The sequence below is a fragment of the Parasteatoda tepidariorum genome, chromosome 12 (genome assembly GCF_982258835.1).
Source record: "Parasteatoda tepidariorum strain Cologne lab strain chromosome 12, Ptep-v5.0, whole genome shotgun sequence".
Lineage (NCBI taxonomy): Eukaryota > Metazoa > Arthropoda > Arachnida > Araneae > Theridiidae > Parasteatoda > Parasteatoda tepidariorum.
This window is the reverse complement of record NC_141766.1, coordinates 48,902,207-49,162,578: the sequence shown is the minus strand read 5'-3', so window position 1 is coordinate 49,162,578 and position 260,372 is coordinate 48,902,207. Positions and strand designations below refer to the sequence as shown.

Below are 260,372 nucleotides of genomic sequence, written 5' to 3'. Positions count from 1 at the left end.
TTAATCAACTAAAGTCTGTTTTATTGTGTGAAGGTGCAGCAAATTCTATAATATGATGCTCAAGATTTACCCGTAAACAAATATTCTGTTACTAAACACACAAAGTCAAATACGTATGTAATAGATGCAGATTTAAAATCTATTACTGATGCTATATGGTCAATCCTGATAAAAAAAAATTATTTTAGCTAAAGGTAAATTTGTAATGCAATAATAAAATTGATAGAGTCATAAATAGCTCTCTAGCTTTGTATTACATAATTGTATTTACATAATTTTGTCTGATTTTATGACAAAATATTTCTTAGTAAATAAAAACTAAATTCATGCTTACTCTGCACACAAAATTTGACTAAAAATCTCAACTATTTAAAAAAAAAAATAATAACATTGTTAACTGATGAAAACCTACTTAATATGAAAAATCTTTCTTTCAATATGAATAACTTTTATGATTAGCACTTTGCATTCTACACTTCCCAATCTCTCTAGAATATTTTTTTTATTTATAATAAATTATAAATTATTTGCAAAACATTGAATTTCTAGATAAAAATTGATATCGAAAAAATTTAAATTTGTCTTGCAAAATTAAATGATCTAATATTGTTAGATTATTTTTACGTTACGTTCTGAAATGTTCGAATTAATTTATTCATAAAATTATGGGTTGGGAAGCATAAATTTACTCTTTATATTAGATAATTTATTTTAGAAAAATCAAGGTTTTGAAGAACTAAGATATCTCTCAAATATCCAGATATTTTATATGCAAATCATATCTATTAGAAGCCCCTTAGATATCAATGTTATAGGCTGAATATCTAATGGATATCTGTGACAAGTCAGATATATCTGTCAGATGTCTCTTGAATATACAGCAGATATCAATATCCAGTAATCTACTAGACATCACATAGATGGAACCCCTGTATTTCTGGATTTCATGGATATTCAGATATATTCAGGTCTGCTAGATCTGGAAACATCCAGTTTTTTTTTTTTTTTTTATTTTTTTTTTTTAATCTTAGAGATATCTCAATGATGTATAGTTGATATTTGTGGCTGTGTGGGCCGGAGTAAGGGAAAAAGTTGAATTGATGCGTGAAGGTTTTTGAACAAGCACGGGAGTGTGGGAAATAGTGTTGTGAAATGCTTGCTAAAAGTGCGGGAATGTGCGGGAGTGAATAGGGTATTGAAAGTTTTTGCAAAATCTCAAAAAATGTTATCGTAAAGTTTTTTTTTCCAAGGCGATTGAGGTTTCCGAAAATGTTATAAATACTCTATTAAACGAATTAAAAAAATTAATGATTATAAATACCAGAATATCTTTTCATCATTGTGCTTTTGTTTTTAATTATAATTTTAAATTTTTTGTGGTAATTCTAAAATAGAGTGCACTTTTAAATCTTGATGAGAGATCGTACTTAAAACTACGTACACCACTGATTTAAAGCATGTTTAATTCATTTTTAGAAAAAGGTGCGTTATTTTTTCCTAATTTTACTTTTCTGATATTTTTAAGGGTTCTGAAGACATCTATAAATTATTAGTAATTCAAATGGAGTTATAACGTTTTTTTAAGAAATGTTCTAATTACGGTTTTTTTTAAAAATTTGAAGCGGTTTATTAACAAATTCAATTTCTTAACACTGTATAATAATTCCATTTAAGACTAATCAAATATTTTTATGATGGATTAAAATTGCAAGTTCTGTAAATAGAGTAATAAAAGAAATAAATCAATATATAATAATAAATAATAAAACTAGTGCTCAACTGAATGATTTGGCCAATGATGCATATAGGCACCATTTTATTTCTTAAATAAAATATTATTTTTCATTCAATAAACTTTATTTGTGTTTTAATTAATGCAATTTAAGCTTTAAGACTATTTCAATTAAAATAACACATTTTATAACATTTCTATGCTTGGCTTTGCAATTTTGCAGAGAATCAAAATTGCGATGGCATGTCTTTGGATCATCCTCCGGAGTGTTTCCCAGACCGTCGCCGATAGCGCATGGTGCAGTTCTGGTGCGACGTCTATAAAAGTACCTGCCTTCTATGCTTGGCCTAAAATGAGTTAATGAAGTTTTGAGTTCTTTATATCAAGACAGAACCTAGCGTACCTCCTAATTCTATTGATGTTGTTGTTGTTAATTTACGTCGCACTAGAGCTGCACAATGGGCTATTGGCGACGGTCTGGGAAACATTCCGGAGGATGATCCGAAGACATGCCATCACAATTTTGATCCTCTGCGGAGGGGATGGCACCCCCGCTTCGGTAGCCCGACGACCTGCACGAAGTCGAGCACTTTACGGTAGCACAGTTTAACGAGGACCAATACCGCACACCCTCGGTCCCTACGCAGGCTGATCCAAGTGGTCACCCACCCGCACACTGACCTTAGCCAGTGATGCTTGACTTCGCTAATTCTATTGATTATCCGAGCTATAATGGGGTCACTTCTCATGACATCAAAGTCACGTGATGCTTACACTTCGGAGGTAGATATAGCATTTTTATCAGTGCTTCACTTCATTTTTCGATGCTATTTTATTAACTATTATTGTATTTAGGAAACAGATTGTTGAACAGTCAGTGGTAATTACGATATAAGAAAAACGTCATTACAGAATCAATAAAGGTTTTAAATAATATCGTTTGCTAACGTTAGTTATTACTAAGGCCCGGATTTTGATGACATTTGCATTTTTTTTGCATATTTTGCATTTTTGGACATTTTTTGTTTTTTAGAGCATTTTTTTAGATTTATAGGGCATTTTTCCTAAAATTTTGGGGCGTATTTTGCATTTTAATGCATTTTTTAAAGTTTTTTGTCAATTTTTTCCAATTTTTACTATTTTTTATCAATTTTCATTATTACACTGACTTCCAAACAATGAAGAAAATCTATAGAATATTAACAGGTGAAGCAAAATCTTTTCAAATTGAAGAAGAATTGTAAGTAAGTGAGACCGTCTTTTTCAAGTACGCACCTATAACATCAGTAGACGTTGAAAGAAGCTTCTGCAGGAATGAAAATTTACTTTCAGACAAGAGACGCTCGTTTACATTTCAAATTATCAAAAAAAAATTCATAATCCAATGTAATTCTGATATTTAGTAATATTATGAGATGGAAGTTGTTATATCCATTAAAGTTTCTATACAAAATAAAAATACTTTGGTGTCAATATATTTTCCTTTTTTTGTTATTTTAGGATATAAAACATATTTTTTAAACTTTAATGAACAAGTATGGCATTGCTTCATATTTTTTAAATGACTCATAATAATTTTAAAGACCAAAATATTTTTTTGATACAACATTTTTACTTTATTTAAGGCATTTTTTGCGCAATTTTTGCTTTTTTAAGGGCATTTTTGGCCTTTTTAAGGGCATTTTTTGCACTTTTTAAGGGCATTAGTTGAGATTTTTTAGGTCATCAAAATCCGGGCTCTAGTTATTACTGTTTCTCTAATTAACTTAATGATGCAAAACAAAAGAACAAAAATTGTTATCTATTACTTAAGTGTGATACTTACACTTCGGAGGTATAGATATAGCATTTTTAACAGTGCTTCTTTTCATTTTTCAATGCTATTTTAATAACTATCATTGTATTTAGGAAACAGATTGTTGAACAGTCAGTTTTAATTACGATATAAGAAAAACGGCATTACAGGATAGATTTTTAATAATTTCGTTTGCTAACGTTAGTTATTGATGTTTCCCTAATTAACTTAATGACGCAAAACAAAAGAACAAAAATTGTTATCCATTACTTGATTGCTGTATAATTCTTCATATATTTTTCCAGCATTGTTTTTGTTTGTTATTATTTTTATGCGAATCATAACCACTTGTTAATTTTGAAACATTGAATAGTTTTTTTCTATGAATGATTTTATTGACTGAATGACTGCAATGTTCAGTACATGTTTCGCGCAGATTTTTTCTTTTTAGATTTCTTAAGCGAATGAAATACCAAATAAATTTATTTCTTAAAGTGCAATTTAAATTAAATTATCGTTTTATTTAATCCCATGATCTTCATTGTCAATGTCAATGCTATGTAATTATCTTATATGATAAAAAATATATTTTTATTTTTTGAAAACAATTAAGATAATTTGAAAAATGCTCAAAAATTTAAAACCATCAAACAGTTTGACTGTAAAAAAATAATTTAAAAAGTTGTTGTAAAGGGAAATGTATATAATTTATAAAAGTAACAGTCAGTAACAATTTCTAAGCTACCGCAGTTCATCAAAATCTGGTCTGTGTTAAAGAGAATCATATTAAATATGAAATTTAACACTAAAGCCTTGAGACGAATTTGAATAAAATTAAATTTAATTGATTAGTCTTAAGCAAATTGTTTGAAAATTTTTAATTATTTGTAAATATGTTTGGTAATCAAGATAAATATCATTTTATGATCTGTCAAAATTCATAAAAGGAAATTTATAAAGCAAAAAAAATTTAAATGATTACTTCAATTGTGATCTGTAATGATAAAATCTTCATGAGAAATTTTTTTTAAAATTGCTGATATTTAATTTTTTTTTAAATTAAAATTGTAATGTTTAAGTTAACTAAATTTGCGATCAAAATGCATATTATAAGCTCGCTTAGAAGAGCAACCTATTGTAAGTTGCGCTGTACATTTAACATCAGAGTAATTCTGAGAAACGCTCTAAATGCTCTACCATCTTTTAAAAATTACTATTGTTCTAAATATTTATCACTGCATAATTTAGAACTACAAAATTTTAAATACTTAGATTTGTGCCTTAGTTATTTGAGGCAAAATATTTAATATACTGACTGTTATTCAACTGATTTATTAATTTAATACTTATTTCTGCATAACTCGAAAAACATTATTAATATAGTGAAAATATTTTTGAATTTCACATCATAATATTTCTAAAATTTTGGTACGGAAAAGCTTCAAACTTCACTCTTTCTCTTCATATTCGTCCGTTCATCTATGAAAACTATTTTATTATTTATTGTGAAAGATATATTACTTAAAAATATTTATCTTCTACATTTATAAACTTAAAATATTCACTTAATGAATGAAATTCCTTCATCTTTATATTTCACATTCATGTAAAGTATTAATCGTATTTTTAATGTCCTTTAAAAATAAGATTTCGTAAATTATTTGTAATCTAATTTTTGAAAATTATAATTTGAGGAAAAGAAACTATTCATATTGTGTCCAAAATTCTTTATTATTCATTTTTTTTTCTGAGAGAAAATGTAATTAAATGCAGCTACAACTGCTGATAACGATTAAAAAATTTGTTAAAGAAAAAAATAATTCGCAAAAAATTACATTTGACTGTGTGAATAAGCCTTTATTTTATATGGATGGTGTTTTCTACACTAGGGAACGCTGCAAGCTCGGTATCGCCTAAATTTCCGGGTTACTGTTTCCGTTGTATTTTAAAGCCATTTGGCATCATTGTGTTTTGAGATTCCTGCAAACAATGTATTTGATTACTTATTACTTGTGTTTACAAAGCTAACAATACTGGTGTTTACAATGCTAAAAGTGTTAACACTAACGTAAGATGGTGCACAGCTTGCAACAAGAACAAACAGTAATAAACTTATGCGAAGAGGCCATATCAAGACTGCCAAAAAAGCGAGTTATTCAAAATCTAGCAACCATGTCACCTTTTTTAACAATATGTCTCTAAAAAACTATAACAAATTTTCACTTCAAACTCACCAGAATTTCATATTAACATTAATATCTTATGAAATATGGCCAATTTGAGTTCAGAAATTATCTAATTTATTTCTTTTATTGAAAACAAAATTATCCGTTTGAAAACATCGCCTATCAGAATAACATGTAGTAAGCAGCTGCAAACTTTTTAACCGGAACTACAGTAGGTGCCGAGCTCGAGATTGTTTACATTTCTATTGAAAACTTCATCCATATACTAATGAGTTCAATCGTATAAGAATACGAAACCAAAATGTTTGTATAGTTATCACGTGATACTCTGCAGAGGCGACACCTAGTGATAAATCGTCCCCATATTGAAGGCATGTCAAGCGTTGCCATACGTCAGGAATTCCTCTAATGGCCATTTGGATTATTATTCATTTTTTTCTGCGAGAAGACGTATTAAAATGCAGCTACATCTGCTAATAATGATTTAAGAAATATTGAAGAAAATGCTAATTCATAAAAAATTACATTTGGCTGTGTGAAAATAGGTATTTATTTTACATAAACTATTGAGTTCAATCGTATTGGAATATGATACCGAAATATTTATATAGTTATCACGTGATATTCTATAGAGACGACACCTAGTGATAAATTGACCCATATTGAAAACATGTCTAGTGTGCCATAAGTCTGGAATTTCACTAATGGCCATCAGTGTGCCATTTGGATCACGAATATAAGAAAGGATCGTTTCGGATTGTGATGTTCCAGAATGAGTTTCTCATAAGGCACGGTTCCCAGTAGATTACCAAAGACAAGCATCACTGGTTGCGAGTGGGTGACCTCTGTGATCAGACTGCAGAGGGATCAAGGGAGAGCGGAATCAGTACACTTTAAACAGTTCTACATTAAAGAACTTCACTTTGTGCTCAAACCGTCGACATATCAAACCAGAGGAAAGTCTCTCAAGAAGATCTGATGGAATGTCTTCGGATCCTCCTCAGGGATGTTTCCCAGACTGCCAGCCCACTGCGTCCCTCTAGGGGCGACATAAATAAAGTACAACTACTACTACTCGAATTACAATATTTCAAATATAAGTAACCGTATCAAACTGCAAATCTGCAAATGGATATTCTAGTTATAACATTATCAAAACAAGTTTTTGGTGTAAAAAATGAATTATTGACTATCGGGGAATAACGCGTAGAGTAGCAGAAAAAGTATTAATACTTCTTACTGTGATGCTATAATACTTCCTAGATGCTTAAAGTATTCATACTTCCTAGATGCTTGACTTCTGTTAAGTATAGCTGGTATCGCTATTCCAGCCTGCAATAAGTGTCAATACTTTTTTTGATATTTTTCATTATAATTTTAATATTTTTATGTCTCCCAGTTGGTATGGAAAGTAGAATCTTCCCCTTTTATCAATTATATAATTATGTCTCACTGTTTCTAATTGATTTTAAATCAATTATAAATCAATTAAAATTTTTAATCAATTGGATTTTTAATTAATTATATTTTTTTATGGTTTTTCTTTGGATAAATGTACTTTATGACTGAATATAAATGTTTTTTGTTTCTCTTAGAAAGCTCCCGAGATATGGCGAAATAAACAAAAAATAAAATTAACATTAAGGAGTCCAATCTTTTGATAAATTTTCTGTCCGAACCTTTTTGATCATATTTTCCAAAATTGCGGCTACCCTCACAGTTTGATGATCAAGAAACAATATCCATCTAAAAAAAATGTTTATTCAGAGAATGTAGGTTTTTGAGTCTGATTTCGTAGCTTAAAATATTGTTCGAAGGAATAAATTAGTATATTTGAGGTTAGGATGTTGAACCATTATGATTGAGTCCTGGTCAGTAAAAATCCGATTATTACATCAAAAGTTATTCAAAGTGTTCCGTTTTTTCTTTATTTTACATTTAAAGGGACTTTTCCATGAATTTATTTATATCTTACATAAAAAATGTGAAGAAATTATTAAAAAAAATCTTAAATTGTGAATATTTATTTATTTCTAATTACGTGAATAAACGATGCTTTAGAAAGTGTATTGTTTTAGATTGAAATTTAGCATACGTTGTTTGCAGAGTAATTAAAGTTTGAAATAAAAATATTTTAATATAGGATATACAATGTATTCGACCATATATTTTTAAAATCTTTCTCAAATTGAAGACTAAAAATTATTCACTTAAGGGTCCAGGATATTTAAGTGAGGGAAAAAAGAACTACTGATATCTCACAAAGCACTACTAAAATAGGTGAGTGTACAAAGCCTGTTATAAGGCCAGTTCCAACTTAAGAGAGATAAATACGGCTGGAATGTTGATATCCTGAAAGTTCTTAAAACATATTCGTGAAAAATGCAACAAAAAAAGGAAAAAAAGCCTCTAAAAACCACAGAAAATGGCCTTAAAATAAAAAATAATGCCTTTTAAATTTTCGACGCCGTTAGCTACTATAATACACACACACACACACACACACACACACACACACACACACACACACACACACACACACACACACACACACACACACACACACACACACACACACACACACACACACATATATATATATATATATATATATATATATATATATATATATATATATATATATATATATATATATATATATATCCACACTTGTTATTAGAGCATATTTAAATTATTAGATTGCAAAATTTACAGTAATATATAGAGAAAAAATAATTTTACAAGCAAAACGATCTGAAAATAAAAGATATCTATTAAAATTGATAAAAAGGGGACCAAAAATATGAAAAATTAAAAAAACAATAAAAAGGACCAAAAATGAAAGGAAAACAATAAAAAATAACCAAAAAATAATACAAAAAATGCACTGTTATTGAGAATTAATAATGCAAAATATGTAGAAATGCAAAAATTAATAAATAAATAAATAAAATGTTATAAACATCAACTTCTTAAGCCTGATCCAACTTTTCTACTACTCTCCTTTTCCTCCGACAATCAAAAAGGTTTTGATGTTTTGTACATCACTCTCTCCAAAAAGTGATTAGTCAGATTTTAAAAACTTTTTCATTTTTCCCTCTTTTAAATATTTATCATGCGACCTCCAATGCGCATACTTTTAGTTTTCTTCATTTATAAAAATTCTAAAATACATACATTATATATGGTCTACAGATCACACTCTAAACAGTTACGGGGTTATTTAATGTTCAGTAACCCCCCTCCCCGAACAAATAAGCATGTATTAATTACAAAAATCTTAATAATATTTAAAACAATTTTGGCTATATTACTCAAAACAATTAAAGTTTTTTTCTTTCAATAAAAATAATTTTTTATGATGGCAATTCTTTGGGAAGTGTGATTTTCTAGAACTGCTTTCTCACTCCTTTTGGTCTTGTAACTTTAAATAAATGCGGGAAAAGAACGAGAAAATAATATTTTGTGACCCATTGTCTAAAATTGTGTAGGAATTAAAAAACACGAAACATTATTTTTCCGTTTCTAAATCTGAGTCCCGTATGGAGAAAATTCGAACAAGCAATATGGGACCAATAATAAAATTATAACTTGTACTGTAACTTCTTTTACCCGTTCAGGACCGTGAAAAGGAGCCAAGAAGCACTTCCCTAGGGCCGTATGCTTCCAGAATATACATATTTATGGGCACGTATAAGTACTAATACGAGATGTAATACAAGAATAGCGAATAGAGATCACGTCCGTGTTATCTTGGGTCGCTGGAGACAGGAAGGTTTGTTTCGTATGTGATGCCGTGAATGGAGAATCGCGTAATCACGGTTCTAAACTGGTAAGAACATGTTTTTGTTTTGAATCTAAGAAAATGTTTTTTTATTTCTATATTTATATATAGGGGAGTGAGGCTAGTGAGAGCCTTTTTCAGGCCTATATATATATATATATATATATATATATATATATATATATATATATATATATATATATATATATATATATATATATATATATATATATATATATATAAAGATTCTTGATAACTTGTTGTAAATAGTCATTTATTCCGACTCAGAAAAAAATATCTAAGGACAAAATGAAATTAGTTTCCTTATTGGAGAATAAATATTGACATAGATTAATTAAAATATTAATTTATAATTGAGCATTTCACTTTACCAAGGAAGACATTTTAAGCCCAAATAAATACCTTTGAAAACCATTACTTAATTTGATTTATTTGATAATTATTTAGAAATTTCCTTTTTATCTCTAATCACAAAAAAAAAATTTGAATTGTCAACTTTAAATGTGTAGGTGAAGTTTGGTTCCTATTTTTTTTCGCTTGACATTTGAGAAATGTTTTTTTTTTCCTGTAGAAAAGGATTCATTATTTCATTATTAAAGAGGAGCCAAATATGTTTCTTTTTGTCATTTTTTTTTAAGAATTGAACTGATGATTTCCAATTCTATAAACTACTTCCACTTTACCAAGATAATGCACAACGTTTATTTTTCCTTTCAGAAAATTGCCAGCTCAAGGTCATGAACTGCTATTGAGTCCGTGTTACTGAAAAGCTTGAATTTGTTGACATTGATCTGATATCATTGCTATTTAAAATAGGAAAAAAAACTGTTGCAAGTTATACTAAAAAAAATCCACTTAAAGCTCATCCACATTATGCGTCTTCTACCGTAAAGTGCTCGACTTCGCGTGCAGGTCGTCGGGCTACCGAAGCAGGGGTGCAATCCCCTCTGCAGAGGATCAAAATTGTGATGGCATGTCTTCGGATCATCCTCAGGGATATTTCCCAGACCGTCGCCAATAGCCCATTGTGCAGCTCCAGTGCGACGTAAATTAACTACAACAACAACATTATGTGTCATACCACTATGTGTCTACTCTAGTCCCACGAAGATATGTATTTTTTTATGCTAATGCTGATTAATTGAAACTATACAGAGCAAAAGTTAATATTAAAATCGGTAATAAAAAAAACAGTATGATTTCTAACATACTATTAAAGTTAGTTAAAATTCTGAAAATAAAAACTTTTAATAAAAGAGAAAAGAAAAATTTGAGAGTTACTTTTTCATCTTAGAAACCTTCCTTCATAAATTTCTACTGAAGTATTCAATGTGATTATGCAACAGCACAGCACAGTGTTACTAATTTATGATATCTCAAAGAGGAAATTCAATCAATAAATAAAAAATTTATTCAAGATGTCCACTTTAGCCTCATGTCCACACTCCATGTTACTTTCAATTTCCCGACCCTCTGAATTATCTCCACGACCCCCCGGCAATGAGCCGCAACGCAAGGTTGAGAAACGCTGTTGTAGACTATAAAACATGTTTCAGGAAGTATTTTTCTGAAATTGCTAGTATTAACAAAACTAATCTCCATAGTATTAACTATCATGAAAAGTATTTTGGTAACAAACTTAACTTTATATTTCATGAATAATTAATTTTTACATATTTTAAAGAGAATAGTAGTGCCAAAAATCTTGGTATTTTATTTAAACAAAATAATCTCATTGTGTATTTGTGTTTTTATAATTAGCCTTTAGAGAAACATTATTGATTGTAAAATATAAAATAATCTAATGAAATAAACTAATATATGCTCCTGAGGTAGACTGTCAGTACACTTTTATGACCAAAAAAAAAAATTATTAAGCTAAGTTTTTTTCCCTCTGCTTCTATGCTTTATAAATGTTGTTGTTGTTAATTTACATCGCACTAGAGCTGCACAATGGGCTATTGGCGACGGTCTGGGAAACATCCCGGAGGATGATCCGAAGACATGCCATCACAATTTTGATCCTCTGCGGAGGGGACTATGCTTTATAAAGCGATTGCGCATGTAAAAATAAAATTTAATTTTCCTCGTTGGTCTGAGTTTTTATTTACAATTAAAAATTATAAGAAAGGAAATAAATTTGATTTATGTAGCCTTTTAGACAGTTACATGGTATATTATGTACTTAATCCTTGAGTCTAATGGATATTTTTTTGCTACCAAAATGGGAAGAAATACACTATATAAATGTTCAACGATATGCAAAAAATGCTGAAAATTGAATTGCATCTCTTTTGACGTAATAAATGTATAGTGCCCCCCCAAAAAAATTCCTGGACAGCCTGAATATTTTCTGATATAATCATCGTATTTTCAGGTAGTAAGACTAAATCTTAATTGTTCGAGAGCTTCTCCTTAAATATGCTAGTTAGTTAAAGCAAATGATATTTTAAGTTCCGAAATCTGACACAAAAATTCACTGTCTCTGAATAAACAAACCTTTGTTTTTTCCATTGGATTCGGATTTCTGAGCCTCAAATTATGGAGAATAGCGGCAATCTGTAAAATATTGTCTCAATAGTTTGGTCAGAAGTGCGGTCGAAAATTTAGACATCTTTAATGCTGATTTTATATTTTGCGTATTTTTCTATAACTCAAGAGCTTTCTAAGCAAAAATCGAAACATTTTGCAAACAATTATGAAATTCGTTTATTCAATGATAATTCTATGCAAAAAAAAAAAAAAATTATGTTTTTTTTTTATTATTTAATTTAACAATAGAAAAAAAATTTCATGTGCTCAAATTTTTACATCATTTTAGAAAATATTACTTTTAATGGCAAAATAACAAAAAAATTTACAAAAATATATACAAAATTTGAGATTAATTGGATGAATAATTACTCAGTCCCAAAAGTCGCATATTTAAAATTCTATGCCTTGAGAGCTATTCGACCAATTTCGCTCAAAATTTATATTTTACCATTTAGAATAACATTCAAAAGTTATCGAGGATGTTCCACTTTTTTTGCACACTCTACAATGCATATTTTACATGTGCAATCGCATAAAATTATTAATCGCATAAAAAATTCAATTTAGCAGAGATAGAAGTAGCAAAAGTAATTTGCGGCAAAAAAATGTGGCTTTATTTAGTTGGGGCACACTCTACGCTATTTTTTTTTATTACTGCATAATTTATTATACAAAAATGCCGAACTTATAAAAACCTTAATTTATTCGTTTATGTTGATATTTCTCTTGCACGGCAGAATACCGCATGTGTCTAAATAGAAGTATGTAAATTCCGCCGTGAGGTACAAACTAATTAGTATAATCATTTGGTATAAACAAATACGTACAACCACTTTTTTCACGTCCACTTTTTTTAAAAGTGATCATTAATGCGATAAGTAATAAATAATCCTGGCTATTTTATTATTTTATTAACAGAACTCTGTGAATAAATTAGTCAAAGTGAGCAAATCCTTAGGGCATATTTTGTGCTTCGTGGCAATATAATGTCTAAAATTTCAAAAATTCTACAACCTACATCTATAATATAGGAATATAAAGGGTATACCATTTATGAATTAAATATTCCTCACGTTTCACAACTTGTTTCGTTAAAAGTGAACAACAAAAGTATATTATTATAACAAATTATCATTATTTACGTTGATGTTTACTAGGGCTTGAAAATAATAGACATGTAACAATACCGATAAGCCATGTTAATTTCACCCTTCCATGTTTAGCCGGGCATGTGAATATTCGTATGAAAATATTGTATTATAATGATTAAGCGCCCCTCAAGTTTTGTCCAAGATATCGCCAAGATGACGGACAGGAAGATAAAAAGGCATCAATGGGTGAAAAAAAATTATCAAGGTGTTTAATCGTGCATAGGAGAATATGCAATACAAATTATGATTTATAGAATATAAATGATATACAGAATATGATATATTAGAATATGAAATGCAAATTATGATATTATTTTAAAATAAAGTAGAATCCATTCTGATATTGTCGTTAAAAGCAAATACAAATATTTAATATTTAAATAGTACTAAAAAGATTAAAAATGAAGTCGACATATTTAACTTTTATTTTTATTTTGTTCAACTATTTTTATTTTAAATATTGCTTACGCTTATCGATTGAAAGCTGAATTACTTATCTCTGTGCTCTATGAAAGGTAAAAATAACTACGATAGGAATGTTTGAACAATTTTCCAATTCTTAGCAAGTATCTGGCAGAAGAAAAGGAAATGAAATGCAATATCCTTTGACATCACTGAAAAGAGTGGATTTTAATTTTAATAGTTAGTTGTCAAAAAGGGAAATAAGGGAACATGATGACTGATAATATATAGTCAACATAAGGAGCATTCTTTTCAAGTGCGTGTCAGAATTTCTGAAAAAGACTTTTCTTTTGGTCTCCCAATCATTTTCTTTTTAAAATAAGGGGGCAAAATTAAAAAACGAAACAAATAAAATTGTCCTTCATTTAAATTTTTTCCCTATAATTTTACTCACTTATATAGCAGAAATATGTATTGCCCTAAAACAATTTTTTTTTCATATTAACTAAAGGCAAGTAATTTTTAAATCGTTAAAAGCATACAATTTTTATATACAGTAGGGAACCGATTATCCGGATCAATCGGGACCCTCGCTATTCCGGATAACTGATTTTTCCGGTTTTCTGAATCGCTACAAGAAGCCGTTTTTTTTATTGTTAAACCCAACTAAAAAAAAAAAAATTAAAATAATCTTAAAAAGAAGAAAAAACGATGAAGTAATACACCAATGATTATTTCCAAAATTATAGTAAGGTAAAAATCTTTCAAAAAAGAAAGAAAAATCCTAAAACCTTATGAGGAAAAAAAAAATTTTTTTTTTTAAATGGCGGGAAAATTCATCGAATTTCGTTCCGGTTTTTCGGTTTTCCGGTTCTCTGATTACCGGATAACGGGTTCTGTACTGTATTTAATATTTGCATTTTGACGTTGACTTGGAAATTTGTCGTGATATCGAACTTTTCATAATGTGCCTACTCGTTATAGCGAGGTTCTGCATCGACATGTGGAAAAATATATCAATGTGAAATATCTAAAATCGGTTAATTCTCTGTATTTACTCCATCAATGCATAACATCTTTTTGTTAATAATACTTCGTTAATAATAATTCTAAATAGACCTGATTTAAACCAGGTTTCGTTGACAAATCAGTGTAAAAGGATATAAATAATGCTTATATTCAGTGGTGAGAGATAGCGAGCTACAATTAATTAAACTTCAATAGTCGCTACTTTTTTTCGTAGTTTGTTGTGAAATATGCTACTTTTTTTTAAAAAAAGTAGTGTAATGAGTAGTGCGATTAAAAAAAATAGTAGTTTGTAGCGATTTCTGACAATTACTTTTTACGTTAGCTTAGTGCATGAACTGGATTCTAACACAACTAATTTTTTGAATTTGATGGGTCGTGAGTCTGTCAAAGGACGCAATTTTAAATGCCCTGTGAGTTAACAAGAATTCCGTATTTAGAGCCTCGGATAACTAAGACCAAATATGAATAATTTTCTTATTTATAATAGTTTCAAAAAAGGTGCCAGACAAACTCATAAATAGCTGCTTTTATCGTAATTTAAAGTTTTGGAAATCGAATGTTATGTTGGTTATTCACGAAATCAAAATACTACGATAAAGCAGCTAAATCTGAGTGATTTTCTACCACAATTATTAACAAAACATAAAACTAACATACCATCAAGATGCTTTATAAATAAAAGTAGCGATTAAAATGCGCACGAGCATCCAGTTCACAATAAAGAAACATACCTAGCTGTGCACGATAAAAATTTTTGGCTTTGGATTGCTACGCAATTTTTAATTCTTATAGTGTGTCCTACCTTCCCCCTAAGTTAGTGAGTGAACCTCGAACTGAACTACCCTGCGCGTTTTCAGGGTGCTCTTTAAAAACGAAGTCAAAAAGATAGGCAGACTAGACGCTCCTTTTTAATATTTGAAATTAGAAAACTTCATCGAAGTCTGATAAATCACTACTGAAGGTAGTGGATGTACAAAACATCAAAACCAGTTTGATTGCTGGAGAAAATAAAAAGGAAGTGAAAAGCAGTTGTTAGAAACACTCTCAAGTTTCAACTGGCAATCAAATATGCTTCCACGTTATGTACAGTGCTTCCAAAAAATGGACACTCTTGAATAATTTTTGATCTAGTGATCGGATCTTCACGTTTCAGAACTCAATTTTAATGATTCGAGGGTGAGACCTCAAATATGCTAATTAATTAGTGCAGACGATATTTTATGTTACGAAATAAGACACAAAAACGCACTTGTCTGAATAAGCATACCTTTTTTTCGACTGATTCGAATTTCTTACCACCAAAATATAGCGGTTAGAAGCAATTTGGGAAATATGGTCCCCATAGTCTGGTCAGAAGAGCTATCTAACGACCCTTTAAAGTTAATTTTAATTATTGCGTACTTCGCCGTATCTCGAGAACTTTTTTAATGAATCGAAAATTTTTTTTGCATAAATTATAAAAATTGTTTGTCCAAAGGTAATTCCACGCACAAAAAAAATTTTAGTTCTATTATTATTATTTAATTAAATAATAGGAAAGAGATTTGAACTGTAAGGTATGCAATTTTTGACATCATTTTGACCAGGCCAAAAAAAAAAATTAGCAAAATCGGTCGAAGAGTGACTGAGAAATCAAATTTAAAGAAGTCGTATACTTAAAATTTCTCAGGATGTTTTCAATCGATTTTTCTCAAATTTTGTATTTTGCCATGTAAAATAACGTACTTCAAAATGACGTAAAAAATTGGATAGCTTACAACTCAAATTTGTTTTGGTTGTTATTAAATAAAAGAATAAGTATTTATTAAAATTTATTGTTTGCATGGAATTATCATTGAATAAACGAATTTCATAATTGTGAGCAAAAGTCTTTAAGTTCGCTTAAAAAGTTCTCGAGATATGGCGAAATATGCGAAAAGTAAAATTAACATTAAGGAATCCAAACAACAATCCAAATTAACATTAAGGAATCCAAACTTGGGATCTCTCTCCTGATCAAACTATGGGGACCATAATTCCCAGATTGTGGCTAACCTCTATATTTTGGGGGTCAGGAATCCGAATTCATTGAAAATAGCCATGTTTATCCAGAAAAATTCCATTTTTGTATCTGATTTCGTAACTTAAAGTATCGTCTGCATTAATTAGCATATTTGAAGTCTCCCCCTCAAACCATTAAGAAGAAGTCCTAGAATCAGAAGATCCGAACATTAGATTAAAACTTATTGAATACATTCTCAAGACTTTGACAGATTTCGATAGTGTTTTTTCTACGATTAAATATTTATTAGATTCCTAATGTGTGCAACGGTTTTGATTCTATATTTTTATTTTAAATGTGAACATTACTGAACGTATTATAGGCAAATCTAACATTAAAACAGTTATTTAAATGATATTTATTCCTTGTAAATTAACAAAAGCACTTTATTTTCTAGCTACAAATTTATTCTTCTTTAACTTTTTTTCCCTCTCAATTACTTTTTTTTTTAAGCAAACTATTTTTTCCCTACATTTTCTCTTTTTTTCCCTCTCAGCAAAATTCTGTTTCGTTTTTTATTCCACAGCCGATTCTTTTTCTTTCTTTGCTAAAATTTCCATTTTTTTCTCTTTTTTTTTTGCAGAAACTTCACGCTTCTATATTTTAATGGTCTCAGCTTCGATTTCTTTGCCTCTAGCCTCCGAATAATTCAAGGCTTAAAACACGGGCCTTCAGTTTGACTTCAATATTTATAAAATAGTCTAATAACACAAATATATAAAATGCGTTTTTTAAAAAAAATATTTGATTGTAAATCTGAATCAAATATTGGTCTGCCGGTTAATCAAAAACATACACACACCTCAGCGAGATTATTAAGAGGAATTCGAATTAGGCTTGAAGAAACAGAAGCTAATAAAATTAAATGTAATAAAATGACTTAATACAATTGACAGATATATGTTAATCTTATTATGAGAACATTATCAACTTTATTATAGAACTAAAACATTCATGTCTTTTGTAACTGTGTTTCCATCCGTTTCAGGGAAAAGTTCAGCAATGTGTGAGGAGAAAACAAGTTTACACCTTCTCGTGCTCAATTGTAAACAATTTAAGGTTGACAGCTGATGATTTTCATATGTACATTGCCCCCCCCCCAAAAAAAACGGAACACTCTGAATAACTTTTGATCTAATGATTGGAATTTCAAGTTCTAGAACTCAATCTTAATGGCTCGCGTGGGTGACCTGGAATATGCAAATTATTAAGTGCAGACTATATTTTAAATAATAAAATCAGACACAAAAACATACTTTCTCTGAATAAACATACCTTTTTTTGACGGATTCGGATTTCTGACAACCAATATATAGGGAGTAGCCACTATCTGGGAAATATGGTCCCGATGGTTTAGTCCGGAGACTGCTCCAAAGTTAGGACCCCTTAATGTTAATTTAACTTTTTGCGTATTTCGCTATATCTCGAGAGCATTTTAAGCGAATTGAAAATATTTGACACACAATTATAAAATTAGTTTATCCAAGGACAATTCCGTGCAAGAAATAACTTTTAATAAATATTTTTTTTATTATTTAATTTAAAAACGGTCGAAAAAATTGGGAATTGTAAGGTATACCATTTTTTGCATAGTTTTAAAGAATCGAACTTAATGTAGCAAAATACAAAATTTGAGAATACAAATAGTAAATTTATGTAGCAAAATACAAATAGTTCCTGAGAAATCTATTTTTAAGTTTCTAATTTTTTTGAAATGAAATTTCTCAGGACCTATTCAACCGATTTTGCTCAAATTTTGTATTTTGCCATGTAAAATTACATTCTTTAAAAAGATGCGAGAAATTGTATACCTTACAATTAACAATTGTTTCGACCACTCTTAAATAAAATAGAAAATATTTTCTAAAAGTTATTTTTTGCATGGAGTTATCCTGTTAAAAATGAATGTTATAATTTTGTGTAAAAATATTTCAATTCGCTTGAAAATTTCTCGAGATATAGCGAAATACATAAAAAGTAAAATTAACATTAAGGGGTGCAAACTTTAGATCGCTCTCCTGACCAAACTATTGAGACCATATTTCCCAGATAGCGGCTACTTCCCATGTTTATTTAATTAGCATATTCGGGGTCACCCCCTCGAGCTATTAATCAGATCATTAGATCAAAAGTTATTCAGGATGCTCCGATTTTTTTCCTGCGCACTGCGCACTAATATGGGTGAAAATTATTCATTGCTAGAGTAAATGCATCTGAGCTTGGTGTAAACTTTCTCAATTGTTGAGTTTATATTTAATTACATTGTTTAAAGAAAATATTAAGTTCTTGTTCCGATATCTCGAATACAAAATTCTAATAGGTATTATACCACAGTTTTTAGAGTGCGGTTAGCTAACAGATTTTCATGTATTTGGTTATGCGACTTCTTTTGTACCATTAAAAAATTATTTACGACCTCTAGTAAAGGTAATTTTCGATGTCTGTTGTCAGAATGACCCTAAAAACACTTTTTAGAGGAGCAAACAATTCTGTATCTGATAAAAAGCCTTTTTCTACAAATTTGATTGATCTCGAATGTTTCATAACATTTGAAAATTTTCATAACAACCAGCAGTTTTTGAAAGGTATTTAAATAGTGTACATTTTTGTATGAGATTAAAAACCTTTTTCAACAAATTTGAATTATCTTGAATGTTTTATAAGATTCGGAAATTTTCTAACCAGCAGTTTTCGAAAAGTATTTAAATAGTATACATTTTTGTATGAGATTAAAAGCCTTTTTCTACAAATTTGAATTATCTTGAATGTTTCATAACATTTGAAAATTTTCATAACAACCAGCAGCATTCGAAAGGTATTTAAATAGTATGCATTTTTGTATCAGATAAAAATCCTTTTTCAACAAATTTGAATTATCTTGAATGTTTTATAAGATTCGAAAATTTTCCAACCAGCAGTTTTCGAAAGGTATTTAAATAGTATACATTTTTGTATGAGATTAAAAGCCTTTTTCTACAAATTTGAATTATCCTGAATGTTTCATAACATTTGAAAATTTTCATAACAACCAGCAGTTTTCGAAAGGTATTTAAATAGTATACATTTTTGTATGAGATTAAAAGCCTTTTTCAACAAATTTGAATTATCTTGAATGTTTCATAACATTTGAAAATTTTCATAACAACCAGCAGCATTCGAAAGGTATTTAAATAGTATACATTTTTGTATCAGATAAAAATCCTTTTTCAACAAATTTGAATTATCTTGAATGTTTTATAAGATTCGAAAATTTTCCAACCAGCAGTTTTCGAAAGGTATTTAAATAGTATACATTTTTGTATGAGATTAAAAGCCTTTTTCTACAAATTTGAATTATCTTGAATGTTTCATAACATTTGAAAATTTTCATTACAACCAGCAGTTTTCAAACTGTTTTTAAATAGTATACCTTTTTGTGTTCTTAAATTTTTGATAATTATCTTTGTTTTTATGCAATTCACGTTATAGGAACTTTTTTGCATCATCCAAATCGCTCTTCATCAATTAAAGCTTTAATAAAGCTATTTTTCAAAAAAATTTTAAAAAAATAAAAGCTTGCAAATAAGTCGTTTTAAGATACTGACTCAAAACCGAAAATCGCATATTTTTGTTGCTCAATAATTTTCAGGAGAATTACATTGGAGTTCTAGAAATTATTAAGCTTTTTTCTTCTATTCTATATAAGCGACCTCTTTATTTTTCGCATTTGTTTAAAGGTACTCTTCTATCGAAAAATGTTTTATAGCATCAAAAGTTTATCAAGTACAAAAAATATCAAGTAAACGGTAACCACCGATCCATATTATAAGTATCTCCCCACGGACGAGGGGAGAGACTCATAATTAGGGAGGAATTATAATAATCGAAGGAATTCTAATAATATGAGGGGGAGAAATTATAATAATCGATATTTTAGGAAGAACAGTTGATGATGTCTAACTTAAACCAGCACTATTAAATCTATGAATCCAATCAGGCTTTAAAAAAATTTTCTAGGATGACATTAGACTAGACATATTAGAATAGGTACTGCTTGTCTGTATTATCAGTTACTCGTGTTGCTTCTAATCCTTTAACGCATAATTATTATCGTCTAAATTATATCGTAACTTTAAACTCAGTTTAATAGCTCTTATTATCGGCCTAAGATGAAATATCGATTGCTGACTTTATTTCAATAGTGTTCTAACCACTACTCATCCATTTTGTCACAATTATACTAAATCCTTTAAGAACCTGTTAAGTTAACCTGTTAAGTTTATACATCCTGTTAAGTTTATCACATATGTGCCAGTCAAATTTCTCGCATTTTCACTCTTGTAAGGTTTTTAACCAGTTAAGTAAACCTGTTAAGTTTGTACATCCTGTTAAGTTTATCACATATGTGCCAGTCAGATTTCTCGCCTTCTCACTCTCGTAAGGTATATATATATATATACATATATATATATATATATATATATATATATATATATATATATATATATATATATATATATATATATATATATATATATATATATATATAAACTCATTTTTGGGTTTACGAATACTAATGTTCAACTCCGCAGCCTTGTAATTTTGAACTCAATCTAGAAGACAAGAGAACTCCTAGATCAAGAATTGGGAAAATTTTGCCCTCGTGAAGGACTTTTTGATGGAACTAACCTGCATTTGCGTTACATGGAGAGAAAAACCACGAATACCTTCCAGTGTGATCAGTGCGAGCCCGGTGTGGAACTCATATCCATCAGCCACCGCTGGGATTCGAACATGGTTCACCTCATTGGTAGCCGAACGCTTTATCCCCTGAACCACCATTCCTCTTTGTAAGGTGATTATAAATTATTCGCTTTATTGTAAATACTGAGCAAATTTTAATTATTCATTATCATTAGTTTACTTTCTTTTCCTCTTCTTAGATTGCCATGTTGAATAAAATTTACCCTGTAATTATATAATGTGTTTATTCTTAAACTTGACGTATTACTTTTTTGTTTTAATATTTTGTATCTTTAAACTTATTAATATTTTGTTTCACAGGTAAATATTAACCGTGACTTTGTAAACTCCTTAGCTTATCCTCATTTTAGGAAATTGTATAAAAATTCCCATGCCTTTTAATAAGTTTTCTGTTAAAAAAATTTCAAGTTTTTTCGCGTTACTTATTTTTTGTCTGCTATATTTGTGAACATATTTAGGTTTGTAAGTAGAATTTGTTCAATTTCATATTATTTTGTATTACAGGTAGCATACTTTCGATTTTTGAAACTTTGTTGTATTCTTTCCAACTATTCAAAAAAATTGACTAATTGATAGCTTTGCTTTAATAAGTATCTTACTATGCATTAATTATCCCCTTAATATTATTACCTTATGCCTATTATTACCTTACTATGCCTTTATTATTATCTTTCTGTAAAATTCAAGTTTTTTATGTTTCTTACCTATATTATTCATGAATATATTGTAATTTTTGTGTAGAATATGTACGATTTGATAATTGTTTGTTTTACAAGTAAGTAAATGATGATTTTTTTTTACCTCTTAGAATTTTCTTCTCATTCTAAAGATTAAATTATTAATTACTGACGAAGTAGTCAAGTTATGTGTTATACTTCATTCGGATATAAATGTTCAAGATTATTTTATTGGTTATTATATTAATTGGAGACATTTTATTAATAAAAAAGACACTTTATAAATACAAAAGAGAGACAATATGAATTTTTGTTTAGCTCAGATTTCAGATCTTCTTCAGTCAAATATATATATTCAAGAACAAACAGATATATTTTATATTTTTTAATTGGCTAGTACAATAAAATAATTTAATTAGTTAGTAAATTTCGAGTATAAATAATCGAATATAAATATATAAGAGCAAACAAATACGTAATTTTAGATTTTTTTTAATTGGTTAGTACATAAATTGGAGAAACTTTATAAATAAAAGAGGAAAACATTTTCTTAATATAATATAATACTCATTTTTGATAAGTTCAGATTCATTGTGTCTTCTTCAGCATAATATATAAAACTAAGGATTTTCGACTGAATATTTAGAGAATTCAAGATTTAACAGGTATGTTTTAATTTTTTTTATTGATTATTACATTAATAGGAAAATCTTTATAAATAAAAATGGAAGACGTTTTATTAATATAAACGGAATATATTACAAAATTTTGATAAGTTCAAATTTATTGGCTCTTCTTTACCTGAATATAAATATTTAAGAAACGACAAATATGTTTAGGTTATTTTATTGGTTGGTATTGAAGAAATTTTATTAATAAAAAAGAACGACATTTTATTAATATAACGAGAGACATTGTTTATTCAGATTTATTGATTATTTTTCAGCCGAACATACAAAACTATATATATTCTTCTGAACATATAGAATATTTAAGAACTAATAGATACGTTTTAGATTTGCTTTTATTGGTTAGTATATTAATTGGAAAATCTTTATTGATAAAAGAGGTAGATGCTTTATTAATATAATATATATTTGTGATAAGTTCAGATTTTTTGGTTCTTATTAAGCCGAATATTTAAGAAGTAACAAATATACTTTAGACTATTTTATTGGTCAGTGCACTAATAGGTGAAATTTAATTTTATTTATAAAAATGAAGAGCGTTTTGTTAATTTAAAAGAAACACATTATTTATTCAGATTTATTGATTCGTCTGATTTATTGATTGATCTACTGATTCATCTGATCTGAATATAAGTATTCAAGAACTAACGGATACGACGTTTTAGATTTTTTATTAGTTAGTACATTTGGAAAAACTTTATAAATAAAAGATGAAGATATTTCATTAAAATAAAAGCAAAATATTACACATTTTGATAAGTTAAAATTAATTGGGTCTTCTTCAGCCGATACACAAAACTATAGATATTCAGCTGAATATATTGAATTTACAGATTTAAGAGATATGTTTTAGATAATTTTATTGGTTATTACAGTAATTAGAGAAACTTTGTAAATAAAACAGGAGGACGTTTTAGGTATATAAAACGAATATACTACATATTTTGATAAGTTTATATTTATTGATTCTTCTTACACTGAATATAAATATTCAATAAGCAACAAATATATTTTAAGTCATTTTATTGGTTAGTATATCAATTGAAGAAATTTTATTACTAAAAGAGAAAGGCGTTTTATTTATATAAATGAGAGATATTATTTATTCAGATTTATTTATTCTTCTTCAGTTGAACATATAGAACTGTATATATTCTGCTGATTATATAGAATATTCAAGAACAAATAGATTTGTTTTTTTCATTGGTTAGTACAATAATTGGAGAAGCTTTATAAATAAAAGAAGCAGACGTTTTATTAGTATAAACGGAAGATAGCTCAGATTAATATTATTATGTATTCTTCAGCCGAATATAAATATTCAAGAAATAACAAATATGGTCTAAATTATTTTATTGGTTAATAAATTAATTGGAGAAACTTTATTAATAAAAAAGAAAGACGTTTAAATGCTTGTTTGTTTCCCGGGTGGTCCTCCGTTCTTGTTGAGTAAAATGAAAGAGAGGATAGCGCATGCGTGGTTCTCTCAATGGGGGAGCATATTGGTCTAATCGATAGATAGACCTAAACATCACTAGACGACCTGAAAGCAGATCGGCATAAAAGACGGCTAGAGATTTTCTATGTGCCGATCTGGAGTCGGTATAAAATGAAGACATTTGACAAATTATTTAATGTATTATTTACTTCTTTTATTTTTGCATAACACCTCTTATACAATATGGTGAAGACGTCATTAGTCCATCTTAGAAATGCCATGAATTAGAAGATAAAAAATGAAATATCAACCGGCATCTGAAAGCTCAATTTGAATTTGAAATCGTGCCTCAAATTGTTAGTGAATATAATTTAGTAGGAGTGGAAGATGAAAATCAAATTAAATCCAAACCAGAAAATTTGAGGTGATTTAACTTCAAGTAAGCTTTATTACTCAGTGTTTTTTTTTTTTTTTTTTTTTTTTTTTTTGTCTATAATTAAGGAGTTTGATGTAAGTGGGTTTCTTTTGAAAATAAATATGGATTCAACCAACTGAAAAGTTTGACGGATCATGGAAAAAAGATTTTTCAAGTGTTTGCAAAACAAGGAATGGGAAACGTAAGATCTGACATTTCGGTAAAGTTCATTATGTGTGTTGTACATTGAAATAATCTTCAACAAAGTCGATGCCGGTTGGAGTGTAATACTTACACTTTTGTAGTAGTACGAAATTTGTGATATAGATGCCTTCCTATCTGTTTGTTTTGTTGGTAAAAATAATTCGCTTCACTACGATCGTCATACAGGGGGTGAGTATCCCTGTACTTTGGAGGAATGAAGAAACAAAACGTGCGAACTTTGTCCTTGATCGTATGCACGTTTACATATCTTCTTGTTGGAGCTGCTATATTTGATGCTTTTGAATCAGATAATGAGCATAAACAAAGGGAAGCGTTGCAATATGTGGAAAACCTCCTAATTACAAAATATAATGTATCCCAAGAAGATTATAGAATTTGGACTACTATAGTTATTAAGAGTGTTCCTCATAAATCCGGCATTCAGTGGAAGTTTGCCGGATCTTTTTATTTTGCTACAACAGTTCTCACGACCATAGGTTTGTTATTTTTTATTTATTTATTTTCTTAATTTAATTTATTACCTGAAAGATTCAAAGTGAACTTGTTATTTAAAATATTTTTGCATGTTGGAACATAAATCATTCCAAGTTGTTCTTAGATAAGTAAATTTTTAAGACAATTTATTATTATTTTGGAAGAAATAGAAAATGGTTGAAATTGTTATGATTGATTTAGCATCTTTTTTAATTTACAAAAACGTGAGCGATATTGTAGTTAAAGTGCTTACAATATTCAGAAACGCCAACTTGCTCCGGACATCAAATAAATATTTTAGAGTGGTTGTTTATTGATGTGTGATTTTTGGTTTAAAAAATTCAAGATATTAGGTTTTTATCTACCACTTTTTGTAAATAATTCAAAATCTTATATAATTCGCCACTTAGTTTTAGTTAATTCGTGCTATACCGTTTAAAAGGTAAGAAAAATTTGTCAAATATTTGCCATTTTTATTCGTAGTTGTTTGCCGTTTTTGAAATAATTATAGCTCATCCGGAGCAGTTGGCATCTCTGAATGTTTTCATTTTAAGCACTTTGAAAAGAATTAAATATTAAAAATTCTTTCTATTTATCAGATTTATATAGTATTCCTGAATATATTCTGAAAGGCTTAGAACTTTAGTTATTATATTAAAACAAGATAACGACACAAACAAAAGATATTTGAGCAAATATTTTAGACAACATTAAGATCTTGGTATTTTTTTATTTGTGCTTTATGTATATATGTTTCAATATTATCTCAACAAAAATATGAGCGTCACTTATCCCATTTTTTATTTAATTTTTTGCCTTTTATTTTACTTTCTATTTGATACTTTTCAACAAAAAGATGACTATTGTCCCCCCCCCTTTATTTTTTATGTTACTTGCTATTTGATACTTTTCAGCAGAAAAATAACTACTGCTTTCCTCATTTATTTTGGGCTTTTTATGTTACCATCTGTTTGATACTTTTCAGCAGAAAGATAACTGTTGCTTCACACGTTTTCCATTTTTTTATTCTACATTACTTTTTGTTTGATACTTTTCAGCAGAAAAATGATTATTGCTTCCCATCTTTTTTGTACTTTTTTATGTTATCTTCTGTTTGATATTTCTCAGCAGAAAGGTAACTATTGCTTATCGCGTTTTTTCATTTTATTTTTGTTTCCTATGTTATTGTCTGTTTGATACTTTCAAGCAGAAAGATAATTATTGCGTTACACTTTTTCTATTTGTTCTTTCTATAATTTATTTTTGTTTGATACATTTCATTAGAAAAATTATTATTGCTTACCGCATTTTTGTGTGCTTTTTATGTTATCTTCTGCTTGATATTTCTCAACAGAAAGATAACTATTGCTTATCTAGTTTTTCTATTTTATTTTTGTTTCCCATGTTATTGTCTGTTTGAAATTTCAAGCAGAGAAAAAACTATTGCTTCGCCTATTCTTTATTTTACTTGTGCTTCTTAAATTGTGCTTTGTTTGTTATTACGAAGCAGAAGGATAACAATTACTTCACATTTTTTAAAAAAAACTATATTTGTGCTTTCAATAATTCTTTTATTCAGATTTTCAGCAGAAGGATAATCATTTCTTCTCTTATTATCTCTTTTATCTATTTCAATTTGTGCTTCTTATATTAGTTTTTGTTTGGATATGCTCCAGTACAAGGATAACTATTATTCTAACTATACTTATTCTATATTTTCTTTACGTGGTATTTGTTCTGAATATTTACCTCCGCTCTTTATACTCTATTATATTTAACGACTTGTTTGTCATTTTCTTTGTTAAAGTCAGAATTGATAATATATTTTACTGTTTACATTATACTTTTTCAACAGTTGTTTATTATTATTATATACGTCTGCCTACATGAGTTTTTTTAAAATTAATTTATGTTAAATTTTTTCTTTACTAGTTTTTCTTTATTTCTAAAGGCGGGGTATACATGAAAACACAAACTGAGAAAGAAGAAACAGCAAAACACAAATAATTCTTTCATTATCAACAGCAGAATATGTTGGCATTTCTTCTTTATAAGTTCTTGCTTATGTATAAGCATTTGAAGAAATAATCGAGGCGTTTTAACTAAAAAGAAATTTTTTTATACGTATTAAAAACTAAAATATGTGTAAAATACAAGTTATAAATATTGATGAAATGTTATTTCTAACTTATTGTCCATTTATTTCGAGTTTTCTTACCTTTTAGAATTTTCCATTATACTAACTATCTTAATTAATTATCATACCTTTTGTCATACTCATTGTGTATGACATGAACAAATTATTTTTCCAACTTAATAGAGATGTAATAGAATAATACTTATTATTTAAATTTATTAAATAAAATAATTCTCGATAATATAAATAATAAAGAATAAAAATTATTCTTGATAATATAAATAAGAACGAATTAAAATACATAACTAATTAAAATAAATAACTAATTAAAATAAATAACTAATTAAAATAAATAACTAATTAAAATAAATAACTAATTAAAATAAATAACTAATTAAAATAAATAACTAAAAAGAAAATATTATGTAACAAGTAGGAAAAAAGTTGGCTAGTGTGGACAGCATTTATAATTTCGCCAAAAAAATAAAAAAAATTTAAAAACATAAAAATAAAACGTATTAATAATTTTTTTAACGCCATCTAGTACTTTTTTCAACAAATTTCGATGATACATAAGCTAATTTGGATGTTTACTTTTATTTATTCACATTATCCGCATGCTATGAGGCTTGTGAGGACAGGTCTTAAAACTACTTGTAATTATTAAATCTTTTTTTTAAACTAAAAGGAATTAAAATTAAAATGGAGCTAATTTTCGCTTAAAAACTAAAAACGCAGTTTTTAGTATATAATCTTAGCAATCTTAACTATCATCAATGTTAAAACCTAATAAAAACATAGATGTTAACTACTCCTGTTTTAACAAGTATGTTTCGCTTTACTATTCATTTTTGAAATAATTTGATTTATTACGATTTTGCCACCTTGATGAATAAAGAATTTAAAAAACATACACTGTCAGGAATTTTCATTGTAAAATTACGGTAAAATAACCGGCAGCAGTTTGTCCATCCAATTGACCGTAAAGTTTACGGCGAAGAACATTTTTTGCCTTTACGGTTTACGAACACAAAACTATACGGTTTTTAACCATTTACTACCAGCATGGTTTCAAAGCCATAAAAAAAGAAATTTAAGTGGAAATTGAAGCTAAGAGTTTTATGGTGCTGCCATCAAAGTGTGAGTCTCGTATTCTAATGGTCAGGTTCGCAAATTGGGGAGTGCACAAGACACTAGAAACTGTTTATGTGTTGAAGAAAATGGAGGAAATATTGTGTTGTCAACTCTTTGACTCGAACCCCCGTTCTGTCGGTCATGATATAGACAGATTAGCTCTCTAAGCTGTAACCTGAACCCAACTGCAAGGAACAAAGTTACTTCATTAGGTGAACCTAGTTGGTGCGATACAATTCTAGTTGTTAATAAACAGTTTTTCTCACAGTTAACAGTTTGAATACCATCTTATTTATAGTTATTTGACTGTTTTGTTTGATTATGGTAAAATAATAATTAAATAAATTGTTATTTATCCATTTTTTCCAAAAAAATTCAAACCATCCATAAGACCTGACAACAGTGCCGTGATGTTCTATAGTGAAGACAAAATTAAACAAATTTTGCTATCTTTAATTGTTATTACGCAACCATATTGAATCATCGCTAGAATCTACAACTTTCGCAACGGTAACTATGAAAATTTTGTATAGGATACCTAGAGTTCTTAGAAATAGTCAGTTCTGAGAAAAGTTAGAGCATACTTCGATCATTTGATGCTTTTTATGTCCACCACTATATGTTACTTTTTAAAAAATAAATATGTATCTATATGAAATGTGCTTAACCAGACCTGTAAACGTTAAAGTGTTATTTCAAGAAAAAGGAAAATCTTGCTAGAATTAAGTAAATGTAGTCATTTGTTTGATTAAACTCATTATTAGTTCATTACAAAAAGGTAAATCAAAAGCATTAAGATATGAACTTAGGATATTCAAGTATAACATAATAATTTCTATTGTAAGAAAATGAGGACTAAAATTGAAAATTAAGATGTTTTTCACTATGAGAACTTTATTTTTTTGATTTGCTGATTAATTATCAAAAGTTTTATCATGCAACTATATCTGTAAGCTCAACACAAGCTTATCATTTTGACAAAACTTTCATAGCAATTTAGCATTTTCTATTTTTTTATTTTATGTTTAAATTCAGACACAAAATTATGCATAATACTATAGAGAATCAGAACGATAATTATATTCACGAAATAAGTGTAAAATTAAGAATTAAAAGTAAAATACAAATTTTTTTTTAAAAAATCAAACATTTATTTATATTTCTTATTTTTTTGGAATTTACAGCTAAATGAGATGAATAATAATTTTCTTTTAAAATCTTTCGAAATATAATAACTGCATTATCCGAGCATTAAGGTCTGAATTGATGTAATTTACTTCAATTATGACAAAATCCTTTCACCATAAAGTTACTTTTATCATTTATTATACCTTTTAAAAGTGAATATTTAGTCTTTATTTTGAAAAAAATTATGAAACAAAACATAAATTTAAACTTAAAGGGCGCAACATATAATAAAAAGTATATAATTTTAAATTTTAATGTGTGTGTGGGGGGTTGGTAGTTTTTTTCTTTTTTCATTTCTTTCATTCGCGAAAATTATCTCCACAATTAATAAATGATCTACAGCTATCAATGAAAAAAATATATCACCCTAAGTAACTTACGTTCTAATGATCGGATTTTACGCATTTTCAACTGATCTTAATGGTTGAATGGTGATCTTAATGGCTTAATGGTGATCTGAAATATATGACAATTAATTAGTGTATAGTTATTAAGCTTCGGGATCAGACACAAAAACGTACGAAAAAAACAACCCTTTTTTTGCGGTTTTGTTTTTGTGCTTTTGTTTATTAAAATATAGGGTGTAACCGTAATCTGGAAAATATGCATAAATAAAACAGGAGAGTGATAGAAGCCTTGGGTGTTTTCATGTAACTTCATTCTTTACAGGGTTGAAAAAAAGAACCGGCTTTTATTAAAGTAAAAAAAAAAATTCTATTGGCTTTTTAATATCTTATCATTAAAAATTAACATACACGAATTTAAATTAATTTTTATCAATGACTATTTCGTAAAATACTGTAAGTAAAATATGTTGCATTAATTTTACTTTGCGTTAATGGCACTTATTTCATGAATAGATATAATTTTGTTAATTTTAATGATGTAATTGCAGCTCCATATTTGCCTCAAAACCAGGCATTTTTTTCCGAAATTGTTCTAAGCCTATGTCGTAATTCATCCTAAATTTGCTTTAAATTGATTCAGAATAATTATTTTTTAAAATCGTACTAAATCTTTAAATAAATTATGCATTTCCGATAAAACTGTACAATTTGTTCTAAATAATTATTATATTTTGTTTAAAAAAATGTGTAATTAGTAATTTTATTTTATTTTAAAACGGCGTTGAACAGCCAAACCGATTTTGAGTTTACGAATTCCAATATTCAACTCAGTAGCCTCGTAACTTTGAACCCAATCCAAAAGACAAGGGAACTCCTGGATCAAATATTGGAAGAAATCTGGACTTTTTGATGGAACTAACCCGCATTTGCGTTACATGGAGAAGAAAACCACGAAAGCCTCCCGCATTTAGTCTGGCGGCAAGGGGACTGTAATTCATGATCCATCTACCACTTGGGATATTTTACATATGTGCAAGCTGGGTGCGGAATTCGTATTGCCCAGCCATTGCTGGGATTCGAACCCGGATCCCCACATTGGGACGCAAGCACACTATACTTTCACACGGCTTGATAACTAGTAATTATAGTTAGTTTTGTATTATTCATAAACTTATGCTGCATTCAGGGCTAGCGAAAGAGACGGGCAAGGCGGGTGATTGCTCGCCGGTGCCCCCCTAAACCGGAGCACCAGGTAAGGGGGGCGCCGAACGAGGCTCGGATTTAATGTTCTCAATTTTTTAATTTTCTCCTTTCTTTTTTGCTAATATTCTTTGTTTGAAAAGTATATTAGTAGGTTTTTATTTTTTTAATTATATATTCGTGGAATTACTTTCTATAAGGGTGAAGTTCAATAAGTAAAAGTTTTACATTGAATATAAAGAGTTCTGCACTTTCCAAAGGGTGAGACAGCGATGCCTACTCGCTCCGGACTTCTGATATATATATATTTTTAGTGGTAGTCATTGAATGTATGTTTCTTGGTTTAGTAAATTCGATTTATAGAGTTTTTACCAACCACTACTTTTAAATAATTCAAAGGCTTTTCTAAAACGTTACTTTGTTAGAATTGTGTCACGTTGAACCTTTCGAAACTTTGTCAAAAATATACGAAAATTTACAAATTTTAATTTATATTTCTCTACCGTTTAGCATTAGTAAATTTGATTTATAGGATTTTTACCAACCACTACTTTTAAATAATTCAAAGGCTTTTCTAAAACGTTACTTTGTTAGAATTGTGTCACGTTGAACCTTTCGAAACTTTGTCAAAAATATACGAAAATTTACAAATTTTAATTTATATTTCTCTACCGTTTAGCATTAGTAAATTTGATTTATAGGATTTTTACCAACCACTACTTTTAAATAATTCAAAGGCTTTTCTGAAGCGTCACTTCGCCAAAGTTGTGCCGTATTAAATCTTTCGAAACTTTGCCCAAAATAACCGAAAATTTGCAAATTTGAATTTATATTTCTCGACCGTTTTTTAAAATATTTTGATGAATCTGAAGCAGTTGGCATTTGTGGGTGCGGAGCTGTGAGTTTCACGCAATATTCTCAAGGAATAAATGCTAGACGAAAACCGGGAGGTAGGGTATTTAGAGAATCACCTTGAATCACCAATTCATTCATTCTTTTAATTTAGTGTGTTATATTTTGCTAATTTTATGAAAACATGGGAAATTTTTCTATAAATAAAACAATACTTTGGACTGTAGGTTCACAATCAAAACATTTTTTTTTGTATTACTTTTATTTTTTAATCAAAGATAAAAAATAAAATAAATAAATAAATAAATAAAAGAATGACTTTTTTTAACGCTATGTCTCGATGTGTCATTCATTATTTTATGATATCGGATCTTTTCTGCTGGATTTTTTGTTAAAAAATAATTTCCCTTTTTGTAACACATTTTAAAAAATGAATGTTTGTAATTCTATCAATTGTTTGATGGCATTCGAAGACGACAATTTTTCCTTTTTTAACTGCAAAATAATTGATTTTGAAGTGTCAATAAAATTGTTTGTTTACTACTACTATAACACAAAAAAGTTGATTTTAATGTTCATGCTTATATATTTGCATGTTATATGAGACTATTATCAGTAAAAATATTACCTGCAGTAAATGTTTAATAACTAACGCTTTTCTTTTTTATTCTTGAATGCGTTAATTGTTGTTTATCTGGTTTTTATGTTTCCTAAATGAACATTTAATGTTGATATCGAAAAAAAGTAGATATAGAATAAAAAAGGCGATTTTCTACAGCGTTATGATTTCACCGAAGAAACAATGCAAGTTAATTATTTTTTTTTTTTTTTAATAAAAGGAAAAAACTTTCTTTTTTACGAAGTTGAGTTTGAAGGGCGCCGTTTTCAGAATCGCCCGGAGCTCGGAAACGTCTTCCTCCGACACTAGCTTCATTAAAAAACTTGATATCTTAAGTGTAGTTATAAGCAGTTCAATATTACTGATCTTAACGCTTCCAGGGTAAAACTGCTGTCACTAACGGTTTCGAAAGTGCGCAGTCACAGCTCCAAATTGTTCCTAACATACAATTACCAATTGAATCTATGTAGAAATTAACTAACAATTTTATAAATTTTTTATGTTATTATAGTTTTTCAAAAGTATTCAAATAAAATTTATTTCTAATAAAAGCTGGCTTTTTTATTTCAGCTGGTCTTTTTTAGGTAGTTAACAAAAAAAAGAAAGAAAAAAAAACGATCGGATTTTTTTAGCCTGGCTAAAAAACAGTAACCCTATTTTTTTTATTTACCTGTTTTTTTTATCTATTTACCATATCTCCTGCAATTATAAAGCGAATCAAAATATTTTTGGAAGCAATCGTAAAGCTCATTCACTGTAATATTAAATGACAAAACGGCTAAATTCGATCAAAACCGGGTTTATATTTTCTGAGTTATAAAGTTTTAATGAAGAAGAATTTTCAAATTTTCCTTTATCCTGAATTATTCAGCTCATTTTGAACACTTAAAAACACGCAGTTTATCATTGATATTTGAGCAAAAACGCAAAAAGGGAAATTAACATTAATATAATCCAACCTCTCTCCAGCTACCTTATTTTCTAGATTGCAGCTATTTCCCTTAATATAAAAATCAAATTTCAAATCAGGTAGAAAAAAAAAGAGTGCCTATTCAAGTAAAACAAATTTTAGTATCTTATTCCTAGCTTAATCAATAGTTAGTCGTACGTAATTAGTATATTTTAAGTCAACCCTTTTACCTAAATTAATTTTTAGTGCATGAAAATCCGATCATTAGAGCAAAAGTTATTCATGGCGATATTTTTATTTCTTTTCTCACTGTGGCATTCAAAATAATAAACTCGGCTTAAGGATTTTAAGGTGCAAAATGAATTTGGAAAAAAATGTGAAGTTTAATAAGCACATACATTTTCTTCCTCTTAAAGGTTTAAAATCGATAGTTTTTTTTTTTGCAAGTAATTTTGAGCATTAAGCAATGCTTTTCAATTTTACATATTAAAACCTTTACAGTGTTTTGAATAAAGGGCAAATTTGCGAGAAGTAACACTTAAAGTAAATACTTTGAAGTAAAAATGCAGCTCTTACAACCTTAATAAAAGAAATTAAAGAAATTATTTTTAAAAAGGAAATATTAAATGCTAAAACAGTTTATAATTGCAATCTTGTTTAAATAATAATATTAATTCTTACTCTATTGAAAAATTTGTTTTTAAATGAATACACTGAGAAAAAAATATGGTCAAAACTACCTGAATATCAACAAAAAACACAACACTGTTTTCATTTAATAAAAAAAAATCGTCATTAGCACAAAGTCGTTAACTCTTGCTGAGTCAGTGTTCTCAATAAGTTTATTATACCGATATCTGATTTCGAAACGAAATCAGATATCGATATAAAATGAAAAAAAATAAATAATAAAGTTGCTAACTTATAAATGATTAAATCCACATCAAGCGTGTTCACACTAGTCCCACGAAGACATTTCATAATGTCTAATACTAAATAATTTAAACTATACAGAGCAAAAAATAATATAAAAATAGGTAAAAAACAGTATAAATTATTACATACTAACCTTCAGATGAAACTCCGAAAATAAAATATGCTAATAAAAGTGTTGAGAGAAAATTACTTTTGCACCTAAATTCCAATCTTTTAATTATTTCTACTAAAGTATTCATGGTGTGATTATGCAACTGCACATAGAAGTGTACTCCAGTATAACCAATTTTCGATATCTCAAAAAGGAGATTTGACCAATAAAAAAAATTATTCAAGATGTCCATATTAACCCCCTCTCTTTTATAATTTATAGTAAAACCTAATTTTATAATTATAAGTACAAGTGTTAAAGTGAAATGCTCAAATTTTATTAGACGGCTAAATTAACGAATCACTCGCTTAAGATATACACTACTAAATTACATAATTACGAATATAATACTAATTTTTATAAACTAATTCCGTTAAGAATGGATATTCTAACCAACCCTTAAATATCACTATATATAGATTTCAAGGTTCTGTATAAAACTATAAAGAATAAGATGAATTTAATTGATTTTTAAAAAAAGTAAAAGGTAATAAACTTTTAACTTTCTGGTACTATACAAAGGTACGTATAAGAGTACAAAGGTATTACTATAATTATATACCGCTATATCTGGTACTATAATTTAAAAGAATATAATTTTACATCGCAAAATGCATAATTTAAGTGAAATCGGTCAAATAGTTCCCGAGAGAAAAAAATTTGAAAAAAATTGTATTTTCAAGATTCAATTTCTCATTAACTATTAGACCAATTTCGCTCACATTTTGTATTTTGCCATGTAAAATTACATTCTTTAAAATAATGTAAAATTTTTTTTACTAACATTTAAACATTTTTTTACTATTATTAAATAGATAATAAAAAATAATAATTACTTATTAAAAGTTATTTTTTACACGCAAAAACAAATTTTAAAATTGTGTGGGAAAAGATTTCAATTGTCTTGAAGCATTCTCGAGATGTGCCGAAATACGCATAAAGTAAAATTAACATTAAGGGGTACAAACTTTGAAACGCCCTCCAGACCAAAGCGCTCTCGAAATATGCCGAAATACACATAAAGTAAAATTAACATTAAGGGGTCCAAACTTTGAAACGCCCTCCTGACCAAAGCGTTCTCGAGATATGCCGAAATACGCATAAAGTAAAATTAACATTAAGGGGTCCAAACTTTGAAACGCCTTCCTGACTAAAGCGTTCTCGAGACATGCCGAAATACGCATAAAGTAAAATTAACATTGAGGGGTCCAAACTTTGAAACGTCCTCCTGACCAAACTATTAAAAATATATTTCTCAGATTGCAGTTAGTCGAATTTGGGGGTGAAAAATCCAAATCCGTCTAAAAACAGGTATATTTATTCAAAAAAAAGAACGCTTTTATGTCTGATTTCGTAACTTAAAATATCGTCTGCACTAATTAATTAACGCATTTGAGGTCACCCCATGGAATCATTAAAATTGAGTTCTGGAACGTGAAGATCGGATCCTTCGATCAAAAGTTATTCAGGATCTTCACCGTTATTCACCATACACTTTTCTTTATGACTTGAAATGCATGCATAAATTATGTTAATTAAAAGTAGATTGTTAAATAATCAAAGTTATTAATTGGACGGAAAACTATATTTTCTCTTAATGAATGCATCATTAGTTTCAAAGATTTAATTTTATCTGCTTCGAAAGCATCGAGGAATTTTATAAAGATGTCACCCATTGTTTTAGCTACTTGAAAGATGTTAAAAGACAATGTTGCTATTTTTTTAAAAATCTGAGTTTTAAGGGTCTTCTTTAGAGAAAAAAGGGAGTTCCTCTTCCATCATCTTGAATTATGGAAAATTATATGAACTCAATTTATTGACTTATTAAATAACCAATTAATATTTTCAAATACTTTTTTTTTCATTTTATTTATTAAAATGTGGTAAGCTGAATCTAGTTATCAAATTTTAAATTTTAGTTTAGTCAAAAATGTAAAACTTTAAACAATATATTTAAAAATATTAATTAGTTATTTAATTAATCAAAATAACTATTTAAATAACTAATTAATATTTTTAAGTACTTTTGACCCATTTTATTCTTTGAAATACTTTCGATTGAATTTAGTTGTTAAACATTAAATTTTGGTTTTTAAGTACTTTTCGAACTTGAACTTTAAGAAACTTAAAACTTTTCTTAAATACTAATAACTTTAAAATTCGAAATTTAATAACTAGGTTCAGTAAATGAATTGTTTCTATAAATGAAATAAACAAGCATTATGCTAAAAAATATTAATTATTTATTTTAGAAATAAAAATAACTAATCGAATAAAAAGTTAATATTTTATAACATATTTTGTATCACATTTTATTCCTTGAAATGTATTCAGTTAAACCCAGTTATCAAATTTTAAATATTAGGTTTGTGAGCATTTTTTTAAAATTTATCTTTAAAAAACTTTGAATTTTTGTAAAAATGCTAACACCCTTAAAATTTTAAATTCTGTAACTAGATTCAGTAACTGATTTATTTCAATAATAGAAATTAAATAAGAAAATAAACTAATACTGATTTCGGTTTTAATAATCATTGAGCCAAAGATTATTTTCCTTGATAATTTAGTTTTAATGAAAAATATATATCTCTTTTTGATAATTATATTACTGAATACAATAATAGTAGTAATTATTATAAAATTCATTATTTTGTGATTACTATTAGTGTTGAGTAAATTTCAATAAAATGGTAAGTAAGTTTTTTGAAGTTACTATTATTGAAAAATAAGTTTTACTATTAATAAGTTTAATTTGTTCTTACTGTTACACAATATGATTTTTAAATTGTCTGACCGAAATAAGATAATGCCAACGTACTCACATTAATTGGCTCACATTTTATTTTACTGAAATTAAAAAGCAATTTAAGAAGTGTTCTCTAATCATCACTCTTATTGTATATTTTTTAGAATATTTTTAAAGAGTAAGTAGTTTGAAATCGCAATGAAGTCTAAGAGGAAATTAAATTTTGGTACTATCAATGTTTATTTTTCTAATAGGTTTAAAAGTCTCAATTTCTAGAAAATTGTTTAATTTGTATTAACTCAATTACTAAGCATTTATATTCTAAGTTTGCTTAACAAAGTTTTCATTAAATTGTCCTAATTTGGCAAAATTGGACTTTATATTGGTAAAGTTTTGACAAAATTCTTTGTTAAATGGTAGTAATTTTAATAAAATTGTACTTAAAATTAAACAATCTTGAGAAAGAATTTGTACCATTTTTCACAGAATTGTACCAAAATAAAGGTGAAAGGAAAGAAAACACTTAAAACTGAATATTTCTGAAGTTTTTTTTTCTTTTTTATTGATAAATGGAGTGTATGCTTGAAACATCGATCGTATTTATTTTTAGACATCACTTTGAAAATAAGAAAACGCTTTTTAAGCAGCACGACAGCTTGAAATTTAAAAATGAAAATAAAATAAAAATTCAGGACAAATTTCTAAACATTCAAAGTCATTAAGAAAAACTGAAGAAACATTTACAAACTGCAGAAATTTTTAACGTGTTTACTTCAAAATCTCATTTTAATTCTGTTTATTAAATGACAAAAGGAAGTGATAAAATCTTGCAAAACAATAAACAGCATGAAACAGCATTAGAGTCAAATCTATGTCTTAACAACAGTATCGAGTACTCCAGTATTTTTTCACCTAGGTGTCTCCTCACAAAAGTCTTCATGCACAAATAAATAAATAAATAAAATAAAATAAATGCAATAAAGAAATAAAATAAAGTAATTACAATTAGTAAGTAAATAAATAAAATAAAATAAATACAATAAATAAATAAATAATGAATACAAAAAATAAATAAATAAATAAATAAAATAAATACAATTAAATAAGTACAATAAAATAAATGCAATAAAGAAATAAATAAGTAAAATAAAATAAATGCAATAAATAAAGTAAAATAAATACAATAAATAAATAAATAAAATAAGTACAATAAAGTAAATACAATAAAGAAATAAATAAGTAAAATAAAATAAATGCAATAAAGTAATAAATAAATAAAATAAAATAAATACAATAAAGAAGTAAATAAATAAAATAAAATAAATACAATAAAGAAGTAAATAAGTAAAATAAAATAAATACAATAAAGAAAGAAATAAAATTAAGAAATAGATTAAATAAATAAATAAATAGAATTTTAAAAAATCAGCCTAAAGGACTTTTGCTCGATGCAATGCTCGAAAACATCACAAAAAAACTGTATTTTTTAACCTTTCATTTCTCAAAAACTAGTCAAACAATTTCGTTCAAATTATGTAATTAGTCATTTAAAATTCTATATTTTGAAATAGTGTAAAAATCTGTGTACCTTATAATTAAAAACATTTTCGAGCAATACTGAATTAAAAAAACATAATTTTTAAGCGCCTGTTGTTTTAGGAGTCAAGTAGGGATGGATACTTGATATTTTTGATTTTGTTGAAATTTATAGGATATGTTCTTCAGGTAAAATTATAAGACGCGTGCTTTCTTATTTTTGCGAGAAAAAAATTTTTTCACGAAGTTATGGGGATCAAACTTCCTGATGCTCTCGCTTTGTGAAAGTACTGCCACTTGAAAAACACATCTATTTTCAAGTAGCAGTACTTTTTGCAAAACAAGTTGATCACGGCACTGACAGTTATTTTATGTTCTCCTACGTTCCCACTAACTGTTAAGACGTAAACACTTTCGTGGACTAAGTTCAAAGTCTTAAATCTTAAGGATTTTGCAGGATTAATCAAATGAAGTTAAAATCAATTTATTATTAACAGTTTCAGAAATATTTGATACCTTGTTTTTTGAATTTATTAACTGTTTCGAAGTAACTTCCTTTACTAGCCTCAGAGTAGGGCTAATAGTAAAGACAGGAAAAAAATATAGAAAGAATATAGAATATAGATATAGAATAAAGAATATAGACATTGGACGGAAAATAAAAATCAATTACTCATCACAGCTAAATTTATCTTATGTACCTTTTACTTTTGTGTGTGTGTGCATTAGAACAAATAGCTTTACAACTTCTATAGGTTCTTTTTTCATATTACTCTGTACATAATTGTATAAGAACTCGCATACATAATTGCATAAAAACTCGTATACTTATTTTAAATATTTATGAAGATACGAAATTTTTATTAAAAGAATAATTTTCTTTATCTTGCGTTTCTTTTATTTATAAATTTGAAAATATTTAATAAATTTAAACAACATTTTTGAAATAATTTATAACAAAATTCCCATTTTAAAATTTGAAAAACAATTCGATTTAAATTGCGCAAGATATATAAGTAGTATTGAAGTAGTGTTTTCATACTGCACTTGCTTTTAAATACCTTGTTGTGAATCATATTTAGTAACTAATGAAAATAATTCGATAGTGAAAATTTAAAAAGTTTCAAACAACTTTCAAAGTATATTTTGTACTTTTTAAAAGAAAGCTCTAAATGATAAGGGAGGTTTACACAAATTTTATTTTGTAACCAATAAACAAGTTATTGTGGGGGTAAATTTTGACGGTCAAAGTCTAAGAAAATAGCTTTTTTTTCGAAGATATGACCTTTAACCTTTAATATAAAAGTCCACCGAGAGAATAAATGTCTTATTAGTTTGTGTGAACGTAGTAGAATATAAAATAATGGTCAGAGTCATGATTCACTGATTTCACAAAAAATATTTTCAGTTGTAAATCGATATATTTTTCTCAAAATTTCAGAGGATATTGAAGTTTTGACTCCCCCCCCCCACCCATAAAAAATTTTTCCTCAAGAAAATAGTTTTTTTCACAAAAATAAAAAAAAATTTATAAAGATCATATCTATACGTAAGATTTAATCTTTATATAGAAATACATGAAAACGCAGTAACATTGTATATTTATTCACAATAGTGCGCATTAATTACATTTTTTATAAAAATTGTTGAAATTGTTAAAAGTTGTTAATGCTCGTGAACTAATTATCTGATTTATTTGAATGAAAGATTCTTATACTTGGTAATTAAAAAAAGACAGTAATTAAAAAATTATTAAAATATTTACTAAGCATTAATTTGTTTTCAGAGTACTGCGTTCGGGTAAACAAAGTTTATATGAAAAATTATTAATTTGCACAATTATACCCGAAGATGGTAAGAAAATTAAAGTAAAGAAGGTAAAAATATTTTCAAGGAAGTCGCACTACTTCATTCTATACCACATTAATATTGCAAAATTGAAAGTCGTTTTTCAGTCAATTTTCCAAAGATGCATTATTTCTAGAAATCATTAATATTGGTGTTTTTTGAAATTCAAAAATGTTTTATTTAACCTTTTCACTGAAATTTACAGTTTATTATCATTGATAGTACCTAATATACAGTAATAAAATGTTCTCAATTTAAAAGAAAGGGGGAAAAAAAGCCTGCAAATCTGACCCCAAAGTACACAAAACACTATCTAGCAAACCCCAAAATGCTAACGGCAAATCGATACCCAATGAGTTTTTCATCCTTTTTCCACTCCTTCAAAATATAAACAAAAACCGAGAGCGCAGTAATTCACGAACCTAATTCCCTAATCTTCACGATAAAGAAGATTGTTTACTTGTTGTTGTTTACTTGCTTAAATACTCCGGATCAAAAAAATTGCCGGGTACCGAAAGCGCATGTTGAATGTTAATGCTGGTGAGATATTATTCAAAAATATAATGAACTTCAATCCCCATTTAATACCGTTGAAAAATTGAAAAAGAACGTTCCAAATTGAAGTAACGGCCGTATAATGCGCTGGATACTCGCATAATATATGATACCGTGAACCATGAAGCAAGAATCACGTCATCCCGATTTTGAAGAGGTTAAAAAATCTTTTTAACAAAAAAAAAAGACTTACTCTTATATAAAAAAAATGAAAAAACCAGTTAAACATTTCAAGCATATCTCAGATATCTAACTTTGTGCCATGACAAAAAAAAGAAGGAAAAAAAAAAGGTCCTGGTTGCAATGAAAATTGCCCTGTGACTGTAGCTAACCGTTACCCAAAATTAAGTATTTAAAACCGTTTAGAACATAGGTATGAATTAAGTTCTGCAGCAAAGTTTGTCTCCTTAAAGTAGTAAAGTTGTTACAAATTTTGAAAATAATTTTTAGTCATTAATTAGTTATTAATTAATTTAAAAAAAGTAGTTGTAAAAAAAAGACTTAATCTTAGATTAAAAAAATGAAAAAACAACTAAACATTTCAAGCGTATCTCAGTTGTTGTTGTTCATTTACGTCGCACTAGAGCTGCACAATGGGCTATTGGCAACGGTCTGGGAAACATCCCTGAGGATGATCCGAAGACATGCCATCACAATTTTGATCCTCTGCAGTGGGGATGGCACCCCCGCTTCGGTAACCCGACGACCTGCACGCGAAGTCGAGCACTTTACGGTAGAACAGTTTAACGAGGACCAATACCCCACACCCTCGGTCCCTACGCAGGCTGATCCAAGTGGTCACCCACCCGCACACTGACCGTAGCCAGTGATGCTTGACTTCGGTGATCTGCTGGGAACCGTGTCTTAACGATCAGTTCACTGATTACACAAAATTACAAGGCTACGGAGTTGAACATTAATAGTTAAACATTAGAGTGAAACATGAAAAAAAACTTCAATTGGATTTCATGCAAAACCTAAAATAAACTTTTTTCAGATATCTTTAGTACTTAGATGTGCACTGCCATGCAATTGAAAATTAAATGTTAACAACAACAACAAAATTCAAAATTGAGATTTTTATATATTTGGCATCTTTATTCTTATTTCATTGAGGTTTTTATATTATTGGCATCTTAATATCTATATATTGCAAAATAATAATAAATAAATTTTGTTTTATTAGTTTTTGAATATTAATTTTACCGTTCATAGCGTTAGCTATAGGAGGAAAAAGTTTATCAAGCCACTTTTTTCGGAATCTATCGTGAAGCACTTAGTTGGTTTTTCAATGGAACCGCTGTATAGATGTAGGAGAAATTTTAAAGACAATATTTGACGTGTTTGTGCCTAAGAACTTTAATGATGTGAAACATTTTGAACTTCAATGATACAAACCTCATTAAAGTAAATATATTCCCTCCCTTTATTCCCTGTACTCCCTTCCCTATGAACCACGTGATCAATTAAATCTATTTAAGGAAAAATGAAATAATAGACCTCTTTGCTCCAAAGTGTAAAGTGTTTTCTGTTCATCTGTCATCCTATATGCTTGCTTCTTCTTTAAGGGAGAGTCGGGTAGCCCCGCCCACTTAAGGAGTATTGCTTATATTTCTGTATAATATCGAGTAATAATCAATATTTTTTATGTTTCTATTGTTTTATCATCTAATTAAATAATGCAAAAAGAATAAACCAAAAAAAGATTAGTTTAACTTAAAAAAGTAGACATTTAAAAAAACAAGTTTTTCAGCTCTTTTCAAAACGCGTCGGGTAGCCCCGCCCAGTTACAAAAATTTTGTTTTCTGACTGTTTTTTCAGGTGTAAATGAAAATGACCAATGTATTGACAACAGATAAACCTCATTTATCATTTTTATCACAAAATTATTTTATTTATTACATATTTATATACTTTTAGTGAATTCTATCATTTAATGACAACAAATATCATACTTTTTATTATTATTATTAATGTATATTAATATACACTCATGTCCATAAATTAAGGATAATGAAGTTCAGGCACAGAAAGAGACAGAAGCCAAACAAATTTGACTTATTTGTAAAGTCTATGTATTAAACAAAAGGTAAAGAGCAAAAAAGATGCTATATGTTTGACATAATTAATAAAAATTGCGATTTTTACTCCCTGGAGCAAATTTCAAAAAAAAAACCTATTTACAAAAAACAGTATAACATGGTTAGTATGATGGTTAGTATGGAGTATGTCTCCCGGACGATGGAGAAACAAGGGAAAAGGCCGTACAACGTCTAGGCATGTTGAGTATCAAATTATCAATCTGATCTTGGAGAATATTACACCACTCACCAAGCAATGACCTCCGAAAGTCCGGTAGACAGGTGGAGGGGGTTGACGGGCTGCAATTCGTCGGCCAAGCATATCCCACACATGCTCTATTGGATTCAAGTCCGGTGAGTATGCTGGCCAATCCATACGGGTGATATCCTCCGATTGAAGGCATTCGTCTACAATGTTTGCACGGTGAGGACGGGCGTTGTCGTCCATAAACAGAAATTCAGCACCCATGGAGCCCCAAAACAAACGTACATGTTGTTCCAGAATGACATCCCTATACATGCGGCCTGTCATCGTTACACTCTGAACATGCAAGTCTGTTCTGGAACCAAGAATAATTCCTCCCCAAACGAGCCATCCTGCACCGCCGTAACGGTGTAGTTCAATGGTGTTGTCTTGGTGTTAACGGGTACCTGGCGCTCTCCATATGAAAGTCCGTCGAGAATCAGACTGCAAACTGAACCTGGACTCGTCGGAAAACATCACACAAGACCACTGTTGCGGTGTCCACAATGCATGCCCTCTACTCCAGGCTAGTCGCAGGCGACAGTGAGTTACGGTAAGTGGAACACATCTGACAGGTCTACGAGCATATAGAACAATGTGCCCTAAGCGTCAGTACACGGTCTGCCTTGAAACTGTCGTACTGGTAGCTGAAGAGAGCTAACGAGACAGATCTGATGCTGTGCTCCGTCTGTTTCTTTTGGCAGTAACTGCCAAATACCGGTCTTCATTCGGCGTTGTAACTCGGGGGCGAACTGTGCTGTAACGTCTACTCACATGACCATCATCTTGGAATCGTAGCCAAAGCCTGGAGATGACACTCTGGGTGATTCCAAGTTCCTCGGATACTTCCAGCTGGGTACGTCCACATTCCAGTCGTCCGATGATTCTGCCACGTAAAAAATCATCCAAATGCTTCCTTTGTGCCACAACTATACGGTTATTGCACTGAAAGGCTTTTAAAGCGCTTGTGAACAATTTTACTTCCTTGCCACCATTCCTTATATACCCCTTTCTTACACTCTCGTCATTGTGACGTACTACCAGCGTCATTTAGTGGCTTCCTGTAATTTGCATATTCTTCTTCAGGATGTGTGTGATAATTCCTACAGGTGAAATTTTAATTTTAGAGTTTGATTTCCATGTGATTCTAAATTATCCTTAATTTATGAACATGAGTGTATTATAATATTAATATATATTATAATATTAATATATATTATAATATTAATATATATTATAATATTAATATATATTATAATATTAATATATATTTATATTAAATATTTAAAGAAAATAATTTAATTTAAGTAACAATAATTAATAACACTAGCTGTTTTTCAATATAAACTTATTTGGTTGATCTCTTCTTATAAACTCGTTTTAATTTGCATTTTTAAATATATAAATTCATGTTTCATATAATATTAAAACATATATTTGTTGTTAAAAATGCATATAACATTCAAATTTGAGGCAATAAAATAATAATCTTTGCAACCGTACATTTATCGACGAAATAAAATTGGGCGGTGATAACCGACATTCATGTGAGCGGGGCTACCCGAAATCCAATGTTTTTGTAAATTTGTAATTACTCGAACAATTTTTCACATATAAACTTCTTTCTTTGTGCAAATTAAACTTAAGACTACATACTTTAATGCTGTACGTATAGAAAAAATTATTTTTTTAGTATTAAAATGAAGTTTAATCGAAGCATTCAACCAATTTTTCTTAATTTCATGACTACTCTATTCAACATATTTTCAAAACTATTGTTTACCACGTTACCAGCTGCATAAATACTTGAAACTTTGAAAATAATCTTTTTTTAATACAACAATTAATGTTTGATGGCCCATTGACTTGAGAAAATTTTCTATACATAAGAAATTGACAGTGGACGGGGGTACCCGACACTCCCCTATATTTGTCTTCCTCACAATGTACGACATATCTCTAAATATACTTCTTTTACATTTAGATGTTTACTTGAACATCGTTACATCTGTTACTCTATTTTGTTTTGATAATCTCTATTTTGCGAGACTTATTGTACTTTCATAGTGCATGCCCGGTCATGCTTTTCATCTGTATCGATATCATAAACGCTTTGTAGATTAAGATATTTATAACTATTTAATTTCTACAGATCCATTTGTTTTAACTGTTAAATTTTTCTTACCATTTGTAAATACGGTCAAACCCCGCTATAGCGAACATGGTTTATAGTGAACTTCCGGATATAGTGAGCGAAATGTTCGCTCCCGAGCCTTACTATACACATATAATATTATTTTTTGTGGATATAGTGAAATTATGAACTTTTTTCTGTCTTCGACTGATTTTTTTTCATCATTTTTTGGTAATTTTGAAATTTTTACATAAAATACATATACCGATTTTAAAACCATCTATTTGCACGCAAGACGAAGAGTAATAAAAAAAAAATTAACACATTTTTTGTTACTACATATTGATTTTTAGTCATTTTTGCATTTCTTTTTATTGGTCATTCATTTAAATAATGTGTAATAAAAGGGAGCAGTTCAGAAAAATTAGTTAAAATTGTTTACAGTACGGATATAGCGAACTCTCGGTTATAGTGAACCGAAATTTTGGTCCCTTGAAAGTTCTCTATAACGGGGTTTGACTGTATTCGCCTCCAACGTGTTTGGAATTCTGTAATCTTTCGGTTTTAATGCATCTAATCTAAACCTTTGAACGGTTTAGAGTAAGTAAGTAAAGAAAGTGTAAGGATTATTTATTTTTTTTGATTAATTTATTTAATAAAGGTCAAAAGTTAGTTGAATTTTAGGGCATATAAATTTTTAAAACATTTTATAACAAATTTTTATATTGATTTTCGTGACAAAATACGAATTTTGCAAAAAATCGGTTGAATTGTTGCTGTTGTCGTCGTAGGCCATTAAGACAAAAGGGTGCTATTGTTCTTATTTTCCAGTGGCACCATCTATGATCAGGAACACAACTTCAGCCGCACACACGTCACAGCCCGTTGATAGGGTGGACCCATTCATACATCCATTTACAGATCATAATTTTGACCTGAACGAGAGAACGATCAATCTCCCACTAAGTACCCCCTGAGATATAATTTGTTATAGGAACATGGAGGGCTTTGCGTAACCCGACAGATTTAACGTGCACCAGTCACCATTTACTACAAGGGGAGTCTTAGTCCGACTGAATTTGAACTCTCGTTCTCACGAACGCGAGTCCAGCGCCCTGCCAACCAGGCTATCCTGGGCCATCATTTGAATTGTTTTTGACAAATGAGAATTTAAAAATAAGATTTTTTTTTATATCTTATAACTCAAGAATCATTCTTTTTTCGTTGAAAGTTACATAGTTTAAAATGGTATAAAAATTTGTATACCTCTAACAATTCAAACTTTTTTCTACTACAATTTAAAAATATATATATATAAATAATACTAAGAATTCACGCGATCGCCTAATTTAGTCAAAACAGTTATCTTAAGAACAACGAAGCAGACAGTTATCGATTGATGTTTCCAATCCCAGCTCTCATCACGTGAGTCAAAATAATGTCACGTTTTCTCATTATTTCTTTTTTTAGATACTTTCTCCCTTCAGTTTTTATTCAACGATGAAATTTCAGGTGAGGATCATTAAACCTTGTTTTTCATCTGACTTAGAATGATTTTCTAAGTTTCTTTTGTCATATCAAATTATGTCCTTTAAATCAACCTTTCAACCTTTTACACTTAGGGGAACTCTTTGAACTTACCGTTTTCTTACAGGAGAAAAAACAGAAGAACACAGAAGTAATAGGATATCAAAGAGCAAAAGTAATAAGATATCAAAGCTTTATCCTACACAAATGTATAAAATTAGCGTTGCATCTTTATTTTATCACAATGCAAACATCTTAATAGGATAATAAATAGAAAGGTAGCTAAAGTTTGTTTTGTTTTCTGAAATATATTCTATGAATAATAAGCAAAGAGCAACAATATTTTAAATTGTAACAAAGTAATAAACTGAAATTTTTTTATTGAAATGCAGTAATTGCTTTGGATTTCAAGATATTTTTATATACGAAATAATTGCTGAAATCAGCAACCTAACGCAAGGTTGCCTAAAATAATTGTAAAATATTTTATTGAGTGGCAGAGAATTAAAAACTGAAGCTTACAGAATTTTTGGTAATTTTGCCAACATTTTAAAATCAGGGTTTCTAACTTTCTACATTTTTTTGAAAAAATTTATTCCAGTGGTAGCTAACTTTATGTTTCAATGTATTATTTTAGCCATTTAAATTGTTCCTCCACACATCTACAAATAAATGGTTTAAAAGTTCATATGCAACGACACTTTGTTCTAGTTCCTTCGTGATAAGGCTTTAAAAATGTAGGTAAAATTACAAAAAATTCTGAAGGCTTTTGTATTTAAATGACAACCGCTCTGTAAATTATTTTGTAAAAAGCGCAGTAGTTGTCATGACAGGCCTGTGAAAGCCCTGCCACGAGAAAGTGACTTTTTATATAAGCTCTCGAATAATTTACAAGTAGTGGTGTGAAAAATAAGTTTAACTCTAATTTAGAAAAGAAAGAATAATACATTAAAGCACAAACTTATCTACCACAAGAATAAAATTTTCAAAACGTGTAGAAAGTTGGCAGGTTTGCAAATGTCATCCTATCTTTTCGTATTTGTTTTTCCCTCCGCTTACAAAGAGGAGGATTTTCGCATACATAAGTTATAACTCATGACATTAAATATCTAACAGTTTAATACTTTCTTTTATTCATAAAATATTTAATTATTTTAAAAGCAAACTGCTAGGCCGGGATAGCTTGGTTGGCTGGCCGGCCGAAGAAAATCCAGTCAGCCGGTAGAAAAAGTGACTGATGCACACTAAATCTGTCGAGTCACAAAGTCCTCCATGTTCCCTTAACAGATTATACCTCTGGGGTACTGAATTGGAGATTAATTCTCTTGTTCAGGTCAAAATTACGATCTGTGGGTAAATGAATGAATGGATGTATAAATAGGTCCGTGCTAAAAACGGGTGTGAGTTTCAGAAGTCGAATTTTTGACCATATATGGCACTGAAAACAAGAACAATCTCACCTCTCTCCTTAATGGCCTACAACAGAAACAAGAGCAACAGCAAACTGCTCTTCAGAATTCAATCTTAAATTAAAAGTTCAACTCCTTGATAAAGCAAATAGTGATCACTTGTTAAAGTCCCAGGGACCGCCAAAGTTCCACAAAATACAAGTTTAAGATCTCTGCTTTTTTGGACCGAAAGTTATATCAATACATTTTGAAAATTTCGGAAATTTCTTGGGCTACACATGAGCTAAATAATATAAAGGAGGGAGGAACAAAAGGAGGCTAGTCACAAAAAAAAATCGAAAGCTGAGAGTAGGGTATTTTTGAACTGGAATTTGTGATCCTTACCTTATGCTGTTACTTAAAATCAAGCGTCCGAAAAAATCAAAACTTTTACATACCCCATCGGACTTGTTAGTCTATTCATTTGTGACTATTCATTTGAAAAAAAACTTAGAATCTGTCTTACCAGAAAGACAAAACAATTTCATTTTGAATTATAAACTTTACTTAAATCATCCATACTGACACTCTTCCTTTTGCTTTAACATTCAATGTAAGCGTTTTGTCATTTTTTTATGCACAGAGATTTGGGGAAAGTTTTTACTGATAGAAATAAGGGTAGGGTATGAGGGTATTTTTGGTCAAATATTCCATATAAATATATCATGTTAATTTTGGTAATAAGTTCGGCCGGCATGTAAGGTTAAAAAATACATCCGAATTTTTACATATCCTAGGCATATCGGGTAAATTTTTCTTTTCAAATCCTGTTCAAAACTTCAAAAAAAAATTTCGTTTTTTCTATTTTGGTACTTTAACGAAACGATAGCGTATGTAAAAATCTAATTTTATTTGTCCTCGTTGGTAAAAGTTTTTAGACATAATAAAACATTATAAGGCATGCAAGAAATTCAGTAGCCTTTTTCAGTTTTATATCTTGCTCACTTTGTTTCACAACCAAAATGAGTTAAAATAGGCTGTAAAAATATCCTGCTTTATACAAAATGTGTTGATAATTAAAAGAGGAATATCAGAGTTTGGTATCATTAGATAAAATTTCAAATTATCAAACAAGCTTATTTTTACTTTATCTGCATGTATTTGTAAAGATAACTCTATTTTAAATGATTTTTACGCCATCTTCAATTTCTTAATAACAGTACCATCTACGAATCGAACTGCAGCAACTTACAATCAAATCGATCTGTTCTTTTTTTAAAAAAATCAAAATCTGCAATGTATAAAATAGATATTACTGTTTAATATTTTTAAACCATCCTGATCCATCCCGGCGTGAGTTTGGTATCATAGGCTGCAAGATTTGTCACTTTGGCATATTTAAATATTTGACTCGACGCATAGTTCTTGAAATATTTGACCATTTTCATACATTTTGAACAAACTGTAAGGATATGCCTAAGCTAATGTCACTTTACTTACCTGTCTACGCTCTATCCCCTGAACCAATACGGCTCTGTCCTAGAAATTGTCATTTATTTGACCCCTTGAATACGAACCACTACAAACAATTTATGTTTATGCAGACTGTTTTTCTTCCAATCCAAAACTCATTTACATTTGATACATTTATATTTTGATACATTATTGAACAAATTTTACGCATAGTTTCCTGCATGTGTGCTTGCATAGTAAACTTTGTAATTTATTAATATAATCTTATTCTTTTCAGGTTATGGTCATTCTACTCCTGCAACCTGGGGAGGCAAAACCTTTTGCATGTTTTACGCTCTTGCCGGCATCCCTTTAGGATTGGTCATGTTCCAAAGTATTGGTGAAAGATTAAACACATTTGTGGCTTACCTTCTTAAACACGGTAAACGTTGTTTAAAAATGAAAAATACTGAGGTATCAGAGACCAATTTAATTTGTTTCGTTTCTATTCTTTCAACTGTCGTTATGACTACTGGTGCCGCAGCATTCTCTAAATATGAGCGCTGGGATTATTTTGATGCCTTTTATTATTGTTTTATAACATTAACCACCATAGGGTTCGGGGATTATGTTGCATTACAAAAAGAGAGCGCCTTGCAAAGCAAACCTGAATATGTGGCCTTTAGTCTAGTGTTTATTCTTTTTGGACTATCGGTTGTTTCAGCTGCCATGAACTTACTTGTTTTACGTTTTATGACGATGAACACTGAAGACGAACGGAGAGACGAAGCAGAAGCTCAGTCTGCTGCGCAAGAAGCTGTTCGACTCGAAGGTGACGTCATAACAGCCAATGGATCTATTATATCGGGACATGATCCAAATATGTCATCCGATGTGGATGAAATAGCTTCAGTGTGTTCTTGTACTTGTTACGGGCACAAACGGACGCAAAGGAACTTTCGTAGTACCAATAAAATCCATTTGTTACCAATCAGTACTATTAGTGATGAAACGCGTGCAATTACTGAACAACCACAAGAAGAAAGCCTATTTCATCCTGCATTATATTTTCCTTACGATGACATAAGAAATAAGCGTGCCTCAATATGATTTTATGCTTCAGCTCAGAATGTTCACCCTCCAATCCTCTTTAATGGAAGAGCTAACTATAAGAAGACCAAACTTTTAGATATTTTAATGTTTACAATGTAGGGTCCACTGTTTGGAACTATTTTTCTATTTCATTATCAGTTACTATGCACTTTTGAAAAGGTACAAATTCTCTTTTCAAAGAGAATATCGTCCAGAGAATCTTTTCTTTCGATATCCAAAGCTGTTGGATAACATGTGCTTCCCACCGTATATTGCGGAAAATATATCGCCTCCACTCACACACAATGCACTTTTGTACAAATTTGCTTTCTCGGCAGAATGTTTTCAAAAAAGCTTTAAAGGGCACTCACAGTGTAAAATCATATTTTGGAAACGTTATTTATTTATTTATAAAATACAGTAAACCATCAGCGACGTGCAAAGGGATGTCGGAGCAAAATCCTCGATTAGATTCCTCCAAAAAGAGAAGTAAATAATGTAATCTCTACACGAAGCAAAAAGTTTAATTAAATAAAATGGTAAGGACAGTAGGACGACTTCTATGATAAAAATTTAACACTAAACATACCATAATCGGTCAAATGGCTGTTTAAGAACTTTTGCATTGAAAATGTGCTTATCATCTTATCGTTTTTGACTTCATGACTTTTTCTAACAATTATATACGGTTAATATTCTATTATTATTATTTTCTTTGTATTTTGCTTGCTTCGAATAATACTAGTCGTATACATATTTCTACCACAACCGGTCATTTGACCGCGAGAAATTTATTGCTTTAAAAATTATCGAATCAGAAATTACGATGTAATGCATCTTCAACGCTTTGCACTCGATGAGTTGCACATTTCTGCAAAGACTGTTGCGTAGTTAATTCAATCAGAATAACTGTGAGTTCAAATTTCAAGAAAGTACCTAAAATTTCAGATTGGCATTTTTGTGTAAGAAAAAGTGACAAAAACTAAAAGTTTTGGTAAGTAACTTATATTTTATTTTGATAGCTTTACTTCATTTCGAACTGACTGTTAGTTTTTACCCAGAAAAATGTCGAAACAATCAAGACAGCAGAAAATCTTAGAAGAAATAATATTAATTTTAAAATAATTATTAGAATTATAATTCTCATATATTATTATAATTATAACAATAATTATAAGAATTATAGAAATAATAATAATTAGAGGAAATATGTTTACGGAAAATGTACAATGAAAACACCCCGTATACAGAAAAAATGCGTTGAGTAATAAATTAAAAATTCTTATTTTTGTATTTGTAATACATGAAAATTGGTAATACACAATTTTGTTTAATTATAATAAAGTTTCTTTAGTTTATTTCCTTCCTAACATCCATATTTCATACATTCAAACAGGAAACATAAAGTCCGGACTGGCTATGGTAGAAATTAAGTGTTGGTATGTTTAGTGTTAAACTATGCAGAGGTTTTTTTTTTAAAGTTATGAAATTAGCAGAAGTCACCATGTAACAAAAGAACTTCTAATCCAAAATAACTGAGAATTCATCATTATGTTTCCAGAGCAATATGAATTTTTTTAGGTGTGAATAAAGAAAAGTTAAAATCATATCGCTAGATGGCATTAAAGTCATTAAGTCTGTGCGAAGGTGTTCGCAGTTAATTTTCTCAATTACTGCATTCCGTATGTTTTTGATATGTGAAGTGAAGGTTTTTTTTCTTCCTCAAAGTAACACCCATCATTTTCCTTCCATTGATGACGATTACGATTAGTTAATTTTACATAACTATTGGTTAACTTAAAGTGCCTTCTATCGGCGCAATTTTAAGTTTCTTTTTTTTTAACCACGCCTAAAACGTTTCCCATTGCTTTGGGAGCATACTGTTGAAATTTTGGTTCTTTTGAATTTGTGGTTATTTTGTTATAGGGTTTTAATTTCAGAGCTTTAAAAAAAAATCACTCTCTATTTAATTTTATTTCATTTAGGTACTTATTTTGCAAATGTATGCAAAAGTTATTCTTTTGTAAAGTTGTTATTCCTTTTTCATTTTAAGCAAAATATTTTTAGATTTTCTAAAATTTAAGAAGTATTTAAATCGTAAAGACCTATAAATCCATCATTAATTTGCTCGTAAACTATGCTTGGTTCCTTATAAAATGCTTCATTTCCGCCAAATATTTACTTAACGAAAATTTTAGTTTCCTACTAAAACTAATGCTTGCAAATAAGTAGCTGAGTTTAAAATTTAATATGCTTCAGACCACGATTGGATGATTTCTTCGACTGGAGGCCTGTGGACATTGTCCCTTTCACTCCCTCTTCGCACGACACTGCAGTCAACTGTGACACTTTTGCAATGTTTTTGAATTACGATTTTTGGCCGTTGATATATGTTAGAACCGAAATATTTAATATTTTCAAGTAAAATTTAAACGTAATAAGAGAAATAACACAAAATATGTTATTGAAATTATTATCGAAGTCAATCACGCTGAATTAAAGATAAAAAGTATCAAATAAACTTATTTGTCAGATAAGGCTAAAAGCCACCACTTTTTACTTCCTTTGATTGTTTTTCGTTTCCTTTGACAGAATAACAGGTTCCCTGACTTTAATTATACGGTTAACGTGATTGATCTCGCTGAAAATTCGTCAGATTTTTGTTACGATTTTGGATATCGTAACTCAAAATATCATGTGCAGAAATTAACTTACGTAAGATCAACCTCTCGAATTTTTAACCTTGCATTTGAATGCATAAAAATCTAACCATCAAAACAAAGAATTTTCTGAAATTTCCATTTTGAGTATTATGCTTTGCTTTACGCTTTTCTTTAATCATACAAAAATAAAATGATTTCTGAAAGTTTTACACTGTAATTGGGCCTTTAACTTCAGTATCATCAATTATGCTTTTTCACCAATTATGGTATTAGAATTAGTAAATTACTTCTCATTTAATTTTTAAAAACGGTAGATGTTAGATAAAAATAAAATCTTTCAATTTCACTTACTGCCAAAATATCTAATTCAAGTTAAAGCTTACAAATATTATTGATTGTCAAATACTTAGACATTGTAGATATTTTTAGCTTTTTGAACATTCTTCGCTATTCATTAAAAAATTGTCTTATGCAATGCAATATACAATTGACATTGTTTATATTATTCATAAATTGCATTGCTTAAGTTGCACACAAATTACATTAATTTGTGATATAGTAGATAATCATCCCTTTCATTTAGTATTACAAAATGGTTTCAATTTAAGTTATCTAAATTATATTGTATTTGTTTGAATTTAACATTTCAATGTCTTGAATAAATTATTTATTATATGATTTAGATCTATCTCCCAGAATGCACTTTTAAACTAATGTTTGTGATATGACTCTATTTTATAAATCTTTTATCAAAATTGTTGTTTATGGTTTAAGTATGTCTCATAAATATCTTATGTGATCAATTCCTCATAATTAAGTAGTTTATAAATTTTTCCTTTAAATTATCATCTATGTTAAGTCGTTTTATTATTACATATGGTTTGAAACTACGTTTGTTATTTTACAAATTTCTATCTAACAAATTACTCATTAAATATCATTCATGATTTGAATTTATTTAACTTACGTCAAATGGCAAGGCCATGAAAAAGCTATTTTAATATATATTTCTTTTTTAATACTTTATATTCGTAAGGCTTGAATTAAATCATTGCCTTGTGGGTCATCTGTGGTGTATTTAAGTTCAAATGTCAAAATTTTCAAATCCTTTTTAAAAATTATCAACTTAGTGCAAATGATAAGAAATTAATTCTAATTTATTAAAAAAAAATCCTTTGCCCCCCCCATAGGTATATTTAATGCTATGGGGAGGCAGGGGATATTTTGTCGATTAATTTTCAAATCCTTTTAAAATATTTCCGATTTAGTACAAATGATATGAAATTTATCCGAATTTATTTTTAAAAAAATCCCCTGCCTCCCCATAGATATATTTAAATTTGAAGGAGAAAATTCAATTAAGACTAGAGCATTTTAGTTATTATAAAACACCGTTATTAGAAAATAAAACACCAGAGGGGTAGTAGATCAATATTTCAAATTATTAATTACCTTTTATTTACTCTTGATTTCACACCTATTAAAATATTTTAAAATTTTTTAGTTTTAATTCTTAACTTACCATAGACTATCAGACCAACAGCAATTATTTTACCTTGCAAATTGCGTATTCAAATATGTAATAAAATAACTGACATTTTGCGACATTGCTTCAAGAGCTATATTCAAAATCTTTTATTTAAATTATTGATTATGATATTATTTCCGAATCTTCTTGTCTAAATTTAAATTTCTCTAATAAATGAACGGATAAGAATAATCTGTAACTTTAGAAAAGAAATTTGAGTCATTAAACTATTTGGACGAAGAAAAGGTGATATTAAATGATAATAAACATATTAATTCATCGAATGATTTTAAAATTGAACAGATATAATTTAATGAATGTTTAAGTTTTCCTAAATAAACACAATGTAATTATAGTAACAGACAGTTTGAAATTTAATTTTTTGTTTTTAAACAAGAAGAAATCACGAATGAAAATTATGTACAGGCGAAAAGGTTTGCATTATTTAAATTGTTGAAAAAGGGATTTATATACATGTTTATAACTTTATTTGAATTATTCCAACTAATTTATATTTCTTGTAGGTAAGTTTTTGTCCTGTACATAGAAGGAATTCATATTCTCTACTCTGTTATAAGTCGTATTACATACACATAGGTAAATTCTCCGATAAATGTAACATCCAGATTTTTATAGTATAATGCCAGTTATTAAGGGTAACAGCAGCGATTATTGATTACCGCTAATCATGCGATTTGCAAAGTGGAAGGAATTAAAATTCAAGATTGCAAAAACATAGAAATATTTAAATAAACTATTAACCATCAACTATTACCAAAACTACTCTTAAAATCTTAATGCATATTGAAATAAATTTTTTTTAAATCATTTACGTAGCTGATAACAGCAAATCTGAAAATCTGGCATTGAATACAAAGCTGAAAACCGACCGGAAAATTACGATATGGCATATATTTCACAGATTGCCTAAAAAATGACATATATGCCCCAGATTGACGTATATTTCACAGATTGCCTAAAAAATGACATATATGCCACAGATTGACATATATTTCACAGATTACCAGAAAACCCATGTATATTTCACAGATTGCCTGGATATTTTAACAAATGTCAAATGAAAACCGCGCTAAGTATGAAATATAATTGTATCATACTTTCAATTAATGTGATTATAATTTTTTAGTATTGGTTGAAACTTTTTCTTGATCCAACAAGTAGTTACGGAAGCCTTTTTAATTTATTAAATAAGGATAACAGAGAGTTTTAGTAATCGACATTAATTTTTAAAAGTAACGGGAACAACATTCGGATGAGGAAGGCATCTGCCCTGTATTCGGTGGAGGTAATTCGGTGGTATAATTTAACGACCATTGCCTGTTTTTTCCTATACTGATGTTTTTCCTAATTGGATATTATTAATAATAACCAAATAAGCCGGTTAAAGTGTAATGATGTCGTATAAGAATTTACTGCAAAATTTTTATTATCCTATAATTAAATAATTTAAATAATTTTCATTATCCCTTAATTTAGCACTCTAAATAATTATTTATTAAGCATAATATACTGTTCAAATTCAAGTTTAAAGAACCAATTAATTGGTTTATACTCTGAGAAATTTATTTTGATATCTGATTAGGAGCTCAGGAGCGTCATCTGTTGTTGAACTTTTTAACTAATTTCGAAAACTGTTTAAAATAAATTCTTAGATTTCCTTAATGGAACGCAGCGATATATACATTTAAACTCCTTCCATTTATCTAAAAAAAAAATTTCAAACTGTCGGCCATTTTGGAGACATTTTAGCCAAAACGATTTGCATTCAGGTTTTTGGATAAAAATTATTTCAACCTCATAAATAAAAAGAGTATTAAAAGTTTTGTTCTGTAATGTAATTGTGCGTATTAAAGAACTGTGCCAAACATGTATATATATATTGCAAAGCTAACTTTTTTAGAATTGGTCCAATAATATAATTATATATTTCAAATATTTATTCCACCAAACAATGGCCTTCAGATCAAAACCGTTTTCTTTTTTGCAATTGATATCCAAAGTGTAATTACTTTGTAAATATTTTTCAAATAATTTCTCTTTTGCCTATTTCACTCATATATGAGGTAGGGGAAACATGGGAGATTCGGCATAGGGGAGTTTTGACCCAAACTTTGCCTTTTTCATGATTAAACATTTATTTAGCTGATGAACATCAGATTTCAAAATGGTATCAAGCAGGCTGCAAGTAATATCTTGCAAAATCACAGGCAACAAAATTTTTAGCAAGGAAAGGTGTTTTTTTTATTTTTAATTATTGCAATTTCTTCACTCCTTTGTCATTTCCCATTTGCATACTAGGGGACCCATGTCATTTTTCAACACTAAATTTTAAAAAAAAATGCCTTTTAACAAGATCTTATATTTATAAATGATGTAATCATCTGCGCTGCAATAGCAAAAAGTGTGCAATTTTTTAATATCGGTCAATAAAATGCAATTGACTTTACAGCTAAGTATTAGGAAAATGCACTGTGGACTTTATTTAAATTTTTATCACTTAAAAACGTTGCGTCAAATGAATGGAAATCTGATCGTGCAGTATCGTATGGCGTGCGGTAACACCACCCCTAAAAAATAAATTTTTTCTAGTGTTGGCCTTCTTCAGACAGTTAACTATTGTTTTATTGGTTTTAATAATTGTTTCAACTCTTAAAAGACAAAACTCTGTCTTAATCATCCTGTAGCAAGAAGATTTAATTTAGTTTGTATGCTCTTGAAATATCATTAAAAAAGAGTAAATTATAGTTTAAACAAAAAGAATTTTAGCAACAGAAGACCAGCATAAATCATCAAATAATGACAATTTTGAAATTTGAGTGGAAAAATGAGTCAATGTATCAGACTCCTCATATTTCCCTTATTTTTTTTAAATGTATTGATAGATAATTGCTTTAAGCTGTATTCATAGTCTAATTTATGTTTTTGAATAGTTTAAAAAAATTCAACTCAGACTAATCTGGAATTTTTCTAAAATATATTACGCAGCATAAAATATAGATTGAATATTTTTTTCTGAATGTGATTCTAAAATTTCAGTTTTTAAACTGTTTTTAGGTTTAATATTTAAAATATTTCGCGAAAAAAAATTTCAATCAGTGTTTAAAATTTCAACACATTTATACATAAAATCAAAAAAAATTTTACTGGCTAAAGCATTTTTAAAGATCTGTTTTTATGTTCTATAAAAAAATTTTATTGAAATATTTAATTCAAACTCGAGGTCATTATTGTTTTATTATGATACACAAGTTTGAAAATTTTTTATATGAAACAGTTTTTAATGAACTACACAGCAGTATTATTAAATTTGAACCTAGCACAAAAAGTTTTGGATTTCTCCAAAACTTGCACACAACGTCTTGACTTTTCAAGCAACTCAGAGGTTCCTAAATTAGGTAGTGTATCCCAATTTTGAGTCTAGAGGCATTCCGAGTTGGGTTACTACCAAAAAATCATAATTTGTTTTTATCCTTCACTATTTTGACGTGATCACAGATGTAATTTTTGTGATCACTAGACGTGATCGCAAAAAATTTTCTTCTTCATGGATACCTTTCTGCTGAACCATTTCTTTAACCATTGACTTCAAACTTATGTAGCATTTTACGTAAATACGAAAATTAACAAAACGAATCAAGGAAACCAATCTAGTTTTGCCTCGAGGCTGTGCCAAAATTATTAGGATACCCTGACGTCACTCAATGAAAAAATTTACACAAAAATTTGTGAAAATATATAACATTGTAAAACATAATATTGATATTTTTGAAGAAAAAAAATCATTTTGTGTATGAAAAAAAATAACAGAAGAGCATTGTTTTTCTAAATATTTAATAATAATTTTTTTCATATTTCAAAAATTATCAAAAACTATTGTCATTTAAACACAATCAACACTGTCAACTTTGTTTTCTCCTTCTTGCTTGGTCAAAGACGCTTTCTCGTTTACAATTATTAGTTTGGAGAAACTATGAAAACAATGATAGTACTATAATTTATTTTTATTCTACTCGTTATGACAAAGATGTTTTCTCGTTTACAAATATTATTTTGGAGAGAAATTTTATCATAGAAATTCTTTTGAAATCAAAACTATACAATCAAAACTAATAATACTCGTATTATGGTGTTTTTTTTTTATTCTACTCGTTATGACAAAAATGTTTTCTCGTTTACAAATAACATTTTCGGGAGAGTTTTAAGGATGAAATTTGTTTTCAACACTGTTAACTTTTTTTTCTTCTTCTTGCTTGGTCAAAGACGTTTTCTCGTTTACAATTATTAGTTTGGAGAGAGTCTTTAACTATGAAAACAATGATAATACTATAACTTATTTTTATTTTACTCGTTATGACAAAGATGTTTTCTCGTTTACAAATATAATATAAGGGGAAAGATTTTAACAATGAAATTTGTTTACATGATGAAATCGATGATGATATTATGTTTTTCTGTTTTTATTCTCGTTATTCCAAAGATGTTTTCTCGTTTACAAATATTATTTTGGCGAAAGATTTGTTTGAGGTCAAAACTATAATAATATTATGCTTTTTTTATTATTATTCTACTCGTTATGACAAAGATGTTTTTCAGTTCACAAGTATTATTTTGGGGGAGAGTATTTAGCAATGAAATTTGTTTAAAACGATATGGATAATTATATTATGTTTTCCTTTTCTTTTTCTTTTAGTTATGACAAAGATGTTTTCTCGTTTATAAATATTATTTTAGCCAGAAATTTTACCAAAGAAATTTGTTTGAAATCAAAACGATAATAATAGTATGTTTTTTTTTCTCGTCGTTATAACAATGTTTTCTCGTTTATACGTTTGGACACAGATTTTCACTATGAAAATTATTATAATATTATGTTCAGTTTTTCTTGTTAATACAAAAATAATTCTCGTTAACAAATATTATTACACATAATTTTCATGATGCAATTTGTTCAAGATGAAGGCAAAGATTATAATAATACGATTTTTTCTTGTGAATACAAAAATTATTACAAATTTAAAAAATATCATTTTGTAGATAGTTTTAACTGAAATTAAACTGATATTAATATAAAAAAATTTTGGCGTTGAGTAATATTGAAAATGAAAGCAAAATTTTGCATATTATAATAAAATGAATTAATTTCTGTTTGAATAGTAAAATATATTTATTTTTTGTATTTAAACGAAAATGTAAAATAATTCTAATTGATAAAATAATTCCTATTGCAAATTATAGAAACTATGTTTGTTTATACGTTTCTTATTTTCGCTACTATTTGAAATATTTTGAATTTTAAATAATAACAAGTTCACCAAAAGTGTTGTTCCATACGAAATTTCATCATTCATTCTTTATGATTAAGTTTAAATATCTGTATTAAATAAAAATAACTGGATTTTGTTTGGAATTCAAGTTTCCACTTTTTATGATAAACCCTTTTTATCTTTACTATAAAATATAGCACGTAATTTACAATAGGTTGAGGCTGTTCTTCTTCAATATCTTTTGCAAATGAGATCTTGCTGTTAGAAATTAGAGCCAGTAGAACAATTTAGAAGTTTCGAAATTGTTTAATAAATTTATATTATCACTAAAACATATTTTGAGCTTGAAAATTTCTTCACATTTTTGGTGTATCTATTGTATGTTATTTATAATAAGCTATCAGCCCATATAAACAATTTATGTGCAACACATAAAATAATTCAAATAGCAAAGAGTTTTTCCCAAATAATTTTTACAGGAATTTACTGGTCTTAAGGTTTTAATTTTTTCAGATATAATTTATATTACATATTATTATAATTTATGTAACAGAGTCCATGAGGAAGCATACAGTAAGAGCTATTAACAGTTTTGTAATGTGCCTCAGATTTAAAGATCTTAAAAATGTTATTATTATTTCACATGCATATTTACTGTTATAACCACTTAAAGAATATTTCTTAACTCATTGTTATATAAAAGCAAATGATTGTCTGTGTTTAATGACTTTTTTATTAATAAAAATTTCGTTATTTGTAACATATCAAATATATACTTCAAAAAATCTGTGTCTTTTTTCTCCATTTAAATTTTGTGGTAACTTACATAAAATGTATTAGCGTAAGTTTGCCATTTATTATTTTATTTTATAACCGTCGTTGAACAGCCGAGCCAATTTTGGGTTTACGATTACCAACGTTCAACTCCGTAGCCATGTAATTAAACCCAATCAAGAAGACATGGAAATTTCTGGATTAAGTATTAAGGGAAATTTTGCCATCATGGAGGACGTTTTGATGAATCAGTTACATGGAGAAGAAAACCACGAAAATCTTCCACTGTTAACCTGATGGTAAGTGGACTCTAACCCATGTTCCGTCTACCACTGAGAATATTTCCTGTCAGCACTCTGATCAGGGCGAGGAGGGTGCGGAGTTCGAATCGACCAGCCATGGCTGGGATTCGAACCCGGTTTTCTTCATTTGAAGGAGAGCGCTATATCCCTTTAGCCACCACGACTCTTGTCATTTATTATCAGGTATGTTGTTCCATATTGGTCATAATTCGTCAACTGGTGTTTAAAATTAAGAGAATTCGCAGATTTCGTAGATTATCTCCACAGCCGCTTAACTAATTAAAACAAAATTTGGTATGCTGTAAGTTAACATTATGCAAACAAAATGCTATTCGAGAGTTTTAACTCATCATAAGTTACCTTAAATTGTAAAAAAAAAAAATTTAAAATTTTTTTTTACATGATTATTAACTTTACAAGATTATTAACTTACCAATTTAAACAAAATTTGGTATGAAGAAAGGTAAAGATAATACAAACAAAATACTACTAAAAAATTATAACTCATCATGAGTTTTAAGCATGACCAATCATATGATATTTTTTAGTAATTTTAATTAATTTATTTGATAATAGTCAAACAATTTTGAAGTGTGAAGCTTACACGTTTTAAAATCATTTTTTCAAGATTATAATTTTAAATGGCAAAATACAAAATTTGAACGAAATCACTTGTTTTTCTTTTTTAGGAAAAAAAATGCGAACATCTCAAGTTATTTTTCCCACTTCTTAAACCTATATTCTTAAGATTTTATTGAGAATATAGTCAGAAGAAAATAATCTGATAAAAATCTTCAAAATGTAATCTAAAGATTATTTTCAAATCCTGGTTTGTGGGTGTCAAATAATTTAAGATATTCAATGGATAATTTTCGTCATGCGTTGAAAGAACGGAGGAAATATTGTGGTGTCAACGCTGGGATTCGAACCCCCGTTCAACCATGAGATTGATAGGCTAAACTTCTCATCTAAATTGTGCACACGAACATTTAAGCAAAAATGTATCTTGAAAATACCACCAATAATTTGATATAATTAGTTTTTAATAAATGACTAAAAGTTCTAGATAAAAGACTTAAATATGTTCATCAACATCATCATCAATGGCTCGACAGCCCAGGGTGGGCCTTAGCCTTCTCAAAAAGCTTTTTCCATGTTAATCTTTTTTTTTTTGCTAGTGTTTTCCAATTTTCAGTTTTTAAGACCAAGGGGTCTTTCTCTAGGCCATCTATCTATCTCAAATTCGGCCTGCCTCTTTTTCATGTGCCAACTGGTCTGGCATTGAAAACTCTTTTTGTGGTACGGTCTTCGTCCATTCTGATAACGTGACCTGCGCATTTTATTCTTTGTCGTTTAATAAAGTTAATAATGTCAGGTACATTATATGAGTGATAAAGCCCTAGATTTGATGCTCGTTAAATATGTTCAGGGGTACAAAAATTTGTCAGCTGATTTTATAGCTCTTTAGTGACTTAATTAATTTTATAACTTAAATAAATAATTATTCGAGAGAAACAATATGCTTCATTAACGAACATTTGAAAACCATGATCACTAGGGTGGAATTGTATCTTGACTTTTATAAGGAAAATTTCTCTTATAATGTAAGAAACAATTGAGATTCATTTCTATCTAATTAAAACAACCATTATATTTTTCATCTTTTTCAAAATAAATTATACTTAAAAATACATTGAAATATTTAAAACGAGCATCAAAATAAAATCTGGCAAAAATTTTAAATAAAAAGGATTGTAAGAAATTTTTTAGTCCGTTTCATAATTAATTTTTAATTATCTTTTCCGATTTAAAAAAGAAAATAATAGTGAAATAGTACTTACAAGAATTATGAGAAATGTTCATTTCGAAGATCAAATATATTATTAAATAAAATCTTGCAAACATTTTGAATAAGAAGAATTGTAAGAAATTGCTTAGTCAGTTTCATAATTAATTAATTTTTAATTATATTTTCCGATTTAAAAAATAAAATAATATTGAAATAGTACTTACAAGCATGATGAGAAACGTTCATTTCGAAGATCTAATATATTATTAAATAAAATCTTGCAAGAATTTTGAATAAAAAGAATTGTAAGAAATTGTTTAGTCCGTCTCATAATTAATTAATTTTTAATTACCTTTTATGATTTAAAAAAGAGAATAATATTGAAATAGTACTTACAAGCATGGTGAGAAATGTTCATTTCGAAGATCAAATATATTATTAAATAAAATCTTGCATGAATTTTGAATAAGAAGAATTGTAAGAAATTGTTTAGTCCGTCTCATAATTAATTAATTTTTAATTATCTTTTATGATTTAAAAAAGAGAATAATATTTAAATAGTACTTACAAGCATGGTGAGAAATGTTCATTTCGAAGATCAAATATATTATAAAATAAAATCTTGCAAAAATTTTGAATAAAAAGAATTGTAAGAAATTGTTTAGTCCGTTTTATAATTAATTAATTTTTAATTATCTTTTCCGATTTAAAAAAGAGATTAATATTGAAATAGTAATTGCAAGCATTATGAGAAATGTTCATTTCGAAGATCAAATATATTATTCTGTTTGCTTAAAGTTTAGAAGAAAATATTCTAAAAAAAGATGTCAAGATTAGAGAAGCTTGGTTCCTAAATAATTTATGATTTCATGAAACTTTCGCTTTTTTAAAAAAAAAATTATATTTGAGAGAGAAATAAAATGAAATGCTTTTAATGTAAGAAAGTAATATTCAAAACCGTGGGAAAGCGCTTCTTTTACTTATTTTTATTCATACATTCCAGTTAAAAAAATAATATTTGAGATCCGGAAATCATTTTTTCGAAGTATAATTGCATAATCGCGTAAGTATATAAATATGCTGCGGACATTTGTTTGACTCATTATCAATCAAACCTTTGAAGGTGAAGTTCATATTTAAATTTTGTTCTTTAGTGGACTTCTTGGGATAGTAAATATCGATATGGAATATTTTCGCTGCGAATTTATTCGAAAGTTTTGCTCTGCGGTAAGTACTTATTATTAAAAATTTCTTTCTTACTTTATTTTCTCTTCTTTTATTTATATCCTCATAATGCACTTTTATATATGCATAATTATTTGTATAAGAAAAAATTAACGATCCTGACTAAATATTAGTTATGTCAATTATAGACTTTTTTGCCCAATTGACAACCGATTGTCGCACTCTTTGTCAAAAATGCAATTTATGTATATTTTGTTATTATTAAATATGGAATTATTTTTAATATTTTCTAATATTCTGAAAAATTAGGTTATTTCACCTTGTGTTACTCTCACAAATTTAACCTTGCACATCACTTTTGAAATTATGCATTTTGCACAAAAAAGAGAGTACTGCATACTGTATAGAGTATACTGTTTCAAGTTCACAGCCATTTGATAAAATTTGAACTTGGAAAATTACCTTTGGTATTGGCGTATGTCTAATACATTAGAATAAACATCTCAAATGTTTTTGGTAGTAAAATAGTGTTGAATAAACAATTTTGAAAATTAGAAAAAAATTTGAATTTTGAGATACAAAATTTTTTACATTATTTTAAAGATTGTAATTTTATATTATAAAGGCAAATTATAAAAATTTTCCACACAAGTGTAAAACTCCTTTATCCAAACATAATTCCATGCACAAAATAATTTTTTATTAGAATTTATTATTGTTCTATTTAAAAAATAAAAAATTTAAAATTTTGTATGAAAAATTTTGAAAATTTGAAAAAAGTTTGAATTTGGAGCTATACAATTTTTTACATTATTTTAAAGATTGTAATTTTATGTGTACTTCTAAGGCAAATTATAAAAATTTTCCACATAAGTGTAAAACTCCTTTATCCAAAGATAATTCCATGCACAAAAGAATTTTTCATTAGAATTTATTATTATTCTATTTAAAAAATAGAAAATTTTAAATTTTGAATAAAAAATTTTGAAAATTTGAAAAAAATTTTAATTTTGAGCTATACAATTTTATACACTATTTTAAAGATTGTAATTTTATATGTACTTCTAGTTCAAATTATAAAAATTTTCCACACAAGTGTAAAACTCCTTTATCCAAAGATAATTCCCTGCACAAAAGAATTTTTCATTAGAATTTATTATCATTCTATTTAAAAAATAAAAAATTTGAAAAATTTGAATTTTGAGCTATACAATTTTTTACTTTATTTTAAAGATTGTAATTTTATATGTACTTCTAAGGCAAATTATAAAACTTTTCCAGATAATTCCATGCACAAAAGAATTTTTTATTAGAATTTATTAATATGCCATTTAAAAAAAATTTTAAAGTTTGAACAGAAAATTTTGAAAATTTGAAAAAAAATTGAATTTTGAGCTACACAATTTTTTACATTATTTTAAAGATTGTAATTTTATTAGGCAAATTATAAAAATTTTCCACACAAGTGCAAAACTCCTTTATCCAAAGATAATTCCATGCACAAAAGAATTTTTTATAAGAATTTATTATTATTCTATTTAAAAAATTAAAAAATTTAAATTTTGAGTAGAAAATTTGGAAAATTTGAAAAAAATTTTAATTTTGAGCTATACAATTTTTTACATTATTTTAATGTAATTTCACAAGGCAAAACATAAAATTGGAGCAAAAGCGGTTAGATTGTTCATTTTTAACCAAATTTTAAACATACAACTTTTAATATACTTTTAATATACAACGTTTAATTTTATTGTCAACTCAACTTTATTGTCTCAACTTTTATTGTCAGCTCACTCAGATACTATTTAACAGATTACGAAGAAATTTTATATTTTGCTATTTACTATAACGTTAACGTTAATTTTAAAACAACAACAAATTGAAAATTTTTCCTAACAATTTATAAAATTTTCACCTATTATAAAATAAAATAATAAAAAATTACTATTAAAAATTATTTTTTGCTCTCGAATTATCACTTAACAAAGATATTTTGTAATTGTGTGCATAACTTTTCGATTCGATTAAATTTTCTTGAGATAGGGTGAAATACGTAAAAGTGAAATTCACATAAAGGGGTGTTCTTTTTTGACCAAACAGCGACAATCCCCATACTTTGATAAATAGCAATCTAAATCCAACAAAAAAAATTTATGCATATTCAGAGATGTCTAATTTCGTAGCTTGAAAAAAAATCTGCAATAGCTAATTTTTATTTTATAAACGTCGCTGAACAGCTGGCCCAGTTTTAAGTCTACGACCTAAATGTTCAACTCAGTAGCCTTGTAATTTTGAACCCAACCCAGAAAACAAGGGAACTCATGGATCAAGTGTTGGTCGAAATTTGCCTCCATCGAGGACTTTTTGATGAAACTAACCTGCATTTACGTTACATGGCGATGAAAACCACGAAAATCTCCGATGGTTAGCCTGACGGCAAGGGGACTCTAACCCATGATCTGTCTACCACTGATGATATTTTACGTCAGCGCTGTGGTCGGTGCAAGCCGAATGCGGAATTCGCAACGACCAGCCACCGCTGGGATTCAAATCCGATTCACCTCATTGGAGGGCGAATGCTTTATCCCCTGATCCATCACGGCTCGAACTAGCTAATTAACATATTTAAAGTTAGGCATTTGAACCACTAACCATTAAGATTGAGTCTTAGTACTGTATTTACGTCGCACTAGAGCTGCACAATGGGCTATTGAGGATGACCCGGAGACAACATACATAAGTCACACCCCGTTTCCAAGGGTGGACACATTCACACACTAATCATCCATCCACAGATCGTACTTCTGACCTAACCCAAAGCACGATCAATCTCCGATCTAGTATCACCAGAGGTATTGATTTGTTAAGGGAACTTGAAGGATCCCCCGACAGGATTAGCATGCACAAGTCACCATTTTGTATACAGGGAGTCTTGCCTTCAGCCGATGGGAATCAAGCCCAAGACCTCTCAGACATCAGACATCCTGACTGATAGACCCAACGCCCTATCAGTCCGGCTATCCCGGCCACCGAGTCTTAGAACGTAAGAATCTGATAGTTAAATCAAAAACTATTCAGGATTTTCATGATTTTTAGAACCGTACATACCAAATACTACTAAACTTAGGCCAATAATTATATTGCTGATCGACTAGATCTGAAAATACTCCAACTTTTGAACATATTTATTTAGGACTGTTCAATAAATCAAAAAATATACCATTAGGGTTGAGTACAGAGATTACAGACTTAGAGTGGACGCATCATAAGGTTTGAGAAATGTATACCATTCCATGTCTGAAAATATCATCGCATGCCGTTAAGGGCGCTTCCCTATTATGAACTTCACAAGCTCGCCAAGTTGATCACCAAATCAGTCAATTGCGCTATAACAGCCATTTCTGTGCAAGTTTGAATGCAACTTTTGACTCTAATAAATATAAAACTTACATCAAATAAAGATGATTTGATTTAGATAAGTACCAGTTTAAAAACTTACGAGTCTATAAAAGAAAAGTGCCCCGAAGGGAGTATTTTAACATTTTTGAAACATTGATTGCCTGGCAATTCTCACTCCTCCTGATGTGTTCTCTTCCATGTTTATAACCACCTGTAATGAGCTACCCTGTAAAAACTATGTCTTTTATTTTCAGATTCATAATAATGGAAGAGTTAAGAATGAAATTTTTTGTCCGTTGGTCTTATTTCTGGGAATGCTTGGTGTTTCTGCGTTCCTCATTTATTTGGCTTCTTCGAAAGTTTTGGATATCTATTTTGGAAAGTCAAACCTCATTCTTTACATTCCAGCTTTTCTCATCCTTTATTATTCAGTAGTGGGTTTACATATGGTAAGAAGTGTTTCTATCAACAAAAAGCTTTTTTTTTAATGCGGTAAAGAAATATATTATTCTCGGTGTTTCACAGTCATCACACTTGATGTCTTTTTATAATCCTTGTCAAAAATAAAGTCATACACATTAGGAGCCACAAGTTATTATTTGAGTGCTGAAAAGAAAACATTGTAATATATCAAATCACTTTATAGAAAGACACGCTTTCAAACATTAAAACCTTTTTTATTAATTTGGAGATAACAGATAGCGGGAGAAAGGTGATTAGTATTAGAATCAAGCAAATTTTGATGTTACAAACTAAGGTAGACAACTTTAAAGAGCGCAAAAATATTATTAAAAGCAGACAGCTGTTTCGAATGCTCAAAGGGCAACCTTCATCAGTGCAACTGTTGCACTGATGAAGGTTGCCCTTTGAGCATTCGAAACAGCTGTCTGCTTTTAATAATATTTTTGTGCTCTTTAACGTTGTCTACCTTAGTTTGTATTTTAGCACAAAGGTCGCCCACTTGTGTATTTAAATTTTGATGTTGTCAATGCATAATTTTAAGTGATTCATTAGCGTTAGATAACGGTTTTATTTCATTTTTCTCGCATAAATATTAAACTGTTACCTCCAAAGCATATTCTTAGCGATCTTTAATTCCACAAGGATTTTCAAAGTATGTATTATGAGTTGAAATTGAGAAACCCTTTATATATTATCACCAGACCCCACTGAAACAGCACCACAAAATCGAATTATGAACACTATAATTTATGGTATTTTATCACCAGCTAGCAAAAACGACTCCTACACTGACATGGAATATTTCTTTATTTTTATTCGAAATCGTTAAGTAAATTTTTGTTTCGCCAACATTATAAAAAAACGGTGAATATAATAAAGCATCCAATTTTAAATTGCATAAAAGTACCAGTTTGAGTATTAAATTAAAATTAAAGTACAACCAAAAGCAGATGAAAATTTTATATAAAGCAGACAAACTTTGGGTGTAACGACAAATGAAGAAAGGGTATCGAAGGAAACATATATCGATAGATTGACATTATCGATATACATTACAACATATATCGATTGTGACAGCACAAAAAATATCGTAAGTAATTTTGGAAAAATTACTACACAAATTTGGTCAAAACAATTTGATCAGAAAATTATACGCAACATTTTTTAATAATAGTATACATTAAACCATCTTCGTATAGAGCCTAATTGTCCTTTTTTTTCTTTATCGTATCATTAAAATAATGCATCAAAGGTAAAAAATGCATTTAAAATTATAATCTGATTCCAGTGGGCATTTTCGATAAATAACTTAGTTCTGATCAGTGCAAAAACAACACGTCGTAAAGCGGAAATAAACTAACCAACGAGACTAACATTTCACAAAATGCGTGAATGAAATTTATCATAACCGTGCATTCCTCCTTTTATACCGTTCTTCATTTTATTGTGTTCTTTATATTTTGTGTGTTGCTGTTTTAACTGATTTTTGGACACATATTATAACTTGATTTCCATTTTTCTTCAAATATTTAATTTCAGTTATAACATCAGAAAATTAGTAGATAATTAAGAATGAAAGAAAAGAGAAAATTCAGGGAAAATTTAAGAATTTAAGATTTATTACATTTTATTAACTGCTCATAAGCTGCAAGTACATAGAACCCATAAAATAATCAAAATACAAAGAAAACAAGGAAAGGAAAGGAAATTAAAATTAAAAAAGGAAAATTTAAATTTCAAAGCGAAGAAAAAAAATTGATAATATAATTATAATGATAGTATTTCTTATTGATTTACTGATTACGGTAATTAGACAGAAAAAGTTGCATAAACACAAAGTTTGTATTATTTTTATTGTATTTTGTATTAATTTAATATAAAAATATGTAAAAAAAAATTGCGAATTTGCACCTATTTGCAGGAATTTCAATCTAAGAGAAGCAGTTATTCATCATTGAAATTTCTTTAGTTCAAAAAATCAATCACATGATTTTTTAAATATGAATGGAAAAAAATAAAGGATTTTTTTAGGATGATATATTTTAGAAGAAATATAATTAATATAATCTTAAAAAAATGAGTATCGATTAAACTGTTTCTTATAATTAAAATTCATCAAAATATATTTTTACTCGTAATTAAAGAGTCAGAAAAAAAATATATAAAAGGGACACCTGTGTCCCATCTGCGTCAAAAGGTTAAATATTTAGGAAAAAGAGTCCTAGAATTTTGAACGCAACCACTTTCAATATTTAAGAAAAAGTCGTAAATTCCTCGTACATTTTCCTACCACTTTAAATAATTAGGAGAAAGCAGTAAATTTTTCCTGAAACTTTAAATATTTAGTAAGAAGCCGTTGATTTCAGTTCTCTCTAATGTAAAAAAATTTCAATTTTCAGCTGTGTGTAGTATTGCTACCTATTGCACGTAAAGTGAAAAGTGAAATGATATTATCACGTGCAACACGCTTTTATTATCAAAATTTACTTCTCGGAAGTCAACTTCATCAGCAACAGTTTTCTGGAAAGGTATCAACCGTAAATGATAGTGTAACATCAGAAGAAACCGCAGTAATTAACATTTTTCCACCTTACCACTCCATTGACGACAGCCCCCCATCTTATGAAATGTCTACTAGAAATGTTCTGCCCAACGGATCAAATTATTATCCTTTACCAACGTATGAATCTGCAACAACTGATGAATCTGTTCGTGAGTCATCAGTTGAAGTTGAACCTTTAGGAGCAGTTGTACCAGGTATGAATACTATAGAAGGTAATGCAGTGGATTACAATAATAATAACTCATACCAATGAAAAGAAATTGTACACAATTTTTCAAATTGCAGCAGAAACTCGAGACTGCAAAGTATTAATGTTGGGTTTAAAGGCCAGGGTTAATATAAAGTAAAAAATTTAGTTTGTGATAATGCAATGATTATATTTATATTAGTTACATTGCAAAACTTTTATTTAATTTTTTTAAAATCCAAAGGTTATTTGACTTAATATATTGTGAAAACGAAATATGTTTAATAACGAAGGCTATATTTAGAGTTTTAAACAAAACAGAGCATTATTTTTGTGAATTACCTTTTGTGGATTTTATATTTTGTATCCACTTTATATATCTTATATCTATATACCTGTTAATAAAACTTATTCATAAAATAAATTGCCTTTATTTTTATGCATTCACAAACATTATACATTCACAAACATTTCAAAGGGAATTCTATGATAACCGTCTAAATAGACATAATTGCACAGCAATAAATGGTCAACTACTCATTTGTACTTTAAGTTTAACTTGGAACTGATTTTGCTGTTCAGCAAAATGTGTACTTTTACAGAATCTTTTTATATGATCTATTTGAAATTTAAATTTAAATAGATTTTGCTCTTCAGGAAAATTTTTATTTTTACAGAATCTTTTTATATTATCTATTAGTTATACTTGGAATAGATTTTGCTTTTCAGCAAAATCTGCATTTTCACAAAATCTTTTTATATTATCTTTTTGCAGCTCTTTTTCCACTGATAGTAAAAAAGCAGAGTAAAAATTTCTCCAATATTTTTAATTTCACCAATATTTTAAAGTATTTCGTGTTTATAAAGTCTTTTATTTTTACATTTTAACTATTTATAAGTCGTGATGCTCAAAATCAAAATATAACGGATTCATAAGTATTCAATTTGGTGGAAATGCTGCCTTTCATTTCATGCTACAATGGACATTTAAAAAATTTATGAATTTACCTAGGTGAAAAAGCTGGCTTTCATTTAAATAATGCAATGAACACTTTAAAAAATTGAACAATGGAAAAAATTTTCAACTGTGTTAAAAATCACCTGTTCATGTCAAAGATTAAAGTGTTACCACAATCTACAGTTCTCAGTCTGAAATTTTTCTAAAAATGGTAGTCAAACATAAATGCTTACTTAGCTGGGCATATTGAAATTCCTATAAGGTTACAACGAACATTTCAAAATTTACACGTATAAAAATTTTATTTTTTGTGCCAAATATGTTCGTTTTGAATCATATTTTGAAATTGTATCTTACTCTTTGCTCCTGAGTTTTTAATTTCTCAAAAAATGATAGTCAAGTTTAAATGTTTAATTTGGTGAAAATGTTGTTTTCAAAGTAATGCTACATTAGATACTTAAACTTTTATTTAAAAAATGCAAGCATAAGGTTATTTTCAGAGTAATGCTACATTAAATACTAAAACTTTTATTCAAAAAATGCAAGCATAAGGTTGTTTTTAAAGTAATAAAACATTAGATACTAAAATTTTATTTAAAAAATGCAAGCATAAGGTTGTTTTCAAACTAATACTACATAAAATACTAAAACTTTTATTTAAAAAATGCAAGAATAAGGTTACAATGGACAATTAAAAGATTTACACAACGAACAATTTAATTTTTTGTGTTATATGTATACTATTTTTGCCATGTTTTGAAACTGAATCTTACTCTTTGCTTCTGAGTCTTTAATATCTCAAAAAATGATAGTCAAATCTAAATCTTTAATTCGGTGAAAATGTTATTTTTAAAGTAATGCTACATTAGAAACTAAAAAATTTATTTAAAAAAATGCATCATGGAATACTTATTCATATGTGTGATATATAATGAAGTCGTTTCAAAGTTTAGAATTACATTTGCTCTAGACCTTACATTTCATTCCAGTGAATTGTATTTTTCTACAGAAGGCAAGCAATCATCAGTGTTTTCTTAACCGAAAATGCTGAGTATCCCATAAGTTTACAATCAAAATACATTCAAATGACATTCAATATATATATATATATTTAAAAACATTACCCCCTCCCCCCCCCAAAAAAAAAGAAGAAAAAACAAAAAACATGTGATTTTTTTTACGTTTATTATCATCTACTTCTATTAAACATTAAAATGGTACAATACACTAGACTTCTGAGTGTTGAAATTTTCAAAGAATCTCAGTCAAACTTCAGTGATTAATTTAGTGAAAATGTTGATCGTACAATGCTACATTGGACTATTTAAATTTATTATTGGAAAAAATTTATTATAAAAGTCAGCACTGCTCAGGGTATAATTTTTGTGTTAATAATAACGAACTCCCATCAAACTTTAAAATGCTTCATTATACTAGGTTTCTGAATGCTAAAAGTTTCAAAGAATCTCAGTCAAATTTTAGCGATTAATTTAGCGAAAATGTTGGATTTCGCACAATGCTACATTAGACGCTTAAAACATTTATTAAGAAATCTAGCATTGTGCCACTGTGGAGCATGTTATTTTTGTGTTAAATATAACTTACTCCGGACAGACTTTAAAATGGTACACAACTCTAGACTTCTGAACATTAAAGTTTCAAAGAATCTCAGCTATTCTTTAACGATTAATTTAGTGAAAATGTTACCTATTATACAATGCAACATTGGACACTATTATAAAAGTACGTAATATAAGCTCACTGGAGAAAAAATTAGTCACCCTAGTGCGCAAGCACCGATTAGTCGTTAGGTTTCCTTAGATGACGCAGTAGTCAAATGACGTACTCAACTGCGTGCCCACTGCCTCAACGTGATCAAAGGCAAATAGCCATCAGTCGGATATTTTTGTTACAAGCGGAAATTTTGAGTAAATATATGGGTAAGTGTAAGGATGTGACAGAGTGGAAAAAAAGGTGCAATTGTGCTTGGCCGTGCCCATGGTCATACGATGAATGAAGTTGCTAGATTTGTTGGTGTTTCGATGCGAACTGTTCAACGTGTCAACAATCAATGGTGTAATACACGTTGTCAGGAAAGATGACATCAGAATTGTAGCTGGAAAAAGATCCTGCATGATAGGGACCGAAGACGTGTTTCACGACTTGTCAATCAAAATCGTTTCCAAACCCGACAGAAATTGCTTCAGTTAGTGAATAAAGATCCCTCCAAACCTGTTAGGGGTCCCATCCCTCACTGAGGTGGCCATCAAAATGAACCAACATGTTTATTTGAACTCTCTGAATGATCTGGCGTTGCCTTTCAGTGAACATCTTCATGAAGAGTATGATGACGATACCCCTATATTTCAAGATGACAACAGCAAATATCATCGGGAGGGAAGAATATGTGACTGGTTTTATGAAGACTCAGACACTCAATTACATCTCGACTGGCCAGCAAAATCACTTGATTTGAACCCCATTGCAAATTTGTGGGACACGTTGGAACAATGGGTACGACGTCGAAATCAACATCCTTGCAATTTGGTGGATTAATGCGATCAAATTCTCAGCGAGTGGCTTTAACTAGATTCGACATGCCTGCAAAACCTTTTGGATTCATTTCCTAATCAAATTCTGTCAATTATCAAATCCAGAGGTGATGTTACACGCTATTAAATTATGTTTTTTATGATTTCTCTAAGGGGGACTTATTTTTCGACCGGTGTGTTTATAATTTTTGTGTTAAATATGACGCACTCTTGCCAAACTTTAAAATGGTATCTTACCATTCTTCTGAGTTTTGAATTTTTCTAAAAATGGCAGACAAATGTAAATGTTTACTTAGGTTAAAATATTACTGTTAAGTTAATGCATATTTAAACAATCGTCTAAACGTCCTTTAATTCAATGTCATTAGCATTTCTTTACTGCAAGATGGTAGATGTAGTTTAAAATTATAGCTTTGTTTCGAATTTAAGACCCTTCAACAGTGGATTTTTTATTTTCCATCGCAAAATAGCTTTTAAAAACACTCTTAACTATGAAATTCTCTCTCAGCTTAGAAATTTTCGAGTATGACTTATCCTATTTAGGCTTCCACTAATCTCTTCAGCTGTCATTTGATATTTAAGATTAAAGGAAGTTAGGTGATTCCTATTTCTGTAATAATGTTAATACCCTTTTATAACTCTCTGACAGCTGACAAAGATTGATCCTGATTATTAGTTAATCTTATTTTCCGTCTGCAGGATATTGAATTATTTTTAGAAGATTTGTAACGTGTGTCTAGGCAAAGTGGTTAAAGGCACTGAACTCTCATTGTGAAGGACAAAAATTCGATCCTCAATGGCGGCTTGAAACCAACCCTGATTCAGATCGATGGGTACCAATTTGTTAGAAAAGTGAAGGCGGCTTTAACACGTTGAATGTCATGGGGGTCACCGGTGACCGGCGCTGAGTTTGCTCGTAGTTCCATGGGGGTCACCGATGACCGGTCAAGCCAAGATTATTAGAAACACATAATTCGAATAAATTTTTAATTTTTATATCATTATCGTTACTAAAATGGTTTGAAGAAATTAATGCAATATGGAACACACACAAATAGTTTTATTTGTATACAAAGAGATGCCAACTTGCTCCAGACAGCAAATAAATATTTTCAAGTGGTAGTTTATTAATTGTGATTCTTGGTTTAATAAATTCAATTCAGAAGATTTTTATCCCCCATAATTTCTAAACAATTCGTAGGCTTATATTATTCACCATTTATTTGAGATATGCTGCGCTAAACCTTTTTAAAAACTAGCAAAATCTGTCTAATAGTTGCAAACTTAGTTTGTAGTTATTAACTGTTGTGACATGGCGAGCAAGTCATGTAAAATTAGCTGGGCATTCAACGTGTTAAAGAAAGCGTCGCCACAATCATACCGTGGGTTATGAAATCGTGAAACCTTAATCTTCATGAACCCTTTAACCCAGAACAAACTGATGCAGGAATGGTTTATACAGTTTTAAATTAAGAAACTTATTCCAGGAATAAAAAATCACGAAGTTCACACATAAGTTTCTCAAGAAATACATTTTGAAGATTAAGATTGGCACTCATCATCATCATAGTTGACCAAACAGCCCTATGTGGGCCAATACCATCTTCTGTTGATTTCTCCATAATGACTTACTATTCATCTTTGATCATTCTTTCATTCCGATTATTCTTTTCATTAATTGCAAGAAAATCTCCCCTGAGTCAGCCCATCTCAACTACGGCCTTCCCCGCTTTCTTGTTCAAGTGGGTTTAAAAAGCAGCATCTTTTTCATTATATTGTCATCACTCATTCGAATCACGTAGGCCATCCAATTCATTCTATTTATTTTTATGTATTTAATAATATCGGGTTGCTTATAAATCTGGTACAGTTCAAAGTTAAATCTCTTTCTCTAGTTATTGTTTTCATTTACACCACCAAGTATACTCCTCAAAATCTTTCTCTCAAACATTGTGATACAATTTGTGATGCAAACTGGAGGAAAATTGTATCACAAGATTGGCACTAAGTATGTGAAAAATTCGATAATCAGAACAAAAGTTTTTTTTATTGTGTTGTTTCATTTATTTATTTTCATAGTTTACGCGTCTAATTTATCTGGTTTTAAGTTTATTGTTCTTCCCAGGTTAGACTTTAAATTTTTAATTTGCTACTAAAAACTTTAAAGGGGGAATTCTTATTAGTTAAATTTTCATACAGCGATTTTCCAGTTTACAGAATTAAATCTGCGAATCAGGAATTAAGTCAAAAGTAGAACAATGCATGCTGGTGACAAGGGGGTTGAACCAATCCCTCCTAGAAAAGAGAAGGCCTTAGCACGGGTTACCATAAACAAGAAATTTGATCCTTTAGTAGTCCAAACGTAATGACATCTTTCGTATTTTCCACCACTGCGCAACTTAGTAGCCCAAACGTAGTGACATCTTTCTTCTTTTTCATCGACTGCGCAGTTTATGTTCGTCACGTCGGACTACTAAATTGATCCGTGCTGAGGCCTTCGTTCTTCAAGGAGGTGTTGGTTGAACCGAATCCCAAACCAAATGTATAAGAATCCAAGGTATTAATATGTACCTAAAACATAAAAAACTAGTAGAAATAAAGGGGGTAGAGCATATACCAATAATGCTAAAGCTAACCTTTTCCAATGTACCTTTTCTCAGCATCTAAACAAGATCAGTTTTTTTCACATAATATTTATATATTACGCTTACACTGTGATAACTATTAACACACATCTTTTGCAGAATTTTTTTTTTAAAATTATGACTTGAGAGCTTTTGATTTTATAATTCAAAAAGTTAAGGCTAAGATATTATCACAGCATTTAACTGGTATAATCTCAAACATCCCCAAGAAATTTCAAAGCAATATCACAAGTAGTTTCTTAGAAAAGGAGCATCGAGAAAGATCAATTTTAGCAATATTGATATATGCCTTAACGATTCCTCTTAACTTAATTTGCATCTAGTTTCTCAGTTTAACAATTTAATCATGTCTATTAAAATCATATATTATGAATTATGATTCCCAAGGATTTATCTTTAAATCCAAAATCTTTAATAATAAACTGACAACCATTGTTCCATTTTAGGTGTTTCCGTTTCTATTTTTTTTTAATGCTCAAACTTTTTCACCACTAATTCTGACCACCACTAAATATCATTTTTCAAAAATATATATGCACCGTTCCTGGCCCAAATTATTCGACGCACTATGAGATTCTATGTAAAATCTTAATTATCAGGCGATAATAAACAGCTTTACTGTTTTTAGACGGCTGAAACCGGTTTGCACTTGCTTACGTTCATGTATCAATTGGCTAACATAGTACTGCAATACGTTAAAAATGAATACAAATAGGAATTATATAAAAAATCTCCTAAATAAAAACCCATTACATATGTGTTTAAACACAAAAGTATTGCATATAAACTCGTGCAAAACATATAATTATTAAAAAACTCTAATAATTATCTAACTATTACAATATAATAATATAATATCTGATATAATAAATATTCCACATTTATATTATATATCGCCTAATTTCACTAATTGATACACGAACGTAAGCATGTGCAAACCGGTTTCAGTCGCGTAAGAACAATAAAGCTGTATAAAGTTATAATTTGGCTAAGGACTGCATAGGAAGATTTTATCTTATCAAATGAAGAGCTGAATTAATGAACCCGGTAAACGACATTTTCAGAACGGCTATAATTGAGGTAAAAAGAAAAAAAAAGTGATATGTGAACTATTTCATGGTTCGAATGTAACCCGCTTCGAATTCTAGCGATGGCTGCTCAATGCGAATCTCGCAACCAGCTCGAACCAGCAACATTGGTGACGAAAAACATCCTCTGTGGCAGACGGATCATGGATTAGAGTCCCCTTGCCGTCAGGCTAACTGAGAGAGGTTTTCGTGGTTTTCCTCTCTATGTAATGCAAATGTTGGTTAATTTCATCAGAAAGTTCTCAACGAAGGCAAATTTCTCCCAACACTTGATCCAGGAGCTTTCTTGTCTTCTGTATTGAGTTAAAAATTACAAGGCTACTGTAGTAGTCATAAACTCAAAATTGGGCCAGCTATTCAATGACGGTTATACTATAAAATTTATTAGAAAGCAGAGCAAATAATTTTATACCTTATTTTATTTATCACGACTTAATTTGAAATCAAATCATTAAAGAATACACAAAACAAACATGGATTAGTTATATCAAAATTGAAGCAAAAACAATGCTGTTACATATTGATGCTGGCATTTTACGTCATTTTTCCTTGATTAGTGAATACCATTAAAAATGCCTGCTTCATCCATCAAGTTCTACAAAAACTTTATCTTTAAAGGATTAGCTTAAAAAAAGAGACCTTTTTTCCAACTCCCGATATTAGTTTGTGAGAGTTCAATAGGAAATCGACAGAAAATTAAGAAAATTCATTACCCCTTTTTCCTAATTTTGATCACAGATCGCATCTCTGTTTCACGTAATTTTTTTATCTGTTTTAAATAAAATATAAAAATCAAGGAATTTCTCCAAAAGTTTTAAAATTTCACGGCATTTAATATTAATCTACAAAATAATATTGAAAATTTGTTTAGTTACAACTGGGTCAAGAGTTAACGCATTTCTTTTATAAAATACGAATCTTTTAATATTAGTGGAACAGATGTTTAGCGAAAGTTACAATTCACGAAAGGTATTTTTTTTTTTAACCGCCACAATCGAAGAGGGGTAAAAAAGAAAAGAAAAAAGCGAAAGCAAACGGAGAGGAAAAACGTGCGTTGATCTACCACTCACTTGTAGCATGAGAAGAAATCTGTGGTTGTCATAGCAACGTGACGTCAAAGGGTCTAGGGTGATACCTGAGAATTTTTAAAGCATGACGATCTTCCGATCTTCAACACATATTCCTTCCCTTAAATATACAAATAAAATTAAAATAAATTAAAAATTACATCTTAAGTTTTTACATACACTTTACTTAAAATTTATATTTAAATATTTGTATGCATTCATTTTTATTTAAAAAAGACTGTTCTTGTGTTGTTGCATATTGAAAACATATATATACGTATATGTGTATATGTGTGTGTGTATATATAGCACAATAAAGACAAAAAGGATCAAGAGAAAAGAGAGAAAAATGAATAAAATTAAAAAAATTAATAAGTTTTCCTTACTGTGCATAATCTGCATACGTATATAGAATTCATAAAATAGGTTAAGAATATAGAGAAAACATGGAAAGTACTAAAAAAGATTAAAGAAAAGAGAAAAAAATTTATTAAAGTAAAATATTTTAAAAATATTTCAAAAATATTAAAATACCGAAAAATAAAATGATGAAAAGATATATATATATATATATATATATATATATATATATATATATATATATATATATATATATATATATATATATATTTTTTGTATATATATATATATATATATATATATATATATATATATATATATATATATGTATATATGTATATATATATATATATATATATATATATATATATATATATATATATATATATATATATATATATATATATATATATATATATATATATATATATATATATATATATATATTTTCGCTTTATTGTAATTTGCTCAGTATTTACAATAAAGCGAATAATTTATAATCACCTTACAAAGAGGAATGGTGGTTCAGGGGATAAGGCGTTCGGCTACCAATGAGGTGAACCATGTTCGAATCCCAACGGTGGCTGATGGATATGAATTCCACACCGGGCTCGCACTGATCACACTGGAAGGTATTCGTGGTTTTTCTCTCCATGTAACGCAAATGCAAGTTAGTTCCATCAAAAAGTCCTCCACGAGGGCAAAATTTTCCCAATTCTTGATCTAGGAGTTCTCTTGTCTTCTAGATTGAGTTCAAAATTACAAGGCTGCGGAGTTGAACATTAGTAGTCGTAAACCCAAAAATGAGTTTATATATATATATATATATATATATATATATATATATATATATATATATATATATATATATATATATATATATATATATATATATATATATATATATATATATGAAAGGGTAGCAGTCAAGTGTGAGAAAGAATTTGGAATAGAATAATTAATTAGTAATAAAGTAGGAGTTGTTTTATAGCAAAGAAACTAACGTAAAAAGATTAATAGAAGCTTTTTATGTTACATATATATATATATCTTTATTTATGAGAGCAGAACAAAAAGGCACAGGATTTTAAAAAGAGCAAATCAATGTGCCTAAGTCAATAAAAGTTAGGGAAAATCTTGCTAATTAAATTCGCAAAATGTTTCGTTTTAGAGGAAAGGGAAAGCCGAGTAATTATAATTGGCCTCTTAAATAGGCAGAAGGAAAATATATTTCTTACCATTACATGAATTTAAAAGAATCGAAAATGTTAATTAATGCAGAACTTGACGCCAAAAATAAATTAAAAGACGGGATGTGAAGTTTAGAGTGGGAAAAGGAGCGTTTAGTTTAGAATAATATATTAAGAAAAAGATTTACAGAAAAGGAGAAAAGGAATAACATGAAAAGATTAGTTGAAGCTTGTTATGTTATTTATATATATATATAAGCAAAACTATTGAGAAAATATGGAAAATAAAAAATATTGACAAGAGAAGAAAGTAATTAAAAATATTTTTCAAAAGTATTTTTAAAAAAATATAATTTTTGATATCTGAAGGAAGAAAAATCCGGAGAACGAAACAAAGAAAAGCTATAATCTCTTTATCAGCCCACACGATTATATCCGCAAAAAGGAGTGCTTTCTAATATTGTATTAATATAGCCAAAGCAAAATATATCAATATAATAGTGTGAGGAGGACTCAAATAAATTTTAACGAAATTCGAACACATTAAGTAAAAAATATATACGAAAAAACAAAAAAATATATATAGCAAAAAACAGAAAATAAAATGTTAAGAGATTAGAGAACAGTACACGAAGGGAAATCTACATAGTGAGGAGCGAATTAAAATGAACTTACGCGTACCGGAATCTTTCAAGAATGATTTAAAATATTTTCGTAATAAGATTGCCAGATTACAAGATATGAAAACAGAAACATAAATAAAGTGATATCTTATGGCACATTCTTAGTGCAATACTGAAGAGCGTCAAATTTGTTAGTTACCTTGGATGGGCCCGAAAATGGATGTGCGCAAGGTAATAATATTAACTGGATAACTTAGAGTTTGTAATTAATAAGTTTGTTAATTAAAATAATTTTAGAAAATTAATAATTATTCCAAAAAAAAAGGAAACAGGATTTGCTCGTTTTGAATTGATTTTTATCAGGCGCCAAATTATTATTATTGCTGAAATCTGAAAATTAGGCTCAAACAGCAATGCCCTAAACACACGCAATAAGAAAATCGAACTAAAAACGGAAACAAAAAGAAAACGAAAGTAAGTTAATAGTAGATAATATCAAGCACTAAAGCTGCTTTAAATATGATCACTATAACATAGCACAATAAGAACAAAACCGAACTAAAAACGGAAACAAAAAGAAAACGAAAGTAAGTTAATAGCAGATAATATCAAGCGGTAAAGCTGCTTTAAATATGATCACTATAATATAGCACAATAAAAACAAAGAGAAAAATGAAGAAAATTAATAAGTTTTATTTTATTTTAATAAAATTGATATTATCTACTATTAACTTACTTACGTTTTCTTTTTGTTTCCGTTTTTAGTTCGGTTTTGTTTCTATTGTGCTATATATATATATATATATATATATATATATATATATATATATATATATATATATATATATATATATATATATATATATATATATATATATATATATATATATATATATATATATATATATATATATAGTTCCCAGTTCACCCTCCCTATGACGTTCTATTAGAAATATATAAATGTAAGCAAAGTTTTAAGTCATATGTTGATCTTTGACCTCCATCCAACACAATTTGCAGTTTTAATCTAGGGTAGCGGCTCCCAAATGGTGTTGTTAATCATATTTAAATCAAAACAATAAGCCATTATTTATTTAATATTTCGGTTACCTTTATGTAATTATTTAAATTGAAATGCCAATAAAAAGAAATGACTTTTTTTCAAAAAAAGAAATGTGGAATTTTTTTTAATAACAATGCATTGAATAAATTATGAAAATGACATACATCTAAAAAAGTGCATTCGTATTTCCCACCAAATGAAGCTGAATTATCTTAATTAGCTACTAAAGAAATGTGTTTCCCTAATAGCAATTTTCAACGTTTATATCAGTTTGTTTTTTTTTAGCTTTCATTTAAAAAAATATTATTAGTTTTCAGTTTCTATACGTACACCACAAACCAATTCAGTACTAGACTAGACCTCAGTACTAGACTCCAGTACTGTGAATTTGGCTTTGTAGGTCATAAAATTCAATTTAATATTAATGATGGTAAAACGATGAAAAAATGTCTTATTTATTTAATCCTTAAACAAAATACTATATTATTGTTGAATACTCTTACAATTATCTTCATATACGTACTTTTTTTATATAGATAGGGTTCTGCCGAAAAAAGTTTTATTATTTAGAGTTCCAATACCGAAAAAAAAAATGGGAACCGCTGGTCTAGGGTGCAAAAAAAAGTTTGGAAACGGTGAAATATACACTTAATTGAAAATTGAAAAAAATGAAATTAGATGCCTTCAGTATTTTTTTAAATTCAGCTATCTGCTGATATCACCCTTACCCCTGGGAGGAGCAGCTTTGAAATATTATATTTAAAACCCAATCTTTAATGCAGATTCGGATTCTCGAAAAAAAAATCTGTTTGATCAAAGGTTGATGCATTTTGCATCACATAGGATACAACCTGCTTAAAATGGTAGCATCATGAGGCACACGAGATAGAAAAGATATTGGAAAAAGTTGATGCAAAATATTTTGAAACATGACACATTTATATGTTCTTAAGCTGATGGATCTCGAGTTTCACCGTTTTGAATAGTTTGTACCCTATTTTAATTTTCTCTGCTGCAGCTCCATCTGTGAAGCAAAATGCATAAATCAAGAGGTCAAATCGAATTACTTTTTTCTGTAGAATACGAATCTGTAATAGAAAATATGGCTTCATAGTTTAGATTTCTAAATTGCCCCCACCATCGGTAGAGGGATTGAATATCGAAATAGATATCATTGGATTGCTTTTAAAAAAATACTGAATGTGTCTTTTTTTACTTTTGCGATTGTGGATGTACATTTATTTTTTATATTTGACTGTTTCATAACACGATTACGGGAGTAATCGTTTTTAATCACATTTATTTGACAAAATATTAATAATAATGTTTACATTTTACTATTACTAAAAGAATTCTCCGACAACAACGAAACAGTTGGCAATTTCCTTAGAACATGTAAAAGGAAACAGCATACTATTTGGTACAATATTGTTTATTTCCATTTACAATAGAAACCTATTTTAAGGTGGATACTTGAAATACTACGTAAAGATCAACCCACTGACGGTTCTGCAAGTAAACCGGTTTTCTCATGTTATTAGATAGGGAAACAATGCATTGGGGAGAAACATTCTCCCAATTTTGCCCGTTGACAAACACTCGATTTCGACTAGTTCTATTTCTTTAAATGTTGGTACAGGTAGTACTTTAAATATAATCCCAACTAAAATTTTTGAAAAATTCAGCATCCAAAAAGAAAAGAAAAATTTTATAACTGCTAAACAAGTACAAACTTTCACTTTGAATCTAAAAATAGGCAATATAGCTAAAAAAAAGTTTTTCTGTTTCTTAAATACTTATTTACCTTATGCCATCTTGGGTTTAATAGCTTGTATTGGATTTCAATTAATGATTGAATTGATTGTGTGAAACAGGTGGTATCAGAGAAATTGATCACTTTTTCTAAATCTAAAAGCGACCTGTGATTGTACATTTCTCCTGAGATCCAGGTTAAAGATTGCAATAATAATACTTATACACAAAAAAAAAATCGTAAATGAAGATAAAGAATGTAAAAATAAAGTGAAGAAAATAAAGAACTTTAGATCAAAATCAAATAACGCTTGTGTTAAAGAAAATAAAGAGTTTAGGACATAAAGATAACCAAGGAAAATAAACTTGTAAATTTTATTTTTATTGTAAATCAAACAACGAAAAGTGGAAAGGAAGAAATTACCTAAATTTAAGTTATAATTATTGATATTAAAACTGAATATTCTAATAGCGTAAAACAATAATAAAAAATTCCTTTAATATTGGAGATAAATTAAAGTAAGGTACAAAATAGTGATATCTAACACATGGCAAAGCAATTTACCTTTTCTTTCCTAGTGTTAAATTAGGAAGGTTTTCATGATTTATCCCTGCATTTAAAGCAATTAATAGACTGAAATAAAATAACTGTTGTTGTTTTTCTGATCTGGCCGTGATACTTTCGGGATTAAAGCAAAATTAAAATCTTTTTAAATATGTAACAACCCAAGAGCAAATAAAAGAAAAATTATATTTAAATCAATATATATTTAATACTTTTTTTATTTCAAAATTCCCCAACCGTGCAACTAAACCCGCAGGATAAATTCGATTAATTTCTCAATTTTGATTTAACTGACAATCAGACTAATTTAAATTAACAAATTATTGAAATTTAAATTATTTGTCCCAGGGATATTAGAAGAATGAAAAGATGTAACTATTTATATTAAAAAAAATTTATCGATTAATTATCTAAACAATATCAAAGATAGGAATATTGTAAAAATGTAACATTTTGTATACATTAAAAGGATATAATTAGTCATAGAATAATTCCCTCTTTTTATAAACATTTTTTTTTCAAATGTCCTGGTTAAAAAATTTACCAATTGTTATAATTTGGTAAACTAACACAGAACCAATTCGTCAGTAAGCTTTTTATTCAGGACACAACTCAAAATGCGTGTTTGAGAAAATGGACATAGCTCAAAATGCATGTTTAAAAAAATAGACGTAGTTGTTTAAGAAAATGGACATAGTATTCAAATCCGTTTTTCGAACTTTTTTCGTGAAAATTGCTCTTATTTTAAAGAACAAACTATTCGATCAAATACTTTTCTTTTTAAATTAGTCTTTTTTGATAACATTTTAGAAGTCAACAGTTCTTTTTATAAGATTGTCGCGAAATCTATAAATTTATAATCGCGGTATTAAATTGACGTTGTTCGAATTCAGATATTCTAAAACAACTTTATCGTTTAGTGTTCTGTATACGAAAAGATCGCCTGAAAAGTAACATAATAAGAACAGAGAATAAATACGCCTGATAAGCCTAAGTACACCATAAATAGGCCTGAAAAGTAACATAATAATATACAGAGCTATACTCGAAGTCCGGGACTAGGCACAATAATGATTATGCTCAGTGCAGTGGTCGGAAAAACTACATTATTTTTGTAGTTTTAAAAACTACATTGCAACTAGGACTACTTTGTTACAAATATAGTTCACTAAAAATGGGGGAATGGTTCACTATGGAATTTTAGCAACTACTTCACTATTTTAAGGAGGACTAACTTTACTGAAGAACATAATTTACATTTAAGTTCGAAATGGTTTTGAATAAGAAATTGGTCTACATTAAATATAAGGGAATAATTAAGAATTATTTGTTAGCTTTTACATGAGACAGTTTGTTTTCCATAACATTTTTTTCGAATTCGTTCATTTAATTTTAAACTTTTTATGTCTTTTTCGACAATAAATATTTAATTTAAGAAAGGCGAAATTTTCAAATAATTGCAATGTTTTAATTGTTTAATGCTTTTTATTCCCTCTAAGAAAATAACTACAACAAAAATACGTTCTGTTTCTTTGAAATAACATCAATGTTTCAAGAGTGTGCATTCGCATTCGTGAAAGTGTTACCAAAGTGATTAATTATCTATTTTTCGTAATGTCTAGTTTAAATTTCAGCTGTACGTGATTTTAAATACGTAATTTCCGTTGATGCTCAGCTGCAGGCAGAGGGTCATTTTCATTGCATTGACAGACTCGCGAAGATTTGTAACCATCCAATTCGAAATATTAGTTAAGTTAGAACTTTTTTTTAATTAATTAACGTTTAAAGTAGTGTTGCTAGGAATAGTTGCTAACTACTGTTTTTTTTTTTTTTTTTTTTTTTTTTTTTTATCGCACTACTCTACTTTTTTAAAAATGTAGCACATTGCACTACAAACTACGAAAAGAAGTAGTAATTACAGTAGTTTCATTACTTGTAGGGACCGACTACTGGCTCAGTATTTAAAAATGTAAAGAAAAGTAAGTATGAAATTTTTCCTTTAGTTATTAAATTTGGGCTGAACATTGTATACGCGCATTTTTTTCCACCTTTTAAAATACGAATTTAGAGCTATATTAGAATAAAAAGTTCATCGGCGAAATATTTAAAAACAAACATTAGATTATATAGTCAAATAAAATTCAACCAATTGTTTTGTATAACATGACCTGAAAAATAACAAAAGTAAACGAAAAATAGTTGTTTGTAAAGTGAAAAAGAATTAACGATTAGATAAAGATAATAAAGATAGAATTATTTCTGCTATTTTTAGCAGCTTGACACTGAATGGCATTTCAAAGATTGCTTTTCTTTTTTTTCTTTTTTATCCTCTTTGTTTCCATAGCAACCGTATTCTAAACATCTAAGACAATAAGGAGAAAGTTTTTCTTGTATTCAATCTTAACCAGAAACTTATACATTAAAAAAAAAGTAATATTTCAATCATAAAAATTAATTTACCTTTTTCTTGAATTGCATTTTTCAAAGTATTATGAATGATACCTTAACCAAAGTCTGTGGGGGGGGGGGCACTTGTCCCTTTTGACTTCTTCCTCTTTGGGCATTTTTAAGCTAGTTGTTTATAGTAATTGTTTTTTGTTGTATACAGGGTGATTCTACAATCATGGAACAAAATTGTAGTTAAACGTATTAAAACATGTTCTTTTTTAAGTTAAGATTGTTATGTTTAAAGTCTTAAAGTCATGAACATCAAAAATGACCAGAGAGGAAAAATATCTTTATATAGAAATTCAACGAAAAGGGCTTCTTTGCAGCAATAGATTATTCACAATGATCAAAATAATGTATAGAGTGAGTAATTATCAAATCTGGCACAATTTTCATTTAATTTCTTCACTTATTTATTCCAAGTAACGTTTAAAATAGACTTTTTAATTGTTTATAAGAAGCGGTGGACAAAAGAACTATAAATCGAATTTACTAAACAAAGAATCATACATTAAAAAATAAATTTTTCTTACTTACTTATACAGCATTACAGCCCGCTGTGAGCCTTGCCCAACCGAATGATATCGTTACAGATTTTTCTATTTTTAGCTTTCGACTTCAAGTTTTTCAGCTTCAAGGTGGTCAAATCTTTAATGGTATTGTCCAACCATCTCTTTTTCGGTCTTCCTCTTGATCTTGAGAATAAATTTTGCTACCAATAGAAGAAAAAAAATTCCCACAAAGAGCAAGAAATTGGTGCCTCTAACACTTTTAATAAAAAAATAATCTTTTCAATAAAAATAATAATCTTTTTAATAAAAAAATTCGTATATCAAGATGTCATTTTATCATTTAAGAATTTTTTCAGAGTAAGATTTTAAAATATTATATATATATATATATATATATATATATATATATATATATATATATAATGTTTTAAAATCTTACTCTGCCAAATCCTTAATGATAAAATGACATCTTGATATAAAAAATTTTTTATTAAAAAAATTATATACATTTTTTTTTCTTTTGAAAAATAATATTTAGTGGTGATTACAGATGTGCTAAAGGTTTCTCATTTACGTTATCACTACGTATTTAATTTTTCTAAGCCCTGTCATCCACTCTTCTACCACGGAATTCAGAAAATATTTTTCCTAGTGGTAGCAAAGGTAGCACATTACAGGGCTTGTGTTTACCATTGTTCTTCGAAAAGGAGGAAAGCCTGGTAGTAAAAGCGATTCATTTCTAACTTCTTTTCGAAAGGGATTAAATATCCATGATAGCTTAAGCTTATTCACGATTATTTTCTGATTTTAGAATTAGTCATAAATACATAAATATACAAATGTCTTGGTAGTCATAGTCCTAATAATTCTCCTTATAATAAGAAAGATGTGAAAGAGTTTTACTTCCTGTTCTGTGTCAATTCTTCGTGCACAATTCCTCATGACGACGATTGTTCGCCCACAATTTGTTGTGAGACAATTTGTAGTGAGCACATCGTAGGCATAATTCGTCGTTGGCATAATTCGTTGCGAGAACAATTCGGCGCAAGCAAGATTCATCGCGTGCAAAATTTCTTAAGGTTTCGATGAGTAATTATAGCAAATTCATTCGTTCAGTAATTATAGCAAATTATTTCGATCAGTAATTATAGCAAATTATTTCGTTCAGTAATTATAGCAAATTATTTCGATCAGTAATTATAGCAAATTATTTCGTTCAGTAATTATAGCAAATTATTTCGTTCAGTAATTATAGCAAATTATTTCGTTCAGTAATTATAGCAAAAGAAGGATATTTTACGGAAGCAGTTTCACCCAAAATATTTCTTTACAAAAAGCTTTGTGTTGTCAACTCGAACTCACACTTTCCCCAACATGCTTCCCATTATTTATTTATTTAATTTTTTTTTGGAGAGAAATGAGGGAGAGAATTGAATATCTAGACATTGTTTCCGATGTATTTTCTCACACTGAATAAAATGAGACCAATCCAGAGACTATCGGACTAATAGTTTAGACGTTATAAAGATTTTATATACAAGAAGTACGAATTTGTACTTGTACTCTATTACGCATCTGTTATTGTTTCGATGTATTTTTGCCCACTAAATCGAGACACAGTGTACACAAGTGAATCGAACAAATAGTTAGACATTTGCATGAATTTTTATGGATTACATTTACTACTTTTCAAACGTGCTTATGTGTCCACTTTACATTATCAGGACCCACGCTAAGGATTTCAAATTATTAACCAAATATCAAAAGTATTCGCCAATTTTCGGAAGTCTTCACCAAATGCAAATGTTAACAATTTTTTATAATTTTTTTTTCTTCATAGAAAACTATTTCATGGTTTTTAGTTTCAGGCTTATATTATTTGGGCCCAATTCTAATTGGTTATGTGGCGCATCTACCGAAAAGTACTGTAATCAAATAAGAAATACTGATTTGTTTAGAAAAATTCATTTTGACGTAATTTTGAGGATCGAGTTAAATATATTTCAGTGGGAAAAAGTTACGCGATAATTCTTTCGCCCAAACACAATTTCATTCACCAAATTTGCTATTTTATCGCATTTGGCGAGGTGGCGAATGCTTAGCGCGGTCTCTGGATTATCCAGGTACTATTTAAACATCTAAGTTTTCCTAAGTAATTTTTTATGCTATGTTGAATGCGGCCAATCACGAGACCATCAAACTTACAGTTTCAACGTTATAAGTATTGTCTTCGTAATAGGTGTAATTCAAAAATGCTACCTTTTATTCAAACCAAGAGGCTCCGTCCTCAGCTCGCTACGTTCATCAACCCCCATAATTGCTTTTCGTTCTTCATTGTTTTTTTTCTTTTTTTTCTTTAAAGTTAATATTTTGTACAAAAATATAGAACATTTTGTTTTTAAAATATACTTTGTTTTAGTTTTATGTAAGAACATTTTGCTAATCTGTGAATCGTAACGAAGTAGACGATTACCTTGATTTGAAAAATCATAATTTTACCTAAGGAATGAGAGGAATATATGAGAATAATAAGAAGAAGAAATGAATAAGAAGTAACTTTATTCGTTAACGAGACTTATAACAATTTCAAATTGGGAATGGTTTTTATCGCTCTTTAATAATATTTTTTAATTTTAAAAATTTCCCTATAAATAATAAGATTTAAATCTGACAACATGTACATGTATTTGTGTCTCATTCTGTAAATTTAGTTCAAATTATTTGGAATAGTTGAGAGCAACATTTTAAACCATTGCAAGATTGTTTTTTTAATAAGAGAAAATCCGATCATTGCAAAGAAAGTTATTCAGAGTAATGTAATTTTTTAATTTTTTTTTTAAAATCCTAATAACGAAACTTATGCTCTATCATTTTTTTTTCTTTTTTGAAAAAGGCATTGTCTTCATAAAAGTATGCTAGTGGATTCACGTAACCACTAGCATACAGTTGTAAAACTCACATGAGAGCATTTTTCACAGAGTCATGCACTCTCAGAAAAACTCCCTAGACCTTCACAATGATACCTCAATGTTTTGAAATCACAGTTTGCACAATAGTAGAGAGATTTTGCAGCGCCTTACGGTTTCCTGTAGCACTATCACTCTTTCAGCTTAACAGCGCCTTGCGCAAAAATTTCACGATGAATTGCGGAATCGCTAAGGTATAGAAAAAAAAGATTAGCGTTATAGCTTGCGTGACACAAATGCTATGCAAAATCTCTCTACTGTGGTTAAAAACTTCTCCGTATTAAGGTCCCAATAAATTTCAATTATATTATTAAGGGGCGGGATAGCCTGGTTGATAGGGCGCTGGGCCCATGTCTAAGAATTCGTGTGTTTTCGATCCCCGCCGGCCGAAGACTCCCCGTGTAGTAAATGGTGACTGATGCACGTTAAATCTGCCGAGTCACAAAGTCCTCCATGTTTTCATAGTAACTCTATACCTCTGCGGATACTGATCCAGGAGTTTTTCTTTCTTCTGCATTGGTTCAAATTACAAGGCTACGGAGTTAAACATTAGTAGTCGTAAACTCAAAATTGGGTCGGCTGTTCAACGACTGATATTAAACGATATTATTAAAGAATAGAGCACTCTGTAGCTGGTCGATTCGAATCTCGAACCCGGCTCGCACCGACCACAGTGCTGACGTAAAATATTTTCAGTGGTAAACAGATCATGGGTTAGAGTCCCCTTGCCGTGGGCTAACCTTGGAAAGTTTTCGTGGTTTTCCTTTGTATCAAAAAGTTCTAATGCTTGATCCAGGAGTTACCTTGTCCTCTGGATTGGGTTCAAAATTACAACGCTACGGATTTGAACATTAGTTGCCGTAAAACCTAAATTAGGTCGGTTCTTCAATGACGGATATGAAATAAAATAAATTAATATTATTATAGTCGTGATGGCTCAGGGGATAGCGCTCGCCTTCCAATGAGGTGAACCGGGCTCGAATCCCAGCGATAGCTGGTCGAATCGAATTCCGCAACCGGCCTGCACCGATCACAGTGCTGACGTAAAATATCCTCGGCGGTAGACGGATCAATGGTTGTAGTTCCCTTACCGTCAGGTTAACCGTGAGAAGTTTTCGTGGTTTTTCACTTCGTGTAGCGCAAATGCGGGTTAGTTCCATCAAAAAGGAAGGCAAAATTTCTCCCAATACTTGATCCAGGCTACTGAGTTCAACGTAATCGTAAGTTGAATTGGAATTGGATCGCCTGACAAGCGACGGTTATGAAATAAAGTAAAATATTATTAGGTTAAATTATTCTCAAAACTTCTAAAGCGTAAAAAAATGTGCTAACTTTGTAGAACTATTAATTAATTAGAAAACTTGCATTCAACAAATGTTTTTGTTATAATTATTTATAAATGATATATAATCATTAAATATACTTATATAGATACATATGTAACGTCTTTAACAGAATTAAAGGGATCTTAAAACTAAACCTAAAAAGAATTATATTTTTTAATTGTAGACTAGCCCTTCTAAAAGATGAGAAATTTAAATAATATCTTTCATATAATAAACTAAACACTTCGCATATATATATAATCGTTAAATAGTTAGAAATGTAATCTTTATTTATAAATTAAATCCATTCTGCATAGTAAAATGTCTTTATAAAGCCAAAATCCCATTCAATTCAAAAATTTTTTTTTTAGATTTTAATATATATCGTCATCAGTGGCGTAGCGAGGGGTGGGCAAGGGGGGGCATCATGCCCCGGGCGCTACTCACAAAGGGGCGCCAAATGGTCCGCAAAACAAAAAATTGCTGGATAATTTTTATTTTTATTGTAATTGATTTCTAGAAAATATATTTTAAATTTAGTGCCAGTGCAATATAATAAATATTAATTCGTAAATAAAAAGGTAAAAAAAGGAACACTAATAGTCTAAATCAAACTGTAATAATATATTCATAATAGAAATGGCATGTCTTTTCTACTGCCCGGGTTGACTCGACCTGTGTCTGTCAGCACTTCCTTATGGCATCTACTCTGTGTGGTTACATAAATTATCTCCTTTCTTGATTTGTCTGATTAAATAATATGTTGCAATAAATATTTGCAGTGTACAAAGTACAAACATTCTTCCTTTCAGAACACTATATTTTTTTTATTTCTATAAACGCAATGTGGCTTACGCTAGTAATTTTAAAACAGTAACAATAACCCTCTAATGTACTTACATGTACAGTCACGGTCAACTAATCGTCTAATGCCAAAATCTTGGTTTTCTCGACGGGACGGTAATGAAGAAGAAGGAACTGAAGTTAACCGATCCTGGTAATTATATTCATCAAAAAATACTGCAGCGTACTGCTTTTGTTGCTTACTGTTTATTACATCAAATTCCGCTATACAATCATCTTTCGTGACATCTGCTGGTTTTAATAAATGGAAGAAAAAAGATGAATTGATTAGCCATGAAAGAAGTCCAATTCACTGAAAATCACTTACGGCTGGAAAGAAACAGAACCAAGATTAATAAGTAGAATGGGAAATGATGTATCATTAGAAGCGAACATTCAGTCCGAAAAAGAACGGTAGCGAAATATATTTAAAGGAATATTAGCTTGCTTGAGGTATTTAATTATACAAAATCTTCCTCTACGTGGCCATGTTGAAAAACTAGCACTTCAAGATGGTACAAATGTAGGAAACCTATTATCTTTATTTAGATTTGCAGCTCAGTTTGATCTGCTACTAGCAAATCATCTTAATCATGCCACAGGAACCCCAAAAACTGTCTCATATTTGTCACCACAGATTCAAAACGAATTCATTCATCTTCTGGCATCTACAATTTGAAATCAACTAATAAACGATATCAAAAGAAATAAATATTATGGACTTTCGTTTGATTTAACTCCTGATATCTCTCATCAAGAACAAATGTCCCAAGTCGCTAGGTATGTAGATGTTGATTTTATCCATAAAAAAGTTTCCATCAAAGAATCTTCTTTGGGTATTATTGAAATACACGATAAAGATACAGCCTTGATCGAAAATACAATTTTAGAAATTTTTAATTCCGATGAAATCTCATTAACAAACTGCAGATCACAATGTTACGATAATGCTGCCGAGATGGCAGGTCACACATCTGACGTTCAACAAAGAATAATGGGGAAAAAATCATAAAGCATTATTTGTAAATTGTGATAACCATTCATTGAATTCAGTAGGAGTTACTGCAGCTGAACAAGATCCAATCGTTGTGACATGTTTTGGAATAATTGAAAACATATATCTATTTTTCTCACGTTCAACGTTACGATGGAGCTCCAGAATAGCGTTATCATCGATGGGCTAGAGAATATAGTAGAACTATTAGAAAAATTAGCAGAGGACACTACCACTATAACTGACACCAGAAGTGAAGTTACAATTCTGTTGCAAAATATACTAACTTTTAGTTTCATAACTTAAGTTCATTTCTGGTGTGAAATCTTAAAAAGGATTGATCGTGCGCAGCTCAGATTACAAAATCCTAGAATGAATTTTAGAGAAGCGTTCCATGATCTTGAATCATTAACTACTGAACTAGCCGAAATTCGGAACAAGCTCTGTGAAGAGGCATTAGTAAAAGCGAAGTCTCTTTGTGAAAAATGGAATATTGATACAACAATACGTGTAAGAAAACGCCGCAAAATGCCCGGAGAATTGGCTAGAGATGTTGGTATTTCCGCAGAAAGTGAAATTTCTCGCGTTATGAAAAGCGTTCTTGATCGTCTCCAACAAGAAATATGTACACGATTAAGTGACCTTAATTTCAAATTTGCATTTCTACTAGACGTTGAAAATTTATTAAACAAGGATAATGTTGATAACGACCTTGGAAATTTTTTTTAAAAATTTGGGTGAATTTTATGATACAGATTTCAATGGAATAGAACTCGTTATCGAAATATGTGACTGCAAAATGTTACTCCGCAGTAGAAAAAAAATCGAACCTAAAACTCCATTAGAATTTCTTACTTTTATAATCTCGTATGTAGAAGATGATTTTCCAAACCTGAGAGTGGCACTTCAAATACTCCTGTCTATCTCAGTATCAATTGCTAGCTGCGAACGTCCATTCAGCAAATTAAAATTAACTAGGAGGCTTCGCCCCCTGCTCGCTGGCGCTCACCAACCCCCAGAACTGCTTTCACAGTTCAATACAATTCAATTTTTCACAAAAACGATTGTTTCCGTTGTTAAGTTCAATGTCAACAATTTAAATTTTTCTGAGGCAACTCTTAACCTCCAAATATTATTTTTTTATGTACCACAAAACAACTTTAAGTCCTCAAATTTAGCATGAAGTTGTAAAATGTAATGAAAGAGGGTCATAGCGATAATGAAAGTAGAAGTAAAGTTAGTACTGTAAAATTAAAACAATATTTTTAATCAATGAGCCAAGTTCTTCAAGAAGCAGTTGTAGAAGTAGGTTGTTTATTTAAAACTTTTTATAGAATTTCTTTAAGAACACAATTGTTAATTTGGGCATTTGGCGATACAACACTTTTAGAATTGAAGGATTTGTTACGTCACGTGCTCAGGTGTCATAATTTGGATCTAGTTGCGCTTCTATGTCATTTTGATTTATGTTGCTAAGTTAACTTTCAAAAAATTCTATGGCTGGCAACAGCATTTTTATTTTTTAAGTTGTTTATTTTTATTTCTTTTAGAATTCGTTATTTTTTTAGCGAAATGTTTTTTAACCTAACAGAATTCTTTGCCGACTGTTTTCTCTATGAATGAAGAAAATAAAGTAAATATTTAACTGTTGTGAAAAGAATCTTATTTAGTTGTACAAAGTACTTCAGCCAAAATTTGGGAGCCACGTAAGAAAATTATATATATTAGATCAGAAACACATCATTAAAAGGCAGAATGCTTTGGTGTTTTCAAAACAAAGCAAACGTTGCCACCGGCGGAAAAGAAATACAGCCAAAATTTGGGAGCCACGTAAGAGAATTATATATAATAGATTTTGACATATCTACGATCAACGATGGGACAAGATCACCTAAGTGACCTAGCATTTTTAAGTGTGGAAAGAGAAAAATTTGAAATTATCAGCTTAGATGATATTATTGATAAATTTGCTTCATCAAAAGCAAGGAAAATTTATACATAGTAATTAGTTTCATTAATGTATTATAATCATTTAAATATATGTATCTCCTTAGAGATAATAAATATTTACTTTTTTATTGTTTTAAAACTGCGTGTTCTTAAAACATTTCTTTATAAATATGAAAAATAAATAATAGGTATGTTTTGAACTAATTCTAGATGAACATATACATTTCAAAATCTAGTCTTGTTTTTTCAACTACATTTTTTGTCTCAAATTTAAAGCCTAGCTTGAGCCTATGACTTTATTTATTTTACTAAATCTATTTATTTATTAATTTGCGAGTATATTTTACATATTATATTGTATGGTTTTCGAATGGGGGAGGGGCGCTAAAAAGGTATTATGCCCCGGGCGCGAGTTAAGCTCGCTACACCACTGATCGTCATCCGGTCTTATGGTCTCACATCTTAACGGCGTCAATCCTAACAAAGAAGTCTGGATATTATGGATCACATGACATGAAAGAAAGAATAACTATATACTGTATTTTAAAAAAGTGCGCTCTTCACTTTTGAAAATGAATCTGTAAAAGTCTAAAGGAGCTTCAGCTCCATGTATATTTGTAAATAGCAGTTTAATGTCTTGCTCTTTTTTTCTTAGTAAATGTTTAAAGGGAATCATCATTATACAAAAAGAGAATTAAAATCGACTGCAAATAAAAATCTGATGGATTAAAAGTGAAATTGAACTAATTTCTGATATTATGGTCCTAAAGGATTACTTGGCAAGAAAGTGTAATATATATTTAATAAATGTTATAAAATATATTTATGAAACATTTATTAAATGTTAGTGCTACGTATAAAAATAAGAATATTTTTTTTTACTTCATATTTCAAATGATTTTAGATTTTTGATAAATTTTCGCATTTGCAATGCATCCCAGAAGATAAGAATTTTGCGATTTTATTTTTAAAGAAAACAAATATTTGAGGCGAAAATAAAGTAATATCCCAGTCAATTTCTCAACACGTTTAACATTAATAAACAGTGCGCCAAAAAAAATATAAATGGAGCACCTTAAATAACTTTTGATCTAAGGATCGGATCTTTACGTTCTAGAGCAGGGGTTTCCAACTGGCGGCCCGAGGGCCGCATCCGGCCCGCAAAGCCTTTTTTTGTGGCCCGCGAACTAAAATATATTAGTTGTCATTTTTTTACGGACAATTTTTGTAAAAAATCTATATGGGTTTAAAATACTTTTCTCGTTAATAAAAACCTAATTTCTTCGTTTCTGTGAAATTTAACATACCAACGGTGCAAAGAAATTTATTTTTCAAGGTTTGCATCCAAGAAAATATTTATTCAAATACAAAAATAATCGTGTATGTTGCTCTTTCTTATTTCATTTTTTTTTTTTTTTTTGTATTTTGTTAATATAACTTAGCATGTGCGTATCAGAAATTTTCTCGAAGAAATTCTCATATTTAACTCTTTGAAACCACTCATTTTGGACTAAAATATTTTCACACACATTTGTAAATTTTAAATTTAAATATCTATTCTTCGGTGGTTGCAGCAGACAAACCTCAATTTTCTCATTAAATATTTTGTGTGCTACTATGTCAGTTTTAATACCTTATCTGTTGCACATTAAGTTATTGTAGCCCGAATTTTTATTATTTATTTAATATTTTTAAAAATATTATTAATAACAAATAAATATTTTTAAAAATCCACTTCTTATTTTAATTTGTAATTCAATATTTTTGTTTCGTACAACTTGGAAAAACTCTGACAGTAATATTTAATGTTCCTTCAAACATAAAAGAGTCCTACAAAAAATTTTGATAAAGTTGCGGCCCGCCATATGATTTGTGCTTTTAATTGTGGCCCCCGGCCTCATGCAAGTTGGAAACCCCTGTTCTAGAGGACTCAATCTTACTATTTCGAAGGAGTGATTTTAAACACACTAATTAATTAGTGTTGGCGATATTTTAAGTTACGAAATCAGACACAAAAAAAAACGTACTTACTCTGAATAAACATACCATTTTTTCGACGGATGCGAATTTCTGACCCTTAAAATATAGGAGGTAGCCACAATCTGGAAATGATCCCAATAGTTTAATCAGGAAAGCAGTTCAATATTTAAACCCCGTTATTTTAATTTTACTATTCGCGTATTTTTATTACTTTTCGCGTATGCTAATTGCTATTTTGCGTATGTTAATTACTTTTCGCGTATTTCACCATATCTCCAGAATTGAAAATTTTTTGCACAAAATTTAAAATTCATTTATCTAGATATAATTTCAATCAAAAAATAACTTTCAGTAAATATTTCTTTCTTTTTTTTCTATTCAATACTAGTCAAAAAAACATTGAATTGTAAGATAGACAATTTTTACAATATTTTGGAGAATGTAATTTCTTATGACAAAATTAGAGCAAAGTTAGTTGAATAGTCCTGAGAAATCAAATTTTTGTCATAGATTTTTCAGAATCGAAAATTCGGAGAATCTTAAGAAAATGACAAATGTTTTAGATTTTCATTGTAAGACAATGACCATCAACTTAATATTAAAATTATTGTTATATCATTATAAATTATAATCCCACCTTCACAAAAAAAAAAAAAAGAAGAAGAAGTTTTTGAGGTAGACAGGTGTAAAGAAATACACCAGAGGTATGAAATTAGGTTATGTTTCGCACCAAAAATAACCCAATCAATAAACCTCAATTTCAACCTCAGTTACACCTCATAAAATCAGCCTCACGTATATCTCAGCTATACTTTTAGTTGAAATCGGGTGAAATGATTCACATTTCAAATATATTTATTTGCTTGCAGTGTAGAAAATATAACATAAACCCAGGGCCGGATTACCCATTAGGCCAGACTAGGCCATGGCCTGGGGCCCCCAATGATCAGGGGCCCCCTTAAAAAAATTTTGAAAATAAATTTTAAAAAATTAAGAAAAACAATGATGTTTTTTAAAAAAATCATTGTCCAATATATATATCAATAAAATACGTTAATTTTTTTAGTTCTAATTTTACAAAATAAAGTACAACTTAATTTATTATTATTTATTTTTATTTCAAATATGCTTTCTTAAATGAAAAAATATATAAATACTTCTATAACTGAATAAATAAAAAACATACGAGAAAAAAAAAACTTTAATCTAAGGACCCCAAAAATTTGAATGGCCTAGGGCTCCGCTTGCGCTTAATCCGGCCCTGTATAAACCTCTCAAAAACAACCTCTCTGAGCTAGTAGCTCTAAGGTAGATTTCTGTCAACCTCAAAGCAACCTCAAGTGTGAATAAAACAACTTCATACACCTTTATTCTAAATCTCGGGAAGTTGATTTCAATCAAACATCAAATCAAACTTAGCATCTCAAAACAACCTCAGATGAACCTCAAAAACACTTTAAATTTTTGTAAGAGCAAATAATGGTAGTAATAAGAGTACAGTAAATCCAAATATTTTTGGTAATAATAAGAGTACTGTAAAATACCGATTAATTTGGTTTTGTCATTTATTTAATAAAATTAAATTGAAAAAAATATTTTACTTATATCAATTTGTACGTGTATTTTTCAAAATAATCATTTGCTCAAATGAAATAAAAGTACAAAAAAAATTTTTTTCTTCTTAAGTATCATAAGTATATAAGTTTATCAAAATCAGGTTAACAACAAAAATGATAATCAATGATCTGTTCATTAGAAATTAAGAAAATTTAACATCCAAGGTTTTTGTTTTTATTAAGTCATAAGATCAGACCACTGACAATATATTAATTCATAAATGGTTTATTTTGACCTAAAGTCTTGTAAATCATGACCAAAAGTCTTGTCTTATTTATCAGTATATAATAATCATTATAAAAAAATATTAACTATGCGAAAAGCGGGCCTCATAGTGGTCCAAAAAGAAAATCAAAAGGAAATAATATGAAAAAGTCAGGATCAAAATCGGATTAAATTTGGCACAGAATACTAACATAAAACAACAACAACAAAAAAGTCAGAAAGAAGAATTAATTAAAAAGTTATAATTTACAACACTGAACAACTAACTACCTGTGAAGTTATAATTTATAGTCTGCTTAAAGACACATATTTGGGCTGCCCCAAAATATATAAACAAATATTTTATTCTGAAAATTAAATAAACTTTTTTTTAATTTCAAAATGACCATATAAAGAAATTTTTATAATTTTTTTAATTAGAATACTGAACAACTTACATTATTTCGTAAGGATTACAAACTTAAAATAATTTAATTTACTAAACTTGATGCGAATTAAGCATTTAAATAGTCAAACTTCAAATAGTTACAGCATCTACATATTTAAGAATAAATCTGCAGAAAAATAAAAAACATAATGTACCTAAAACGTAGAGAAAAAAATATATATAATATATCTAATCTTCTATTATTTTATATCTTTCGTCAAGGAGCATAAGGGACAATAAAATTAAAAAAAATGGCGATAAAAAAACAACTATCGGAAAACACCTGAGGATATGGTTTAAATAGTATAAAAATAATTTCCATTACTACTAATTGCATTTTTGTTCCATAATAAACTAAAATAAAAAATCTTATTTATAATTTACAATAACAAATGAAATTGGCGTTTTAGAGAGTAAATACACTTACTATTATTTAAGCAAATATGCATATTTAATGCTAAAAGGTAAATGTCTTTCTTTATGTCTTTAATATTTTATCTTCTATACTTAACTAGCATTAAAATTCAAGTTAGTAACTCAACACGTTAGTAACTAGAAACAAGTTGCCAGATCATAAGTTTTTGCAAAATGCAAGGAAAAATTGCAATAAAATCCACTGGGGCGCTGGGACGGGAGGACGTTATAACCTCCTTAAGAATTTCCCAGTCCGGCAAATTTTGCTTGGCCATTCGTCATACGTAAGAAAATTCACTTTCTCTAATTTTATTTAGAAAACACAAGTAAAATTAAAAACAGCGCTTCTTGCTCTGTTTAAATTTCTATTTAATTTAGGGAAATGAAATTGTAAAGCTCCGAGGATTAATTAAAAAGCTGAAGGAGTAACCTCTTATATAATTAAAATAAAGTGTAAAAAATTTCAAGACATTAAAATTGAGATATTAAATTAAACTTAAGACAAAAGAGTAAGAAGCTCGCTCGAAAAGAACTGCATCAGAGTTTTCTAGGGTTACGACCAGAAACAGAGCCCTCTTGTGATTATAAAAGAAAACATTACGAGCTTTGTGTCGATAGAAATAACGTGTTCATTCAATTAGTGGGAGGCTCTTACAAAATCTCGTCAATACAATGAGAGAGAAAAAAGGTTAAGATTAATTGCGAATTATTTATTGTAATTTTAAGATTGCGAAACTGCGAATTATTTATTGTAATTTTAATCATTATTTATTTCATTAATTTCGATCATATTTATTGTAATTTTATTTATTGTAATCAAACCGCGAATTATTTATTGTAATTTTAAGATAATCATTTCTTTTTCATCTGTGTATATACTGCTTTTATTTTATTTATTGAGTGGAAAAATTCGGCATAAAGCACGGGGAAAAAGAATTCTGGAAAAATTACAGTACCTAAAAAAAAAATTTAAAAAGCATAATTTTGATTAATAAAACCAAAATATACGGTATTTAAACCATTCATATGGTAATTTTTCCATTCATATGGTTCACAAGAAATCTTGATTTTCAAAATTATAGTTTTTTTCACCACACATTTAGTACAAAATATAGAACTGAAATATTTATTTAATCGAATAAACAGCTTTTATGCCACGCACTAAGGTATCATGATAAAATTACCAAATTTTACCACATTTATGAAATTTTTCCATATTTTATTGTAAATTTTATCAAAATCATTACCAAAATGCTGCGGTAAAAATTAATGCGATTTTTGGTATTCCAATAAGGCAAGAAATACGGTTAACACATTTGGTAAAATTTTTTTAGCTTCTACCATACTTTTTTTCTCAGTGAGTCTCGTTTACCATATCAGTATCTACTTTATTAAAGTTCACTTTTTAAATTCAATAAATAAGTTAATTTTAAATAAGTTCAGAAATTTTTCTTTTAATTAGTTTTTTTATTCTTTTTAAAAATTTTAACCACTGAAACTATATTTTTATTTTAAAATACGATTTTTAGAATGCATATTTTATTTCTATTCGGTATTCGACGACATTTGCAGATTAGTAAATAGTCTATATTTATATATAAAATAGTTCATAATTATTTTTTTTTATTCACTAGAATAAAAGTAAAGCATTTCCACAACAGCCCAGGGTGCTAGGTTATTCATGTAGGTAAAGACTCAACGATGTGGCAATTGCTGATTGTTACAATGTGGTAATCATTGTTCACAGGCAGCCTTTAGCTCCCAGACAAACTGGTACCCATCGATCTAAAGCTGGATGTGATTCAAGCCACCACTGGGGATCAAACTTCAGTTCTTCACAACTGTTCAGTGGCCTACCCGTTGACCAATCGTGGCTCACTGACTAGAATAAGTGGTTGAATGAATGGATGTATGAATGAGTAGCCCCTATAAACGGGCGTGACGTATGGATGTGGCAGAAATTGAATTCTTGGCCATAGAGAGCACCCCTTCCTTAATGGCCAACGACAACAACTGAAGGAACAATTAAAAGCTACAGGGCCGGGATAGCCTGGTCGGTAGGGCGCTGGGCCCATATCCAAGAGGTCGTGGGTTCGATCCTCGCCGGCCGAAGACTCCCCGTGTAGTAAATGGTGACTGATGCACGTTAAATCTGTCGAGTCTCAAAGTCCTCCATGTTCCCACAACAAATCAATACCTCTGGGGGTACTGATCCAGGAGTTTCCTTGTCTTCTGGATTGGTTCAAAATTACAAGGCTACGGAGTTGAACGTAAGTAGTCGTAAACCCATGAAATTGGGTCGGCTGTTCAACGACGGTTATAAAATAAAATAAAATTAAAAGCTACAAAATTTATTATATTGAATGTATGTAATTCAAACTGAACTACACTCAGTTGCTCGACAGCCCATAGAGGTCCAAGGCCTACTGTGCCCATCTCAGTTTTCTTGACCTTGGACTCTGGGGTGCAGTAGCAGATGTTCCGGTCAGGCGGTAAGCCGACGCAGAATCCCCAGTGTTTAGTTCCCAAGCATGCTTGATACTAATTTATCACCCACTGAAGGGATGAAAGGTTGAGTCAACCTTGCCTGGCTCGAACCCAGGACCTGTGGCACGGGAGCGCCTAAAATAGTTCCTAATAATTGTTATCGGGTAGGGTATTTAGCATTAGACACTTCATAGTTTTCGCTGATAAATTAACTAATTATACCTTCCTTGCAATTGACTTCAATAATGATTCATAAGATATAATATACTAATTTTCCTTTTGTTTCTCATTTAAATATTAACTAGCATTCCTTTATGAGTAGGTTTTAATTACTTCTTTCTCGGGAAGAAGTAACCAAGTATGTATAAAAGGAAGTAATTACGGAGCAGGGAGCACCCTAAATAATATAAGTTGCTCTGTAATAGTAGGCATTGTGAACCAGCTTTATAAAAAGGTGCACCTATGGTCTTTTTTTAAACTAGGTAGTTTTTATAACTGGGTAATTGCCCACCATAGAAAATTTATTCTAAAAAAAATATTAAATAATAATATCTTATTGATGTCAATAAAATTTATCTTGAATCTTACATTTAGAATTTTAATTTTCTCATATTTTAATTTCATTTAAATTTCACAGCAACAACTTGACTTATAATTTTTTAGATCTATGTGTTTAAAAATTCTTATAATTTTTATAACTCGTATATTTTATCATTAATAAAAATTTAATAATAATACTTTGTTACTATGGATGCAAAAAAAAAAAAAAATTACGATAGATATTTATGATTAAAAAATGGAGAAAAATGCCCATTCTGGGCTCACTGTTTATTAATTTAAGAGACAGATTTAAAAAAGAAAAATCGCAAACCAGGTGAGGGGAAATGGTGAGTTATATTGTGTTCACTAACAGTGAATACAATATAACTCACCATTAATGCCCACTGATGATTTTGTGATTGAACATATTAATGATTTTCTAAGATTTGATAAAACACTAACTTATCACTGTTTTAACACAAATTCACTTAAATATTCAAGCTGCTAAGTCTGGTCATTTTGTTTAAATGTGTTTCATATTTAATAGTTAGAAACAATCTATTCTGATACAGGCATTAAGTATTAATAGTTATAACATAATTAGTTACTTTTCTTAATTGCATTTATATACAAATCTATGATAAGATTTTTGTTATTATTTTACGGATGCGTTAAAATGCAGCTTGAAAAGTCTTTTAATATTTCTCACAGACATTCATGATTGACAGAATGAAGAACTATTTTAAAGGATATTTTTAATAATTTGTATTCATATAAAATATAAGTATCATATGTTTGCAGAGGTCGAAAAAAACTACATTATTTTTGTAGTTTACTACAGTTACTTTGTTACAAATGCAGTTAACAACTTTTTTTTAAAATTAGTGACAAGTTCACTAGAACTCTGCTGAAAAAATTTACATATGTTTTTTTATTCAAAATGGTTTTGAATAAAAAAAAATTGCCTATATTAAAGACAAGAAATTATTAATAAGCATTTATTCATGTTTACATGAGACTTCCGACCACTGAATGTTTCAATAAAGCATTAAAACTCAGTAGTTTATTTTTTTAATGAGAAAAAAAAATCAGAAAATAATTCCTTAAAATGGAATTCCCCAGTGTTTTTTTTTTTTTTTTTTAGGAGCACAATATCAAAATACATATTGATAGTTTGTTTGTGTTGATTTTTATAACACTTGGACAAGCCTAGCACTCTAGTCATTTGCAAATTAAGTCGAGAAGGTACGCTTTTAGTTTAACAAGAGAGCACCGCAAAGGCGAAGCTTCCCGGATAGATGACAGCACCATTCCTTCAAGGCCACTTCTACAATTTTTACATAGATCTGATGGGGAAGGAATTTTTCATTTCATCACTGTGCCCAGGGTGTTGTTCGATGACCGACCACATGATTTTCCGATTCCACAGATTTTATGAGCATGTACATTACATACACTGGGTGGGCCTTAGCAGAATCGATGATCGAATCCCTGTTCCTCCAAAATCCAATTCTCTAATAACAGGGACACCATAGCCTTGATGGCTTTCTAAGACTTATTAAAGACTCCTTTGTTAAACGCATTGTTTCAACCCATAAAACAATGAATTCTTAACACGAAAAATTGTAAAAATTTTTTTGATTACTGAAATTTATCAGCTGAAAAACCAGTAAAAGTTAAGATATTGCAAACTTTTAAGTTTTTTAATGGTAGTCAAATATAGGATTTATAACATATTTCTTGCTTTAAAAAACTATAATAAAATTAGTTTGACTTCCACTAAATATTAATAATTCAGGCCTAAAATAAAAGAGCTTAGAATCCTGCAACTAAATTTTAAAGTATTGGCAAAGCATTTTTTTAAAAAATGGCACAGTTTTAAAGTTCATTTTGCTTTTTTTTGCTGCCAGTGGGAAAACTGTTGTCAACAATAAATAAATTACTAAGTAGGAAACTAAACGGAATATCTACACTATTTTCTTATATTGGCAAAATATAATTTTTATATTACACATTGCTGTCACTTCAATGTCATGTCGTATTCAAAGAATTTTTTTTTAAAAAGGTCTCTCATAAAAAGTACTTTGTCAACTACAAATATTGATCATAAAACACAAATAAATATAAAACCATTTGATCTCAAATGGGATAGCAAATGCTGAATTTTTGGTCCAAAGGAGAGATACAAGGTTATCTTGCCAAATTTAATAACATTTTTTAAGAGGTTTGACACTAAATCAAAATAATTACTAGTTAAATTTATAATATACATCCCTTGCAGCATTTAAATTTATTATCTAAATAATTAACTAAATTATAACAGTTACCTTGTTATTAATCTTCATAGTTAACTTCAACACACTATTTATTAGAATGATAAAATTTTCAATTGAATGTATTAGTCCTATAGTGAATTTTTTTTTCTTCAGTGTTTTTCCAATATTTTAAAAATAAAAATGAGACAATATATTTTTCAATGATTTAATGCCAACATATATACAGTGTAAGTCATCAAAATAAAACTTTAAATTTTAATTTTGGGAGCAAAATTCAACTTTCCTTTTCTGACTTAAGGAGATATTTTGAAGTATTCTCATACACAACAAAAGTTATAGCTGTAGCAGGAGTTACTTTCAACATATTTGGCACAATTCCTTTGTAGTAACCTTTTAAACCTTCAAACCTAAAGGAATATTTCATTACAATATTTCACATTTAACAAATATTATAAGCATAATTAAATAAGATAATTAAATACAAAGTGTGTATTACAAAATTATTTCTTACTACTTTGGTGGAAAAAATTTAAACAAAGTAGTTTTTTAATTTCTAAATGCTTTTTATTAAGTTAATATTTTCATAAAACTAAACAAAGTACAAAAAATTATTCAGGATGAAATTTTTTTTATTTTTACAATTTACATATACACATTTACATCAATCTTATATTTACTAAAATGTTTCCAACATCTGTATTAGACAGCGTGAAGACCAATTATCAAATTCTTATTTACTAACACATCTCTGTATAATGACAATAAGTACTGTATATGATAATAATTACTGTGCAAGAAACATAATATTGCAGTTGGCAGACAACATTAAAATGATATAGTACATGAAATTTATTTTAAATTAGAAGAGCACTCATAAGCTTTTAGAAGGTGATTTCAATAATAAAGAATTTATTTATCATACATTTTTAGTGTGTAAATATCAATTATATAATTGATTTTTAGTATGCAAATATCAATTATATAATTGATTTTTTGATATTAATCATTATTTGAAAGAACATTATAAATAAATGGTTTAATAGCATCTCTCTTATCTTAAAGGCATTTTAACTCTAACATCACCACCTTTATTTATAATTTATTAACTTGATTTCATTCATATATTAATTAGTATATTAATATAATTAATTTATTAATTAGTATATTAATATAATTAATATATTTATTAACATAGTGATATACTAATTAATATTTTAAAATACAACACAAATTGTTATTCATATTCAAAATTACTATATAAACAATATACTTTTTTTTTAATATTAAGTAGGGTGGTATACAGCCTAATCATTAAAAGGCTGAGGACTAAGACAGTATTATGAAGGGTGAAAGCCTTGTGACTAGTATGATTCAATATAATAAAATTTTGTTCACTAATACAGCAGAACAAAGTATAAAAATTTTATAGTAATCACAAAAGTTAAACAAAAAGTAAACTTCTTAAAAAAATTAGGATGAGACTGATTTTTAAGATTTTGATTTAACAGTTTTTAGCTCCAAACCTTCTACATTTTTTGGATTGCATAGAATATTATTTAATTATGGCAAAGCTACATAATATTTGATAAAATAAAAAAAATGGAAAGAAACAAAAAGTAATGAAAAGATTATTACATAGGACTATAAATATGCAATGCAAAGGAAAATATCTTCAAATATCCACTGAAAAAAGATTTAAAAAATATTATTTTCCTGAAAGGACATATAAATTTAGATCAATAATTTAAAATTTATTTATTTATACTTTTAGAGTTGCTTTACTTTTCATATTGACACATTTAGACAGCCAAAAATCAGTGTACTATATTATTAATTACAATGTTAAATATTTCATTAAAATCATGCAATACTTCATTAAAAGTACCTTTAAAGTTTTTTTTTTTTTTCATTTTATAAGCTTTCTTAAGATATATATATTTATAAATATTATATCTTTCAATTTTTTTTAAAAAACAGAAGCTAAAAATAGATTTTAATTTTAAAATTTGGAGTCCAGCATAAAACTCTTTAAAATGTAACATTTTAAAGAATTGTAAACTTTCTGTAGGCAATAATGGCAGAAAGTCGAAATAGGAAAGATATTGCAAATAAGAGATCAATATTGAATATTAGAGCTCCCTTAGAACCGCAGCACATGGACAGCAATTCAATTTACATGCTATAGAGCGCCAAATATACTGAATATCAAAGGTGGTACGCAAAAAATTACGATACATTGCCAGGATGTGTAAATTTTCCACACAAAAAAAAATAAATAAATAGCTATTAGCAGATTTATGTAGACAAAGTAAAACAAAACTTTTTTTTTTATTAAGGGGAAAATAATTATTAATTAAAATATTGATATAGAAATTTTGGTTTTAATTCTTTGTTAAATTATAATGAATTAACCAACGAATAATGGTAATATTTTCTAATTATAAATTAATTATTTTTAAGCATATTCGTTAAATAGATTCATTTAATTTTAAACAGATAAGTAAAGAGGTACCCAGAATTCAGAACTCCTGTGTCTTAAGAGCCCGTAGTTTCCAAAGTCTAGTGAAATCATTATTTTGGGTAACAATATCTTACACAATTCTTTACAAATAGCTTCACTATCATAAAAATAAAATAAAAAACCTGGCACAAAGCATATTTATTTTTAAAATAAAACAATATAAGTAAAAGCTTTTTGCTTTTGTTTCACATTATAATACGTACAAAATGAGTAAATAAATTTATTCACCATATTCTATTATGCTCCTCCATTTTTTGGCAGTTAGCAAAGCTTCTTTTGAAAATTCTGCGACTACCAATGAAATGAATATATTAACTTGAATGCTTAATTAATTTGTTGGGAATAAACCGTGAATTTTCTAAATTTCCTGACCAAAAAAACTTGGTTTATTCCATGCACTGCAAGTCTAGCCATCCCTGAATTTAATAAGCGTATTGCTAAAATCAATTTTATTTAAGAATATGACAAAGGATTGTCTTAAAAGAAAAACTCTTAACAGCTTCTTTTTTTTCTCAATTTAGAATCAGATGGTGTGAGAGGAATAGTCTACTTAGAGGCCCTTTCTCTTAACTCGATATACATTTGAACTTGAAGGAGAAAATTTCAATTAGAGGTGAATAATTTATTAAAGATATATTAGGGGCATACGAATAATATTTTAATTCCTTACCAAAAAAAGTTTTTTTTTTATTTTAAAAGATCTTAGATAAGTATTCTTAAAAACAGTCAATAACAAAAAGCAATTAGCAAGCAACTTACACAAAGCATTTTTTAAAAAGAAAATATGCAAGAAAACTGACACAAGATCAATATAAACTTTAAAGATACAAAGTTGGTAACATTAATTTGTTATCTTCAAAAATTTATATAAAGACAAACAATAAAAACTATAAGCAAATCCAGCTTATAACAAAAGAAGGGAAAAAAAACAGAAAAAGAAAATACTTTAAATACAATAAATGCATAACACACTAACTATTTGAAAAGCACAATGATTAAATTTTGAGTAAACATAAAATATTTTGAATTGGAATAACTAAGAATGTAGCTAAAACTTTCTCAAAATATCACACTTTTTGATTATCAAATAAATTTCTGAGAATAAGCTATAATTTCTCTTTCTCCCTCCCTCTCTCTTGCACTTTAAGGTTTAAAACAGATAGACCAAATTATTTTCACTGTGTCTAAGATTTACAAATAAAGCTTCATATCAAGCTAAAAAAATTATATTTTCACTTTAGAGAAAATAAAGCAAATAATATTCATTGGTTACTTAAAGTTGCTTATAACAATAGGATTGCAATGATAGACAAATTATAATATATACTGTATAGCAGTAAAAAAACTATACATATTTGTTTAAAAACAAAACATGCTTAAAGAAAAAAGTAACATTTTGTATAAAAAACAAGCAACAACAAAAAATTTAATTCAATTCTTATTCTTTAATTAAAAGTATAAAATAATAAGATTAAATGTAAATTGTATATTTATATTTTTAATTATTCTGAAAAAATGAACTAAATAATAAATTGGAAATTTTATTGAAGGAGAGAATATTTTATTTATAATAAAATTGAAAATTAGGAAGTCCTTTTACAAATTGTGAGGAATAGGTAGGTATGAAGATGTACTCTCTTTAGCCTGTATAACTGATTTATGAACAAGAACTTACAAAATATTATATATAAATAATTAATAAAAAAAGCATTAAAAATTCTTTTAGTATGTAGCTTAAATAATATATTATAATAAGTTTTGTATCAGTAAATTCTTTTATTAACACAATTATTATAGAGAACGACTTATTTTGTTACATTATTGGATCACAGAAATATATAAGATAGAATTTGTATAGGTAAAATCTATTTTCTATCATTATAATAACTTAAAATTTATTAAATGGCTTAACTGATGCATAAGAAGTTTATGAAAATAACCTCTTAAATTTTACTTGCGAATAGTTGCTTTAATGTTATCTAGAACATTGAAGAATTTTTCAATAATAAAATAATGTAAATATTATTATTAAGTAATAATCACTAATGAAATAAATTAATTTAAGAACACAGGCATATTTTATTATGCCGGATACACAGTAGCTTTCAATGATACAATCTGATGTATAAAATTCTTTTAGTAAATTATGATTATTTTACAATTATATAAAGATTAGAAATTATATATATATATATATATAAATATATATTTACACAATATCAAAATTAATGATAATTAAACAATTCTAAACATAGAGTAAAAAATTAATATAATAAAATTAAAAAAAGTTAAAGGAAAGAAAATATTTCCAGTCCTTTTTAATATGAGTATAAAACATATATAAACAGATTTAATTATATTTTACATAATAGATACAGTTCATTTGAGTATATTGTCTGACTATAAACTAATCAATAATATTGAGTATTGTTAAAGGAAAAATAATGCCTACTACAAACAAGGCAACAAAGAGAATAAATTAGCAATGTATCATTATAGACTAAGAATATTTTTATATTATTACTATAGAAAATAATTATTACTATAGGATAATTATGGTAATAATAAATATTATTACTATAGGAAGCTAAATATAGAAAATAATTTCTATGAAATTTTCATATCTTTGAACACTATTTTTACAATTAAGTTTATATTACTTTAATAGAATAAACAACAGACTCCTCAATAGCTTGTCTAAAGGGAAAGTATAGTTTAATATTTTATGTTCCTAACATCTAAAAAAAGTTTAATATAATAAATAACCTTTATCACAGACAAATTGATTTGTATGAAAGGATAAAATAACTAAAAGCTTTCTCCTATCACCAACTTTTCTTTAAAGAAGGTAAGAGAGCATTTATTCTTATTTGAAGAAATAATGATATATACACCAACAATTTTACAAAGTTCTATGAGCATAATTTGGTCATAGAACATCTTCATCAGGTAACAGAGTTTCGGGTTCAGATGTATTGGTCAGTTTCTCATAAATGAGGAAGACGATACATATGTTTGGTGTTACATGGAGGAAGTATGCTGGCAAACCCTTGTAAAACCCACGCACACCTTCATACCTAAGGATAAAGACATAGCACCTGCCTCATGATCAGATTAAATAAAACACTTATATATGATATATGTTCATTATAAAAATAAAAGAAGTTATGCAGTGTTTCAGAATCATAGAACACTGGGAAGAATAAAGAATAAAAAAATAATGTTCCCCTGGAAAAAACATCCCCACTGAAATGAATCTTTTAAAAAAAAAAAATCTTTATGCATAAAAATTAGGAAATAAACAAATGGAAATAAAAATAAAACAAATAACTAATTATGCTAGTTTTAAATTAAAACTATCTAATTTTATACATTTATTTCTCTTACTTATAAGTTGACGGTTATAATTATTTACTTGTAAGTTTTACTATGAGCTAATAAAACGGTAAAATTGAAATTGAGCTACGCACATAATTCAGCAGGTCTATATTTTTGAAAACAGATAATGCTATTTGAAATATCAAAATGACCTGATTTATATGATGTTTTTGCTTATGGAAAAGGAAAGGCATTGTTTAATATTGGCTAAATTGTTTGTTGTTTTAATGTGCGACAGCAAATGAACTGTCAAATAAGATGCAATGGAAATTTTCTAATTCTATGGCAATTTTAATTCTTAGAAAATATTTTTGTCATTTCAAAGCTGATTCCTATATTCACAGAATCTTTCAGCTCAAACAAATTTTGTTTAATACAGGTGCTCTCAAAATAAATTAGAAGCTCTCTTGCTCTCTTTCTTAACAAATCATGGAAAACAAATTAATTGTTCATAATATTCAACAGATGGTTAGATTTTGGTGGTGTTGAAATGAATTCCTTGTACATAAAACCCTAAGTTAGATCTAAAATGCCCCCCCCCCTGTGGCAGAATTTTTTTGAGCTTTCTGCAACAAACCTCTCTAGCACTAATATCTTTCTGCAAGATGCTTTTAATATTAACAAATATAGATGTTACTAACTAAATTTTAAGTAACAAAAACATTGTGTTCATAAAAAAAACTTATTTGAATAAAATAAAATTGTATTTAACTTTTAAATTAATATGCAATATTTTCGTTTATTTTAATATCATGGGTGAGATTCTCACATGTGTGAAAAAAAAGAAAGATTCTCACACACGTACAAAAATGGCTAAAGAAGAAAACACACTAATTGTTCCCTTTTTCGAATTTCGTAAATCATAACATCATAAAAATAAAGAAAATAATAGTGCAATCCGCAGTAGTGACTACCGAAATAAAGATCGACATCGAAATTCAGCAAATTAAATATCCCACGTGGATTAACGGGAATATCCAGGCAAAATGACCATGTCAAATAATGATTTTTTTAATCCGCGATTCAAGCTGTAATATCGGTATATTTCAAAAATTCGCGAGAACATAAATAATAACTGAGCAATGAAAGACATCGGGATTTTAAAAAAAACAAAGCAAAAATGTGTAGCAATAACTGTCTTAAAGAACAATTGAAATACCTCATAGATTAAGGAGAATGTCGGCCTAAAATAAAGGCATCAAAAAATGATTTCTGGAGGAATAAAAATCTTCCAACATTTCTGCAGGAAAGAAATTTTTTACTTCATTATTCTATATTTTTCATTCTTTACAAATAAGAATAGAAAAATCATGAACATTTCTTTCTCTCCGATGTGCGAAAAAAGGCATCTTTTAATTATAATTTTAGAGACACAAAATTTCTGTTGAAAACCAAAAATTTTTACTACTTCTGAAAAGCCAAATTTTTTACTTCCTAAGAGAAAATTCTTTCTGCAAGAACTCTGTAATATTCCGCAACAATGTTACCATGTTGCCGCGATTCTGCCACGAGGCTAACTCCTAAGTAAAAATTTACTAGTCACTGGATTTTTTTCCAATTTAAAATTTATTGGCAGCTATTTTGAAAAGAAGAAAAAATAATAATACTTCCGGTCGCCACATTTTGGGTCGGCCTTTTTTTCCTTTTGCCAAACACACACACACACTAAAACTGAAAACCATGCACAAATCTTTTGTTCAGACGGATTTTAGTTCATATTGTAAACTCACCACTCTACGTCTGATGCTAAAACAAAGCTAAGTAAGAATCAGAAAACAAATATGGCTAAGGTCAGAAAACAAAAACAGCGACTAGGATACCTTTAGGGTTACAAAACCTATATTTATTTGATTAAGAAAAATCGCTTGAGAGGTATCATAGAGTAAGAAATCACTTCAGAAATAGATGCCAAAATTTTCTTAGTGGGTACCAATTCAAGATTTCTATCAGGGATTCTGCTTTTTAAATTTTATGAAAAACAATATTAAATTTCACAAAAATTGATTTTATCATGAACAAATGTCTTTTTCTATGAAATATAAAAGTATACAAAAAATATGTTAGTGTAAAAATATGTGAACTTTTAAATATAAAAATGAGTTTTTGATATTAAACACATGCCTTACATAAGTATAAAATTTACCTAGTAAAATACAAAATAGAATAAAAGCCACATTTAGAGAAAAAAATTAAGCAGTTTTAGTTGGAATTTTGCTAAAAGTCTCTTTAAAGATGTTAATAGTTTTGTGAAGGGTCTCCTTTAAGCAGTCAGAATTTTGGGAAGGAATTAATTATATTATTTTTTCTTTCTACAGTCCAGTTGTGTTTCACAATTTGAAGAAGCAAAATTAATTTTCTTTTTATTTAATATTAAACACACACGTAAATGTCTTTATGTTGAACTACAACTTGCAATATTTATTTTAACTACCATATCAATGATTGTTTTATTTCAGATACTGCATTTATTCTTTAAATACCTTTAATAAAAATGTTTGCGCATATTAAAACAAATTATGCTTTATTTTTCAATATTCTGTTAGTTGATATTTTAAAAAATTATTTTAAAACATGATTTCGTGAAAATTAACATACAGTTTTCAGAAATAAATTAATATGTAAAACTTTTTTGTAAATTTATAATGCTGTAATTTCACATTATGTTAGTTTTATTTTGGCCCACAGAGAATATTAAGAACATCAAATGTAGTTATATAAAACATATAAGAATATTAGATTACCTCCATGTCCTTTTAATTACTTCCAAGACACCAGAGTATTCTTTATACTGATCTTGAAGCCTTGCTCTAATAACCTGGTATGGATAAGTTACACTGGCAGCAAAAAGTTTAGACAAGGCAGCAAATGACAAGTATTGAGCTGTACCCTATAAAAAGAAAATATAATTAAACCTCAAGTAACCTAACATAAATTATGTTACTGAATAATTTCATTGAAGTAGAACCTTGATTACTACACATACTGTAATAATACTATAAAAAAGGCAGATAAAGGAACTAATAATGATGAGTTAGGTTTTATATTGGCAATGGAAGTCTTGTGCCTAAGAAAAACTTCTAATAAATTTCTAGATTAGTAAATAATAATAAGCATGCTAGGTGCAAAAAATTTACAACAGAGTTGTGAGGAAAAACCAGGGTTACTTGGTTTAAATCAGGTTTTGGTTTAAACAGGGTTTTATTCGGTTTTTATTAAACAATAGGTTAAATAATACTTTACATTCTAAATTAAAACTAATTAAACAAGTATTAAGCATAATCATGAAAACTTTTTCAACTATTAGTAAATATAAAAAATAAACAATTAAAACCTCTTTCCTTCCATAAACATGGAAACAAAATAAAAAAAGAATATCTGAAGATTTTGAAAAATCTTATATACTACTTCACATTTCAAATTAACATGTAAATAAAAATGCAATATCAAAATGTTACATAATAGTAATGTATGTAAAATAATGAGTTTCCCTTTGTTTGCCAATATAAATGAAAATGTCAAATTTTAGAATTATTTAATGTCATTAATCAGGTATATAATCAGGTACCTTATATATATCAAATATATAAGGAAGAAATTGCATTAAGAATTATTTTACTACAATGAAGCTTTACGTTTAACAATATTCAATATATAAATAATGTAATAAATAAATAATGTACAGTGTGCAAAAAAAATAGACTATCATGATGAATTTTGATCTAATGAACGGATCTTAACATTCTAGGACACAATCTTAATTATTCGAAGGGCTGATCTCTATTATGGTAATCAATTAGTTTAGAGGATATTTTAAGTTAAGAAATCACATACAAAAACATATTTTTAAAATGAAGAAACATTCTATACTCCAAAATGAAAGAAGTGACTACAATTTGGAAAATATGGTCAAATTAGTTTGGTCAGGAAAGCAATCCAAAGTTCGGACCCCTTAATCTTAGTTTTACTTTTTGCATAATTTGCTATATCTCAAGAATTTTCTAAGCAATTTGAAAAATTTTAGCACACAATAATAAAATTAGTTAATACAAAAATAATTTTAAGCAAAAAAATAACTTTACTGAAGACTTATTATTTTATTTAGTAATAGTCCAAAAATTTTGAAATATAAGGTATGCGAGTTCATGAGAAGTCATTTTTTAAAACTCTATTTCGATTGGATTAAAATTTGTATTTTATCAAATATTAAAAATTATATTCCACTGATTTTTCTCAAATTTTGTATTTTATTGTGCAAAATTACATTCTTTAAAATTTAAAAAATTGTATACCTAAGATTTCAAAAATTTTTCGACTGTTAGTAAATTTAATAAAAAAACAATACATTTGCATATTTTCAATCAGCTTTATAAGTTCTCATGATTTGGCGATATATGCTAAAAGTAAAATTAACATTAAGGGATATGAACTTTGGACCGCTGCCCTGACCGAACTATTGAATCCATATTTCCGAGATTCAAGCTACCCACTAATTTTTTGAGGTCAAAAAGCGGAATCCCTTAAAAAAATTTATGTTTACTCAAAGAAAGTATGTTTTGTGTCTGATTTCATAGTTCAAACTATCATGTGCACTAATTAATTAGCATTTTTGTGGTCAGCCCTTCCAACCATTAAAATTGAGTCCTAGAAAGGGAAGATACCATCATTAGATCAAAAGTAATGTCAAGTGGTCCTTTTTTGTGCACTGTATATTATTTTGTTTCATACTGCATTATTTATAAGCACTGTTATGCTTATAAAAGAAAATATTCAAGATATCTTTTTTTATATTCGTGTATTATACTCTTTTATATGAGCACTGTATTTTAAAAATATTAGAATCATTAATAAAAATATGCAGATTACATAGAATAAAAATTTATTTGCACTGATAATATTTATTTACACAGATGACTAGAAAATATTTCTAAAAATAAGCTGAAAAAAAATAACTTTTAGAAAAACACCTCATTTCCATTTATGGTTTTATTATATTAACCATAATGTATTGCTTAGTAGAGAAATTTTTATCTAAACTTGTTCTGCAATGGGATTTTTTTAAATAACTTTAAAAACTATCAAAACATAGATTTGGCAATAAAATTTATTTTTTTTTAAATTACTATATATTTAATATATTTTAACAAAAGAGCAATAATATGCCAAACATTTAAAAACTACATATCACATATAACATTAACCAAGCTTGGTTTTCTGGAGAGAAAAAAAAACGGTTGTTTTAAATCAGACTGGTTTAACCAATCAACCCCAATTTAGGTATATTGAAATTGTTCATAAACATATTTTTAAAAAAAAAACTTCATATGATAGTTCTGATAGTGATAAAGCAGATTATGATAATGGTAGTACTATACTTCATGCAGCTGCAAAAGACATACCAACTTAGTAATTCGATACAACTAAGCTCTCTTAATGCTGTAAGTGGTTTTATAAATCATGAAAAATGAATGTTATTCAATTACATTATTACAAAGAATCAAAAATATCTACTAGAAAATGACAATTATACTGAAAGCAAAAATGTATCCCAGACTTTTATTTCAATTTTATTTTTGCATTGTTATTTATGATTGAAAAGTTTAGAAAAATTTTTTGTTTAATTTATTGTAATAATAAATGTATAAACTGTATAAATTTGAAAAAAATTGACTTGTAAAGGTCTCACTATCTCCCAATTTTAAATTTCTGACCAAACCTATCCTGGTCCTGAGGGTTATAGATAATCAGGTTTCAACAGTATATTTATTGAAAATAAGATAGACATCTTACAGAATTCAAAGTATTTCTTCGTATTTTAATTTTAATGCATATAATATTACTCCTGTAAATTGTAATCACAAAAAACTGCGAAAACTATATGATAAGGACTAAGCTTTTAACATATATGCAAAAAAAATTATGTAGTTACACCAAAAAGTACATTAAAAATATACTTGTCTTTACCAGTTTATCATCAAGTGGGAGATGATAATAGCTAATATACTTTTTCTTCAATTCTTCATAAGCCATAAATTGCAGGGCACCATGTGAGACCCCAAACATGCCAGGTACAAGACCCTAAATATAAATACATTATTTCCTTCAGTGAGAATGAATTTTGAAAAGCTTTTATCAGAGTATGACAAAAATCATCAATAAAAGTAAATTAGTGCTTAAGGGAGCCTAATAATTATTAATTTACTAACATATGGTAAGAAGACCAAAAATTCAAAGTCACATTTTTATAAAGAAAAAATTAAAAAATTTCAAGCCTTATTTTTTTAATAGATCAAATGTAATATCAAAATTTCCTTCCTTGAAAATAAAACAAGTAATTGAAAATGCTGTGAAAAAGAAAGTATAAGTTTTACAAGTTGATTCCAAAACTAATGAACAATAAGAAATGATAAAATATCATAAAAAAATGAAAGATATCATTTTTTTTTTCCTCATCTGAGACAAATTAGCTGAATTTGCTCTGGAAAAAATATCTCCTAAAACATTTACAGGGAAAAGAAAATGCACATTTTAAATAGTAATGAACATTGGGAGCAGCATATGAAGCTGTTTTTTTAAATGAAAATACTGATTTTAAGATTCAGGGGTCTGTCCAGACATTTTGTAAAAGGTCCGTTTTCCGTGAAATTTTGAAAAAATTACTCACATTCTTTCAACCAGGGTCCGCTTTTATGAATTAGTGCAAATAGGGTCCGTTATTGCAAAAAAAAACTTTTTCAAGAAGTTTTTAAATTGTAAAGACATACAAGATTATGCTCACTGTAAAATTATAATTAAAAAAATTAAATTTTAAAAAATAAACAACAATTTCTGCTTCTAAATTAGAGAAGCAACATACAAATATTTGGTATTTAGCCTATACTGCTGAACGCAGAATATTAATTTCGGACGAATAATGGAAGAATCGTCTGCCGAAGACAAAACTTAATTCGTTTATATCCATCTTTTTTGTTTTCCGCCCTGGAAAGGGTTTATTTGATTAACAAAATAATAATGAAGATAAACAAATTTGTGAAGGGTCCGATTAAAAGAAAAATCATTTTGTAAAGGGTCCATTTTTAAGTTAAAATACTTTGCTAAGGGTTCGTTTTTATAAAAAGATATTTTGTGAAGGGTCCGTTAACAGACCCAAATTTCTTCTAAACAGACCCCTGAGATTGGTTTCATGATTCAAATATTAGTCTCTGAGTAAGTTTCATGATTTTCATACAAATCATGTTCTCTCATCTGAAAAAAAGAACAGGATGTGCATTAGAGATGGCTAATATTTTCTGGAACAGGTATTTTTCACCTGTTATTTAATTGTACCTGTTATAAAAATAACAGGTTACTTAGAAAGGCCTGTTCCAAAATACTAGGCAAACAATTATGCTTGTCAAACATTTACTGCTTGGCCACCGTAAGCGGATATACATTGTAAAAATGAAGAATGGCAACAGCGGTAATGTCTTAGTTTCAGTTTCGATTTTGTGATGTAAACATTATTATTTTGTAGAATAATACGATATGTACGTGAATGTAGTAAGTTACGAGTGTACTTATATTATCAATAAATATTGTCTGTGTTTTCTATGAAGGCTTTATTAATGTTAATTCAGCAACATTCGAAGCCAACACACACTTTATCGAAACAGTCTGTTATTTTATCACAGGCTAGTATTTCGGAACAGGCAGTATTTTGTCACAGGCTAGTATTTTGGAACAGGCGATATTTTTTCACAGCCTAGTATTTTGGAACAGCCGATATTTTGTCACAGGCTAGTATTTTGGAACAGGCGATATTTTGTCACAGGCTAGTATTTTGGAACAGGCAGTATTTTATCACAGCCTAGTATTTTGGAACAGATGGTATTTTGTCACAGGCTAGTATTTTGGAACAGGTGAAGCAGGTTAGTATTTTTGAACAAATTTGTATTCAGGAATAGGCAAGAATTTTGTGATAGCTTTGCCTACTATTTTGCAGGTTAAGTTTATTTGTAAGAATGTCGCCCCTGCCCATTTGATGCTCCGGCATATGGGGGGGGAGGGGGCGGTTGCTTATAATTGCATTTTCCTTGTTTTAATTTTTTTTTTCTGCGATGTAAAAAGTTGAAGCATTTGAATATTTTTCCTAATTTTTTGATATTGATACATATTTTCTACATGTAAAAATTTTCTACAAAATACGAGTCTTATTGTCTCATTTCTTCTCTCCTAAGTCTTACTCTCTCTCTCTCTCTCTCTTTCACCTTTTTTTTCTTTCTTTTTTTAAGGCAATAAATATTTTAACTATTTATTTCCTTATAAGAAGGATGTGTTAAAATTGTTAAAACTATATTTAGTATGCGAATTCAAACTATATTTAAACACTTTATTTTCTTTGTATCAAACACTATATTTTTTCTCCCAATCTTTATCCTTTTTTACATCTACTTAAATATGCTGAACTTATGACGAAGCATGAAAGGTAGTACAATAGTACTGAGAAGATGAAGGGTAGTAGAATAATATGTAAATATTTTTTAAGCAAAATATTTTTATGAATATGATTTAATAATGAAGCTTAGTTATAAAGTTTTAAGGGGCATTAAATTTATATATTTTATACATTTAATAAAAAAGTCAGAATATTTTGTTTGAAATAGTGAATTGCTCACTATAGAGTAACTACGGCCTACATATGCATAAAAATGCTCCAATTTTTTTTAATGTCTCTTTTTTTCGCCTACTGTATTTACTGCATTAATTACAATCGTCTTTTGGGGGACATCTAATCATAAGTAGTTTACTTTGAGAATCCGGACAACTCTTTACGCCAGTGTTTCCCAAACTCATGACTTTTGTGTACCCTTTCTAAATTTTTCGCAACGCTGTGTACCACTAATAAAAAAATGAATGTATTTTTTACTATATAAAAAATTTGCACAAAGTTAAAAATCGCAACTGGCTGTTGACATCACTAATTATTAACTGTTAACTCTGCCCATAGCCAATAGAAAAATACGTAATCGTATATTTTCATGGCTAGCTTTGTTTTTAAATAAAAATTTTTGAAATTTTCGTTTCTTGCAAGATATTTCGCATAAGAACGAGTACCCCCGCTAAACTGTTCTCGTACCCCTGGGGGTACGCGTACCAAACTTTGGGAAACACTGCTTTACACCATTGCCTAACTTTCGGACCACCTTCCTGGCTTTCGCGCTATCGACGGCTTCCTTTTCGTGGTCGGAATCGACCGTGACCTTCGAGGTTACGAATTGACTCTATCAATATTTTTACATGAAGGCGTGTCCTTTATTTCCCTCGTAGTTATTTGTTGTAATAATTCAATCAATGTTCTATGTGAAGAGTGATTTTTGCGTTGAATTTTGTCCACTCGCATAGAAATAGATGTCCCTCTGGCATTGCCTATTATTTTGTTGCTTAAAAAATTTATTTACTTTGAATTTTTGAAGAAAATAAATAATATATTTTTAAATGATAATATTCTGCAGTAAAAAGAAAAATCTATTACAGTTAATTTGGCGAATTTCTTTTTTTTTTCTTCTTGTTTTGAATTTTTCTTTGACATTAAAATTACCATTAAGGCTACATAGTATGTGATATTTTGATATTAATGTGCTAATTGTTTTGAAAGAAAAATATTATTTAAATAATCCAAAAAAAGTTAAGAATTGTTAAAAAGACTTGTTTCTTTAAAAATTATGCTAAATTCGTATATTGATGTTTATTTTGAATATTTACTTTAAAAAAATGTTTAAAAGTCTGGGATTATGCTCTATTTATATTTAATTTCCTAAATGTTTCATCTGGTGCAAATTGGTAAAGCTCAATCAATCAAATTTTAGTATAAATACTTTTTCAGCCTAAAACTGTCAAATGATGTTATTCGAACTATTTAAAAAATTGCGACGAGGTTGCAATGCATGCAGTTAGATTATTTTTAGGTATTGGGTTATATTTAATTTCATTTTTGTCAACTTGAAATTCTAGAAGACAACTAAGCCCTATTTCTTTTCTTTATATAACATGAAAAATGCTGGTTATTTTGTCAAATATACAGAATATAATGTGATAATTCCTAAATTGTTTTTATTTAAAAATAATAATACACTATGTTGTATTTTTAATTCAGAGATTAATTTTTTTTTTAAATTTCTAATTTATCTCAATATTGATGAAGTTCCATTTCTTTTCCTCTCGTAGAAATGAAAAGATTCTGGTTATATCGTCAAACAGAATGTAATAGGGAACTCCTATATCTTTTTTATTTAGAAACAAGTAATAAATCTGTTTCTAAATTATTTTATGCTTGTTACAAAGAGGCAAATTTTGTAAAAGAATTTTTTTCTGCTTCACTCATTTCTCCTAAAAATGGATTAAAAAGAACTATATTTTGTAACAAAAATTATTGTATCTATTATTATTCATTATATTTGATTACACTAACGAAAATGCTTTTCAAGTGTTTTCAACCAATTTAAACTACCTGATCTAAAGTATAATCACAAAAAGAAAAAAAAAAATATATATATATAAAAGGACGAAATATAATTTTTTCACTAACAATAGAGAATAAAAAAAAAATTAATGTGTAACTGCTTTCGTTTTGTTTAAAAAATAACTGAAAAAAACTTCGCGATATTTTCTTACTTACTCTGAGAAAGAAAAATATTTATTTCCTAATTTTGTCAAATTAACAGAAAAATATGTATCTGCTACAAAAATACTTGCCATTCTAAACTATATTTCTGGCTGCGGTCAGTGTGCGGGTGGGTGACCAGTTGGATCAGTGTGCGTAGGGACTGAGGGTGTGCGGTATTAGTCCTTATTAAACTGTTCTACTGTAAAGCGCTCGACTTCGCGTGCAGGTCGTTGGGCTACCGAAGCAGGGGTGCCACCCCCTCTGCAGAGGATCAAAATTGTAATGGCTTGTCTTCGGATCATTTTCAGGGATGTTTCTCAGACCGTCGCCAATAGCCCATTGTGCAGCTCTAGTGCAACGCAAATTAACTACAGCAGCAACAATTAAATTATCCTTCAAATGTAAAAAAAGTTGAATTTTTTTTCCTTAGACCTGTTATTTTGGAACAGGTATTTGGAACAGGTATTATTTTGTATGGTAACAGCTGGAACCTGTTATTTGAAAATACCTGTTATTGCCCATCACTAATGTGCATAGATGCATATGCCATGAAAATACAGATTTGATATTTTCAGGCATAGTAACCTTTTGTCTTGACCTTCCAAAAGGCCCAGAAATAAACGCAAAAGAAAGGGCTTGGTTTTGGTGGAAAACATATAAACTGTGCAGATAGAATCTGTCAAGAGAGTTGAGTTGAAAAGTATTTAGATACTAAAATAGAAGGCAAAATTTAGACAAAGCAGTTAAAGCTCATCGATCACAACCAAAAGAACAAGGGTTCACTGTCAACAACCAAAAAAGTTACTGATTTGGGTTGTGCTTAAAAGGAAATTGCAGCTCAGTAGCAACTACCTGCAAGACATTTATAATATTTTTTTGAAAAAAAATGGTGTCATTTGAAAAAGAGTCTTCCATATGTAGAAATTATGTGCATTAATTTTGCAGAGAACTATACTATAAAACACGAACATGATGGGAAGATGAAAGATGCGCACAGAGCATTAGAAATTTCCTTGTAATGTACATTTCAAATATGAAATAATTTTTCAAATTATTAATCAAAATGGCATTATCTGACAACTTCTCCCTTAAAGCAGACTCTATTAAAAATTATAATGAATAAATTTTGATGCAAGTTTCACATGAAAAAGTTGATTTTGAAGGCATAGATGGCCTGAAAAGTTGATTTTGAAAGCATGCTAAAAATGAAGTTTTAAAAGTGATAATGCAAGGAGAATAAGTCATTCTTAATGCTCAGCCTTTTTCTAAATAACTTGCAAATTTTTTGATAAACATATTAAAATAATGTTTATAAGTAATGAAATGGCTGAAGAATACAGAATTTTAAGTTAAAAGAATGATACAGTTTATACAAAGCATTTGATAAACAAGATCATTACAAACCTGAAACATAGTATTCAGAAGAATTTTTTTTTTTTGAATTGTCCTTTTATAAGCCTCTACTATGAAACAAGCTACATTACTTTCTAAAATGCCAATCAAAATACATAACAATTTAACTTTTATTAACTCGTAACAATAGTTTAGATGGTCAATAAATATTTGTAGTTCTTAATGACCACTGTTGGTCTGGCGTAGTAATTTCAACGAAGTATTACTCTCAAATATCATTTCTGACTGGAACACTTGGTTTAACATATGCTTGTTTCTTGAAGATAAAAATGGTGTGGCACCATGAATGCTTCACTGGGTACTCTACTTTGGCCGGTGTGGCATCAATGAATGTCTCAGCTCATAAATTCAATAAGACGGAGTGATTCTATCATATGCTATGCTATAATGTTAAACACACTCACATTTAAAATTCACTGTCTGTGAAAACTATTTATATTAGCTACATTATAAAATGGCGCAATAACCATGCTGAATATGCTAACGCAAATTAACATTGCAGAATTTTGAAGCATAGCCTTTCTTTCCTAACCTCAAATGTAAAAGAAAAAAAAGCAAATTTATCAAATCAAAAAAAAAAGGTAGAGTAGCATCCAATGTTATAAAAAAATTTCAATGTTTTCGATAATAGCAAAATATTAAAATGAGAATATCCCAAAAAATTATAAATGAAAAAATTGAAATTATGAAAGCACATAAATAAATATCATACCTTATACATTCCTGGTATTCCTTCATGGCGATAAACTTTAGATAGAGCATCCAACATACCATTATAATGTTTTGATGGGGGTAAGCTGGATGCAGTAGAACATGGTTGATATTGCAAACACATTCTTGTTTTTACAACCCAGATTGGATTTGTGATAAACAAGGTGATAACACCTAAAAATAAGTTTATCTTAATGTTCATGCTATCACAAAATTGTACCAATAAAATAATAGATTGTAAAGGGTAATAAAAAAAATTCAAATAAATTATGGTTTTTGAATCTCATTGTACTAAACTAAGAGCTCTTACTAATCCTAACCAAAGCAACAGGGATATCTTTTTTTAGGGTGAGGGGCAAGCTAAAGAAAGGACAAAATGTCTACCGTTACTCAGACTTTTTTTTCTACTTTTTGCGATTATACACACAATTTTAATCATAAATTCCATTTTAATTCCTTATTTAATTTTCAAAAGAGACCAAAAAAATTTTTCAAAAAACTAATTGTAACTCTTTCAAACAGTTACAAGAAATATTTGCTCATACTTTATACTTTAATTTACTTTGAAAAAGCTGTTTAAAAATTTTTACTTCGAGAATGTTTCTTAAAATTTGTAATTTTAATAGTTACAACACTATAAAAATCATTAATTTACAAACTTGACAACCAGTTTTTGCAGGTTAGGGCATTTGAAGTTCAGGGTAAATTTTGAGAAAGAAAGATGGTCGAGAGTTAATAAGATATTTCATTTGAAAATGTTTAACACTTATTTCTAAATTTATAATTTGCAATAATATAAGATTTGTTTTGAAATTCAATTTTTAAACCCCTTCAAGTTAACTTATCATCTACAATAATGATACCTCAGTTATTTAAAGATGTCACTCACTCATCTGATTTAAAGCTAAGGGTTGTGGGTTGGATCTGGCATTTATATTCCCCATGTAGAAATCTTCCAAGAAACAAAAAAGAAAAATGTGCTTGTCTCAAGAAAAAGGAAACTTCAGTTTTGCAGGACACTTGGTTAGCATTATTACACAAATAAAAGGTTTCTGAGAAACTCAAATTTAATTATGAATATCAATAATTAGTATGTTTTTAATAATAAAATTAAACATTCAGAATTTATAAATCAAAAAAAAAAAATCTTAAATCATTTGAAAATTAATAAACAAACATTGATTGATAACTTTGCATAAAATTAAAATACTATTACATCTTTAAAAGCTGCGATTTTGAAAAGTAAATATATTTTCAATGAACACATTGTGGCTGTCATGTCAATGAAGATGCTAGTAAAGAATGATAAATTGCAGCCTTTATTTTGATTCTAACACGAGTTCCAATTTTTTTTCATTACTACATTAAATGGTTTTATTTTACATTTCTTACAACAGAAGGAAGAAAGAGAGCTCATTATTTTTACAATAAGGGCAATCAGGATGTAAATTATATGGCACACTTACTACAGTCCTTAAGAGATTGATCCTTAAAACAAAGTTTATTTCAGACATATAGGGTGTCGTTTTTCCTACAATAGTTCTGAACCCATCATCTATGCCATTGTTATAAAATTGCATATTTGTTGAAACATTGTTTTCTTATGATTATAAAAGAAACAGCAAAGATGTATTTGGCGAATTTTACAGGCAGTAAAAAAGAATCTTATCATAGTTTATTTTGTATTAGATGAGACCAGAAATACTCTGTTTGCAACAGAGCTAACATTTTTTCCCCCTTTTTTGTAGAAAGTAACATTTTTCCCATCCTCAGAAAAATTTCTTAGCGTTTCTACTATTTCTGTGAATATCTTAAAAGCGTACATCAAAAAAGTATTAAAACAAGAATTCAGAACACTGTTAAAATAGTTTTGTATTGAACATTGCAGTATTTTAAAACTAATATTCATTTAAGAACTAATATTCTAAAAACTTTTGCAGGGGTCAAAATTTTCTTGATATAACATATATTGTCTATATAAGAAGCCAATATGAGAAGTTCATGATTTAACAAGATAATTATTTAACATTTGAGGATCCTTGCCTAGGCCAGCACATGAAGAAGAAGCATGATGTTCTTTTTGTGATATTGAATAGCAAGAAGAAAATTGAATCAGAAGTTGCTGTTTATACGTTTCATAAGTGGGTCAGCTTAAAAACATAGAAAGCTTTGGACTTTCTTTCTTCTCAGGATTTTATGTTTCTTGATAACTATTTTCAGTGGGACTTCTGATTTATTGTGGTTGCTGTACATTATTTTGCCAGAATTTAGCATTTCTTGTAAATTATTTTTAGCCTGGCATTTTTTTTACGATAGCTGACTAATATTTTGTCATCTTTTTTTCTTTTGTCCAGACTTAACAAAGTTTCTGGTAGATTATTTTGAGAAAGACTTTTGTTACTTTGCAGTCTCTGTTTTAAAAGAAAACCACTTTCTTTCAAAATTGCTTAATACTTAACTTAAATGTATTTTGTTTAAATTCTAAATTGTTTCTAATTTTGAAAAAAATTTGAAACAAAAAGTACACTTGGTTTTATTTTTAAAATTAGGTAAGTCAAATTTATATTATTTTAAATAAAAAAATTAAGCTATGTTATTGATGTTATAAAGTATTTTTTATAATTAACATTTTTCATTGTTATAGATTAATTTATTTTATTTTGTGAAAATTGATTTCAAATTTCTGATTAAGTGTAGTTTTGATTCAAAAGAAACAATATTTGAACATAAGGCAGTAGACTGCTTTATCGTGTTACCTACCAGATGATATAAAATTAAATAACATTTATTGCACGTCTTATTCCTAGTTGTAAGGGAGGTCAAGATCTTTTATGGGCTGCAGTGGCAAGATGTAATTAAGTAATAATTAATTAGTTAAATTATTTTATATTTTCAATGAGAAAAATGATCTATTTCCAAATTTTCACAGCTTAGAAAATATATAAAATAATATGCACCCCGTATTGTATTTTTGTAATTAAAAATAAACTTTGATTTCTTTAACCCCTTGCACTATTTTCATGAGTCTGACATGCAATGAAAATTTTAGGCCAAACTTAAATATCACGAGTCGGGCTCGTTGTTTAATATCATGTCAAACGTGAATATCACGAGTCTCGTAATCGACATTTCGGGCCAAGCATGAATATTACAAGCCGTACTGGTGGCCTTTAATACCGGGCTAAACAAGAACATCCAAATGGGCTCTTATCTCTTCTTTATATGAATAAATATTTTATATCTTGTCTCCCAATCTCTTATCATCTGCCTGTCTCTCTTATCCTAGGCTCTTTTTGAGAATATTCGGGTGCATAAGTTAGACACGGCATTTTCCAAATTTCAGGGGAGTGCAAGAAATTAAACAAATTATAGTTAAAAAGTTTAAAACATAATTTTTTTCATCAAAATATGTTTTAAGAGAAATTAAAATTTCCTACAAAAAAATAGAAAAGACTAAAATTATTCACAAAAATAGTAGACAAATAAAAAATTTCCTCACATAAATAGATTGCTGATTCATTTTTCTAGAAAATAAGCATAAGGATAGAAATCTTGATTTATATTAAAAGTTTTTGACTCAAAATGTAATAGTTAATGTAATGTAATAGTTAAGCACTAAAAATATTTTCCACTAAGTCGAACTTAGTCAATAAAATAGAATTTCAAAAAATAGAAAAATACATTCAGATCAACAAATATGTTTGACAGTGCACAAAAGGATTTGCAATCGAATTAATAGATTTACAATTGAAAGAGCAAAAGCAAACTGTAGAAGTTTTTCTGTGCATTATATGAAGATGTAAAAAATAATAAATTTATAAGGCATAACCACCAAGCACTAAAGATTTCTCTATTTTGTGGAAACTAAAGAAAAAATATAGTGATTAAAATTATATCTAACCTGCTTCAGCAGCAGCAAGCATATGACTACCTGGTCCCAAGGTGATTTTTGACTTGTCATCCGTGTCTGTCATGTAAGCTTTGATTGCATTGTAACTAAAAAAGAAAAAACATTAAGTACACAGTAGTAGAAGTGGCAGCCCATATTACCTAGGCTAGGAAGTAAATGACATAAAAATTCGTTAAAAAAATGCAAAGGCCTCAAAAAATCATCAAAAATGACCAAAATGAAAAATAATGGCCTTAGAAATATTTAAAACTTCTTTAAATGAATTTTAGCGTATTTATAAATTTAATAAAACAGTGAAGTAATAATTGGTGCAGTTCAAAGAACAAATTCAAAGAACAAATGACTAAAATTCTTCATAAGTCTGTACACATCCCTCTGGTAAGATTTTTAAAAGGGCAAAACACTTATGAAATAAAAATAGGTTTAATATATACTAGATTTAAATCATTAGAAACTAACTAAAACATGCAAATGAAGCTTTATAGAAATCAAGATTTTATCATTTCTTACACGCGTAAAATTTTGTATTATGGTCATCATTCAATCTCTGTTTTAAAAGCAAACAAAAATATTTTACAAGTGAAATTAAATGAAAAATTACATAGAATTAGCAAGATTTAAAATTATGATGAATATTTTATTTTTCAAAAAAGTAAATAAATAAACCAAATCAAACGGCATACCATCCCTTTACATATGATTGGTAGCAATTGCTTGTTGATCTTAGAGATGACTGATTATTCCATAGTGGAAGTAGAAGCTGGATTTTAGTGATTCTGTACCAACATTAATTTTAATCCCAGACAGTATCATTAAACTAAGCAAAAACAGTTTCAAATGAAGTAAAATAGAATTAGCTCTTGACTTTTTTATAATTCACTCTTGATGACTTTTTACCTTATAATCATTAGTATAAGTATTTCATTTATCCAGTGATAAACATTTTGTTTATATTTATATGCACTCTGACCTTTATTATGTGAAAAAAAATAATGAATGCCTTATTAATTGTTCAGAACTGAATTTCAACACAAGTGAAATTTTCCTGACTGTGTGAAAGATGTATTTTCATGAAAACAAGCTAGGAACTACTGGTTTAAGTAATTAACTCTTAACATATTAAACAATACAAATTCAATATCAATGCCTTAAGAGATTACCTATACTCAATTTGGTATAAAGTAAATTTTATTATTAAAAATAAGGAAAGGTATATCAATTTTTGTTACAGTTAAAATAGATAATATAACTGTTTCTTAATACTAAAAAAATGATAAAAGTCTTTTCCTAACTGGGGAATAAAAAATTCATTAAAAAAGTAGCAGTGTAACTTCGTGTTATGTTAACTCTAACTGAACTTAAATCAGAGTAACTAATTATTCATCTAATAGATTTTGATTTAAGAAATGTGTTTATTTACATAATTACTTTATGTTAAACAAATTAGAATTTCTTAAAGGAAATAATCTTATATTTTTATCTTTGAAAATGCTATAATCTAATGGCAAAAATTCAACTTCCTAAAACAGGCAATAGCCAGTAGTCTAGTAGATGAATATTAAGTTGTCTGAAGATAAATGTTGAAACAGAACTGAATTTCAGGTGCAAAATAATTGCTGTATTGTAAACAAAACCAGTTTACATCTTAATTAACAGAAAAATTGTTCTTGACAAGTAAATTTTTCAAATCAGTTGAAATGTAAGATATAGAAAGGCAAACACTTTTGAGAGAATATCTAATGTTTTCAAAGCATACAATGCAATTGCATGTTCATATTTATGGAAAAAATCATTAAAAAGGTAAAAATTATTGCTGCTAAAAAATTTATATAATAAACAGTAAATATTTTTACATTATTTGAACATAAGTCTGTTATTTATATTAAACCAGAACATACAAAAGGAAATAAAAACCCCATGATGCTCCAGCACCCCAACAATTAGGTGTTACTCCTCTATACAATCCCCGAATGCCTTCTTCTCTAATTATAGTAGAAACAGCATTTCCTAAGCCTTGGTAGTTAGGTCTTGTTAGCAATTGGCCATCGTTAACTGAAACAAAAAATACAATATCATATAGCTATCATTTTAAAACTACAAAACTGTCTAAATTATTTTTTTAATAATTAGAAACCATGTAACTCTCTAGAGTAGGGTGCACAACCTGTGGCCCGCAGAAGCTTCTGGACTTGATTTTGTTTTTTCTTTTTAAAATAAAAAGAAACTTTAAAAATTTTGAATCGCACATTTTAGTCTTCCTCTTTTGATGTACTCTACTTGAGCGAATTCTATTCTAAATCTACGTTGTTTCTCGATCGCTTTTTCATCGGTTATTGCCACCAATTTCTGCATGGTTTTATAAAACCCAATATTTTTAAGACGATATCATGTTGTGCAAATTTTTATTTTGTGTAATCACTTTTCAACTTAATTTATTTTTACGGTTTTTGTTGTAAATCTAAGAGACCTTCCGATCGTTTTTTTTTTTTTTTTTTCATTTATAACTACTAATTTCTAAGTGGTTTTTAAAATCCTGATGCATTTATTATGATATTACAACTCTCGAAATATAAATACCGCATTTAATTTATCATTTTTTGAGGTGCTCTGCATTCGTTGTAAATCTGAATGACTTTTATCCCCTTTTTTAAAGGCAATATCGCTACACTTTTCCATGTGATTGAGAAATTCTCATATTTCTACTATCAATATTTTTATGACATGCGAGTTTCAAATTGCACATTTAATTAATCACATTTTTCACATGCTTTCCTTTTGCTGATTAAATCATAAATCCAGGTTACTTTTCAATCATTTTCTGGCAGTTTTAATGATGCAGTCCCTCTTGTTTTGAAAATTTCTAATATTTTATTATGATATATGAATTTTAATCATGCATTTAAATAATTACTTACTAACACGCTTTATTTGTGCTGCTTTTACCATAAATGTAAGCATTTGTTTTTTCAATTATTGTGAAACTTTCCTACAATTTCATTACTTTTAACTATAATTGCCATTTTCTATTTGTCTATTTAAACAATCAATCTTTGAAAATATTTATTTGTGTACATTTCATCTTAAATGTAAGTTATTTTTCTGTTGTTTTTAACGCCATGCATTTGTTTGTGGTATTTAGAATCCTGATATTTTAATACAATGTTTTGGCAACCTGAAAAATTCGAAAACTGAAGGAAAACATGAATTTTTAAACTGCTCACTGTTCATATTTTTTTTTTTTTTTTAACTTTAGGGGATTCTTTTTTATAAAAAACGAAAAAGAAATAATTCCCCATTTAAAATTTATAAAACCTCTTATTCAAGTAGAAATACCTGAAGTTTTGTACTAAAATGGTTTTGTTTTAAATTTTGGTTTGTATTTAAATCCTAAAAATGTCCTGTAATTAAAATATGTATGTATTATTTCACACTTTCATTCTGTAAACAATAAATTTTTACTAAAATTTATATTTTTACCCAATATTTATTTATCTGTATATAGATAAATATTGGGATGATGTTTTAAGCATGACCACTATACTATACCTAGATCATACACTGCAGTCATTCAAAAGTTTAAATGGCTACATATATATAGATTGATAAATTAATTATTGATAAAAAGGGAAAAGAAATTTTTAAAAAGTATCAGTTTTTCCATTTTTGAATGAATTCATATAATTGGAAATATTTGAGTTTCTGCAAATATATTACTACTTTTTTGATAAAAAAATTAATGTTTAAACCACAATATATTTATATAAAAATAATCATATTTGCCATCAACATGACTAAATATGTGTGTAGCCCTTCATTAGTTAACCTGCTGTGCAATTGACCCTTCACTCAAAAAAGGTTGTGCACTCCTACTCTAGAGTATGAAAATAAAGCAAGGTTTATACCTCACTTATACAGTCATAATTTTAAATATTACTATGTAACTTGAAACTATTGTTACAAATAAATAAAACTTTTCATGCATTTTTTTCTTCAAATACCGATGAAAGTCCCTTATTAAGAATTATTTGGATTTCAGCATGTCTAGAAGGTTTTTAAGGTAAAAAGAGATCAAAATATTCATTTTCAACAAAAATTAAATAATAAAGACAATATTCACATCTCTTCTTCTTGATTAAATCACATTTATTCAATAAAAAAGTTTAATATAATGAAAAAATCACTGATAAAATGCAAACAGATTTTAAGAGAAACTTTTCTTTTATGAAAATACTATTTTATTGCCTCTTTTCTTTTCGTGAATACAATGCACACAAAAGTTCAGATATAACTAAAATTAAAAAACTAATTTAAAATAAAATAAATAAAACAATTTTAAATAATAAATAAATAAAAAATACAAAAAATACTGCAGGAAAAACAAAATTGAGAATATTTAGGGAAAATATTTTCAATTTGAAGTATTTCTTTCAATTCCTAATAACAATCAACTTCATATTCATAGTTTATTTCTTACAACAAGTTTTTTTTTTTTAATTGCTCTTGTCTTTTCTTGTTTTTAAACTCTTAAATTGTGTAAAACATCATAAATGTTTAATTATCCATCCTAATCACAGCAAGAGGAAATAAATTTAAAAAATTCTTATACATAAGATTTTAAAACAGATCACCAATGTGCTTTGGGGACGAAAAAGGCTTTATTTTATTGTTAAAAAGTAGCCTTAAAATAGACAGTTCTCATCCATGTCATCCAAACAAAAGAAACATTTTTAATTCTTAGATAGCATTTGAAAAAAACTAAAAAAGCTATAAAAAAATAAACTACTTGTCTTGCAAAATTCAAAATAAATACATTGAAATTCGCACAGGAAATATCAGATCTATAATCAAAAAAACTGAAAAGTAAAATATTACTCTATTATTATGAATTCTAAAAAAGATTGTTGATTTCACTAATTCTTTATTATTTAAATTTGATATTTTTTTAATTTAATTAGGATTTACTTCATTTAAATCATGACATCAAATCCTGAATTTTTGATCTTATTCTGGAAATGCTTATTTAAATACAGTATAAAGTCCCATATATAAACATCCATTTTCTATAAATCTTTATTTTCCAGACACTTTTTAACAGTCAAAATAAAAAAATCTCTTTACTTTTTAAAAGAAAAATCTATTTTTTTAATTCTTCCTGATCTATTACATAATTTTAAGTACAAGAAAAAAATATGTTCTCTTGCTTGCTACATTTAGGATAGCTAAAAATTTACACTGTGTTAATGGACATTCTTAAAAAGTTGTTAAATAAGACAGTTAAAGAAAAAAAAATTTTGTTTAGAAAAATTAAATAAGAATATTAATAGTTTTTCAAAGAAACACTATCAGATGTTTTGTTTAAATTATAAATAATTACATTAAAAAAATCAACTCAATTTTGTTCCTTTTTTAATATTATTTTTTTATTAAATAGGATTGATCTTATACCTGTGAAACGTAACAGAAAATTACTTTAAAGAAAGGAAAGTTACAACCAACATTTTTGAATAATTATTTAAAAATTTCTTAGAATTATTAGAAATTTCTTGGATAATTCATTTATCTTTTGAATTAATTGCTTCATTTGAAAGTACCACTTTTAAGGCATTTTTCTTTTTTCAGTTTATTTTACAACTTAGAATGAACCACACTTAATGTTGAGAAAATTTCACTCCATGTTAAAATTTTGGCAGAAGTAAGCATCATTAAGAACTGAGTATTTATTTCCAGAGTTTTCCCAGAGAGAGAGAATAAAAAAGGGCAGGGTGCTTCCTCTCAGAAAAGGGCACTTTGAGTTTTGAAAGGGAACTTGTTTAATACTGTAAACATTTATAAAAATATGTATAATGTAATAACTGAAATTTGTCCTCAACAATTTTTAAATTACTCTCTTTTACTATTTTATGTGCATCTTTCAAAAAGTAATTTTCTTTCATTATCAAATTAAGAGAAAAATTTATAGTTTACAAAAAATAATTAAAGACATCCTAAAAGACAATGACAGTGCAAAAAAATTTTTTTCAAAAAAAGGAAACTAAAAAAAAGAATGATAAATTGATAAACAACCTGAAAGCTTTTTTCTATAATTTAAACTGAAAATTATAAGAAAATAAGCATTTAAAAGTTAATTTTTTTTTTTAATTTTTATTTAAAAAACAATTTTAAAATTTATAATATTCCCCCACCCAAAAATAAGTAATACTTATGAAAAAATCTAGTTAAGGATAATCCTAACAAAGTAAATATTTGTAATAGTAATCAGAATTAAACCTATAAATACAGATGATTTTACCAGTGTGTAATTATTACTTAAACAGTGAATTAATTTTTTTCAAAATGGAATATGAATAATAGGCATTGTTTTTAAGGGATGGCAGATTATATTTGCATAAAGGGCAAAGAGAGCACAGTTATTGGGATCAAAGGTCAAGTAGGGTGGGGCGCCCTGTTATTTCTATAGTTATGAATTGTCTTTACCTGACCTTTGCAAAAATTGTTCAAAACAGGTTAAAATCAGACATGTTGTCAATAGCTTTAGGCGGGGCCGGGATAGCCTGGTCGGTAGGGCTTTGAGCCCATATCCAAGAGGTCGTGGGTTCGATCCTCGCCTGCCGAAGACTCCCCGTGTAGTAAATGGTGACTGATGCACGTTAAATCTGTCGAGTCTCAAAGTCCTCCATGTTCCCACAACAAATCAATACCTCTGGGGTTACTGATCCAGGAGTGTCCTGGTCTTCTGGATTGGTTCAAAATTACAAGGCTACGGAGTTGAACGTAAGTAGTCGTAAACCTATGAAATTGGGTCGGCTGTTCAACAACGGTTATAAAATAAAATAAAAAAAATAGCTTTAGGCTCTATCATATAAAGTTGATTAATGTTTTACTTTCTCTCTATGTTTGTTCTCTATATTATTCTTTATTTTCATTATTGCAGTTGTCTTTTAATTTTGCCATTAGAAATAAAATAAAAAAATTATTATAGGAAGAACTGTTAAAATATCATAATTAAATTTTATTTATACTATTATATAAACAAACCACATGCTAAACATAAGCAATTCAACAAATCACATGCTGAATTCACAATTACAAACTTTTATAATATAATACTTTTAAGCAGTGATTCCACTAGACTTTGGAAAATACAGACATTTGGACCCAGGACTTCTAAATTTCTAGGTCTTTTTTACCTAAAGCCAGTGCTTAATTTATAATATTAATTCTTTTTTAAAAGATTCCCATGAAAAATAAATATCTTATGACTAGAAAAAAATAAAAATGCAATTAGCAATTGATTTAGCAATTATTTGGCAAAGAATTTAAATCGAACTTTTGATTTCATTGCCTTATTAAATTCAAATTTGGCAATGTTTCCGAAAGCTAATAACAGATAGATTCTTTTCATGTACACATAGTAATGTATATGTATATATGCCTTTATATCTTTGGTAATCGGGGTAATGTACACATATATTTTAAGATATCACCTCACTAAAGGAAGAAATAGAACCATTATCAAGGAGAATTGAATAGTATGATACTTAAAAAGTACCTGTACATAGTATGAAATTTGAGCATAAAGGTAACATAGAACCAAAAGGAAAAGAAAAATAGAATCATAATCAATGAGAATTGAATGGTATGATACTTGAACACAAAAGAATTAAGAAATGAGCAAATTACAACAAATTCTATTAAAAAACTATATTCACATAAAAAAATATAAAAAAACTTTTAAAGTTTTAATTGCTTACAAGCACAAATCACTAGTAAATGAAAATTTTTACACAATAAAAGTTTTAGCTACAATTTATTCCTTATTAAAAATATAAGTAAATTACCACAGATTTTGTGATAAAAGTTTAAATCTTGATTGTGGCAACAAAAGCTACTTCATCTGTCATATACAAAGTGAAATTATTTTTTTAGTTATTTTAATAGAAAATAACTTTCATCAAGTACTGTTTTTCTCGAGTACTGTATGGGAAATTGAATGAAACCAATTCATTAAAAAATTATCTAACTTTATTTAGATTTTTAAAATGAATGAACATTAAAATTGATAGTAAACTAAATACTAGATAATACTATAAAATTTTCAAAAACTACGAAATTCTACGAGAAATAAAAATAACTCACATTTCAAATTATGCTTAAAAAGTTAAAACAAAATATAGAGATATGAAGGACTATAAACTGGATGGAAAAATATGCGTCCCTGGAGATGAAACATAAATTTTCCGCATCTTGTCTGATATTGGTTCCATTTGGTGTGCAATAGAGCATAAACAAAATCACTTATAAGTATGAATACTCAAACTGACTTTTAAATTATATGATATATAGACTTTAAAATTTTACACAAAGTTAAATTTTAATTTGGTTTAAAACTTTAAACAGTTAATATTTGCAATTTAATATAAGTAATTGTAACATTATTCAGACTAGATTAGAATTATAAACTAATTTAAATTTTAAAATTAATATTTCTATTTGAAAAAGAGGCTCTTCCATTTGAAAGAGCTTGCCATCCCTGGTTTAAGAATATTGGTACCATAACTAAAATAAGATAATTGAGGTAATTATCGAGATGTGATTTTAACACATTGAATTATCCAAAAAAATGATGTCGAGAGTCGAAACGTGATTTTAACACATTGAAAATCAAAACCACTTTAATCTTGAATTCTACATACTAAACTTATAATTGAAAATTTACAATTCTTTCAAAATAAGGGTTTTAAAAAAAAGTTAAGTCAGTTTATATATTATATATATATATATTATATATATATATTATATATACGTATATATATATATATTATATATATATATATATATATATTTTATATATATATATATATGTATATATATATATATGTATATATATATATTTATATATATATATATTTATATATATATATATATTTATATATATATATATATATTTATATATATATATATATATTTATATATATATATATATATATAAATATATATATAAATATATATATATAAATATATATATATAAATATATATATATATATATATATCAGGGGTCTGTCTAGGTTTTTCTGAGAGGTACCTATTTTGTGAAAATTTAGACATAATTTGTGAAAAATTAAAAATTATATTAAAAAATCAACACAAAAATATGGTAAAAATATGAATTTATCGTGTCTTAAGGGATACAGAAATAAAATTTTAAGAAAAGTATTTTGTGAAACTACCGTTTTTCCTAAAGTTGAATTTGTGAAACTACCGTTTTTCCTAAAATTGAATTTGTGAAGGTACCGCTAAACGGTAGTAAATTCGGCCTGGACAGATCCCTGTATATATATATATATATATATATAAATATATATATATAAATATATATATATATATATATATATATATATATATATATATATATATATATATATATATATATATATATATATATATATATATATACATACACGACATCGTATATAAAATGAATGTTTATAAAAACAACTTTAAGAAAAAAAATTGCATTTTAAAATAAAATTACCAACCTGCGAATCTAATTTTAAGCAAATCCAGAGGATGCAGAACTAGTGTTGAAGTAACACCGCCGCTGATTCCAGCAATTAGATGTTCAAATTTAATATGAACAAATAAACTGCTCGGGGACAGAGTTTTACTTTCCGAAACCATGTACCTCATGAATAATTATTAATTTAGGCCAAAGATGCTGGAGAATCAAACAGATTTTACCATTAAGGTTAAATAAAGGAGGTAAGCATTGCATCACTTGCTCAGTTATCGTACTTCTTGAAGTGTTTTCTAAGATCTTCAGTTTATTTAGTACAAAGGTGTTAGTTGTTAACCATCAAATACTTTAAACTTAATGAGTTTGAGAATCAAACCGTATACACATTTTACGAATCAAAACTGATACTACTTTTATATAAGAGCATCTTTCATTCATACCGGAAACAACACATGATTACATTAAACTAAAAAAGTTTCCGGACACCTACTTTTGCCTGCTTTTGCTAATATATCTTTGTAGAAATAAATGCAGACGACGTAGCCGAGGCTAATGTTAGTTATTCAGCTCTTTAACTTAACAAAAACAAGCAGTTAGAAAAGCGCAAGTTCTAAGTTTCGTTTTCATTTCAATAGTTTTATTATTTTTTATTAATATATTATTTTTAATTTTAGTTTTTTTTATTAATCCATCTAACTTCCAAAAACTGTTTTTCAAAAACTGAAGAACAAGTTTATTATTCAACTGACTTTATTTAATTCATACTAATGAATTAAAAACATTTTCAAGTAATAAGATTTTATCAAGTATTAAGATTTCATCAAGTATTATTTTAGCTTAAAGAAATAAATATTTCAAAAATTATTTAAAGGAAATTTTTTAGTAAGTAAAGAAAATCCTTTAAAGTATAAATACAAATTTTTTTTAAAAAAATGCTACTCAACCTCAAAGTTAGCTGATTTTGTTCTAAAATTTAAAATTTTTGATCTATCATGTAAGTGGGTATAATGGTTCAAGGAATGAGTTACCGAGAATGGTTCAAGGAAACTCCAGACAAAGATCTCATATTCAACTGTTTGAATATGAGATCTTTATCCCCTCCCCTTAACTAAACCCCTAGTTATCATACATGTATGAAAATCAGGGGTTTTGTTGAGGGGGTAAGCTGGAGAACGGCATAGCACCCAAAGCGTTTTAATGTAATCCTAATTTTTCGTCAATTTTACAAATTTTTTATTGACTATAAAGTTTCTTAATATTTAAAAAAAAATGAATACGTATATAAGGCGTTTGTTCTTTTTGTAATAAATGTTTTTATTTGTGTACCTTTAAATTATGAATCAAATTAAATAGAGAAAATCTTACTTTAAATTGACTATAGTTAAGAGAGTTTTCAATGAAGTATAGTTTTAAACGAATAAAATTCCATAAAACTTCGATATATTATTTTCAAAAAAAAATTACATACTGTGGGAGAAAAGCTAAAAATATTTGAATTTTTAGCGTTTCTCCCACATGGGAAAACTTACCACTACAACACATAAAATAATTTGATTTCAGTAAATTAATGTAAATTTAACCAAGTTATAACTTCCATTATTATTATCGTCAAATATGTGAGTAATGACATTATTTAAATAGTTTGTTTACAGATTTAAATAAATGGGAGGGGATCTAAGGAGTACAAGACCACCACCAAACAATTTCTAAAAATTGATTGAAATGTTCTTAGAAATAATTTGAAACACATTTATCTCCATTTTCTCTTATTCATTTATTCAGATTTTACGTGATAATTATAATGTCATTAATTCCATGTGTTCATCAAACTTTAACAAATCTCTTTTCTTTTAAAATAAATAATTTCTTGTCCAATTATGTTTATAGTGTTTAGAAAACGAACAAAATTCGTGTTATTATCTTCTCAGAGTTACAGTAGAGCATTCTAGCTAGTTAGAAAGTTGCCCCAAATAGGCTAAAACGAGCTAACTTTTGAGACTGAGCTAAGTAAAACGTGGTAAAAAAAGAGAAAAAAAAATATTTTAAAATTAAGTCTTCGTGACCAATGACTTCGATGTACAGCAGGGGTGTCAAACTCGCGGCCTGCGGGCCGCATGCGTCCCGAGGTGAACATTTTTGTGGCCCAGTCAATATATCCAAAGCAAAGTACAAATAATTTGGAAATGTGAATTAGAAACGAAACCAACATAAAAAATTCTAATATACTTTATTTATAAACTATACGGATTATTTTAAATTGTACGCGGGAAAATGTAAAATTCTAATTGGCTGAAATGGAGACCGTTTCTCATTAAGCTATCAATTAGATAGTGCATATTCAGGTTCATCCTACTACAGCGAGGTAAGTTGGTTATCTTGCCTTAAGATTCTCAAACAATTCTGGGATTCGAAAGAAGAAATATGTAAGTTTTTACGTGCTAAAAATCAAGATACGAGCTTGTTCTCCGATTGAATATGGTTGCAAGATTTATCTTTTATGGTTGATATAACCCAACACTTATCCGATTTAAATTTATTGTTACAAGGCAAGGATCAGATCATTACAAACATGTTTGACATAATTAAAGTATTCCAATATAAACTATTTCTTTGGGAAAGGCAACTGAAAAATGAAGATATAACGCACTTCCCAAAATGCAACAAGAACAAATCTAGTTTAGATGATTCTGCATTGTAACAAAAGTAAGCAGAAAATCTTGGAACAGATTTTGAAACAAGGTTTATAGATTTTAATTCTTTGGAAGACAAACTTTGTTTGTTTTCGTCGATTTTCTCAATAAATATAGACTCCAGTAGTATGCAAATGGAAGTGATTGAGATTCAGTACGACTCAAATTTGAAGGCAAAATTCATTGAAGTGGATGTACTTGAATTTTACGAATATTTACCGCAAGGTTTAAAAATACTCGAAAATTCGCATATGAAATTATTTAGTATTATAGAATTATTTTAATTAAGTACTTATCAGTGAGAGCAATTATTTTCTGTTAAGAATGGAAATAAATCTCCTGTCCGAAACCGTATTAATAACGCTCACGTTGGGTCAATTTTGAAAGTAGTCTCGGCCAATAAAATTTCTCCCCAAAATAGTAAAGATAGTTGCAGAGAAGAAATGTCAAGTATCAGGACGTAAAGAATAATTTAACTTTATTTATGTTTATTACAATGTACTTTTCAAAATAAAAATATTTGTTTCTGTTAACATTGATTTTTTTTGCGGCCCACCTAAAGTTAAGCATTGTTTATTTGGCCCAAGTTAGCTTTTGAGTTTGACACCCCTGATGTACAGTGTTCGAAATTAAAAAGTGAACAACCTGAGTCACTCTTGATGTGATCTAATGATCAGATTTTCACATATCAGGACTCATTCTTAATGTGGTTTGAGGAATTAACGAAATCAGACACAAAAACGATCTTTTTCCGAATAGATATACCCTTTTTATGTTCAATTTGTATTTTTGACACTCAAAATAAGGGAGAGGGATACCCACAATCTAAAAAACATGGCCCTATTAGTTTAGGCTTGAAAGTAATCTAAAGTTTGGCCCTCTTGAGATTAGTTTCACTTTTATCATATTTCGCTTTTTCTCAAAAGCTTTTTAAACGAAGCGGAAAAAAATTTAATACAATTATAACTTTCATTTTTCCAAAAAATATTCCACGCAAAAATTTATTTTTTATATTTTTTAATTTTTTTTAAAATTTTATTTTATTTATTATTATTATTTTTTTTTTTTTTTTTGTAATTTATCAGCAGTCAAGAAGGTTTTGAATTATAAGATATACAAATTTTTACATCACTTTAAAATTTGTAATTTTAAGTGATAAAATTCAAAATTTTTGCATAGTTGGTAGAATAGTTTCTGAGTTATGACATTCGTAAATATGCGACTTCTTAAAATTTTATGACTCAGAAACTCAGTAGTAGTACCCTATGGAGTGGACCGTTGATGCGAAGTAACTTAATGCTGCCATCTATGGAGGAGTGAGAGAGTTGAGTATTCATTATTCAGTTCAATAGAATGTAGGAGTACGAAAGAGATGTTGCTGGCCTCCATCAGGGATCGAACCAAGGACTACTACATTCGTAGCCGGCTACTCTTACCTAGAAAGCATAACCGCAATGAAACCATCTCAAAATTGTATGCCAAGTGATTTTTTTAAAAAAGGAAGAAAAAAAAGAAAGCTACACAATATCGTTTTCCTAAATGAATTTATTTATTATTTGTTACGAAGATATGCATTTTTATTTCTTATAAAACATTATACTAACAACACAAAATCGAGTTTGATTATCCTGGAGCATAAAGATGACCTATATAGAACAATTAGATAAATTAGTTATACAATATTCTCAAATGCATTTTTTTCTTTAAACTATAAACTTGCTTTATCAATAATTTTGTCCACAATTTTTAAGGCATCAAAAATTTTCTCTTCTATATCAGGATGAGATGTATCAAGATATCTTTTCTTACGACCAGGTGCTAGTCCTGCTGTTGTTGTCGTTCCTCCATTATTATTTTGCATTATAAGAAACAAAGTCGAAAGCAAGTTTGCATTGAGTGGAATTATAATTGCAAATAAAAGTAAAGGAAGTAAAAGGAGCAATAGAAGAGGTATTAAATGATCTTCTTTTTCATGATGATGCGAAGGTACATGGATCGGGAAAAAAATACCTTCGTGCTCATGAATATATTTTCTGTCACTCATTTCATGTAGTTTTGAATCTAATCCTAAATAATCTTCAAATGGATCAGTTGATTTACGATTCTTTTTATTTCGGTTGTTGTATATCTCTTTCTTTGCAGACCAGGTAGGCCAAGATAATGATGAATAATCATTTTTTCGAACGCTTTCATTGCGTATTCCAAGGCTTTCCATTGGATTTGTGTACCACAGATTATCCAGTTTACTTGAATATTTCGTTGGAGCAATTTCATAATATTTTACATCGTTGAATTTGCGGCTGACAGTTGCGTAATCCAAATTACTTTCTCTTCTCGTGGATTCATTAAGAGTTTTTTCTGACAAATAAGATGGCACTTTATTTAAAGTCTCATTTTCCACTTTTATTGGTGAAAATATTTTACTAGTTTCTAATCTTGCTGTTACTTTTTCTGTACGAGCAATGATTATTTGATAAAATATGATTGCCAAATAAGATAATCTGTTGAGTTTCATTGCTTTCCTAAAAAATAAAACACAAATATAAATCTTAAATTATAATGAAAATTCAAATATACAATAACAGAAACTAAGCTTCAAAAGTATGGTGAATAGAAAAGTAGTAATAAAACAGATGCATTTTAATATAAACAATTTTTTCAGTTAAAATGTTTCGTAAAGTTATCGGGGAAAAATTAGAAATTTAGTAATAAAAGAAATTTAAATCTATATACTGATTAGCCTCTAAACTATAGTATGTACCCAGCTGCAAGAAACTAAGTACCATCATATGGTGGGCCTAGTTGGCGTGGTAAAATTCTGGTTTTTAATTGTATTAGATTAACACAGACGATAACGGTTTTTCTCACAGTTAACAGTTTCAATATTCGGTCAGTTAACAGTTTCAATAACAATTAAATTAATTGCTATTTAACACTTTTTCCGAGAAACTTCTTACAATGAAGATTTAACAAACAATAGTCGATTCACCTCTTTTGCGTTGTTCGCCTTTGTATCTGGATTCTTTTCTAAATTCTCAGAACGAATTTTCAAAACAAGCAATTCTTTAAATTTTATGCTCATTCATATTATTTTGAAAATTCTGTAAACCATATTTCTTTTAAAAAATATATTTGTTTAATTCAAAAGGTTTTATTTTTAAGCAATAAAAAATATATTTAGTTTTGAATTATCGAAATTTATTTAAGGTAGATTTCAAAAACAGTCTGAAATTTATAAATTTATGAAGGTGAGGTTTATCATTGAAGCTAATAAATCTGGGATTAAATATTAATTTTTAAATTAAATTATGTAAGTTCTGTTGATATGAAATTGTTTTGAATCCAAACAGATAAGTTTAATTTATTTCGATTAGACGAAATGGATAAGTCTAATTTCCGTTCTGAAATAGTTCAAGTTTAGTATGAATTCGAATTTTTAAAAAAAAGGAAATAAAAAAAACCTTATTAATTTTTCAATTTGCATTTTATTGTGATATTTCTTTCACGATATCTTTATATAAAAGTAATTTTTTTATTCCAAAAATAAATAAATAAATAATAATTTATCAAAATAAATTTAGCTATGAAATTACTAAAATAGAAACGCATTTAAATACCTAACTTTAAGCCGATTTTAAAATGATTAAATTGTTTAAAAATCTAATTTAAAAACATTTCATGCTTCAAAATAAAAAAAATATTACATTTATTTCATATATGTATTTTATGTTTTTTTTCTTTTCTTTTCCTTTTTTTTATAAACATTCATAGTTTACGTTATTTCTGTCCTTAATACATAAGTTTAGAATTCTTATCAAACTCTAAGACATTAATAATCAGAAATGAATAAATAATCAAGAAAAAAATCAAAACGTTAAGAAAAATTGAAGACATATTGATAAGGACAGCGAGTTTGAAGATATCAAAATCTGTTTGATTGCTATAACACTCTTTCGCTCTCATTTTTACAGCAATACAAATTAGATATAGTTTTTCTCCAGATATATCAAAAAAAATTTCTCTGAATCAATGACTAAATAATTATTTCAAATTTACTGCAGTATAACCACGGACATTAAGTTGCATTTTTTTTTTTTTTAATTTATGATTTTAAAGTCTCTTCACATAAATTACAGAATTTTGTTGACAAAAGCTAAGAATTTTTTACGATAAATTACTGAGAAATTATACATTACCTGTAAAATAACTGAAGTATTTTTCTAGAAAATACTGCGCAACAAGAAATTTTCAGTTGACTATAGATTTAACTTCAAAAACATTTTAATTCTGTAGAAAAACTGTAGTTTATTTGCAGCTGGATTATATAGGATTTAATTTAATATCGCATGATTCTCCGGTCTGTCAGGCCAGTCACATATACATCAGGTCTTATATAGGATTTAATTCAATTTCGCATAATTATCAGGTCTTATATAGAATTTAATTTAATTTTGCATGATTATCACGCAGGTCTTGTATACAATTTAATTTAATTTCGCAAATTAATATTCACGCTGGGAAAAACAAAATACGATCTTTCCGTTTCTGCCGGAATATTTTATTAATGGTAGCAAAATGTATACTTTAACATCTTTTGTCAATTAAGTAATCATTATTTAAACCGATTGTGATCTATACGACTTATAAAATTACTTAATAAATTACTTAAATAAGAAAACGTTATAGTCATACTTTAATGTGCTAAATCCTACCTAAATTGAAAACAGAAATGCTAACATTTTTTGCTCTAATTACTATTTTAATGGATAAATAGTTCGATAAAATTTAAACACTTTCTAGGCATAGAAATCCACCAAATGACAGTTCAGAAAGGTAGGAGTAGAAAATACCAAAACCTGTTTGATTGCAAGAAGGGAAAGAAAAATTAAAAGACGATTATTATAATATATTCAGGTTTTAACCTGTAATCAAACCACATTTTGATGTGCTGTGACCGTCCTGCATTATGATATGTCAGCCGTCGACAGTGGTTTTATTAGCTTGCGAGCCACCAATGTGCATGCTTTTTGCCTTCATTTTTTATAAGGATTCAGCAAATCTGTATTTTGACAGTACATAGAGTCATCACTGTATATATATATATATATATATATATATATATATATATATATATATATATATATATATATATATATATATATATATATATATATATATATATATATATATATATATATATATATATATATATATATAATTGATATCGAAAAAAATGTTTTTAGTGGTCACAGATTTATTAAAGTGTCACAAAAGAACTCCTAAACAAGTATCTGCATACATTTTTTTTAAAAAACATCATTCAACTAAAATAGAGAAATTGCCGGAAATTCGCTATCACTTTCTAGTGTATTTGGCACAGTTCCCTCTTTTGTCAAGGGTCAAGAGTTCTAAAATCATAAAGTACGACAGTTTTGAAATAAAAAGTGGTAACCAGAACTTCTAGAAACATAGTTCAACTTCTCAAGCTGCTAATTTTCTCTTAAAATAGATACACTGCTTTTTTTTTTTCAATGCTCTAAACTTTTACTCTTTAGGGTAGTCATGGATATACCTATTCCCTGGTTGACAAATTTCGAAGGAACTTTACTACCACTTTTACTTAAAAAAAGAAGAAAAAAAAGAAAAAGAAAAACATTGTCCTAACATTACGGCAGGTAAAGGGTAAAATTGTACATAACTATCATAATTAATTAAAAGTTTCGTATAGATATGGGTTACTGATATCTTTGAGGTAATCTTTGTTAAACTTAAGTGAACTAAATTGTAGAAATGTTTGTTAACTAAACTTTGTTAAACTAACTTTGTTAAACTAAATTGTAGAAATGTTTACTTGAAAACGTTTAGAAAATCACTTAAGAACTAATCTCACACAGCAAAAACTGTGGTATAATACCCATACAAATTCGGTGTCCAAAAAATTGTGTGAAAAATTGTATTGAAACATTTCGTGAATAAATACTTTAATTGAAGTTAATACCGAATCGAGCGTTCATTCACACTTTAAAGGATGCAGTTAAATCTAAACAGCAATAAATAAGAAAGCATACATTTATTTCATTCATTAATTATTTTTCCCTAATTTCAGCGTATGTTTGGAAAACGTCAGACAACTATGACAGATTGTTTACAATCGAGCACGAGAAGACAAAAGTTTGTTTTCACTTCGCATGATGCTGACTATTCTATAGAAGCAGAAAGTAAATTGTTATAAAAGACACGCTTGTTTTTAGTAAGACATTTTAGGGTACCTCAACAGTAACACTTCGTATTTCACTACACCAAAAACCAAGATAGCTCCTAGTGTGGTGAAATACAAAGAATGTTCTTTTAAACTTTTTGGTGTAAGGCAGCTGTCACTAAGAATATTTATATTCATTAAAAGCATATGCATGCCACCATTTTTGATATTCAATAACACTGAAATTCATAATTACAGTAAGATATTATACACATAAGAGTCAGTACTTTTCAGAAATGATATTAGGTAAGGTGTAAACTTATTCTTACAATAAAATTAGTTAGCTAATCAAACATAGACGCAGCTCAGATAGAAAATTAAAATGAATACGAGCTAGGCTTAACAAAGTTTTTTCATATATAACAGAACTTTAGTGAGCTAAGCTAATTTTACTTTTTGCATATTTTGGTATATCTTAATAAATTTTAATTCGAGTTGAAAAATTTTTGCACATAATTATAAAATTCGTTTATCCAAAGATAATTTCTTGCAAAAACTGATTTTTAGTAAATATTCATTATTTTTTTTTTATCATTTTATTTAATAATGCCGAAATTGTAAGGTATACAACTTTTTATATTATTTTGAAGAATATAATTTTTCATGAAAAGAAAATAAATAAATATTTCAACAAATTCGGTCGAATAGTTCTTAAGAAATCGAATTTCAAATATCTGATTTCTTTGAAATTTAATTTCTCAGAAAATATTCTACAGATTCTGCTAAAATTTGTATTTTACCAAGTAACATGATATTCTTTAAAATAACGCAAAAAAAATGTATACCCTACAATTTAAATTGTGTTCGAACATTATTAACTTAAATAATAAAAATTTATAAATATTTACTAAAAGTTACTTTTTGCACGGAATTATCTTTAGGTAAACGAATTTTATAATTGTTGGCAAAAAATTTTCATTTTGCTTTAAAAGTTCTCGAGATATAGCGAAATACACGAAAATAGAATAAACAGTTTAACTTTGGAGCGCCCTCTTGACCAAACTATTGGTACCATATACTGCCTCCCCCGGTGCCATACTGCCTACCGTCTCCCCCCTATATTTGGGGATCAGAAATCCGATTCCGTGGAAAAAAAGGTATGTTTATTTCGATAAAGTACGTTTTTGTGTCTGATTCCGTAAAATATCGTCTGCACTTATTAATTAACAGATTTGAGATCACCCATTTCAGAACTTAAAATTGAGTCCTAGACCGTGAATCTGGTCATTAGATCAAAAGTTATTCAAAGTGTTTTTTTTTTTTTTTTTTTTTTTTTAGCGCACTGTTTGCTGAAAGGCGAAAAAGAATAGAATTAATAAAACTGAGCTTGGAGTAAATTTGCTTTATAATCGGTGTTTAAACTTAACTACACCCTTTAAAGTGCGTATGAACGCTTGATTTGGTATTAACATAAAATAAAGTATTCATCCAAATAATTTTTGGATTTTTTAACACCGAATTCGGATAAGTATTATATAAAAGTGTTTACGACGTAAGAGCAGTGTTTCTTAAAAGTTTTAGACCCACGAACCGGTTAAATTAGTGTAAAAATTTCGCGAATCGTTAATTTTAAAATTATGATATTAACGTGCGAAAAAATAAACAAAAAAATAAGCAATCGTATAAAATAATTTAATTGTAAGTTTTTGAATAAGATTTTGAAGAAAAATTTAAGATTTTTTATTTCTTCGTGGAACGGATTACCGATAAAGCGGCAAAAAACTAAGCGCAAAAGATATTGGAAAAGATATTTGCAAAAGATATTGATTAGAAAAAAATATTGGAGATTACACAAGATATTGAAACGGTTAAAAAATATTTGAATAGATTGACGTTTGTTAACGCACCATTTCAAACTTAACGGAAATTCTTAAAAATTAAGCAGTTTATATTCGATTACGTGATTTATAAACTGGATAGGAAGACAATTTAGACGCTTGTCTAGAGGAAACATAACACTCAGCTACATCACGGCAAGTTACGGTAGGCGGTATTCGTTGTTTATTACCTTTTATTTTCAACTATTTAATAAAAAAATGTTAAAAATTAAATTTCAAAAAGACTTTTAAAGCTGTTAGACAGGATCCTCAGAAATCAGCATAAATATTCACTAAGAGTTTCAAGATTGGTGGATTGGAATTAGTGATTACGGCTTAAGTGATTCTTTTTTTTTCCCTCTTAGTCATTTATCTGTTAATGGCCTTATATTTTAAATTATTTTGCAGTTTATTTTCGCCTACGCTGCTTGAATTTCTAATAGCGAATAAATGGCTAAAAATTTAAAAGCCTCGGTTCCCGCGGGTCATGAAACATTTTATATTTGTAATAGATTTACATTTCTGATAGTCGAAATTTATTTTCATACAATACTGCCTAATCTCTTATAGATTTAGAATATACATATGTTTTCTTTCGAAATTATCATATAAAATACCAGCAAAGATCCTGGCAATTTATTATAGCCTAATTTGCAAGGTTTTGAAGCTAATTTTAATTTTTTTTCCTTAATAATATATTTCAACGATATGCAAGACACTTCAAATGATCCCTGGGAATAAGCAACAGCTCATTTATTTATTTATCATTTTTATTTATTTTATTGTTTATTTATTTATTTTGCAGCTTTTACGAAATGTAGGATTTTCATAGCTGATAACTTTTACGCATTTTGAGGAGAAATTTATTTTTACATTCAAATTGGTAGAAAAATTTATTTTGTCTATTTATTTTCTGAATTTCTAAATGTAATTTAAAATGATTTTGGTCACCATTACATATAAATTGACTAATATTTATAAAAGGGCATGATTATTATTTGATATTATTATTTTTGAACTCTGAACAAAAGTAAATACATATTTCTGTTTATATTTATAATTCAATTTTTATTTCCCTACCACTCGATAAAATCAACCTCGGAAAGACTAATAGTTGGCAGGTATGGATTTTATCTCGAAGAGCAGAAACAAGCAAAAAAAAAAAAAAAAAAAAAGAGAGAGAGAGAAAAGAAAACATTTATGCAATATAATTTATAAAATCGTATTGATATTGTAACAAAGATTCATGTTCAATTTTCATAATTTGAATTAAAATAAGCTTTCTTATGAAAGAGACCGCTTAAGAAGACCGCTTAAGAAGAGCTCATATTTTCAAACAAGCAAAGCTCATATTTTCTGAAGTTAGATTTCATTTAAATCAAGTTATTTTCATGCATTAAATTAAAAAATAAAGTTCAGTAAAATATCATTCAATCAGTAAAATTTCATCAATATATAATATCAGTGTAAAAATATCCTTTAAAAATTCATTTTAAATCTACTTCAAATTTTTTGATTTTTTTTATTGAAATTATTTAAGTCACACTCAGACAATCTGTGGTACCAGTCTCAGGTACAAGTGGCTGAGACCCCTTTTCTGTAATAATCAGTATCCATATCCAACAATTTCGGTGAAGTAAATTCGATTGTAAATCGATTAAAAAAATATCGCATTTCCTCGTTTTTTTCTTAAAAGTACAACTCGATTTACCTGATTATTTAGACATTTCGAGACCGCTAAAAATGCGTTACCTAGAAAATACTTCTGAAAATAACAAATTTCTTCTGTTCACAAAATGTTTAAAAATCTTTCGAAAACAACGTAATTCAACTTATCAATCTTGATGTATTAATTCGATCTGATTATGTTAATTGAACACAAGTAATAATATCATTTACGTCGTTTTCTCCAAAAAGTACATATATATTATCACGATTATTTAGATATTTTGAGACTGCTAAAAATGTCCTAGAAAACAGATCTGAAAATAACAGATTTTTTCTATTCACGAAATATTTCAAAATCTTTCGAAAACAACGTAATTCAACTTATCAAACTTGATATATTAATTCTGTCTGATTATGTTAATTGATCACAAATAACAATATCATTTACCTCGTTTTCTCCAAAAAGTACAGACATATTATCATGGTTATTTATGCATTTTAAGACAGCTTAAAATATCTTACCTAGAAAATAATTCGGAAAATAACAAAATTTTTCTGTTCACATAAGGTGTTTTAAAATCCTTCGAAAACAACGTAATTCAACTTATCCGAACTTGGTACATTAATGAGAATGAATGTCTAAAAATTCTATCTTATTATGTTGACCGAACGCAAATAATTATTGTCTTATGAGATGTATCTTGTTTTGTTGAAACTACCCCGCCCTTAAATAACTATTTAGGAAGATTCGGTTGAAAAAGAGAAGAATAGGGGATATTTTTTTTTAATCGCTCCCTTGTCACCCTCTTATTATAGGATCTTAAGGAGGAACAATTAGTTAAAAAATCACAGAAGTAGTTGCTCGTAAAAATCAGCTAGCGTATCGATTCGGATGCTTGATTTTTATCAATGCATTTGTTGAAGCGATCCTCTAAAAGTATGAATACATGTCAGGAAGTATTTTGTCTTGAAATTGCTTTTTAAATAAAAAATTCTCGTGACATACTATCTATTTTGACGTTTTATTCACAAAGAAACATTTTTACCATTCATTTCATGCGAGGAAGCTTTGTTTTTATTTTGCTTATTTATTTTTAAAGATTTTCATAAAAAGTAGTTTTCTTTAATTGAATGATAAAGTTAATTTTTGAACAACAACGTTATCTTTTCATTATGTTCATAACAATTATAAAAAACTCATAATAGGAACTTTTTCAAAGTTTGGATTTATGAAATTAAATTAATCATAAAAAATCTTTTTAAAAGAAAAAAAAACTATATAGGGGAGAGGTGGTGCGGACTATTATTAAACATCAGTCAAAAAATTGTGGGAGAGAAGGGATTTAGAATGGACTAGGGGCTAGAGTAGTCTGTTATTTATTATTATTATTGGAAATTTTCGATTATTTACATCTCAATATGCTCTGTTAATTTTCGCTGAACAGTAAAACTGTATTACATTTTCATATGTATTTACAAAACATATATCTAGATTGTTAAGTAGCATATTAAAAAACAAGGTTTTTATGGTGAAAAAGTAACTTCTTAATTTTTACTTTAATTTCAACTTTAGACTATTTTTATTTATTGTTTTTAATTATAGGAAATATTATAATTTGAGTAGATATACTTTAAACATGTTTTAACAGTCTCCTTTTTTTAATTAACCATAAATGAGTTTAAACGAATTAATGATTTCAGGGGGATTACACATAATTGTGGGACACGTTAATGAATAATATCGAAGAATATATATACTTATATATTCTTTGTTAATATTAAGGACTCTTTTAATGGTAGTAAATTTGCGTTATGCTAGCAAGAATTTCCGTTTTTAAGACACCATTTCAATGTTTCGAAGTCTGGTAGGACTCAGATCTCGTAGATATATATATTTTTCTTACAAGTTATAAAGTATATTATTTTATTTCCCAAGTTTTCTTATAGTGGTGGTCACAAATTTATTAAATGTTTGAATGCTGTTTTATTTTAGCTACAAATTAAAGTTTTCTACGTTGCAAGAAGTTTTTGTTTTTGAGGTAAACTACATTTTTTACAAGGCATGTAGTCACATTTTTAATTACATTTTCACTGTTATTTCTTATTTATTATTTATTCATTTTTTGTTTGTTTGCTTACTGACAACACACATTTTCACGCGGATTAGAATCAAGTTATGGTTTCATTGCAAAAATACTTCCTTTAAAAAACAAGTGCATTTTTAGTAATACATTCGCACTAATTGTTTCAAACAATCGCTATTTTGTTAATTTTATATAGTTTTTTGTTTGATAACTGCAGTTCTGTACTTAAAAACGCATTTAGTTTATTTAACACCAAAAATGGTGTCAACAATACCCCGAATTTTTTTTACAGTGTAAGAGCCCTGATAAATTATTCGGGGAGGGTGGGGCAAAACCTCGATTATGTAGAAATTAGCTTTGTTTTCAACACTGAATTACACTTTACTATTCCAGAAGAAAGACTTACCATATTTGCTTTTTGTAAATGATTAATTCACGGCCTCTGTGTAGATAAGTTTGTTTTATTACGTCAACTCTCTAATGTTCTCTTGTTTTTAAGTTATTCTTATTTATTGGTCACTATAGAAATAAAAATTATTTTTTATTCAGCTCATTGTACGTACACTAAAGATTAATATTTTAACAAATGATTTTATATTATATTTTATAACCGTTATTGAAAAGCCGACACAATGTTTTGGGTTTACAAATGCTAATGTTCAACTCCGTAGCCATGTAATTTTAAAACAGATCCATAAGACGAGAGGACTGCTGAACCAAGTATTTGGAGAAATTTGCCTACGTGGAGGACTTTTTGAGGGAAATAACCCGCATTTGCGTTACATGAAGAGGAAAACCACGAAAACCTCCCACGGTAAGCCTGACGGCAGGAGGACTTTAACCGGTGATCCGTCTACCAGTGAGGATATTTTACTTCAGCACTGTAGTCGATGCGAGCAGGGTGCGGAATTCGTATCAACCAGCCATCGCTGGGATTCGAACCCGGTTCACCTGATTGGATAGTGAATGCTCTATAACCTGAGCATACCACGGCTCCTTAAAAAATAATTAAGATTTTGTCCAATAGCAGCACTATTCTGTTTCGTTTCGATAATATCTTCTCTCGGGTTAAGAATGGATACCCACTTGATGCGTGCCTATGCTGGGCCCACGAAAGCTACAGAGCAGTAGAGGAAGAAAACACACCCAAGTCTGGACAAAGGTTTTGAGGGCTCCCCGCAAATTTATTGTGACCTCAACACACAAAAGACATTATTTTCATATTTCGTTGAATTTTTTAAAACTCTGCATATATAGCAGTAGTTTTTATTCAGGTATAAAGAAATTATCTGCAATTTTCTTTAAAAAAAACTAAATAATAAGCACTATATTTTTTGTAAGACATATTGATCAAGCTTTGAGCAGTCTCAAACCTCAGGACAATTGCCCCCTTTTTCCCCTCCTTGAGTACAACTTAGACTACATCACATGTAAATTACATGCATAATTTTGTTAAATTATCATATAAAATACCTGCCAACTTTTCTCTGAAATTCTATTATATCTAGATTTCCCGAATAGTTAACATGTGTACCCAGTCTTACATCTCTAGTAGGGTAAAACCGGATTTGACTTCTTCTAGGAAGAAAAGAAAAAATTATAAAAAATAAGTAATACGTCAATGACTTTCAGGAATCGTACCCAACTGAACGATGAATAACATGACTATTCCCAGGAAAAAAAGGCAACTGAAATTGCTGCAATAACGAATAAACCAATTCCTTTTTATACCGCCTAACGGTTAATTAAAAAATATATTCGAGAGAACTTTTAGTTTAACATAAGCACAGAGAAGACAACATAACATAACATTTAACATAAGCACACATAAGAGAAGCAAATAAACACAAGAAATGGAATCACAAATATTTCATTACGGCCAAGGGACAAACGATAAAAAAAAATGTGTGAGCTGCCCTAGTACGCAAAAATGAAACGAAATTTTACTTGTAGCTATTTCAAGGCTATATATAAAATCTGCTTCTTTTTTTTAAAAGTTTTATTCCATGCCAAACTAGGAGATCCTTGAGTACATTATCATGAATACGAATGATTAATAGCCGTTTCAAATAAATGTAAACATTCACTATACTTTTTATTCCTATTTAAAATTTATGTAGTTCATTCAGATTAAGAAGAAAGAATTCAGTTTTCCACTTGATTACGAAACAAAACATTGTTATTTTAGATTATACGTTAGTTATCAGTAACTTTATTAATAAGCCTAAACTAACACTGTTGATTTAGAATAAAAAGAGAAAAAGAGTTAACTCTATGTATTTAATCTGATTTGTGATGAGCAGGTTCAGAAAAGTAATAGCCTTAAGTCTCCAAAGAATTTGTTTTGCTTCATGTGAATCATCCTTCTAATCAAAGCGTAAATAAATAACTCTTTAACAGAAAAAAAAAAGCCTTACAGCAACGCTTTTTTTTTCTTTTCTTTTTCTCTCTTGCTTGATCTTACAGCATTAGCATTAACTGAACTTTATTTAAAATAAATAAATAAATACTACCGCCGAAAAAATATTTACTTTCAACATTTAGACCAATTTAAAATAAATATTCATTCATTATACAACACGAAACAATCTTTCAAGGAAAAAAAAAACATGTTTGAGATAAAAATTGAAGTAAATTATTTTTTCTTCTTCTCAATAATATCATCAATAAACACATTTTCATACCTGCCAACTTTTAATCTCTTCCATTATAATTTTTCCCAGTGGTAGTAAAATGGAATTAGAATTTCAATTGTGAGCAAAAAAATACACTGTATTTGAAAAAGCTTTAGCTGACAACCATGATAGTAATACATATTAATACATATGCTTAATTTTTTTAAGAATAGTGGTGATCAAAATCATTTTTAAATAAATTTTATAAAAGAAAAAATAGTATATATTTACTACCACTTTAAATGTAAAAATAACATTTTACGCGAATGCGTAAAAGTTGGCAGGTATGCATTTTTGATACCATAGAATCTTCGAGCTTATACAACACCTCCTAAAAGAGAGAAGACCTCAGCATGGATAAATTTAGTAGTCCGACGTAACGAACATAAACTGCGCGGTAGAGGATAATAAGGAAGATGTCACTACGATCGAGCTACTAAACTGCGCAGTTGGGGATGTACGAAAGATGTTAATACTAAATCAAATTCGAAAGGGTCAAATTTCTTGTTTATGAACCCGTGCTGAGGGCTTCTTTCTTCTATGAGGTATTTGTTTACATAGTTTGGATAAAAACAAAAATAGATTTTGTTACAATTACTAAGTACAATCCACCCCTGTGTTAACAGGCTCTAAGTCTTACTTCTTACATTTATAAATTTTTATCATGGTACAATAAAATTTTTATTTTCTTTTGCCTTCTGTTTGTTATTATGAATATAATTCAAATTTTAAGGAATCTTTTTGACTGATAAATTCTGTAAAAAAATAGAGAATACTACTTTCATAAGTTTTAAAGAAAAATATGCATTTTTATAAATTTATCATTTGAGTGTTATAATATTTTCTAATAAAGTAGTGGCATCTTAAAAATATGTAACAAATTTTCAACTTGGCTCTTGACGCACATTTGACATGACTGTTCTACGATGGTTATAAAGTAACTATTTTACTTTATAACCATCATAGAACAGTCAACATGTTCAACTCCATAGCTTTGTAATTTTGAACTCAATCCAGATGACAAGAGAACTCTTAGATAAAGTATTGGGAGAGATGTTGTGGAGGACTTTTTCGATAAAACTTTTTTGCATTACATGAAGAGGAAAACCACGAAAACCTTCCACGGTTAGCCTGAACGCAAGGGGACTATAACCCATGCTCCGTTTACCACTGAGGATATTTTACGTGCGCAGTGTGGTCGGTGCTAGCCGGGTGCGGATTTTGTATTGATGCCAGCCATCGATGAGATTCGAACCTTATTCACATCATTGGAAGACGAACTCTCTATCCCCTGAGCCACCACGGTTCTGACATAACTATTATTTTATATTATAATCGTCGTTGAACAGCCGACCCAACTTTATGGGTTTACGGCTACTAATGTTCAACTCCGTAGCCTTGTAATTTTGAACCCAATCCAGAAGACAAGGGAACTCCTGGATCGAGTATTGGGAGAAATTTACCTTCGTAGAGAACTTTTTGAAGGAGCTAACCCGCATTTGCGTTACATGGAGAGGAAGACCACGAGAACCTCCCACGGTTAGTCTGACGGCTGGGGAACTTTAGCCCATGATTCGTCTACCACAGCACTGTGGTCGGTGCAAGCCGGATGCGGAATTCGTATAGACTAGGATTCGAACCAGGTTCGCCGCATCGGAAGGCGAACGCTCTATACCATGAGCCATCGCGGCTCTGACATAACTATTAAAAAAAAATACACGACTGTAGATAATTTAAATAAAGAATATAATCTTTGTGATAACTTTCATATTGTGATCTGCAGCAGAATAAACGCTATGTCTGGGCTACTTCCAGGCAGTGGCTCGCGAAAAACTTAAAAAATAAATAAATAAAACTAAAATAAAATAAACCTTGAAAGGTATAATTTGTAGCCATCTCAGACAAACCTCTACACGTTTTTTCCCCTAAAAAAGAAAAAACAATTCATGCTTTAAATCTATTTTGTGCCTTGGTGATTGTAGTTGGGTGCTACAGATCACTATATGGAAATATCATCCTCATAAAAGAGTTAAAAAATATTCAACAGCTCTCAAATAAACCTTTATTAACATGAATTTTTGCCATTTTCCATGATATTTTATAGATGTGCTTAGAACTTTGAAAATGTTATTACTTTTTTATTATTTTAAGAACAAGTTTTAAAATCCTCCAAATAAATAAATAATAAATGGTACTCATATGAAAAAAAAAAAAAAAGAATTTAACTAAATATTTTCAACAACTAAACCTAATTATAATTTATAGGCTGTCTCATAAATACTCCGCACCTATATATCGCTCGGTCTAAGAGTTATAGAGATATGGTTTCAATTTTAGAAATTGTTTATTTTTATCATCATTAATTTCTTATTAACTTTTTAGAATGTGACGGAATTTTTTTTCTAAAATTACAAATTTTAAATTTCTATACGGTCCCCGAAGACAAGCCTTAATACAAAAAATGTTACCCGCAAACAAAATAATAAAAATGATAAAAACACGTCATCCTAACTTAAAAACTAACTGAGATATCGATATTTATAGGCCGTCTACTTAATTCCAGTCAGACTGATATATTTCGAGGAAATGCGATGATTAGAAGAAAAAAAATAAACTACAGTGAAAATCGTTTGATAAAAATGATATTGAAATTAGATTTACTCATAAAATTTTTTATACAGATTTGCTTAATGGAATAAAAATGTAAATTCTTAGAAAACAGCATTATTTTTAGTAGTTCATTTATGATTACACTATTACTAAATGTTTTTCTTTTTAAAAAATATTAAAATATTTTATAAGTTGCTCAGAGACAAATGAGGATTCTAATACCAAATCGGTATACATTTTTTTCTTTTTATATTTTATTATTGTTGAAAATTCGTAGGAATCATTTTTTTTTTCTTCTTTAAGATGATATATAGTAGTTTTTTCGTTTTATTTGGTATTTTAGACAATGATATAGAAATTTCGAGTTAGTAAATGAATTAATAACATGCATCATTTAGAATACTTTTGAATTTTCTGAAGTTTATTATTACTATACATTATAATTTTTTTTTGAGCTGCAAAATTGATGATAACATAAATTAAAAAACGATAAATTAAAACTAAAATCAAATAAAAAATTGTTTACACTTAGACCATCAAAAAAGCAGATAAATTCATTGCCCAACAATATAGATAATATTTCTGCTGCAAAGGGGAGCTGAAAGGACATTTGGCCTAATTTGGTGCCATTTTACAGCGCAACAAAGGAAAAACGATAGTTGCTTTTGTTCAACGAATATATTTCAACAAATTGACTTCATTAAATTTTCGATTCTGATTCCATTCAAATGAAGCATAAGTTAAAAATAAGTTTTTGACTAACTAGAAAAAGATTCTAAAAACAGGATATACTGAAATAAAGAATCGTTTGTCCTTTTCTAACTTTACAATATTATTAAATAATGAGAGGAAACTAAAGTATCTTTTAAGCTAACCTTTTCTTTACAAGAAAAATTTAATTCGTGAAAGATATAAATTAAATAATTTTACATGCGTAACATAACATACATACATTACATAAGTTTAAATAATTTTACATACGCGCTTCATTTAAATTATATAGCGAAAAAACGATTAGAAACTTTTATAATTCTTATCGAATTTAGATCCAAAAGATCGTTTGTTTGTTTGATATTTTATTCGTTTGAAAATTTGCAGTAGTTTAAATCATTCTTTTGATTTGAAAAGTAAAAGTTCTTTTTTTACTGTGAATATTTCTTTCCTATAAAAATTAGCTGCATTAGACTTCTATTAATATGAAAGCTTTAAGTTAAATAAAATATTTATATCGCATAAGTTATGTCTCGTTATAGCAATGAAGAACTCTTTGATCCAATTATGATTTAAGTTGTAATTAAGTGCTACTTTGATAATTTTACTTCATTAATAGTACAATTTTCTTAATTCTAAATTTGTGTCATAAATATGTTTTTTTTTTTTTACTATGTCATAAATTACGAATAATTAGGATTTAAATGTAAAAACATGTCGTCGAAAAGATGAAACATTAATTACTTTTCAAAATTTATTAATTAAACTCCCTTCTTTTAAAATTTTAAATATAAGATTAAATATTCTGCAAAGTCTATATCTTTTTTGCTTAAAGGTTTAGTCAAAGCAACCTTTATATTTAGCTCCATACTAAGCTAAATTCTGAAAATTGTGAATTTAATATTAAATATGTAACTGTCAATAATTTGTAAAATAAACTTTGTAAAAGTAATAAAATATTGTTTTTACTTAATTGAGATTTTAATGCTCTTATTTTCTCTCTTTATGAAATATCCAACTCATTTAATTTATTAAATAAATTTTAGTCTTAATAGAACTTTCCTTCACAACTTTAAGAGAAAATTTTATTTAAATATTCCATCGAGAAAAAATAAATAAATTGTGAAGTAAAATTGTTTTTATTTCTTTCAAATTTATGAGATATTACAAATTGTTAACCGTTAACTTCTAAATAAACTCGCACAAATAATTAAATATTAATTTTAACTACTTTATTTCTATACATTTATTTTATTTATTAATTTTTAAATGTAAATTGCTTAAGATAATTTTAACTAAATAAGAATAAATTATAAAGGCCGCCAGTATATTCATTTAAAATCTATTATTCTTAGATAATTCTATTTCATTTTTGCATTTTTCATAAATTTAACTCTAAATATTTTATTTATCTAATGATAAGATTAAAATGTTCAGTTTAAGATAAATATTGGCGATCGATATGGGTTGCGGGTGGAGAAGAGCAGAACTCTCTACCTATGGCAACACTTCACATGCTTTCCACATTAGCGTGTGGAGAGTCATAGAGGAAGGGAGTACGTTAATTTCTCGCTTAAATTTCATATAAATTAAAATCTTTTAAGTTAGAAAACTATATGGAACTGAAAACTACATTAAGCATGTTCTAAAAAAAGCATCACGGAAGTTTTAAAAAATATTGTTATTAAATAAAAAGGAAAAATATTAAGAAAAGGGAAAATATCGTAGTACATTCCTATGCAACCGAAAAGAGGAGGAAAGGGAAGGGAGAAGGGCTAAAGGCATGAAACCGGTTTCTCCCCAGATGGCATATTCGAGCGTTGCGATCGCTAATAAGTATCAGTATAAGTTTGCAATCCCCACCATGTAAATTCGAAAAAATTTTCTCTTTAAGGATAAATTTTGTAAGTTTTAATAACACGTTTTTTTTTATAGACTTGTTTACGAGTACATATAAAAAATTTTCTAATTTATGGTTTATACATTAAAACAACGGATAAAAAGTTAATTTTTCTAAAATCTTATCAAAACACGTCTATAACCCTTAGATCAGAGATGTTTAGGTGTGCAGTATTTTTGAGACATTCTGTATAAACACTTACACATCCATTTAATTATCTTCTATGTTAAAATGAATAATAAATACGTATAAGAGTTTGAAAATAAGCATATGGTGAAGATACTATGTTTGGCATAACTAATAATCTAAGTAAAATCCAAGTTTTATTTTTCATCAAATTTTTTTACAAAGTAAAAAAATATATAAGCATTGCAGCTAATGTTTTATAAGAGAATACTTCAAAATTTAAAAATAATTAAGGACACCTATGAATACATAGAAGATTATCAAAGAGATATAATTTCTTTTAAAAGGAAACAATAAACAAAACCCATTAGCAAAGAGAACATAAGTTTTTTTTTATTCATTTGTAAACGCCTAAGTATTGGGAAAATTTTTAACACATTACTTTTTTTACTTTTAAGCACAAATTTTCTCATTCCTGGTAGCTGTTTATTAAGTAAATATAAACACTATGTACCAATGAATCAACTGAGATAACGCAATAAATGCAACAGTGACGGGATTATTTTTTTTTTCTTCATATCTTAACTAATTGCCAATAAATACGCCAAATTTTTGCAATCAAGAGTTACTTTCAACAGCCAATCGCAACGTCAGAAACTCGTAGCCCGGATGTGATCATCTTCTTGTTGCCATTGCGTAGTAGAAGTGTTAGTTAAAAACCATTATGCACGTCCTTGCATTTTCCTTAAATGCTCGTATTGATTAAGACTAAGACGACTTTGTGCTTGCCATGTAATCACCGTTTTGATTAAATCATTATTAAATTGAGGAACTAATATCAAAATAAATAAAGATCAAGACATCATGGACAAAGTATGATCGAACCTTTTAGCTATTCAGTACTGAGTATTTAGCGGAAGAACACTAATCCTTGGCCACAGTGGGGCCAAGCATGTTTCCTGTTCAGAAAAGTTGAAATAAAGTGAAGATAAGTGATTTGCCTTTCATGACGTCACAGCTTTTATACATACTACAATATATTCTTTAGACTTTTTATATACTGTTGTTTAGCACGTTAATTTATTTGTTTATAATTGTGTTTGTGCTCGTCGTAAATTGATTTCTCAATTCTTTCCTTTAGTGTAATATGATTAATGATTCCAATAATGGCGAAGTTCTAGAGCAGCAGGTATTATAATCAATTGGATATGTGCCTACGATTATCTCTTATAACGAAATTTTTTTCTTTACTGATTTTTGAATTATTTGACAACGATTACAAAAGTTTTATGTCATATTGATTATGTGTAATACATCTAATTTTGCCACATTGCATGCATTTATACGTGATTTGTAGCATTCTCGATGATGTGTATTTATATTGCCGTGTTAATCTTTGTTTTGTCCAGTTGTGGCAAAATCTACTATCAGAATATGGATTATATTTATCTCTTATTAGGTTTAAAACCTTACTTAATTAAAGTTTTATATATTGTTTTTAATTGAGTAATTACTGTGAAAGTGAATTAGAGTTCCACTTAAACAAGTCACTGACGTTATTGGTTTTGAGTGTATAGTAGAAGAAAGAAAAGTTCAATTATTTAATTGCGATCAATTCTTATTTTCATCGTGAAAAAAATTCAAAGGGCTTATAACAGATTCTTTATTGAGTTTGCTGCCCTTAATTTGCAGTCTCATCCTTTGTCATGTGTTGCACTTGTGTTGCTCATAGCATAAGTATTTGTCAAGCAGTATAATTCAGTAAATAATATAAAGTACTTGTACATAAAGTATCAATGCATGAAATTTTTGTCTATTTTTTTTAATGAATTAATTTCTTATGTCACAATCATATTTTTTTGCTTTTTGAATATAAGTATCAGAAGTTGTAGGATAATAACAGAATTTAGCTTTATATTTCTTACATAATAGTTTAACTGCTAATACTATCACCTGTTAATTAGGTTTTGTCACTTTTTGTCAGTTATTGCCACATGTATAGCAATAAAATATATAATCTCTCAGTAATACTACTTTTCTATAAAGCAGTAATTCTAAATATAAATAGTTTTCTAAATATAAGTATTAAAAGTTGTAGGATAATAACAGAATTTATCTTTATATTTCTCATATAATAAACAGTTTAACTGCTAATACTATTGCCTATTAATTAGGCTTTGTAACTCCTTGTCAGTTAATGCCACATGTATAGCAATATATATATATATATATATATATATATATATATGATCTCAAAGTAATACTGCTTTTTTATGAAGCAGTAATTCTTATTACAAAGTATTAAAAGTTGTAGGATAATATCAGAATTTAGCTTTATATTTCTTATATAATAGTTTAACTGCTAATACTATCACCTGTTAATTAGGTTTTGTCACTTTTTGTCAGTTATTGCCACATGTATAGCAATAAAATATATAATCTCTCAGTAATACTACTTTTCTATAAAGCAGTAATTCTAAATATAAATAGTTTTCTAAATATAAGTATTAAAAGTTGTAGGATAATAACAGAATTTATCTTTATATTTCTCAATTAATAAGCAGTTTAACTGTTAATACTATTGCCTGTTAATTAGGCTTTGTAACTCCTTGTCAGTTAATGCCACATGTGTAGCTATATATATATATATATATATATATATATATATATATATATATATATATGATCTCAAAGTAATACTGCTTTTTTATGAAGCAGTAATTCTAATTATGAAATATTAAAAGTTGTAAGATAATAACAGAATTTATCTTTATATTTCTCAATTAATAAGCAGTTTAACTGCTAATACTATTACCTGTTAACTAGGTTTCGTCACTCCTTGTCAGTTATTGCCACATGTATAGCAAAAAAATATATAATCTTTAAGTAATACTACTTTTCTATGAACCAGTAATTCTAAATATAAATAGATTTCTAAATATAAGTATTAAAAGTTGTAGGATAATAATGGAATTTATCTTTATATTTCTCATATAATAAACAGTTTAACTGCTAATACTATTACCTGTTAATTAGGTTTCGTAACTCCTTGTCAGTTAATGCCAGATGTAGGGTGACCTGGGGTAATTCCTGATCAAAAAATGCAAACATCTATTTTGTGAAAAAACTATTCAAGTGAGAATTTTAATATTTACTGGAAGTTTGAGGCTATATGAGATGAGTCCTATGCTACCTTCTTTTGTTTGAAAATCTAATTAGATTTTAAATTTTTAGTAATCAGGAATTACCCCTTCTCTTGATCAATTCTGGGGTAAATCCTGATCATTTCTAGGGTAATTACTGATCACCTGTTTTTATAGTAAATGGGCTGTTTAAAAATAATTATACAATGGTAATTAACAAATTAGACATTAAGATCAAACAAATAAACCAAAAAGATATGTTTAAGCAGCGAATAAAGCTTTTTTATTTAAAATCAGGAATAAAGATTAACATTTCAGCTCTGGCAGCAGCTCTCACACAGAAATTTTCATTTTCAATCATTAAAAGAAATTCACTATTTTTGCTTTCTAGAAGCTTAGTATTCTTTTTAAGCTTATAATTTCTCACCATATTTATATTAGGTTAAATTATCAACTTAAAAATGATTCTAACAATGTACACACATTAAATTAAGATAGAAGCTAGGTAAGACTATCTAGAAATAGTGCATATCAGAACACATTTTTCTTGTATACAGTTAAAAACAAATTTTGTGATTATAGTTAAAATATATTTTATAGTTGTTCCACTTAATTATGAACTGTTATTTAAGAAAAGACAATTGACTATTTATTAGCTATTTTTTATACTATTTATAAGAAGAAATGACAATGATCAGGAATTACCCCAGTGATCAATAATTACCCCATCTGTGGGAGGCAACATTTGATATAGTTTCCTATAATCAATTATAATGTTTACAGTAGATGTGAAATAATTAAGCAAAAGCCTACACTATTTTTATATCAAAGAAAAAGAAAGTAACTCAAAATATTTATTATTAACAGAAGGATATCTTTGCAGAAATGTGCACATTTTGAGACCCATCTTTGAAATGGAAAATACAGAAAGCATTTTAAAAGATACTTTTTTTGTGAGATTAAACAAAAAACTGTTATTAAGTAAATGTAGTTATGCTTTAGTAAAGTGTACAAGCATTCTTATCCATGTCTCAAATTTAAAAAAAAATTTAATTTTTTTAAATAAAACTTAGGTGATCATTATACCACCCTATGTTATACCATTATGTCACCCTATAGCAAAAAAAAAAATATATATATATATCTATGATCTCTAAGTAATACTGCTTTTTTATGATGCAGTAATTCTAAATATAAGTATTAAAAGTTACAGGATAAAAACAGAATTTAGCTTTATATTTCTTATATAATAGTTTAACTGCTATATGATCTTTAAGTAATACTGTTTTTTTTTTATGAAGCAATATTTTTTTTTTTTTTTTTACAATTTACTGACTTCCACAAAACTTTATATTCTTAACAAAGGTATTTGTAATAAAATATTCGTTTTAAAAGTTCAAGATAGATCAAAACATTCATTTTTTAGCCATATAATATTTTATGAATTATGATTAATCATGAAGTGTCATTTAAGTGGCTAACAGGCAATAGAAACCATTAAATTTTCAAACAGTTTACGTAAAATAATTTGGTGCTTCATTTAGTTTTATTTGTTAATCATTCATTAGTGTGAAAACTTAAACATTAAAATTTAACACGCTTCTTACTAACACACATAGCAGATGTTAATGTTAAAAATAATGGTGGAAACTTACCAATTGTTTTTGTTACTGTTATATAAACTACTATAATTTTTAAATTTTCTGAAGATTTTCTTTTTCAAAAAACTCTTAATCAGGGCTCCCACGGTCCTTAAAAACTGCTTAGTTTTTATTTTGAAAATTAAGGGCCCTTAAAAGTACTTAATTTTGATTCAAGGCTTTTAAGCCCTTAATTTCTAGTATCACTAGTTGGTTGGAAAAAAATTTTTATCTTAGAAAAATATCCACAATTAAAAAGTACGTCTTTCGCCTGGAATGAGACCCTGCATCAAGGGTAGAGCATTTTGAATGCGTGTGAGGGTAGGGGTTTCAAGCAAGTGGAAGAAAACACACCCTTATTGTTTATTATTATTTTTTTTTTCATTAAAGTATTCTTTCTTTCTGGATCATTCTGAAAGAAAAAAATTTAGTGTGGGGAGAGGGAAGCGTGATACTGCAGGTGGGAAGAGTTCTTGACTTATTTTTAGACAGTACTAAAGTACTTTATCAGCATTGACCTTCTACATCCATAGGATTAGAGAAATTCAATTCTTCTGATAGCACTTGTGGAAGCTTTGATACTTCATTCAAATGTGAAATTGTTAGAAATGCCCAGGAAAGTGTGTTTTTAATAATTTATGGACACTTGATGAAAAATATAAGGAATGACTAACAGCATCTAGTGATCGTCACAAGACAAAGTGAATTTTTTCATTTTATTATATTTTCTTCTGAAATTTAATTTTATAAATGACTCCATTTTTTAATATTAGGGATATTATGAATATTCAGCGAGGTATAATTTTAATCAGGAAAGTCATTTTCGTCGTTTTATCATCGACACTTTTTGTTTTAAAAAGAGTGAAATTTTTGTTTTCTTTTTTAACTTTCGCTGTTTTGTTTTTATATATATATATATATATATATATATATATATATATATATATATATATATATATATATAGCGCTGCATTTCAACAGCGTTTCTAATATATATTTTATCTCTACTTTTTCTTTTAGATAACCGGTAAAATCGAAAATTGATTTTCTGCATTGCAAGTTTTGTTTTAAGAATTAATGAAAATTTTCTGTTTCTCTCTTGCTTTTTTGATTAAATGTGTTTTTTTTTAAATTTTGATAGCATATTTTAAAAAGCCTTCTTTTTAATCATTTTTTTCTAAAAATCCGGCGATTTTCTAAATTTTTAACGTTAAATTTTTGTTATAAAAATTGAGAACAATTATTTTTTTTGTTTGGCTCTCCTATTTTTTTTAAAAAAAAACAAAGCAAGAACTTTTGTTTTTGTTATGATGCGGCAATTTTAACGAGCACTACTCTTAGACATTTTTAGATCGATCTATCGCGGATTATCGACTTAACACACATATCGGCAGGCCGATATAATTACTTTCATTTCAGGCGATGCATTAGGAATATGATTTAAGACAACGCTCGCTGTTTAACATGCGAGGATTCTTGCCTATGCTAACGCTGTGCTGAAAAAGACTATTTTGATTTCGTCTAGCTGCGAAGAAAATTTGTGATTACAATTTTAGCTACGAAGATGATGTTCATGATGTTGAATAACGAAGAGCGAGGAACATCGTTGAAATATAGAACGCAATGCATAGTTTTTTTATGCGCCATTTTTTACCTTGGGATTTTACATTTCTTGAATATTATTTTCAGTGGGACTTATTTTGTGATAGCTGTGCGTTTCATTTCGACGGGATATTACGTTTCAAGTAAATTATTTCAAGTGAGACTTTTGCTACTTTGCGATCATTGCGCATTATTTTGTCAATTTTTTTTTTGTCTGGATTTAACATTGTAAATTATTTTCAGCAGACCTACTGTTCCTTGGCGATCGCTGCGCAATCGCTGTTATCGAAAATTTTCGTTCTGAATTTAATATATTAATGAAAAGAAATCATGAATTTAAAAAAAGATTCTTTATTGATTTTTTTAAAAAAGTGATACAATTGAATATTTTATATATTTTGTATTTAACTAATTTATACTTTGTCATAAAAAGTTAGTTTTTTTTTTAAAATTTATTTTATTCACATAAATATAATAATTTGATAGAATTTGATTAGTTTTTAAACCAATAAATCTTCAGTAGCTTTTAGTTTTAAAAAAATTAAAACAAAACCTACATTTAATTAATTTGCTTTTATTTTTGAGGAAATTGTAACAGAGTTTGCATTCTTTTTTTTTTTAATTTGACTGTTAGTTAAAATTACTAAATTTTTTTAAATTAAATGAAAAGTTAAGATAGGTTTTAACGCTTTTCAATAGTTTAACAATAATGCTCTTAAATATAGAATATTTTTAAAATTTTTTAAAAATTCCTTAAATACGTGTTCATTTAATAATTTGTTAGTTAAGTATTATTTTTAAACATTTAAATCTTTAGTCTATTTTATTTTCAAAAAGGAAAATAGTAATAAATAAATAAATAAACTTACATTTATTTTTACATATAAACCATTTGACCATTAGTCAATACAACTTTATTATTTTGAATAAGTAATTAACAAAAGCCTAACGATGTTTCAAAAGCACATTTTTAGTTTTAAAGAAAAATTAAAATAAAGCTTGTGTTTGTTTTTACTTTAAGACAGTCTTAAATCAATTCATCTTTATTTTAATTCAAAAAATTAAGCAATGCTATTGATGTTATAGAAGCAATTTTTTGGGGGGAATTAAAATCTTCTTTTGTTTTAGATATATTTCTTTTATTTATTTTGATTGATTTAAAGATTTCTGATTGATAAATTTAAAACATATGTTAAATCACGATGTCTAACTGACGATCGATCACGATATGAAATTTCTTACAACGCCCAGGCCTATTTTTACATAACTATAATACTTCTTGATGTTTTTTTTTAAATGTTTGATCACTGGGTAGGCGGTCTATTTATTTGGCCGGATATTTGACTATTCGGCCAAATCACTATTCATTATTTCCTATTTTATGAAATAGTATTATAATATATATATATATATATATAAAATCCATATTTGCATACAATTTTCCTTACCTTTGATTTATTTGACAAATTATTCTTTTATAATTTCAGACAATGCTTAAATTATTACGAACAAAAATATTTTATTATCTATTATTCAGTTCCTTTAATATCTATACAGGACACAATACTTTTTAATTGAAAAAATTCTAATTCCTCAGAGGTGCAGTATATTGCTTATCACACACAGTGTTAAGCATTTTTTATAACTGAAAGCAGACTATTTTATAAAGATTTTTATAAATGATGTTTCTGATTCCACTACGTTTTGTTGTTTTTTCCCTTAAATAAATTTTGTACTTAATGAATTATTTCATTTCAATTTCTAGATATGCAATTTTTTCATTTTTATTTCATTTGATCATTACATCCTGCCTTGTCCTGTGTTTCAATATTTATGTTAGCACTTATTTTAACTATCATTTCTGTTTCTCAGTTCTTAATTTTAATTAATAAGTTTTCCTTGTAGTTTATTTATTTCTTTTCCCCTAGTACTAAATATATTCTGATTTTAAGCATTAAATTTTTTATATTAATTTTGTGATTTTAATAAATCTTTAGCTTATTATAATTAGGTTTTACTTAGTTTAAAATAATTGTCTTAACTTCAATAAGCTTATATTTGTTAGTTTCTTTTTGTCTTGGTTTGGTATTAGAGCACTCAAAATAATATTTTTATTAATTTAATGAATTTACCATCTTAATTTATTTATTTCTATCTGTTTACCCAGTTTTTTTCTATTTTTAAAATAGAAAATCTTAATGTTTAATCTGCATTCTTTTGAGTTTTTTTTTTCTTTATATTCTTAAAAGCTTACGTGAGGTAATTAAATGCAATTTAATTTTATCTATTATTATTAATCTATGATGTTTTATTTGATGATAAGTAATCATTGTGCCATTTTTAAGGTCCTTCACTTTTTTGATAAAAGTGCTTAATTTTTGCTTTGAGAAAAGAGTGGGAACCCTGTTAATGGTTTTCAAGAGAAATATATTTTTTGTAAAAAAAATTAACATAGGAATGAAAATCATTGAATTGAATAAAATGCTAATTTGATTTTAAAAACAATAATTTTGATATTTTGTACATTAAAAAATCTAAAAATAAACCAAAATGATATGAATCATATGCTCATTAAGTATTAAAATCATTTATGGAGGAATTTAATTTATAATTGTTTAATGTCTGATAATGATTACTTTTTTTGCTCGTTAATCATAACAAATAAAAATAAAGCTGGGAAAATAGTGTATTTAAATGTATATATTTATATATAATATATCAGGGGTGCTACGCTTGCGCCATTTGCGACAAACTGAGACAAAACGGCATAACTGCGACATTCAGCTCAGTTTCTGCCAAAGCTGCGCCATTCTGAGACAAAACGTCCAAAATTTGACAAATCTGAATTCAGTTTCAAATATTAATCCACATCGCCGTGAGTCATTGGAGAGCATTTTGCCCTGCCTCCTAAATACGTCATTTAAATGTCAGAAATTCCGTTTGGCAAATCAGCTATTGGGATGCATATAGAATATGCGTTTCGTGTCTACAACTGGATTATGTACAGCAGTGAGTAGCAATCAGTATCGTATGCACGTGATCTTGTAAAAAAAAAGAGAGTATTCTTCCCTTATACTATTGGTTATTATCTTGCTTTTTTTCTTCTTAGGAAACTGTACAGTGTACATAATTATAGCGGAATGAGCGGAAATCCGCTTTTTTCTCCCAAATTTTAAAATTTCCTACCATGTTCCAAAAACTAAAATTTTTAGGGAGTCCAATTAGAGAAACCCAAGCCGCCGGATTTGATTTTTTTTTGTTTGGCTGATTTTCGGAATTTTAAATATTAAGAATGCGCTGGAATATGCTAAAATCGCGATTTTTAATCAGAGGATTTTAATATCGATTTTCGTATTTAACTGATTAAAAACTTACGTGTTGCGATTTTTTTTTACGCTATTTAAAAATCGTACTAGCAATTCCTATTCACTCAATTTAAAAATTCAATATCGCGATCTGTATTCTCGCGAGTTTAAAATCCAACGTATTTACGCATTTCGTGATTCGTATTTACGCATTTTTAAATACAATATTGCGATTCGTTATCACGCAGTTGTAATATCAGATCTCGTTTTTCGTATTTGTACACTATTTAAAAATTACTCATTGCGATTCGTATTCACGTGATCTAAAAATTATGCATCGTGATTCTTATTTACGCTATTTAAAAATTCAATATCGCTATTTGTATTTTCGCGCTATTTGTATTTTCGCGTTCCAACAGCGCGATTCATATTCACATGATTTTATAATCCAAAATCGCGTTAAATATTCACGCTATTTTAAAATCCAACCGCACGATTCATATTCACGTGACTTTAAAATCTGATATCGTGATTCATATTCACTTGATTTTAAATTCAAAAATCGCGATTCATATTCACTTGATTTTAAATTCAAAAATCGCGATTCATATTCACTTGATTTTAAATTCAAAAATCGCGATTCATATTCACTTGATTTTAAATTCAAAAATCGCGATTCATATTCACGCGGTTTTAAAATCCAACCGCACGATTCATATTCACGCGATTTTAAAATCCAATATCGTGATTTGTATTTTCGTGTTTTTAAAATCCAACAGCGCGATTCATATTCATATGATTTTATAATCCAAAATCGCGATTCATATTCACGTGATTTTAAAATCTGATATCGTGATTCATATTCACTTGATTTTAAAATCAAAAATCGCGATTCATATTCACGCGATTTTAAAATCAAAAATCGCGATTCATATTCACGCGATTTTAAAATCAAAAATCGGGATTCATATTCACGCGATTTTAAAATCCAATATCGTAATTCATATTCACGCGATTTTGAAATCCAATATCGCGATTCATATTCACGCGATTTTAATATCCAAAATCGCGATTCATATTCACGCTATTTTAAAATCCAATATCGTGATTCATATTCACACGACTTTGAAATCCTATATCGTGATTCATATTCACGCTATTTTAAAATCCAAAATCGCGATTCACATTCAACCGATTTTAAAATCCAATATCGTGATTCATATTCACACGATTTTGAAATCCAATATCTCGATTCATATTCACGCAATTTTAAAACCCAATATCGCAATTCATATTCACGCTATTTTAAAATCCAGTATCACGATTCTAGAAAGAAGTAGAATTAAGTTTTTTCTTGAATTAGTTACTGTAAAGATGTGATATATTTTTCTACAGTTGTTGCATTTAAATTACTAAGTGCATTCATAATTACATTTTATGATTGTATATTTAGCTATATAAATTAAAAGAAAATAGTCAACTAACTGATCTTGTGAATGCAAGAAAGTACAATCTACTAGTCAATGCCAATTAACTAAAAAGTTCACTTTTATACTTAATAAAGGATGCAAGTCATTTTAGAAAGAAAAGTATATTTATATGTGTCTTTTTAAATTGTTTATAATAGTTTTTATATATTTCTGTTTTGATATAAAAATGTATATATGCTAATTTTTGGCTATTAAGTGCTCCCTAAAATTTTCTTGAAAAATTCCGACCTAAAATATTTCAAAATTTCACTGCACCTCCTGAATTCTATCAAAGAGTGTTTTTTTTTTGTGCTATTTACATTTTCTTAAACTCTCATTATTTAATTACTGTATTTCTCTTTTAATTATTGAAATCTGTTGACCTTCCATTGTAACTGAATAGTTATATGTTTTGAGATGAAATTTGAGCTCAAAATAAAATGGGTATTTTCCCTTTTGAATTACCAAAACTAAATAGATATATTTTTTAGAAAGGTTACACCATTATATTTTAAAAAATAAGAAAGTTAAAATTTACTTTGTAAAATTCTGGAACAGATACTATTCAATGGCATAAATGATAAATGCAATATATATGAAAACAACAGAGTCCACAAAACAATTTTGTGCACTCTTATAATCAATCATATGCAGGTTTTTTAAAATCCTAAAAATAGTGAATGTAAGTATAATTATAGTACTCCTAGTATGCTATTATTGGTTTTATGGATCCTGAAAATTATCTTTATATTGTTATCAAACTGATTAATAGTCATTTTAGCTGAGATAAACTGAGCCAAAAAATAATTTTAGCTGAGATAAACTGAGCCAAAAAGAGATTTTAACTGAGACGAAATGCAATTTCTGGTGAGACAATTTGATATTTTGCGAGTAGCACCCCTGATATATATATATATATATATATATATATATATATATATATATATATATATATATATATATATATATATATATATATGTGTGTGTGTGTGTGTGTGTTATATGTGAGAATGTTAAGAGGGCAGACAGGTTGCTCACACACAACTTAGTCAGTTATAAACTATGATGTATCTTCAATCTGTAAATATAATTTCTAATAACAGTTCATTATTGCAAGTCTGCAACATTCTAATTTCTTAATATTCTTATATGCAAAGTTGTGCTTTTGGAAAGAATAGGGGCAATCATGCCTTTTGTCAAAAAGCAGAATTAAATTTGGCAGTCAAAGAAGATAAATTATGTTAATCTAAATAAGCAGTGTTTTCCCTAAGAACTTTTAGAAGGACGGTCTTTGATCCATATAAATGCGTACTCTTAGCCCTTTTGAAAAATAAGCTGTCTTCCCTTAAGAACACTGCCTTATTATTTATATTCAATTTTTATGAAAAATTAACTGTTAAAAAAATAATTACACTCAAAAATCATCTGTGTTTATAGGTTTAATTCTGATTACTATTACAGATATTTACCTTGTTAGGATTAGGATTATTCTCAACTGGTTAAATTTTTATAAGTTTTTCTTTTTTCAAGAGGGTATATTAATAAATTTTTCAAGTAATTTTAAAATTATTTTTTAAATAAATACCTTTTAAAAAAAATGCATCTATAAATATTTATTTTCTAATAATTTTTAGTATGTATTATAGAAAAAATATTTTCCGCTGTTTCTCAAAAATTAATTTTTTGGTCTACTTTATTTAAAATTTTTGCTCAGCATGCCGTAAATTATTATTCATAAACTATAAATTTTCTCATATTTACATAATGGATGATGTTTTCTACACTAGGGAACGCTGCAAGCTCGGGGCTGCCTAAATTTCCAGGTTACTGTTTCAGTTGTATTTTAAAGGCATTTGGCATCATTGTGTTTTGAGATTCTTGCAAGCAATGTATTTGATTACTTATTACCTATGTTTACAATGCTAACAATACTCGTGTTTACAATACTAAAAGTGTTAACACCAACGTAAGATGGTGCACAGCTTGCAACATGAACAAACAGTAATAAACAAATGGAAAGAGGCCAAATCAAGACTGCCAAAAAAGCGAGATATTCAAAATCTAGCAACCATGTCACCTTTTTTAATAATAAATAACAAAATAACTAAAACAAATTTTCACTCCTAACTCCCCAGAATTACATAATAGCATTAATACCTTATCAAATACGGCAGATTTGAGCTCAGAAATTATCTAATATTTATTTCTTTGATTGAATACAAAATTATCCGTTTGAAAACATCGCCTATCAGAATAACATGTAGCAAGCAGCTGCAAACTTTTTAACCGGAACTAGAGTAGGTGCCGAGCTCGAGATTGTTATTGTTTACATTCCTGTATTGAAAACACCATCCATAGTGAAAAATACTGAATTTTGAATTTGAAATATATACATACAATAGTATAAGATGGTAACTTAATTGTTGAGGATCAAATTCGGTTATTGCATGATATTAGACATTTTGATAAATTTTTACGAAGTTAAGTGAGTGCCCTTTTCTGTGAGGAAGCACTCAGCAGGGAGAAATAAGCAGTAAAATGGAATAAACACCATCAGTAAAGTGTAATGTAAGGATTTACTTATAGTCTGATTAAGAAAAATATTTCTTCCAAAATAGTATATATTTTTTATTTTAATATCAAAATAATAAAAACTGTATTCAGAAATTGCCAAGTTTGTGAAAATCATTTTGATGCAAAATATTTAGATGTTCGTGAAAAAATTTAATATGCTTAAAATGGAAGCAATGAATCACAGAAAATAAAAAATCTAAGAAAAAAAAAATATATATAACGGCTCAATTAAGGAATGTGTTCATCTTCGTAAAGGGAAAATCTGCACATTTTTAAAGCACACTTACATCAAAAGACAACTAAACTAAGTCTTTAAAGAAATAGCAAATAAAAAATCTGAGGTTGTACTAGTAGAAAATTTTAACTATTAAAATGCAAAATGAGATACAAGCTACTCATTGGCCTCATCAAATAGTAATAATTTCCACAGGCTATGTTTGATATGGCAAAAAAAAAAAAAAAAAAAAATAATTTTATGCCCCTAAAGAATACTTTTTTTTCAGTGACTCTCTACACCAAAAGGATGAAAAAAAATTTTTTAAGGATAAAATTGATTCAAAGCAACTTCTTTGACATAAAGTCTTGTTAATGATTAAAAAATTGTTACTTTTGTTTTATTTCCTTATAGCATTTAACTGTATGATAGAAGATCAAGATTTCTCCTTTTTTTATTTTTAGTTTGCTGGTCTAGACTTTTCTTCCACTCGAGCTAGTGGCCCTAAAAGTTCTGGTTCTGGTAAGTCAACTTGCTTTTTAATTATGTAAAAATCGTAAAATAGTTTTAAATCGTAAAAAAAAGACTTCGTTCGGAAAAATATTTACAAGAAAATATTTTTGTGAACCATTAGTTATTTTTGAAAAGTTTTTTATTTTAACCTATGTAGTTAGCAGATTGAAGGATTTAATTTGGATGCATAGACTCCAGTTATGTCTAAACATTTATACTAAGTATCACAAGTTCAATGTCTAATTTTATGTTATCCTTTGAACTGATAAATAAAGTTGTTGTAAAATAAAGTAAATCATCTGTAGTTTAATTGCATGTATTAAATTATCGGTGATGTTTTATATCAATTGGTAATCTGCTAAATATTTCAAATTTTCACAAATTTCAATTTTCTATAAATGTGTTTGTTATTTTATTATTTTTTTGTTATTATATTATGTTTTTTTTATTTTTAAAAAGGTTGTAATGACTAAAGCAAGATCGTAAAAGCTGTTATATCATAAGTTGTTTGACTAATATTCATTCTAAAACTCAGTTCGATAAAAAGGAAAGGTTTTTATTCAGAGAGGTTATGCCACACAAAATTTTACTGCATGATTGATCTCAGAGTTAATGCCTCTGTTACAAATAACAAATTATTAAGAAAATATGATTAAAAATCTTTTAAAATAATTATTAAAAATACAATAAATGAATATATGCAATCTTACATCAATAATAATCGAATTTCAATAATTTTTCATCATGAATTTTCTGTTAGAAACACAATTGAATTTCAAGCATTTTTGGTTGGATTCCACACTCATTGATTTCTTTGTTTAAATTTTAATTCGTGATGATTGAAAGGTGTCACCTCATATGTATTGCTAAGATTGATCTATACTGAGAGGGCAAATGTTATGATATAACAATATGCCCCTGTGGCCGAATTTTTTCGACATACCTATCTAATACAAATACCTATCTAATACAAATATTATTGCAAGATATTTTTAAAAATAACAAATATACGAGTTACTGAATTAAAGTGACAAAAACATTAACTTAAGAAGAAAAAAAACTTTTTTGATGAAGTAAAATAGTTTTTCAATTAAATATGTAATTTATATTATTTTTATATTCTATTATGGGCGATATTCTCGCATTTTGTTGGGAGAAAACACACTAATTGTTTCCTTTTTCACTTTTTGTAAATCATCACATTAAAAAAAAAAACTAGAGAAATCATGATATCCGTATCAGTAACTACCGAAAAAAAAAGGGTTGACGAAATCACGCAAATCGGACTCTTTAAAAATAGGTTACTAAATACTTGTTTTTAATTCGAGATTCAGTTGTATTAAATAATATTGTATTAAAAATATCGGATTTTAAAAACTATGTAGAAATTAATAGTAATTACTGTATTAAAAAATTAAAGCGAAAATTTCTACAGAAAAGAAAAGCAAAATTTTTTGCTTCATTATTCTTTATTTTTCATTATTCTCAAATGAGAGAAAGAAAATCTCAAGCATTTTTTTCTACTCCAATGCACGAGAAAGGCATCTTTTGAATGTAATTCTGAGAAGAAAAAAAAAAAAATCTTTTTAAAAATTTCTGCAGAAGAAAAAAAAATTTTTTTTTTTTACTTCCCAAAAGAAAAATCTTTCTACAGGAACTCTGTAACGTTCTGCGACAGTGTTGCCACGATTCTGCCACTGGGCAATATGGAATTATACAGATAGCCGTGGTATGGCATACAGAAGTATATATGGGTAGTGCACTGGCAGGACTTTAATTGTGTCAAGTTATTCATCTGAGAATGTTTCTGATTTAATTATTACATACTAGACAAAATTAACAGTCTTGGGACATGGAATGGTAGTTGGAGTTAGATGCATGAGACATTCCATTTTGAAACTTGTGAGGGAATTCATTCCTAGATTTATAGTGTCAAGAGTGTGCTGAGAAAACCTAATTTCAGGCATAACCTCCCATTGTGAACAATGTAGTGGCCGCCCGCGAATACTTAATGACACCATAGACGTGCACGCAGAATTATCTGGATTTCATAGTTAACTTACAACAGATAACTTACAACAGGTTAAGATTTACATTGGAAAAAAACAAAAATATAAAAATAATTTCCTTTGCATTCATAGTATTGAGTTAGACTTGAAATAGAATCAGTATTGATAAGTCATTATGGCTTATTAACCAATAAGTCATAATGGATTATTAATGACTTAAGAAAAAGTAAAGCTTTTTTTAAATCTATATCCTTTTAAATGACTTCTCCTTTAACTTTTTTATAACAATTATTCTAATTACACAATGGTTTAAATATTTATTTTTTCTGTTCCATGATTTATTTAAGAAAGTTATTGACTTAAAATCATAATATTTCTGTCTCAAATGTAGAAAGATACGTTCCTCCTCATCTTCGTAACCGCCCGAACAATTTCCAAAACAGTGAGAACTCTGTTAAAAAATATAGTCCAGATAACAGATCAAACTATTCCGATAATGAAAAGCATGAAGTTAGACGGGAGACAGAAAATAATAAGTTGAATGGAAGAGGAGATTTTGAAAGAGAAAGAGAGAACAACAAAGGTAATTTTTTAAAGTCCTTTATCATTTTATTGTGCAATTATAATTTTTGTTAACATTATTACATTAAATATAATATGTGTTATTTGAAATAGTATTTTATACTTTTTCTAAATTTTTTATTATAGGTCGAGAATTTTCTAACTTTAATAGAGGAGGAAGTGGAGGAGGTAGAAAAGTGAGTGGTGGCAGTAGTGGTGGTGGTGGTGGTGGAGACTTTTCAAGTGTTCCATTTCGTAAAGGAGATTGGTATGTTGAATTGCAATATCTCATTTTATGATTATATGTTTCTTAATTGAAGATTAAATGTTAAAATTAATTTTTCTTCATTTAAATGGTTTGACTTAGGTTCTGAAGGCAAATTTATTATCCTTATTTTATTTTTCACTACTAACTTCCTGGTTATTGTAGAAATGTTCTAGCAATTTAGTCATAGATAATAATGTTTATTATCCACAATTTGGTTGAAAAAGTCACCTGAAAATGTGTTATAGGAATTAAATGAAGTTTTTTTTAATCTTCATTTTTTGTTAGCACTTTTTAATATGAATTAGTCACAAAAAAATGAGTTTATCTCTACCAAAAGGTAAATAAGAAAAACTCTATGAACTTACTGTCCCAATAAGTTACAAAAAATTTTTGTATGGAAAAATATGAGATGTTACGGTAGAAGAGAATTCTTATACTTTAAATTATCATGTTTAAATTTATAGAAAAGGTTCATTCTTGTCTCTTAAGGAAAAAATAATTTGAAAAAAAAAATTCTAGATTATGAGAAAAAAGAATTTTTAGGAGATTTTATTTTTGATTAAAAACATAATTTCCTATTGCATGTTATAAAACCTTAATTTTTTTGCAAAAGTAAAAACCAAGTTGTATTGTAAATTTGTTTAATTATTTTAAAAGTTTTTATATCAGAATAAATTCTTATTATATATTTTCAAAATTGATGAAAATTTTAGTTAATAAGTTAAAATTAAAAAAGGAACTTTTCTGGTTAAAATAGATTTTTTTTTAAATTATGGTTTGCATAGGAAATGTTTTAGGTAAGAAAAAAAGCCATGAAATCAACTTTTCTGGAGAGAAAAAGGATTTCCAATAGTACTAATTTTCAAAAATTTAAATCATTCAAGAAATGCTCAAGTCCTAAGATGCTACAATACTAAATGCAATTGAAATATGCAAATGACTTAGAAAGTTTACTGATTCCAATGTAGATCATGTTTAAAATATGCCACAGTGATATTGAATGTTTATGAAATTATTATTTTACAAAATTTGAAGCTTCCAAATGTTTTAATGAAAAATAAATAGCAAATTAATTTTATTTTTAAGCGGAAAATTTATTTTAAATGAGATTTTATAAGCATTTTCATAAAATTACTTATAATAAATTATAAACAAAGCTAAGATTCTAAATATGTTTAAAATCTGCAAAAATCAAAATTTGTTAGAATTCATAGGAGAGACTAGAGTTTAATTGACTAGTTGGCTTTTTTTTTTCAGTATAATATTGTAATCCAAGTATTCCACTATAAGCTGAGTGATTGTATAATCCATTAAAGTTATGTTCTTCCAAGAAAATATACCACTTTTAATAAGTTATAATAGTAATTTTTTTGAAAATAAACATTTACCCAATAAGTTTTTTTGTTATTATGAAATTGCTAAGTTGATTCTAACCAATCTCAACTAACTATAACTTTCATTTTATCATGCCAGTAGTTTTTTATCTTAATTTTTGCTTTGCATTAAATCTTGTGTTATAGAAACTGTGCAACCTCACTATAAGCTTTTTTTCTTTCATTTCATTTTAATGTACTCGGGTGGCTTGCCATTTTGAGGCAAATGTAGGAATTGCCATTCAAAAGTGACTTAATGAACATTTATCTTTTTCTTGTTATTTTTTTTTAATTTCTGTATTAGTTATAGTTGCTACAGCACTTTTTAGCTACATTACCATCTGTCCAAAATTTTTGGTTCAAGAACAGTATAGCCGCACTGGGCTTTAATGTTATTATGGCCACATGCAATCCAATCTTTTGGCTCATTAACTTTCCATATTCCTAAGTTTCATACAAAACTATTGAAATTCTATTAAGACAAATGAATTACTTCTTAAATATATGAGTTTGTATATTTAAGGAGTATTTAATTTTCTGTTAGCTTAAGCTCAACAGGTAATGATGAATAAATCTCATAATAAGCTTAACCAACTTCTAGTAGATTTGCATGTTCTGTTGCATTTAAAAATCAGCGAGATATGTTTTCCAATCATATTATGAATTACATTATTTTTTTTATTATTATTTTTGCTGATTATAATAAACTTAATGTAATTGGAATAGTAAAAGTGTTATTTCTCTGAATATATTTTGATTTTTGGAATTTTTATGATTAGTGAGAGAGTTGGTAACTGGAGAGATCCTAGCTTTGTTAAGGAATCATGGGAAGAGAAACCAGCCAGGGAAGAAAGAGGTGGCTATCGTAACAATTCATTTGACCGAAGAAGTACTGGTGGCAAACGCTTCGATAGGGACGAGGAGGATTGGAGTAGACCTCTACCTCGTGATGAGCGAGTAGAGAGGTATGTTCAAATGCTAATTACCAAAATAACTGACTAATTTAGTTTATAATTTTTTTTTATTTTTAAATTTCGGAAAATTGCTTGCATAATCTTGCTAGACTGAGTTTGTAAAAACTATATATTAAGCTAGTGATAAATGTACTGACAAAGTAATTTTCTGATTTCATTAATTGTTTACTAAAATCACAATAAATCATTTCTTGCTTCAATATTGAAAGTAATATATTATTTTTTAACAATTTTAGTAAAAACTTAAATTGTGTGTATTTGTAAATTACTCTTGTCAAATGTACATTGACTTTTTTTCCTTAGCTTTATTCTTTTTTGTAAATCGTGTTATGTAACATTTTGTTATTTTCTTAGCCATTGCAGATGAAACAGAAGAAAAAAGACTTAAAAGCATTTTTTTTTAAAAATTAAATTTTGTTATATCCATACTTAGCAATTCTCCATTTTTTATGCTAGTTCTGCCAAACAGCTTTTTCACATTTCTCCCGCTGTTTTTCATATACATTGGTTATCATAAATTTAGGGAAAATTACAACGATGACCATAACTCAAAAAGTTACTTAGAATTTCATAAAACTGGTACATATAATGTCTAAAATAACATAATATGTGATAACAAGACGATTATGGTGTTAAAGAATTTAGCATATGCATGGTTTAGGAATAATATATCAAATTCTCATTCATAAATCCAGTGAAACCTCCTGCAATGGATACTCCTGCAAAACGGGCGCCTCTGAATACGGACATATTTTTTATCCCCCAGGAATCTTTTATGAATAACCCATTATGTACACTCTCCTCAAAACGGACACTCCCATAACCGAAAGCGGACAGTAATTTTTGTCCTGAAGCGTTATTTTCTATCTTCAAACTGGACACTACTTTTTATAAATTTTAAAGCAGAAAAACTATTTCTGCTTTAAATTGCAAGAAAAAAAATGCAACTTTTCACCAATTTTAAAGCATGTAAATTTTTGCCTTATTCATAACTAAAAATATTGGATATTGTTATGTTATTTCACTACTAAAGAATCAATCTTTCTCCCGTCCCTTTACAAGGACAGCAGCATCTTTTGAACTTTTCATCATGATTATGATGTTCACAGATTATGAGACCCCTCAAGTTGAAAGGACGTTTTAAATGTTCTCAATGCTTCTTCCCCAGTGAAAATTTCTTTAATTTTCTTATTAATTTGAAGACTGTATTTAACACAGCTGGGGCTTAAAAAAAAGAACAGAAGTATAATCTTTGAGGTGTTCATATAAATGAAACATTTATTCAGACACTTGATAGATGATCAATTGTGAATAATCAACTCCATAGGTTCTCATGATTTACAGGTATGCATTGTTTTTTTCTTTTTCTTCTGTGAATCATGGGAGGTTTACTTTCAAAGAGGTATTAACCAGGTTTCCTACTAAGTGATAAATAGGTGCTAGGAGATGTAAACCTAATAATTGAAATAGACTGAGGACTAACAGCTTCTATTCAGTATCTAACTTGAATATCTGTGCTAATAGGAAAATTATATTCATTTATCTGTAGCTGCATCTAGAATTATGTATTTCTATCAAACTTTTTCATATATTTTTATCGAAAAAATATTTTTTACAATTTAAATAATTATCCTTGTAGTTATTGTAGTTTATTTAATTATTTCTATATCTTTAAAAATATTCTAAAACCAATTTCTGGTGCTAAATTGCGTTATGAGGGTACCCTTCCCGTAAACTGATAATTTTTTCGGTTCCAAGATTGTCCACTTAACCGAGGTTTTACTGTTTTACATTTAATATTTCCTAAGAGCAGAATTGGCTATTTTCTAAGAGCAGAATTGGAAAACCAATTTCTGGTGCTAAATTTCGTTATGAGGGTACCCTTCCCGTAAACTGATAATTTTTTCGGTTCCAAGATTGTCCACTTAACCGAGGTTTTACTGTTTTACATTTAATATTTCCTAAGAGCAGAATTGGCTATGATCAATGTCAAACATGTAAGTCTCCTACATAAACATTTTTTCTTTTTTTTTTTCCTTGCTAAAATTTCAGGTATTTTTTCATGAAGCCACATGTTGCCAATTTTTACTTTTGTAATTTAGTTCTTATGTTTGTTGCAAGCTATTGATATTTTTGTGTGGATAATTTTTTACTTAATAGAACATTGAATTTTTGAATTGTATTTATTTCTCAAGAAGTAATCTCCTCATTTTTATGCTTATTAGCTTCAGATTGATGGGTAACCAGCTCCACAATCAAAATCAAAAGAGAATCTAATCTAAAAATCAAAAGAGCTTTATAACTTTTCACTGTCTTAGTTTTTTTACCCTTATAAAATAATTTTCAATTTCATAATTTTTTAGGCAACTATTTTCATTGGGTCATACAGGAATTAATTTTGAAAAATATGAAGACATCCCAGTGGAAGCTAGTGGTGAAGACTGTCCACCACACATTAACTCAGTAAGTAAAATCGTTTTTATTTTCATGATTGCTTTGTCTAATAGATATATAAACTAATGATATGTAAGTCTCCTATTCAATAATTAATTATATATTTTATCTTGTAATAAGATTTTGACTGTTATTCTTTGGCCATTTTCTTCTCCATGTAACGCAAATGTGGGTGAGTTCCCAGGCTTGCCACTCTACATGGAGAACAGGGAAAACCTGGAAAATACAGGGAATTTAAAAATCACCTAAAATAACAGGGAAAATGCAGGGAATTTTGATTTTTTCCTTGCAAACTGGGAAAATACAGGGAATTTTGTTTCTTATTTTTGTCTTTTAAAAAATGGTACCCACTCAAAGCGTAATCAATGGGATATTTAGCCATGATATTTCAGCTATACTAAACTATTTCACTTACTATAACATTATTTAAATATGTTCAGCTGTTTTCCCACCAATTAAAACTAATAAATATAGTTAGCCCTATATAGCTCACAAAAGAGCACAGTAATTGTTGTTTCCGTTTAATATATTGTGTATAATAGTACAGGGAAAACACAGGGAATTTTTTTTCCAGATTTGAGTGGCAACCCTTCCATCAAAAAGTCCTCCATGAAGGCAAATTTCTCCCAATACTTGATCCAGGAGTTCCCTTGCCTTCTGGATTGAGTTCAAAATGACTAGGCTACAAAGTTGAACATTAGTAGTTGTAAGCCTAAAATTGGGCCGTTCTGATTTAACTTTAAATTTTCTAATACTAAAAGATTTTGCCAGAGAACTATTTTTAGCACTTATGTTTACTTCAATATAAAGATCCTAATTTTCCCTGTCTCAAAAGGTATTAAATACTAAATGCTGAAGGTACTAAAATGTTGAAATTCCTACACAGCTTGTGAATTTAATTGTTAAAAAAGTAGTGATTAAATTTGTTCTAATAATTTTTGCAATGTTTGAGGTAGACTAACTTTTTCGCTGGTAGACCTCTAACTTAACTCTTTTTTCTTTAACTTAATGAGTCTGTGACTCATATTGATCCTTTTTATTTATGAACAAATTTTTATTTTTGCAAAGGTTGTTTTTTTTTCTTCTTTTTTTGCTGTGATTAAATTATATTTTTTAATAAAATTCATATTAGAAATAAATTACATAATTCAACAATAAAAATAATCATACGTGACAAAATTTAGTTTCACAACCTGACTTTAAAGAGATTTATGTAACAATATTTGGGGTGCCAAATACATTTAATTATATTACAACTTTGAAATTTTAAAAAAACTCTCGTTGAAATATGAAAACATTGAATGGTAATGTTTGACATTTTAATGAAAATTCTCTCTACCCTTTCTACATTGATGTACAGTGCACAAAAAGAAAAAGTTATCAATCTGAATAAGTGTCAATCTTAATGGTTTCTGGTGGTGACTATAAATATGCTAATTATTAAGTTATGAAATTAGACACAAAATGTACTTTCTCTCAATAAACTTATACAGGGTGTCCCAAAAGGTCGTTTACAAACTTAACATGTTGGTCTGTCATATCATGATGAACAAGATTTACATAGGAACTTGTGTCCGAAAATTAAAACTGCGGCCGCTAGAGGGCGATAATTGCACGAAAACGGGAGAGTGGGAAAAACAATCATTTCAGGCGTGGACGTTGAAGGAGAGGGATGAATGAGTTTAGTAACGCAGAAATGACCGACATGCATTACGTATACGGCGCCGCTGATAGAAATGGACGAGCCGCGTCACGGACGTACCTTGAGCGCATCCCAAACAGACGTCAGCCAAGTCATGTTTTGTTTGGACGATTGCACTCCAGATTATGTGAATCAGGTGCTTTCGTAGCACGTAGCCACATCGGTCGAGAACGTGCTACACGCACACCTGTCGTAGAGGAAACCGTGCTACAGGAGTATGCCATCAACCCGCAAAGAAGCCTCCGAGAAGGCGAACGTGTCTTGGATGTAGCTCGTTCCACCATAATGCGCATACTGCACGATGACATGCAACACCCTCACCACTTCCAAAAAGTACAGGCATTGTGCGCTGACGATTATCCCAAACGCATTGCATTCTCACGCTGGTATTTGCAACAGCGGGTTGCACAGCCAAATTTTCCATCATGGATTTTGTTTTCTGATGAATCCTGCTTTACACGGGATGGTGTCGTGAACCTGCACAACATGCACGTATGGGCGCATGAAAACCCAAGATGTACAAGTGCCCATGCACATCAGCAACGTTTCAGCGTAAACGTTTGGGCTGGTATTATCGGTGACATGTTGATTGGCCCTTACCTACTACCTGAACGCCTCGACGGAAATACCTATCGCATTTTTTTAGAAAGAGTTTTGCCAGATCTGATGGGTGACGTTCCAGCCGCTACACGCCGAAACATCTGGTTTCAGCATGATGGAGCGCCTGCCCACTTTAGCTACGCTGTTCGAGAATACCTCGATAGGATTTATCCTGATCGCTGGATCGGTAGAGGCGGACCAATCCCATGGCCGCTGCGATCCCCCGACCTGACTCCCCTGGCTTTCTATCTGTGAGGACACATGAAGTCCATAGTGTACAAGACACCTGTAACATCGGACATGGATCTTATTGCCAGGATCGTGGAAGCGACAGCACGTGTCCGTGACACTCCTGGCCAATTTGAACGGGTTCGTGAATCCATGCACCGACGCTGTGAAACGTGCATTGTGGCGAATGGAAAGAAATTTTGAGCATTTGCTGTGATGTAATTATGTTTTATAATAAAAATCATATTAACACCGCTATCGATATCATTTTTTTTCTCTTCATCCAAACCTGCACTTATCGCCCTCTAGCGGTCTCAGTTTTAATTTTCGGACACAAGTTCCTATGTAAATCTTGTTCCTCATGATATGACAGACCAGCATGTTAAGTTTGTAAACGACCTTTTGGGACACCCTGTATATATGTATATATTTGACCTTCAAATTATTATGGGGAAGCCGAAATTGTCTCCCTAATAGTTTATACAGGAGAGCAGATCCCCTTAATGTTAATTTCACTTTTTGCCTTTTTAGTCATATCTTTAAAACTAATTCAGCAATTTCAAAAAAATTTCACCCACTCATGAAACACATTTACTCTGATAATTTTATGCAAACAATATTTTTTAATAATTATTTGTTTAATTTAATTGTGGATGAAAAAATTTTGAATTATGAGCCATAAATATTTTTATATAAGTCTACGTATTTTTCTATCATAAAATCTTAAGTTTCAACTGTTTTTATTTTGTAGAAATCAAGAAAAATTAAAATATTTTTAAAAAAATAATCTGGCAACAATGTAGGAATATTGAAATGGGGCGATTATGAAGAGTTTGAGTGTTTTCTTGTTTGATTTTGTAATTTAGTATCGTCTGCACTTATAATAAGCATTTTTAAGGTTATCCCTCAGAAACATTCAAGTTAAGTCTAATAACTTGAAGATCTGGTCATTAGATCAAAAATTATTTTGGATTGTCCTTTTTTTTTTATCCTACGCTATACATGAAAAAGTGAAAATTGTTTGTAGGTTTGTCTATTTTTATGAAAACATTTTTAATATTTTTCTTTTAATTTATTATTTAATTTCAGTTTTCAGAGTTGCCTTTGACAGAAATAATTCGCATGAATATAGACTTAACTCGGTATACCTCTCCCACACCTGTTCAGAAGTATGCAATGCCAATTATACTCTCAAAGAGAGACCTAATGGCTTGTGCGCAAACAGGTAATTATTTCCTTTCAATCTTGATTTTTCTAACCTAATGTTTATAGATATTTATTGCTTTTTTTTGCCATAACATTAAACTTATCTAAAAATGGTACTTACCATCTAAAAATTGTATTTACCATCTAAAAATTATTTTGCCTGTTTTTTATAGATATAAAATATAAAAAGTAATGCTTGCTGTCGGTAAAGCATAGCAAATAGTTGAAATATGACTACTGTGAAAGATATATGAATACTTGACAACTCCTGAATTTTCTGGAAGATTTTACATTTAAAGTGGTAGCAAAATTTATACATTCACACATTTTTTTTTTCAGTGAATGTGATTTAAAATAATTTTGACTACCATTACATTCAAATATTTGAAACATATATATTGTAGACTCTTGTGTTGTAGCTCTTTCACTAAAATGTTTGCTTTATTTTAATGAAATGCCACCTTATCTGAATTGAAGCGATATTTCCTTACTGCTAATAAAAAAAATTTTGAAAAGAGTAAAAGTTTGCAAATATGCATGTAGGGGTGTTTACATTTCATAGTGTTTTTACGAAGTTTAATTTCTACATTGTTTAGACTGTGTTTTCCCTAGGAATAAAAAAGGGCCAGGTGCTTCCCCACGAAAAGGGCACCTAGTTTTGAAGGGGCACTTACTTTACACCATAAAAATCAAAATGTCTTATATTATGTAATAACTGAATTTGATCCTAAACAATTTTTAAATTACCCTACTATATTATTTTCAAAAGTGGTTGGATTCTCATTCATTATCAAAATAAGAGAAAAATTTGTAGTTTATAAAAAATAAAGGCATGCTAAAAGTTAATCTCTAAGCAAAAGATGTTTTCCAAAAATGTGAACTAAGAAAAAAGAAATGATTGATGAACAACTTAAAATCTTTTTTCTGAAATTAATGAGAAAATGAAAATTTTTTTTTAAATTTCTTATTTGAAAATTAATTATGAAATTTAAAAACATTTAAAAATTGTTTAATATACCCTTCTCCAAAAAAAAAAAGAAAGAAACTTGGTGAGAATACAAAGTAAAAGTTGAAAATAGAAAGTATTTTTAATAGTAATGAGAATTAAACCTATAAACACAGATAATATTTTCAGGGAATAATTAGTATTTTGACAGTGAATTATTTTTGGAGAAAATGGAGTATGAATAAAAAGGCAGTGTTTTTAAGGGATGGTGGTTTATTTTTGCAAAGAGGGCACACTTATAGGAATCAAATGGCAGGCAAGACAAGCTGTTTTTCAAAACACTCATAAGAAAAACACTGGTTTAGGTCACAAAAGATCCAGAACACTTTTGAAAGGCTACTATTTCTAAATAGATGGTTTTCTTTCTGGAACAAGAATTATATCACAGAGCAATATGTGAGAGAATGTTTGTGAATCTTCAAACTAGCTATAAAAGAACATTAACAATTTGACTGCTTTTAAAGCATATATAGTTAATTTTAGTCAAGTTCATTTTTAATTAAAATCTTAATTTTTTGTAGAATCACCAAGATAGATAAATCTTGATGTAGAAATAAATAAATCATCATTTGGAATCGTTATCTCAGATCCTAAACAAAAATATTTTTGCCATATCAAGCATTTTATCATACTCCTGTTTATTGGTTTTTGGCAAATGTTAGGAAGTAGAATAACAGCTGTTTTGTAATCACTATAATACATATAAAAATATTATGTATTTTTCTAAATGCCTTAAATTGGTTATTAAAATTCAGTTGTTCTATTTTATTGCTTGCTGCAAAATATTAAAATATGTTGCTACAATATATGTCATTCCATAAACATCTAAAATTTTGCTGTTATAAATTGAAGTGAGCCACTTTCTGTTTCTGCAGAGCAAAATCTGCAGTTTCTGCAGAGGCTCAGTGCTATTCATTGTGATGGAACCAGTCGCAATTTGAAGCCCACTAAGCTTCAGATTGTTAGGTACCAGCTTGCACGTGAAGTAAAGGTAGCAGGTGTGCGATGCTGACGCATTGACACTATCTTCCCATTTTTAATTAAATTGAGAAATCCCCACTCTATGCCCCCTTTATCTGCATTGGCATGTTGTGAGAAGTTTATTCTTTTCTATTGTTTTAGATAGATTTGTATAATTCCAAACCATTAAAATTGCTTTATCTGCTTAAGATATTTTATGAATTTGTCTAAGTTATCAACCACAGTTTTACATTTTAAAAATAAATTTGCTTCACTGATTTGTATCCAAATATAATAAATTGGAATTCAAGAATTCTAAATAAATGCCTAAACTTATTTTACTACTATTTGTTGTAAATTTTTTAATTAAGTGAACATTTTTATTTGAATTTAAAATTATAATTTATTTGTAATTTTTGTTTAGGTTCCGGCAAAACTGCTGCATTTTTAATACCGATTTTGAATCAAATTTTTGAAAATGGCCCAGCAAAAAATATTCCAATGGTAAGTAAATCAGAAGAGAGCTTAGAAAAGAAAGCCATTAAGTAACCTTAATTAAAACTATTTCTGTAGATTATTTATCATGTTTTTAATAAGCTTATGGCTTGTTTAAAAAGGTTATATCATTTTATAGAAATTATGTTTCGCTTGTTGATCAAAAACTTTTTTAATTTTTTTTTTATTTCTAAGAATATGGAGGTAAAATCTATAATGTTGCTGTTCACATAATGTTGTCATTTACAGAAGGAAATGTGTTGAATGGAAGTCTTGCGTTTTTATCTATAAATATTAAACTGTAATACTCTATATTTGAAGAATTAAAATTGGTGTACGAGCAAAGCAGATGTCAGGCTCACCACCTATGAAAAGAAAGTACTTACTGATTCATATTTTTCCATTCAAGAAAGCTCCTCCCAAATGCAATACTTGTAATTCATGTGCCCATGTTTTTACTAACATTATCTTACTTTTTTTCAGTAGTTTTATTTAATGTAGGTGAGATTTGTTTGAAAGAACACAACTTTTTTGCTTTTCTATGTTTTCTCAGCATTACTACCTGTGTATAACTATTTTATCGCGTTGACAGATTTTATCTGTTTCTGGATGCATTTGTTTCATTGTGCACTATTTTATCAGTTTTAAGTATTTTTATTAAGGCACCTTTTTAATATATATTTTGACCATCTTATTTAAAACTTTTTTTTTTTTTTTGCTGTCATCCTTTTTTTAGGTTCTTTTGCCATTATCTCCTACATTAAGTTTAAGAATAAATTTAAATTCTTCAGCTAATTTCTTCTCATGATTGTTATAATTATGGCCACAATTTGTGAGAAATTTAAACTTATGAGTCTGCCAAATATTTTTGTTTTACTCGAAAGTTTTATTTGCTGCAAAGAAAAATTTTTTTCTTTAGTCAAAGTAAGAAAGTTTACCGAATTTTAGAGGAATATAAAAATTTAAAAAAATCTTCTTGTATTAGATTAAAATTTATGCAAAGTGAAAATATAGGATTTTAAACTTAAAACTACTATTAATGTATATAAACTTTATTTTACTCATGTTTCAGCCTCCAAGACATAGTTCCCGAATGAAGCAATATCCTCTTTCTCTTATTCTTTCACCGACTCGAGAATTGGCAAGCCAAATCCATGATGAAGCAATAAAGTTTTCATATAGATCAAAGTGTCGTCCATGTGTAGTCTATGGTGGTGCTGACCCAGCACAACAGATGAAGGATTTGGATCGTGGATGCCATTTGCTTGTAGCAACTCCGGGACGATTAGTGGATATGATCGAACGAGGGAAAATAAGTTTGGAAATGGTCAGGTATGTTTTAAAAAGAAAAATAATTTTGATCTTTCCAGCTATTGATTTTTAAAAGATACTAAGCTATTTATCTTGAAAAGATATGAATATTTAAAAAAAAATTTTAAAGAGAAACTAATTTTTGATAAGAACTAATGTTATATAGCTAAAATTTTATTTGAAAGAGACATACGTTTTTTTTTTTTTTTTTTTTTTTTCAGAACTATTTGATCATTAAAAAATCTACTGTTTTGAGGCTGAGCATTCATATAGATTTGAAAAATTGTTCTTTAATTTAACTCAAATCTAAGCAAGCTATTATTACCAAAAAAGGACTTAAAAAACCAGCTATTAGTGCTAGAAAAATGCTCAATCTTAATATTGCTCATAAATTCTGTTGATATAGTTTTAATTTTTCTAGAATAACGTAATGATGATATGTTGAAAAAATAAAATTAATATTCATTCACAAAATCTGAATCTTTTTCAATTTAGAATATTTAATATGAAGAGGACAAATATTAGTTTTTGTATAAATTTAAGTGTGCTCTTAATCTCTTCAGCTTTCAAGTTGGCATTAGATCAACTGTATACTTGAGGAAAAATCCTGTTTCTACATAATGTCAATATTTAAGTTAAAATATTATAACTCAATGCTTAAAATATTTTGTTAAAAAATACAATTTATTTTAAAACTTAAATAATAATTTATGCATTACTTTTTGATACTTAGGGACTATTCTCACAGCACCAGGTATTTAATGCACTTTAACTCCCACCAATTGTTGTTAGGGTTAAACTGCACAATTTGAAACTCGTCCAAAACAAATCTTTTGAACCACACTGCTCCAAAAAGCCTTTTATATATCAAAATTGTTCTAATATCTGTTAAGCAGAAAATAAAACTTTAGCGTTGCTAGGTGGGGGTGGTTAAAAAAAGTTTTTGCATTAAATGTAGACTATTGCATGTATTTGGCTAACTGGTTATTCAGTCATCCCTCTCTGTCAAATTTAGCATGTCAAATAGTGATTACTAAAATGGGAACTTTGCTTGCCATAATATTATGAAAGTAACATAATTTGAATGTACTCATGTCAAAATAACATCATATTAAATATTTGTTGTGGAATTTTCCAAAAAATAAAGAATGGTTGTTAAATAATGTGGAAATTACAGTAGAATCGGGCCCTTAAGAAAATAATTTCAAATAGGTCCTTAAAAAGTAGGCGTTACTCAAATCAGAATAATTTATGTATTGCAACAATATTCTATTAAAAATATTGCAATTTAAAAATAAAAAACATTTGAAAATGGGCAAAAGAAATTAGAAAATGATTAGGATATTTGAACTTTTGGAAAAATATTCAAATTCACAGCAAGTTTAGTTTCAACAATTTCTTATAAAAATTGATAAAAATTCCTGAAATGGTTTACATAATCTATGAATGTTTATTCTATTGAATTATTTTAAAAATTTGTATTAGCATGCTTTTTGTTAGAAAATTTTTACATTTTGAGAATTCTGCACTTTGAATGCACACAGTTTAATGAATGTCAAAAAATCTTTAGAGGATGTGTATTTTACTTGAAAAACTATTAACTTATTTAAAACATAATAAGAGTACTAAATTTGTATTTAATTGTTTTTTTTTAAATCTTAGTCTTTTCTCTCCTTCCAGGTACTTAGTTCTTGATGAAGCTGACAGAATGCTTGATATGGGTTTTGAACCTCAAATTAGACGCATTGTTCTTGAGGATAAAATGCCTGGAATTGGAGAACGTCAGACATTGATGTTTTCTGCAACTTTTCCTAAAAAAGTCCAGGTATTTATGTTTTCTTCAAAAGCTCTAAAGTCTATACTTATTTTATGTTCTTTTATTTAGGGGTTGGTGTTAGGAAAAGTCATTGATGTTAAGAAAAAGGTTTTTGATTCAGTATAATTTATGAGTGTATTCTTAATGTAGCAATTATTGACTTTTTTAAAATTTGATTTCATTAATAATGGTTTTGCCTTGAGAATTAATAATATGGTAATAAAATTTATAAGAGGTAACATGTTCAATTGATTAAAATGAAAAGGATAAATATGGGTAAAAGTGAAGGGAAATTTTTCAATTATGATTTTTTTGTTAGCTGTATGTAAAATAATTTGCTATTTAGCTTATTATATTTAAATTATAATTTATGTTGATGTTGAGCTGGAATAAAAACAACTTTGGTTTTGTTTATTCAGCAATTTGTTATAACTGAACAATTTTAACCATTTTAATTGGAAATATTAAGTGTTTCAGTCAAAATATTGTGTTTAAATAATGCACATTATCAAGGCTTTGATTGGTAAGTGTATATATATGTACTGCTAAGTGTTCTAAATTATAAATACAAAGAAAATGATATTTTCTCTTTAGGAGAGGTGAAATACTAAGGATTTTTGAAGGTTTCTTCATTGCGCTAATGACCTTCTCTGGCAGAATTTCCTTCTAATAATCTTCCTTTTTGTTCAAAGACTTTTTTTTCTCGATACGTTACGCTTATTTGAAATTCTTCTGTTCTAAATTTGTTATCCTTAATACTTAATTGTACATTATCTTAATTATATGAATATAGATGATTAATATTCTTTATCTCTGTTTAATTTTCTTTGTGATTATATTGCTAATAAGCTAAATTCAGATTCGCTTATATTCTTAAACTATGAATATTATATCACTTTTTGTATAAACACAATTTACGATAAGTATTTGCGTGATTTATGACTCATCACATTCCATATTTTTTTCTTTTTTGTTCACAATTCTTACTGACCTGATTTACAAACTACAATCGCAATTTGATCTTGACTTTTAGGTCTCACATGCGATTTTCCGGTTTTTGTATTAACCATATTTTGTGCAATGCACCAAAAAATAAGCTGATCACCCTGTTTAACTTTTGATCTAATTATCATATCTTTTAGGGCTGAATCTTAAAGATTTGAAGAGGTGGCCTCAAATTTGCTAATTAATTAGGGCAGACCATATTTTAAGTTAGGGAATCGGATGCAAAATATATTTTTTCTGAGTTAACACACTTTTCTTTAGACAGAATCTGCTTTTTGGCCTCCAAAATATGATCCCAATAGTTCAATCAGAGAGAGCAGTCCACAGTTCAGACCCTTAATGTTAATTTTGCTTTTAGTGTATTTCACCGTAGCGAGAACCTATTAAGCAAATTGAAAAATTTTTGCAGTTAATATTTATTACTTTATTTAATAATTGTCACACAAATTTTAATTATCAAGTATACAATTTTTGCATTGTTTTCAAGAGTGTAATAATATGGGGAACAGAAAAATAGAGAAAAGCAGTTACTCAAAATATTGTGGAAATGATTTGCATATAATTTAGTATCTAAAAGATATAGTTGCTATAAAAAATGTTGAGGCATGGATTACAGAGTTAGGACTAAACTCCAATACTGAAGGTATTAAGCTCTAATTGGATGCTTGTGCTATTAAAATAGATGAAATCTGGAAAGTCCAGCTACAAAATTTTTAATCAGAAAAGATTGACTTTGAAACTTGAGCAGAGGAAATTTTGAAGAAGCAACTGATAATTAAAAGACCTTCTTACTTTTTACTATAACTTTAAAAAATTTATTGTTTGAAATTTAATTTAAAACAATGGTTTTTAATTAAAATGTTGAGGTAAAAATAAAAGATTAGAAGAGATTAATTAACAAATTAGTCTACCCCAATTTATAAAACTGTGTAAACTATTTGTTGTAATATGTATAAATAAGGTTCTTATATTTGCATTTAATATGACTAATTTATTTATATGCCATACAAAATATGTATTCTAAGTTTTACATATCAGTGGATATTTAATACATTACCTCTAAGATTTTTGGAGAATGTCTCTAAAATACTCTCAAATTTAAAGGAAAAAACTCCACTCCTGAATTATTGAAATCAGAGTTTGCAAGATTTAGGACAGAATGGATTAATCCACAGTTTAAACCAGGGTTTAAACTGTCCTGTTCAAAGCTATCTTAAACTGTCCAAAACCTATTTACTCAAATTATGTCACATTTAAAAAAGAAATATATATATATTGTGAAAAATAAAATTTTAACTTTTAATCAAGAAATGAAATGAAGACAAGTTTTTGTTTTATTAAAAAAGTTTATTATTATCTTTAATATTGCATTATTTTTCCTTATGTAAAAGCATAATTTATCAATATTAAAAGCATGTTTAAAGGTTAGGATATTCAAAGGTATTCACTTTTGTTGTTCAATGAATTGTGGAGCTTCAAAAATTATAAATATTTTCCTTTAATAAGTTGAAGCAAACAGTATATAAAAAGTATCAAATATTTATTAATATATGAAATTATTATGTAATGTATATATGGTAACCTTTTAACAAAGTTCAAGGTTTTGAACACTTTAAGACATTTTAGGACAATTTAAGTCAGTTTATGACAGTAAAACCTATGTGTCCTGTCCAAAACCAGTTAAGGACATCCAAAACCCCAACCCTGATTGAAATACTCTAATTAAAACCATAAAGTTTGTTTAAGAAATCATCAGTTTGGCTTTCAGAAAGAATAGCTATTTCAGAATTCAATGAATAATGAAATTTTAAAACAGCTATTCATAATATACATACCTTTTAACATTTTAGTTTTTTGTTGAATCTTTTTATTTCAGTGGTAAAACAGAAGCAAAAGAATTCTTTACTTTTATTCCCAGTGGAAAAACGTTTTTCTCCCGGGAATTTGAAATTCTGCAGTAGATGAACTGAAATTCTGTAGATTATATGTAGAAAGGTCATTCATCAATTTTCATTTATAAAGTTTTATATAAGGTTGCTTTTTTCCTTACGTCCACCACAGATCATTATCGATACAGTGTTGTAAATTATAATAAGTATTGTTAATATTTTATCTTTTTTGCATCTTTGTATGTCTGCTTAAACTTTTGCACAGTGATGTTTCTGAAAATTTTTTTTTTTTGACACAGGAGTTGGCGAGGAAATTCTTGGATAATTATATCTTCTTGGCTGTAGGACGTGTAGGAAGTACGTCAGAAAATATAACGCAAAAGGTGGTGTGGGTTGAAGAGCATGACAAAAGATCATTTCTTTTAGATCTACTGAATGCTGCTGGTTTAAAAAATGGCAATGCAGGTAATTGTTATTTTTTTTATATAATCATGTTGTTTATTTAAATGATTTTAATGATACTTATAAGGCTTAATACTGTTTAATGTTGTTGAATGCTTTTCCATGATATTGAAAAAAATGTCTTGAAAATGTAAGACTAATTAAAATAGTCATAAAATTTCATTTAATAGATATTTCCATTATCGAAATTAAAGAAAAAAAATACCATAGAATTCTTATTATTATAGCCTCTACTATATCTAAAAAAAAAAATTTACCCTATTTTTAGATTCATATTACCCTATTTTTAGATCTATACTCAAAAAATATAAGAAGTGCCACATTGCCCCTTTCTAACTTTCTAGGAAAGCAGTAATATTCAGTCTTTCTAGTGTTAAACTCTACACTTAACCAACCATCGAATAGAAAAATCAACGTACAACTAATTTTCTGAAGTGCGAACAGGTAGTTGAATCTGGCCACAGTACCAAGAAGCAAGCAAATTCTTGCTCTTTTTCTTTTTTTAATATTTTATGTAATGTAAATTGTCTACACAAATAAGTTTGTATTCCTGTTTTTTCTTTGGCTAGATTTACTTAGCCCACTCCATAGATTATAATCCTTTTTAATTTCTAATAGAGTTCAAAATACAAAAGTATAAACAAATAACAATGAAAATAATTGGGAAGATGGCAAAAGACATTGCCTTAAAAGTTCTTTATCATGTGAGTAGAGTGCCATTTTAACAACTGCAAGAACTGATTAACAATTATGGAGGTAGTCTCCATTCACTAAATAGACTCTTTGGTGGCACAGGTCTCAATCATGATCCATCCCTGGGCAACATTTGTACAACTGCAAAGTGGTCTACAGTTTTCAGCTTGTTCTTCTGTCGTCATTGTTGTAAAGTTTCAATGGTTGATCTTAATGTTCTGCAATGAAATATTAGTGGTGTGTTACAAAAAGAAAAATTATGTCTTATTTATAGTAAAATTATTAGAACATTATTTTGATTTTTTTTTTTTTTTAAGATACTAAAAAAAATGGAAAATACAATAAGCAGCATTATACGTGTTTGATTTAGATATTTGGATAAGAAAGTTTTTAAAAAAAACTTCAAGCATTATTATTAGGCTTAATAAACGTTCACTTTTGTCCAAGTAAAAAAAATCTTCTTTCTTTAATCTTTTTTCTATAAAGTAAAAAAAATCTTCATTACTGGTACAAAATATTTCATAAAATCTAAACTGTAAAATCCAGTCTCATTTTGTTGAATTATAAAATATGTTATTTTACCTTTAAAATTTTTTTTATTTCAGTTTATATTAAAATATATAATTTGTGATTTCCTTTTAGCTCGAGATTCTCTAACTTTAACATTTGTTGAAACAAAAAAAGGAGCTGATGCATTGGAACATTTTCTTATGAGTGAAGGCTACCCTGTGACAAGTATCCATGGGGATCGAACCCAGAGAGAACGAGAAGAAGCTCTTTGGAATTTCCGAACTGGGGCAACTACAGTTTTGGTTGCAACAGCGGTATGTTTTTAATGTATCTTATATGAAAAGAAAAAAAAATTTCTAGGAGCTTGTATGGTATATAGATAATAAAAAATCAGCTGCTGTCTTGCTATCATAAGAACTCAAGACACCAGACAGAAATGGTGACAGTTACTGTAATTACGAAAATAAGTTACCTTCATTGAGGGTATCTTTTTAGTCATTCAAGGGTATCTTGATTTAATCTAGGCAGATAAGTAAAAAAAAAAAAAAACTAATTTCTTAAACACTTCTGAACAACTCTTAAAAGTAGAGATGAGATTCGAAAAAAGCTTAAAATCCGTTAATAGTTGCCAAAAAAAATTATGAATAATTTTGGATAATATAGTTAGTTTCTTCAGAAGTAGGTGGAAAAGAATAAATAATTTGATATAAAACTAAATTATCCAAAATATAGAAGTATTATCCAAGCATTTAAAAATCTGTCAAATTGGCTTAAAGTACCAACCGACTAATTTAATTTTTTAATTGATTTAATGTATTTTTGTCTTATGTATAACTCTTTTGAATTTGATATTAAAGTGTTTAATGTTTTAGGTCTTGAATTTTTGCAGAATAATTTCCCATGGGGGGGGGGAAAGGAAATTAATGCAGTTAAGCCACGAATCCTTACAAATTTAAAATTATATACAAGACTTTTTTTTTATATTTTTAGTATTATTATCTGAAAATCAAACTTTTCCATTTTAGTTTCAAAATTATAGGAACTATTATCTTGCTAATCGTTATTTTTTATTTAATAATTTTGGTTAACTTTTAGGTTGCTGCTCGAGGTCTGGATATTCCGAATGTGAAGCATGTAATCAATTTTGATTTACCTAGTGATGTTGAAGAGTATGTACATCGTATAGGAAGAACAGGGCGTGTAGGAACTGTTGGTAAGATATGTTGGGAGAGTGTACTAAATTAAGCAACTTATATCTATCATATCAAAAAACATGAATTTGTCTTTTTTTGATTATCATTAATAAGCAATATCTTATCAACAAAGATCTGACTTGTATGATTTATACATTGTTGCCAGTTCTACTGAATTTTGCTAGCTTCTCCTGAATTCATCAAAATACTTTTCTTTTTTTAAAGGAAGTTTCTGAAAAGTTAGTTTTTACTAAATTTATTATTTTCTCAGATATTTCTTTAAATAATAGTTTAAAGGATCTTCGAAACTTCTGTTGACTCAAATGAAAGGATTACAGTCACTATGTTGGAATTACTGATTCATAAAGGGGCATTAGGATATCATTGTGTCAGTGGCATAGCAATCAGGAGTGAATGTATCATCCTTATAATTAAAGCGTCATTGAAACAAGAGGTCACACTGATGAGCATGGATTGTACTTGAAATAGTGGGCATAGAATTTCTTATTCCGTTAATTCTGTTTCATTCTGTCAAACTGGCAGCAATGTTATGTTGTTTTTTTCCATAATAACTCTAAACTTAGTATTTAATTACAATATATAAATCTATATATATTCAGCATCAACAGAATTGTGATTTATAAATGCAAGCCTGTCATTTAGCCCAAATGCACTTTACTACATTTAAAAATAGAGTAAGTAGGGAACCCACAACTTTGAGGTATTTTTATATCAGGCTTAATTTATAATACTGTTTGATTTTGTTATATTAAGTACATCATATGCTTGATTACCTGCTCTTGCTTGTGCCATTAAGCTGTACATTTAATTGAAACTTGCATTGTTTCAAAGTACTAAATGATACTATTAAACTACTTGAATGGAATTCCTACTTCATCCATGGGCATTTGAAATGTACATGTTCTGTACGACTTTTTTATTAACTCATGATTGTAAGATATACTTTTCCCTCATAATTAACTGGTACCTGTTGCCCTAGTTTTATTAAAATAAAAGGTAGGGAATTAAAATTGTCTAAATAATGCTTCTTAAATTGTTGATTAGAATGTAGATAATAGCACCCAAGTTATAGTATTCAAATGCTCCAACGTCAAATTCAAAACTGTTAGTTTAAACCACCAATTACTATCTTTTTTTTTAATATATATACTAAACTTTAGTGGAAATTTTAAAAACCTGAAACAAAATTGTTTTTACCTTTTTTTGCATTTTCTTGGCATTCAAGTGGCAGGATAATGACATTTGTAAATATTTAAAAAAACATTTCTTCTTTAAAACTTTTATATTGTTAACAGCATGCTTTTTTATTAGAGCTCAGGCTGACTAATTTAGTATTGTTATTAATGATTTAAAGAAGACTGGAAAGTGACAACATAAAAGCCAATTTGCTTTTTTTAAATCTCTTAGAATGAATTTTTCTCTAAAACTTTTATCAGTTCTAGCTGAACGATAGGTTTTGACAAGATGGCTTACCAATTATATTTTTAAACCAGAATGATTTAACGCTAGCATCATCTTCGTAGGTTATAAAAAAATTAATGGCCAGGAAAATGACATATTTGTGTGGCTAAACAAATTGACTGAAGAAACTTATTTATACAATATAAAGTGAATTACTTGATTGCATGTAAATAAAATTACCTTATCTGTTAAAAGTAAAATATTAAATTGCCTTAATACTTTATTTTTGTAAAATATTTTGTGTAATCATTTCTTGTGCGTATAGTCTAGAAATGCTTTTATCAATTTAGATGTAAAAAATTAGAGAAAATATTCCGGAGTTTTATTGTAAATATTATTTGTGACATGCCAGGAAAATGACAGTTTGAAACTCAACATATATTATTAAACAAAGATAATTGTTAAGAAAATAACAAACTAGTGTAAAATCATTTTAAGAAACTAATATGAATCATGATGGTATTAAAGTTTTGAAATATAAGTTTCGTATTGTATAAGATTAAATTTCATCATCCTTTTTTTTTATATATATGTGATTGGAAAAAATTAAGCAGAACTAATAAAAGTAATAGATTGCTATAGTGATAAAGGAATGAAAGTAATCAGGCTTTTGTTCTATTACCAGATTCATAAAGTTTCTATTTTTAATTAGAACTTCATATTTTTTTTAAATTCCATTTCTTTCAGATGAAAGATGTTAAATAAGTAAAAAAAAAAAAAATCCTTTTAAACTTTACATTAGTTAAAAGTACTTCTTTTCAGGATTGGCTACTTCATTTTTTAATGAAAAGAATCGCAATATGGCCAGCGACCTTGTGGAATTAATTACTGAAACTCGTCAAGAATTACCTGAGTGGCTGTCAATTTTGGCTAAGGAAGTGCAAGTTGAACAGCGATGTAACACTGGTTCAAGAAAATTTTCAAGTAGCAAAAAGTATGTTGTACTTTTTTCTATTTATTGAAAAGCATTTAAAATAGACCAGTGGAACAGATTTACTAAATTTTTATATCTATTGGCAAACAATGTTGATCTTAGAAGTTTATAAATTTGGGATTGTAAATACGTTTTGTTTTTATTTTTTGTATTCTACTCGTTTAGTTGCTACTATGTTTTAAAAATTTATTAAGATCTAAATTTTTTTAATTACAAGTTATCAGTTGTATGGTAGTGAATACTTGTTATACTTGTAAACATAACATTAACAAAAACAGCTGAAGATAGACTTTTAATATTTGAAAGAAAAATTGTTCAAAGAATATTTGGTTTAAGGAGAGAAAATAATAAATGGAGAGTTCCTTTTAATCATGAGGTTTCAGGGGTCTGTTTAGGAGAAAGTTGGTTCTGTTTATAAACCCTTCATAGAAAGGAACCCTTCCCAAAATATCTTAACTTAAAAAAGGACCCTTCACAATTTTTATGATCAATGTTTTGTAAATCGAATTAATCCTTCCCGCTGTAAAAAAAAAAAAAGACGTATCTAAGATAACCGCAAAGTTTCTGTGAAATCTTTGCTCACGCCCTTCTTTCCATCTCTCCTCATCTGCTGTCCTTTCCTCTCTTCCCACCATTTCACCTCATCCGTTGTCATTTCTTTTCTTCCTGCCCTCTTTCCCCCTGCTGTTCTTTCCTTTCTTCCAGACCGCGAGGAAGCTGATGACATCGGTGATCAGCGCTCTGGCTTTGCGTGTTGCAGGAGAGGAGAATAGCATTTTTTAATGGCAATATGATGAATTTAGAACAAATCAAGTACTCGGGATGTTATTAGTTAAGGATATTTAATAAATCATCAACCCATATTAACATGAATTTTATCTTTTAGTTAACATTGCAAAACTTAGAATTTATGTGGACACTATCTTATGTTATTATTTGCAATATTGATATAATTTTTGAAAATCTTAAAACACCATGAAGAATGAACTACTTTTGTTCTTCATCAACAAATAATGAGCCATCAATGGATTGCATTAACTTGTTATTTATCGGTGACAATTTGACAAGTTAAATCATTGTGTTTGCATTATTCATTTCCAATTGCGATATAGAATATAGTAAAAGCTTTGTTCCTTATTTAGAATATTTTAGTTTACTTCCATATTCAATTACATAAAAATAGTCAGTGATATGGCGTAATTTCTGTATAAAATTGCCAGTTAATAAAGTGCTAATTAACATCTCCTACAATACTGTTATTAACCAAGTTTAACATAGTTTTCTTTTTATATTCAAATATGACACATTATTTTATCAGGTAGAAGGACATTGTTTTCAACAAAAAAAAATGTTTAAAGATAATTAATAAATTTGTTCTCTTAGTAGGCACAAAATCATTTGAAATGTTTTGTCTAAAATGCAGCAATGGAGCGATAACAGTCCTAAACAAAAGTAACGTTACAAAAACAAAATAACATTAAAAAAGTAACATAAATAATAGTAAAAGTTAGCAAATAGGTCTCCTTTCATCTCTCTCACTGAATATATCTCTGTTCCATCTGTAGATGTCCCCTAACTAGGCAGGCATATGTTGTGTAGTTGCAACAATTGATAGATTTATATAAAATATTTTAATGAAATCTTAAAGATCATTGTTGCTACCAATAAATTTTAGCCTTTCGTGTGTTGAGTAGAAAAATGTTTTTTATAAAACAGGTTTATTTAAAGAAAGGTAAAAATTTATAAGAAATAATTTGTTTTCCAGGTATGGCTCTGGTGGATTTGGCTCACGAGATTATCGTCAGTTTGGTAACAGCCGTGAGAGAACGAGTGGACCCAGAAACTCTAATACTAACAGTTATCCCTCCCAGAACTTTGGATATGGAGGAAATCAATACCCCAATCAATTTAGAAATAACTATGGTGGTGCTTCATCAAATGATTGGTGGGGTAGTTAACTGTGTCGAAAGTATAACTTTCAAAGTTAGTTGAGTATGTTTCAAAAACATAATTCCTCTAAACAAGAACGCATTTGTGAATGAGCATCAATTCTTTGTATTTGTTTGTCACATATCCAGGCATTGTGTTAGTAAATGGAAACATATTTTCAGATTTAAAAACATCTCATAATAGCATGGTTTTGTCTCATCTGTTCTACATGCCTAATATTCTCTAGTATAAATGCTATCCAGTTTATAAAATATTATTAATATTGTGACAACTTTTAATCATTTTAAAAAGCTAACTACTTTATAGCAAACCTTTGTTAAATTTTCGCAGTATTTAGTGTTTAGAATCAGTAGCAGTTTATGATTTTGAATTTATATATGAAATAATATTGATAATACTTGTTGAATGCTGCTTCATAATAAAATGTTTATTTGAAAATTTTTTTGGTAGTACTTGAAATTCCTCTTAAATTTATACATCATTTATAATTGAAAAATTTATACCTGTATAAGGTATAGATAAATACATGTGGCTGAAACTATAAAATTATATTCTCAATCAATTATTTGATCAAAAAAATTATGTCATTATTAAGAAATTAATAAAATTTAAGCTGTTAATTTATTGCTGGCTGCTTGATAAATCAATTATGACAGATTATTTTGACTCAAATTATAGTATGTCAGTGAAGCAGTATTTTTTATTTAAATGTATTTGCTTGATTTCAATATTTTTAGGTCTATTTTTATAATTTTCATTGTGTAATCTTTAATAATGTTTTTTTAATTGTTATTTTGTGTATTCTATATAAACATACTTAATACATTATCGTTATTTTCACTTAGATTTATGTGATATATTATGTGCAACGAATTTGACAATAAAAATTTCTTGTAGCATTAGCATACAATGCAAAGGGAAAAACAATAATTTTTTTTTTTTTTAATTCTCTACAATTTTAAGAGCTGCTACTTAAACTTGTATATTTTTTCAGTAAAGAAAAATGAGTGACAATTGATAATTGCTTCTTTTAACAATGCTTTGAAATTGTTCAGCATTTTTTATTATATAAAGTTATACATCTTGAGATTTTATATTGGTTAGTGAAACACGTGTAATGTATTTGTGAGTTAAGTATAAAGAAAATTATGTTTTTAATAAGGGTTATTCACTTCCAAATGCTATGTGGATTAAAGTAATTATATTCACTTTCAAAGTTATCTGTTGCAAGGTTCAATTTTAACAAAATTATTAAAAATGCAATCTTAAAATTTGACGACTGGTTTCTCACTGCTTTACTGTGTTCTTGTTGCAGCTCTTAGTATAGTTTAATATTTTTGGCTTTGTTTTTAATAATTTTGTTTTCCAAAATCTTCTCTCATTTACCCAGATGCATGTTTCATTTTTTGGTTTATTTACTTTCATGATTAGGACAAACCATATAAAGTGTTAAATTGTTGCCTTTGTTTTCTCTAATATAAATATATACTCATTTAGTAGGTGTAAGTGAATGTTTGGGATTATAAAATACAATGTTCAACTGTACTGATTTTTTAGTTTTGCACTTGGTATTAATTCAATGTTTTATTCTGTTGTGTAACACAGAAAAAATACAGCTTTTAAAATAAAGTTTTTTGAATTAATACATTCAGCAAAACTTATTAGAGTGTGAATTGTATTCTGTGCTTATACAGAATATGTTATATAAAATTAGTTCATAATATATACTCTATGAAGTTATTTATCTTGAAATACTCAGTATTTGTTTATATATTTTTCTTTTTAATATGCAGTTATGTGTATAAATACTACATATTTCTGTGGTACCATCTTGTGCATCACATTTCATATTGATATGCATGGTAATATTATTTTTATTTTAGAAATGGAAGTAAGTAAGAGAAGAAGAAAAAATTACTTTTTTCTTGGTAGCAAGTTTTAAAATTTAGTGCATTTATTTGTACTTTTAAAGAAAATCAATAAATTGGATTAGTAAAATCAATTAGTTTAAAAAGAAAAATTGCTGAAGGATTTATTTTTTTAAAAAAAAAGTTTTTTTTATCTGTAGCGTTTTTACAGTATTATCTCTATACAGACCTGTATTGAAATTCGTTTAATTACCAATTTCTGATACTTCAAACACATTTAGAGACTCGACTCAGTTAAAACTACTTAAATTTTCAAACTTATCTCTTAGTTACTATGATTTTGCTAGTATATTTTCTTCCATACCTTAGTTACATGAAATTTTACTTCTATGCCTGTAAGTTTCTATTCAAAATGTTTCTTATACTTATTCCAGAAACTTAACATTCATTTGTGTTAAAAAGATTTTCTCTTAAATTGCTTTTTTTATATATATTGTACTTAGTTATTCTTATATCTTTCATTTTTTTTTAAATTGATACGTTTCTTGTATTATTATGGTAGTTACTTTAAATTTTAGAATTTGTGTTGCTCTTCATTTCTATGTAAAAGTAACTTTACCATGTTTATATGCGTATCGTTGCAGTTGAGTTTTCTTAGAGAAGAGGTTGCAGTTAAGGATTATAAATTTAGCCATTATGAAAATTCAGATTGTTTGAAATTGTGATTACTTTATTAACTTTAACTAAAGTTTGCCATCTAGGCATATAATTTTTTTATAAAAATTTTCTTTGCCAAAGTATATTCTTAAAAAATCAAAAACAGCTAAAATGCTCAGTAGAATTTGCTGTTTGAATTAAAGTTAAACTCTTTTTAACATTAAAGTATTTGTTCTGATAAATTTATAATAATTCTACCATTAAAAGTATTTTATGCTCTTTGTTATGCTGATTGTTGAGCCGATACTTTTAATTTATACCAATTATCTTCAGTGATTTTCTTATTATTGACAGTGATACTTTGCAGTCTTAATACTGGCTATTATATGTTAATCCAATGACACATTGATGGACAAAGTTGCTTGCTAGTTCCATTGTTTGAGATTATGTGATGGCATGACAACTGAGCTTTTGTTAAAGGTTTAAAAAACTAAAGGTCATTCAATGGCTACAGCTGTCAATATTCAATTGCATCTTTAAATACTCAATATTTATTAAAGGCAACTGCTTAGCCATTATTTTCTCAAACCTGTAATGTTGCTGCAATAAATAAATTTAAGCAATCCTAAATACTCATTTAGAGAGGCTAAATCAAGAACTTTGATTACTCAATGCCTCTTTGCCTTAAATACTCATTATTTAATACTCTATTGCCTTAAATACTCATTATTTATACTCTATGTCTACTTTGGTGTTAATTGTCCATCAACTTGTCAGAATTAACCCATTAACTTTCTAGTTTGATTTATGTTCCTATCTCTATCGAATATTGTATGCATAGATGCCAATGTTACTGAGTTTGTTGTTTTCTTTTACTCTACTAGTTAAGTTCTCCAGGATTTTATACGTATAAAAAATTCTTTAAAATAAAAAGAATTTTCTGATCAATCCATATTCTGATTTTTAACCTAACCTATTATTTGTTTGAAACTAAATTTACTCTAATTTATAAAAAGAGTCAAATTGCTTTTTTAAAATTCCAGAGGTATTTTATATTTTCATAGAATTTTATTACTTACAGGTTATTCATAAATGGGTTACAACTTTTGGAAATGATTTTTTTATATTTACTTCAAAAAAAATTCCACAAATCTCTGGTAAATGGAATAATCACTATTATAGTACAAATTTTATGTTTCGTAAATTTTACTAAATTGTTTGTTTTCTCGGCAGCTATGCATATGAAAAGAAATTATTTTTTTTGCAATATGCTATAGATAATCTAGTTTTTACTGTAGGAACATAACTAAGAACCAATCAGTTAATGGGTTAAGTTGATAAAACTTCTTTAATGTGTTAAAACTCTTTTTATTGGTCCTCTAACTTTTAAGTATTGTTAAGTATCTTACCTCAAAATTTTTTTGTATATTTTTGTTGTTTGTAGAAGGCATGTATGTGAGCTTTAATATTGTTCATCAGTGAGTGTTTATTTATTTACTGTGATACCTTTGTCAGAATTTGATGCTTTTTAAAAGGAAAGTTTGTTTTTGTAGTTTTATAGTTTCAAGAAAACTACAAAAATGGAATATGTTTTTGTAGTTAATATATAATATAATAACATTTTTATAACTATTTCAAAAATATTATTGATTTTGTAGTAACAGGAAATTATTTTTTATGGGTCACTTCATTAAGTTTAAATTCTTTCAAATGAATCAACTGATTTAGCAATTATTTTATAACAATTAAATTAATAATTATTTGTCATTGATTTAATAAAATTATGTTATGAGCTCGTAATTGTTTTAATCATTCTGAAAGGATGTGCTGTTTTAATAGCTATTATTACTATAATAGCTATTATAGTTTGTAATTATCTATTAAATTTGAATTTTATCAGAGACTGAGTTGATTGTAAAATTATTAAAAGATTTTTTTTTTCTTGTGTGTGTGTACATGCCACTACATAAATTAGTAAATTTTGATTACAAATTTGGTTTTTTATTTTTTTATCAAATTTATTGGTTCAAAGTAAAATCTTTATTTTTAAGCTTAGTTCCAATAAATTTCAGAAGTGTGTTTGATGTTATTTATATAGCAACTGCTTCCTGGCCAAAACTAGAGAAATTATATCATAAATGAAATATGTTATAAATTTCTGAGCAGTTGTACAATCGATAAATGGCTTTAAATCAAGAGAGGATATATTTTATATAACAATTCATTACAATGTATATATATATAAAATGAAAGTAATAATTTCTAGTTAGAATTTTCTGTTTTTCTTTTGCGTAGGTAAGGAATATTTAAAAATTTTGTGTCAAGTCCAAGTAACTCTTTAAAACCTATATTTTTAATATTTAACGATTTTTAATGTTTTCTTAATGTAAGTTTACTTTGATTTTTGTACACACCTTGTATTAATTTTCGAAACTTATCAAATCCCAAACCGCTTATTACGATTTGCTTTTCCTAGAAGTTCTTTCTCCTTTTCTGTTCAATTATTAGCTTTCATTTGTAATTATTAATTTATCGAAAAGAAATTTGTCAATAAGTGCTGATGTGTAATAAAACCATGTTAAACAAATGTGATGCTTGATGTTTTTTTGTAGTTTGCTTATTTAATAAAATTATAAATATTTTTGTCTATTTATAATTGCTTTATTTTTGTGCCAAGTCACAATTTTGAAACCAGTTAACTTTGTATTGGAATAAAATATTAGTATATTTTACGTTATGATTCTCATTTATTTGTCAAGTTTAAATTATTTGTTGTCTTTCAGTATGCTTTGAGTAAAACTTCACATATATGATTTGAATTTTTTATCCAGTGTATTTCCAATCAATGCACATGAAGTGTTGTTTGATTTGATGAATCTTACACTACTTTCCCACTGTGGGAGTGTTTTATACAATCACTTTAAAATTATATTGTGTATGCATTAGGGTACTTGAATACTTTATGCAGTTAGAATCTAGTAATTCTCTAAAATTGACTTCATCCCTTCGATAATTTAATTTTAAATCTATAAAAATTGTGGACATTAACTTACATGGCTCTTAGTTTTATTAATGCATATAATCTAAGTTAAAATTCAACTTATACAGCTTTTTATATTGATATAAAAATGTGTCTAAATTTACTAAATTGCAAATTTTTTTGCAATTTAGTAAATGTTTAAGCATGTAGTTTTACAGCTATGTAATTAAGTTCAAAGCCACAAGTATAAAAAATTATTCTCAAGTTATTCTACTTGAATTGCCTAGTTTGAAAATTGATCCTCAATATTGGAGTTGCATTAAAAGTGACCTATTTTCAAACTCAGTGATTATCTTATATATTTAGGAACTTACTATAAGAATTATTTAAAACTTTTTGCATTATTGGAAGAGATTCAAATTTCATTTTTGTTTCTCATTTTGTTATGGGGAATGCATTGAAATAAAAAAATTTTTACCTAAAATTACACATACCTATTTGGTTCTGTTAGAGTGATATCTTTTGACCCCTAGATCTTAGAAAGTATTGTAAATTTATCAGTGTAAGAGAAATGAGTTCAATCAATAATTTTAGTGAAATTCTGTAAAATGTTTAATTCAGCCTTCTCTAGCATATATGCTTTTTGCGTGATTAAAAACCTAACTGTTTGGTATGAGATTAGTTTTTAAATAGCCAGTAACAAAATCTGAAACTGTTGTGCAATTGAAAAAACAGTGTAAGTGCTTCAATATAAGTTTTGAAAAAAGTGGTTTAATATTTATTTTCTTTCAATTGCTAATGTTATGAACGCTAAAATAGAATTTCAAAAATCTGATAAAACAAAATTTATCTTTGGAAACTCTTTTTTTTGCAATAAGTAGCTTATACAAAAAAGCCAAATATATATGAAAATACAAATTTGATTTTTATATTGCATGACAGTATGCAAGTATGCCATAATAACAAAAGGCTGCTGTATATACATTTAGTCCACACTCTGTGTAGTCAAACAGTTTTACACATTCAAAACAAAATACTTCCATAAACAATTAGTTTTAGAAAAAGTTTCAAATAAATTATTTAAATCACTATTTCTTTTGATGTTAACTCAGTGGAGCATCTTGAAATTCCTTTGATGTACCCTGTTCTTCAGTTGCAGCTAAGTACAGCTGTTATGTTCACCCTTATTAACTTTTGATTTGCAACAACTATTTTCATGTAAATGGTTTACAGATATATTAGAGAGTTACTCAATTAAATCATAGTAATCTTTTTTGTAGGATTCTATAAAAAAAATTATTACAGAAAGTAAAACAGCTATGCAACAATACACTAACATAATTTTAAGCAACATAAAGGTTAGTCACTCTATAAACAAACATTATTAGCTTCAAAGCACTTCTTGTCATTTGCAATGTTCTTAATTTGTTTTTGTACATTGGGTTTTCTTTTGGTTATCCTGCTGCATGTCACCAGGTAGCACAGTCATGTAGGGTAATGTCAGTCTGCATTGCCATAGATGACTACACCACCAATTCTTTAGCACTTTATAAATATAAATCATCTGCAGTTTAATGTGATTTTTTTGTTAGCATTAATGTTGCGTAAATTATTCTTTAGTTAGATATATCTTATGGTCTCTTAGACCAGTTATTTTGCTTTTCTCATCCCAGACGGGAAATTACCAAACATGTTTTTGCTTGATTCCTGATTATGTAAATAGTCTGTTGTAGCTAAGATGCTGAAGGTTGGATAGAGAAGTGAAATTGCTTAGAGCTGGCGAATGATTTGCTGCTTGAGTTTCCAGAACTGTCTTCTGTTTAAATATGATTCGACTAGTGACAGTTTTAAAATCGACTCTGCCTTGCTCTTATGTTTATTATTCGATTAAGTTGAAGAAATAATTTAATTTGCCTCTTGGAAAGACATTGATAAAATCAAAAGCCGCCATAGATCGAGGCATTTTAAAAAAATAAATGATAAAAATCCAAAAATGTATCGACATCCTTTATATAACATACTAATGCTTCAATTTCTCCAATTTTAAACGTTAAAAGTATCGCTTCAGTGGATGGTAATAACAAATCCTAAAATGAACACAAGAGGAGTGAGTTCTATTTCATGTTTAAACATAAACTATTAAATACACTTGTTTTAGTTTTTTCAACATCCACAATAGAGAAAACTGGTAATGTGGTTCCTTTTTATCGTTTAATTATATGTTGGCACTAAAATATTGGATTCCGTCAACCAGTTATTATTTGCAGGAACTCTAATGTATCGTGGTGCTTCTTGAGAAAACATAGTAGGCATACGAGCATAATAGGGTCTTTTCCAATGATCTAATCCAATTTGATCATTTGGTGCAAGTAGGAATTCTCTGTCAAAAGATAAACGCATAAGTGCAGGACCAGTTCTACCTATATGACGCAGCATTTGAAAAGAAAGATTTAAACCTTCGAACAGCCTAATAAGATTTTCTGGTTCAGTGAGAACTTGCACAAAAAGCCTTCCTGGTCTAAGTGTACTTGCTTCTTGTTCTGTTATGACTTTTTGAAAGCATTTAACTCTCAAAACTTGCAGAATAAAGAAGAATGCCAGGAATGAGCATAGCCCTTTCATTTTTCCTGAGGAAATAAATGCAAATTTCATTTAATAAAGTATGCATTTCATAAGTTAATTGTAAATTCTGGCAGTAAACAAATTCAATTGGAAAAATCATGAAATTTTTCTAATATGACATTGTCTGGCTGTATACGATCAGCTTATATGCGTAAATAGGAAAAGTGCGAATAATTATTTTGACTATATTTGCTTAGGCCTATTGCAATAAAAATTTAATACGGCTTTTAAGAAATCAATACTCAAGTTACAAACTGTCTGAAATAAATCAGGCTAATTAAGCAACAGATGAAATACTTTCTAATTAACCAAAAGTACGTGGGTTTATTTCGATAAGCCAAAGAACTTTCAGGCTGATCAGAAAATTCCCGATTAGCCTGCTGTTTAGTAAAATGACGACGGCTCTTTGCAAAGAGCCATATTTTACTGATCCTGAGTTAGAGTATCCTTGCTGTCAGGCTAACCATAAGAGGTTTTCCTCTCCATGTAACGCAAATGCGGGTTAGTTCCATCTAAAAGTCCTCTCCAACAAGGGCAATTTCTCCCAATACTTGATCCGGGCGTTCCCTTGTTTTCTGGATTGGGTTCAAAATTACAAGGTTACAGAGTTGAACATTCGTAGTCGTAAACCCAAACAATTTAGTAGGCTGTTCAGCGACGGTTATAATATCTAAAGGACCTAGTGCATAATATTTGCGTTAAAACATTTTAACTCAGTGATGCACTCAGTAACGTGATAAGTAAATTATTTGTTTTTAAATTTTATTTATTTTATCTGATTGCTGGGTAAAAGCTACCAACTTTGTTGCATACTATTTATCCGTGCATTTATTTGATTTATAAAGTAGAGAGTATTGATTTCTTCTCATCCACTGGAAAAGTCTTGCCTGTGGCTACTGTCTTCATTAATTACTGAAAGCCATTATTTTGACAATTTCAGTTATCATTGTTATTGTAATTTGTTAATGTTTTGGTGCAATGGGGTTGTTTGGTAAAGAATATATTGAAGCGGTTTCGTAATAATCGCCTTTGATATGTATTTTTAGTATAGTTGTCCGAATCTAAGAACTTGGTTTGAAACAACATTGTTTTGGAGGTCAATGCTTATAGAAAGCTGGGCCCGACTTAGCCTAACTGGGGCCAGTGACAAAAACTGCTTTTGGGGGCCCCCTCTGAACTATATGGAGGTATTTAAATTTTTCACCTCATAATATATATGTCATGGCGAAAGACCGAAATCGGTGGTTGTTGACTTTCACCGGTGAATGTCGACAAACACCAAATACGTCGATTAAAGATCGAATATTTCATTACATTCTTGTACATTCGGACCCTCACCGGTGTATGTCGACAATCACAGATATGCTTTGGTGAATGTCCGAAATATTTATTACATTCGATTTGATATGAATTTATTCGTGGATATAATTTCATTTATTCGATATTTTAATCCTACACTGATGTTTTTTTTAAGGTTAAGTGCCACTGCTCGGTATAACCTACACTGATGTTTTTTAAGGTTAAGTGCCACTGCCCGGTATACCCTACACTGATGTTTATTTAAGGTCAAATGCCATTGCCCGGTATATATTTGCCCGATACTCCAAACACTGATGTTTCTTCTAATCTATCGTCAGCAAGTATTAAAATATAGAATAAATATAAATATATCAAATAAATATAATAATATTAAGGAAAAAATAATATAAAATTCGATATAACAAATATTTCGGACATTCACCAAAGCGACTATGTGATTGTTGACATTCACCGGTGAGAGTCAGAAATAAGGGTATTTAGCAAATATTTCGGACATACACCAAGCGACTACGTGAATGTTAGCATTCACCGGTGAATGTCGACATTCTCCAAATTTCGGTGTTTCACCGTAGCATATATATATATATATATATATATATATATAACAAGTAAATTGACTAGAACCTTAAAATAGCTATAAAGTCCCCCCCCCCCCCTTCTAATGGTATCATTCTGTCCATTTTATTGATTTTCTGACAATTCTATGTCCATCATGCCGAATGCAGTTTTCTGATTGTTAACTTTGTCATCTAGCTGCGAAAATTTCGTATCCTTGCTGACATTAGGGCGGAATTCAGCTAAATTTTCGCAATTACGATGGCTCACTTAAGCCAATCAGAAGCCTGTATTTTTGTAAAATATCGCTTTTTGCGATATGTAAAAATACAGGCTTTTGATTGGCCAAATTTGTCCATCGTAATTGCAAAAACTCAGCTGAATTCCGCACTGAAAAGTCACGGATTTTCGAAATATAGACTTTTTGTGTTCATACGATAGATTAAGGAAGAAGCTATTATAAAACAGACGGATTTTACACTTTACTGATATTTTGTTTAAAAAAGTTCATCAAAGAAGGAAACCAAAAATAAACTTTTAATTCGATTTAGAGGGGCCCCCATCAGGGGGGAAGGTGGGCGCACGATGCGTCCACTTAAAGCTTGGGGGTAATTTTTACACTAAATAAAACTTATAGTTTAGGGGGAATTTAGACGAGAGAATTCGTAAGTACATAAATAAAAGAAGCAATTGGCAATGTAGCACTATTTCGAACGAGATAACATGGAAGGGGGAAGTTAGCAAATTTTTTTTTTTGGGGGGGGATGGGGCCACTGCCCCTGCCTTTGTCAGGCTCTGATGGTAAGATGAAGTGCCATAAAAGAAGAAAACATTTTATCTAAAGTGAAATAAAAAGGGATATCAAATTTATATAAGCGAGGAAGGAAAAGAAAAGCAATCGAAATTTACAACTTGTTCAGCAAGTCAAGATCCACAGTGAATTATCGTGCCATAAAAGGGTTACATATTAGAGATCCCTAATTTATATTTAATCAAGAAAAACAAAAAGTTATTGAAATCTAATGAAATCACTTCTGAGGAAAGAAAGCGGTCTTTGATTGCCGGAGGAAACTGAAAAATGACCCTAATTAGAAACAGTTAACAATCAGAACAAACATAAAACAATCGTACTAGCAATTCGATTGAATTTGGAAGAAACTTTGTTTGTTCCGTTCAGGAATATTAACCCTTTCGTTACTGCAATTCCTTCAGCTGAAGTGTGGACATTACAAGTAGTAAACTGATTTTATGTTTTTATTTAAGTGATACATCTTTATGTAATTGGAGGTCAAATATTACAAGTAAAGCTGTGGTGGATTAGGGGATAGAAAACTCGTCTCCCAATAAGGTGACCCGGGTTCGAATCCCAGCGATGGCTGGTCAATACGAATTCCGCATCCGGCTCGCTCCAACTACAATGCTGACGTAAAATATCCTCAGTGGTAGACGTATCATGCGTTAGAGTCCCCTTGCCGTCAGGCTAACTGTAGGAGGTTTTCCTACAGTTAGCGAGGAAGGTTAATGCGGTTTAATTCCATCAAAAAGTCCTCCACGAAGGCAAGCTTCTCCCGATACTTGATCCAGGAGTTCTCTTGTCTTCTGAATTAGGTTCAAAATTAACTAAAGAGATGAGCAATGGTAGTCGAAAATTCATACGGTGGTTGGCTGTTCAACGATGTTTATAAAAAGTATAGGTAGAAATACAATTTAGGATAATTCAAAAATGTTTTATTAATTCAGTATGTTAAATTTCAAAACAAGGGTCGACACATAAATTCACATTGCAGTATTTACACTCATAAGTAGATTCTCGTCTTTTGTAGTTTGCTCTGAAAACGACGCACCGTCTATTTTTCCTACCAATTTATAAACCGAAGTCAAATATCTTTCTGACAGGGCGGCTAACGTTGTCCTTAAATTCCTTAATAAAAATAAAATGTCCTTAATTATTAAAAATTTCAATAAATGTCCTGAAATTTTTGCATTTTCTAAAATAAAATTAAAAAAAATTGTACTCAACAGCATTTATATAAAAGAGAATTTAAGAAATTTCAAATTTAGAAATTTTGTTATATGCCATAGGAACAAAGTATATAACAAAATGGAAGCCAAAGTCTTCATAGCGTACCAAGTATGGTATTAGTTTATTTCCATTTTAAGAGACAATTACCCTTGACTTGATGGTGTACAACATTTCATGTGGGAGAAATATATAAAAAGTTCTTTTTCTCTCTACATCGCTATATCATACTCCTATGATTTTCAGGAGAGAATCTAGTATTTTCCACTACTTAACAACTTTCCGCATTTATACTATAAAGTTGGCGAAGTTCGAAATCTTATTTTGCATTATTTTACCGGTACATATAGTTAATGTTGTAATTATATATACAGGGCCTGCGCTAAACATTCGCTACCTCACCAAATGCGATATTTAACTCGATCCTCAAAATTACGTTAATGATAATTTTTTCTCAACAAATCAGTATTTTTCATTCGATTACAGTAATTTTCGGTAGATGCGCCGCTTAACGAATTAGAATTGTGTCCAAATAATATAAGTCTGAAGGAAACTACCGTAAAATACAGATCAATCCGCGATATATATTTCTATGAGAAAAAATTAACCATAATTTTTTTTTTTTTAAGATTTGCATTTTGCGAAGACTTTCGAAAATTGGCGAATACTTTGTATATTTGGCTAATACACTCTATAACAAAAAAATCGACGCACTAAGACGCGCAAAATCGACGCTCGATCAGGCTGGAATGATGCCGACTGGGGATGTATAGTCCTTAGCGACGAATCCCGCTTCCAACTGTGTCCTGACGATAATCGAAGACGTGTTTGGAGACGCACAGGGCAGAGGGGGGATCCTGCCTTCACTATTGCACGCCACACCGGCCCTCAACAAGGCATTATGGTCTGGGGTGCCATTTTCTTTGACAGCCGGACCCCTTTGGTCGTCATTAGAGGTACACTTACTGCACAGCAGTACGTCGACGACATCCTAAGACCTGTTTTGCTACCGTTCCTTTTGCAGCGCCCTGGGCTGGTTTTTCAGCAGGACAATACCAGACCACATACGGCACGTGTTGCTATGAACTGTCTGTAAGCTTGTCAAACTCTTCCTTGGCCTGCCTGATCACCAGATCTCTCTCCCATGGAGCATGTCTGGGATATGATGGGAAGGCGATTGCATCTGGCACGGAATGTTGATGACCTCGTTCGACAATTGGATCGAATTTGGCAGGAAATACCGCAAGAGACCATCCGGGAGCTTTATCGGTCTATGCCACGCCATGTGGCAGCTTGTATCCAGGCTAGAGGCGGGTCAACACCTTATTGAATTTGAACTCTGCAATAAATTATTCAATTGTTCTGAAATCTTAATCATTTACTATTCTGTACATTGTCTTCCTATCCACCAATTTTCGTTTCAATCAGACAACTCCTTCTTGGTGCGTCGATTTTTTTGTTATAGTGTAATATGAAATTCTTAGCGCGAGCTCTGTTTATATATATTTCTTTGGAAAATTTTTCTTTCCCAATTCACCAATTTCCAGTTTATAAAATTTTATAAAAAAATTTAATTAATTAAAAAATTTTCCAAGTTTCTAAAAAAATGATAAATTGTTCATAATTTTCATTGAAACTTAAAAAAAAAAAAAAAAAAAAAAAAAAAAAAAACTGTTACTGGTAGTAATTTCCATGATATAAACTACAAAATTATGCTAAAACTTTTTGCTCCTGTGACATTTTCAAGAGGAACTTCACGAGTTTTGACCTATAATTACAAAATGCAAGCAAGTTTACATTTTCAAAATAATCTTCATACAGACGGAGAATTTTTAAAAATAAATATCCGCTTGAGTAGTTTTAGAAACGTTTTTTAAGCAATCATTTCGCTTGACTGCTTTTAAATAATTGAATTCAGTGTTTATTTTTAGAGCAACTTCTGTTTAAAACGAAAGTGAATTTTTTTCGTTCATTATAATATTTTCCTTTTTTCTCAACCAGTCAGTGGTGATTCCTTTCTAGATTTAAAAATTGCGTGATTTTGTGCAATTTTCGGACTTTTTAATTCAAAAGTTTTCACTCATAACGTGACAAATTGATGGTGAATATTTTAATTACTTATTTTTTGTGTCCCGCAGTGGACTAATCGTAAAAGACACGGTTCCCATTAGAATATAGAAGTCAAGCATCACCGGTTGCGGTCAGTAACCGGGTGGGTGACCTTTTTTATTAGCCTGCTTAGGGACCGAGGATGTGCGGTATTGGTCCTCGTTAAACTGTTCTACCTTAAATCGCTCGAATTCGTGCGCAGGTCGTCGGGTTACCAAAGCGGGAGACTCATATCCCCTCAACAGAGGATCAAAATTGTGATGGCATGTCTTCAGATTATCCTCAAAGATGTTTTCCAAACCGTCACCAATAGCCCATTGAGCAGCTCTAGTGCGAAGTAAATAAAGCATCTACTTACGTTGTTTTTTTGCTTCGATACTAACTTGTACGGTCGTTTGAAAAAATTGTACAAAGCAGAAGCAAAATGAGAATTGACGTTAAAAGAATTTCGGAAAACATTATGCTACGTATTCAACACTTAAAACAGTTTAAATATTAGTTATATGAAAATGTTTGTATTGTTGATTTTTCAAGTTGGTCAAACCTTTTTTTAAAATTTTTATTTTTAAGATTTATAGATTACAGAAAAATTTTGCTACTACTGAATGGCTGTACAATTCGGAAGTTATTTATTAGTTTGTATTGTTATTCTTTAAACTACGCATTGTAGTTGATTTTAATACGTTTTGACTTGGTTATAAACAATTTTTCAAAAACACTAATTTCCAATTGCACATAATTCAGAATTTCAACAGAATCAGTAGATCAGTTCTTGAGAAATGAAAATTACAACTTTTTTTAAATTTCCGCTTTTAGCAGATTTTGCTTAAATTTTGTATTTTCTCGTTTAAAATAACATAGTTAAGAGCGAAATAATAAACTGTATACTTAACAAGTCAGCATATTTTTGATATTAATTAAATAAAATAATAAAAAATAATAATTCAACTAATACAATTTAGGGTTTGAGTTCTTAAACCGATAATGCAACATAAAATTTATGTTTATTATCAAACATGAAATTTATTCGTTGTAAAACAAGTCTGAAACAATAGTAATTATTATAATGAAATTATATTAATTAGTTTACTTTGAAATGTTATCACTCATTAATTAAAAGAAAAAGTAATATGAAATTAATATAAGTAATATAAATGAAACCTTTATTCTGTCCCCCTAAAATTTTGAGCCAGCGTAAAAATTACCTGCATGTTCTGGGGATCAGGGTTTAATTTAGAAATCCGGAGACCACAGGCACAAAACTGTTGGAGCCCCATTGGTCCTTAATTTACATGTTTTTCATTAGAAAATGCCTTAAAACATTTTACAACATAAGTAAATTATGATACAATAGTAAATTTGAGCGTATATTTATTTCAATTTTCGTTTACTCGTAGTTCTAATAGACAATTCTTATGGAAAAAACATACATATTTAAACATTTCCATTTTCAGGGTGCCCGTCATATGCGGGCCCGGGCCTCTTAGCCTTATGATAAATAAGGCCCTGCAGGGGATATTTACTACTTTCCCGTATAATAGATATACAAGTAATTGAAAAGAGTCTATGGGTACATTTTTGGCGAAAAAGTGGCGATTAACAGACAAATCATTAGTCGCCCTGTGACCTATGGAGACCATTAATTTTGCGTAATAGGCCCTGTCACTAAAAGTGAAAGCAAAAATACTTGTGACTTACCGTCATTCAAAACTTTGGTGCAGGTACGAAGCTAAATATCCGAAAGAAAAGAAAATCGCAAGTGAGTTTTGATAATCCACTAACACACTGTGATCAGGAAAAAAAGCATCAACCAATGCGAACAATGAAACCGATTTCAATGGCAGTGACCGTGAAAACAGTGAGGGACTTAAAGGTGACGATCAACCCAGATTTCGTCCAAGTTCGATTACAATTTAAGAAGCGCGTCACTTTTTTCTCTTCGTCTGACCTTCTTATTTTTGTTACCTTTTTGTTGCCTCCTGATACTTAAGAATGAAAATGAAATCTGTGGCTTCATTTAGAAAAAGAGCGTACAGCGAACCGGATACCTTATCGTTGGGAAAAGTGCTTCTGAATAAAATGAGGTTAATTTTTTAACTCTCTCTCGCTCTTTTTCTTGAGTTCGCAATCACGCCACAAAGAAAAAGTTCAATTTATTTTTCCGTGTATAGGGAGGCTGGTGTATGGTCTGTATATTAGGAAGAAAAAAACATTTTGGATTACTTTTCTTTTAAGGATTTGATTTTCTTGCAAGAATCTTCAACTAAGTCTATCTAAAACAGGGGTTTCCAACTTACATGAGGCCGGGGGCCGCAATTAAAAACACCAGTCAAATGGCGGACCGCAACTTTATTAAAATTTTATATAGAACTCTTTTATGCTTAAAGGAACATTAAATATTACTGTCAGATTTTTATCAAGTTGTACAAAACAAAAGTATTGAATTACAAATTAAAATAAGAAGTAGATTCTTAAAAATATTTAATTGCATATTAAAAAATTCTGGCAACAATAACTTTAATGTGCACCTATGTATTAAACAATTAATGTGTAACCGATATCAAATTGTTAAGGTAAAAAACTTAAAAGTATTTAAAATCCATATAGATTTTCTACGCCCGCAAAAAATGACAACTAATATATTTTGGTTCATGGGTCACAAAATATGGCTCCGCGGGCCTCCAGTTGGTAAGCACTGATCTAAAAGATGAACAATATTCATATTCTATCTCTTTAAGCTACAAGAGAAAAAATTAACTCTATTTATCAATGTATAAAGAGACTAGGGAGTATTTTGTATTTTTGAAAAAAATCGCTGACTTCACCGTGAATTCACATTGTTTTTCGACGGTCATATTCAAGAACTTCTACTTAATTTTCAAATCCCGATATTTTAAAAAAGAAACTATGAGTAATCACACATAGACTTTCGACCACGTTTGTTCGATTTTGCATCAATTTCACCATAACACCATATGGGTTTTTAACACAAATTTTAAATGAGGTTTCTGAAAATCCCAATACATTTAATCGGATATTATTTATAGATGAATTTCGAATCGTGCATTTGAATAAAAACTTTTTTGGAGAAAGTGTTCGATTTACGTCGTTAACCCTCACGTGTTTTTTGATAACTTTTTCGAGAATTATACCACTGGATTTCTAAATAATTTAAAAAATTCTCGTAATTTTTTTAACGGAACTATATTGCGTTGATTAATATTATTACTAGTATTGAATCTCGAATCGCAAATGAGTAATTACCTCTCGATTTTCGACAACGCTAGTTCGATTTCCCCGTAAATCCATGTGGTTTTCGATCACATTCATCATATGGATTTTTAAATTCCGATTTTTTTAACACTTTTTTACTACAAAACGCGGAATCAGAAATTTGAGATATAAGCATTAGTGCGAAGATGATAAAAAAATAAGATTATTTTTTCGGTTATTATTAAAAATATCGTTCGAACTTAATTCTAAGACCTGCTTTTCTTATATAAATATTAAAATATATATAAAAAAAATGTCAGATCGTAATTAAAAATATAGTCACCAATCAAAATTTATTGATCTTGTGGTGGCATTTCATGAGCCCTAGTTTCCTCCTTCCCAACACTGAATTTTTTTTGTAGTAATCCATTTTCTGGATTAAATACAAATAAAAGATGTAACTTTGCACAAAACAAAATTTAGGTTTTCGAGCATTTTATAAAAATTGTAAATAGAAAATTTTTCAGGAATCGTTTGTCTTCCATCTGAGATCAAAACTCTTGACCTCTGAACTCTCCGAAGAAATTTGTCTATTTCTTTCTTTCCCCGAATTTACTTCCAATTTTAATTTTTTTTACAATTTTAATTTTATGTTACACTTTCTTTTAAACATTTTTTGAATGAAAAGCTGAGAATAAGGAGAATTTCATGTCACACATAAACAATGCTCATGCACTCCTTTGTCAGCAAAAATAAGATAATCCGCTCGTTAGGTGACTACGTAATAGTTAAACGGTCCCTTTTTGTCCTACGCCCTACCTGGACGAATCATAGCCCAGCTTGGTGTTTTTCTGTCCAATATAAAGGCGAAATGCCAAAAAGGAAAGTATCTGTCGACATCTTTTAATTTATACCTGTAGTACTTATTTGTATCTGAAAGTATCTGTCAACATCTATAAATAGGACAGCAAACAGAGATGCTGTCCTATTCATAACCCATTTCTAAAGAAATAGATACCAAAAAGACTAAAAATTATCTCCAGTGTCTACATTTTCTTATTTGGAGCCAATAAGGAGATGCTTTCCCATTCATCATCCACTCCTAAAGAAAGAGATACCGAAAAGACTAAAAAATATCTTCAGTGTCAACATTTTCTTATTTGGAGCAAATAAGGACATGCTTTCCCATTCATCATCCATTCCTAAGGAAATAGATCCCAAAAGACTAAAAATTATAGAAAGTATCTCCACAATGTCAACATCTTTCAATTTGGAGTAAATAAAGAGAAGCTGTGTCCCATTCCTAAAAAAAGATTTGTAAGATATCTGTGCACAAATGAGAATAACCATCCATAAGATTTAAAAGAGCTTGTTCATTTAATGAATCCAAAAGAAATAGATACTAACGCTAATTAGTTACAATCAGTACTGTCTTAACGCATGGGCACACACGGCCAGTGCCCGTAGGCCCCAGGCACTCAGAGTGCCCTTCAGAATCTTACTTTTTACGAATTGTAATAAAAACTTACAATAAACAACATTGTCCTAAATGTTCTAAAATAAATATATACTATTGTATCAAGTCTGTATTTCGTTTCTCTTTCAACAAATAGTGATTGATTATCATGCAAACATCAATAATTTGAATAGTTTATAACAAGAAAACTTAAAAAAGCAACTGACATATATTTTTCTACGTTCCAATGAGTTTACTGTTCAATTGGCGCCTGCAAGGTTCATACGCACCTGAGAAATAAATTAATGTGAGCAAGGTTTATGTAAAGTCATACTAACGCTCAAAATGCCTGACCACCACCAACTCTGTTTAGCATTTAAAATTAGTTAAATAAAGTAATAATTGAAAGAGTTTAGAATTACACAGCACTATGGTACAACAACTTTTAAACTGGTTATAGCTGATGTGCATTGAAAGATGTTTTAATAACTGCTAAGTTTGACAAAATTTTTCTTGATTTGTTACATTTTTACAAATTTAATTATTTCCCATGGATTTGAAAATTATTTCATTATTTGAGGATTGCAACTGGCAAGAATATAAATTTTTTTAAAAAAAATTATGCATATTTTAAAAGTGCTTCATCTTAAGTTCATTTAGTTTTGGGGATAATCAAAATGCGTTTAAGTTTGTTAAAATTATTGCATATATTAAAGCTTTATTACATGTGAGTAAGGTTTTCAGTTCGATTCAATGATATGTTATAGAGGCCCAAAACATTCACGTGCCCGGGGGCTAAACAAGCTATCAAGACGGCCCTGGTTACTATAATAAACTTGTAATTTATGATGATATTAAGAATCTGAAATATTAAAAGAGGTTATAGCATCAGGAGACATATTAGATAAGGAAGATGTCAAAACAGAAGAATTTCAGCAAAACTAAATGCAAATGAAGAACAAGGATGAGTTTTCCCCCCCTCCATTTTTTAGCTGAATTCCAATTTTTTTCTTCCAATTTAACATAAAGAAGAATTCCGCCTTCTCAAAGGAAGTTCCAATTTACTGAATTCCTGAAGAAAAAAAAAGATTAATTTTTTATGCTCTATGTAAACGAGATTTAAAATTACACATCGTGATCTGCATTCACTTGATTTAAAATTACGCATCGCAATGCATATTCACTTGATTTAAAAATTTTCCATCGGGATTCATATACACGGGAATTAAAAACCACACATCGAAATTCGTATTCACGCGATTTAAAATCACGATTCATATTTGTGCGATTAAAAATTAAACATCGCAATTTATTGGTGCGGAATTTAAAAATTTCACATCGGGTTTGTATTCAAAGGATTTAAAAATCAAACATCAGGATTTGATTTCACTTATGAAATTTAAAAAAATCACGCATGGACTTTTTTTTAATTGAAAGGTTGATAATATTCTATGGATACACATTTCCTACATACACGTTTTTCTAGCTTAAATTTCAGGTATTTTTTTTTAAAAATTATTTATAATTTGTTTCACACAAAACACTTTCTAATTTTTTATTTGCAGCTTTTTTGTAGTAAATTCATGTTATACAACTTATGAAATGTCAATAAGGTTATGAATCTGACCAAATTGTTAAAAATATTCGATTGAAATACTCGATTTTTGATATATATTTCATATCTAAAATACTCGATATCCAAAATTTTTAGAGTCTCCTATCTATTTCGTGATATCGATGTCGGACTGAATTTGAATTTCGCACTTATTTGTGCAATAAAATGCAACCAACGAATAGAAAGAGAGAACGGAATCTGGAAATTCAGGGTAATTATAATTAGAACAGTACGCGTTTTAATTGTTGAGCAATACTTCAGAGGATTCTTTCCCCGTTGTCTTGTATTATAGATTAAATATTTGATTTTCTTTTTTTCGGTATTAACAAATGTTTGGAGATACAGTCTCACAATACTATACTTTTCAAACAAAATGGCAAATAAAGTTGTCACCTGAATAGACAATGAGAACTTTCATGAAATTTTTATCAAAAAAGTAAAGTAATAAAATTACGGGGTTTGGGGTGTTAACTTTTCAGAATATAATTTTAAACTGCACATTTGTCAGTTGCTTTTAGATTTAATTTTATTTTTGCTTAAACTGATGGAAAAAGAATTTTGATGATGCTAAATATTTATTTTAATGCAAATTGTGCAAAAACGAAACAAATGCCAAAATTTGAAAACAAAAAAAATATTTATCATACGAAACTATACCTTTCAAAAAATACTGATTGCAGAGTTGTATTGTTATAATTTTGAAAGAAAAATTCTATAAAACCGCACGCTATATATCGTTTAAATTCTAATAAGGCGACTATTTTGTTTTACATGTTTCGAAAAATAATGCAAAATCTATCCTCCATCAGTTTATTTATGAAAATAAAATAAAGATGATTTAAAAGCACACACAGAATTTCTTTCCTCCATCTTCAGTCGAGAGGAAAGAGGCCTCTACCCTCGCCATTTTGGATTTCAAATTACATTTTTAATTTGTATTTTCTTGATACATATTTTTTTCGTATTTAAACTTTTGATGATATTATTATTAGATAGCACAACACATTTAAAAAAGTGGAAAATAAAGGGTCGTTTTATCAGATTAGGAGAAATAGCTCTTATTAACAATTTTCAGAACTTGTATGAATTAGAATTTTTCTTCAAATAAAGCGATGGAATGCTTTGAGGTTATGAGTAAGTAATCTCAAATTACACGTTTTTCAGTTTTTAGATTCCTTACAATCTTATTTTATTACAATTTACACTTGTGAAAACCGAGTTGGATAACGCTAAAAGATTCTTTTAACGTTAATGGACAACTAGTCAAATTTTCATTTTGTGAAGTAGCTAAGTTGAGTGTCAACTAGTTTCAAGCCAAAATGTAAATATTTTCTTCTTAATGTTGCTTCATCATTGCTTTGAACATAAACCGGTTCTAAAGCACGCAAGGTTTTTCTTTTCTCAAACATATATTAAGATGAGTTTGTTACATATAATGGATGGTTGACTAAATGTAAGTAAACAATAACAAGCTTCCTAAAACAGGAACAAATTTAGAAAACTTCCAGTATATTCTTCCGCTTATGTTATGCTAACTAGTTGATATGTGAACAGGCTTAATATTCAAGGAAGTTTTATTATTGTAGTTTCTGATCAAATTTAAGCGTACTTTTACCATTCATAAAAATTTCCTCCAATTTAAAAATTCTATCTGGTTGTAGATCTAAAACAATTTTAAGGAAATTAATCTCAAAACATAAATAAAGTAAAAGGTTTGTCATGTTTTGAGTATTATCCATTATTTGGCTATATTTGTGTAAAATAGTACCATTTAATATTGCTTGAATTGCCTTCAGAATTCCTTTGTTGTTTGTTTCATTGAAATTTAAATTGAAAGAACGCGTTGTATTGTGGATTCTATTAGTATAATAATATTGGATGGCACACTTTTTCTTCAAGTTTAGGTGTAAAAATAAATCGGAAGAAAAAACCCAGAAGTCTTAAGATGACTGTGCTTAGCAAAACCCTAAAAAATATGAGGGGGAGTAGGCTCTCTTAATAATAATAATAAAAAAAAACTAATTTAAACTTTATGTCATGTCTTTTAAGAGTTTGGCAATCGGTTGGAAATTACTCGTTTTAGTCTGCGATACATAGGAACCACTTTGATGAAATGTTTAACAATTGTATCCCATCATTCATAAAGCCTAAATGAAACAAACGAGATGAAGTGAGTTGAAATCATTTCCTCAGGTGTTCTTTTCTGTACCTAGGGAAAATCTCAAAAGTTATAGTATAATCATTAAACGTGGGAAAAGATTCCTTGCGAAGGAAAAACTATAACTTTCCTAATAAGCAAGGTAATTTCTAAAGTACGCTGATAAACAAATTTTAAAAAGTTCCAGATATCTCAGTATTCCATAAATTTTCTAAGACTATTAAGATGTGCCAATTCAAAATCTGCAAATTATTTGCCTCTATCACCCACTATTTTTTAGGTAAACTTCTTCACCCATTTATATTTCACTAGAACCATAAAATGTTACATGAGTACTTATGAAAATATACTTAAAAAAAAACATTAAATCACAATGCATAGATACTGCATAGAAATATCAAATTCAAAATACTCACACATATTATCCACACAAATTGAAAATGCATCCTTAATTTAAGGTATAATAATGCTGTACTTATCTTGAATGTCCAAAGGGAAGCAAATAATAAACAGAAAAAAAGAGTATCAAACAAAAACGAAGAAAAAACCAAGAGAAACATCACTCTAACAATTATATGAGTTAATCTCCAATTTGATTGGGCAGTTGAGCAAGTTAATATGATATAAGTAATAAAATATTTATTCTAATGAAATTAGATATTTTTTAAAAAAAATTAACTAAATACAAAGAGTAATTCATGGAAGGAATTTTATGCTCTTATACTATTTAATAAAATTTCTAGGACTTTTAAGCAGCTATATAATTTTTCTGAATTCTAATAATTACGTTAATTGTGAAGTGATAATGCTTTATCAACAGGTGGTTTAAAATTTTTTACTAAAATGAAATATTTCATAATTTTTCTTAATATTTTTAGCTTATCACAAATTTATTACCTTGAGAAATTATTGTTAATTGATACAGTTTGTATAATATGTAATAATAGTATTAAGTATATTATATTATTGTATTATGCTCATTTAAGTAAAATCAGAATATGCATTAAAAGTTTTTATCCATCAGCTTTAAATTAACGTTTACCTATCAAACAGCTTTCAAAAAAGTATCTATTTACATTCGAATTAATAATATGCATTTATTGAATTCATTTTTAAATGCCTGCCTTAAATCTGTCCTTAAGTTCATGAAATTGTTAAAGTAGTGCTTTTTTCCAATTCTCTTTTTCTTCAACAACTTTTATTCCCTAAAGATTTTTTCTGTGATTCTAATAAAAAGTGTCACTCATTGCAAAGAAATTCACAAAATCTAACTGTTTGTGGCAACAATGCGCAGTTGTTGTACACAATGCAAGCAAGTTCCCTTCAAATGAATTAAATTTAAACAATGTCATTAAAATTAATAAAATTTAAACATTGTTTCATTTAAATTATTAAAATTTAAATAATATTCCATTAAAATTACTAAAATTGAAACAGTAATCTATGAAAAACAGTATTTCAAGAAAATTAATTTGTGTAAATATCTTAAAAATATGATGAGATAGAGCAAAATGGTCTTCACATTTAAAATCAGCATAACTAACTGCACGAAAACAGCAATAAGTAATGCTGGACATCCATAGCTTGTTTATAAGTGTTATTATCAGTGTTGCTAGGGGAAAATTCAAAAATTAAGGGAAAAACTCTTAGTACATTTTAGTGAAAATCTTCAAAAATGAGAAAAAGATAACAATAAATGAAATTATATGACAAATTTGTTTGAAAACAGGAACTTAAATGTCTAATGCTAAAAAAACAAGTACAAAACAAAGATAAAGGGGGGAAAATATAAGGACTATTGCTAAAGGTCTTGTTATTACATTTTTGAAATACAACTACATAGCTCTCAAAATGATAGATAAATCAGTTAGGAACTTCATATTTTTATTTAAAAATATAGATAAAATACAATAAAAAATAGAGTTCAACATGTTTGATTTATAAAGACTAGACCACATACCCTGAGTGACAACATTAGATGAATGAGGCATATTTTAAATGAGGCACTGTTATAAAAATGGCCAAGTCCAAAAAATTGATCAAATTTTAAAAAAATGTAGCCAAAGTCATTTTTATATGCTCCAACACTATTACTCAGAGCCTTTTAATAAATTATAAATATTTAAATAACCTATAAATTTTTTTCCTCGCACTAGAAGTGGAAAAGTTTTCATGATTTTTTTAAAAAAATTCCTTAGTATAAACTTAGGCAACTTTGACTTGCTAAGCCTCAAAAAAAACAAACAGATGTAAGTTTTTAGATATTTCTAAATAAAATATTTTATAGTTATGATATCAGTAAGGCTTCTTTTAAACGCCGAACACATTGATCAGAACCATCATGGGCCTCTTTACTAAATGGCAAAAAGTTCAAAAATCCATGAGGTAGACCATCTAACACATCTACTTCCACTGGACGATTCAACTCCGTCAATCTCTTGGCAAATGTAATGGTATCATCCAAGCAGGGATCAAAATTTAGGGTCTAGAAAAGAAAACATATACTTAACGAATAATTAACATTTAAAAATAAAAACATTAGAGGAACACATGCTATAGAGAAAATGGAAACTTCCAGCAGAAATATCTCAAAAAGTTGAGATTCAAAGTGGGATTTTCATTTCATATAATTGATTAAAAAGTTATATTTATTGTTTGATTATACTATTTCGATGGTAAAGTTTAAATATCTTTTTGTTGAACATTAAAATTGACTTCTGTGGTTACACACATTAGTACAGTAGGCAACCGATTATCCGGAACGATCGGGACCATCGCTATTCCGGATAACTGATTTTTCCGGTTCTCTGAATCGCTACAAAAAGCCGTTTTTTTTATTGTTAAACCCAACTAAAAAAATATATATTTGGAAATAATCTTAAAAAGAAAAAAAAACGATCAAGTAATACACTAATGATTATTTCCAAAATGATGGTAAGGTAAAAATCTTTCAAAAAAGAAAGAAAAATCCTAAATTCTTATGAGGAAAAAAACATTTTTTTAAAAAAATTGTCGGAAAATTTATCGAATTTCGTTCCGGTTTTTTGGTTTTCCGGTTTTCTGATTTCCGGATAACGGGTTCTGTACTGTAATTTGTTTTTAATAAAAACAAAGTACCACATTACAATACATGAATTACCTACACTAAATAAAAATTATATATAAAAACATAGCATTAAAATCTATTTACAGCCTTTTAAAGTATTGGTGACAGAAATAAACATTTTTCTTAATTAGTTTGCATTGGCAGTGAAAATAAGATGAACAGTATATTATTTAATTTATTTTTTTATTATTTAATTATATTTTTAAAAAGTTAGAGAAATTAAAATACCTTCAATTTTATATTTTGAAAAAGAAAAGAAATACAGTAATATTTTAACTTGAAAAATAAGAAAAATCCCTATAGCAAATTTCATACATTGCAATGATTAAGTTTTAACAATATTGTTATTAAATTTAAGATGTAGTTTACTAATAGTAGAACTATAAAAGCAAATTAGCAAACTGTGACATTTGTTATAATTTTAACATTTTGCATTATAACAGAAATCTGGGTACTGAAAAAAATTCATATGTTAGTCTATTTAAGTTGGAATATGGAAATTGGAAAAAAGAACACACAGTGTCACAGAAATCCAGTACTTATTATCGAACAATCTTAAGATCAAACAATAACATTTATCAGAGGAAATACTACAAGCTGAAGAAATTTAAAGGATTGGATTACAAAAGTTTTTATTAAATTCTGAAGGTAAGCTTCAGAATTCAGCATTTTTGCAGGTTATTCGAAACTTTCTTGTCCAAGATCCAAATCCTCATCACTAATCCTCATAACGTTTCATGACCACTGAAATGCACAAAAGTAACCACTCCCAGTAAGCAATGTTAATTTAAAGATAGTATTTACATTGTTATTATAGTAGTGTGTTGTAAATAATGTTAGTTTAAAACAACTGATCAGAATCCCTATTGTAAAATGTCAGAGATTCAGGTTTTGATAGCAAAGAATATAGACAGCAATATAAGATAAGAGACATCACCATATAATGTTTGGAATTTTTTTTTCGACATTTGGAATTTTTTTCGATGCCAGATACCATTCTGCCATTCACACCACTTTTTGGGTAGGAATAGATTGACCTTTTACTATACACTTAGAGCTGAGTGATTCTCCCTTGTTCTACCAACTAAAAGAGTTTCTCAGCCTCAAGAACTTTTCTGCACATGACAAGGTGAAAGTAACAGTTCAAGACTGGTTATCCTCTGAATCCTTTTTATAACTTAATAACTATCCTTTTTATAACTTAGGCACACAAAAACTTGTAAAACATTATGACGAATGTTAGAAATAATTATGAAAACTATGTAGCAAAATATAAAATAATCTTGAGAATTAAAAAAAAAATCTTTGAAGGTTTAAGGTTAATAAGAAATCAAACCTTACTTTCCAAATAACCCTTGTATTAAGAGATCAATGAAATTTATTTATCAAGTCGATACTACCATAAAGCAAAACACATGTATACAGACTGCATACAATGAATAAGAACAGTGATTGTCTGATTAAAAGTTTAGCAAGGTCAAACATTTAAAGATAATTAGGACCCTTGATATCTAAGGATACAAATTTTAAATGAACATTGAAAATAGAAAAAAATGTTCATGATAAGATGAAAAAGAAACCAGTACTGAAGTGATATCTGAAGAGACTAAAAAGTTGTGGGCCCAAAATTATATGTTATATGGGCCAAAATGACAAATAGTGATATTTAGCAGTGAAAAATAACTGAAAAAACCTCCACAAACTTGCACATGTGCAAATTCCCTAACTTTAATAAATGTTGAAAAAAATAAAAATGGTAAGTGACATTTTAAAAATTGGTTTTAAGAACAATGCATGTACTCCTCAGAACTTTCTTTTTTACTAGTCTCTCAAAATAAGGTAATTTTCTTTGAAAAAAGGGAATTCATAAATAGTAATGTTTGAATAAATTCCAAAGCAAGTATTCAGGAATCAAGCAGAATGTTGCTTAATACATTCTTTCACTATGGTCATTAAATATGAATTTCTACGTTTATCTTTCACAGTTAATGACAAAGGTTGGGTGGTAGCTGTGTGTTATGCATTTTACCTAACATATATAATGATAACTTAGGGTAAGGCTAAAAAGAAATATTAATGACAACAGATCAGTTCTCAGCCCACAATGTGAATTTTTAAGTATCTGGAAATATGACCAGTTGAAACTCAAAAACTGAAATAATCTTATTTTCACACAGCATTTATTTTCACTTTTTTCTATTCCAATCCATGATATAAACTACATCTCAGACAAACTCCTCTCACATGCAATTACATATGCAAATTGCATTCAGTGAGAATGCTTCCTTAGTTAAACTCATTAGCATTGTTGCTTACCTACTTCATTTTTGAGCAATTTTTTGGCAGTATAAATAAGTGATCATATTTTTATTTTATTTTATGCATAAGCATACACAACAATGTAAAAAACAAAACAAAATTTTGCAGATTTCCAGTAGCAGTAATGAAGACTATTTTGAAACTTCAATTGATCAAGCTTGTAGGGAAATTTCATTTGACATAAAGTTGGACTTCCATTCAGTACTCTAGTATTTGTGGCAGAAGCTTGTTGTTACTAGATACCGACAAATTTCTAACCATAATAAATTCCCTATTCAGGATAACAATCCATCACAAGACAGCTTAAATAATAAAATAAATAATTAGATACTATTCTGTATGGTTTTCAAATTTAATGCAGTTCTTTAAATAGGTGACTTTAAAATTAAACACTGGATAGTGTTATTGGTTGTTTCATGAAACTATTGTATTTTACTTTATCTAGATACTATTCTTATTACATTAGCTTTTCCCAGTTTAAGTTAAGGGATATAAAGGCTTTTATGCACCCCACATGTTATGCAATTATTTTTGACTTCATGATAAAATTCAAAGTTTTTTTATTATGATGATTTGTCTAATAAAAATCAAATGAATTTTTATCCAATGAAAAAAAGTAGTTTTCATATCATTATTAAAACATAACAAGAGCTTAAAAATTGTAAATAAATTTTTATGCAAAAGAAATTTATAAATGAAAAAATTTATAAAAGAAATTTATAAATGAAAAAATTTATAAAAGAAATTCATAAATGAAAAAAAGGAATTTTCTTTTACATACCACGAAAAAAATTTGTGGCATTTCTTTCAAATTTTCATCTGATGCTAGAAGAGGTGACATAAATGGATTTCTTGAAACCATTTTAAGATTTTTCATTTTTTCATTAATTGATACTTTTGCATCAGATAACTGATTAATAGTAAGATTTTGGTATTTTTTGTAAGGAACAAAAGGTGCTATAAATTTTTGATATAAAGAACTGGAAATAAGGGTCTCAGAAACCATTTGAAGAGTAGAATCTGCTACTGATTCCCATTTTGTTTTGAGATCAAATACAATATCACGAGGAACACTAAATAAAGTATGCTCCTTATAATCTCTCATTTCCTCATTAGTTTCATTAAAATTTACAGCACTATAATCATCCATAAATTGATGTACATAATTTGTTTCCTTTACAAGTTTTTGTTTTTTATCAGAACAAAAAGCACTATCTTCATCAACAACAGAAGGTTCATTTGCTTCTACTTCCATCCATTCAGATTGCTTTATAAAATTCATGCTAGAATCAAAGATTTCACTAATTGAAGATATTTTTCTAGATCTCCTTCCTGATAATTCCTGATTTGGCTCTTCATCATACTCATTGCCATCTGTTTGCATAGATCCTCCATAAGCTAAAACATAAAATCCGTTTTAAAAAATTGAGAGAATTATAAACTAATTTTTATGCATTTTTAAAGAAAATATTGTTTTAAACTGGAGAATATTTTGAAATATAAGGTATTTTTAATTTTACTATTTATTGAAACATCAAATTTTTTTTTTACATAATTTATTCAGTAGAAATATTCTATATTCCATTTATTGCTAGTAATTGCACCAAAAGGATTCACTGATAGAGGATAACATGAGATTAAACTGATGATTTAATGATTAGAGCTTTCAAATGGTTAACCTAAAATATGCCTCAATAAAATAAAATACCTAATTTGTACGAATATTAATAATTTAAGCTACAAAAACAGACTTAAAAATATTCCTTACATGAATAACACTTTAATCATACACTTTTCAAAATTTTTTGATTATTTCAAAATAAAAAAGAGGGTATCATTTTATTAAAAAAATATGGCTTTAATACTTTAGTTAGGACAATGGTCCAAAATTAGAATTTTTTAATGCTATCTAACTTTTTTTCTATATTTTGCCATATCACTACGAATATTTTAGTTTTTTTAACAGATTTTTACAAACAAGAAACTCATTTATTCAAAGAAAATTTTGCACAAAAATTAATCTTTTCTGATCGTACTTTATAATGATCATTTCAAGGCACATAAGTTTTTGCACAATTTCCAACTTTGCATTTTTGAATGATGGAATACAAACTTTGAATTAAGTCGGTTAAGTAATTTTTAAGAAGTATATACTAAAAAATATTGGTTTTTAAAAGTTTTGCTGTTCAGAAAGCAACATATTTCAACAAAATTTTTGGATTTTATCAATTACAGTTATATAGTTTAAAATTAAATAAAAATGTGTACACTTTAAAATTTTTCTTCTCCGAGTAATGTATTTTTTGTCTTTGACTAAACTAATCATGCGTTTTTGGATTAGCTTAATGATATAGTCAAACTTTTTGGTTGTAGTTTGCATTTAGTATCTAAATAGGAGCTAAGAAATTAAAAAAGTCATTATTAATAAAAAATATTAAAAAGAAATATATTTATAAAATGTTTAATATATATATATATATATTTTAATCAAAATTAAAAATTTTATTTTTATAAATTCTATCAATTAGATCTATTTTATTCATTGGTGTAGCATAATTGCCACAACAAACTCTCCTGACAATTGGTAAATTCATTCATTTTATGAGTTTATTTGAATTTGAATAGTGGTATTTTATTTAGTCTACTAGAATTATAAAAGTATGTATGTTAATGAGAAGAGTGGAGAGTTCCAGTTTGGTTGTAATATAGTTTGAGTAAAAACTTTAAAGCAAATGAAAAAAGTTTGAGAAAATAAAAATAAAATGAATGTAAATATTATTGTATAACTAATTGTTATAGTACTGTTGAGAAATGATGCAACAAACAAGATTTGCAATTTCATAATAGAAAAAAGTGGGGTGAACAAAATTAGTAATTCAGCCTAAGTAAAATTTTAAGGCCAGCATAAAAAATACTCATATAAAAAACAATGCAAAAAAATTAGAAACTTGTGTAAGAGCCATTTTTCAGAAGTAATTCAAATTTGATTAAACTAGTTTTTGACAAAGTTCAATGTCTGCTTCATACCATTCATTTTGATAGTAGATTTTAACTCGATTGATGATGTTAAAAACACTTGCATATACTCGTCATGTTAACAAGTTCTCTATTATTTATCTCTATATTTCTCCCAATAAGTTCTCTATTGTGATGAGATCTTGGTCTCTTGTTGACTTAGCAGGCCATTTCAAAGTTACAACATTGTTGGCCTAAAACCAATTTTTTTGTACTATTACTTAAATGAATAGTTGTGTTGTCTTGCTGATAAATCAAATTTTCTCTTGCAAGAAATTCTGCATTTGGGAAAAGATAACTTGCAAGTAAAATTGGGTATGCTTGTGAATTCATTTTGCCCAAAACAAATGCAATTGAACCTACACCATTGTAAGCAGCATAACATCCCCAAGTCAACACAGAGCTTCTGCCTAATGGATGCTTGGGGACTATTTCTTTTCTTAAATGATAACAATAGTTCTCCAAATTAAATTCTTCTCATAAAAAATCCTTTGCATCCATTCGTTGTTCCAGGTCATGACTTGCTGGCTGAAGTTAGAATGCTCTATTTTGTGCCCTTGCATTAATCAAGATTTAGCCAATTTTGCAGCTTAAAATAATCTTCCAGACCTCCTAAATGTGTTAAGCATAGTTTTTTGACAAACATTTAAATATATCACTTGAAACAATTTCCTGGCTGTGTATTTTTCAGTAGATGCGTCTGAAAACTCTTCTTTTATCACGCGAGAACATTGCTTTAGGTTTTCCCCTAGCATTTTTTTTACCATAATTGACTATTTTTAATTGAAATATTTATAAAAGTTTTAAATCTTCCCATCTTTGTCACACTTGTAAATAATTCTTTGATTCTATTATTTGCAGATAATTGTTTCAGAAAACTTTGTAAGCAACAACAGAAATTTTTTTATACTCATGTTCTTACATGTAATGATTAGTTATTTAAATCTTTGAGTTTTAATGCATGATTCAGGAATCTTTTTTAACGCTTTCAATTGATTTTATCACATTTATAAGGCAAACACATACAAAAAAAGGGTTCTATTATTGATTTCTTACCATCAAGACAACTAAGCATAAATCCCAGAGGCAAAAGAGGGTCAATCCAGCAAAGTAATCTAGATGGAGATGGCACCATATCAAGCACTAGAGGAGAATAAGCACACAAAACTGCATCTGGTTTGCGAATACCAAGAGAAATAGTTTTCAGTATTATTCCTAATAAAATATTTCCACCAGCACTATCACCAGCAAAACAAATTCTTTCCCCAGTCCAACCTGAAATTTATTCCTAGATTTAGATAGAATTTTTGAACAGCTAGTATATTATAGAATAAGCTTAGATATGTGAAAAAATATAAAAAGTCAGATGCCAGATAATTGATTAATAATTATTCTTAATCACAGTAAACATACTAAGGCTTTAGTGTCACTAATGAATATTACATTCGCAGTTATAATAAGAATAATATAGGTGGGAGCGAATGAGAAATTTATTAAAAATGATAGGAGATGCATAGCTGCCATCACAGATAGGAAAAAATCCAGTAGATTTTATGAAATAATATAAATTTTGTGATAATTGTTGCAAAATTTACAAAACATTTTACACATAGGGCTTTTAAGGATTTTTATAGTCATCAAAATAGAAAAACTGTAATATTTTCCAGTTACGATTTCACATTAAATGAACTTGAAATGTTATGTATTATGTTTATTCATAATTTTGAACAGTGATAGGCATTTAATTAATCTAAAATAGTTAACTGAATTTTATAAATGAGGCTTGCCATATTATGCATTAGTGACACTTATTTTAATATTTAAGCAAGCAATAATCTGCACAAAAACTCCATTTCAATAAGGATTTTTTAAGGAAACTTACTCAATTTTATGGAATTTTCTAAAATGTACGAAAACCAGGATAATTTTTATTAAACCATTAGACCAGGAGAAATTAGCAAAATCCAGTAGTCTACTGGAAAATCCAGTAAGGTTGGCGGCCATGGAGATGTTACAACTTTTAAATAAATTCTTCAATTTTAAGACTTAGAATGTCTTGTTATTTAAACAATTTAGTGCAGAACAAATAAGATCAATGATATATACAAAATAGCAATTAAAGATTTAATTCATTTTACTAATGCTGAACTAGGCAAGTACTGGATGTTTAATGATAAACTGAATGGTCAACTGAATGGTCAACAAATTTAATTAAAAATGTTTTGACACATTTATGTCTAGACAGAAAAAGATATCTATAAATGAAAAACAGCTTCATGAAAAAGTGGTTAAGTATTTGTTTACAACAAATGATTATTTCTTTCTGTTATCCACCACTTAAGCTTTGCAAAAGCACTGCACTTTTAAGTCAGATTCAAATATAAATATTTATATTATTAATATGAAGTGATTGATAGACTATCTCATTTCAGCAAAATAAAAGCCAATAATGAAACAGCTGTGCCACCACTTTCTCAATTTAAAAAAAAAACAAAACATCCTCTTTAAAGGATGCTGCACACAAATGGTATAACTGAACAGAATAAGATATTTTAAAAATGAAGGGGAGAATGCTGGGCAGAAGGAAGTGTGCTCGCCCTAAACCCCATGCTTTGGAGTTCCTACGTGAGAGTTTGGAAGCTAAGATCTTACATATGTGTTTGGGAAATTTTCTACACGAATTAAGCAGAGCTCTGCTTCCCTCATGCTTGCACAATATGAAAAAAATTATTGTAATGAACAAAAAGAGATGAGGCATTTAACCAGGGCTTCCAATAAGTTTCAGTGATGATATTTCAAAAAATTATAAAGGAAATACATAATAATAATGGCAATATCAATAATAGTGATGCTAATAATAATTATTACAATATAACAATAATAATGATTATAATTTTAGGCAATACATTTTGTATTAAAAGTTAAAATTAATAATTTATGTCATTATTCCCCCAAATTATTTAGCCAAAAATTCAAGCAAGGTCATTGAAGTGGTTAGTGAGCTTCATAATTTCAGATGTCTTGCACAACAAGAGCTGTTCAGATTACAAAATTATAAATAAAATATAAATTGAATATAAACAGCTCACTGCTGAAATCTTGAGTTAGACAAGAATGTGGCATGTCTTGTCTTGTTGAGAATAACAATTGATACACAACAAGGAACACGATGAAACTTTACATTTCTTCTGAAAAAATCTGGATTATGCAGACAATATCATTCTTATCTCCTTAAAGTTTTAAAACATGTTGAAAAAGGCAAATAAAAGTGAATATATTGCAAACATGGTTGGCTTGAAGTTAAATGAAAAAAAAATCAAAATAATGAGATTGAAGCAGAAAATAATCAAGGTATTAAAATTAATGGAGAGAAAACACATGTTTTGTTATCTTGGAGCAAGTGTAAGAAAAGATAAGGAAGATCGGAAAAGGACATTAAACTGTGAACCAAATCTAAACAATTGCTTCAAAAGTACAATAAATTGCAAGAAAGTTATTACAAGAAAAATTAAAACAAATATTTTTAAGTCTACAATTTAATCCCACCTGAGGTCTACACTTTTCCTTCGTAAAAATAATAAAAAAGCTTTACTGGTAGATTCAATCAAATGAATTTTTACTTTATCTGAAATTGAACTGGTCCCATTTGATTTACGAATAAATTTATTATAATCACTTTCTATAAATTTATAAATGATTAAGATATGGTTTTATAGCATTAGTTATTTATTTAATAAAAAGACCTGTTATAAATTATTTCAAACACCTTTGTTGACTTCAGTATATGAATCTGATTTGCCAAAAACTTCCATATTGGGGATTTTGTTAATAAATGATAGTTTTAGAAGAATGAATTTACAAAATGGGGTATAATAATGTTAAAATTAAATAGGGTAAAATAAGATACAATTTATGTTCGATAGCTATGACTATGATAGTATAAGAGCCATTATGACGTTTTCAAACAATATGTAAATTATTTTCCACAGATATGTGACACAACTAGAATGAAAAATACTGAATTGGGAAAAAGATGCATGTTTGTATAATTTGAGATATAAATGCACACTTACACAAAAAAGTACTGAAAGTACAGATAAAAAATAACATGTGTGCTTTTAATATTTAAAATAAAGCAATAAAAAATAAAAAAAAGTTTAGGCATCAAATAAAAATGTTTAGTTTATATGGATAAAGAGAAACAAAAACTGTTTTTATACTACAGTGGAACCCCGATTTTACGTTGTCCGTTTCGTACGTTATCCCGCTTCTTACGTCATTTTCTGCTGATCCGTGAAAATTGCCTATACCTATAATGTTAAAAAATCTTGGATTTTGCGTTACCACTTTTATGAAAATCTCGCTTGATGTGTTTTTCTACAAACAGATCAAAATTTTTTTAAAATTCTATTCGAAATGGTTTTACTCATATTTCCGTGCTAGCATACCAAATGAGATTTCAGTCGGTTTTGTTTGAGTTTAAAAGCTATAGCCTTTTTTCTCATTTTCGAAACCTGTCATCGTGTTCTTTTCTCGAAAGAAGATGTCGAAGCGAAAATGCTTTTCTCTGGCCGAAAAGGCTGAAATCATCGAAAAAGCTAAAGAATTTCATGGCACTAAAGTTGATCTTGCTAAATCTTTGGGTATTGCTTATTCAACTTTGCAAATGATTTTAAAGCAAGAAGCTTCAGTAGAACTAAACGCTGAAAAACTCGGAAAAAATGCCAAGAAGAGAAAAACCCTTAAAACATATCCGCATGATGAGTTAGAAAACATTTTAAGGAACTGGTTCAAGGAAGCCAGAGCAGCAAAGATTCCTATAAATGGATCCATCCTGAGAGAAAAGGCGCTTGAAATTGCTGAACGGCTTAAACTCCAAGGCTTTAGTGCATCAAATGGCTGGATCGATTGATTAAAAAAAAAGAACAATTTATGCTTCAAATCTGTCTGTTGCGAATCCGATAGTGTGGATATGACAATTGTGTAACAGTGGAAAGAAGAAACTTTGCCAAATTTATTAAAGGGCTATAATCCAAGAGACATATTTAATGAGGACGAAACGGGATTGATTTTCAACATATTGCCAAACAAGACACTGGCAATTAAAGGTGAAAATTGTCATGGAGGAAAGCTTTCAAAAATGCGCTTTACTGTTTTGCTCTGTGAAAATGGCGATGGAAGCTAAAAGTTAAAGCCTCTTGTGATCGGTAGAGCAGAGAAACCACGGTGTTTCAAAAATATCAAAAGTTTTCCTTCCGATTACACTTCAAAGAAAAAAGCATGGATGACACAAGCATTATTTAAAAATTTTCTTCGAAAACTGGATAAGAAAATTAATTTTCAAAAGCGCAACATAATTTTATTCCTAGACCAATGCACTGCTCATTTAAACCTTAAATTGAAAAACATGCGAATACAATTTTTTATAGCTAACTGTACGAGCAAACTTCAACCACTGGATTTAGGAATTATGCGATCATTTAAAGAGAGTTGCCGGAAGCAACTGGTTAGAAAATCTCTAATGTTTCTTGATTCTGGTGACTTTCAGGATGCTTCTAAGGCAAAAATTAATGTTCTTGAGGCTCTTAATTTGATATCTTCAGCTCGGGACAGTGTCGACCAAAAGTGCATTATCAATGGATTCAATAAAGCAATATTTTCAATATCAGAGGAGGAGAGCGCTGTTGTTTTGGAAGAAGAAGGTAGCAGTATACGAAATTGTAGCTAGAAACGAAAAGCAAGTAAAGATTACTCATTTTTTCCATTAATTTAACTGGTAGGTGTCAATTTTTAAAAATATGCATAGATTTTTCTTAACCCCGATTTTACGTTATTCTGCTTCGAGCGTTTTTTATCGCTAGTCCGACAGAAAATGTAAAATCGGGGTTTCACTGTACATACGTTTAAAATACTTTTTTCAGCTTATTTTTTGTCATAATGACAGCAAAATGTAGCAAATGAAATATTGTAGCAATTTCATAATGTGCCATGTTTCTAAGTAAATAAAAAAAAAGAATGTTCAGTCAATGTTTTAAGGGACCTACAAAGTGTTAGTAAAATTAGTCTTGTTTTCCATCACATTTTACAGTTTTTCATATTAAATAGTATGTCTTTGATCACTATTTGTGTTTATACAAATTTTGTACAAACTTCTGGAAGTTTAAAAAAAAGCAAAGGCACTTTTCTTTAACAAAAGCAATTTTGCAATATTTGTTTTCGTAAAACATAATCTTTCTTAACACAAAATTGTCTATTTGGTTTTTATAAATTGGTATATTAAGTTCATATTATAATAAACATTACATTACTTCTTTACAAGAAAAAGTATATATTTTAAAATTTATGTTATTCATATTGGACTTCAACTTCAAGTTTCTTGAACTTACTAAACAAAAAGCATAGATTTTGAACAGATCAAACCAGCCAAGTTTAGCTTTTAAAATTGTTCTTAATTTTGCCAATATTTTAAGAGCCTCACCATGAGAGAGCTGCAATAAAGTGGTGTCTAACATCAGCATTTGAATCAGTTACATGTAATAGTGTGAAAAATAACTTTAATGAAATTTACAATGCTAGGAACCATACATTAAAACAAAAACTTAGCTATCACTAGAAGAAATTTTCCTCAAAAGTGTAGAAAATTGGATGGCCTTAAAGCTTTAACTTCCTTAAACCTGAGATTTAAATAGAGGTAGAAAATGCAATTTTTATTTATAAATCTTTAGCTTACAGCAAAGTAAATTCCTAAATGCGACAAAAATTTAAAATAAAATATTCAATAGTTTTGAAAACAATTCAATAAGTTAAACATAATTACCATTTCTTTTAGTTATTTTTAATTACTAAACAAAAATTAAGAGTTCTCATTTTTTCCAATTTTCACATATGGCAGATTATTTTTACAGTATATGTCTTCACATTCCAGTCATCTAACAAAATCCAAAAGATTTAAATAAAAAGATATATGTGCTATAAAACTGTCCAAAAGTAACTTCCATCATATTTCTTACTTTTTTATAACTTTTTGTGGTAATTAAAAAACTTTGAAAAACAAAAGTAAATCAAATTATGTTTTTACACAGAAAATCGCTTTGAAAAAGTATACAAATAGAAAAGAATCTTAAAAAACTATTGTTTAAGAGATAAAATTGAACTAAATGTTCCTGAATATATTGACTGCAGGATCTTATGATGTTATATGTATTAGTTGATAATGTTGAAAAAGTTTTGGTACAACAAGGAGAATTTCTGTTATCATAAAACTAATACAATAGTAAATTCAAAGCTTTTTTCAAAAGCTTACAATAACAGTATATAATACATTACCTAATCTTTGAGGATTTTGCAGGACCCAAGCATAAGCAAGCAATACTTCCTCCAAAGCTCGGGGAAAAGGCGCCTCAGGTGACAGAGAATAATCAACAGAGAATATTGGCACATTTAAATCTTTTGCCCAGTGACGCAAATAAATCTAAACCAATATTTAAACAATTTTAATTTAAAATATTTTATTCTTTTCGAAACAAAAACCAAAATCTTGAAAAGACATGACAATTATTTTGAAAGAAGTCTAACTTTTTTGACAAAGTTGAAACAATAAATAAATGGCAGTAAAATCAGAAATACACTGAAATGCCACTAAATTATGGATAGTAAATAAATAATGAGTTGGGTCGGCTATAGATTTGATAATGGCTGCCGCATGATGAAGCATAGGTTCAACAAATTTGTGCATTCATTCAAAAGAAATAGATAACCAAACATAAGCTAGAGCTGTCCATAATTCAGTAAGGATCACTGGTGTTGAGTGATGTTCTTTTAAATTTTTCTCGAAAACATTTCAAGTGTCCTTAAATAGATTTAATCCAGGGTACCTAAATGGTCATTTTATGATAGAAAAGTTAGAGGAATGTGACCAGGTAGTAGCCAAATCGTCAGAGGTGCAGTTGTCATACTGGATACTCCATATTGAAGCATGTGACAGTTCTTTTCCATAAAAATGACAGTCTGTCTGCATTCAAAAGCGTTAAAATCAGAAATTTTAGCTATACCAGCAGTTAAAACAACTGATTAACAACAGTCATACTGTAGCAATATATGCAGTTACCATAGCGCTCACAGGTGTGTGTTACATAATTTTCTATGTTGTTTGTTTAACCCTAATTAAACGTATTTTACATAGGTTAAAGAAACACAACTCATTATAACTAGATAACAATCACCATACTGATTCTATTAACTTTTTAAATATTAAAAAATTAGTATTTTCAAAGAAAAGTGTAAGGATAGTAATTATTTTTTAAGACCAGTTCTGAGAATCATATTAAGTTTTTTTACTTGTAAAAATTCTTCCAAAAAGATGTTTGACTCTATTTTAGAAACATAAAAATCAGAAATATAGTCAGTTTAGAAATATAAAATAGCCCTGAAATGGTCCCAAAATATAATTTTATTGTTTTTGGTTAGTAATACTTTATGTTTCAGTCACACTGCCCTGTTAATGAATTTAATTTTTTTCTAAGATAAGTAGCATTGAAAATAAATATTATTTAAAGCTTAGCATTTTCAGTATATTATTACTGTAAATAGATGAATATTCATTCTTCATATAGTTTGAAACTAAACTAAATAATCAATAAATTGGTAATGTTCAACATTACAAAATCATGCTCAATATTGAAAGAGACATAGTGACATAATTAAGTTAAAACAATTCCAGTTTTCTTTCTTTATTATTATTTGTTGCTTTCAGAATGACTTTACGTGATTAGAACAAAACATGCTTTTAGAACTCTTAAAAAAATTAGAAATATTCAGTATCATTTGGCATAATTCTATTTCTCAAGGCTATCTCCTGATATTCAAAAATTAGCATAATCAACAAGTTTCTATGGTGCTTATCCCATTTGGTGGGCTGTAAAAAATCTATTTCCATGGCATCTATGGTAGGCATCGTTGTACCTATATTAGTATATATAGTACCATAGATGCCAACTCTTCTGGTTTTCCTGGAAAATTTTATTTTCATATTTAAAGTGGTAGTAAAACTCATGTTATTTTTCTAAACTTTTTGAATTATTATAACAATCGTAAATGACTATCACTACATATAAATAATTGCAACAAATATATAAAAGCATAATAGTCTTTATGAAAGCAAATTTCAACTTGGTTGAAATATACATATATTTTTGAGTAAGATTGTTTTTCGATAATTGTTTAACTACAACTTGGAAAATCCATTCTCAGAAAGAGTGAAAGTTGGCAGGTATGTGGTACATATTAAAACAGCACCACCTAACATAATATCAGTAATAACTATCAAAAATTTTTTTTTTGATTTATAATTTTTAAATAGAAAATAATAAGGGGAATGACAACAATCTTTAAGATGTGTGGGCCCACTTAAAATATTAAGAGTTAAATCCTAAATGTTAAGCCTATATGTGACAAAATTAAAAAATCGGCATGGTTAAAAGGAAACAAATTAAGTCTACATATGAACAAATCACACAGATACATGGTTACATTTTATTTTGCTTCCTGCCAGCAGCCATTGCTGATGCAAATAATAAAGGCTGTCCAGAAATTTACTCAATTAATTAATGTAGAGTTGGCAACCAAAAAAAGAATGCAGTTCGAAAGCTGACAGCATAGGATTAGTAAAAATGCAACACTATGGAAAAGAATAATGTGTTTTCCTTATTGAGCCATGTCTTTAAAACGTTTTTATGTGTTTCAACAGCTATAGATATTTTTTTGCATTAAAACTAATAAAAATATTTTTATTCAGTCTTAGATATACCAAACAAACTACAATCATCTTTTTTTGACTACAATCATCACTATTTAAAATAATTCTTTTTGAAAGCAATAATAACCGAATTCTTGGTATTGAAAGCGATAAAATGCCAGCAAAACATATACTTTCTGAATTCTGATTCACACTGTCTCCAAACTGTTTTTGAACTAAAAAGGCAAGATAAAATTTGGTGCCAGTTTCATTAATTAACATAATTTTGACCATGGTAAAACAATGTGGACAGTGCCTAACAACCAATGAAAAGATTTTTACTCATGATACACTTAATGAGCCCTTTGCTGTGCATACACTTTGGTTGTTTTGTCTGCTATCAGGATCAAACTCACGGCACCTAGCTCTTTACCAGAGATGTGAGCGACATCTTAACCAACATTGTAGAATGAAAGTAATTGTTAATGAATGCCACCAAAATATTGAATAATACTTTCTAGATATTTATTACTCATCCCTTTATACATGTTACAGAGAAAAATTGCTAGACAAGATTCATCATAACGTTAGACACAGTTTTGGGGAAAAATGTATATTTTCTAATAATTCTTTCCAGAAAAAATAATGTTGAAATAAAGAAAAAATTACAAACCTCATGGGATTCTGGACTTTGAGATATAAATCCCCCACCATGACAGTGAAATAGAATACTTGGTGATAATTCTTCCTCTTTATAAAATTTGTATTTGTTCGCCATCTATGATAAAATGTAACAAACTCATATCGAATGAATGATAAAATACTTAAACACTAATTCAATTTATATTATCATTCTAATAAGTAACAAAAACTGTGAACATGCACAAGGTTTTAAAAATTATGCACAGACTTTCAAAATCTGTAAATATAACAATACCCTTTTGTCAAAATAAAAAATATTCTACAAATGTTTCTTAACAATAATGTTGAAAGTGCAATGTTATAGATATATTAGCAAGTATTTCACCTACTAAGGTATTTTTATAGCTTCAGAAGATATTTTTCTTAGTAGCAGAAGAGTAATGTAATTGTATTTGCAAAAATAATGTATTTGCATTTCAATAAATTATAATTAAATGACTTTTATCGACCACTAAACACAAGTAAATTAAACAGATATACATAAGGTCACATAAATGAATGCTTAAGTATTAATAATTTTTTCGAAAAACTCTGTGTTTAAAAAAATTCTGCTTTAGTTCATTACCACTGAAAAAAAAATCACAATATCCTCAAATAGTTGAAGTTTCTGCATCCAGTATAAAATACTTATTAAAATTAAGGTTGTATCAGCTAATTATTTGTTAACTAAACTTTGAGTTATTCAGATATTAAATTTGGTATATTTATTATATAATATTTAGTTAATTGAAAGAAAACAAATGAAATCGTAAGAAAAATTTTAATCATGCCTAACCATAACCTAAGTTAGATATTTAAAAATATAACTTATAGAAAAATTCTAGCATTTTTTTAATTTATTATTTTCTGACATCAAATATTTTTTTTTGAAATTCAGTACACAATAATCTGATAGATGCACAGTTCTAAAAAAATAACTATAAGGAAGTTTAACTATGGCTAGGAAAGCAAACTTGTTATGAGAAAAAACCAAAATCTGCAAAAGATTCCCATTAAAATTCTAAAAATTTTGCAGCAACAAAAATCTAAAAAAGTATACAATATATGAACTGAAAGATATAGACGTGGTACAAATTCTCTTTCAAATAAGTTTCAATACTTGTATGAATTAGCTCAGGGTTCACTAGAAATTTTCTGTTCAAGAACCTTATATTGTTTGAATGTTTAGTTATGTTTAGTTTTGAATGTTAGTTATCTTTCCAGAACAATCTATATGAACAATGAAACTTTTTAGAATCAAAGTTTTTTTTTCGGACTTGAAAAGTTACGTTTTTCACTTTTTACTGCTCAAAAGCAATTGCTTTACGCTAACGGTTCATAATTATAACCCTTCATCTAACATCAACGTGGCTTAAAATAAAATGTGATCAGCTTTAAAAAATGATAAACTAAGTTTTGCGAGTAATTGGTTATGTTTCTAGCTATCAATTTCAATAAAAAAAAAACAAGAGAAATAGCAAAGATTCACACAGTTTAAAAAAAAAAATATGGATCTTAGTACTTTGAAAACACATTTATACAAATTCAAAGTCTGACTTATTTTGGTCTAAGAAAGCTTATTTTATTTCAATATCTATTTAGTTCTTTTATAAATGTCAATCTATATAATTTATTGTAATATAATTAAGAGTTCTAATGAATATCACTACTCTAGTGATATAATATGTATTGGAATCAACACTCTTGAAATATCGTTTTAGGATTTTTGTCAAAAATAAAATCAACACATAGGAGACTTAAAGTAACATTTAACTAACTAACTAACTAACTCAGTGGCGCGACAGCCCATTAAGAGGGCCAAGGCCGACTGTGCCCATCTCAGTTTTCTTGACCTTTGGGCTCTGGGGTGCAGGAGCATATGTTCCGGTCAGGTGGTCAGCCGAACGCGGAACCCCCAGTGTTAGTTCCCAAGCATGCTTGGTATTTAAACATTTAAGTGCCATAAAAAGGAAAATATTATTAAAATTTGAGGAAACATTATTGAAGTAAATCACAGCAAAAGGGAAATTAAAATGATTAAAAATCAGTTTACATATCAGATATAAGTAGAAAATGCTCCTTCATAAAAGATGAACAACTTTTAAATTCATTTAACAGAAAAAAAAAGTTTTTAATGATTTTATTTTTATGAATTATTCTAAGTTCTGATTCACGTTGAAAATCTTTAGTCATGTCATTTTCAAAACATTTCTTTTTTTCTTCTCATTCTTCTTGCATACATAAAGGCATTGTTGCAAATGCATAACTTTTAAGCATTATTTAGTCAAAACTTTTGATGAATTTAACTTTAGATTTGTTCAAATTTCATCCTCAAATAACTAAATTGACATAATAGCCAAATTTAAAAGAGATGATCTTTTATTTAACACTATGTTACTGTGTACTAAAAACTCTTTTTGGGTAACAGCATTTGTAAGTCATATCATTCAACATTATCTGATTGAAAACTTTATACAATTCAAAAATATACAAAAATGAAATGACAGTCAACATGTTTTAAGCACATCTAAAATAATTGCCCATTTTCAAGACTTGCCCATTCTTACTCTTGTAAATGGGTATCTATTTTTGACATTAGCTATAAAACATGTCGACTGTCGTTTCATTTTTGAAGCGTATGCAGTGCTCAATTAGGTGATATATTACTACTTCAGTTTCTTGGGGTTATTTATTTACTATTCAACATGTTTCAGAAATAAGGTAAAATTTTGATAATTTTAATTTCCAAACATTTTTCTCAATTTTGACAAGTTTAACATATCAGTCTCATGCTAAAGGTATTAGTTTATTTAAAAAGTTCATCATCATACATGTATCACCACAACCATTATTTACTTATTCTGTCCTTTCCAAAAACTCAAATGTTTATAAATGGCAGATACAACTTAATTTGTTCTCTACCTAATAATAAAAAAAGTAACATGAAAGTAACATTTTGTAGAAATAGAGCAACTGTTTTCATAGAGAAAAGTGGTAAGATATTTGTGCTTTAACAATGTGGATATGTTCTATTATTAGCTACCACTTAATCTTTAAAACCTAATTCAAGATTGAAATGAAGATATTTACATTAATAGATAGGAAGATCTTAATTTTTCAAAATAAATGCTAAGAATAAATAATTTTGCAGCTAACCATTATAATTATTATTTTTTTTAAAAAAAGGACATGTTCTCAAAAGGAGAATATTTACCTCTAACAGGTAAATATGTAGAATGGTTTACTTTTGGAATATAAAACTTTCTGTTTTAAAAAAGATTTTACCAAAGGTTTTTAAAATTAAACGAAGATTAAGTATTTGTAGTAAAAATGTTTTTAGTTAAAAGGGAGGGAAGTTACAGGGCTCTAAGAAAATCCTTAATTTTCTAGTTATGCATGTCATTTTTTAATTTATGAAACAAGACTAATATTTCAGAATTTTCAAACAATTTGCTTTCAAATAAAACGATTTATTGATTTTATTTCATTTATAAAATACAACCAACATGATCTAAAACTTTTTATCTAAAAATTAAAATTCAACTACTCATTCTAGCAAATCAGAGACCAGCTAATAATGAAAAGCAGTGAAAATTTACTAATTTTTTATAAAGATTCATAACTTTTGAAACATACTAAGCTTAAAAACTTAATGAATTTTCTAATCCTGAAAAACTTAATAAATTTTCTTTGTATTTTTTTGCTCTACATACAATCAAAATTTTTGAGTAGCAAGACTTAATTATTTTAAATCTTAAAGAAAAGAGGGTTTGTGCTGAAACACATTAAACAGGGAAACAAAAATTTTGGAGTACTTACAACTGCTTAATTGAAAAAAAGCATGATATAGATATCAAATTCTAACAATACATAAAATATGCATTATTTTGACTGAGTGCGCCAGATTTTGGACTTTTAATTGAGTTAATGGCTGATAATGATTTTCGATCAGGTAGAATTTTGCTAAGACAAACATAAACCATTCTAACAGCACCTATATTTAAATCATGTAAGCTCTGAATAGCATGATTGAAAATAAACTTCTCTTTAATTTAATAGACATGCAATATTTAACATGGAAACATTTGGCATAAGAATCATAGTCTTCTAAAGTATTTTAATTTTTACTAATGATACTTGAAACTGGCATGAGTAGTTTTAAGCCACAACAAGTAATAACAAACATTGATTAGCTTTTTAATATTGTATTTCAAAGTCAAATAGATGATCATCATCAGGCAATGCTATTAAGCATAAATCTATTTAAATAGCTTTGAGTTGTCAAAGTGTAAATTGTAATGGTCAAAGAAAAATTATTTTACAAGGCATTTGAAGAGATTTAAAATATAATAATTTCTTAGGAATAACTTATATAAAAAAATGTTTAAAAAATTTAACAATGCATTTAGAACTGCAAAATTAATTATAATTTTAAATTTAATACTTGTCCTTTGCGAAGGAGTGTTGACATGAGTATGCATCTTACTGGAGCAGGAGGAATGTGTGAAGAAGGAGCGGGAATAGTAACTAAAACACCTGAAAGAATGTTTCTCAAAACTATTGGTTGATCAGGAACTAGGATTTCTTCCCTTACTTGAAATTTGGGACAAATCCAACGAGGAAGGGTCTGCAATTAAAATTTTTTATTTATTACAGTAAAGTTTAAAATTTAAGCAAAAAGTTTATAAATAGAACATCATTTAACATTTATTCTTATAACTAATTTAACAGTTAACATATTTCTTAAATTTGCTATTCACATATTCAACTTTTATAATCCAAATTTTTTGACAAAAAAACTCTCAAAAATTTTGAAGTATTTCAACAAAATATGATTTTATTCTCTGCTTGACTATTTAACATTTTAATAATACATACGTAAAAGTATACCTTGTAATTACTATATTTACTAATACAGTCACATTTCGTTGTTACAAGCACAAAGGGAGACACTACAAATTTTGTGGTATAGAAAATTTGGGATATCAAAAATCAAACTTTTTTTTTTTTTAACAATTCAGTCAGAACAATAACTGTTGGCATTTTAAAAGTTGCATAAAATGCATTTAATTCAATAGACTAGAGTGGCCACTCTTCAGATACAACCAAATTCCTTGAGATTTCCAGAGAAAAATTGAAAAAAATATACCAGATTTAAGAGATTTAAATTCGTGCAATTAAAAAAAAATTCATTTATTTATATTATAGAAGAGTTTACATCTAATTTAGCAGAAAAGTTATTTATTGATAAAAATTTTATCTCCCCTATTAATACCACTAGGTATAGATAAGTTTTAAAGTTATTAGGTAACAGTATAATTTTATTATTAATATTATAGTTTAACAAGTAATTAACAGTTAACATGTAAGAATAGATTGAAATACACTAGAACTAAATTTATATCTGATCATAGGTATAAAACTGCTTATATTTTAAGAATTTTCAGAGGAAACTGCAAATTTTCTTAAGAATTTCAGGTTTTCCAGTGGTATTTCAAAATTTCCTCAAAATAACAAGTTTTTCCTGATTCCAGAGAGAGTGGTCATCCTGAAAGACAGTCATTTAAAAAAAAAAGTAAACTTCTTTGCTATTTTTTGACTTAAATTGAAGTTTCACTTCGTTTTCTTTTTTTTTCATTTTTTTATTATGCATCTAGAGATTCTATAACACCAATAAATATTTTGATTTTTCCTAATCACCACATATTGAATATGTAAACAACTTATTGCTCATGTAATCTACTTCCTTCTAAATTTTAGTTTCTTTGGGATTCATTAAAATGAACAAATTCTTTCCTAAGTTACAATTAAGTTATGGTTTAGTTCCTCTTTCTTTTGTTTCATAAATAATTTGCAGCATATGAGTAATTTTTTCAATTAATTAATAATTTTTTTGCAGTAATATTATTTACTTTTAAATCCATCACTTAATAAATACTTTTAATACCTCTTAAGATGAATTTATGTTGACCTGCTGCATTAATTGTTTTCCGTAACTATCATCCATAATGAATGGTTTCTTGAAAAAAAAATACAATTGATCGAGGATCTACCGTATCATAATTTGTTTTAAAAGTAATTTATATAAAATTGTTTAAGTAGTGTATTAACCCAAATGGAAATTTGTTTTTGAGGAAAATACATTTCAAACATAAATAGATTAATTTTCTAACTCTATTCAGAAAGTCTATTTCTCACTAAGTAAAAACTTGGCAATCGCACTAATTAAACTAAAGTAAAATACTAAAACAACTTATCCTAATTGATTTTAGAAAAATAAGTAATGAGCTTCAAATTAAGACACAACATCAGCAATTTAGATTTTAGTAGTAATATATTAGAATAGAACCTTCATAAGTAATAAGATTTTATAAGTAATTAGGTTTGAATATTTATTCAGTACCAAAAAGTTTAAACTATAGTTAGATTTTCATATTTGAAAAGTTGCGCAAGATATATTACCACATGAGTTCACTGAAATAAGTAACAATGTAATAAGTTATATCACAAAAATTGCAAAATAAGTATGATTTATGTATTTTAAAAACTTATACCGTCATAAATTGAGATTCGCCAAGTCTCCAAAATGATTTTAGAAACTCCACTGATGAATTCTGAGCCACATCAACAATTTCTTGAGCTCTAAGTTCAGGATTAAATATGTATTTTAAACAATTTATTACAGTTAAAGCAGCTCTAGAAATAGGACCACCTGAAGTTTGGTATAAGTCACTGAAGGTTGCCATAATTATCCCAACTCCTTGTAAAATTCTTCTCATAGATGGACAGTACTAGAAAAAGAATTAGACATGCTTAGCAACAAGACTTTAAATGAATTTTTGTAATAGAAAATGGAACACATTACCAGAAAAATAATTTTAAGCTAATTATTCCCCCCCCCCCTCTTTTTGAAAAACAAATTTTTAAAAAATAAAGAATACCATAGAATGTAAACTATTTAACAGCTTTAAGTAAGGGTATATCTAGTGTTACTTTCGTGCCCATCAAAGCAAATTTTAATGAATTCTTCTCATTCACTTATTACAAAATAGATTTAAGATTAAATTGATAATTATTTACGAAAATTATGTTCATTTTACTAACTAAAACACTTCTATAAAAATATATTTTTCTTGCTCTGATAATAACTTTTACCTAATCACTTTTTTATTACTCTTGTGATCATGATCACAGATTAAGATAGTTTTGAAACATGTGTGTTTCAGATACAAATCCTATGAATTGTATAGGAATAAAATATAAAAAAAACTAAAACTATTTAAAAAAAAAAAAAAGACTTAGTAAAGTAATCCAGTAAAAAATTAATTATTTACAGTTGTTTTTGTAAAACTCTAAGGGTTACTCTTGTGAGAATTAGTCTAGAATAGAATTTTTGCAAAGAAAACATTTTAAACAATTTAAAAACTATTAAAATAAATATTAGAGTGTTCTTTATTATTATCGAAAACAATTTAATATTTTTTTAAGTTTAAGGTTATCAGTGTTTTCATCTCAGAAAAAAAATGGGTGAGAATTTCTCACCCTTTCTCAAAAACAGGGTGAGATTTCAAAAAGTTAAATGAGATTTCAAAAATTAAAAAAAAAACACAAAGAGACTTGAAAAAAAAAATCATTTCTTTAATTATCATTTGTTTCATTTTTAACATCTTCTAATTTTTAAAGCATTGAATATTTTTGCTGCATCATCATATGGAAAATGTTCTACATCTACTTTTTCATCAGCTATTCTCATTAGGTTGCTCAAATGCGTATTTGTTTCGTTTTGATCATTTCTACCCACATTTGTTTCGTTTTCATTTGTCCGTTTTGGAGTAGAAAATATTGGCTTTACAAGGTATTTGTCCATCTTACATTAACGAGAAAAAAATTTGAACGTCTTACATGAAGAAACCTTACCTACGGTAAACACGTGGTTGCAGAGAAATGCGTTTTAAAAGAGGTTCCGTGGTTCGGAAGGATGGTGTTCTGTTGCTCTTAAAGGTTCTGAACAATACTGGTAAATAGGGAAGCTAGATAATGGGGCAGGTGTTGAAAATAATAAAAGATCCAGGAAGAAAAGTGAAACAGATTTTATTCTAAATGGCGGAAATGAGAAATTTTTTCAAAATGCTAGAAATTCGCGAATTTTGAAATTTGTTTATAGAATGCGCGAATTTCTCGCGGTAATCATTTTTTAATGCGAGATTATAAAAAAATATGCGAGATTCTCGCGTTCTCGCGCTGTAGTGAAAACACTGGTTATGGTAAAAAATCAAACAAACAATGGTTAGAATCCATAAAACCAAGAATTTATCAATATAGGAACATTTGTATTGTATTAGTAATTATTTGATCTCTTTTGTACCAGATAAGGTGCTTTTTAGGGTCAAATTTGTAAACACTTTTTACCTTTGTTAATACCACAAATTTTTTTTTTGATATTCATAACTGAGAAAATCAGTTATAATGTTAGAATTTGTATCTGCGTAAGTCATAATGATCTCCTAGCATCAGTAATAGATTTTTATATCTAAGTAAATTGAAATTTCATTTTCCATATTACTAACCTCATTTGTTGCCCTGCTATTTTCGGTTTAAAAAATATGCTCATTGCAGAAGCAATGTTTTGGATATTGTTTACATTTAATGACTTAAATTTTATAATTCCACCAAGTACTTTTTACTGTGCTCTGTACACTTTTTTTTTATCAGAGTAAAGTTATGTTTCTATTGCTGTTTTCAATTTCTTATTCTGACACATGAAAGATGTTTATTTTTAATTAAAAAATAGACTCACAAGTTAGTTTTATTTACTACTTTGTGGATCATAGCAATAAAAAGTTTAAAATTTCTTCGTTGTGTTCTACTTTTTATCAGTGCTGTAAAAAAAATCATATAAAAAAATTAAAAAAGAATCTTACATTATTTCATCATATTTAATCATAAGAATCTTAAATTATTATAAAAATACCAACTGGCAAGATAGAATACCAACTCTGTATTCAACAATTAACTCTTAGGTATTAAAATATAACTTGGCTCTATATAAAAAAACCAGATATATTGTAACTAAATCTATGTTTAACTTAAAACAAACATAAAGAGACCATCGTAAAGGGTATAACTCGGAACCACTTCAGAGTAAAACTCGGCACATTTTTTAAAAAAAAATTTGCAAGTTAAAATTTTTTTTGCCTCTTAGGCAGTTGTCGTTGAAGCTAACAGATACTGCTTTGAAAATATAACCCCTACTAAATTTCTGCTGTCTTTCTTTTATTTTTCTTTACCAGAGCAGGGGTCTGTCTAGGTTTTTCTGAGGGGTACCTATTTTGTGAAAATTTAGACATAATTTGTGAAAAATTAAAAATTATATTAAAAAATCAACACAAAAATATGGATTTATCGTTTCTTAAGGGATACAAAAATAAAATTTTAAGAAAAAGTATTTTGTGAAACTACCGTTTTTCCTAAAATTGAATTTGTGAAACTACCGTTTTTCCTAAAGTTGAATTTGTGAAGGTACCGCTAAACGGTAGTAAATTCGGCTTGGACAGACCCCTGCAGAGCTATATAAAAATTCAAATTAAGAAAATAAAACTGGAAAGGGTGACTGAGAATCTTACATAAAAACTTTGATATCTTCCATAGAATACCAATTGATTAATATCTCCACATTCAACAATAAGCTCTTCAGCAGTAAATGTTTTGTCAGGCATTAAAAGATGATTGTCAAAACTATTGGCCATCATTTTCTTAAGGAATAGGAGAGCAGATTTTAAACCATTGAGGATTTTAACCAAACAATCAGCTTCATTCAAGTAATGACTAGCCCTGAAAAAACAGGAATTTCTCGAAGATTGCAATCTTTTGGAAAATTTATAGCATTCTGTAAAACATCGTTCAAAAATGAAGATGAAACTTCGGAATCCATTACCTTGAACTTTATTATTTAAATCAAATCTAGGAGCTTCATTATATAATTCTATTAAACTCTGCTCATACCAATGCAAGTGACAAAGTAAATCACGTAACAAATTTACAAATCCATTCCCGTACCAGTATTTGTCACGGGTAAAATAGAAAAAATCTAGATTGTCAACTACTGAGAAATATAACATTTCAAATTCTGTACCAACGCCTAACAACTGGAGAGTATACATCTTGTAATGTTAATTAAATAAATTTTGTGAAAAAGAACTTCGTTTCGATATATATAAAATGCTATACGTGATAATCACAAAAAGGTAAATAAAGACAGATTTTAAAACCGTTTAATCGTCTGCTATCTTTTTAGTGTTGCCAAATTCTCTGTTTCGTAACTAAGTGAACCAATCAGATCCCACATCAGAATCAGTAAAATTGTGTAAGCTACAAGCTGAAATGAGTTTTAGAAAATTTTTGGTTATCATAGAGGGGTATAGATGGCGTCATCGAGGAATGACGCATAGCAGAATTCTTTTCCTATGGCAACATTAGACAGAATATAGATAGTTATGGGAGTTGGAAATACGTTGGTTTCTGTCTATGTTAGAATAGTTAATGGGCTATTTGTCAGAAAATATTCATATTTTGTTTGAAACTGTTTGCTATTATACTTCTATAAAACGCTAAACCCACAAACTTAAATAGTAAAGACAAATATATTTCATTTATTTATTTGCAGCAATTTCATGTATTTATTGAAGCAAATTCAGTTTGAGAATAATAGACAAGTATTATATTTTTTTTTCAGTTTCTTTGAATTTCATTCGTTCAATTATTTAATTAATAAATAGTTAATTAATTTTTAAAGCTTTTATAACTGAAGCTTCTGTTAATTGTAGGATATTTTAAAAATATTTTTAAAAAATATACGGTATATTAAATGAAACACCCAGGGCTTAAATTTTAATTATCCGATAAATATAAACATAATTTATACGCAATGAAATCTAGCTAAGTGCAATCTCTTAAGCTTTTCGATAATGGGTGAGAAATTTTATCTTACTACCAATGTTAAATAGAAGATCATTTTATATCGGTTTTTGATATCCTTAATGTTACGATCTAGTAATTTTGAAAAGATAAAATCGATCCTAGATCAAGCTCGAGTTCATCTGCTTTCTTAAAAAACTTTGTCTCTCAAACTAACGCGTATTTTCATTACACGGAAAAAAATATTTCAAACACCTCCTATGGTTCATTCAAAGGTTAGAGAACTTTTTTCTAAGGGATCGGAAATTGATTTATTGAGCCATGTCTAACGAGAAACATGGGTTGTAGCAAAAATTTAGTTTAAAGTTTCAGAAGGATCAAATTTTTTCATACCTGCTTCTTTTCCATATTATCCTTGAATCAACTTATACTAAAATTGTAACAAAATGTTTCCAATAAGTGAGTTTTTTGTTGAGTTATGTCAAAATAAATAGTTTTACTACTTTTTAAGATAAAAACTACTTTAAAAATGTATTTATTAGTTGTATTATATATTCTTAAAAAATTGTTTTGGTATTAATAATTGCTAAAACTGCCAGGTGTTAACAAATGTTTATTTAAATTAATCTCCAATGATGCTTAAAGTAGTTATAGCATTAGAATAATTTATGTGTTACATGTAAGAATAACTCATACTCCGTTTGCAATTGTTGTCTATTATACTTCTACAAAATGCTAAGCTTACAAATCTAAATAAACTCCTGGTTGTGAAAATTGCAACACCATGAAGGAATCGTCATAATTGAATGAAATTTTCTACACGGTTGAGTGGTAGTGGTACAAATAAATGATTAAACTTTCAAAGCAAACAAACAATAACAAAAGATCGAAATCAGTATTTTCTGTAGCCACCACGCACCGCAATCAGCGCTGCTACACAACGTAGTTTGGAGTCAAGTAAATTTTGAATGTCTGTTTGAGGAAGAACATTCTATATAGTTTGTATGCGTACCCAAAGTTCGTCTGTAGAAGCAACAGGACGAGGATCACGAGCGAGGCACCGACCAACGAAATGACACACATGTTCAATCGGTGACGTATTTGGGGAATACGCAGGCCGAGGAAGAAGCTGCATCTGCCGCAATGCAAGGAAGGATTGAACAGTCCTAGCAATATGAGGGTGGGCATTGTCTAGTTGAAATACAGCGCCTGGCAAGGCTTGAAGGAAGGGAACAGCTTGGGCTGTAAGACTTCACTGATGTACCGGTTGTTGCTCAGATTACCCACAATTCGTAGCAATTGAGATCGTCCATGATATGCTATGGCACCCCAGACCATAACTCCGGGTGTTTGTCCACTGTGGCGTTCGATAATGCACGCCTGAAGGTGGCGTTCACATGCATAGTGTCTGACACGAATGCGGCCATTATGGTACCACAAATTAAAGCGGGATTCGTCAGAAAACACGATATGCTGCCAATCAGCACGCCAGTCCTTATGCTGATTGGCCCATTGTAGCCGCAGGTGGCTATGGTTTAGCGTGAGGGTGATCCTGCATAAAGGAGTCCTTGCACGCAGTCCACGCTGCAGTTGACGTCTACGAATTGATGAAGCACACAATGAAACACCTGTAGCTACGGACCACTGTGCTGCCAAGTTGTCTAGAGGGAGCCGTACGGTCTGTCATCGCCATGCGGACCAGGTGTCTATCATCGCGAGCTAACGTGACATTTCGGGGTCCACTCCCGGATTTCCGAGTTGTCTGACACTCGTCCGTCCACTGCTTCCAAACACGCATCACTGTGCTGCTGTTACGCTGCACATGAGCGGCTACTGCACGATGAGACGATCCAGCTTTACGAAGGCCGATGATTCTCCCCCTTTCAAACTCCGTAAGTTGTTGAAATCTCGCTTTCTTTCGTCGAAGAGGCATAAGACCAATTACCACCGATAACCATGCACGCCTCGGTACAGCCGTCTATTTATTCGGATCCATCCGCCATTCAGAGGGCGCTGCTCAGCATACGCATGCGCTACGGGTCTGAAATTCTAATAATTTGCATATTATGCTCTACTTCGCATTTCCTGAAAATTTCAGCTCACTCGCGTAAGTCCTTCATGGTGTTGCAATTTTCACAAACATGAGTTTATAAAAAGCACATTTTTGCTGTCACAGTTGTTTTTATTTTATTTTATAATCGTTGTTGAACAGCCGTCCCAATTTCGGGTTCAAGACTGCTAACGTTTAATTCCGTAGCTTGGTAATTTTAAACCCAATCCAGCAGACAAGGGAACTCCTGCATCGAGCATTGGGAGAAATGTGCCTTCGTGGAGGACGTTTTTGGATGGTACTAACCCGCATTAGCTTTATATGGAGAGGAATACGCAAACCTATCATGGTTAGCCAGACGGCAGGCAGACTTTAACTCGTGATCCCTTTAGCACTGAGGACATTTTATGCTGTTGTAGTTAATTTACATCTCACAAGAGCTACAAAATGTGCTAGTGGCCTGGGAAATATCCTTGAGGATGATCCGAAGACATGCCATCATAATTTTGATCCTCTGCAGAAGGGATGGCATTCCCGCTTCGGCAGCCCGACAACCTGCGCGTGAAGTCGAGCACACTACGGTAGAACAGTTTAACGAGGACCAATACCGCACAACTCGAACCCTTCGCAGACTGTTTTAAGTAGTCACGCACCCGTACACTGATTGCAGTTAGTGATCTCACTCGGTGCTTGACTTCGGTGACCTGCGGTGAGCTGAGTCTTAACAATCAGTCCACTGCGGGATAACGCATTATTGTGTTTAATAAATTACTAAATGCTAATTTAATATGCGAGTAGTACCCACATATATATCACATTTTTCTACAGTTTTCTTTGAGTTTTATTCATTATGATTGCGAGTTATATAGATTATGAAGTGATATGTTTCGTGTTGATTATACATTTACGAAATAAAAATTAAGAAAATAAACTATATACATGAAAAAAATTAATGCGGCTGCTGCAATAGCAGTAAACAATGAAAAATAGCTCATGAGAGAGCTAGCTAAGTTGAATTTCCTTGTTCGAAGTTCTTAAAGTAATAATTCTTGATTCTCTGACAGTGATGCAAAGTGGAGTAGGTAGGGGTGCTAGAAGGGTAGATCGTGTAGACGTAAATTTTTGATATCTGACATATTCCGCCTGAAATCTGTGAAAATTGAAAACGTTGATAATTAAAAATTTGAAAAATATATAGTTCATCATTATATAGACTGTCTTGTGCTTTCAGTTAAAGCATGAATGTTCGTCAGGGGTCCTCTTTCAAGCAAATGTTCAACCTATTTCTTAGTTCTAAGAGAATCTGGAAGACAGATCTCTGTTCAACCGGAAATAAGATGAAAAAGTTCAGAAAGTTCATGAGCTTTAATTTTATTTGTTTATTTATTTATTTTTTTAACTCGTAATTCTTTGTCTGAACTGTCAATGATCGGTTTTTTATACGTTTTCAATTTCGATATTCAATAGCCAGATTTAGATAAAATGAAAAACTTTCTGCGAACACAAAACTTTCTACAAGCAATTAATTAACTTTCGTATATAATATTTTGTGGATAGAAGACATTTCAACCAATTCGTCGCCACCTGTATTTGGCGAAATTTGTTTGGAAATGATAGATTTTTTAAAAAAAAAATTATTTAATTTTTATGAAACTCTATATTGATTCCTACCACAGGGATGAGTTTGATAAAAAACCAAAAAAGCTAAAAATAGAAATCCAAAAATGTTATGTTATCCAAAAATTAGAAAAATGCCTGAAAATTAAGTAAGAGAAATTGGATGTAGGAAGCATCTATCCACAAAATATTATCAACGTTTTTATAAAAATATCATTGCAAGATTTTATTTATATGTTTAAAATTTGTGAGTATGAATATCAATGCGTGATTTTTAAATCACGAGAATGTGAATCTCGATATTTAATTTTAAAAGCGTATGAATATGAATCACGATGTTTGATTTTAAAATCGCATGAATGCGAGCCTCTATGTTTGATTTTAAAATCGCGTGAATACAAATTTCAATATGTGACTTTAAAAATCGCTTGAATACAAATTTCGTGGTGTAAGTTTTAAGTAATTTGAACCCGAATTATAATATTAGCTTTTTTACGCGATATATGGTATAATATCGTTAAAATACAAAGCACGATGCGTGATTTTAAATCACGTGAATGTAATTTTAAATCGTATTTGCATAGGTAGAATATAGAATGAAAACGAATCATTTTCCTTTCTCGGAAATTTGAAAAAGGATGAACTTTCTTCGAAATTGTAGATTTTTTTCTCCAATTAAATTGAAAAAAAAAAAATATCAGAAGACACCCAACCAATATGTCTGAAAGTCAAGTGAAGGAAAGTCACGGGAAAAGTGCGAAGCAGAGAAAGAAATTCTCATATCAATCTCTGTCAGAGAGACCTGAGCGTTAGGATAAGGTCAATTTGATAGTTTTTTCTTCCTTTTTTATGTATCTAAAATAATTACAGCGATTTGCGAGGAATTTTTCGCGAACGGTATTCATATAACATGCATTGTTATATGAATTATATATTTATTGTTGTTCTTTTCTATTTTCATTTGAATATTCATCGTTCCCTGATCAGAGGGGAGAAATCGCCCACTTCGGTCTGTGCGGATTTTCAAGTGTAAACAAAAATATTTTTGGCGCCTCCTACATTAAGGATAATAATAAATAAGTACGGAGTGAAATAAATTTTATTTATCATTTAAAAAATATTAGTCAGTCTACAGATTTTATTTATTTATTTATTTTTTTTTTATTAAAATGTGGTACAAACTACTTATATAATGTATTTTTATTTAAATTCGACAGAGCGAAAAAAATGTCCTACCCTAAGCAATTTCAGAAGAAAATTTAATTAATTAGAATTTCATTAATTAGAGTTTAATTAGTTTGAATTTAATTCAGCAGAATTTAATTAATTAGAGTTTAATTAATCAGAATTTAATTAATTAGAGTTTAATAAATTAGATTTTAATTAATTAGAATTTAATTAATTAGAATTTAATTAATTAGAATTTAACTAAGTAAAATTTAATTCATTAGAATTTAATTAACTAGATTTTAATTCAGGAGTATTTAACTAATTAGATTTTAATTATTAAAAAGTCAATTAATTGAAATTTAATTAATTAGAAAACCGAATTTAAGAAAGAAACTACTGAAGCTATTTAACAAGAGAAGTTAGAAATGAACAATTAAAAAGACTAATATCATACTTATGAATTAACAAAATGTTCAAATTTTTGTACTCCCTCTGTACCAAATTAGTTGCTAGATTTGAATACGTTTGTTCTGATTACTGATATTGATGATTATATGATTTTTAAAAAAATATTTTTCAAAGATATCTGGGTGCCATGCGATCAGTCA

General features: G+C 28.5%; 7 protein-coding genes and 1 long non-coding RNA gene across 11 annotated transcripts; 3 read left to right on the top strand and 5 right to left on the bottom strand.

The window, feature by feature from the left end:
* Positions 1-24,682: 24,682 nt before the first annotated feature.
* LOC107457331 (two pore potassium channel protein sup-9-like) lies at positions 24,683-51,710 on the top strand. Its single transcript, XM_016075473.4, has 2 exons — positions 24,683-25,339; positions 50,621-51,710. Exons 1-2 carry the CDS (start codon positions 25,057-25,059, stop codon positions 51,430-51,432), a joined length of 1,095 nt encoding a protein of 364 aa, XP_015930959.1. The 5' UTR covers positions 24,683-25,056; the 3' UTR covers positions 51,433-51,710.
* Positions 51,711-64,683: 12,973 nt separating this feature from the next.
* LOC139427217 (uncharacterized) lies at positions 64,684-71,889 on the top strand. Of its 2 annotated transcripts, XM_071188154.2 has the most exons (3): positions 64,684-64,982; positions 68,594-68,788; positions 71,201-71,889. In XM_071188154.2, exons 1-3 carry the CDS (start codon positions 64,938-64,940, stop codon positions 71,615-71,617), a joined length of 657 nt encoding a protein of 218 aa, XP_071044255.2. In that variant the 5' UTR covers positions 64,684-64,937; the 3' UTR covers positions 71,618-71,889. The 2 variants fall into 2 exon arrangements, with proteins under 2 accessions (XP_071044255.2, XP_087011734.1); XM_087155608.1 differs by lacking the exon at positions 64,684-64,982 and having other exon boundaries at positions 68,537-68,788.
* On the bottom strand, positions 68,754-101,892 carry LOC107457334 (uncharacterized). The gene is made up of 3 exons (XR_001585817.4): positions 101,129-101,892; positions 79,865-79,982; positions 68,754-68,945 (listed from the first exon to the last, which is right to left on the bottom strand). It is a non-coding gene; the product is annotated as an uncharacterized LOC107457334 (long non-coding RNA).
* Positions 101,893-106,609: 4,717 nt separating this feature from the next.
* LOC107457338 (solute carrier family 25 member 32) lies at positions 106,610-139,003 on the bottom strand. 3 transcript variants are annotated; one of them, XR_015430873.1, is made up of 9 exons: positions 138,528-138,973; positions 130,889-131,042; positions 128,982-129,076; positions 125,082-125,254; positions 118,279-118,392; positions 115,059-115,204; positions 111,832-112,016; positions 108,054-108,101; positions 106,610-106,825 (listed from the first exon to the last, which is right to left on the bottom strand). XR_015430873.1 is itself a non-coding variant. In XM_016075480.4 (7 exons), the coding sequence occupies exons 1-7, from the start codon at positions 138,676-138,678 to the stop codon at positions 106,693-106,695; spliced, it is 966 nt and encodes a 321-aa protein (XP_015930966.1). In that variant the 5' UTR covers positions 138,679-139,003; the 3' UTR covers positions 106,610-106,692. The 3 variants fall into 3 exon arrangements, 2 of the variants coding, with proteins under 2 accessions (XP_015930966.1, XP_015930965.1); XM_016075480.4 differs by lacking the exons at positions 108,054-108,101; positions 111,832-112,016 and having other exon boundaries at positions 138,528-139,003; XM_016075479.5 differs by lacking the exons at positions 106,610-106,825; positions 108,054-108,101 and having other exon boundaries at positions 111,749-112,016.
* Positions 139,004-142,843: 3,840 nt separating this feature from the next.
* Positions 142,844-151,638, bottom strand: LOC139427248 (uncharacterized). The gene is made up of 2 exons (XM_087155979.1): positions 151,462-151,638; positions 142,844-143,717 (listed from the first exon to the last, which is right to left on the bottom strand). The coding sequence occupies exon 2, from the start codon at positions 143,708-143,710 to the stop codon at positions 142,904-142,906; it is 807 nt and encodes a 268-aa protein (XP_087012105.1). The 5' UTR covers positions 143,711-143,717; positions 151,462-151,638; the 3' UTR covers positions 142,844-142,903.
* A 10,391-nt stretch (positions 151,639-162,029) lies between these two features.
* On the top strand, positions 162,030-204,606 carry bel (ATP-dependent RNA helicase bel). The gene is made up of 15 exons (XM_043056587.3): positions 162,030-162,234; positions 175,457-175,514; positions 177,906-178,097; positions 178,223-178,343; positions 180,496-180,681; positions 183,054-183,153; positions 186,764-186,899; positions 189,271-189,350; positions 190,414-190,673; positions 192,333-192,477; positions 195,662-195,827; positions 197,160-197,341; positions 198,123-198,240; positions 200,465-200,636; positions 202,402-204,606. The coding sequence occupies exons 1-15, from the start codon at positions 162,193-162,195 to the stop codon at positions 202,592-202,594; spliced, it is 2,151 nt and encodes a 716-aa protein (XP_042912521.1). The 5' UTR covers positions 162,030-162,192; the 3' UTR covers positions 202,595-204,606.
* A 4,315-nt stretch (positions 204,607-208,921) lies between these two features.
* Positions 208,922-218,867, bottom strand: LOC122272674 (uncharacterized). The gene is made up of 2 exons (XM_087155978.1): positions 218,416-218,867; positions 208,922-210,718 (listed from the first exon to the last, which is right to left on the bottom strand). Exon 2 carries the CDS (start codon positions 210,711-210,713, stop codon positions 210,303-210,305), a length of 411 nt encoding a protein of 136 aa, XP_087012104.1. The 5' UTR covers positions 210,714-210,718; positions 218,416-218,867; the 3' UTR covers positions 208,922-210,302.
* Positions 218,868-227,026: 8,159 nt separating this feature from the next.
* Hsl (hormone-sensitive lipase) lies at positions 227,027-254,323 on the bottom strand. The gene is made up of 8 exons (XM_016055574.5): positions 253,637-254,323; positions 250,568-250,804; positions 248,458-248,640; positions 244,006-244,110; positions 240,926-241,070; positions 234,656-234,874; positions 231,366-231,982; positions 227,027-227,644 (listed from the first exon to the last, which is right to left on the bottom strand). The coding sequence occupies exons 1-8, from the start codon at positions 254,171-254,173 to the stop codon at positions 227,447-227,449; spliced, it is 2,241 nt and encodes a 746-aa protein (XP_015911060.2). The 5' UTR covers positions 254,174-254,323; the 3' UTR covers positions 227,027-227,446.
* Positions 254,324-260,372: the final 6,049 nt, after the last annotated feature.

What these genes read in the sequence shown, in the direction of transcription:
- LOC107457331 (XM_016075473.4), top strand. Translation starts at nt 25,057, where the DNA reads ATGAAGAAACAAAACGTGCGAACTTTGTCCTTGATCGTATGCACGTTT. An exon ending in AACAGTTCTCACGACCATAG is followed by an intron (nt 25,340 to 50,620) that starts GTTTGTTATTTT and finishes TATTCTTTTCAG; the next exon opens with GTTATGGTCATTCTACTCCT.
- LOC139427217 (XM_087155608.1), top strand. Translation starts at nt 68,537, where the DNA reads ATGTTTATAACCACCTGTAATGAGCTACCCTGTAAAAACTATGTCTTT. An exon ending in CAGTAGTGGGTTTACATATG is followed by an intron (nt 68,789 to 71,200) that starts GTAAGAAGTGTT and finishes TTCAATTTTCAG; the next exon opens with CTGTGTGTAGTATTGCTACC.
- LOC107457338 (XM_016075479.5), bottom strand. Translation starts at nt 138,678, where the DNA reads ATGAGGTACATGGTTTCGGAAAGTAAAACTCTGTCCCCGAGCAGTTTA. An exon ending in GCTTAAAATTAGATTCGCAG is followed by an intron (nt 131,043 to 138,527) that starts GTTGGTAATTTT and finishes TTTTTGTTTCAG; the next exon opens with TTAACGATGGCCAATTGCTA. An exon ending in GTAATTAAAAGGACATGGAG is followed by an intron (nt 112,017 to 115,058) that starts GTAATCTAATAT and finishes CTTTATCCTTAG; the next exon opens with GTATGAAGGTGTGCGTGGGT.
- LOC139427248 (XM_087155979.1), bottom strand. Translation starts at nt 143,710, where the DNA reads ATGAAACTCAACAGATTATCTTATTTGGCAATCATATTTTATCAAATA.
- bel (XM_043056587.3), top strand. Translation starts at nt 162,193, where the DNA reads ATGATTAATGATTCCAATAATGGCGAAGTTCTAGAGCAGCAG. An exon ending in CCATTTCGTAAAGGAGATTG is followed by an intron (nt 178,344 to 180,495) that starts GTATGTTGAATT and finishes TTTTATGATTAG; the next exon opens with TGAGAGAGTTGGTAACTGGA. An exon ending in CTTTTCCTAAAAAAGTCCAG is followed by an intron (nt 192,478 to 195,661) that starts GTATTTATGTTT and finishes TTTTTGACACAG; the next exon opens with GAGTTGGCGAGGAAATTCTT.
- LOC122272674 (XM_087155978.1), bottom strand. Translation starts at nt 210,713, where the DNA reads ATGAAAGGGCTATGCTCATTCCTGGCATTCTTCTTTATTCTGCAAGTT.
- Hsl (XM_016055574.5), bottom strand. Translation starts at nt 254,173, where the DNA reads ATGTATACTCTCCAGTTGTTAGGCGTTGGTACAGAATTTGAAATGTTA. An exon ending in CACTCCTTCGCAAAGGACAA is followed by an intron (nt 244,111 to 248,457) that starts GTATTAAATTTA and finishes ATTTTATCATAG; the next exon opens with ATGGCGAACAAATACAAATT. An exon ending in GCAAAATCCTCAAAGATTAG is followed by an intron (nt 234,875 to 240,925) that starts GTAATGTATTAT and finishes AATAAATTTCAG; the next exon opens with GTTGGACTGGGGAAAGAATT.